The sequence below is a fragment of the Periplaneta americana genome, chromosome 2 (genome assembly GCF_040183065.1).
Source record: "Periplaneta americana isolate PAMFEO1 chromosome 2, P.americana_PAMFEO1_priV1, whole genome shotgun sequence".
In the NCBI taxonomy this organism is placed as follows: Eukaryota; Metazoa; Arthropoda; class Insecta; order Blattodea; family Blattidae; genus Periplaneta; species Periplaneta americana.
In genome coordinates, this window is record NC_091118.1 from 70,921,970 (window position 1) to 71,210,327 (window position 288,358).

A 288,358-nucleotide genomic window follows, 5' to 3' on the forward strand; every position below is an offset into this window, starting at 1 on the left:
AGGTATATCTTTTAACTGCAACTGATATTACATAGCAAAACTCTTATCGCATTATGCTTTCAAGGTGGTATTGGTGCGCAACTTCTATCATCAGAATATTAAATTATTTTCTCGAAATCTGCTGAAGCTATAGAGCTGACATTTTTCCAACACATGGGCACATATCTTTCGCTTATGATGTAACAGTAGTTGCTTTGTTAATTCATTTCCTTACAACATTTTCCATGCGAATATTTTCAAAATTTGTAATACACTATCTTCAGTAATACATATTTACTGTATATAAGATTTACGAAAACATTCTGTAAGGCTACTAAATAAATAGGTCTATATCTGAAAATGTCACTTTTCTATTAAAAAAATAGTCGAGAAAATAGGCCTATTCCTTTTGAATATAAAAAAAAAGAAACTTGTGAAAAATGAATATTGAAATTAACACTTACATTCTTATAATGCACTTGAACGCGTCGATGTTAAAAGGGCATATTTCCATGAAACCATATTTGTGGAAAAACACAAAAAACATATTCACATCTAAACCAAGAGACAAATTTATAAGATCTCAGGTGGGTTACATAGAACTGTTTAAGAGACAACGACTTAATCAAATAATCTTTCATTAAGTCTACTGTATTAAGAGTAATCTGCATTATAATAGTACATTATGCAACGAGCCTATAATGGCAGAAATTAAGACGCGAGTATGTTTATGAAACTCGCTTGCGCTCGTTTCATAATTTTCATACGAGCGTCTTAATTACCATTTTAGTCAAGTTTCATACGACTTTTTATGTTCGACCATATTTCTAACTTGAAATTATTCATAAGTATTCATGTTATTCTTATCTGACTGAGGAGCGGAACTGACCTTGTGCAATACCTCGTAAATTGTGAGATGTGCGCAGACGCGAAAGTATTGATTTTTTCCGAGAAACAGATGTCGACATTGACCTTGACATTGAAAAACGAAATGAAAAATTAAATTTATTTAAATATTATTTACAATTAACGCTAATTCTTATAGTAATAGAACTGACTTTATTTCAAATATAGGTGATTTATTGATTTATTGTTGTCTTTCGATTGCATATCCGAGAATAATCGATACTTGCGCTTTCATATTGCTACAATGGTATTTTCTGCTTGGTGGAACACCTGAACTTGAATGAATAGGTGTACTTTAATGAGGTCCATTAAAGGGCTGCTACCAGGTGTATAATTACTACATTTCGGCATGGTCGAGCATAAACGCTTGAATATTACCAAGATTATATACGAGTTACATAAATTATTATTTTATTAAAAAACCTGCATTCACCTTGCCATATCATTCCATTTCATGAGTGCTTCATTAACATTACGTAATCTTGTTAAGTATATTTCTGGAATATATGTGTTATTTAAATTCGAGTTAAATAAGAAAATGTCATTGTTTATGAATGAACAGATAGTGATAGATTTTAGCTAGCCACATTTGTGCCGTTTCGTAATTGCTTCATTATTTCTGTCATTTGTTCTTCTTAATGTTCGTGTAGCTTGTAAATACACCTGAAGAAATAAATTTAATTCGTGATAAAGTTTTCGATATTTACTTATTTTTGAGGATCTGTGGGACATTCAGTAGAGCTTTATGGCCCTATTCCACTGTAGCGTAAATATATAATATAAATGTACGGTGAATGCAAGTGAAAATACTGGATTCTGAATGGAGAACGACTTGAAGGCGTAGGAGTTACTTAGACCATCAAATAGGGTAATTTCTTGGAGGTGATATCTTTTTGTCGAAGTGGAAATAAATTTAATGGTGGTAGCAATAAATACACTCTCACACAGAAATATCCGTTACCCGCTCTCTTTGCGGTCTTATCCTTTAGATATAGGGTTGAAGGAAAGTAATTTGGTAATAAAATAAAATGGGTGGCGCTAGAGAGAAGGATTTACTGGGGAGAGTAGAAGTCTCACGTCTTGCAGGGGTGAGGTGGGAACAAATACTGAGTCGGCTGATGGGGTTCATTCTTTACTTAGGGGGTGGTAAAGGGGTTGGTTGTCATGATTTCTTATTACATTACACCTATCATGAATTTTAGGTCCACCATCTGTGACCTTACTTTCGTGGTCTGTTGCTGACGAAGGGAGTAGAGATTTAATAAATGAACCTTTTTTAAAATTTAATTTAATTCCTTTCATACCAGGAAAAAGAGAAAGAGAGGAGAGAGAGAAGGAGGAGACAGACGGAGCAAAATGCAATTTACATTATTTTTCTCCTCAGACCGGAAAATTAAAAAAGAAGATTGGTGTAACCAATACCGTAACGTTTTACACGCCTTTCGCTTACCAAGACCTGCAAACAATGCTGTGAAAATGTACTGGAGATAATAATTTTAGATAAAGTTAGTCTCAAGGATGTTTCACCAGCTGGATTACATTTCCATTTCAATAATACAATATATTCGTTGTGATGTGTACAACGGCTAGTGGGTGATAAGAATACAAATAGATATACAGTATATAGGCTACTACACTTTTTTTTTAGTAAATACTCTTGTTAATAAGAATAAAAACATTTGAATACCTACTTACTTTTGATTACATACTAATAACATCGAAGTATAGTAGAATATACTCAAGGATCCATCTTATACAGAATATATACTCATATTTGGTAAGAATAAACACTAGTATATTCTGATTTTTATAAGTTCATTCTCATATTATTCGGAGTATGGTTTGTAGCAGGCTCAGTTCCGAGTATTTGTTGGTTTCTGTTCAGTTTAAAGTTAAGTCTGCAAAATTGCAGCATTTATGAACAATCTAGTGCCTCATGGAAAAATATAGAAAAATACGTGAACATGTGGATTCGTAAATCTTAAAAAATCTTTAACGCTTCACAAAAGTGAATGTAAATTGGTTAAGGGGTTAGGTACAGCTTACAGCAGTAAAATGTTCGGAAAATGAAACATTTTTTCCTCCATTACTGTATCTTGTAGGCTACAATAATGAAAATTCGTATGTACAAAACACTGTCCTTCTGCTATATGAAAAAAAATTACCATTAAAAATATTTATATACAATATATATTTTTTCAAAATTCAAAATGGAGGAAATTCTCTATGCAGTGATGAAGCTTTTCCCTCATAACTCATAAATTTGTTAACTTTTTCATGTTCTCTCTCTTTTATTTTATTGCCGAAAATCATGTTCACAATATCATCCTCTTTCAACTACATTCCTTAATAAATAATATATTTTGTTATTCTATTAGAAGAAATACTGATATTTGACCATTCTTTAAAATGAATTTATTTTTATCAGATAATCTATCAAAGGTAGAGAAGTGATTTTCCATCATATTGTACATATGACATTCATAAATATACACAAAAAATTTTATCACAGAATGTTGGATAGCTTTGAGTTATGAGGGAAAAGCTTCATCACTGCACAGTGAACTGCCACCATTTTGAATTTTGAAAAAAAAATCATATATAAAACTGCTCCATAATAAGCATACTATTAACGTAACTGAAATTCCTGAAATTCATTGCAATCTCCATCCAACATCTCGTTAAACGGTTTACAAGTATAATTTTTGTTATTTCCTGTTGTATTAATGTCAGTTTCCTCATTCACACTCCCCTTCATATTATTTATTTATCTATCCGTTATCAAAATTTACAAAAATCAAAAGAGAAACCATTACAGCATGCCGACAGCATGTAAAAGTATGCAAAAAAATTGAGCATCGCGGTGCGATGTGGTCAAAGAAGATATATAACACAAGTATGACTAATTTTTAAATTGTCAAGAAGGCTGTTGAGATGAAGTGAATGTTTTTATTCTTATGAAAATGAGTATGTTCTATTGGTTACGAGAAAGGGGTAGTCATAAAGTATTAATTCTCACCTCCAGAAAAGCAAATTGCGACCATGGAACTTGGTGATGATGTTAGTCCTCTGCAGATTCACCCTTCACCTTGCGACACATTTTACCCAACGTTGGATGATTTGGTGGAGTCCTTGATTGTAGTAGTCTGCATTTTGGCTGTTGAGGAAACGTTCCACATCGAAAATCACCTCGTCGTCACTCTGGAAATGCCTGTGGGGCAAAATCTGATAGCCCAAAGAAGCAGCATGTGTGACTGTGTCCTGCACAGAATGAGCTGGGGCGTTGTCGTGGAGTAAAAGGACCGCCTTGGACAGCTCCCCGCGACATCTTTTTTGGTTTTAGAAAAGAAAATCAACAAAAGTTGAAATTGGGCTTTCAATAACGGAAATTGTTAAGAAATTTTGAAAATAGGTTACCAGTTAATGCTATATTTTGTGATCTCACTAACATTATCGCCAATTTTCAGGCAATCACAGATCTTAACAATCATAAATTTGAATACGTACGATCTAGTACTTTACACTCGACAAAATATCGACAATTACACATTACTAGTAGTATGCTGATACTCATAAATACAAACCTTGAGAAAGTACTTCAGTTTTGTTCTTACAACCCATAGTGTCAGCTTTAATATTGCGTAGAACTTAGGATCATGTGATCGAATAGCATTGCCAGATTGTGATGACTTTTGAGTACTAGTCGCCGATTTGCGATTTGCATGTAGTCTAAAATAGCCTTAGTTATAACGCGATATACCCAATACTTAGGAATAAATTGTATCGTCTTTTAATTTTTGGGATCTGTAATTGGATGCAATGCAATTGGTGATAATACTAAAAACTTTCTTGTTATTATTAACGCCCACACAATAAAGCTGTACATGAAGATTTTTAACTTTTAAATTAAGGAAAATTCTCCTCCACTTCGCGATTCATTCATTCATAGTGTTCTGTCCAAGGGCAGGTATTTCATTGCAAACCTAGCATTCTCCAGTCTTTCTTATTTTCTGCCTTCCTCTTTGTCTCCGCATATGATCCATATAGGCTATCTTAATGTCGCCTATCATTTGATATCTTCTTCTACCACGAACTCTTCTTCCATTCATAATTCCTTCCAGTTCATCCTTCAGTAGGCAGTTTCTTCTCAGCCAGTGAGCCAACCAAGTCCTTTTCCTCTTTCTGATCAGTTTCAGCATCTTTGATTCTTCATCCACTGTTTTCAACACGGCTTCGTTTCTTATTCTTTCTGTCCATTTCACACGCTCCATCCTTCAAATGCTTCTATTCGCTTCTCTTCACTTCATCGTAATGTCCATGTTTCTGCCTCATAAAATGCTACACTCCACACAAAGCACTTCACTAGTTCCTTCATTAGTTCTTTTCCAGAGGCCAGCAGAAGATGCTCCTTTTTCCATTAAAAGTTTCCTTTGCCATTGCTATTCTCCTTTTGACTTCTAGGCAGCAGCTCATGTTACTGCTTATAGTAAGCTTACACCACAAGTATTTGAAGCTGTATGCTTGCTCTTCTGCCTCATTTAGAATTCGCAGAAAATAGGAAAGGTTGGAGAATGCTGGGTTTGCAGTGAAAGATCTGTCCATGGGCAGAACACTTATGTATGCACGCGCTCTCGCACACACACACACACACACACACACAAACACATATTAGGAAAATTCGAAAATAGTTATGGACAGAGCTATTATGGCTCATTCTTATTGACTCGTAGGTATTGAATATGAAAGTGATAGGTCCAAAGGTTTAGTATGATAAATTTATTTTAAATGCTCAATAAATATGATTTATCTATTTGCAAATTTATTATTTGCTATTACATCTCAAATAGATATGAACGTTTTTGCCTGTTCGGCATCATTATATATTTAAAAAGACGAAATCTAAACTTAATCCATTAAACTATACAAAGTAATATGCATAATATAGTTGATTGATTTTATCATGAGTTTTATGTATCGGAAAACTATTGATAGAAATGTTCAATTTTGAATTTGTGTAATTTAATTTACCGGAAAATAAATATGAGATTTAAAATTGTGGATGTGACCGTTAATACATATAACTCAAGTTACATTGCTTTGTTAAAATACCACTTATTGTAAACATAAATAATTAATCTTCGAGTTCTTGGGTCTGTAACATGATATGTTTAGGAGAAATCGATGTACGAAACAAAGAGACAGAGAGGTGATAATATTTTAAAAACCGTTTTGTCGGCGTAATAGATGTTGAAACGTGTATTTCCACGAAAATCTGTAAATATATTCTTGCAACATCGTAATTTATCTGCGTGTAATATTCAATATCAAGACATCTGACAGTATTAGTGAAAAGAGACGGAAATCCATAATTTAAAATGCTACAGACACCTCGCATAGTTCAATAAGTATTGCTTTAATTTAACAAAAATTTAGTGTGAAATACCTGATATGTCCAGATATAGATTATCGATTTTGTTGCTGCAATTTACTAGTGGTAAATATCTGAAATTTCCAAGTATCTCATTACGTTTAGGATTCTGTTGTGTGCTTTCACCATTACTGGGCTTAGAACCTATAAAATGCACTTAATTTGAAAATTTATTGCATTCATCACATAATTTATTGATCTGTAGGTAATATGAACGGTGATTTTATAAAAGAAGAAATTGAAAAAATAATCAATATAAAAATAAATAAAATGCGTGGGATGAATACAATAAGCTTAAATTGGTAGAGAAATAATCAACTCCTGTTTCACACAGAAGAGTCCTAGCTTTAAGGAATAATTACGAAACTTGCGACATGACCTAGACTGCTTATGGGACAAAGTGGACTTTGCTGTTGACAAGTAGCTACTGTGTGACACGTTTAAAAATGCACACAATGTGAATAAGAGTTGAAAAAATATTTAATAAGTCTTCGCTTATAGTAACAGAGGATGTGCTTAAGATAGCGAAACCAAATATTTTGATATGATACCTCTTGCACAAAAGGAGAGATCTATAACTGAAACTCGATTAATGTATTTCAGTATTATTTATATTTATCCTGGTAATAATGAACAGTTTGACTCGTAGACATTTTGTTTTTTCAGCATTAACTTCCCATGATTTTACGAGAACATTCGAAGAGAACGGCAGTTACGTAGACTTTCAGCTCCCCACTACTACCATTAATGCACAACACCATGTCAATACGGCGGTTGCTGTCGTCTGCGATACAAAGAACTTTTCTGTTGATTTTCGAGTTTGGCATTTTTACCGGTTATTATATGCTTATTTAAGTTGTGTTAACTCTCGCTAGTGGTTTTTATATTTTATTTTATCCGTCTTAGTATTTATTTTATTATTGTAAATATTGTTGTTTTATCACTAATATTATTATTATTATTATTATTATTATTATTATTATTATTATTATTATTATTATTATTGTTATTATTATTATTAATGAATTATTTTGTATTACAATCTTTGTATCATATCTATCACGATTATTATATTATTATAATTATTATTATTATTATTATTATTATTACTATTATTATTGTTGTTGTTACTATTATTTATATCATCAGCATTATTATTTGAACCCTGTAAAATTTATGTAGACTACTGGACTGTACCCGAGCACTAGCATTATGCTCATTTCGGGTATCTATTCATATGTATTCAATTCAAATGTAAATTGTAAATAAATTTGAAATTTGAATTTGAAATCTATATCCTCCGATTTTCAAAGCTCTATCACAGAGACAGATGGATTTAAGTACAGTATTATTTTTTTATTTGGTAGGCGGATAGGGTATACCATCTCTTTTACAATGATGTGATCCACTGCTGTGGAGTAATGGTTAGCATATCTGACCGTGAAACGAGCGGGTCCGGATTCAAATCCTGGTTGGGACAAGTTACCTGATTCAGGTTTTTTCTGGGATTTTCCTCAACCCATTAGAGCAGGCCTGCACAAGGTTTGCGCTCTATAAGTCGGCTCAAATCTCGCGAGCGGAATGCAGATATTGGCTGCGCTCTGTATAAGTGTGGATCTCGTACAAAATGTACACAAAAGGAAGTAATAGTACGAATGTTCATTAAATTAATTCCCGTTCAGTGTTTACAAAACTATCTTGGACTATTATTAATTAATAAAGAAATATTTACTTTTCAGAAATAATATAAATTCTAAAGCTATTTAAATATACAGTATCATTTTGTTATATTTTTATTTATCAGTACATCAAAACGGGGTTTTATGCTGTTGGTAACCGAAAGGAACAGTACTGATCATAATGGAGCATCAGTTAGAGATGTTCGATGCCTGCCTTTATTAAAGTTGATTATAGAAAACAGTTGCTCACAAATAAAAATTATGAGTCAAACTTAGCTATCATTTTCACAGCCAGCCTGTGTAGTCGTGGGTATTATTGCTGAGGTTTAGTCTTGTAAAACTCAACCAGGCTAGTAGTATTATTCCAACGGTCTTTAGCCCTTAGGTTACATTGAGGATCAATAAGTTCAAGCTGTAAATTGTATGACACTGTTTCAACTGGTGTTGAAGGAATTTATTATAATAACTTTAAACTTCTTTCCAATTAGGACAAGATCTTGGAACCTAGAATTAAGTTCATTTTTAATTTCAATTAATATTTGTACATAATCGTTTAACATGGCTTCATGACGAGCAGTTTCTATCGCTGGAAAGCGAGCCCGAAATTGACTTACGAAAAGTTTACGACTGAAATCCCGTAATTCAGTCAACATATCAACAATGAGCTGGCCTTTTCCCTGAACAGAGATATTTAAATTGTTGAAGATTAATAAATTCTAACGTAACCTACCTCATGTAATAATGCAACTTTCAACTCCTGAACCTTTTTTCTGCGATCTTCACCAACAGAAACATCGTATCTGTATGTGTGGACTAGTAATGACGCAGTATGTTATGTTTTCCTCTTTCTTTCAAGCTTTTGTGGCAGATAAGACACTGAGTATTGATTCCAATTGCTGTGAATAAATAAACATTTCCCATGCAATATTGAAAGAATTTGCCTGATGATCATTTTTCATTCTTTTAAATTCCTCCGTTATGTAGCCGTAGATAGGGAAAGTGAAATAGCTGCTGAAAATAGATACTACACCAGATAGCTGCGTGAACTATCCTCTACCTATAGCAGTCCTACGTCATTCCGACGTATTCTTCCGGCGAGCTGTTAGACGAATCTCCAGTTCCGAAGGAACGGCCGCGTTCAATGAGCGGCGTTTGTGCAGGCCTGCTTTAGAGCAAATGCTGGGTAACTTTCGGCGCTGGACTCTGGACTTATTTCGCTGACACTATCATCTTAATCTTACCCAGACGTCTGAAGATAGGGAGTGCAATTTGAAACTTGAAGATGTGAGCAGACCATCAACTGGCGGTGTTTCGAAAAGAGGGAAACTGGGTCCGAAGAGTTATAGTTTAAGAAGCTGGCACATAAAAAGGACAATTAACCAGAAGATAAGGGCACAAACGTTAATAGCAAGGAAGAATAAATAGTAAGTGACAAAGGGTGAAAAAGGTGAGAAAAACATTGGTTAAAGAATTTTAATACTAAAGTACAAAGTGGAAATATTGTAATAAATAATGAAAAAGTGACAATAGTGAAAATCGAAAAAGTTTTATTGTCTAGCGAAAGGAATTATGATAAACTAGCGTAAGGAGTGAAATTATTGTAGAGAGAAACTGCACAGAAGAGAAACAGTGCATTAAGAAAGGCAGTGCCTATCAATGCAAGAATGACTTACGGACTTCTGTTGAAAGTGATATGCTTGATCTTAAAGTGAATGGGGAAGGGGATATGTAATATTGGACGAGTTTGTTAAAATAGGTTAGTTTGTTTGTTTAGCCAACTGTCCGAAGACAGGTCTGAACCGCATAAGTGATACCAATATGACACCGCCTATGAGGCTACTAGGCCAGGAGATACTCAATTCAGTTTATTTTGGCCATTTGACATACAGTTTTAGGCTTCATCAGAAAACATTGAAAAATATATATTCTAATACATTCGAAAAAGCACTAATAAAAAAGAGTAAAATTTAAATAAAAAAATGAAAACATGAAATAATTTGAAACTTTTAAATTAAAAAAACAGTTGACCCTTAATATATTAATTATAACTAATTGCAATTAAATGTATTTATTAAAAAAGAATTTCATACAAATTTGTGTTGAAAAACTCAGCAACAGAATAAAAAGGATTATTTAATAGCCAATTGTAAAATCTAGTTTTGAAGCTATTGATTGGTAATTTATAGTATTGACTGGGGAGCTTATTATATAATTTCATCCCCATAATTGAAAAGTTTGTGTTGCTCTTGTGTAATCTACAATATGGAATATTAATTTGTCCACTATTTCTAATTTCACGATCAAGTATATTGGCCACTAATGTATAATTGTCTATATTTTGTCGAGTATAAAGTACTAGATCGCATATATTCAAATATATGATTGTTGAAATCTGTGATTGCCTGAAAAGTGGCGACAGTGTTAGTGAGATCACAAAATATAGCATTAACTGGTAAACTATTTTCAAAATTTCTTAAAATTTCCGTTATTGAAAGCCCAATTGCATCATTTGTTGATTTTATTTTTCTAAAAAAAAAAAAAAAAGATTTGAATGTTCAAATATCTTACATAAAGCAGGAATGATAGTGATTGGTCTGTAACTACTTGGATTTCTTCTATTACCGTTTTTTATACTTTCGAAATTATCGAATTGATCGGGAAATATGTCTTCTTTTAGGCAAATATTGATCATATGTGTTAGAGGAATATAAATTGAATTTATAATTTAAAAAATCCATTTGACATAGCCTATCATAAAGATATTTTGAATTTGATTTTTTTCAAGGTTGTTACTATATCCCATACCTCCTCGGTGCTACCTCACTCCATTTAAAAGTACAAGATATTTTGTAATTTCTGTCTATATATCCATATATTGGGGTAGGGTGGTCAGTTTCTTTCTCTTTCCATTGCATACACCGCCGATTAGCTACATATTACAATGATCATGACTTAAGAATGATGTATACAAACAACTGCTCTACCTGTGACACATATCTAGGTTAGTTTGAGTGTATTGTATTGTACTGTATTGTATTTATTAACATTCCATGGTATTCATACATTCTTACAGCTAGAATATGGAACAAGTCGAAAAACTTAATACTATTATAAAATCTTAATTTATAGTCACAGTCTAGATGAAATATATATAGACGAGATTTACAATATAGTCTACTAGTACAACAGAAAGTTTTAGTATCAATTTCATGAAGTGTTATTGAATGTCATGAATTCACCTACAGAATAGAAGGCGTGAGAAATTAGGTACTTCTTTAATTTCGCCCTAAATAATTTTATGTTTTGAGTTTCATTTTTTATATCGATAGGGAGGCTATTAAAAATGTTTACTGCCATATAACACACTCCTTTTTGATAGCACGATGGACTTGCCGATGGAGTATGAAAGTCATATCTTTGACGTGTATTTATGCTATGAACTGTTGAATTAGTTACAAAGTTTTCACGATTACATACGAGGAAGATTATTAATGAAAAGATATACTGACAAGCCATGGGCATTATTTGTAGTTTTTTGAAAATAGTCCTACACGATTCCCTAGATTTGGCACCTACTATTATTCTAATTACTCTTTTTTGTAATAGAAATATATTGTTACTGTCTGTGGAATTTCCCCAGAATATTATTCCAAAACTTATTACCGAGTGGAAGTATGCAAAGTATATTGTTTTTAAGGTATTGATATTTACTATCTTTTGCATAGATCTAATAGCAAAACAAGCTGAATTTAGTTTGGGGGTAATTTCTGTAATATGATTTTTCCAATTTAACACATTATCGATTTTTAAGCCAAGAAATTTGGTTGTTGTTGTTTCTAATAGGGATCTATTATTAATTAATGCGCTAGAAATTTGAGACGTTGAATTTGGACAGGATTTAAATTGAATTATGTTACTTTTGTTACAATTTAATACTAATTTATTGACTGAGAACCAGTCACATATTTTGAAAACAATTTCCTCTGTTAAAGATTGGAATGTATTGGAGTTATTGGCTGTAATTACTATACTTGTGTCATCTGCAAATACTATGAGATGACCTACATCTTTTATTAGGGGGACAAGATCATTTATAAACACTAGAAAAAGTAGGGGACCTAATATTGATCCTTGAGGAATTCCATTATTAATAGTTCCCCATGTCGATGCAGATTTCATAGTTGTATTGATTTCAACTTTCTGTTTCCTATCTATGAGATATGAGTGAAACCATTGGTGTGCTGCAACACCTTTAATTCCATAATAATCTAATTTATCTAGGGGCATTTTATGATTTATACAGTCAAATGCTTTGGATAAATCACAGAAAATCCCTCCAACTTGTAATTTTTTATTAACTACCTCCAGAATTTTGTCAGTTAAGCCAAATGTTGCATTTTCTGTGCCTTTATTTTTTCTAAATCCAAATTGTTCTGGGACTAAAATGTTGTATCTTTCTAGATGATGATATAATATTTTATACATTACTTTTTCAAAGATTTTGGAGAAGACTGGTAGAAGTGATATGGGTCTGTAATTCTCTGGAGACGTTGTTTCTCCCTTTTTGAAGATAGGAATAACCACGGAATATTTTAATCTCTCGGGAAATATACCATTGAACATTGAATAGTTACATAAATAACTTAATGGCCCAGCTATAATATGTGAACTCGCTTTTAATATTTTGCTTGTTATTTCATCATACCCTGAGGAGTTTTTTGACTTTAGATTTTTAGTAATTGCAATTACTTCTTGTTTATTTATTGGAAATATTTGAATATTTGGTAATTTTGTCGGAAAATATTGTGTTAAAGAATCTAAACTGTTAGTAACATTATCTTGGGGGATGTTGAGGTTATCAGTTATTGTAAGAAAGTATTTATTAAATATGTTTGTAATTTCATTTGGGTCTGACGTTTTTGTATTGTTAGATATAAAGGTATAGTTGTTACTTTACTTTTCGATCGTCCACTTTCTTTTTTAATTATGTTCCAAGTTGTTTTAATTTTATTATCAGAGTTTTGTATTGTTGTATTGTAGTGTAATTCTTTAGCTTTTTGAATTACTTTGTGTAATTTTTTGCATAATTTTTGTAGTGTTGTTTTAAGTTTGTATCATTACTATTTCTGCTCTGTATGTATAATGTTATCTTGGTTTAACATGAGATTTTTAATATCTTGTGTAATCCATCTATTGTTACATATTGTTTCATTTTTATACTTTACAGGAAAACTGGATTCAAAAATATTTAGAAATGTTTTATGAAACTCGTTGAATTTACTGTTCATATCACTTTGACTATATGCTGATTCCCATGTTTCATTTTTAGATTTATTTCAATTTTATTTAATAATTCCCTGTTTATATTTCTGAATCTCACTTTAGTTGGTTTTTTTTGATGATGTGTTAATATTTATACTTAGGAGTTGAGCATCGTGATCCGAAAGACCATTAATTGTTGGGGTTGTTTGAGATATACCTATTTTTTCTTTTCCGATGAATATGTTGTCTATTGCAGTAGCTGAATCCCCTTGTATTCTGGTCGGAAAGTTTACTGTGTAAATTAAATTGAAAGATTCTAGCAATGAATTTAGTTGATCTTTCCTATTGCTTTCTGTTAGATAATCGACATTGATGTCTCCGCAAATAATGCATTCACGTTTCAGTTTCTGTAAGTATTCTAGTCTATTTTCCAATAAATTAATAAAATTTTCGTAGTCTCCAGATGGCGCTCTATATAGACATATTATAATAAAATTATATGTTTCATTTTCTAATTCAACAGCACAAATTTCTAAATCCCTGTCTTTGCAAAAATGAGAAAGATCAATATTTTTGAAATTAAGGTCAGATTTGAGAAATACACTCACGCCTCCATCCTCAAGAATTTTTCTGCAGTAACTAGCCCCTAATTTATATCCTTCCGGTGAGAGAGACAATATTTCCTGTTGTTTCATATGGTGTTCGGTAATACATAGCACATTCCAATTTAAATGTTCGGAATCTAAGGATGCAAGGAGTTCATCAGTCTTATTTCTTATACTTCTTATATTCTGATGGAATACACTGAATGTTGATTGTAATACGATTTGTTGATTCTGTTTATTATTATTATTATTATTATTATTATTATTATTATTATTATTATTATTATTATTATTTTGACTTTTTTTATTTACCCTAAAAAAGAACAAGCCCTATGACGGATTACAACAGGAATTTTATTGTCACACTTGCCATGGTCACATTGAAGACTGTCAGCAATGAGACGCGTTAGCGAGTCCTTGCCTCGAGAATTCAAATGCAGTCCATGATTAGTGTATTCCTCTCTTACAATGGAGGATGTGTCTATAATATTAATGTGGGCCATGTCCCTCTCCAACTGAGCCAAGTCAATCTGCAGATTTACACTCTCAGACAGAGAAGTATGTGGTCTTTATAGGTTAAGATTATAACAATATAAATAGCATTAAGAGTATATGTGCGTGAACGACCACAAATATTATCAGAAAATGCATGCTCTGAATTTCCAAAATTTTATATGGAAATGAACTCACAATTGGACAAAAATTGCAAGGTACCACAACAAGAATTATTAGAACTTAAATATCTGATAAAAGTGTAAAAAAGGTTACTAATAATATTTTTTAGAATTCACTTTTTACTTTAAATTAAATTTTCCAAAATTTGAAAATTTTACACATATTATTTCATAACTCCACGATCATTGGAGATAGATTTCTGAAATTCTGTACGCCGATTTAACATGCATTTATGCAAAAGGTAGACTACATTAATACCCACTTCTTTGAAAAAAGAAAAATTAGGTCACAAAACATCATGTAAATTTTAATATATTTTATATAGGACAAATAAAAAATTAATTGTATTAAAATAAACACCTCTACTTGTCTTAAGAAATAAGTGTGTATTACATCCAGGAAAATATTAAAGATGTCAGAGAGAACATGTTATGGTTACCAAAAGATATGTGCAGATTTCTTTTCTTCCATATTTTGATAAAACTGATTTGAAAAATATTATGAGTAACCTTTTTTCTTCTTTTATCAGATGTTTAAGTTCTAATAAGTCTTGATGCGGTACCTTGTAATTTTTTCCCAATTATGAGTTCATTTTCTTATAAAATTTTAGAAATTTAGAGCCTGCATTTTCTGATAATATTTGTGGTCGTTCACGTACATATACCCAGGGAAAGCACACGTCTGAGATCAGAAAAAGTAGTGAATATTGAAATTGGAAGGTTATGGGTAGCCGGTATACAGCAATGTGGTGGCGAACCATAACCAGTAAGTATGAAGTGTGAATAAATATAATATGGATATGAAAATAGTACATTATACAACGAGCCTATAATAATAGTAATTAAGACGCAAGCATGTTTGTTTATGTAAACGAGCGCAAGCGAGTTTCATAATTTTCATACGAGCGTCTTAATTACCATTATGGGCAAGTTTCATATGATTTTTTATGCTCGACCATATTTCTAACTTGAAATTATTCAGAAGCATTCATGTTATTTGTATCTGACAGAAGATCGGAAGTGACCTTGCTCATAGCTCTTAAATTGTGAGATGTGCGCAGACGCGAAGATATTGATTTTTTCCGAAAAACAATAATGTCATTGACCTTGATATAATCTAGAGAATAACATGAACATTAATCTTAATATAACCTGGAAATTGATTTAGAATTGAAAAACGAGATGACAAATTGAATGTATTTGAATATTATTTACAATTAACGCTAATTATTATAGTAACAGAACATAACCTTCTGCGACAGTATTGGATTTACACCCTCCGTGACGTTTCCCTCGTTGTCTTTCGATTGCATATCCGAGAATAATCGAAAACCTGAACTTTAATGAATAGGTGTACTTTAATGACATGCATTAAAGGACTGCTACCAGGTGTATAATTACTACATTTCGGCATGGTCGAGCATAAAAATATATACAGGGTGTTTAAAAATACTGGGCATAATTTCTGGTATGTATTTCCCACATGAAGACAATCAAAATAGTTCATTACAACATGTGTCCGGAAATGCTTAATTTCCGAGTTATGGCCTTCACAACATTGAAATTCACCGGAACGTTTTTCTTTCTGCAGGTCGTTGCCGTCAAAGGAGACATTAAGAGGGCACTCTGACAGTTCATTCCGAGGTGAAGCTTACATTCAGTGTTGTGTAGGCGTTAGACTGTGCGACATGTATTCAAAACAAGAGCTGGCAGAGATACACTTCATGTACGGTAAGGGGGCGGCAATGCTGCGCTGGCTCGTCGTTTGTACCAGGAGAGGTACCCACAGCGAAAATGTCCAGATCGGAAGACATTTGTACGTCTCCATTACCGTCTGTGCGAGTATGGAAAATTTAACTCTCCTGGTTTGGGAAGGGGACGACCAAGATCTACAACTCCAGAAGTACAGGAGGAGATTCTGGAGGCTGTGAACATGACTCCTTCTATCAGCACACAAAGGGTAGCGTTGCAAGTCAATGTTCCTCATACGATTGTATGGAGACTGTTGAAAGAGTATCAATTGTATCCTTATCATTTGCAACGTGTACAGGCCCTGTCACCAGCAGATTACCCTGCACGAGTTACTTTCTGTCAGTGGTTCTTGCAGCAGTGTGGTGTAAATCCGAACTTAGCATTATTTACAGATGAAGCACAGTTCACACGAGATGGCATAACAAATTTCCACAATCAGCATGTATGGGCGTATGAAAATCCACGTGCAACTGTTCCATCTCATCACCAGGTGCGGTTCTCCCTCAACATGTGGGCCGGTATCATTGGTGATCGATTAGTTGGACCCCATGTACTTGTAAACAGACTTACGGGGCAGGCGTACACAAACTACCTGGAAAACACCATACCTCATGTTTTAGAAGACACTCCACTGATCAATCGTCAACACATTCACTTCATGCATGATGGCGCTCCTGCACACTTCAGTCGTACGGCTGGCTCGCCGGTACTTGGATCGAAGATTTCCTGATCGATGGATAGGTAGAGGTGGCCCAATTGCTTGGCCTCCACGCTCACCTGATCTGAACCCTCTCGATTTCTACTTGTGGGGCCATTTAAAATCATTGGTTTATTCGTTTCCGGTGCCTGATTTGGAATCCCTTCGGAATCCAATTGTGGCATCTTCTAAGGACATACGCAATACTCCTGGAGTTTGGGATCGTGTTCGCAGGTCAATGAGACATCGATGTGAGGTCTGTATTCAAGCAGGAGGTGGACATTTTGAACATCTTCTGTAATGACAACGACCTGCGGAAACAAAAACGTTCCGGTGAATTTCAATGCTGTGAAGGCCATAATTCGGAAATGAAGCATTTCCGGACACATGTTGTAATGAACTATTTTGATTGTCTACATGTGGGAAATACATACGTGAAATTATGCCCCGTATTTTTGAAACCCCCTGTATATGAATTTGAAACTCAAAACTGATGTTGGTTGTGGTGAAGGTGAAGAAATAGAAAAGAAAATTCACTCGGCAGTGGTTTTCTACTTCCTCCTCAAAAATCAAATTTACTTGTTTTTTATCAGAAAATCTTGACCTCTGCATAATTAAAATTATTGAATATGGGTAGTTTTGAAATAAACACAGTTTAACTGCATACAGAGTGGTTGATAAGCTGTATACTTTAAGACGTGATTTTACACGTTAACTATAACAAACCTTTTATTACACTTTTTCTTCGATGAAGTAGGAAACAAATTGTCTGTGCTCAATGTTAGCAGCGCTCTATTGCGGTAATGGCCCGAGAGAAATGGCTGATTGCTACACACGCAGATAGAAAAAAATAATCAGTTGTCGTGAATCTGTTTTTGCAAATTAAACCGTTAAAATAGAATAATAGCGAAAATCGTTGAAATAAATTTTGTAACGCAGCGCACGTCGCGTGTTACCGACTGAGTACAACAGAGGGGGAGGGGGAGGTAAGGAATGCAGGCCGCACCTGGTAAAGTTATGGCAGCAGCAGTGAAATTGTGAAATGTTTCATAGAAACATAACGGTTTCCTTTAAAACGGTGATTATTGGAGAAAACACTCAACAAATCTCTCCTCATGATCTATTACTAGTTTCGTTTTGGTGAAAAGGTTACAATCCACCCTGTATATTGGGAATGGCGAAAAAAAAAGTGTTTTCGGCCATTTCAGTCTTTAGTCTCCACTTAAACTTCATTATTCATGGATGAATTCAGAAATCTGTTTTGTGGGTTATAAAATTGTCTTTTGTGTGCAGCTCGCAAAGTAAAGGTTTATTTTATGTGAATTCTTAGGAAGTGATTTTGCCTATGGCAGTCTTTTGAAAGTTACTGATGGTAAAACATAAACGAGGATGTCATTGGCAACATGATAAGAGCCTGAATATTTGCGTAATATGTGAAACATATAGGCCTAGTGATAATCAAATTGTCCCGCTCCACAATATAATCTAAGACAGGGATGCCAAACATGCGCTACTTAGAACGCAAACATTACCATCTCTACTTCCCCCAGGCCCTGTCCGTAACTGTTTTCATTCTGTCGTAAGTCGTTAGCTACAGAACGTAAACATTCAGTGGCGAGCAGTTACAGAATATTTGAAAATGGCACAGTCTACAGTACCAAGATACGGCCTCAGTAAGAAATGGGAATATGGTTACTTTGTTGTTGAAGATAACTGCCTATTATGTTCCTTCAACTTCGTTAATATAAGACGTAATTTCAGTGCTCCCTACGGTAAAGATTATGAGAAAAGAAACTTACAGGCTATGTAATTATGTAAAATTCTTATTGTTTTGTTTATATTATGAAATTTTATTTCTGTTTGAGATTTCTTAATTTCATAAATTACAAAAACGTTTAAAGGATTTGACAACAGTTTCATAAAAAACGAGGGAAAAGTGGTCGAGATTTTTACCAGTTACTGCTAATAGAAATGTAACCTAACATGAATAATTTTGCAGGTATAGCCCATAACTTGTAGTTGTATTGTATTTCTGGTGGTGTGGAAGAGAAGACCTAATGGCCTTAACTCCACCAGAGTAAATAAATAAATAGACAGACAGATAGATAGATAGATAGATAGATAGATAGATAGATAGATAGATAGATAGATAGATAGATAGATAGATAGATAGATAGATAGATAGATAGATAGATAGATAGATAGATACACAGACAGACAGACAGATAGATAGATACACAGACAGACAGACAGATAGATAGATACACAGACAGACAGACAGATAGATAGATAGGTAGGTAGGTAGGTAAAGTAAGTAAATAAATAAATAAATAAATAAATAAATAACTGCGATGTTTGGATCGATTTATTGTTGCGAACAGTTTATTTTTAAATGAATCGATGTAAATCACCTGTATTCGTACGATCAAGATTTAATCATTATTATCTTGTCTCTGCTTTGTGTCTATGTACTAACACAATCCAGCCGAATGTTGATATATGGGTATGTGGAGATAGGAGGTGTCATCGATCAGTTAATCACTAAATAGAGAAATGTTCAATAGTTTGTGTATGTACTCATCAATCTTATCTAACTTCTGTTTAGAGTGGTGATTCTTCTTAGGCCTACAACATGAGTTTATGTACTACCCGCCACTGAAGCAAGTTTGAGATTGAAAGGCATGCTTAGGCCTAAACGTCGGTCATATCTAAAAGATTTGGAGTGAGGTTGACGTCATACTTTCCCTTTCAACTGAGTTTGGCATGACTGGTGTAAGGTATCATGCCTGGACTCGGGTACGGAATTGTCGCTGGTTCGAGTCCTCATGGGGAAGAAACAAATCGTGAGGAGGTGGTAAACAGAAGAAAGTATAGGGCCTGTAAAGATTAGAAGAAATAAAGTACTGTAATACAATAAAATAGATATTAACTGACTTGGTAAAATTCTGTTTCACTATTGTCACCTTCACCAAAAGTTTGAACGGAACCACCATTTTCAGTTCACTATCTATGCGGGAAACAAATGATGATCGCAAAGCATGTTTTATAGTACCATCAACCCGGGCTACTTTGACCCTTAAGGTTTTACTTGAACCCAGGAGAAAAAAATGTTTTGGTCGATGTAAAATAACAGTTCGACGTCGAAAGTTGTATTTTTTTCTCTGCAAACTTTCATCTGTACAAATATTTTTACTACGTTACTCCAATGCTGAGTAAACATTTTTTCCTTCTGGGTTCAAGTAACACCTTAAGGGTCCAAGTAGCCCTCGTTGACGGCACCGTAAAGAATTTCCATTTTGAAATGTTGACAAAAAAAGAAACAAATGCTAGGGAAGTTATGAAAACAAACAAATGCTAGGGAAATGATAAAATTGTTGCGATAAACAGCCATTATTTGTTGAAACACGTCCTTTAGTACCGTTTTATTGGTCGATAGTAGTATGACGTAGTAAAAATGTAACAGTCGTTAAAAAATGTGGACCACCGATGTAGCTCAGTCAACTAAGGCACTGCTGATCCGAAGTTGCGCTCGGGAGCGGGCTGAATCCCCGCTTGGGCTGATTAGCAAGTTGGGTTTTTTCCGAAGTTTTTAGGACCGTAAGGCGAATGTCATGTAATCTATGGCGAATGCTAGACCTCATCTCGCCAAATACCATCTCACTATCACCAATCCCATCGACGCTAAATAACTGAGTAGTTAATACAGCGTCGTTAAATAACCAATTTAAAAAATCTGTACCAGGAACGTTTTTATTCCCTCAAAATATTACTCGAAGTCATTCGGGTTTCAATTCTTGACGGTGCCGTGGCTTTGCTTAGATACTATAGTTTCTAAAGATGGATTCAGGTTAGTAAGACAACATTTCGTTAGTTTGTTGTTATGGAAATACAGATATCGGAGTATTGTAAGATCGACTTCGTCTTTGAAGTAGATGCATTTGAAACATCTTGCTGAGAAGGAACCTCTGGATGGATAGGCGCGTCTTCTACACCAAAGACTCTTTTCCACCCGAGATTTTTTTCTAGGCGTACAGTTTCCACTTAGAAGTGTCGTAAATCATAGCACCCCATTCTTAGGGCGCCTCCCATTCTTCCTTGAAAGAAAAAGGGAAGAAGGCAAAGAGCTTGGATAGAAAGAATAAAGAAAATGAAAATCTTGGTCGTGGATAAGTTGACGTCTACTATGCTACGTTTTTTAAGTTCCTTTTCAAAGCTACTTGAAATTCATTTCCTTTTAAAGCAAGAATAAGAAGAAGTAGTGAATTTTATTTATGTCAACTGAGGCTTTGATTCTGCGGCGGGGTTTGTTCTTGCTCTATCCTGGCAGCGTAATATCTTCTCTGTTTAAATGTTTCTGTAACTCTTAACTTCTCTCTTTCAATCCGTTCATTTATATCTTCAGTTTTAATTTAGTTTGCCTTTTATTTTTTCTTGTATTGAAGTAACTCCAGTGAATCGTTTCTTCATTTTCTGTTATCTTTCTCTTAAGTCTTCTTCCTTTATTTCTTTTAACATTCTTTGCCGAACCACAGTCTAGTATATACAGTCACGAAGCTTGATTTGATGAGGTTGCTAGGAACAATAGACTGTGCAGGTACTATTTCGCATTCTCTGTGATGAGACGATAGTAGCGATCCTAGTGGTTAGCAACTATCTCTGGATGCATATTTATTACATATTGAGTTCCGTGACTGCATATACTAGACAGTGGTAGAACTCTTTATTTCTATCCCTTTTCATGTATTTGTTTGTTCTTGTATTTCTTTATTTTGTTCTTCTTCCTAACTTCATTTTATATTTTAGTTTTATTTTATTATTTAATTTTTTTATATTTAGTCCCATTTAAAGTAGCAAATCGCCCAAGCAGTGCAAAGTACACGTGACGAAGAAGACCAGACGGTTCCTCATATGCTTTTCAACTGCCCCTCTTTGAAAGAAGACGCATCCTCCCCCTCTGTCTAAACCATGAGAACATCCATTACAATAGCCAATCATCACTCCATTTTATTTTTAATAATGTTAAAGCCTATAACAGTTTTTAAAAATTCTTAAGTCACATACACCCACAATTATGATTGTCCATTGTGGGTATGTAAGAACATCTACGTGTGTGTAATAGTGTGTGTGTGTGTGTGTGTGTGTATATATATATATATATATATATATATATATATATATATATATGCAGTAATAGGCATTTCTTTGTAATTTGTCAGTATCTATATTTAATATGTATTTGTAATGAAATAAATGATGCAATAACTAAAATTAATGACGATCTCGACTCAATTTGGATATGCACACGGAAATTCCAACTTAAAATAAATCCAGAAAAATCACAGTCAATAATTGTGGTCCATTCACGTTTGATAAGCACTATTAACATACCGAATTTGTCTCCGATTAAAATATACGGCACCGAAATTCCGTTCAGTGAATCAGTAAAGAATCTAGGTATTTATATGGATAAAAGTTTAAATTGGAACATTCAAGTCGCAGTAACCTGCAAAAAAGTATTCTCACTAATCCACTCGTTTAGGCGATTGAATAATTTTCTACACTTTTCCCTGAAAAAGATGTTAGTGCAAACACTCGTGATGCCCCATTTCGATTACTGTGATATTCTGTTTACTGACCGAAGCGTTACTTTGGCGCAGAGACTGCAACGTGTTCGTAATATGTGCGTCTGTTTCGTCTGCAATATTCGCCGGGTTGATTACGCAACACTATCCACGTCTAGAAGATCGTAGGAAAATGCACTGTCTTTCCCTCCTCTTTCATATATTGCATTTCTCCACTCCTGTCTATCTTGCGTCTCGTTTTCAAAATTTATCTACCCACCATAACCTAGACACGCGATCACAACACTCCTGGATATTATCCATTCCCTCCCACCGTACATAATCATATTCATTTTCTTTCACTGTGGCTGTTCCTCGACTTTCGAATGTCAGAGATTGTCAGACATCAAACCAATTTAAGAATAGACTAAGGAAATATTTTTCAAACAATTCTTGTTAACAATAATAGCTGTTTCAAGTTTTTCAATGTGTAATGGTTTTATATATATATATATCGGAGAATAAATATTTAAATTATCTCAGTATTATTATTATTATTATTATTATTATTATTATTATTATTATTATTATTATTTCTTACCAATGTTTATTGTTGTCTCACTAACATTACTTATCCAACTTTCATTATTTACTTTCATGTTTTATGGTCTAGTTATTAATGTAATAACTATGTAACCAATTGTATTTAATTATAATTAGAGTCTGGCTGGGCGGAAGAGAAGGCCTCCTGGCCTGACCTCTGTCAGATTAAATAAATAAATAATTAAATTATTATTATTATTATTATTATTATTATTATTATTATTATTATTATTATTATTATTATTATTACTATTAATATCTACTATGTACTTGTTTCTAATGTCTTTCTTATGTTGTAAGTATGAAACTGCCATGTAATATGTCAATTTTGTGAGTAATATGTAATTTATAATATGTAATATGTTTTTTGTGTGTCACTATGTGCAATTTTTATGTAACATGTATTTTTTTGTGATGTGTGCATTGTGTAATTTCTGTGTATTATTATTATTATTATTATTATTATTATTATTATTATTATTATTAAATATATTGTGACAACGACGTGAGATTCGAACTCACGACCAGCGTCCCGCGAGAGAGAGCATATCGCGCGGGCTTCACGGAGCACTGTGGGACGGCGCGCGGCGGAGAGAAGGCAGAGGAAAGGGTCCACGCGACGAGGGGAGAGTGCACGCGCAACTGCTGCATGCGGAGTGAAGGGGGAATGAACCTTCCCGACTCTTCCAGAAGCCCGTCGAAGTGGAAAAATCGCGAATTCGAAGTCTCTCGGTTACGTTGCTGTGGTTATAAATTACGGACGCGAAGGAGTGTAAGCGTCATTCATGATTAGTTCAGTCAGTAAGCCAGTGAACAGAGCAAGCCTTGTGTACCGGAGTTCGACTCGAGTGTGCGTCCGCAACTGTATCAGCATCCGAAGGCCTGAGTTCGAGTGCAGTGGACCGCAGTTGGAGGGACCTGAGTTCGAGTGCAGTGGACCGCAGTTGGAGGGACCTGAGTTCGAGTACAGTGAACTGTCTCTGAAGGTCTGTGGTTCGAGATACTGTGAACTCGAGTGTCTGAGCTAGAAGAACTGTGAACTGAGAACTGATAGTTCTGATTTGTAAATAGTGCTTTGTAAATATTAGTTAAGATTAACAGTTCATTGTTGTTCGTACTAGTCCAAGTAAATTGTCATTGTCGTCGGTGGAGTGCTATAACGAATACTGTGTTGAGTGAAAATCCTATTGTTGAGTGGAAATAAAATTTACAATATATTTATTTATATGTAACATATCTGTTTTTTCTCTCCATGTCGTATGTATGTAATTTTATATGATATGTCTGCTTTTTATGTCTTATATATGTTTCTGTATTTAATATACTGTATATACTTACAGATGTACATGAATGTGATATAATTGTCTGTCAGTTGTAAATAACATGTATTCGTTAGTAATCTTTGTCTATTTGTATCGGAAATGTATTCAATTATAACCTTAATATACCATATGGTAAAATAGGTTAAATTAATTAGGATATTCAATAATAAGATTGAAATTTTTTATCTTTTTATTCACTCACTCACTCACTCACTCAGTCACTCACTCACTCACTCACTCACCGTCCAACCAATCCCTCCGTGTTTACGTCTTCCTTTTCGTCGTTCTATGTTCCTTTCCATTTTATTATAGTCGGAACATTCAATTAATACCCAGCCTGTGTCAAATAGGACGCTTTCCTTTGACGATGTAAGATAAGAGTAAATTTATTGATAACGCCTTCTCAGATGCCGCTCAACATAATCTACCAATGATGGTTAGCATTTGTAATTGACGTTCTCACATCTACTCCGCGTGGAGGTTACGTAAACGATGTTGCTGACAAGCGAATGTGAAAGAGGAGACACATAGCCTACTGTATTCCAACCAGGAGAAAGTCTCAGGGGAATGAGACGCAGCGGGGTAATGCTGTGAATGAATGTTGCTGTCATAAGATGTCATAAGGTCACACACGTGGATACACGCATCTCCATTGGCTAACTATCAAAGCACAAACGATAACACTGATACACACATACTTATACTACTCTAGTTAGAAAATTAGATAACTGTTATTCTCCTAGTCTTTTAATCCCTCCATGCAGGAAATAACATAATATGCAGGAGAGCGCATGTTTTTTTAACTGACGTCATAACGGTAATATTATCTATCTACTTCCTTCCAATAGATGACACAATAGTAAGCACATTCCTTTCACGGTTAATCTCCTGGTTGGAGAACAGTAGAATGTACCGATTCAGCTTTTCAGTTTGTTCACTTATTGTCAACATCTGCTAACCTCAATGCGATATTTATTACACGAAATAGTTAAGTAGTATGTTAACGAAGACCTAAAATTTAAATATAACTATTTAATATGTCTGTTGTAAAAGATAATTGGATGAATATAGCAGCAGGGACGATTTATATACACTTGTTTATTATAGAGTTATGAAGAGAATTTCAAATTTAGCAAGTAAAGAAGTTTGAATGTTTAAAGTAAATGCGATAGGTTGGAAACTTGCACTAAAACCAGAAATAAGTGTAAATTAAACCAACATAAATTGAATAGTTATATGATAGAAAATTCCTTATTAAATTGTATATTTATTGTGTATGATCACTATTTGTGAATATGTTAGTTTTAATTATTAAGTTGATGTACTTTTGAACTAATAATTAATAAAATATCATTGCTCCATGTGGAGTGTAAAATAACGTCATATCTAAAGTCGATTGATAACGACAGAAAAGATTAGTAATTTCAATTTCAATGTTAATTAAAAGTTATCTTTTACCTTAAAATTTATTCAATATGTGCCCTTATATGCCATGATTGTCCTAATCCGATAGGTTGCCTGGATGACACTCGTGAATCTGACGCTGACAGGTTGGCCATTCTGCCTCAGACCCTGATAGAATCAGGTCCTGTCCGCATACGAGTAGCCTAATTTGTCTCAGGGATCCGGGGCCCCAAACTCTTTCTATATCAGCCTGCGGATGATAGCTGAAATGAGAGGAAAGGTGGAGAGTGCTGGTGGAATAATAGAGGGAAACGGGAGTACCCCGAGAAAATTCCTCTTCAATGTTTGCTTTGTTCATCACAAATTCAATCACGACCTGGCCGTGGATCGAACCTGGGCTGCCTAGATCGAATACCAGCACACCACAGACGCCACCTTAGTGACTTGTCCTTCATTTAACTTCAAAGAAAAATTCTAACGGATTACTGTCTTGAGGATGAGGAGATCATACTATTGTAGCCTACTGCTGCATCGGTTCGAGAGGAAGCTAAGAAAGCAGTAAATAAGATAAAGAGAAAGTAATGATGGTTATAATGAAGTACATCAATTTTTTTGTATGAAATGAAATGAAGATGAAGAATAAGGAGGGAAGTTTAAGCTGAGAAAATAAAATATGTGAACACAAAAATATGATGAAGTTGAGGGTGGAAAACAGAAATGTGAAGAAGAAGCAAAGAGAAATTGTGCAGATACCGGTAATGAGAATAAGGGAGACATAAAGAAGATGAGTATTAGATTAAATATGAAGTTGAAGGGGGCTTTGAATATACTGGTAAACTAAAATGTGAATATGTACTGATACTAAAGAAAAGAAAGAATAAAAGGGTATGAGAAGAGTAAAGATAATGCCAATACAAATATCTGTTAGTGTACATATTTAAGGATTGCATTGCATGCTGCTTTTCTTTTTCTCTGTACTTGCTGTGGGGAGTATGAGGTTCTTATCCTCTTGCCTGCAATCTTGTCTAATAAAACAGATTTACATTTCAAATGTTTCTTCGCTGCAGATTCTACGTTTCGCTTATGTAAAACATGGCGCGTAACTATCAACAGGAGAAGAAACAAAACAGTACAGAAACTCGTAGGAAATGCAAATGAAGGAAAGAAATGTGTCAACTCTAGAACATAAGGGTCGAGACTTCAAACTCATAAATTGAGGTCATGAATATTCCTGATATTTGTCAGAATCTTTTTCTCCCTCTGTGGTATAAAATGCTAAGAGGATAGTTTTAACTTTTTTTTATTATGACAGAGATTTTCTTATATTTAACAACGGAATGCGCGCAACTGAAGGTATACAAAACTATCAAGATAAAAAAAAACACATTTGTTTTCTTAATGCCTTTCAGACTTTGGTGACATGATTCTTGGGAGTAAACTAAGGCAGTGGTTCCCAACCTTCTTTAACTGACGACGCACTTTACTGAACGCCCACGATATCGCGACACACTTATTTGTTTTTATTATTAATAATAACAACCAATGCTTTTCTTTTTTAGAAAAAGGTGCTGGAACTCTGTGCAGAATATTTTAAAGCTGACGGGGAGATAGTTACTATTCACTGCACTGGAATTTTGTTGTTTTTAGTCTCCTTTCAGGCCAAATAAAACTTTCAAGATCTAAGCGTAATTCAAAGAAATATTATATTAAAACATGGTTATTTACACATATTTCGATCCATGATGAAAAATGCAACAAAATGGTGCAGGAACGCCGTTCCAGCGCGTTCCACCAGAAAAAAGCAATGATAACTTCTATGTAGTGTCGGACATCCAGTATTGTAGATAGGTCGATGTTAATACGCAATCGAAAAAAATGGAGCAACTTGATTGGCATTAGGTTGATGTCCAATAAAAGATTTTTATTATCGTTTTTTAAAACTCGCCTATTTAATTCAATGTGAAGTCTGCTCTTGGTGGGTTGCACAGAGTTTCCCTATACGTGGCCTTATGGTTGACAGGCCAACACTTAGGGCCTAAATAATCTTAAAAATGCAGCAGTCTGTTCCTTTGTTTAGATTTCACTATTTTCATGGTAGGAAATGCTGATTCACACAAGTATGATGTTGAAAATGACATCAAAATATTTATGACACTCTTTGCAATTATGGGACACTGACATCGCGCATAAATTCAAAAAGACTGCACTAATTTGTCTAGAAATTTTGTTTTCATAGTAAAATCACATGACAAATCTAGCAACTCATTTTTCTCGTTGACAGTAAGTTGGGTTGATGGCATTTGAATGTTGATCTCACCAGAAGTACCTAAAGGAGAGATTACCCAACTCTGAAACGGAAAGCAAGGGAAGTACTTCGTTACTGAAGTTCGCAACGCATTACTAAGTGGGAAGACTAAACGAATTAATAAGCATTGTTGCAGGTGTTCACTTTCATTGGAATTATCGCCAGGCAGAAAAATTAAACTCAGTATTGTCACAGATGTTCAAGTATCATTGGTAAAGTATGTCTCAAAATAAAATGTACCATATTAAAGACTTCGTTCTAAATAAAAATGCGTTGTAAAAAGACATATCCGGATGCCATAAAATTTATTTTTCAGTTCTCCATGGGGCTGCGCAACATATCGGTTGGGAACCCCTGAACTAAGCAATATATACCGGCTGTTTCCGAAGTAATGTTATAAACTTTCAGGGATGATGGCGAAGGACACATGCATCAATTTGAGATAAGGAACCCTTGTCCGGAAATGACCGAGTCGAAAGTTACAAGCAAAAATACTTCTGTGGAAATAAAATAATTTTATTCCTCTGTACACCTTCTTTATGTGTATTTATCTGTACATCTTACACATACTGTATTCATCTGACGTTGTTTAGATTGTCTACTTACAGTATTCCATTCAGTGCACTGTCTGAGAGATGGGGACAGGAAACTACACTAAAGGAATGCAGATGGCGTAATGTGTAACGGACATGGTCGGTCCTGATATGCACGTCTGTAGACAGCAGTGTATGTGTACATGTTACAGTGTCCAGTCGATCAGTCCTAGTGAAATGGAAGAGTACACGAGAGCGGAATAAGCAGACCTGTTTTTCGAATACAGATGAGCTAGTGGTAACAGTAGAAAAGCTCACAGATTGTCTCAGGACAAGTACCCACGTAGGAGACATCCGGCCCATATCATTTTTCCACGACTGTTTCAAATTTAAGGGAAGAAGGGCATGTGGTGCCAAATTACAATTCCATTTCCACATAAATATTTTTGCTTATAACTTTCGACTCAGCCATTTCCGAACCAGGGTTCTTTATCTCAAATTGATACATGTGCCCTTCGCATCATCCCTGAAAGTTTGTAACACCGCCTCGGAAACACTCTGTATATAATTCAAACTTGAAAATCGAATTTGGGGGTCCAAAGCAAATTTCTTTTTAATTAGTAAAATTTTGGACCGACATAACTCCATTAGAAATTTTACTAGGGTAAAATTTATTTCTTTCGTCAAAATGATACTTTGCATATGGATGATATTACATGCTAAAATTATTTATTTATCTTCAGCCATTCAGAAGATATGCCACATTACATAAGCACTTTAAAAAGAAAATATGTTTATTTGAATAAGTTTGGAAAAAATAATTGTAATCGATTGAAAATAGTAATTTTATTTTACAACATAGCCACATGTCTAAGCTTTAATTAGGTACCTCAGTCAAGCCTTTTCCCCAACTGGAAGGCTACTTTTTGTCCGTCGGAAGGATAAAAAATGTAGGAAAATGTGAAGTAGGAGAAAATAGACACTGAAGTTGGTTTAATATAGTGCGCTTATATTATAAATGTCCAAATAATTATGCAATTTTTAGATAATGAGTACAAGTCATATATTTTTGAACATTAGAAGAAATGAGCTTCCAGAAGAAACAAAAGCATTATTTACCAAAATTCGGAAGAAATCTGACATTTATAGAATCGATGTATACCTAAATATCGTAACTGGAGTCGATTTATACTTTATTATAATATACCTCGACAAACTTATAACGAAAATAGATCCATTTTCTTAGTTATGGATACATTCAACGTTTAATACACCTTGTGTAAATAGTTCAAGCGATTCATTTAAAAATTACACTGCTAAATGCCCTGGATACAGTTTTTGTTTTCAGGTTTGTCATACATCGCTTCATAGTGTTTCTTTCAACAGTAATCTGACTAGAGGTTTTGATTTATCTAGAGAAAATCAAAACTCGAGTGAGATTTAATTGACTATTACATGATTAGAAGAAAGTATATAAAGATTAGAAGAAACAAAGTACCCTAATACAATAACATAAATATTAATTGACTTACTAAAATTCTATTTCACTAATGTTAGCTTCACCAAAACGTTTGAACGGAGCCGCCATTTTCAGTTGACTAAGTATGCGGTAAACAAATGACAATCCAAAGCATGTTTTGTAGTACCGTAAGGAATTTGCAGTTTTAAATGTTGGCAAACAATGAAACAAAGGCAGGGGGGTGATAAAAACAGAATAAAATATATAAAGATTAGAAAAAATGAAGTACTCTAATACAATAAAATAGATGTAATTGACTTTCTAAAATTCTATTTTACTAAAGTTATCTTCACCCGCAATTTTCAGTCGATTATCTATGCAGGAAACAAATGACGATCGCAAAGCATGTTTTATAGTACCGTAAAGAATTTGCAGTTTGAAATATTGGCAAACAATGAAAAAATGCTAGGGAAGTGACAAAAACAAATGCTAGGAAAGTGATAAAATAAACAAATGCTAGAGAAGTGATAAAATTATAGCGATATACAGCCATGATTGATTGAAACACGTCCTTTCGTATAATTTTATTGGTCAAAAGTAGCATGACGTAGTAAAAGTGTAATAGTCCTTGAAAAAAACTTACAAACAATTTTTATTGTCTTAAGGGGGGAATGAAACTGGCCACCCTACTCCATTATCTCCTGGTCTAGTTGCCTCATATGTAGTGTCTTCTTGGTATCATTGTTTTGTGCATGCTGTGAATTCTAAAATCCCAGTTCCAACAATTTATTATGGATGAAATCTTAGTTTACATTTTTAATTTTGTGATCGAGTACGGAAATTTTCCTAACAAGATAACTGTTCAAGATAACATATTATATTATTGAGATAAAAGTTATTACCAGAAAGGACTTTTTAAAAGTCTTCCTAAAATTTCATCGAAATTGTTTGGATAATTTTCAAGAAATGTTGAAATAAATATGACTGATCTCTTAGCAGATTTCAATGCATTTCACATGTAAGTTGATTTAATGTGATACTTAGATTGTGTTTTCAGATTGTGTAGATTTTTTTTCTCTTACAATATTAATTTCGTTTTATGTACTTACTTTATGGTACATACAATGAAAATGATAGTTATTATCATGAATTATTATTATTATTATTATTATTATTATTATTATTATTATTATTATTATTATTATTATTATTACAACACTTTAAATTCTCTCTTCCATTAGCCGTGACTTAATATATGCCATTCTTTTTATCGTCTGATAGCGGACATCTGTATATTTGGATTTGATGTCGAATGTATATACGGAAGTGTAACACATAGTAATGTGACAGAATTGCTCTCTATACATGACTCTGATTGATGTGTATTTGATCACTAGCGATCTCTTGTGGGAATTCGTAGAGTTGCTGTATGAATGCGATGCATTGCACAAAGGGAGCTTTCATTTTTTTTATGTTCTCTCTTTTCATTTGAAAACGAAGTAACTTTCACTCTAGTTGCCTAGCAACGCATTGGTCTATGATTTAAATTCACATTTTAACATTATGAAGCTTTTTCCTTTGAACATCTACCCTCTACAGTTTCTAATAATAACAAAAAGCTTTGCGAGATGCTTTAGTAATGTTGGCAGGATCTGAAATCCTTCATTTCATATGTTTTACTCGTATTTGATATTCTGTGTCTTTTGTAACATCTTTATTTTGTCTTGGGATTTTTATAATTCTGTTTGATAAATTTGAATACAACATGTTATATTATATACGCTTCAATAGCAACAGGATCCTTTTATAAATTAAATACCTAAAATTCTTTGAAGAAAGCTAGACTTCTATTCATGGCAAAACTAGTGAACATGGAAGTTTTTTAGATTAGTTATTGGAATATTACAGTATTTCTCAACTACTGCTACCTTTATTTATTTTATTAATTTATTTGTTGCTTTATTTATGTATTTATTAATTTATTCATCTACCTATAAGATCTTGCAAGCAGGGAATACCGACGGAAGGAATGCGAATGAAATATTGCGATAAGGAAGAGCGGGCGACAGGAAAGGTCAGGAGATAGCTTGAATGATATTCAAGTATACAGTCGGAAGAGAAATGACATCGATAGTGATTCTATCGATGTCATTTCTCCTCCGACTGTCTTGCGTTGTGATAGTTACATTACGACTTTAGTTTGTTCCATTGCATGTGAATACGTGTCTTGTATCGCACTGTATTATTATTTCATTCGTAAACATATGTTGCGCGTTTAATTAGCTTCGAATTTTTCTCTTGCTACGTTCTTTATTTCCACAGCGATGTCCTCATTAGTTCAGTATCTTGGAAGAGACAGTACTTCCATTCACCCGCAGATCTCCCCCTCTCTGCGTGCCTACATACACACGTCAAAACAGACAGCAACGCCACCATCGCTCTTCGGTAATCGTTCATTGCGCGATCTCTATCTATCTATCTATCTATCTATCTATCTATCTATCTATCTATCTATCTATCTATCTATCTATCTATCTATCTATCTATCTATCTATCTATCTATCTGTCTGTCTGTCTGTCTGTCTGTCTTTCTATTTCCCTCCCACCCACCCACCCATCCATCCATGTCTGCCTACCTGCCTGTCTGCCTGCCTGTCTGTCTGTCCGTCCGTCCGTCCGCCCGCCTGTCCATGGATCGGTCCGTCCGTCCGTTCGTCGGTCCATCCATCCATCCATTTATTTATTTATTTATTTATTTATTTATTTATTTATTTATTTATTTATTATATCACTCAATAGACTATTCACGTCAAGGAGAATTATATGCTGTCCAGTTATTAATCCGCCATCACCCACTATACAATGATTCTAAATTAACAATGAATATGTCAGCATATAAGTACGTAACAAGTATCTGTAGTACTGCCTTATACATTCTCTTCAACTTCATTTATGCTGACATTTTTAATTCCTCCATTGCTTCATTATGACAATACAAATTGATTGACCAATTCTAAAATACTTCTCTCGCTATAGCCTTTATAGCCACTAAAGCTGTCACTTGTGTAATACACATTATTGCCGCATTCGTGACTTAGCACTACCACTCTGATCTTCGTCCAAATAGCTCTGATCAGATCTCCGGCCTAGCAATGGATAAATAGGATATTTCAGAGGGATTTTCTGATGTTACTCCTGTTTTCCACTTTAATTACACTAACACACTCCACCTCCACCTCATCTAATCTAGTCACCTTCAATATGAAAAAAGATAAAAGTGGTGTAACATTTCTCTGGTTCTCAGCCAGGTGAGTTGGATTGTTGTTTCTAAGCTTTCGATGACTAGCTCTGGTATCATCTTCAGGGATTGAAGTTGGATATGGAATAACTCTTCTCAGAGTCTCAGCCAAGTGAGTTGATTTGTTGCTTCTCTAGGTATCTTTCGCCGATTGTTCGTAGCAGTGCAATTGTATCTCTAGTACATTTTTCCTTCCTGAAACCAAACTGTTCTTCTTCCAACTGTTCTTCCATCTTAGAACATTGAAACGGCTTGCCTCTTTTTAAATTTGAATAATTTGTTAAAAAATAAGTATAAATAGTATAAATAATTTACTTTTCACCCTGCCGTCAAACGTACGATAGGGTCGATAGTCTCATGGGTGAGGTTTCATACAAATGAAACACTCAGCATAAGTGATAAACTAATTGTTTACATTTATTAGTAAACACTTTAGGTAATAAGAAAATGAACAAAATGGATGCAGGGGGAATAAAGTTAACTATAACTCTACTAATTCTTCGGGACTGGCTTGCCAATTACTCGTCACTCAACTGGCATTCCTTATTACACACAATAGTGACAGAATCTGTAGTAACAGATTATAAGTATAAATTAAACGGTCGACAATACTATACTTCTTGAATGCTGCAGGAAATACCAATATGAAGGTAAACACAACTACTATAAAATATACAATTGATGAAACGCCAGCGGATACTTTAAACCAAAGTGAATTACATAATCCCCTGTATGAGATCAAATATACTTATATTACTTAAAAGAAACATACAATTACTAATGTTGAAAAACCTGTTATGATCGTAGGCAGACCAGCTTCGAAACCAACCAACAATGGTCTCTCTCTAACTCTCATGCCACCATCATCACACAACTCAAATACTCCACAGCCCGGTCTCGCTTCCACACGTAGTTAGAGACTATCCCATATCGAGTCCCGACTACAGCAGATCCTTCATCACAGATCACCGCCAAACAAAAACCCCAGCTCTCAATGGCTGTCCCACAACCATTCTCTTCGAGCATCGACCCAAGACACTCCGCGTCCACCGTCCACCATGCTTAACCGCAAACTGACGCTAATTAATAATTAATGAGAACAGAGACAATGAAATTCGAAAGCCCATATCACGTGATAACTTAAATTCGCTCCTTATACGTGAGAAGTATCAGACCATGAATGGCGGAAAGAAGAAAGCCATCTATGAAAAGGAAGAATGAGACCCAAAATGGCGGATAGGATGCCATCTATGAGAAGTAAGGGTAACTAACAACAGAAAAAATGACATTAATAAGGAAGAAAAAAGAGAGAGAGGAAGAAAGAAACAAAGAGTGCCGAAACTAAAACGGCACAACATAAACGTCGATTCAGTATTCGCAAGGGAATCTTCGCCGAGTACGATATAAGACTGATAGTCCTGAACTCCTTACATTTCTTGGCATTATTTTTCTTCGGTATTGGAATTAACACTGTGTCCATAAAATCTTCAGGCCATTCGCCTTTCTCATATATTTCGTTGCATAATGACAGAATTTCCTTCTTGTCTTCAACCAAGCATTTCACTAATTCAATGGGGATTCCATCAAGTCCTGCTGCTTTCCCATTTCATTTCCTTAACCGCTAATTCAACTTTTCGCTTAAAATAGAAAATCCTTTTTCGTCTTTTGATACGGCTTCTTCGTCCTCTATAGCTATGTCACCTGATCGATTCCTTGTCTCATATAACTCTTTTATAAATTTCGTCCATCTGTTCAGTATTTCTTGTTTGACTGCAGTTTTATTTCCGATGTCGTCCCCTATCAACCGCATGGACTTCCTGCTCTTATTTGTGGAGTCCAAACATTTTACTTCGCGGTACATTAAATCATATCTTCCTTTTCTCTCTAGATCCTCTATTTTTTACATCTCTTTCATCCAGTCCTCGTTTATTTTATAGTTTCTCTTAGTTCGTTGTTTAGTTTCCTTTAATTTCTTCTCCCTTCTTCTGTGTTTTTCCATTTTCTCCTCTCCTCAATCTTCTCCAACATTTTCCCTGTGACCCAAGGTTTCTCAATTCTCACACCTTCTGTGCATCCTATTGCTTCTTCTGCCGTTGTCTGTATATGACTTTTTAAATGAGTACAGTACTCATAACTATTCTCAGGTGTGGATTCTAATCTAGCGACTTTGTCTTGAAAATTTGCTTGAATTTCTTTTTTTTTCATTCTTTAGTTTTTCCATGTTCAGTTTCTTCGTCACCTGTCTTCCTCTTATCTTCTTCAGACGAATATCTACTTCGCCTATCAGCAGGACGTTATCTGAGTTAATATCCGCTCCTAGTAGGGTCTTTGCATTTTTTAAGCAATTGAGTCATTCCACGTCAAATCGCACAAAATTATACAAATTTTGACCTTCATATTTCTGATTGCGTTTATATTTTTTTTACCAACTCTATGGGTCTCATAAACCAACAAGTGTATTTTTATTTCCTCCTACGTCCACATGTTTTTAAAATATTACATGTTAAAATTCGTTAAAAATGTCGCACAACGCAACATGTAAAGCGTCATATTTCTAATGATATTGATGTTAATTTTTTTTTAAATGCATTTAAAAACTTAAAGTACTGTATTTTATTAAATATTTACTAACTAATTTTAATATAATTTTTCAAATATTTTTTTATAATTCAATTTTTAAAACATATACATCAATGTGAAATAGCCCTATTAAAAATCTAAAAAAAAAAATGCCTACTAGGTGTACTGAAGTATTCTTAATAATTCCAGAAAAAATCAGAATGGGATCTCCAATAGTTTAATGGAAATTTAATTACTTATGACAGAATGTGTAGCGGTCGGCGCAGCAGCAGTGGACGGGAAGCGTTAAAGCGCGCTAAGAGGTTTATCGGCGCTGGATAATTGACTGAACGTTGCAACATTACACCCAATACGGATCAAGTTACTCGAGGAAACACTGCTAATTTACTTATTATGATATCTTCAAATAATTGTACATTATGCTTTTCAAATGTTTCTTTTCATTCACATTTTAAATTTTCATTCGCCTACCTTCTTTCTTGAAAGAAAATTGTTTTACTAAATCTTCAGTTTTTGACAATGGAATGAAAGAATATAATTTTAATGTACCAGTTATTGGTTTTAGATTATTGTATCTGGCCTGCAAATTTTCTGTGTGGTTTTTGTGCTTATTGAATGGACAAAATATAAATGACACGTTAGAAATGTTTTTTGTGACTAATCAAACAGTTTTTTTTGTGTTGTTATAGGATCTTGTATAGGCTAACTCTCGTGGCAAGTCTTTTAACAGTATCTCCAATGCCAACACATGGACCTTTACCATGCGACATTGCAAAGAAGTGTCATTCAGCACTAATTCCATAATCGTCTTCATGTAAGCAATTATTATTATTATTATTATTATTATTTATACTATTACTATTATTATTATTATTATTATTATTATTATTATTATTATTATTATTATTATTATTATTATTATTTTCTTTTTTGAACTTGATCCATTGGAAAAGTAGATGTTTTTTTTTTCATATCGTTGAATTCTTGCTTTAAGAAATTGATTGCTTCGAATTGAAAAAAGTGAAAGGGATCGGTGTCATGTTTCATGGTTTCTGAGATGACATTACTTTTGTAACGAATTTCTGTATCTCCTTTGAAATATACTACGAAAGGATTTATTTATTTATTTATTTAAATATACAGAATAAAGAATATCATTACAAACAAGAGAAATAGAAATAAAATAATACAATCAATATAAAAAAGGAGATGCAGTAGTATTAACAAAATTTGAGACCGAATGAGCAGCGCTCGTGTTCGGTCGCAGTTCAGATATAATATTAATAGGCCTATAAGAGAATATAAAATAAAATAAAGTAGGAAGTAAAATTAAAATTGTATTGTGTTGTGGCTTGGCATATGTTCCAATGCACACCTTGTATTGAATCTTGTATTACAAATGAAAAATTTTCAGAAAAGTCTGCAATAACTATGTAATTTTCAGGTTGTACCTTTCTTTGCGTTCCGTCAAAAATAAAATATGGCTGACTTTTGAATGGATGATGATGCATCTTCTACATGAAAAACTTAACATGCTAGGGAGCCTTTTACTTTTGAAACTTTTCACGGGGGTATCGTTTTGTTGTATCTTTCTTTTCTTGATAGGGGATTCTATTGACATCAAACTCTTGTTTAATTCCTCAATATTAGTGATTTCTAGCACTGTATCCATAGAACTGCTAGAAGAAGTACTAGGATAATCACTTTCTCTGTCCGCACTTTCATTTGATTCATGTTTATTAATATCACAAGAACTACTGGCTTCACACATAATTTCACCTGACCTATGCGGAAATTGATTGATTTTTACGGAACAAATCACATATTTGCACACTCAAAGACTCCTTTAAATTGAGCTTTATCAATAAGTCGCGACTTACGCGTCTCAGTGTACTTTTCTTTTTAAAAGCGTGATTAGGAAGGTAAATGGATTTAAACACTTGTTATATATTATACGATCTTTACTATCACTCATGTTGTATAGAAGTCACGTCACTGCGCGAAATTCAAACCCAAACTGATTATTTTTCTCTCCTGCCATCTGTTTACCGCCATAAAGTTTACTGCCTTACCCAGCCTTGCTATTATCAAACACTTGGCTATATTACAGTATAAACATACAACACTGTGAAGGGCTTCCCCTCTTAGCTGAGCTGACAATAATAAAATAATTTTAGATAAGATATTTACTTTTCCTTAAGGTATTAATCATTTGATGATTAGTATGGTGACATCAGATGCAACGGGGAATTTCCACGGTCAGCCTTCTAGCCAATGGCTGCAAGCAGTTCATTAGCTGGGCATCGCGAGCGCGTGCATGCCTCCGGAAAATAAATTGTTACAAATATATGGGTGCCGATCCCATATTTATAAATGCAGTAGTTTACAGATAATACATCAGCGAACAAGTCTATATTTTTTCAGATTTTTAACTTGGCTATTTAATATAGTAATTTTGCTTTGAAAAAGAAACGATTAAAAAAAAGGCCAAATTTTTAATTTATTTGTGATAGGCCTAAAGTAATAAAAAGTGTTGTATTTCGTCTTTCAAATGCGCCAAACCGCAAATCTCAATTATATGTAGACACAGAGTTCCAAGCGAGTTTATGTAACAGTGCGCGCATAATTTGCGTAACTTCAAATATTCATAACTACACAAATAATTAATAATTGTGAAAATAAAAAAAAATACGGGTCTCCTTATTTGATGTCTGGAATTCATGAAAAAAAATTCGACCATTTCCGAGAAGGTCGTGTTTTATTGCTGTGCGATTTGACGTGGAATGGCTCAATTTCGGAATCTTTCCTGTACCAGTATATATTCTATCTGATATCTCCTTTCATCCCTTGGAAATGTCCATGTATAGCCTATGTTCTTCGTTTATGTTGTTGGAATAATGTATTTCCAACAATCGTTGCACATGTTTTACAGAAATTCATCAAATATTCTCCTCTATAATTTATTTTTCCCAATCCATATTTTCCAACTGTTCTTCCATCTTGTTCTCCTACTGTCACCCATTAGGATTACGCTTGCTCCCTTCTTCTCCTTCTCAACTATCTCTTCTATTTTGTCATAGCCTTCCGCTACGTGGCATATAAACTTTGCACTAGCACTAAGTCCATTTCCTTCCCTTGTAGTCTCACTATTATCATCCGGTTATCTATAAAAAGCACTAGTATCATTTTATCTTTCACACATGGTCCCAATAATACACCAACACCATGACTTTCTTTCTACTCACCATTTGAATAAAAAAAACCCTAAATTCATCACTCATCAACTCTTCACTATTTTCCCACCTCATTTCTGATATTCCCATCACATCCACTTTGTTTCTTCTTATTTTTTTCTTCAAGTTTCCCAACTTACCTGCTTGTAAAAACGTCCTTACATTCCACGTTCCAATCTTCAATCTTCTTTCTGTTGGGTTGCTTCATAATATGTCATTCCCCAGCATCCCCCTCCCGTACATCCGAATGGGGGGATAGTAGGCATAATAATAATAATAATAATAATAATAATAATAATAATAGTAATAATAATAATATCTTTAATATATCTTTAATAATAATAGTAATAATAATCAATACAGTTTGGTTTCTGCACTACTTTCACATATCTGTCTTATATTTCTATCTCTTTTCGGAACACTAAGGGGAGAATATAGGTATCAATAGGTCCCTATTTCCGCCATGTTAAATTGGTGCACTTTATGTACCTTTTTCTCTGAATATATTTAAGGTAGAATCATGCAATTTTGCACACTAGTAGACGAGAATGTTTTTAATCATCTTTGGATTTTTCAGATTATAATGTTAGAAATATGTTATTTTATAATAAACATACCTACATTCTCCCCTTAAACATTTCATATCTTAGAGAACATCAACAGTTTAATAATAATAATAATAATAATAATAATAATAATAATAATAATAATAATAATAATAATAATAATAAATACATACATACATATATACATAAGCGTTCTGCCCCAGGGCAGGTCTTTCCTATGTTCTGCTTTCTTCTTAGTCTCCGCTGCAAATGGTTCATATATCTTATAATAACAATAATAATAATAATAATAATAATAATAATAATAATAATAATAATAATAATAATAATAATAATAATAATAAATTGTTTCTCTGAAATGAAGTTTTGAAGTACCTTGGTTTGCTAGCTGTTGCCGTGGACGAGATATGCCGTGGGCATACATAATAGAGGATAGTATTATACTGTACACCAGCTCTCCGCAAATCCTGTTCTCCAGGAAAGAGGACTGAATAATGCAGGACTGCGCGTCCGTTCTGCACTGGACTGAAATGTAATTGAGTCAAGGACTGTCTGGATTATTCACACCATCCGCCACAGGCCATCTGGTCAATATGATTGTCCTACATATTCATCGCTGTATAGCATTGTCTGTTTCATGACCTATCCCGGGCGTTGGTGCCAACATTACGGCTTTCTCTTGGTTTTGAACAGCGCTTCTTATATTCTGTTAGACTTACGACGGTCCTTGGGTGAATTTTTCTTAGTTATCTTCTGTTCTTGTGGCGTGTTTATTGCAAAATGGTTCCATTATTGCCGTATTGTTATTTTAGTCTTTTTTTTACTGAAAATTCTCCGTACTTCAAAATATCCACCGCTGTGGAGTAAGGTTACTATGTCTGATCGCGACACGAGCGGGCCCGGGTTCAAATCCTGATTGGGATAAGTTACCTGTTTGAGGTTTTTCCCGGATTTTCCCTCAACCCAATAACAACAGATGCTGAAGAAATTTCAGCACTGGGCCCTGGACTCATTTCGCTGGAATTATCACCTTCATATCATTCAGATGCTAGATAATCATAGCATTTGATACAGCGCCGTAAAATAACCCCTTAATAATAATAATAATAATAATAATAATAATAATAATAATAATAATAATAATAATAATAATAGTATTATTATTATTATTATTATTATTATTATTATTATTATTATTATTATTATTATTATTAAGAAAGTAACAGTTTCCAATTTTTAACGACTAGCTTATTATATAGTAAGTGATTAAAGCCGTAAGTTTGAATATGTTCGAATCTCAAGCAAGTCTTCAATATTTGTCCATTGTGAATGTGATATCGTGATATCATACGTTGTATGAGAAATTTATGTATACTCCTCACCATACGATGCAGACTGAAAGTGAAATAGCCACGCAAATTTTCAGAGCGAATTCCTCATATTCTCTGTGACAAAAAAAAAAAAAAGTCCAATACCACATTGGTGGGAAGTTTGTAGTTTTCTTAGAAAAACATTTCCCCCTCCCCTCAATGTTTTACACCCTCAGTTCGATCAATATTGTGAGTAGGATCGTATTTTTTTTCCCTTTTCGATAGAACATTTTACGAAGAATTGTTTATTCCTTTGACATGTTTTAGTAGAATGGACGGTTTTCTTGTGAATTTGATAAAACCACATATTTGAATTTAGCTTGCATTGTGACACTGTGATGTACTGTACCAGGAATCGTGCGTGGGCTTTTCTTTCCCAAACGGAGTTTTAAGGATAGTGGGAGTGCTTAAGATTGAAATGTCTGTATGTAGAACATATCTTCAGTTATGTCATCTTTTCTAAAAATGTTACAAATTCATTTGTAGGATATATTTCGGAATAGATGTTATGTTTATTATATACTGTATGTGAAGTAATCTAAATTTCTATTAAGATAATAATATTTTACATGCATTAAACACCATAAAACTAATGTAAACAGCATACTATGTAGAACAGCTTAGGACAAACCATTGTGGAAAAAGAAATAATTAGACAAAACGCATGCCAAATCAAATTTTTATACTGCATGGCTACAGGTAGAACGTGTACCATATTCTAGCAGAAATCTTTAAATTAATGTTTTGCAGATTTATTGGATTAATGCAAAAGTATATAGCGTTTTTTCGCTGAGATAACAGATTTTGGAGTATAAAACAGAAATTAATCAGTAAGATATTCTCCTATCTATGACACTTTGCCAACAGTGGTATAGTTTTTCGATTCCACGTCTGAAGAAATGGAAAGAAGTCGTCAAGCCAAATTTACAAAGCATCTTCTTTATCAAAGAAGTTCCCTTGAAATATTGTTGGATAGAAAAGGGAAAAAGTGAAAATCTGAGGGCGAAAGTCGGGAGAATATGGGGAATGTAGTATCACTTCCCAATCAAGGTTTAGGATAACCGCTTTCGTCATGTTATCGGACTGTGGACTTGCATTATCGTGTCGCAGCAGCACTTGATGCAGTTTTCCCAGTCGATTTTCTTCAATTGCAGCCGCAAGACGTCTGAGTTGTTGGAAATAAATGTCAGCAGTTATTGTAACATTCCTGGGAAACAATTATTGTGAATGAACAGTAACTGGGTGTTATATGTTGAAACGATAGAACCATTTTCTTGTAATATCTTTTTTGATGGCATTCTATCCGTGCATGGCACAATTATTTCGAGCTGCCTTTGCTTTTCTATTAAACTCAAACTCAAGAATATATCGAAAGTTTTTGTTTTTTCACTTAACACTCCAACTTCTTTAACCTAGAAATACAACAAACTTTCTTCAAATCTGCAAAATTCAAGGCGTAACCTGTTTATAAGCATAACACTCTAAATAAGAAATGATAAATGGCAAACTGTAAAGAATCTCCTAACAACGCAGTGTTATGATGATCAAAAGCGCTATGAACTTATACATCAACCTATTATATTTCCACAGTCTAGTATATACAGTCACGAAGCTCAATACGTAATAAATATGCATCCATAGATAGTTGCTAACCACTAGGATCGCTACTATCGCCTCATTACAGACAATGCGAAATAGTACCTGCACAGTATATTGTTCCTAGTAACCTCATAAACTCAAGCTTCGTGACTGCATATACTAGAGTGTAATATTACTTCCATTAATGCTTAAAAAATTGGAAAATAAAATAAATAAACATTTCCTGAAGAAACTGAAATGGTTTAAAGCCTATCACACGCACGTTGTGCGCACAAAACACACATGTTTCTACTACAAACTAGATGATAGCTTCGATTTCTCTGCAGCAGGCTTTCAAAACTGAGATGCTGACTAGCCTTATTTTTCCATACATTCTTACAATAGTAAAACACCTTAAATCTTTGAACGTTGCTTGTATCGCTCTTGCACTTCAGTGATTGAAATTTTTTCCAAGCGAGTTCGTTTATATATGAAGGTTCCTGTGCCATACATAAATATACCTAACATTGGCAGAGCAGAGGGGAGAAAGTCCCGATTCGAAATCCGGCATTTTGAAGCGTTAACGTTTATCGATGTATTCAACCCGAGTGAAGACATATGCAGTCCACAAATGAAGTTGGAAGCCGTCATATTTCAATTAAATTCCATATAATTTACTTTTACATTTTATTCAAATGTTTCCGAACGGAGTTCTCCGTCACGTAGACAGAAACGTTAATATGTATAGGAAAAAAATGTATTTCACTAAATAATAGCAGAGAAAAATCTTTTCTGTGTTTCTGGTTGAAAACACGAGAATTTCATATATAACGTCACAAAATGAAATACCTATCATTTAGTTATTCATTGTTTCAGCGTTTTGTTTCGTACCGTCCATCATCTGCGTATAGTGGAGCAAATTTACTGAAATCTTAGGCCGGGTGCACACAGAATCAGACGCGACGCTACGTTTTGCTTTACAACGCCTCGCGACAGCTTAATCCGTCTGCTCGCGACAACTGATTTGCTGGCTGTGTGTGTTTGGAAAACTGGCCTAGGCTAGAAAATGGGTCAATGAAAGAGGACTGTCTATATGAGAAATTCTATTGTATTTGTTTATTATTTCCTAAGGATGCCTAATACGCCTAAAAATCTATAAGACTGAAATAATCTTAAAATTAAATACTACTAATGTACTGCACAAACGTCATGTTCTATGTTTATGACTGCTTCACGACTCACTATAAAGAAAAATAATAAGTATATTAAATCAATAATTAGTGATAGTATAGAGCAGAGAAGTAGGCCTATTACAAATTATTATTATTATTATTATTATTATTATTATTATTATTATTATTATTATTATTAATTATTCACCTGGTGCTTTCATCTCATTTGCAATTTCTCACATATTTTTAGAAACCACATTATTGTCGTGATATTGTTTCAAACATTTTACAGAACGTATATTTCCTTTACTAAAACAACTAATTTATCGGCATTGAGCTCCATTATGAATAATGTGCACTACACCACAATATAGTATTCGTACATAGTGAAAGCTTGCAATCACAGCCACTACTAAAGCATGCGCAGTACACTGCAGCTAACAGACTGTCTCCTCGCGACGAACTTCAAGCAGTCATTCGATGTTGTCTCTCCGTGTCTCCTTGTGTCTGCTCGCGACATTCGCGCCGCGTCTGATTCTGTGTGCATCACAGTATAATAAATCAATGGGACACAAGTACCAACAGACAAAATGTCCAGCCGCGCCGCGTCTGATTCTGTGTGCACCCGGCCTTGGAGTTATTTAAACCGCGTGAAGAACATTGTATTCAAAATTCAGTAGACATTTTAATAGTAAAAAATTCATGACGAATAAATACAAATTTATGCTAAGGATAATAATTATTGTTAAAAATCAGTTTGTTTCCAACACTATTTCCTTGAAGTAGGCCTAAGTTTCATTGTGGACAGATCGATAATATTTGTTTTAAACTAAAGGCCAAAATATTGAATATAAAAATGATTACAAGATTCTCTGTTAAATTCAATTTTGTAATAGTAAATATAGTATTCGAAACAAACTGAAATTATGTATAATAGTGTCAATAATTTGAATATTCTTGTTTTTCTTACTCTGTTATTTATTATGTAGTAAGTTGCCAGATGTGTAAAAGGATTAAATTCCAATAAAGCCATTTGTAACAACAACAACAATATTTGAATATTCAATGCCGTAACTTACATTATGTAAAGAAGTTGATAATTATGGTTGACAGTACTTCCACTTTATAAAATCAAGAAGAGTAGTTGAAAACTACTGGTACCAACTACTATATACAGAATGGGCAAAATAAAACTGGCCCGTGGAAAATTTATATGAAATATATCAATTTATGTGTATAAGACTGACGCATAAATGACCCTGACAATGCAGGAAACCGTGATTTCGATGCATTTTCTGTGATGTTCATTAACAAATGCCAGTCTTAAACAGTCTTATAACTATAAATATATACTGTATATATAATATAAATATTACAGATTTTCAGGGCCACTTTTATTTTGCCCACTCTGTACGTTGTAAATTATGCCAAGTGATTCACAGTAATGTTATAGTGAGAATATTTTATCTACATTAAGTCAAGTATTTTAGAATCATATTTATATTATATGGTATAGGTCTTTAGATTATAAAATTATGTTTAGTAACCCACAATCACAGATTCTGTTATACGGACATTGTAAAATTAAGCCAAGTAGTTTAATAATCATTATGGGAACGGCATATTACAAATAGGAGATTACTTGTTGTATTACGGGGAAGGAAACTATAATCGGAGACACTTCTTGACATTATTGCCACGACTAATCCTCAGCTAGTATTAACGAATGGACAACTACCAGCGCCGGGTATCTCAGCTCACGACATAATCTTTCTAGAATATTCCTTGTATTGTCCAAAATATAAACCTCACATCACATCATACCGTGACTTAAAGGATATTGAGCATGATGAATTAATCAATGACGCACTTAGCCTACCTTGGACTGAAGTGTGGAATTTACCAGACATTGACGACAAAATCGAAAAATTTAACGATCTAGTAATTCAGTTATACGATAAACACGCACCCTTGAAAACCAGATGAGTTGGTAGACGCCCTGCGCCTTGGATGTGCGATGCCATAAAATTACTCATGACAGACAGAGACACTGCTTATCGTAAATACAGACGGAGCAAGGACGAATTAGATTTTAATACTTACAAAGTTTTAAGAAATAAATGTAATCAAGCAGTAAGAAATGCTAAATTACGCCATGCACATTCCCTTATTCTACCTTCGGCCAGTGCGAAAGAATTGTGGCGTAACCTTAATAACCTGGGTCTAACAAAAGCAAAGCCTCGGGTAGATAACTTCAACTTGTCATTCAATAGTCTAAATGAACATTTCGTCACTACTCCACCTGAACCATTACATAAACAAGAGACTCTTGAATTTCTCAGATCTTACCCCTAACCTGTGTGGGATAAATTCTTCTTTAAATACATTAACCCGACTGACGTAATGAAAACGCTGCGACGTATGAAATCTGAAGCCCAAGGTATAGACAATATAAATATCACTCTCCTGTATAAAGTAATAGATGTGATCATGCCGACAGCCACCCATATATTCAATGCATTTATTATTACTGGGTCCTACCCCTCACTCTGGAAAATGGCATTAGTGAAACCTTTACCTAAATCTAACACAACTTCTACAGTAAACCAATACAGACCGATATCAATTCTTCCCACTCTTTCAAAAGCATTAGAACATATTGTACACGGACAACTTACGAACTATCTCGACGAACACAAACTCCTTGATGACTATCAATCGGGTTTTAGACATGGACACAGCACTACTACAGCCCTACTTAAAGTGACTGAGGACATCCGTGAAGCTATGGATAGGGGTGAAGTAACGGCACTAACTCTTCTCGATTTCAGCAATGCCTTTAGTTCTATTGATATCGACTTGCTTCTTGCAAAGATGAAGACTTTGCACCAGTCAGACAATACCTTGAGCTGGATGGACTCCTACCTACGGAACCGCCAACAGTGTGTTTCACTTGATAATCAATTCTCCCAATGGCGATGCACAAAGCCGGGAGTGCCGTAGGGCTCCGTATTAGGACCACTACTCTTCTCTATCTGCTTTAATAACGTATCAAAGAACTTACAGTATTGCCGATATCACCTCTATGCCGACGACCTACAACTTTACATACATTCCAGACCCAATATGATCAATGAATCGATTGACAAGTTAAATTGTGACCTAGCCACTGTCTCCACCTGGGCGGCCAATTTCAGACTCGCACTTAACCCAAGTAAGACTCAAGCTATAATTATTGGACATAAGCGTTTAGTCAGCTCCCTTAATCTTTCAGTTGTTACCCTTAACAACACGCTAATCCCTTATTCATCTGTCGTAAAAAATCTTGGCTTCTTTTTTGGTAATAAACTTAGTTGGAATTTTCAAGTTAAAGAAACGATAAATAAAATCTGTTCCTCCATTCACTGTTTGAGTCGCTTGAGAAACTTCTTGCCCCAGCAACTAAAACTTACCCTAGTACAAACCCTAGTAATGTCGCACTTCGATTATTGTGACGTTTTGTTAAGTGACCTAAGTTCTGAACTGTCAGTCAAGTTACAGCGGGCTCAGAATATGTGCGTCAGATACGTGTGCAACATCCGACGATATGATCACATATCACCGTCCTTCGCAAGTCTTTCGTGGCTCCGACTTAAAGAACGCAGAACTTTACACTCTTTGTCTTTACTCTATCGAATTCTGCACACCTCAACACCAAATTACCTTTCGTCTCGTTTCTCCTATCTATACTCTAACTACGACGTAAATACCAGATCACTTATCTGTGGCACGCTAAGTATACCTCTTCTTAGAACACCTTGTTATTCATAATCTTTTACAGTATCCACGTCGCGTCAATGGAATTCCTTGTCACAAAGTATTAGGGGCTGCAAGACAATAAACACTTTTAAAAACAGCTTAAAAGATAACCTTATTAGCATTTCACTCCAATCTTACTGATTTAAACTATCACTGACTACTTTGTTACTTCATTCTTTAGACATCATTCTGATAGTGCTGTATTTTCAAAATTGTCTCATAATAATCTCTTTCTATTATCTAATATTATTTGAAATATATTAACATTCTATGTATTTTAGCTTAATTCTGCTACACAGTTTATTTCAGTATCTAATTAATAGTTCATAGTATTTTGTTGTTTAATTCGTATATAACTCTTGTATACATGTAACTCTCACTTAATCAAATTGTTGAATTCTTTGTAAGTTCATGCATATGTATATACACTTTTTGCTGGTTGAGTGGAAGAGTAGGCCTTACGGCCTTAACTCTGCCAGCTAAAATAAATTATTATTATTATTATTATTATTATTATTATTATTATTATTATTATTATTATTATTATAATCAACAGTGATACTCAATGATATTAAAATGTTATTTGAATTTACAACAGGCACACAAGTGGCGAACTTAAGGAAAACATGAGTCCAACTTAGCCAGTTGCAGCCCCTTGTCTCTCTTGTTTTTGTACGAGGAGTACCTTATTCTTTACAATTTTTTTTAAGAAACTCTAGTATGAATATTACAACGAAATTTTATTATACTTTTCAAATATAACTTCTTAATCAATTTAAAAATACATTTCCTTAAGGTGGTTAACTTAGGGAGACCGACTTAGGTGCCTGATGAGCAGGCTTCGGCCTAGGGACACAGAGTAACCAGTACGAGGTTTAGAGTACATGGAGTATAAATGACGTCATGACCCGTGTAGAAGGGTGCCTGCAACAGCACAGGTTGGTCCGTAATGTGCATTACCGTTGTGTGTATTGCTGCTTTGCTGCGGTACGTGTAACAGGCTTCGGCGTAGGGACACCTGATTGAAGGTTACAACTCACGTTAATACTTTAATGGTAGACATTTATTGTCTACACTAGGAATGTACTGTTTATACTGCATCTGTACAGGGTGAAATATATTGTGTGCTGTACTATGATGGACTGTTTACATGTTGAGACACGAAGTAACGGCGCGCTCCATCTCCCATTCCACTCGACCGACAGAACACTATCGTACGTGCGTTCTGAACTTCGTGCGTTTCTGTGCCCAGGACCGAAGCCTGCTGATGAGTGATGCCTTATTGGTGTCACGTAAGAGGTTCAAACCTGTTTTCGGACAGTTGTCTAAACAACGACCTATAGGCAAGACTTGAACTGCCGCGTTGAAGTTCCTCTTAACTGCTGAGTCTAGTCTCGCACTGGTCTTACTACTAATATATCTCACACCCACACCAGTTCCTGCTGCCTAGCATTCACATATCTTGCAGGCTGGATGTCGTGTTGCTGGTATTTATTTCGTCCACGTATTTATGTACAGGACGCAAACAAATTGCACCAGGGCAGGACGAGGGCAGATATAAATTGTGTTCAGTTCGCAGCTTGACAAATAACCCTTGTATCTGTTACCCTCACACTTCCTACGAGAAAGTTTGAGGGTTAGTTATGTTGTCTTAACGTAGACGGGCTGCCTATCTTCTCCTGCTGCTGAAACTCTTGACACCTCGTTGACTGATGGGGTGAAGAACCATCGAGAAAAAGAAATAGAGATTTTATTCGGAGAAGTTCAAACGGAAAGAAAGTACACATCACGTGCTTTAGAATAGATTTGTAATAGTCTACATTTAATGCGAGGAAACAGTTTCTGACCAGACTTGGCACAAAGATAAAACAAATATTTTAATATCTAAGAAGCTACTCGCAATAGCTCAATATAACAATTGGTGGCAGTTTAGGGTTTCATCTGTGGAATCGTTGACGACACAGCTTCCCGAGTTCGAGGGTGTAAAAAATATATTTAATGAATGGTAGTTCGAACTCAGTGAGGACATTATTTCCTGAGTTCGATCCCAGTATTACTTTTTCAATAACGATGAGTTTCCTGCAATTTTTTATACTTATTATGATGAATTATATATTTTAGGGGCTCGAACTCGGCGTTAATTGGTTCCTGTGTTGGCGATTGCATATATGAAACGTCCCTAGTACAAACACAATCTTTGTAATAAGACAGCAGTATTTTACACTCTTCGCGCGTCTTGTACTCTCTGCTCAAGCTGAACAGGGTTTTTATCGAGAGGAAGATTGGCATAAGTAACAGCTTTCGTCACAGTGGAGGCAAATGAGTTAAGGTTGGTAGCGCAAAAAGCGCAAGAAGTATGTTGGCACTCCTTCAGATGTTAGAGCATAGCGGGACAAATACTGCAGTTGAGCCAGCTACTCTGTAGTCCACAATAATTTATTGTTGAGAGGTGAACTTATATTGGGATGAGAGATCTACAGAGTGGAAGTGATAAGTTATGCTTAATTGTACAGATTGAAAGGTGAAGGAATATTATACATTAAAATAGATAAAATACCTATTATGCGTTTTGTATTAAGTGCTTGATTAAATAGTACCGGTTCATCTACGAATAAACACAAACCCAGGTCTGAATAGCGCATTGCGTCCCTTAGTCATTGCAGTAGGGTTTCCAGACTTCCTAATGACAAGAAATAACGATACGTGTTAATCTTTATATTTAATTTGTAAAAAGGAAGTCCATTTTATTTCAAAACTGCACTAAATTTTGGCCACCTAATTTTACTAAGTTCCAGATACAAAGCATTGCGCACGTGCAGTAAACTAATGCGTCTAAATATATGCTACTTGTGGACAGTCTTGCGAAGCTTGTTGACTACGTAGAGGAGGACTGCTACAAGACTCGATCCATTTTGTAATTCCATATCAGCACCGTCATTTCCTATAACTATGGTCCTGGAACATAAAAATGGTCCACGATACAACCATTGAAAGAACATTGTAGAAGTAACATAGACCGTTCGTAGATATCTGCAGTGACTTGACTTCAAACTACAGTACAGCAAAAATATAGATAAACGAGGTACTACGTTATGGAGTACCAAATTTGAATGGTTGTATCGTGGACCATAATTGTATTCCAGGACCATAGTTATGGGAAATGGCGGTACTTATCGAGCAAGAAAGTGTTAACTTTGAGAGGGAAATTATTTTTATGAGAAAAGTGTTCATTTGAGACTAATATAGCATTATGATATTTTGTAATTTTGTATGCAAGGAATAAGGAGTTAAAATCTGCAGAGTTGTATTATTTTCACCCTGTATATACACAATGTTATGATTTTAAGAGGAGAAGAAATTGCAAAGAAAACAAAAAGTGGAAAAGAAGGGGAAAAAGAATTAAATAATACAAAAAGAAAGGAAAAGGCTTAGGGAATTAAAAAACGAGGAAGAGAAAGCTGGAAAAATAAAATAAAATATAGACATAGAAAGAGTAGAAGATAAATATGTTGGCACAAGGACAAAAAGGACGAAGAAGGAAAAAAGTGACCAATGAGAAGATTGCAAATTTCATATTCGTTTTGCAATGAAGCCCTTCCCGTAATGGTATTACAAGTGCCACGTGTTGAGAATGACTGAAAAACGCTGGCCTAAATAATTGGTGGATTGCTAGATGGATGGGTGCAGTGCTGTCATTGACGCCTTACGGGGCCATACATTGTATGGGAACATAGAATCTTTCAATGAATCGTATGATAAAGAGAAATTTTTGCCTATATGGAGCCATATAGTGTATGGGTGCTTAAATTTTGTACATGGAGATTATATTTTTACATGGAGATATGTACTGATTTTAGATCATGTTTTGCAGTTCTTAATATATCTTTGATGTTCATAAACATAAACTGCCCACCTCTGCTGAAATCGAGAGAACCATATATAAAAATGGTATTTTTTCAGAAAAGCTACACCAAAGGAGGCAGCTTTCTTTTGTTTCATTGGTTTCTGTGCGATGTATATATTGATAAACGTATGATTTTAGTTTGCAGCCACAAATACTTTCAACATAAAAATCGTTTGATATTTATCCGTTTATTCTAATGCACTGTTGTAGGTTAAGACTTCCCCAATACTTGTTACTAATTACCAACATAACATGTGACAAGTCCAGGACATATTAGGGAAATTCCTATTTCTCCAGTATTGCATCCTGAACTTCTCGAGTGCAATATTTGTAGCAAGTTGAGGGGACTACAATATTGCATTAGAATATATCGTACAAGAAAGCATGAAATGATTCTTTTGTTGAAAGTATTTATGGCTGCAGACTAAAACTACTTGTTTGCCACTGTATACATCTAACAGAAGTCAGTGAAGCAATGGAAAATTGTACTTTCTTTGGTGTAGCTATTTATTTATTTATGCTCGACCATGCCGAAATGTAGTAATTATACACCTGGTAGCAGTCCTTTAATGCATGTCATTAAAGTACACCTACTCATTAAAGGTCAGGTCTTTCAGCCAATGACGACTCAGGTTACAACTGCTCAGCCAATGAAAGGTCAGCTTTCTACCGTTATAAAACCGCAAGTATCGATTATTCTCGGATATGCAATCGAAAGAGAATTAGCGAAAACTCACGGAGGCTGGAAATCCAATACTGTCGCAGAAGGTTATGTTCTGTTACTATAATAATTAGCGTTAATTGTAAATAATATTAAAATAAATTCAATTTGTCATCTCGTTTTTCAATGTCTAATTTAATTTCAATGTTATCTCTGTAGGTTCTTATGGCCTTGCAAAGTCAATGTGGACATCTGTTCTTCGGAAAAAATCAATATTTTCGCGTCTGCGCACATCTCACAACATACGGGACATTGCTCCAGGTCAGATACAATAAAATTAATAATATCAAGTTAGAAATATGGTCGAGCATAAAAAGTCGTATGAAACTCGCCTATAATGGTAATTAAGAAGCTCGTATGAAAATTATGATACTCGCTTGCGCTCGTTTCATAAATATCCATACTCACTTCTTAATTACCTTCGTTATAGGCTCGTTGCATAATGTAGTATTATTTACTACTTCCTTCACATAAAAACATCCATCAAAATTTGATGGTCGGAGGGTTAGAAATGGAGAGGGTAAATATATTTCGAGAGAGAAAATAAGAGGGGGGGCGTTTGGCCAAGAAAAACATTACTATGACAGCACTGGATGGGTAATACACATAGGTATGTGGTGGGATAGTTGGGTAGGAAGATAGGTAGGTGGATAAATTGACAGATAAGTACGCAGGAGATCAGACAGACATGGAGTGGTTTTATAGAGGAAACGTTTATGGAAGAATCTTTTCCTCAGTTATTTTCCATTGACATCTATTCACAGCTTGTTCTCTCTCACAGAATCAATGTGACCTTCTTGTAGGAGAGATCTCGCTCTAATCCTGAAATGTATGGGGTCACAGAGACTTGGAGATATAATATGTTTGAGGGAGGTAGGCCTACAAAATGGGAACGTTAACTGACCGCTCTGCAAACTCCTGTAGTTGTGAAGTTTTGTGAAATGGCCAACAGAACGTTCTTCTCGTCATGTAATTAGCATGTTAACATGCTGCAACAAAAGGATAGGCTGAAACGGATATCTCGTATTCGTACACCCCTCACTTGCCAGAAGGACTGGCACACTCACTCCAGAAATGCTGTACATTCGTAGGGGTGTCTTACTACCGAGAGGGAAAACAAAGTAATGTGAATTTGGTAAGATAAGAATGTTATTAGGTATCATTTCACGTTGACGAATTAATATATATTCTTAATTGGTTATTTTACGACCCTGTACCAACTGATACGGTTAGCGTCTGATTGACATAAAGGTGATAATGACTGCGAAATGAATCCAGAATCCAGCGCCAAAAGTTACCCAGCATTTGCTCTTAATGGGTTAAGGGAAAACTCTGAAAAAAATCTCAACCAAGTAACTTGTCCCAACCAGGATTTGAACTCGAGCCCCTAGTTTCACGGTCAGGAATGCTAACCGTTACGCCACAGTGGTGGACTACGATTTAATATTAGGCCTACTGGGAGAAAGTGAAGATCACGTCGAAGTACTTACAATGAAATCTGCAGATTTTCAATTTTTGGTGCTTTCCTTTCCTTTTGTTTGTTTCTATAAATACTTCTTCAATATTCTAGTACTTTCGGTTCTTTATATTTCTTCCATTTTATGTATTTTCGGTTACCCAGCATTTGCTCACATTGGGTTGAGGAGAAACCCCGGAAATAACCTCAACCAGGTAACTTGCCCCAACCGGGAATCGAACCCGGGCCACCTGATTTCGCGGCCACACGTGCTAACCGTTACTCTACAGGTGTGAACTTTTGAATAAACCTATATAATTAAATAAATATTTCACATTTATTATTTACAAATGGATATACTGTAGGTCAATATAATTGAAAAGCTTATAACACACTAAATCTACATTTCGTTATCACCGTGGTGTGTTGTTATGTATGTGCTTGGTGTGGCTGTACTCGGAACTCCAATGAATGCAATGGGCAGATATCCTCTTCCCAGTTGACTTCCTGTGCTGTATACGTTAGCATACTAATTGCTGCGCGTAGTCTCTCTGATATATGGGAGTGAGACTGGCTGGACAGTAAAGCTCCAACAAAAACAACCAAATTTGATGTTACTGCAAAGTGGAGTTCTGTGCTCAGGATTTGTTACTTAGATACGTTAAACTGTGGATTTAAACTAAGAATCTAATGACAGACTGTGATATCAGAATATGACATAAGAGAGCAACGTTGAAGTATAAAATGAAAAGTATAACAATATTTCTCTTAACGTACTAGCATAATATAACATATTGGAAGATTCATGACCAAAATAAAATAGCCCTAAAATTACTAGAATCGAATAAACTATTTTAAATTGGTTATTTAACGACTCTGTATCAACTATGATGTTACCTAGCGTCTGTGGAATTAACAGCAACGCAATGGTATACGACCCAAGTATTCCCGAGGATTCACCATAGACTTACCTGACATTCGTCTTATAGTCCGGCTAACTGGAGAAACGAAGTAGGTAATCAGTCTAATCCAGTGGTTCCCAAACTTTTTGAACACGCGAACCACTTTTGGGAGAGACATTCGTTTGTGATTCCCCACTACCGTAATGGTATTTAATCCCAATCGAAAAATACAAATTCCTGTAAAATCGAAAACAATGATGATTTTATTAAAAACCTTAAAACCGGTGGATAGCACCCAACTTCCAATGTATCGATGAGAAATCGAAATGTGCAAAGCTATTTTCCAAGTATCTTTAGCTTCTCCAGACTGACCTTCTTTGCTGATGTATTTATGGAACACTTAAAACATTTTTTAATAGTAGCTTGCAAGGCCAAGATGCTAATATAATGACACCTAGAGATAAAAATCAATCTCTGTTTGAGGTTCTGTTTGGTATGTACAGTTACCCTTAAAAAGAATGAGACGATTCTTGGTCGTCGGAAGTTAAAGTTCTACAGCGCGGTTCACTTTCACTCGATATCACGTAATGATACATACCATGACAAATAGTACAAGAATTATTACAAGGACCACAACAAGGACAAGGACCAGAATAAGGATCACGAAGAAGACTGCCATTTAAGGCCAGGATTTCACAACATAGCTCGAGTCACAAAATATCATTGCTTCACTGTACCGAATGGCAAATGCCTGCTAAGGGATCTACATTCTGGACTGCTGCTGTCACTGTCTTGTCTCGGTAGCTCATATAGTAGCGTGTCGGTTCCAATGTATAACCGAAACGTCTCGTGTTCGATCCCGGGTAAAACTTTTTTTTTATTGAGGTGTAATTAATTTGTTCAGAGATCCTCGACTGTCTAATTTGTCGAAAAATATGGGATAATTTATGTCCAATTTCTGGGTCTTACAAGTGGGCTGAACCTCGTCAAAAAAAATAAATCTTACTTGGATGTTAAAAATATTCTTCCTCAAACAAAAATCATAAGAAACAAAAAGACATCTGTTAACTTAAAATCTTGTCCACATGCCATCAGCTTCTATTACAGCTCTAAGTCGATCCGGCATGGATGTCACGAGATTGTGGAATAAGTTCTGATCCCCGGCGAGATCTTCCCAGGTGTCAACAACTTGATCCCACAATTCGTCTCGATTTCGAGGGCGTCGGTGGGCATAGGTGACTATTCTTCTCTTTTTCAATTCCGCCCATAAATTTTCGATGGCATTCAAATCAGATGACTTCGGAAGCCAATTAATGATTTCGATCTCGGGTCTCCTTTGAAACCAACTTTGAATGCTTGCAGCATAGTGCACGAGATGGTTATCCTGCTGGAACAGCAATGTTACTTCGGGAAAACGTTCTCGGGCGGAGGGGAGGAATATATTTTCCAGAATGTGCTTGTAAGTTCCCGCATTAAACCGGCCATCGATTCGTTCTATAACGCCAGGTCCATCGTAAGACATCCACCCCCAACACGATATGCTAAAGCGCCCCGATCTTTCACGTCGGTGCACATAGCGCTGGTCATGTCGGAGACCATCCTCACGATAGACACGGACAGGACCTTCGTAATCACTCGAGATGGTTGTTTCGTCGGAGAAAATTACATTTCTCCAGCCGAAATCCACTCGATTGGTAGCGAAGGCAAGACGGTCGACAGCTTGTACTTCCCCCAATATTTCCATTTGCGCAGCCCTCTGGCTCCTAATACCGCGGTTCCTCAACCTGCTGATCACAGTCTGTAAAGAGCCGGGAATGTTAGATGCTGCGCTTATTTCGTTAGCAGTCAGAAAGGGGTCCTGTCGAACTGTCTCGAATAAGAGAGCATCCTCTTCCAATGAAGAAATCCGCGGACGCCCAGGAATAGGGCGATTTTCGACCTCCCCTAAATTTTGGTAACGATGAACCCACCCCGCGGCTGTACTTCTAGGAACACCGACCAAACGGCCAGCAGATCTAGCCCCATATCCAGCCTCAACTAGAACTATAACTCGCTGTCTCATGTCACGTCGATTCGCCATTACGATGAAAAATGAGGGATGACGATAATACTTTAGTGTAGACAATGACTATTTAACGTGATATAGAATTATTGAAATAAGAGGCATCTTGCATAGTAAGAGTTAATAAATCAACCCTAAATTAAATATCTAAATAACAGGATATAACAGGAAGTCCAATTGTTGCGAAACTAATCAAATTAAATCTAATTACATTAAGTAAACAAACCCCAAGTTATGACACCACATTGCTACAGCTAAATTGTAGGTTATTAACATAAGCATTGAATAGGTCCGTGGTTGTGCGTTGGACGGCAAAACCAAACATCGAAAGTTCGAATATTGCCGAGGAATGTAACTTCTTGCTTTTTATAATGTAAATCAGACTTATAACTACAATCATTCGTATTTCTTACATTATTTATTAATATTTATAGCCAACACTGAATTTGTGAAGAAAATGCTTTAGAAATCTCATATGGAATTTGTGATCTGTAGTGACATAAACATAGATTATCTCTCGGAACTTTTCCGTAAAAGTAAATTAAATTCACTCCTTGAAACTGGGAACCTTAGTCGTAGAGTCATTTTTCCACAGCATACAAGCTGAAGCAGCACAGCCATTGATAAATGTTTTGTACACAGAATTAGAACCTATAATCAATGGCTTATCTGAACATGTTAAACATATCCTAAGTGTTTCCAATGTCACTGAACAATTTCAAAATATTAATTTAAAAACTAAGAAAGGATCGTAAATGCTGTATCTAGTGATTATTTACATTTATGTCTACAAAATGAACCTTGGGAAAACATATATGATACTGGTACTACTGATATTAAGAGTAAATATATTGAATTTTTCACTTAATTTCATAATCACTTCAGTGGATGTTCTCCACTCAATGTTGTGAAAAAATTAAAAAGTAAAAACATATAGATAACGCAGGGACTTCAAAATCTCATATATTAAAAAGAAGAATCTATATGTAATGAGTTGCAATGTAATGATCCTCTTAAATATTGCAAGAAGTACAGTGTAATTTATCAAAAATTGTGAAAGAGGAAAATAGAATATATTTGAATAGAAAAGTACAAAATTCAGATAATGCAATTAAACCTATTCGGAATATTATTAAATTTATACTTGTAGATATCCTAAGAAAGAAAATATTTTTTCATTAAGACCAATGATTATAAAGTAGACGATCCCAAATCTATTGCAAATTCTCTTAACGTATTATAGTATATAGTACAGAAATATTATTGACAACTTAAACATTCAAGATTTTGCAAAATATACTGCAATTGGTTACTTAACAGATGCATTTAATAATTAGTATTATTATATGTAATTAGTCAATAACTGCAAAAGTGCTTTTTCATTCAATCATAACATGAATAAAATTGAATGCATATTAAATGAAACACTATTGCAAACACGTAGATAAAATAGTTCAAATCAACTGAAGGGGTGAGAATGAAATAATCCAAAGCCACACTTTTAACAAAAATTGTTTTGTGCGAGTGCATTTCTTACACATTACACATATGGGAAAGCTATTAATAAAATATTGTAATAATTACTCAAGAAAAGACATAGCCTAAAGACTCTAAACCTTTGTAAAAGTTTGTCTATTATATATATTTTTTAATTTCATTTTAATTGTTAGTTTTTAATATATATGCATTTACATTGTATATGTGTGTGTGTATAAATGCATTCATTAGATTAACATTTATAATATTATAACTTGTAATTTTGTATTGTTTGCGATCATTAACACTTAATCTCAGGACTTTGTAAAACTCTATTTCAACGTTACTTAGCTATTTCAACGTTATTTAGACAAAAAAAATCGTTATATAGACTAAGAATCGAACTCTCACTCTTCTACACAACACGCAGAAGTCTTACCGTCTGAGCTATTGAAACGACATGAAAGTTTTCCTTTCTGTGTGGAGTGTCGATCTAGTCATGAAGGTCCATTGTCGATTTAACTACACGATTTATGTATATATTTATCTTTTATATACGTAATATTATCATATTTTTTGCAGTTTTTGAAGTGAATTTCGGAACGATGCTAGTAACAAACCAAATAGCCTGAATTTAAGTAACTCAATATTCGTTATCTTGTGTATCAGTGCTCTGGTCTCCGATCATGCGCAGTGTCTTACATCTGAGACTTAGGAATATTCAATCGTCTCATCCTTTTTCAGGGAAACTGTACATACTAGAGAGAACAAAACTAACTGCCGCTCTCGCTCGCTGTGTTCGCTGCATTTATCTTTCGAGTCTCGGCTCGTCATTCTCGAAATTGCATTTGGTCGGCGTGGAAAAATTTCGTAACTTTGAATAACATACATCATTGAAATAAATAACATTATAAATGTTTAAATGAGACAAAAAGACAAAACACAACAGTATCTTAGTTATCAAAATGTTCTGGTTCTATTATATGATATTGCCTATGGTTATAAAAAAAAAACTCAAATAAATATGCATTTCCAAGAAACATAAAACATGACATTAATATCTTTTCACTTGAAATTGCCCACTTGATCTTAAATATATGAAAAGAAAATTTCCAGCCTTTTAATAAGAGCCTAGTAATTAAATGAAGACTGGGGAACGGATTATTATACACTGAAAAGTAGAGATGATGTTTCAAATAGGCTACTTGATTGTGTATACATATATAACAGTTGCCAAAGTAGATAAAAGTTCAGTCAGGTATAAACAACTATGGCGATTGAAGGCTGCTTGAATTCGGGACTTGCTCAATATCGAGCCTTGGAAGACTCGGAAGTCTTTACGTCAAGGACGCGACCTAATAAACATTGTCGTGCGGGTTTTCGGTTTTGCGGGCGCTGCTACTCTCTCTTTCTCGATCGTTGTTCATCTCTAGTACATACTTAATATCAGGCAGTACATCTCACTTGACTATATGTGTCAGAGGAAGAACAATAAAATTGTTTGTATGCATTTGAAGTCTGATTAGTGTAATATGTTACTAGTCAGCGATGCACAGTTGAAGAGGGAAAATAACTGGTCATTTTATCCCATTATGTCCTGACTTAGTTGCCTCATGAGTGGTGTCACTTATGATGTTCACTAAACAACAGATAAAAATAGACGGATTTATAAGGAAACTTTGTATATGTTCGAATCATTTCACAGAAAGGAATTTGATTCATTTCAATGTATTAAAAACTCATTAAAAATTTAGATAAGTATGATACGACACATACTGAGTTTGTTTTTTTTCTGATATACATTTTAGTTTTCACAATTTTAAGTCAGCTTTTGAGTATATGATTCGACTGTGTTTTTGGAAATTATTATTATAGCCTCTAATGTTTAGTTGTTTAGAATTACAGTTTTTCGAATTAGAATTATCTTGTCGGGTACAATTCATGGTAATATCCCTCCGCTGGTAATATAAATAATACAGTATTTGTTGGTAACAGGGGTTGCATACCATCCCAGACATTTATCATGCAGATAAATACTATAAAAATAAAGATAAGCCTATTTATGTCCCTGTAGGGCAATGGCTACCTTTTAAGGGTTTAGCTCTTATATACATAACCCGGCGAGCTACTCCGCGTTAGTGTGGACCATTGTCGACCTGCGTGTTCTTTGAAGATGTATGCACATCTTTTCCTATGTCTACCTCGAAGCCACCTGCCTGCTCTGGGGCCCACATTGTAGACTTGTAGGTCCATGGGTCGTCCTCTATTCTTCCGACGTGGCCTCTCCAGCTCCACTTACTTTTAAAAGCTACATGTGTGATATCTGTTGTTGATGCCCTTTGAAGCAGCCCTTTGTTGGTGATTATGTCTCTTAAGGATAAGCCTAGAATTTTGCGTATCATCTTCCGTTGGCATATTTGTGTCGCTTTCGTCTGTTTAGTGGTTATTTTTTTTAACATGAACTGCTTTATTTATCAATCGAATTATCGCATTTTGGATGTATTCTTCACCTGACATAATTAGGAACATTAAATCCAGACGTTTGAGATGGGCAGGGCATGTAGCACGTATGGGCGAATCCAGAAATGCATATAGAGTGTTAGTTGGGAGGCCGGAGGGAAAAAAACCTTTAGGGAGGCCGAGACGTAGATGGGAAGATAATATTAAAATGGATTTGAGGGAGGTGAGATATGATGATAGAGACTGGATTAATCTTGCTCAGGATAGGGACCGATGGCGGGCTTATGTGTGGGCGGCAATGAACCTCCGGGTTCCTTAAAAGCCAGTAAGTAAGTAAGTACTGCTTTATTTTCTTAAGATTACAATCTTCATATTCTACATGAAAATGCTTGTAGAGAGTCTTCAGAGATATACAATTGCATGTTCACTGTATCCTCGCGTTACACTATTTAATTCCACAAATTAAAACATTGCATCGCCACAATTAACATAACTTCATTTATCTTCTCATTCTTGAACATTCACATAAATAATGCACACGTTGATACAGCTGTCAACTTCCTGAAGTGTCTTCAACGCCGGCCGTGCAGAAACTAGGAGCCTCGCACATTTCCAAATGTCCATTTGTTTATACTTCCGAGTGGTTAAGATTCAGCTCTTGACACCTCACCTTTCACAGCATTCCTCTGCACGACGTATATTCAATCTCCAAAATTCGAAAATCATAATTGCAAGTTGTTACAAGTAGAGTTCCGGGATTCAAACTATACGACAGGATTCAGATGTCTTCTTACTCGGATAACCGGGCTCTGCACATCCGCTGCCCCAGGACACGACACCGACGAGCATCTGCAACCAGCGGCCCGCCGGAATCTCCCTCGCAGGCGTCCTTTCCTCCATCAGACACATCCGCGCAGATCATACGCGTCGTTATACCGCCATGCAACCAGTAGTCACTGTTACACTCCTCGAAGTCCATTATGTTGACTTGCACATGCTGAAGCTGATAGGGGACTTCTCCATCCTCAGCAAGTCTGCCCCATCTTATAACTACGGCTGAAGTTCCCGTTGCAGGCGCCGTGGAGGTCAATGAAATAGGCTGCACAGAGTCGCTGTATTCGAACGGCTCTTTCACAATTTGTCTGAAATGGAGCGTTTTTTCGGCACCACTTCCCTGTCCTATAGGCCTGTATGAGAAGAGAACACTGAAAGTAGGTCATGTAACTTCATATGAAAACATTCTCAACGGGTGTGCCGCGGCACAGTAGTGTTCCGCGAGATTAGCTGGGTGTGCCGCGAAACTTCAGAGGCTTTATTGTTGGTAAAAGTAATTAAAATAATTTCATTCAATTTTTATTTTTGCTTCTTACACAAAAGTTTAATTCGTGGTGGAATTGAAGACAAACACACACGCATTTCTTGTTCAACTGAGAGAAATGTCTCGCGCTTCTTGTTTTTCTTTTATAAGTCCAGCCCATTTTGTTCCAAGATACTGGATAATTATATACATCTTCTCCCGATGATGTTGAGAGTAATCCAATACATGAAAGGAATTATTCAATAATCGAATCCTCACGAACAAATCTGATGTAACTCAGAAATTCACATTCTATAATTATATCTGTTGATTCATCTAGCTGTAGTGAAAATACTCGACCGTCACTTTGCTTTTCACGTACATGGCACTGGGTATCTGGAGATATGTCATCAATCCTATGGGAAATAGTATCGTTTGAATATGGAACCAAGGATATTTCTTTCGGCGCAGTCACCTAACATCGATTTCACCACTTCCTTGCAGGCAGATAAAATCAGTACGGGTCTGCATTTTTACGCTACTATTTCGGCAACTTTATAACTGCCCACTTACGCTTCTTCAGAAATAGTTTCTCTCCGGTCTCCAAGCTTTTGCTTGCTTTTCTTCCGATGACAACAATCGGCTAAATTAGTTCTTATCTTTCCCTGATAAGTTACTAAGTTTGGTATTCAAAAGTCTTCTCAGTTTACTAGGAGTCGTGGATTCGTTGCTTAGTTTTTCTCTACATACGACACGGAACTGTTTTCAGGTCCACTGAACGTAAATCCAAAGTTTAAATACCGGTCTTGGTAGTTACGAACTGTTCCAGTAGGTTCTACGCCCCCCCCCCCCCCCCCGTGCTGTTTGCAGAATTACACTTGGAATTGGTTCGTTCTCATTTTTGTTCCTGTTAAGTTATTGCGACTGACTCATCCTCAACTTTTCTCCTTTTAATAAAAAACTTATCCATACTGAAGTTAAAGTAACACAATAACGCAAATAACACGAGTGAAACTAAAAATCAACCTCAAAATATGCCAGAATATGGCTTTACGACTGCAATCTACAAACAACTGACAGGTGAAGGAAAGCTGTGAGCGCGCTATACCGAGGCTCTTGCATTGTTGCCAACTTGTACGTTAGTGTGCCGCGGGAACTCGCTACATGGGATAGTGTGTCGGGAATAAAAAACAGGTTGAGAACCACTGGTTTAGATGTTAATGACCATACCTGACTTCCGTAGAGCAATACTGAGTAAATGCAGGTTTCTAGGGTTTCTAGTTTTAGTGTTCTGTTGAGGATTTTAATCTAAATTGGATTTATTTATTTATTTATGGAACCATTTTCACTATTAAATTAAGGCTTTCCTACATACAAAAAAATAACATATTTATCCTAAAAGGGTACACAATAATACAGATTCAAGGTGCAGAAAAACGGTCAATCAGAGTGCTGCATTGGAGTTAAATCGCTCGCTTGAACTCGGTCGAGTGTCGCACCCTCGAGTGAAATAAGATCGGTCGTGATACGCTCGTAATAAATAGAAGCACAGTACAAGGTCATCTCACCGACATGTCTTATCTTGTATGGAAGGCGACAGATAAGATACACATATGTTTTGCTCACACGGTAAAAATAAGGTTTTATTTTCTTGCGTTTATGACAAACGTTTAATGGAACAGTGAATGGAACGTACCAAAACAGGAACATGAAGTTATAAATAAAATAGTATGAAAATCGTCGATATACAGTTATTATTGCTAATTAATAATTATTCAATGTTTGATTTACCACATATATAATATGTTAGGTCCATACATAATGTTCCGCCTATATACTGCGACAATGTAGAAACGTTTTACAAAATACTATTGATATAGCAGTAGATTAATAACAATATTAGTACAGAGATAACGTCACAGAAAATATAATAAAACGAATAATCATGCTGCACAACTGGTACAGACGCAAAGATTGATTCACTAATTATTACAGATTATTATTATTATTATTATTATTATTATTATTATTATTATTATTATTATTATTATTATTATTATTATTATTATTGGAACTCTATATTACTTCCACTGACTCGGCTAAGCTAGAGAATATTCAAAGAAAATTTATTTCCCTGTGTTCTTATAGATTTTCACCTAATTCTGATGATTATAAATATGAGATTAACTGTAAATATTTTAATTGCTGTAGTTTATTTGCCAGACGTCAAGATCTTGATTACTTATTTTTTTGTAAAGTTCTTAAGGGTGATATTGATTGTGAATCTTTCCTAAGCAATATCAGTCTTCGTATTCCTGCTAAGGGTTTAAGATATCATCAAATGTTTTACAATAGAAATTCTAAATCTCTCTCTCCGGTCTGCAGATGTATAAAATATGCTAATTTGCATGGATCAAACTTGGATCCATTTAATGTGTAGTATATACTTTGAAGTTTTATATCAATTTTTATTTATATCTTTTGTTTAAACATGTATTTCAATATTATTCTCGCTAACTTTTATATCATTTTGTTATTTATTAATTCACTTGATTCCATCCTTTCATTTTCAAATACAATTACTTTTAATCTCATTATGCTATGTAGTTTAGTAATCCATTTTATCCCGTCCATTCATTGTCATTATTGTCGTTGTATTATAATCTTGTATATCTTTGTAATACTATTTTATATGATTCCATTCTTTATTTATGATTCCATTATTTCATTTGTAATTATCATTTTAATTAATTGCCATTAATTTAATTATTTCTTTGCACTTTTATTGTATATTATTGCTAATGTTTTTGTTATATTGTTTGTGCTGAACTGTAATTGGCCTCTGGCTGTTGTACGGCACATTAAATATAAGTAAATAAATAAATTATTATTGTCATTATTATTACTAGAAAACTTGATACGGTTCTTTCATTATCGTGATTGTGTTCTCCGTTTATAATAATTACATTTACATCCAATAACATCTATCAGATGTGGCAAAAACAAAATCACTCCTGTGTGGGGGGGGGGGACATTTACCTACAACATTTATATTACATTTTAAAGCAAGTTTTGTAGTTGTACTATGGAGAGGTTAGTTAAACACTGTCAAGTTTTGAAATGATAAACATCTATGATGTTACTACACAGTTCATCACTGTAACAAGAATGAATGTCTAATTCTCGGCTTATACCGTTCGAGGATTTATCGCTCGAGACAATTTTACCCATCATGCATGTGCGCTACCTATCGGATTATGCTATGAACTACTTGGCGCTCGAGCGAAAACGTCCGATGCAGACCTCTGCTCAATATAATAATGTCCTTTTGTAATTACTACAAACTGGTCTACCACACTTGGAACATTGTTTTCATATTTGTGTATTTTTTTTCCTCGAGAGAAGAAATAACAACTAGAATATTTTTTTAGCTTGGTAGGTCTGATTTCGATCTCTTGGGGATCCCTTCCTCGTTTCAATAAAGTAATGTTCACAAAGTGGCCACAAGCAAATTTTTGTCTAAACATCGTTTCTTGTGAGGAAGTACAAGTTAGAAAGCCAGGTTCTTAAAAAATTACTTTCTTTTCTGGTTTTATTGGTGATTTTGTGGACTTATATATTACCAATGAATTTAGAACACAGAGAATCCAAAAGAACATACGGACTGGACAACGGCGCGTTTATCTTGAAACGGTATAATCATGTACCATTTTGTCGAACATATCGACCCCTCCTTTCGTATCATTATAAAATTCAATTATTACTGATCTCTGGTTTCCTCATTTACATCTGGAGCACTACGCATTGTTGAGAAAATTATAATTTTATTTATTTACTCCTTTTAAACATGGATGACACAGGATGTTTTAATCATCGATAGCAAACTGTGACGATAACACTTTACTTTTTCAATTCTACGCGTAATCGTTCACAATGTACACAGCATCATCTTCATACGCACTATTCACAAAATCTGCAAAGTTTACAAATTTCACATTCATACCAGATGAAATTTCAGACAAATCGACAAAGAACACATAATTTCACTACATTCGGTCAAAACCTGATACACTGAATACAAAAAATAATGCTATTTATAAAGAAGATAGCAAGAAACTGACTTTCAGAAGAGTACAGGATGGCGTAGACTATAATAATAATAATAATAATAATAATAATAATAATAATAATAATAATAATTTTATTTATTTATTTATTCATTTATTTACTTATACAGGATGCGGCATTTAACGTTTCCTATTTTCAAACCCCCATAACTTATTTAATTTGCAAGTAAATTACAAGAAATTAATCAGTTTACAACCATTATAATCTTGGAATTACAGTGCATCTTATGTTTTGAAAATAATGTCTTTAAGATGTCCTCCATTGGCGTCAATGCATTGTTGCAATCTTCCCTGCACACCGGCCATTACTCGCCGCAATGTTTCAGGTGTAACATCAGCAATTTCTTCACGAATCGCGGTTTTAAGGTCCTCGATGTCATGAAGGATACGACCGTAGACCTTACTCTTAAGATACCCCCACAAAAAGAAGTCTGGTGCAGTGAGATCAGGAGAAACAGAGGGCCACTGAATGTCACCTAATCTGGAGATAAGTCGCCCAGGGAAAGCAGCACGAAGTGTGTTCATTGAAACACGTGCTGTATGGGATGTGGCTCCATCCTGTTGAAACCACAGGCGCTGAATGTTCCAGTTACGGCGTCTCAACTCAGGTAGGAAAAAAGTTGTCAACATTATGTTGTAACGCTCAGAGTTCACAGTCACCGCAGCACCATTATCGTCTTCGAAAAAGTAAGGACCAATGATACCCTCTGCTGCAACTGCACACCAGACTACGACCTTAGGACTGTGTAGTGGTCGTTCACGTGGATTTTGTGGGGCCCAATAACGAAAGTTCTGCTTGTTTACATAACTATTGAGACAGAAATTTGCTTCGTCACTCATTATCAGGCAGCTGTGAAAGTCATTGTGAGTGTTAAACAATTGCAACATTCTCTGACAACATTGGACGTGCAGGGCTTTGTTTACTACTGTTAATTTTTGTGCGACCTGGAGTTTATATGAATGGAAGTGCAAATCATTGTGTAATATTCTTCGCACACTTCTGTCCGACAAATTCATGATCCGGGAATGACGCCGCACGGAACGATACGGACTTCTCTGCAGAGCCGTTCTCACACGTTCGACATTATCAGGAGTCCGCGTCGTTTTCTGACGAACTCGAGCTTTGTTTTGAACCGATCCCGTTTCACGCCACTGACGCACCCACACACTAATTATTTTTCGTGATGGCGCAACTCCACGTTGATTATCACAAAAAATCCGCCTAAACTCTCGCTGGACAGGAACAATTGACTTGGTTGAAACAAACTGTTCAACACAGAAAATGCGCTGTTGCACCGGCCAACGTTCCATGGTTAACTAAAGGCTTTGCTACACCGAATCCCTGTGTTGGATGTGGCTAACTAAATCCAAGGCTTTGCTACACCGAATCCCTGTGATTGCAAACATGTTTTACCAACAATGTGAACAGACTCGCCAACTTAAAATGGGAAACGTTAATTGCCGCACCCTGTATTTAATATGCTGTACAACAACTAGTGGCCAATTACAGTTCAGCACAGAGACAATATAACAAAAACAATAGCAATGATATAAATTACAATAACAGTGCAATGGAATAATTATTAAAATAATGACAGTTAAATAAGATGATAATTGCAAATGAAAGAATGGAATCATATAAATAGTATTAATAATAATAATAATAATGATAATAATAATGAAAATGATAATAATAATGATAGAAATAATAATAATAATAATAATAATAATAATAATAATAAATTTATTTATTTATTTACTTATATTTAATGTTCTGTACAACAGCCAGTGGCCAATTACAGTTCAGCACAGAGGCAATATAACAAAAACAATAGCAATGATATAAATTACAATGAAAGTAGGCCTAAAATGGAATAATTATTAAAATAATGGCAGTTAAATAAGATGATAATTGCAAATGAAAGAATGGAAAAATAATAATAATAATAATAATAATAATAATAATAATAATAATAAAATGATGATAATAATAATGATAGTAATAATAATAATAATAATGATAGTAATAATAATAATAATAATGATAATAATAAAAATAGTAACAATATTAATAGTAATAATATTAATAGTAACAGTAATATAAATAATAATAATAATAATAATAATATATATATATATATATATATGACGATACAGTGCAAAGAAAAGGAGGAAATATTTGCCACCGTGAAAGTTAACAGAGGTGGCGCACAACCCCATAGCACAATTAAATCCTCTTAAAACCGGGTAATGAATATTCTGAATCTTTGGCCAATCAAGTAAGAATACGTAGATCGCCATAAAACAGTGAACAGAAATAGCAAATGTAACAAACATAAAAATATCTCGCCGGGTCTGCGCTCAACCCCTATTACCATCGGAGGGATATAGGCTATATCATCAGATAATTTAATTTCGCTTTTCAACTCATGTTTGTCTTTAATGTTCGTGTAGCCCTGGCATTGAGCTGATCCCTCATCCGAGGAGACTTTCCACATCCTTCTGTGGTCAAAAAAGTATGTAGGCCTATGTGATCCAATAGATTAATTCCTCTGCAAACAGGTCGCGGCCCTGTAAGGCCCGTGTGGCGTGGGTCGTATAAATGAACCTAAAAGAAAGAGGTAAAACTAAGGTAAAGTAAGAAAAAAAGAAACTCATATTTGTTGTCATAAGGCAATAATTCGGTCTCGAAATGATTATCATGATAACAAACTTTCGATAAGCTCGTTCAAATTACCAGAAAACTATCGGCAAATACCATACTATAATAATATCGGACAGCTATATACTAGCAGCATTGACGTGATTGCGAAATATCGCGGGTCTGACATCTAGCGGAGAGGCGTGGAATTACGTCCACAAATAGCCTACAAATATTAACATAGCGGGAATCGGACTATTGTTTAAAACGTGAGGTACTAATGTGGAATAATATATGAGAGACGTAAGAAATGTTGAATGGTATTAAAATGTAACATTATTTGATATCAAAGCTGCATATTATAAGAAATATGGCATGCTTCATATTATTTTCCGTAATTAATTGTTGCGTATATTTTCTTTGCTTTAGTGAGACAAAATTAATTCTGACATTAAGAATGAATTTACAATAACGCTTTATATGCCCATTGCTAACAACTGCAAAGATAATAAAATTGGTAATAATAAAACTTAATTTGCTAAAACCTTAAAATTTCCAATATATTTAACTTCTCTTCATTTATTAGACCTACATAAAAAAGCTAATTATTTTTGTTCTATGAACACAGAAACGAAGGCATTAGGACTACTAAAGAATTTTGTTGACTCACGTTTTATGATCCCACGGAAATCGAAAGTACTATTTGTAGTAGTTTGGAATGCTGTAATTGTAGCAGTTATAAACAGCACATATACACCCTGACATTTTAACACAGCACTAATTAATACAACTATTTACTAGCCCAGCAACAATCTACATTGCAGTGGATTACAGCTTGTTTCGCGGGTATCACAACACCGGGCGCCTAGGTAGCAGCACCAGCGTCGTTCGTACGCAGAACTGCTAGCTGTCCGGTATTACTATAAATAGTAAGGTATTTGCTATCAGCACTCGATGTATTATAGAAGAAAGTGTTACATGCGAATAAATTCATTATGTTTCAGCAAACAAGACAGATCTTTATACATAAATTCTGATCTGACAGTGAGTTTCTTTCCCTGTGTTGCTTATTAATATTCTTCTTATTATTTCTATTATTGGAATTAATAATAAATTCATAATACTAACCATAATAATAATAATAATAATAATAATAATAATAATAATAATAATAATAATAGGGAGCATCCTAAATTGAAGGAACAACGATCACTTAAAATAACATTTAAAGTAAATCTAATTTGTATCTTAACCCTATGTTCGAACTAAAATCCACAAGTACGATATGTTCATACCTGCACAAGTACCTTTCAGCACCACACTCATATCGCTGACAACTTACTCACTGCACCGGAACTACGACACATTTCACTGATACCATCCTGATTTCACTAACACTTCAAAAACATTTCACTGTTCAAATACTTTGCACTGCCACTATAAACTATAAAGCTTCACTGACAGAAACACACTTCACTGACACAACACACTTCACACTTCATTGACACAACACACTTCTTCACTGATACAACACTTCAATAACAAAATATTAATTACACCCTTTAAATAGTGTGTATAATATACTACCGTCTATTAGTAAAGTCCTTAAGTCTATTTTTAAATACATTTTTGTTTATTGGTAAAGCCTTTAGTAAGTCTGCAGGTAAAGCATTTTCCAGTGTCCGTCGTCTGTCTTCTTTCCTTCAATTTATATGAGTAGTCGTTCCTTGGAGAGTAATTTGGCGGCTGCAACCTATTTTTTATTTCTCTCCAGGCAGGCTCACCTCTGTATGTTTTGAATATAGCGCTTAATCGAATTCGCGTTCTCCTGTCCGTGAGTGTGTCCCATTTTAATGGTGATACATATTTATATGGTTACTATCATATTTCAGGCAGCAAAGAAAGAGGAAATTGATCTGTGTGTTTGCTGTAGGTATTTGTTTTTTTTTTTTTTTCATGAAGTGTATTGGGTTCAACGCCTTTGGCTTTGAGTTTGATGTTGACATTGTAATATTAACTTGTTCTGGGAATTTATCGTGCACGCTGTATAACGTTGAAAGTGCTATATGGACGTACGTGTTGTGAAATATGAAACCTTGTATTAATTCAATGAGGCTATGGAGTTGTATGTGTTGAAGGTTTGACATTACGAGTGGAGGGACCGGACGTGAATGACAAAGCGGGTTAAACAAAAAGCGCTTTCAAACAAAACCATGCACAGTAGTTTTGTAGTGAGGGTTTGCCTAACTGGAAACAAATCAAGTGAATTTGAGTGTATATTGAAGTAATAATCATAGAGTTGTATATGAAGGGTGGGGGAGAAAACATATGGCGCAATATTAACAATAGTGGTGCTTCATACATAAAAGCCAGCCTTTTGAATAGACATGATGAATTCATAGTCCTCTTTTAACCCTCCTGTAATTTCTTTTTTGAAGCTGTGTGGTTCATATTAATCAAAAGCTTTTGGAATAGTTCAAACCATCCCAGGCAGGAGCTCTTTATTTTATTTTCCGTTTAGCTATCCCTTATTGATAGAAAAATTCGTATTTGCAAAATGATTAGTTGATCATACAAACATAATATTTGAGTTACTTCCTCGTTAAAGTAGAATATTGAAACAAATTAAATTTTTATTGAGTATTAAATGAGTGATTCGTATTATATGCTAGAAGCAAATAAAAACCAAAACACAGGATCAAGAAAACAAAGAATGAATCAAAAAGAGAAAACAGAGAATGAGAAGAAGCAAATGGATTTAAAATAAAATTATATAATTGAATTGGGATTGAAAGAGGAAGAAGAAAATAAATTTAAAAAATACAAGAATTAGGAGTGATAATATAAAAAAAACGAGCAATATTATTTAGTCAATTGTTCGAAAACAGGTTGGAACCTCAAACTGCAAATTCTTTACGGTACTATAAAACATACTTTTGTTTACAGCATAGACAGTCAATTGAAAATGGCGGCTCCGTTCAAACGTTTTGGTGAAGCTAACATTAGTAAAATAGAATTTCAATAAGTTAATTAATATTTTTTTGTATTACTGTACTTTATTTCTTCTAATCTTTATGTACTTAATTCTAATCGTGTAATAGTTAATTAAATCCCACTCGACTTTTGATTTCCTCTAGATTAATCTATCTATTTCTGGTTATTACCGAAGTATATATGATATTTCCGTTCAGGAATTCCGCATTACCATATGGTGAAGAACGGATAGAATGGAGAAAAATTCTCTCCGACACTGGGACTCCAACCCGGGTTTTCAGCTTTATGTGCTGACGCTTTATCCACTAAGTCACACCGGATTCTAATTCCGAATTGTTTTGTGTACTTTTTCTTCTATAATGAGGTTCGAATTTCCAAAATTTAAGTAACAGAAAGAAAGATAATGGATGCATATAATAGGAAAGGAAGGTGAGAAATTAAAATTAAACCTAGAAATGAGAAAGGAAGGAAAAAATCAATGGATGTATAGCTTTCCTATGCCGGATATCTTCACCTACAACTACCGAAAGTGCCCTTGTTCTCCTTGCATTTTCCTTCTTATTTATTCCCCTTGTTTTTCTCTTGTTCTCCTTTTCCTTTTAGTTCATTGTTTTCCTCTCGTTATCCTTGTCTTTTCCTTGTTCTCCTTGTCTTTCTCTTGTTCTCCTTGTATTCCCGTTGTTCACCTTATATTCCTCTTTTCCGCCTTGTATTCCTGTTGCTCTTCTGTATTCCCCTTGTTGCTGCCGGAAGGAGATTGTTATTCTTTTTTTTTTTGTGACTGTCAATTCCCAAGTGACCTCTCACATACCTTGTACATAACTTACAGAAAAAGTGTAACGAGAAAAAATTAAAAGAGAGAGTTATGAAAAAGTAGAACAATGCAGTAAAAAGGAATAATAATAAAAGGGGCAAATCGCAATATAGCGAACGTAGAAACTCCGCCCACGACCCCTTCCACTTTTCCCCTACTAGCTCATCAGACATTCTACGTGATAGGCGAGTGTTGTGTCGAATGCACATTTCATGTGGGTGGGGATAAATTTCCTTACTGACGTTCGCTATATTGCGATTTATCCACTTACAACAATTGATAAGGGTTGGAGAGTGTATGGGAAGGGGAAGGGAGGAGAAATGAAAGGAGAGGGAAGGGAAAGTGTCAAGTAAGGAAAAGGGAAAGAAATAGAAAATGATTTACGGGAACAAGGAGAGGAAGAAAAGTTAGAAAGAATTTTAATAAGAAAAAGGAAAGACAGTATCAGGAAATTGAGGCGGAAATAGAAAATCAGAAAAATAAAGAAAGAGAGAAGATAGGTGTGAATGAAAAATTATGAAAAAAAAAACGCTCATTTTACTCTCATATTTATTTTTAGTAATAATTACTGCTAGAAGTGCTGTTATTTTGAGTTCCTGGAATATGGTCTCTATAACTATCATGGTTCAGTTATTCATGAAAGCACAGCCTTACCTACCAATCCGTAGTTGCAGTGCAACTGCTGGTTGTATGTTGTTGTAATTAGCTACAAAGCAAACAGGGGCTTAGCTATTGTCAAACACTAATTAGTGTTGATACTGCCCCTGCAATAAACTCCCCACAACCCTAAGCCGGGGGTTCCGAATCGCCGATCCTCTATATGTTCGCCTTTTGACAGTTGTAATGTAGGAACTCCAGTGGGCACTGGGGCAAACAAGTGAACGTCGTTGCTATGGAGACGGGAGTCTTGAAAAGCTAGCTATCAGCAAGGAATGATGCATATTACATGAGGCATTTCCTCATGGACAGACCAACGCATCTGCCTTTAGCTAATTTCCTGGGTTTGTGCACAGAGGAGGACAACTTATAGCTTCCTCTGTTTATTGAAAGTAACTCTAAACCTCTTTCATGTCAGAGAGCCCAGTCGAGGTCAGTCATCTGATGGGTTGCAGCCAAAGAAGGACCTAAAGAGATCTTTATTGGGAAAATCGACTGTGGTAAAGGATTTTCGCTGTTGCCTTGGTTTTTCTGTGAGACGAACTCAATTTGTTAATTCAAGTTTACGTTTAACACTTCAGTGACCACGTGATATATACAGACGACTTTAGTCGCGTGGACTAGAATGGTTATCCGCAGTAGTTTATTGTAAAAAACATTATGCGTGAGGAACAAAGCTTCCTAATACTGTACGTTACACTACTCCGCCAATTTACTATAATACTTTTGAGTCTAAAGAAAGCAAAAAAAAAAAAAAAAAAAAAAAAAAAACAATGCAACGCAGTCTGTTTTGTGACAAGAATCCGATCCCCCGCATACCGGTAAAGCATCATGTTACAAACACGTTCACGTCTGAGTATTTCTCACGAAGTAAATATTATTCAACGCCTTGAAAGCGGCGTAAATACTAGGATATTGTTGGAGAGTTTGATGTAATATTCGTTCGTTCGTTCATTCAATTATTTAATTTATTTATTATTTATTTAGTTCCTTACTTTGTTTACTTACTTAATTATTTGCTTATTTATTTACTTATTTACATATTTATTTTTATTCGTTTATTTATTATTTTATCTTAAAGATAAATACATTCTAGAGTTAAAATTAATTTGTATTAACGTTGCATCGGATTCACTTTTTGTAATTAATAGGGAAAGGAAGTTCATGCATTTGCATATTTGTTCTATATCGTTGTGTGAATATGCTGGAAGATTATCTACATGATTCACAAATTTCTGAGTACAATGGTATTACTTTTATTGTATATAAAAGTGCATATTTTGCCTTTATTTATAAAAGCTTCATATTTGAACATTTATGCAGGGAAACTGCATATTAAGTACGTTTATTTGTCTTTCCCTCATTTTTAAAAGTGTGTAACCTCATAAACACGAATTTTGAATTTAATTTTGAACGTAACGATGACGCCTTCATAGGGAGCCTCTCAAGTTAGCAATTGGTATTTCTTTACTGCGATCTTTAGCAGATTTCGATAGAACAAAATCCAGTTTAACATCAGTTCCAGGAAATGTAGGAGATAAAATGAACGAGAAAACAGCAAATATTTTTTCCAAAAACCCTGGCTATCATCAACTTAAAGAAATTCAAGATATTCTCGATAGAAAAACACCCTAAAAACCAACAAAATTTTCTATTGAACAGCTTGCAGCTTTTGTGCAAGCCCCTCTTACTTCTTGTGACGAAGGTTTTCGCATTCAGCAATGGGGCAAGCACTCCAAAATTCATAAGTTACCTATACCTTATTATTCTGTTGAAATAATCTCAGACTGATAATGCATATTTTGTAGCATATTTACATATTTTTACGGCATAAATGCATACATATTCGTCACGTTTTCAGGGCATGAACTTCCTTCCCCTGGTAATGAATTAACAACTCTAAAATACCCATTATCGATTTTTTACTGTCCATAATATTCCTTGACTTTAATGCTCTAAACCAAGGGAGGTGGCACATGCGATCCTCACGGGACTCGCATTCGGGAGATCCACGGTTCAAATCCCCGGATCGATCAACCTTACTGCAGTTTTTCCGTGGTTTTCCACAGTTACTTAGGTAAATACCGGGTTGGAATTTTCATTACCACGGTCTATTTTCCTTCTTCTTCCGCGTAGAAAAAGACTTTTGTTTTCGTATTATATCATTAATCTTCATCATCTCATTCTATAGGCATATTCAGGCCATGACGCATGTCTTTGTCCGCCTTCTCGGAAACAGTCTCTGGGTTCCAAGCCTTTCGCAATATCTCTGCCAGGATTCATTCCTTAACAGCACTTCCGAAGGCGCTTCGACAGTCGGAATGGATCCTGTGCTGCTTGGTCACCTTGGCGGTATGAACGTAAGGCGGGGGGGTGTAAGGGGCCCATTGGATGAGCGCGTGAGTGGTTTCATGTTGCCGGTGGACTGGTACATCTCATTCTCATTCATCTCATAATTCGGGGTGCACAATAGACCACTGTCGAGCCGACGTGGTAAAGGATCGTCCCTAACCCGCCCCTATCCACCACTCAGTACTACTACTACTACTACTACTACTACTACTACTACTACTACTACTACTACTACTACTACTACTACTACATGTTCTACCTAAACATAATGATAATCGATTGCAAGGGACCTGCTCTGCGTGTTATATTTAAGTAAGTAAGCATTGATTTTCTCCTATATCGACAGAGCAGTGTATTTGGATGCTCTATTATACAGGGTGTAAGGGGTATAAGTGCCGTCCTTTTCACAGTCGTCGGGAACGGTCTACAGGATCAAAAAACGTCCATACAACACAGGATAAAAACTCAATAGTTTTTCCAGAAAAAAAATTTCTTTCCTTATTTTATTTGCGTTATACTGGTTATATCGTTACTAAAATTACGAAACCAATTACATCAGTAGGTATATCCTAGCAAAAAGTTAATATAAGTTTAAATACATATTTGTGTGTTCTATTACGTTTTCGTGAAATTAAATAAAAATGTATGCTCATGTTTGTTAATATTCTGGCGTGAGAGACGTGGCAACGTGTTCAGCAGGCAGTACTCTGCACAAGTAAGTACGAGTCTGCTGAGTTCAAGCTCTCTGTCCATATGTCTACTGCAGAGCGGATGACAGTTTTGTTTAAAAATGATACTGCTTTAAGGAAGCTGGTACACAGTGCAGAAATCGGAAAACGAGACTCGTTCTATGAGGGGTAAACTGGTGGTGGTATTTTTCTGAAGTGGATATGAATCTGAGTTGGGACTGTTTCTAGCATAGACAATAAGATAGAAAGACCTCCAACTCAATTTATACGTTCGAGAGACTCTTGAAATTTATAAGCAAATTATAAAGATGGTCGTGGCAAAAATCGGTATCACGTCTTATACTAAAAATCCTGATAGGTATTTCAATTAGGCCTATCCATTACACAATTATTATTATTATTATTATTATTATTACTATTATTATTTCTATTATCATTAGATATATTAATATTTTTATATTATTCTCTAATGACAACACTTTCCCTTTGCTACTCGACCTGTTCACAGTTCAGTACAGGGTATTCGATAAACAACTTACAATGTCATTCACAGTTTAGGAATATGTGTTATTAATAGGACTATGAAAAGGGAGCAGTTGCAGCTAGTAATGGTACCGAATATAGCTGCAGCGGGTGGAATGGGGTGAATTTCCCCTACAACTTGACGTAAGCAGCGGTGCAGACTGTACGCTGCTTACGTCAAGTTGTAGGAGAAATTCACCCCATTCCGCCCGCCGCAGCTATACTCTGTACCATCACTAGCTTTAACTGCTCGCTTTTCATAGCCCTAGTTATTAATTTATGGAGAAAGTCGTCGTAATTCAAGTGAGGCAAGAAAGATGTACCGTCAACGTTTTCCTCAAAGAAGGTTACCTAATCGGCGAACTTTTGTAGCAGTTTCTCAACGATTTCTAGAAACTAGAAGTCTCTTACCCCGTTTCGAAAATCACACAATCAGAAATTTCTTTAAAAATGATACTGCTTTGCGGAAACGGGAGAGATTAAAATTTTGCATTACAAAAAAAGTTCGTGTGATTTTGTGCATAAAACCATTATTGTTTATTTCTTAGACCTACAATTAAAAAATGGAGCAATATTGTTACATGAAATGTATATTTACCTATTGATGAGATTGACAGTATGTATTTGCTGCTCGTTTTATGTAAAGAACAGTATTGCCATGATCCGCTCTTGCATTAGAACAGAGCATCTGTTTTGTACTGGTTTGTCTGTACCCACTTGAGCTGTACTGTGTACCTCTAAACTCCCTCCTCTCCGCTTTAGCTGTACTATGTACTTCTAAACCCCCTCCACCCCGCTTCAGCTGTACTGTATACTTCTAAATCCCCTCCTACCTGCTTGAGCTGTACTGTATACTTCTAAATCCCCTCCTACCCGCTTCAGCTGTACTGAATACTTCTAAATCCCCTCCTACCTGTTTGAGCTGTACTGTATATATCTAAATCCCCTCCTCTCCATCCAGCAACGTTGAAAAACATCTAATACTGTAAATTTTAATAATTAGTTAAATATTGCTATTAGGAAAAAATTGTAAGGACATTTTTCTTTCTTATGACATGAATAATCATCTGTTAAAATAATAGCACTTATAACCCTTACACCCTGTATACCTGAAGTTCACGAAGTATAAACTTAAGATATGCAGAGAATTAAGGGAAAATATTTTGTCGGGTAATAGATAAAATAAAATAAATATTCATCTGCATTTTTCTACTTAAAATGGTTTGTTCATTAGATATAAATAACAGCATATATATATATATATATATATATATATATATATATATATATATATATATATATTTACAAACCATTTAAACGTCTACAATTACGTTCCCCACAGAACGAGGTAGTGCATTTTGCCTTTTAGAACTCTTCAGTCAATCCTTCAGCAATATTCGATTCTTGTATTCGTTCACAGTATACTGCGTGGACGATCTCTATGACTATTACACTCTTACTACGTCATACTACTTTTGACCAATAAAACGGTACGAAAGGACGTATTTCAACCAATCATGGCTGCTTATCGCACAATTTTATCGCGTCCCTAGCATTTGTTTAATTTTATCGAGTCCCTAGCATTTGTTTAATTTTATCGCGTCCCTAGCATTTGTTTCTTTGTTTGCGAACATTTGAAACTGCGCTGGTCTGGACGTCAAAAATATATATAAAATTACAAACCACTCCAGTCGATGCACAGCAGTTTCAAATATGACTCGCATTGGCATTCAAGAACAAGAATTAATAAAAATCACTGATCATACTATGCATCTTCTGAAATCCGATTTACAAATAAATGAAGAGCACCATTCGGAAATTCTGAATAAGTTGAATACACCATGTAGGCCTAAATCAACGAGTTCCACTTATATTACGCACACGTCCAATATAACACCAATTGAACCACCAACCACATTCAAATTTGAAAATTGTACATTCAATAATTATTCCTTTTAAAATTATTCATTCGGAAATTCTGAATAAGTTGAATGCACCATGTAGGCCTAAATCAACGAGTTCACTTCTATTACGCACACGTCCAATATAACATCAATTGAACCACCAACCACATTCAAATTTGAAAATTGTACATTCAATAATTATTCCTTTTAAAATTATTCATGTTTATTTTTTATGTCATCGTCGTTAATTAAAACTTTTCTAACACTTGTGTATATTAGTTAGGTTATGTTATAGCTTCTGCTATATGATATTATGGATAGTCACGTATCAGAGATTGTTTAATATTAAGATTTATTGAAAATCATCTGTCAAGTGACGTTGATTACTGGGATTCGGATAATTGAAGTGGAATGTTGCATTTTAATAAAAATGAAACTGAATCAACAAAGCCTTCTCGACTAGTAACATTGCCATCGTGTATAATAGATCGAGAACTTCTCGACGAGAATGCATTGCTCACTACTGCCATCTAGCATGCATCTAGCGTAATATTTGTAATTTTGAGATGGTACAATAATATATTTGAAGACAGTTGTATTTTCGTAAGTCAATTAATATTTTATTGTATTGGAGTACTTCGTTACTTCTGATCTTTATATACTTTCTTCTAATCGTGTAATAGTCAATTAAATCCTACTCGAGTTTTGATTTTCTCTAATAAATCAAAACGTCTAGTGAGATTACTGTTGATAAAATCATTAACAGTAATACCACAGTCTAGTATATACAGTCACGAAGCTCAATACGTAGGAAATGTGCATCCATAGATATTTGCTAACCACTAGGATCGCTACTATCGCCTCAGCACAGACAATGCGAAATAGCACCGGCACAGTCTATTGTTTCTAGTACCCTCAACAACTCAAGCTTCGTCACTGTATATACTAGACTGTGGTAATACCACCAAGTGCTGATAATTTTCTGACGATTTCATTAGGATTAACGAATATTTCGTGGTATTATTTCAGTCCGAAAGTCGAGAAAGATTTATCTCATAACAAGAAACATGAGTTTAAAGTGAAATTGAATTATCGCAGAATATTATCACCGCCAATGTATTCGCAGAGATGAGCTGGACATGAAGGGGAAGGGACAAAGAAAGGAGATACCCTTGCCTATATCGTTTTTGTTTACTCCGCTTTAAAAACAAGCACACAGTCACGCAGTGTGCATCAGTGGTAGATTTTAGGCGACCAGGGAGACCTGAAAGTTATGATGCCTGTCTTTTAGAATCCGTCACTAAGCAATGCTTGTCTAGTACTTGTATCGATCCTGAACATAACTGCCTCAACTGGGGGAGATGGAGTGGGGAGTTAAGGAGTAATCTACAATCACTCCAGAGTTAATAGCGTCCAGGCTGTACTAAATAATCCTCACGCGAAAAATTAATCTTAAGGTATTGTTTTTTTTTTTTTTTGTGGAAGCAGAGGTTATAGATATATACCTAAGGCCACTGGAATATAAAATTATTTTCTAAATATTTGAGACTATAAAGACATTGATCTCCTAATAATAAGACAAGTGAACATTTTCTATTACTTAATATAACGCTTTATTGCAGACTATGTTAAGTTATTGTATCACTTATTGTAATAATTAGGTTTTTTTCTGAGTATGGAACACATAACCCGGTGTAAGCAATGTATTTAAATCTTGCCCCCTGTTCCAATCAATTAATAATTATTTATTGCAGTTTTTCGTCATATAGGCTACCGGTACGTAATTCTGCTCTTAAAATGCAACTATTTATTTATTCTGTGGTATTTTAAAGTTATTTTCTTTCCCAGTATTTACCAAGAAATACGCAGACATCCTCTCAACATCATCTTGTGATATAAAAAATATTGCGATCATGTATTACTGAATTTCGTACATAAAAGCCTAAATATATTTAATTTATGTTCACATAAATATAAAACCAGAAGATCAGACAACATATGCTTGACAGTTCCTAAATATAGTACAACTTACTGTAGGATATAATCACAGTAGCAACTTCGGTCCAAGGCTTTATAACATGGTAATAGGCCTAGATAAATTCCCAAACATACCATTTGCTAATGCTCCTTATTTAAAAAATTATTAAAATTACTGTTAGCAGAGAAAATTTAAAGTACAATTATTGTGATGTGTGTTTTTTCTTCTTCTCTCTTTTTCTTTTATTACTTTTTACTCTGTTATTCAATAAAATGTCTTAACATTAACTTATGTGGAATGCTCCCTGAGCACGAATATGTAACTTGCTCTTTCTGGAGGTGCAAGAGAGTTCTTATATAAAAAATCAATATGTATCTTTGTTCTGGCAGTAAATTATTATTATTATTATTATTATTATTATTATTATTATTATTATTATTATTATTATTATTATTATATATCCACAAGTGCATAAAATTTATCAAGATTTGGTTTAGCAGTGTATCATTTGTTTTGAATGATTAGATCTACTTCATTCAAGTTTATAAAATAGCTGGTAGAAAAGTAACGTTGTCATGGTGAATTCATGGACAACGAATTACTGTACGTTAGGAGAAAAAAATGTAAAAATTTGGTAATATTAAATTCTAGATACCTATATCCCACACTTCTGTGCTCCTCATGTGCTTGTGCCTGACGCAATTCTGTGTGCCGTTGCTTTGCGAATGAAAATAAAGTGGACGGCTGATTGGATAAACTGGCTCTTTTAGAGAGGCCGTAACGTTATTTCCGACTGACCGACCAGATCGAAGGACTGTCTGGGTTTTAGAATATCGAGCTGGGTTCACATTGGTGTGTTTCTCTCAACTGGAAAACGAACTAGATTTTTACAGTACCTATTAACACAGTGTGCTGGAATAAATTGTGATCAATGTTCCTGAATGTTCTATTTCGGTTTTAAGCTGGTACACACTGCGGAAATCGGAAAACGAGACTCATTCTACGAGGGATAAACTGGTGCTGCCATTTATCAGAAGTGGATATGAATTTAAGTTGAGACTGTTTCTAGCATAGACAATAAGATAGAAAGGCCTCCAACTCAATGTATACGTTCGAGAGGTTCTTGAAATTTATAAGGAAATTTTAAAAATCGGAACCATTTCTCATATTAAAAATCCCGAAAGATATTTCAAGTATCCATTGTACAGATATTATTATTATTATTATTAATGTTATTATTATTATTAATATTGTTATTAGACTATTCTAATCATTATCATTATCATTACTGTTATTATTTCTACTATTATTATTAGGTATATTAATATTTTTATATTATTCACCAAAGGAGCGCGTAAAGATTTATCAGTTTAAATGACAAGTTTAAGCACAATACGCTTACCGCATATGGTTTTTGGTTCAATATATGCATATGAATATAATGGTTGAACATTAAAATGAAAACCATTGACAACACTTTCCCTCTGCTACTCGATCTGTTCACAACAACGACTTGTGTGATTACTAGATTCAAACGAAACACGATAGCCAACGTCTTCGTGTTCTTCAGTCCAGAATAGAGTGTGTTCTCGTTTGACACCTCTTTCTTTGAGGTATCTCTAAAAAAAATCCGCGGCCGTAAAGTCTGGCGATCGAGCCGGCCACTTGATATAGACAAACCGAGAAATTAAGCGTCCAGGAAAAACATTTCTTAACTACTGCAGTGTGTCTGTGACAATATGAGCTTTAGCCCTGTCTTTTTGAAACCAAATGTCATCCCTGTTTGCTGCGTTTGTGAGTGTCTGTAATATCTGCCGATACCTTACACAAATCACTTTATTATCTCTACCGTTTTCATCTTTAAAATGTAGGGACCAATGATAACTAACAGAAACAGTATGCCATACGATCACATTTTCACTGCTTGTTGTTCGTTCATGCAATTCGTAAACAACGTTTAATTCTTTTGCACATTTTTGTACATTACAAAAAACTATAAAATACCAAGGAGATCAGCTGAAATGCGTCATTTAAAAAAAAATTAATAACGTACCAATAAATTGCGTTGTTCAAGTTATATCTCTGTTATTTGGTTAATTCTAAACCCATACGACATTAAGGAACATTGATCTATGTGGAGACGAAAACAAACGTAGAAAGTAGGAGATATTGGGGAATGCTGAGTTTGTAATGAAAGACATGTTCTTGGACAGAAAACTAATCAATGAATGGTCACTTCAGAACAGCAGGCTGAAATTTATTAGAACCAACTGCCGAACTGTGTACAATTACGGGAATGTCTATCAAGAAAGCGGGACAAGTTTTTTGCCTAATTTTCGGAGAGAAATGGCCGACATTACGATACCATTTGTTATTAACGAAGAAGAATTCGCTCCGGCTCCGAGAATCGAACCTGGATCTCCCAGTTCTACGCATTGGAGGCTCTAAGCACTGAGCTACGCCAAAGCTCAACTCACCGCAACGGTGGTTTTTCCCCTTAGAGGCCTTACTCCGTGTTTGATTTACAGGATGATTCAAGCGGATTTACAGTCACTTATGGAGCTTATTTCGGAAGACATTCTGAGCAAAAAATGTTATATGAACATATTGTGTTCTAATCTCAGTATATTCAGAGTTACATTAATTTGAATTTGTTTGCAAAATACCATTATGCTTTAGTTTTAAGGGTAAAAGTATATTACAGATAAAGAATGAACTATTCAAGAGTATCATTTCTTCAATTAGCTAGTATTCTGAAGCTGAAAATGTGTTGTGAATTCCATAGTTGCTACGTACAGATTTTTTTTTTTTTTTCGATTTTTAACTACAAAATTACATTTTCCTTACGCATTTGTCGCAATTGTTATAATAATCACACCACTCTTGTAAATTCTTCAAGACTGAACATTAGGCTACATAATTAAACTGTAAAGAATCAAGTTCCTAAAGTCGTATAATTTGTAACAATTTTTGTGGTAAGTGTGTGAGAATAATGTAAGTTTTAGTTAAAAATTGAAAAAACAAAATCTGTACAAAGCAATTAAAACACATTCTTAGCTTCAGAACACTAGCCAATTAAATACTTCTGAATAGTTCATTCTCTATTTTTGTAATATTCTTTTACCCTTAAAACTAAAGGAAAAAGGTATTTTACTAACAACTTCAAATTAGTGTAACTCTCAAAATATTGAGATTAGGACACATGTTTGTATGATTTTTTTGCTCAGAATGTCTTAGGAAATAAGCTCCATAAGTGACAATAAATCGTCGTGAATCACCCTGTATATTGACATATTGGACTTCGGCGTAGCTCAGTGGTTAAAGCGCCCAGTGCATAAAACTGGGAGATCCGGGTTCGACCCTCGGCGCCGGAGCGAATTTTTCTCTGTTAATAACAAATAGTAACCAACACAGATAATTCTGTAGGACTAAACAAGTTAATCTCTACAAAGATACAACATTACGTTGTCTGGAATTCTCTTGTGCAGGGCAAGATTTCTTTCACATGTCATAAACTCCGCCTATGTACCCTCGGCTTTACTTTCCTATAGAAGGAAACTATGCTAGGAATTTTTATAGCTTTCGGCGAAATTTGAAGCTGCGAATGACAAGGTAGTCACTGTACCATCCTGAATTCTATCTTTCGTTAGTTCCAAATTATATATTGTTAGTATTGTATCCTATCTATGATTATGATTGTGATAGAGTGTCGATATTTTGTATACACCCGAGTAGATAGCGGATATTCATGCAACATAGCAAATTCTGTTTATTTATCGGGGATGGGAGGAAATATCGGATATTGGACTTCCCTCCGCGTATCCCACTACAAAGATGCTTCGTTGCCCCTGAGTAATATGCTGCACGTGAAACATAAATTTCCTGAAAGCCGTGTGGGAAGGCGTAGGGAGCGATTATCTAATTGGCCGTGACTTCATTCAGAAACATCGGACAATCGCCAACCCGATGCTTCCACTGAAATGTTGGTAAGAGCGCGGAACGGCCGGAGTATTGTGAAGCCATTCAACCATGAAGAAATTCTTTACTATTTTATAAACAGTACTGCGTTCATTGTATTGCGCTTTACTTGGTATTGGAATAAATGTGAAAAAGAAGTATTTGAAATTACACATTTTCTTCTCGTCATGTACAGAGAGAGTCAGAAGTATGGCTGCATGTATGATCGCTTCGTGTGATGGCAGTATTATGGGTACGGGAGATGAGGCATTATCATTGGAAGGCAATTCTTCAAATTAAAGAACAATACACAACAATACTAACCAGTCATTTCATTGCCTGAAACTGCTTGACGTTCACATCCAAGCATAATTGGTAACGTTTTGGAAAGTCACTCATCGATCTGATTGCATTCATTGCCGGTGAAGCTGTGTTCCACGTAAACGGAAGTGTTAAGTATTAAGTTTTCTGTATGTGACTTGATCCTGGTTGAGTGGAAGAGAAGGCCTGATGGCCTTAACTCTGCCAGGGAAAATAAAACTATTATTATTATTATTAAAACTATTATTATTATTAATCCATACGACTGTTATTAAGCTAGAGAAAATCCTGAGTTATTGAAGAGATACGTTCAAAATGTGGATCATTCACAATTTAGGGAATGATTGAATGGGAATGACTGTTAGGAAGGCAATATGCAAAACAATCTCAAAATACCACTTCCACATGTTCGGCCTTTAAGTAGTAGTAGTAGCAGCAGCAGCAGTAGCAGTAGCAGCAGCAGCAGTAGTTTTATTTTGCCTGGCAGAGTTAAGACCACGAGGCCTTCTCTTCCACTCAACCAGGTTTCAGTAATATACATTAAATACAAAATTAGATTACAAAACAACACAAAAGAAGATACCTTAGAAATTACATAAAATATAGAAGAAAATTACAAATACCTAGCCAAGATCAGTTACATAATATAAGTACAATGTAAAATAAAGTAGAAAATTACACATAATCAAAATCAGTTACATAACATAAGGGGAGTACACACATACACACGCACAATTTATAAGATGTAAAATGCTCGAGATAAATTCGACGATTATTTCACTTTAGATATAGTATACAGTTAATATTTAATAGGAAAATACATGTGGGTTACAAGACATAAAAAGTTGAATAACAAAATCGTACTAAATGGCATACAAATACAAATGATTAAGTAATATATCAAGATAATAAAAAAGGAAAAGAAAAAAAAAAGAAGAGAGAGGAGAAAAAAATAACAACTTGATCATTTAATACTATCTAGAAACTTCCGCAAGAGCCTAGTTCTGTTCAATAAAAACATTTTTAAGTAGCGTGTGCTTAAAAGATTTTAGATCCCGGCTGCTCCTGATTTCCTGTGACAAGGAATTCCAGGAACGGGCTGTGTGTATTGTGAAGGAAGTAGAGTAGAGAGATGTTTGATGATATGGAATTGATAGAACAAGGTTATGCTGTGAACGTGTATCACGGTTGTGGTGGGATGCTAAAAGTGTGAAGCGAGGAACTAGGTAAATACGAATAGGTGTGGAATTATTTAAAATCTGATACAGCAAACAGAGTGAATGAACTGAACGTCTCTCCAGTAAACGAAGCCAAGATAATTGAAAGAAATACTCGGAGACATGATCATAGCGACGGCTGTTAAAGATGAAACGAACACAAGCATTATGAACACGCTGAAGCCTTAATGACAATTCAACACTAAGATCACTATACAAAACGTCGCAATAGTCAAAGTAAGGCATCACTAGGGTGTGTATCAAGATCTGTTTCAGTTTAGAAGGAAAGACATTTTTCAGTCTTTTCAGTGAATGCAAGATTGAGAAAGTCTTCTTACAGACATATTTCACCTGTGCATTCCAGCTGAGATTCGAGTCGAAATGGAAACCTAAGTTTTTAACCGTAGTACTGAATGGTATTATAGTATTTTTTAAAGTCACTGGCAAAAGTGTGTTAATGCTGATGGAAGATAGTAATCTTTGGTGTCCTAGTAGAATTACTTGCGTTAAATGGTATTGTATCTAAAAACTCTACACTCACATTCATGTTTTTTTATCAGCGCCTTTGATAAATGTGTCTAATCGAGCAGTATCTTGAATATCTATACTTTCATATAGTGCCAAACCCCTGCGGTCAGACCTCTGACCTGTCACGGAGGCGACTCGAGTTCGAGTTCCGGTCAGGTCTGGGATTTTTCATTGAAAAATCCATAGTGGCACTTGTGGCGGACAAGGGGTTTTTCTCGGGGTTCTCTCGTTTTTCCCCATATTAGGCATTTACATTATTCCGTCACCATTTCTCCATTTCGTCATCGTTCCATAGATTCCCCGATCGCTGGCTGGCGACTCACGCAGGGGGCTGGCTTAAGGATGAGGGGGATTGCATGCTCGACACCTGGGTATGCAGCGAATCTTAGTGTAGTCAACCGGTTCCACTATTCTTTCAGCGACTAAGTGAGTTGGCAAGCTGATGAAGGGGAAACGGAAACATATTCTGCAGCTAAAATTAAGCAGTCTTTATCATTCCCCTTCATTGTGATTGCCTTCATATTTTCCCAAATATACTGTTTTGCAACTTATAAAAGTATAAGAGAGATTACATGTACGGTATTGAAAAGTACTCACACATTTGTATTCTCTTTTAGGATGGGATAGTTGTTATAACTCTGTACGTGTGTTTCGAAATGCGGTAGCTGGCACAAACCATTCCCCCCCCCCCACTAAGTTGAGAGATTCTCCCCTCCAGGTTTTGTAACAACTGCTTCCTTCCGTCTCTTAGAATAGGTAACAAATTTTGAGGTTGTAAGATAATTAGTAAATTTATTAGTAGACTACAATTTGACGCAAATAAACATTAACTCATTAGTTAAATTAAATAATTACAAGTTTATTAAAGTTACAATAACCCTACAAGAAAAAAAATTAGAAACATTACCTGAAAATGAATAATTTCAAGGAAAAAATGGTTCGTCAGCTTTACAGAGACCTGTACCTAAAAAGCCAAATTTGTATAATACCCGTTACTGTTTCGATAACAGTCACACAGACTTTGGTGTGCACTCAATGCTGGGATCTGACAATATGTCAACCCACTTGAGGTGTATGGATATAAGCGGAAAATTGATCCGGGGTCTGGTATAGATCCTGGGTAGTTCAGCCGGTAGAGCGTTGGCGCGCTCATCCAAAGGTCCCGGGTTCGATGCCCGACCCTGGAACAATTTTTCCCTTGAAATTATTCAAGACAGCCATATACCTGAAAAAGTCAGATTTGTATAATACCTCAAAAGTTACATTTTTAATACTTCTTGACGTGCTTCCTATTGAAGTGTCGTCTAATGTTAAAATGGTACAGAACATAACAAATAAAACAACTTTTCAATTTGTTCAATCCAAAAATAATCAAATTCCCAGGTTTTACAGAGAGTACTTATTTTTTACTGTGCCATAATCGTTAATTATTGAATATCCATATTTATTGGAACCCTATTTTACCATTAGGTATATTAGGATTATAATTAAATACATTTACGATAGAAATACACAAAGGTTACTATGTTACTAACGAATACATAGGCCTAGTACTTATAAAAGACAGACAGTTATATCACATTCAATGTAAATATATATACGTGGTGTGTCTAAAAAGTTCGGTGAATGGTGTCATATCTGAACGGCAACTTGGCGCATGTGCTTGCGCATGCGCATGGTTCTTCAAAGACTTGGGGAGAATCGATACACAGCATGAAATGCATGTGACTGGCAGTGTAAACAGACTGCGACCAGTTGAACGTAGTCAGTGTGAGAGGAAGTGTCACAGCGCAATGGAACAACGTGTAAACATCAAGTTCTGCTACAAATTGGGGAAGACTGCAACGGAGACACATGGAATGTTGGTGCAGGTGTACGGGAGGGAAGCCGTGAGCAGAAAATATATTTACGAATGGTTTAAACGCTTCCGTGAAGGGAAGGAAACAATTGAGGATGAACCACGTTCAGGTCGGCCATCGACAAGCAGAACCCCAGAAATGGTGGAGAAAGTGCGACAAATGCTGGCACAAGATCGGCCACTGACTCTAAGATTGACTGCGGAGGAATTTAACATTAGCAAGGACACGGTGCACACCATCGTCCGCGATGATTTAGGTAAGCGGATGATCTGCTCCCGATTTGTGCCGCACAAGCTCACAGACGAGCAGAAAGCAAAACGGATGGAAACTTCTAGTGATTTCATTTCCATGTGTGACCGGATCCATTGCTTCTGAAAACCATCGTCACGGGAGATGAGACCTGGTACTACCAGTTCGATTCGGAATCAAAACAGCAATCGATGTCATGGTGTTCACAGACTTCCCCGCGACCAAAAAAAGCCGTCTGCAAAAATCCAAGGTGAAAACACTGTTGATCGCCTTCTTCGACAACAACGGCATCATCCACAAGTAATTTGTTCCTGCAGGTCAAACCATCAATGCTGTATTTTACCAGTCCGTTTTGAACCGATTGCTACAGCGTATCCGGCGGGTTCGGCCAGAGTTGCACAGGACTGGAAAATGGATGCTGCTCCATGACAATGCCCCTGCACACTGTGCGATCCGTGTGCGCCAATTCCTGGCTCAGAAGATGGTACCTGTTCTTGAACACTCTCCGTACTCCCCTGATGTGGATCCTGCGGACTTCTTCCTGTTTCCCCGCTTGAAGGCGGCCATGAAAGGTGAACGTTTTGCGGACGTGAATGCCATCAAAGACTAAAAAGTTCGGTGAATGCTATCAGAAAACGAACAAAACAAATATACAAACACATTTTCTGTATTGCCCTTCAAAATAGTCGCCACCCGCTACAACACACTTTTGACAACGTTCGTACAGCTTCTGGAAACTATCAGCAAAGGCCTCCTGTGGAATCGATCGCAGAACGGCTGTCACACGATCTTTGATGGCATTCACGTCCGCAAAACGTTCACCTTTCATGGCCGCCTTCAAGCGGGGAAACAGGAAGAAGCCCGCAGGAGCCAGATAAGGGGAGTACGGAGCGTGTTCAAGAACAGTTACCATCTTCTGATGCAGGAATTGGAAAAGTTCGGTGAATGCTATCAGAAAACAAACAAAACGAAGATACAAACAAATTTTCTTTATTGCCCTTCAAAATAGTCGCCACCCGCTACAACACACTTTTGACAACGTTCGTACAGCTTCTGGAAACTATCAGCAAATGTCTCCTGTGGAAACGATCGCAGAACGGCTGTCACACGATCTTTGATGGCATTCACGTCCTTCAAAACGTTCACCTTTCATGGCCGCCTTCAAGCGGGGAAACAGGAAGAAGTCCGCAGCAGTCACATCATGGGAGTACGGAGAGTGTTCAAGAACAGTTACCATCTTCTGAGCCAGGAATTGGCGCACACGGATCGCACAGTGTGCAGGGGCATTGTCATGGAGCAGCATCCTGTGCAACTCTGGCCGAACCCGCCGGATACGCTGTAGCAATCGGTTCAAAACGGACTGGTAAAATACAGCATTGATGGTTTGACCTGCAGGAACAAATTACTTGTGGATGATGCCGTTGTTGTCGAAGAAGGCGATCAACAGTGTTTTCACCTTGGATTTTTGCAGACGGCTTTTTTTGGTCGCGGGGAAGTCTGTGAACACCATGACATCGATTGCTGTTTTGATTCCGAATCGAACTGGTAGTACCAGGTCTCATCTCCCGTGACGATGGTTTTCAGAAGCAATGGATCCGGTCACACATGGAAATGAAATCACTAGAAGTTTCCATCCGTTTTGCTTTCTGCTCGTCTGTGAGCTTGTGGGGCACAAATCGGGAGCAGATCTTCCGCTTACCCAAATCATCGCGGACGATGGTGTGCACCGTGTCCTTGCTAATGTCACATTCCTCCGCAGTCAATCTTAGAGTCAGTGGCCGATCTTGTGCCAGCATTTGTCGCACTTTCTCCACCATTTCTGGGGTTCTGCTTGTCGATGGCCGACCTGAACTTGGCTCATCCTCAATTGTTTCCTTCCCTTCACGGAAGCGTTTAAACCATTCGTAACACATTTTCTGCTCACGGCTTCCCTCCCGTACACCTGCACCAACATTCCATGTGTCTCCGTTGCAGTCTTCCCCAATTTGTAGCAGAACTTGATGTTTACACGTTGTTCCATTGCGCTGTGACACTTCCTCTCACACTGACTACGTTCAACTGGTCGCAGTCTGTTTACACTGCCAGTCACATGCATTTCATGCTGTGTATCGATTCTCCCCAAGTCTTTGAAGAACCATGCGCATGCGCAAGCACATGCGCCAAGTTGCCGTTCAGATATGACACCATTCACCGAACTTTTTAGACACACCACGTATTACGCATAGAAACGTGTATATGACATAAAAAGCAGACATATTACATAAAATAATATGCATATGACATGCAAAAAGAAAACAGACATATTACATATACTCCAATTGTACACAGAACCCTATTTAACTTGAGGGAGGTATGTTTGGGTTACATCATTTTAAATCTTTTTAAGTACAATATGATATAATTTATATTACATGGATAGATAAGGTGAAATAAAATGAGAGGAAAAAAAAAAAAAGAAAAATAATATTATGTTTAAATTATGAATTTAATAAAATTTCGTAAAACGTATTATGTATCTTTTTCGTGCTAAATATTTACATGTTTCAGCCTGTTATCAGCCATCTTCAGAGGTAATATAAAAATTTAACACGAGAAAGACACATAATTCGTTTTCCGAAATGTTATAGTGTTAAAAATTGTGTAATCAAGATGTATAATAAAATTTAAAAAATATATAGGCTAAATTCAGCAAACTTCTACAACAATTCATAATTTACATTGACTATATATTAATGAATGAAATGAAATGAAATAAAATTAAAGGCTAAAATACAATCTTATACTTCATTTAACAAGTTTTATGAAATATATACAATATTATAACATAGCGAGAGTAGATGAGTTATAAGTTTAAAAGGCTGTCGAGATTGCATGCTAATTGTAGTTATATTAATAGAAAGTTATGATGAAACCCGTATACATAAGTTGTGGTACACCATAACTAATAAATATCTATCTATCTAATATATACAATATTATAACCTAAGCGAACAATATTCACTAGAATATAATTTAAATTTTTGTGGATTGAAATTTCTGAAGCTGTTACACATTTTCCCATATAACAGTGTTGTTACAAGGAGTTCTTAAATTTTATTCAACACATTTATCGTGAATTTATTGTAAATTATCATCCTAATTAATTTCTACTGACTGTTAAATTAAATATTCATAACAAATATAAAAAAGGAAGAAAACTGCAGATAATAAAAATTTAGTGAATATATACAATCATTAAGTAACATACACCACTTAATGCTTGAAAACTCTGTAATGACATGCGGCTCACGACAGGAATAACTTGGCTGTGAGATCAAACTGCGCATGCGCGGACTTGGTTAATAAAAATCTAAACTAACCAAACCTAACCTTCGTATAAGCAAGATGTGTGACCGAAGTACGACTGCAACTTCTCGATTTGATTTGGAATGTGAACTTGAAAATAAACGCTGGCACTGCATGAGATGTCCGCACATGCGTAGTTTGATCTCACAGCCAAGTTTCTTCCTATTGTGAGCCCATCCTCTGTAATGTCATGAAAGAGTACACGCAGCGGGGTGTGTTTGAGAGGGTGGCAGAAGGGGTAATGGAGAAGAAAGGCTGTAGGCTCTGCAAGGAGTGCGAGCTCACGCTAGCCGTCTTAGATAATACAGGGTTGCTAAATATTCAATTAATAAACTTTACTAATTTTTTTTGGAGCGCAAGGAGGCAGTCAGAGAGTGTTTCTTGTTGATATAAGCCATGGAAACACCTCTTGGACATCACGAAATTGTGCGACTCAAGAGGGATCTTCCACTTCGGGAAACAGGTCGACTTCATGAGATTTCATATTCGGCTAACACAAAGTAATTTTCTTTGTCTCATCACAAATTCAAACGTAGAGAACCAACAGGCACCGTAGAAAATTTGTGGGGAAAATGAAATGAGATCGCATTCTCCTTGAAGCCGAACGCAAGTTGAGCTGCAGAAATAGCCAGTAGTGAGCTCCGTTAATATTCATCATCATCATCATCATCATCATCATCATCATCAAACTATCATGGAATTCCGTCGTTTGATCCATTCCAGTTTAAGTCATACAGAAGTCCCTTCATAGGACGCCCTTGATTTCTTTTGTCCTGTGGTCTATATTTGAGAATTAATTGTGGAATCGAGCGAGTTGGTTCAGACGGTACCGTTTGAGACTCGCATTCGTGAGATTCCAGGTTCAAACCCCGTGGCTGACCAATCTGACTGGAGTTTTTCATGGTCACAGTCACAATAGCAAATGCCGGATTGGAAATTTACATGCCGTGATTCATCACCACCTCAATCACCAATATCACAAACATTAATCAAAATCTAAAATTAGTTCTATGAACATAAGCCATCTACAGCACACAATAGAAACAGGAACTGAACAATAGTCAAAACGGCCTACTGGTATACCCACATATACTAAACACGCGATATGAACACAGATGTTAAAACGCCAATATGTACGCACAAAATGCTCAGAAATGGAATAAGATATGATTGTATTTTGGCTCAACTGAAAGAAATATCAAACTGTAGCCATATAAGACAAACTAAGAAAAATGACTTGATATTTCTGCTTTCTATTACACCCGGTAAGGTTTATCTTGTCTCAGTAGCAATAAAACCAGGCCCCTTCAAATGAGGGTGGAGATTATAGGAGGGTTGTAAATTTTCAGGGTTCCTTTCAAAACCTTGTTATTGTACAGGCTGCCGGAACTCAGTTTCTTGAAAGACAAGCTCAGTGACGGAACTACACAGTGCGAAGAGAGATATTTTGTAATTTTATTTTGCGCTACAGAATGTATCAACTAGTCCCTTCCGCCACTGGATGGATAGACAGCACCGCTCCACTCCCCCATCGCCATAACGACACAGACGAAGTAAGACATATCTCCTTTCTCTCTCTTTTCACAGTGAGACAAGATTCATCACACAACCTTTAGGCGGTATGCATTATAGAAAATTTCACTTTATAAGAGAGTCGTGAAAGTAAATAATATGACATCAGATGCACCTTTATTAATGTTATTGACGTTCACTATGATGTGTGATACATTATGCTTCTGTTGCTGCTGAGGTATGATGTTAATTCTAAATGTTGTCTTATATGTGGAACAACATTATAATTAATATTAAATTTAAAAAATATATATTATTATTGTACGTTATTTAGTCTTTAAGTGAACTGTGTACAAACCTTTTCAAAATTTTATGCCAAAACTTATCAAATCCAAAATCAAATTCCCAATAACTTTGGAATAAAATGTGGAATAACTTAAAATTTGCTATAAAACTTCAAAGATTTGCAGATAAACCCTAAATCAAATATTGATATATTACAATAATTATTGTAGCTTCGGTACATTTTTTGCTCTCCTGTAATATTTGTCCAGTTTGATTTGATACTTTGGAAGCAAACTTCACAATTTGGGAACGGTTTTCGTAGATTTACAGTTGGAAAGGTGGCCATATCTCTGATAGAGAGCTAAAAATAAAATCCTACAATCATTGCTCGCACACTCTGAATTTAAACGTTAAGTTAAAGTTAAATGTCTACAATTAAAGGCGTCGTTAAAACTAATACTGTTATATAAAATATTAACTTTATGAGCACAATAAAATGATACATTGAAAATTTTTTGTGTCGTTAACATTTCACTGTTTACTCTTAACGTGAATATCGAGCAAACAGAATCTCATATCCTCTTGTCCATTAAAACAGATTACAAAATATTGGGAAGTTGATACTGTATTGGACACGCATCTCTTTGGAATGATTTTGATTCTTGCATCCCGTTTATTATTACTGACATCCAATATTACGTAACGAAATATCGAATTCTGAGAAATATTCTCGATGGATTTCGTCCCTCCATCAATTCTGAACCAGCTTGCATGCAGAAAGACCGTATATTCAATGAAGAATACACAGCTTTTACCTGTTACCATGGTAACATGGGAATACAAATTATTGATGAATTTTGCATTTATAGGCTTACCAGAATATTATGTTATATGAAAACCAGTCCCTGCGATGGCCGAGTCGTCTAAACATTCGACCTGTCTCGCAGACAGTCCTGGTTCGAGTTCCGGTCAGGCCTGTGATATTCCATTTAAAATAGTCGTAGGTGATATTTGTGTCGGATAAGATCGCAGTTCTGAATTTTCTCGGTATTTTACTGTCCAGAGCTGGTCTAAGGACAAGTGGCTTTGCTGCTGAAAACCTGAATTCTCGGCGAGCATTAGCTTAGTCAACTGATATGGGTTGGGAATGCGCCGAGCTGGGGATCAGCATTAAATTTCTCTCAGTTGGACGTAGCGCTATGATTCAACTTTACCATTCAGGATACGTTCATTCTTAGTTGCTGCTCAAGGGCAACAAGTCTTTCACTGCAAAACTAGCAATGTCCAATTTTCCCTCTCTTCCTCCTTCGTCTTACTATCCGCATACGATCTATACCGGGTGTTTCAGTAATACTTTGACAAACATTGGGGGCATGTTCCTCACACCAAAATAAGAAAAAAAGTTCATATAAATGTATGTCCGAAAACCCTTAGTTTTTTTTTTTTTTTTTTTTTTTTTTTTTACATATTAGTAAAAGAACATAATGAAACATCTGTTAGATATTGTCAGCTTGTAGCAAGTGTTGCAACATTAATCAATTCAGAAACTCTTAACAAATGTTCAAAATGTTCTCCTCTTGCTTCCACATTCATTGTTATGAGTTTCTGAATTGATTAAAGTTGCAACACTTGCTACCAAGCTGACAATATCTAACATGTTTCATTATGTTCTTTCATTAATAACTAAAAAGAACTAAGGATTTTCGAACATATATTTATATGAACCTTTTTTCTTGTTTTGTTGTGAGGAATATGCCCCCAAGGTTTGTCAAAGTATTTCTGAAACACCATGTATAATCTTAATATTGTCTATCCGGGTCAAAAACTCTTATATAAATGATACTTAACCCTTGCGATGAATTTCGATGAAGTCCAGAAGGCCTAGTTAGTCAAATCCACTCTCCTCACCTTCACGCTGGGGCCCTCTGGGATCTTTCAAGATGCGAAAGAGAGAGGGTGTGCGGAAAGCAATGGGAAGCTACTGCATTTATCTTTCCCAAGAAAAACTGCAAATATGGCATGATGAGTCTTTCCACGGTAAAAGATTCCGGATGTAAACGGATCTGTTTTGGAAAGAGTGGGTGAAGAAAGAATGATCCTGAAACTGACCAGGAAGAGGAAAAGTAATTGGCTGGGTCACTGGTTGAGAAGAAACTGCACACTGAAGGATGCACTGGAAGGAATTGTGAATGGGAGAAGAGTTCGGGAAGATATCAGACGATAGAAGACGTTAAGATATGGATCATATGCGGAGACTAAGAAAAAAGGCAGAAAATAGGAAAGACTGGAGAATTCTGGGTTTGCAGTGAAAGACTTGCCCATGGGAAGAACACTATGAATGAATGAATTGCCAATTATCTGATATCTTCTTCTGCCCCGAACTTTTCTCCCGTTCACCATTTCTTCCAGTGCATTCTTCAGTAGGCAGTTTTTTCGCAGCCTGTGACCAAGTCAGTTTCTTTTTCTCTTCCTGATCAGTTTCAGCATCATTCTTTCTTCACCAACTGTTTTACCACAGCTTCATTTCTTATTCTGTCTGTCCATTTCAAACGCTTAATTTTTTCTCCATATCCTCATTTCAAATGCTTCTAGTCGTTTTTCTTCACTTCATCGTAAAGTTCATGTTTCTGTCCCTTATAATTCCACATTTCATATAAAGACTTCTTTTCACACTCCATATAAAGACTTCCATTCTAGTCTCTTCCTTCTCCAGGATATATATGATATGAAATAAATGGCTTGTTTTTCTGTCTTTATTTACTTGTGTCTATCCGGAAACATGTATTATAAAATATCCCGTTATGTCGATTTGTGTGAAATTATCATCATATCATTTACTTTTAATTAATCTGCATCTGTTTCAAAGAAGTGCTTTACTTTAGAAAATTAAATTTAAAGATAATGCCACATTGGGTATATTGAAGTTTGCTTCCAGTGGTTAAAATTTTGAAAATATTTAAACCTTTTTTTTTTTAATTTCACTATAGATAATCAAATTAAACTTTGCCACACTATAAAGGGTTGAAGGTAACCATTGCACCAAAATGCAACTGGTAATAGAAGATGAAGAGAGTTTTCAAAAATCTAAATAAGTTTCTTTTCTAACATTCACCGCTTTATGGGAAATCGTTATGTTCTTGTGAGACATTTGGTAACATCATGGCTACGGCAATAATTCTAGCTAGCGCGGCCACCTATCCCTTACCCTCCCCTCCTCCTCTCTGTACTCAGTTACACGCACACGACACTGCGCTACGTTGCAAGATTTGTTTTAACGATTTTAACAATTATTCAATTTAAATTCAAGGCTAAACGGTTTAATTTGCAGAAAAAAAAGACTCAAGACACAAACTATTAAGATTATTTTTACCTATCTGCTTGCATAGCAATCAGGCATTTCCCTCGGGTCGTTACCGCAATAGAGCGCTACAAACATTGGACAAAACTATTTTTTTTTTCAGCTTAACGGTGCTTCATCGCAGGAAAAATGTAATACAAATTTTGTTATGTTTAACATGTAGAATTACTTCTTAAATTTTGGTGCATCGGTCCCCTTCTACCCTGTATAAAAATTTAAAAATAATTCAATGTATGGGCTATATATATATAATATTAGGTTATTTTACGACGCTTTATCAACAGCTTAGGTTATTTAGCGTCTGAATGAGATGAAGGTGATAATGCCGGTGAAATGAGTCCGGGGTCCAGCACCGAAAGTTACCCAGCATTTGCTCATATTGGGCTGAGGGAAAACCCCGGAAAAAACCTCAACCAGGTAACTTGCCCCGACCGGGAATCGAACCCGGGCCACCTGGTTTAGCGGTCTCTGAAAAAAATAGTTTTTAAAAGGTTGTATTCTGATTGTTTTATTGTTGGCATTCATTTGGGTGACTTTTCTAAGATACTGTTCGACCTAAGGCTGAAAACATTACTGAAAAGTTCTCTTTAATTACAGATAAAATTTGTTCAGATAGATTAATATTAGTTGAAAAGAATGTCTTGTTCTGAAATTAACTTTTATTAATAAAAATAATAATTTTAAAATAAAAATTGAAGAATTTTGATATATAAATTGAGCAAAAATTGTACATTTACCCTTAAAATATATGTGGTTAAAGTTCATTGAGGTATAAAAGAGTTCCTGAGAAAAGTGCAGCCAAATGGAACGAACAACAAAAAATTAGAATTCTGTCCCTGGAAATAGACATGTGAAAAGTTATTGCCTACTTTATAAATTACATGATTCTTAATTTTTTTTATATTGTGACAAAGTTTCATTTATTTGTCTGGAGTGGTATTAAAAATACAAAGTTTTAAAATACTTTCTACGTTAGGTACATTTCAAGCAGTCCTCTAACTATGCAATGTCAGAAAAAAACAATAAAATTGACATTGCTTCCTGAGATATACTAATTATAATAATAAAGAACAGAGCGCATAATGTGCAGAGTTTGAGCTAGATACACTAATTATACGTCTTGATCACAGACTTTTAACACCTTGTGTGACCTAGAAGTGTAGTTACAGTAACAGCTTTCTAGTGTTAAAATGAAAACAACGTTGTACGAGTAAATTGTCTTAGTTGACTGGTTTAGAATTCTTGGTAGTCTATCTTCAGAACTAGTGAGGTCCTTCTTCTGGTTTCTTCAGTTGTTTAGCCGGAGGATGCGTTTGATTTGGTAGTATGGAGTCAAATAGGATGTGTTCCGAAATTTAATTCTGTATTGATGATGTATTGTGGATGTGTTTTTTGTATAGATCTTATTCATTATAATATTTTCTTTTTGTTATAATTCTCCATTTTCTTTCTTTGTTACCTTAAAATTTCACTTAATTTTAACTCCTTATTTACGTCACTATTCCTAGAGCGGATTGTTCCTTCCCCTTTATTTATTTTGTAACATTTCTTTTGTTTAGCCTATAGATCTTACCATATCTTTCGTTCATTTCTTTCTTAAATCAAAGTTTTCTTCAGAGTTATTTCTTTTACAGAGCATACTTTTTCTTGAATGCTTCCTGTTTCTTTCCATCTATCTCTTTAATTAATTCTTCTGCCATCTTGTTCACGTGATATTCTCAATTTTTTTGCTACTATATCAATTTCATTTCCTCTCATCTCTGCTATATCCGTTCCTATATTTATTTCGCATTATTCTAGCGTTCCCGTCACTCGAGGCTTTGGATGTCCAATCCATCAATCCTCGTCTGACGTGCACCGTCTTGAAGCAGCCATTCACTGCGGAATCTCCAAATGCAGAATAGGCCTACAGTTCTTGTAGCTTTGTAAAGCGTCAAGAGATCGATTGGAGTGATATTGTGCTTGAACTTGTCCTAGACAAGCAATTTGAGATAGAGAACCCTTGGTCGACGACGTAAAATGTCTACGGTACAAGGCATGAAAGTAAGTACTATTTTTGAATCATTAAATCAATAGTAAAGGGATATATTGTACAATATTTCTGTTAAAATGACGTCACGACTTCTTAATGATCGAGAGAAATCGAATTCCTAATAACTCATCATTAGATTGTGTTTAGTTTTGCTTTATAATACAATAAATTACAGACTAATCACTAGAGATCAATACAATATGAAGGAAATTTTACCAAAATATGAAATTCATTCTGAAAAAGATATTAAATATGGTATTCTAAAGCTAAAATATATTCTTTCTTGAACCATTTGGAGCCGTTTTACATCATTATTCACAAAATAAACCTTTAGAGATTCATAGTTTTGTCTATATTTAATATGCTACCTGATAGAAACAATAAAATCGGCATAATTGAACGATTTTTCAGCAGCATTAAATCCTTCCCTGAAAGGAAAAATAAGGTTATTTAATTATATACTGAAGAGAACAAGAAAAGAGAACAGTTCCTGCATTAGCAAGACTCAACACTGGTCACAATACAACACAAATAGAATAACTATTCTCGGGTTCTCAGCCAGGTGAGTCGGAGATTTGCTTCCAAACTGTCGACGGCTAACTCTGTCATATTCTTCAGGGAATGAAGAAGATTGCAGAGCTAGCCGTCGAAAGCTTGGAAGCAAATCTCCAACTCACCTGGCTGAGAACCCGAGAAGAGTTATTCTACATCAAACGCCGGGAAAGCCTCAAATCTTACACAACATAAATACTTTTTCTATATTTAGTGACAAAAGATAACGCTGTGTCAGTTAATACTGTATTATAGTATGAAAAACCCATGAAGCTTCTAAAGAAGAATAAATCAAGCTTAGGCCTACAGGTAGTCAAAACTGTCAATTGAAACTGTTTAAAACAATGAAATAGAGACGTAAACACTGGAAAGACAGTCGCTGAATTCGAAAGAGTGAATAGAGATGTGGTAGGAACCACTTATTTTGTTTTGGTGATCTAGTCTGCTGTCAAAAAATCTGAAAGTTAGAATTTATAAGAAAGTTATATTATCGATTGTTCAGTATAGTTGTGAAACTTGGACTCTTACTTTGAGAGAGGAACAGAGATTAAGGCTGTTTGAGAAAAAGGTTCTTAGGAAAATATTTGGGGCTAAGAGGAATGAAGTTATAGGAGAATGGAGGAAGTTACACAGAACTGGACGCATTGTATTCTTCACCGGACATAATTACTTACTTTTTTACAGATGGCTTTTAAGAAATCCACAGGTTCATTGCCGTCCTCACATAAGACAATCATCGGTTCCTGTCCTGTGTAAGATTAATCCAGTCTCTATCATCATATCCCATGCCGAGACGTAGATGGGAGGATAATATTAAAATGGATTTGAGGGAGGTGGGATATGATGATAGAGACTGGATTAATCTTGCACAGAATAGGGACCGATGGCGGGCTTATGTGAGGGCGTCAATGAACCTACGGGTTCCTTAAAAGCCATAAGTAAGTAAGTAAGTAAATCTCGAAGTCATTGACGTTACGAGTTCATGATTCTAAAGAGGACTTTCGAAATTTCACTTATCCTTGGAAATTCCGGAATTTTCGTGGAATGAATTGCTTGGTTTTCAAGTGTTTCCTAGGAAATATCTCCGTTACCTCTTTACAACATGAGCATCATCGTGCAAAATATGAAAAATATGAAGCTTGTCCTTGGAAATCCTGCAATTGTGGTGAAATTAATGCCTTGGTTTTCAAGTTTTTCCTGGAAGATATCTCTATTGTCTCTTTATAACGTAGGGCAACTCGTGCAAAATGTAAAAAATATTAGGCTTGTCCTTGGAAATCCTGCAATTTTGGTGGAATTAATGCCTTGGTTTTCAAGTTTTTCCTGGAAGATATCTCTATTGTCTCTTTATAACGTAGGGGAACTCGTGCAAAATGTGAAAAATATGAAGCTTGTCCTTGAAAATCCTGCAATTTTGGTGGAATTAATGCCTTTGTTTTCAAGTTTTTCCTGGAAGATATCTCTATTGTCTCTTTATAACGTGGGGGAACTCGTGCAAAATGTGAAAAATATGAAGCTTGTCCTTGGAAATCCTGCAATTTTGGTGGAATTAATGCCTTGGGTTTCAAGTTTTTCCTGGAAGATATCTCTATTGTCTCTTTATAACGTAGGGGAACTCTTGCAAAATGTGAAAAATATGAAGCTTGTCTTTGGAAATCCTGCAATTTTGGTGGAATTAATGCCTTGGTTTTCAAGTTTTTCCTGGAAGATATCTCTATTGTCTCTTTATAACGTAGGGGAACTCGTGCAAAATGTTAAAAATATGAAGCTTGTCCTTGGAAATCCTGCAATTTTGGTGGAATTAATGCCTTGGTTTTCAAGTGTTTCCTGGAAGATATCTCTATTGTCTCTTTATAACGTAGGGGAACATTGTGCAAAATATGAAAAATATGAAGCTTGTCCTTGGTTTTCAAGTTTTTCCTGGAAGATATCTCTATTGTCTCTTTATAACGTAGGGGAACATCGTGCAAAATGCGAAAAGTTTGAAGCTTGTCCTGGGAAATCACGGTATTTTGGTAAATTGAATGGTTTGGTATTTAAGTGTTTCCTGGAAGATATCTCTATTGTCTCTTTATAACGTAGGGGAACTTCGTGCAAAATATGAAAAATATGAAGCTTGTCTTTGTAAATTCTGCAATTATGGTGGAATTAATGCCTTGGTTTTCAAGTGTTTCTTGTAAGATATCTCTAGTGCCTCTTTATAACGTAGGGGAACATCGTGCAAAATATGAAAAGTTTGAAGCTTGTCCTGGGAAATCACGATATTTTGGTGAATTGCATGGCTTGGTTTTCAAGTGTTTCCTAGGAAATATCTTTATCGTCCCTTTATAACGTGGGGGAACATCCTTCAAAATATTAAAATATGACGCGTTTTATGCAATATGAAATTTTACGAAAACATTATGAAATATGGAAATATTTATGTGTTAATAAAATTGCATTCTACGCACCGTGAATCGTATTATTCCCATACCGCTAGCAGGAACGGTTTGGAATATCAAATATATTTTGCCTGTCATTACCAATCACATGATTTCACGCTACTGCATTAGCACTGTAATCGGAACTCATTTGTTAACATTGTTAGGGATATACTTTCTCCCTAGCTTTGCGACATCTACCATGATCATAGGCTGGGAATATATTTGTATATACCAGGAACTTTGATAGGGAACAAGAAATTTATCAGCGTTGATGACGTCTCTGTAATGTTGCTGGAAGTCGCCAGTTCGAGCACTTTCTATAAAATTTTGCACTTTAATTTAATATTACTTTCATTGTATCTCTGTTCATGGAATTTCAGTGTTTCTCATATTAAGTTTCCCGCCTTTAAAATGTAGCTTTCCCTAGTGTTTCGTATAATTTAAAAATGTTAGAAGTCAGTGACGTGTTTACTTACATATTTTATTCGCAGACAGATTCAACTCTTTGGTTTGGCAAGCGTATGAACTTAGGCAGTGACGGATAATTCTTGCCTGTTCTCAGTAATTATGTACAAATGTGTAAAATATTCGTTGTAGAGTAAAATTAATTACATACATAAAAAACTTGTTATTTATTCTTTAATTGTTCTTAAAACTTTATGTTGTCTAACTTTTCATATACTGGGTCATTAACTTTTAACGATCTTGCGCGGCAGTATGGCATATTTTGTCTTTCTGAGGTTCGCAGATAAATATTATTCAACTTTAACAAAAGGTAGCAGGATTGGTAATACAGATAGTTATAATAATAAAAAATATGAACAACAAAATAATTGATTATAAAAGAAATAAGCATAAGGAGGAAATTTAAAAGAAACAATAAAGAACATAGGCAAAAATAAAGGATACATGTATAGACCGGAGGAGAGAGAACGAAAAGAAAAGGTTAGGAGCTATAGAGGGAAGGGAATAATAAACTCGAGTGAAGGAGATTAGATGGGGGACAAATAAGGGAAGGAAACGTTCAAAGATAATGGACAAAATAGTAAATAATGTGAGCGAATGAATAGAAAAAATGGAGAGCTTTGAAAAATTCGAAGGAAAAAATATTGAAGAAAAAGTAGAATACAGAGATAGATGGACAAGATAAGAAAATAATTAGAAAGCGATGGAAATATAAAGTAAATAAAATTATATATTGTGCAGACAGAAAGGAAGAAGTGAAGGGATGGAGGGAAAATGGAAAAGAAATAAAATAAACTAAGAATAGAGAGCGAAGTGGCAGAAAATAAGGGAGACTGAAAAAGAACGAATGAGGAGAAGCTGGAAAGTAACACAATAGAATAAAGAGAATGAGAGAAACTTAGATAAAAGCATGAAATAGATAATACGATACAAAGGAAGAAAATAGGGTGTAATAAAAAGTTGAAGGAATCTGTAAAAAGTAAATTTAAAGAAAGAATAGGAAGTAATGAAATTCAGTTATGGAAAACAATAAGAATCACGAGTTTGAAGAAGGGAATAAATGCCAAGTTTTACAAAATTGACTAATTTACAGATATGCCATTATGAAACAAAGTATTGTATCAGGTACAAAATGGGATTAAAAACCGTGTTCAAAATTGAGTTATGCGAGTTTGTCAGTTATGAGAAAGAAATGACTCCTGAATTTATTTCGTTCTTCAAACTGATTAGGAAACAGGATAGAATTTACAGTACAGAAGAGTATATGAGGGCTTTGCCGGAAGAAAGGCGGATAGACCTATAAGCCCTTCTTCGAGAAAACGGTTTAAAATGTAGTGAATAATTATAGTAGCGAAATTTTGTTTTGATTGTACTTTACATACCTGCAGGACAGGACTCCATGCGTGTATAACATTTTATTCAGGTGCGTTTAAAATCTTAGATTGCATGTATCTCAATTCGTCATATTGACATATACGCCCTTTTTCCGGCAAACCCCTCGATTATACATCTGATATCTGTAAGAAAACTATTTTCTGTATCAAAGGTTACGTCCGAAGATGTACTTGACTTCAAAAAGTCGTGGCCAAATTTCTTCAAGAAAACCACTGAATCCTCGTCCGCGAGTTAGCTATGTGGTAGCATGTTTGCCTCCAGACTAGGCGGCCCGGGTTCGATTCCCGACGGGGTCAGAAATTTTCATGTTAAATCCCAAATCTCTTCACAGTGCATATGAAGAGAAGGCATATGTCACTGTTGATAGTGATTCGTCCGTCGGACGGGGACGTTAAGCCTGGCGGCCCCCTTGGTGCTATTCGACAGCAGTAGATTACGTGCCGACACCGGGTTTACCCTTTTCCCTTCCTCATCTCCATCATCACTCATTCCAGACACTACACTTACACATACACCCACCCTAGTACGCGACGTAACTCTCCACAAATACACATCATGTACAGTATGGCCCGCCGAAGTGGTGTACAATTAGAAAATGGGTCACAGTCCTGCAATCTATCCGCAATATGCAGAACTCGAATCGCGTAACGTGAAGTGGGTAGGCATTGGATACATACATACATACATACATACATACATACATACATACATACATACATACATACATACATACATACATACATACATACATACATACATACATACATACATACACACATACACACACAGACACAGGCACACATACAACTAAATCCATAGACAAATTTTCAACTTTTCAGGTTTCAAAGTACAGGCATCTTCAATATACCTTAACACCTAAAGGATACCTAACTGTCTCACACTAAATGGATGGATTGGTACAGGAGAGCTTCCTGCTTTTGAAATCGGGCATGGATCCTAAGTTACCTACAGCAAGAGCCTACAATAACAAACTTCCTATCAATGTGAAGAAAATGAAAGACATAGAAAAAATTGTTGCTTATATTCCAGACGATAAGAAAACGTTCTGTGAAGAGTTGTTGAATTCTTGGCCTACTTCGTGTAATGAAAAACGTAGCGATGATGAGGATGGAAATCAGTGGAGTAATGTTAGTGTTTCTGTACTTTTACCGTTCTTATTTATTATTTTTTTTTGTGTTACTTCGGAATACGTATTATATAGCTTTCGCGTGTTAAATATTATAGTACCTGGTTGACTAGTTTCAGCCTGTTTTGTATTAATGTGACATGTATTTTCCCATCAGATCATTCAGACAAGGTTTACAACAGTTGAAATGTAATTTCTCTTTTTTTTTTTTAATGTTTATGTTACATTACATAAATATATTGTCCGACAGTCTGAAGAATATAAATCCATCAGTTTATGACCAGTGTGGCGGTTTAAATTATGTACCTCTTATATTTCTAGTAGCTCCGTTTGATTCAAAACATAAAAGTCTGCGTTTTCTATTATTTTGAGTTGAAATTCCATAAAGAAGTAAACAAGAAAGTTAAGAAGTTTTATACGATTTCTGAGAAATTATCTTTTCGGAGTTACTCCCTTCTTCAAACTGGTGATTTAGTTGTAAAAGGCAAAGTAATATTAATGGAACTATTTTAAAGATAATGAAGGAAAAGGCGAGAAGATAATGTACTTATATATCTAAAATGTTAAAGAAAAAAGTATGAAAAGTTAGTAAAGTTAAACAGGAAGGAAGAAATGAAGATAGAAAATAATTAATTAATTAAGGAAGGAGGAAAATAAGTAAAAAAGAGCGAAAGGAGAATGAAAGCGGGAAAGAGAAAAATTATTTTTCTATATTTTGAAGAAGTTAAGATAAAAATCTAAGTTCCACGTAGTGTTAATACGTAAATAGTTAATTGAAGAAAATAGTAACACTTAGCTACAGTAAATATTATGAATATATTTTTGCTTTATTATCATCATTATTGGTGTCACTTATGAGGTTCAATCTGTCTTAGGACAATTGACTAAACAACAATTAAACTGTTAGAAACTTAACTCGCTGTGAATCGAACAAAGTACCCTTAAAATAGTAGTACTTACATCTTATTTTACTTCTACTCTTTTCACCAAATAGAATCCTTATCATAGGTTACAATGTTGTATGGGACGAATTAAATGTTTTCAAATATTATTGTTGTACCTGACCTAGTTAACGATTGTCTCTTTTTTGTTGCAGGTGAGTTGAAGCTGTCACTTTGTCTATGGGAAAGTCGGTTACCATGGCAACAAAATGCAGCGTATGTGTGGTATGTAGTACAAGCTATGACATAAAATTAATTTACTTCCATGCCGTTGAAAGTAATTAGTTTATTTTAAAATTCAACATTCACTTTGGAAAAATGAATGGCTGATAATGAGTTGATGGAAAAGTTCGTAACGTTTTTTCGCTATGACAATAGTTTTTGAGATGAATATAAGACAAATTATTAAACTAACTCGATACAGTACGACAACCCCAGTTATGACAATTCATCGCAAGCATTCCGATAGCTCTGTGCTATCATGGTTGCTCGCAGACTACAGATATTTTTGAGGAAAGAATTTTTTTTAATTAATTATGCAGGTTAATTTCGTTTACCATCTATTTTACTGCACGATTTATAAATATTAATAGAATAGATGAGTCCCTCACCGTGGCGTCGTAGTCTAAGGCATCCTGCCTAGGAATCGCGTTACGGAGTGCACGCTGGATCGAATCCTTATGGGGGAAGAAATTTTCTCATGAAATTTCGGCCAGTGTATGGGACCGGTGCCCACCTAGCATCGTGATGCACTTGGGGAGCTACGATAGGTAGCATAAATCCGGTTTCGCAAACCAGCTATAACGGCTGGGGGGATCATCGTGGTAAGCACACGATACCTCTTTCCAGTTGGATGATACTCCACCTCTGCTTCGGCATGTGGACGTGAGGCCAGCAGCCGGCTGGTCGGTCTTGGTCCTTCATGGGCTGTAGCGCCATGGATTTACTTTACTTTAATAGAATATATGAATTTTCATTGCAACTTTTCAGATGTCTTGCGAGTTAAAACAATCGAAGTATAAAGTATTTCAATGACTGCCAAAGCGATCTGGTGTGTAAAACTGCTTTGGAGCACTGTGCATGCGCAATGCGTTGAATATGGAACTTTTCTAAGTCGGGCGGGTCTTTTTTTTTCTGGAATTGAATTGAAAGAGAGAGGAAATGAGAGAAGAAATTTAAAAGTTACGCGAAAACGTATCCTTACAAAGAGAGTTTGGGGCTGACAAGAAAACATTCTGATGTGGGCAGATAGAAAAGTTAATTTTTTTATTTCATCATGTTAATAATATCAGAAGAATTGCTTACAAAAATTTTGGCCACTCCACAGCAATTACGAGGGCTGTAAGAAAATTAATTCACCGGGGGCCATTAAAAGAAAGAAAACACTATTTAAAAAATATTGGAACAGACACAGAAATTTTTGAGCTGTTTTCCACCATATTTCCCACCGGAATTGAGGCATTTTGTCATATCATGATATCGACAGAGAGGTGCTGTCAAACACTAGTTCCGATCCCAGGCGGCTGACTTCTACGATACAGGGATACAAAAATTGATCTCATGGTATGACAAATGTCTATATTCCAGTGGGTTTATGTTGACAAATAGCGCAAAAATTGCTGTATCTGTTTCAATAAATCTTTCCATGGAATTGTGCTTTTTTCTGTAAACGAGTCCAGGGAAAATCACTTTCTGGACGGCCTCGTAATTGCGGTCGAGTGGCCAAAATTTGTATAAGTACTTCTTTTGATATTATTAACATGGTGGAATATAAAAAATAACTTTTTTATCTGCCCCCATCAGAATGTTTGCTTATGAGAGAAACTGAATATGTGAGCTCCAAACTTGTTGCCCACTTGTCTCATTCCGGGCTACGCAGCTCCACTGAAGGAGCTCTAGAAAATGTTGAAGGAGAATAGCTGAAAATGGACGTAACCTCTTAGGTACCACATGTGGGGAGAGAGGGATGCGCTCGAAAAGCTGACTGCAGGATGGGGAAAGAAATGGCGGAAGGTGTAAGTCTGCACATTGGAAGGAACTTTGTTTTTATTTCTGGAACTGCACTTTCTTACATTTATAAAACATGCTGTATTATTTTTCTAGATATTTAAATGCTTATGGCTTCATAACTTATTTATTTAACTAACTAGCTAGCGAGTACAAATTAAATTTATAAAAAAAAATGTTTCTAGCCAATACCGTAAGAGCCAGGTTCGTGTACGGTGTGGTCTTAGCCAATAATATAATATAAAATTTACAAGGACAGTTTACTAAATATAGTAAGTAACTTAATTCAAACCGATAAATAACACACAAGAGCGAAAAAAAAAGAAAATGACAGAAAAAACACATTTAATATAAGTAAACTGACAATCGGAGAGAAGCTAGTGATATTCAATAAAAACATGAATATAGTTGAAGAAATAAAAGGTAAAAAAATACAGTTGTTAATATTATGTTATCATGAATAATTTTATAAATTTCTTTTTTTAAAAGGTTCAATTTTAAAACATTTCAATTTAGGAAAATGGTTTGTAATTTTATTATAAAGTCTTGGGCCGAAACTTCCACATTCATGTTCAACTTACAGGAGACTGTTACTTGGTTAATTTTAAAATTATGATATACGTTTACATGAACCTTTTTCAAGTCACAGTTTTACCAGGAATCAGTTCCTAAAGTATTGTACGATTTTCGTGAACCAAAATCTATATTTATTTTTATTGTTAGGGATAGATGAGGAATGTCTTGCTGTTACATCTAATCCCTTTGGAATGTCTTACTGTTATCTCAGGTTCCGTGTTGCTTTTTTGCTACAAATCTATTTTATCCTGCAGATATTTTTGTACGTGGTTGCATGCTTTGAGTAAAATAGGTAACTTAAACTTTATTGTTGTGAAATATAAGTTTCTGTTAAGTCGCTGTGTTTTTAGCGGTTACTGAATGTTTTTGAAGATAATTGACTGTAATTAAAATGTACAGAAAATCTTCCCAGAAGCCACAACAGAATGTAATAACCTTGTAATTCGCTCTCCTCTGTTTTGTAATTTCATAGCAATTTGTGATGAGGTTATGCGTCTGTAATCTTAGCTTTCCTGGAATATACAGCAGTTCTCTAATGCTTTATATCCATGGTAATGAGTTTCTTAATAATTATGCTAAACTATTATTATTCCAACATTCTTTTAGTACATATAGTCACGAAGCTTGAGTTGTTGAGGGTACTAGGAACAACAGACTCTGCCGGTACTATTTCACATTGTCTGTGATGAGGCGACAGTAGCGATCCTAGTGGTTAGCAACTATCTATGGACGCATATTCCGTACGTATTGAGCTTCGTGACTGTATATCCTAGACTGTGCTAATATATAGACAACTCTGCTTTTTTACGTTGCCATAGAAACTTACATCATGCGTAACTTAATTTTGATTAAAAACGAGTTGCAAATTTTAGCAGCAAAACAGTGAACGGGGTTTCAGTGCTAGTGCACTATGCTTTATCCCGTGTAACCAGATTCAGACCTCTATCAACTATAATTTATAACCTGTGTTATGCAACCCGTGTTCCAGGCAACACATAGGCCTACGTTTTTTCTGGGTACCCCGGTTCCCTTGGAGACGTCACAAAAATTTTCAAAAACAGTCATCATTCATTTCCTTACTTACAAATGGCTTTCAAGGAACCCGAAGGTTCATTGCCGCCCTCACATAAGCCCGCCATAGGTCCCTATCGTGATCAAGATTAATCCAGTCTCTATCATCATATCCCACCTCTCTCAAATCCATTTTAATATTACCCTCCCATCTAAGTCTCGGCCTCCCCAAAGGTCTTTTTCCCTCCGGTCTCCCAGCTAACACTCTATATGCATTTCTGCATTCGCCCATACGTGCTGCATGCCCTGCCCATCTCAAACGTCTGGATTTAATGTTCCTAATTATGTCAGGTGAAGAATACAAAGGGTGCAGTTCTGTGTTGTGTAACTTTCTCCATTCTCCTGTAACTTCATCCCTCTTAGCCCCAAATATTTTCCTAAGAATCTTATTCTCAAATGCCTTTAATCTCTGTTCCTCTCTCAAAGTGAGAGTCCAAGTTTCACAACTATAAAGACAACCGGTAATATAACTGTTTTATAAATGCTGACTTTCAGCTTTTTGAGAGCAGACTGTTTGAAAAAAGTTTTCTCAACAAAATAGCAACAAGCATTTCCCACATTTATTCTGCGTTTAATTTCCTCTCGAGTGTCACTTATATTTGTTAGTGTTGCACCAAGATATTCATGTTTTTCCACCTCTTTAAAGAGAAAAATTATTTTTTTATTTTTCCATTTCGTACAATATTCTGGTCACGAGACACATTCATATGCTTTGTCTTTTCGGGATTTACTTCCAAACCTATCACTTTACTTGCTTCAAGTAAAATTCCCATATTTTCCCTAATCGTTTGTGAATTTTCTTATAACATATTCACGTCATTCGCATAGACAAGCAGGTGATGTAACCCGTTCAATTTCAAACCCTCTCTGTTAGCGTGAACTTTCCTAATGGCATATTCTAGAGCGAAGTTAAAAAGTAGAAGTGATAGTGCATCTCCTTGCTTTAGTCCACAGTAAATTGGAAAAACATCTGACAGAAACTGGCCTATACGGACTCTGCTCTACGTTTCACTGAGGCACATTTTAATTAATCGAACTAGTTTCTTCGGAGTTGCGAATTCTATAAGAATATTATATAAAACTTCTCTCTTAATTGAGTCGTGTGCCTTTTTGAAATCTATGAAACTGATTTACTGTACCCTTATATTCCCATTTTTTCTCCAATGTCTGTCCAATATGAAAAAAATCTGATCAATATTTGATCTATTATGCCTAAAACCACATCGGTGATCCCCAATAATGTCAAGGCGAAGTTTAGGCAAGTCCAGGCGAATCCTCGGCCTCATCTCGCCAAATACCAACTCGCTAACACCGACACTACATAACCACATATTTGTTGAAGTCTTGTTAAATAAGAATAAAGAAAGTTGTGTCTCTGTTTCTCTTTCTTTCTTCAACTATATACTTTCTTCTTGTGCCTACGTTCTTTGCGAGATCAAAATGGATGGTTTGAAAAAGAGCTTATCCTATTTAAAGATTGGTCATTAGCCTTTGTCTCCGATGAATATGGTTTAATTCAAACATACTGATATCGAGTTTTCTCATTCTACTCCCGTACTTCATAAATGATATAGTGACGTTATTATTCACAGAACCAATCACAAGAAGGATTCATACGCGCAGAGACTATTGAAACACAGACAATACGAACATTAACGTTGTGGTGGAACGATGGTTTCTCGTTTCATGTTTAATATTACAGATGATATTGGGTTTCTGATCTTTCTTCTGCAAGTATAGTGGGATTCATATAAGATCATTTCTTAAGAAGCTAATATGGTCTTTTTTCAATATGGAAACTGTTACCAGATATGGGATCCGAATTCTCGTGACCGGAACACTAGTCTTTATACCATCTCGTCACTGCATTTTAGTCTCCCGGCTTTCTAGTTACCGTGATTTTGTCACCAGCGTTCCTTGTTATTTCGACCTTCCTGTTACCGCCCCTTGGTCATCTCTTTGGTAGAAATGAAAGGTGAATCATGGTACGTACAATAAAAAATTAATTTAGTAGACTGTATGCAGTATTTTGTAATTTATGTTTCAAAATTTCCAGCTAGATTATGTCCGATGGCTCTTAGATAAGCCATCTTGGTGTAATTTTTCTTTAAGAGATGTAAAAAGTGCTTCATATGCTTGCCTAGTATTTATTTTCATGAGTAGGTTAAAGTTGCCTAATTCCGTGATACATTTGTTTCACTGAATGTAACGGCATTGGGAATCTTGCTAGGAAATTCACCGATGTCTCAAAAGTAGGTAAAAAATACACTCTTTCGAGAAAGATGTCTGGCGCTGTAGTCGAACGGCAAAGCTTTGACTGACATTCAATTTTAAAAAAAGTATCACGAAATTAGGCAACTTTACCTTACTATTACTACTGACAGCTATTATCCGCGGTCTTGGACATGGATCGTGTATAGCAGAAGATCGTCTGTGGGAATGGACTTAAATGTGCTGTCCATTGTTCAGAATGTTGATGTTTGCAGTATTTCCAGCCGTTTGTCTGTTGAAGAAATAATCAATTGATGAACTAGTGGACTTACTCGTGTTAAATATGAAATATCTGTCCGGCTTAAAGCTGTTTCAGTGCTTCACGCACCATCATCAGAGCCTACTAGATCGCGGCATACTCGAACTTCTCTGCCTGTTAGGAGGGTGTGTTTTGTTGTTGGAAGGTGTTGAATTGTGGAGTCGAATAGTGTGTGTGTACTGAAATTGATCTGTGTGTTGAGGATTTGAACAGGGTGTGTTTTAGTGTGTTTGTATATTTCATATTGTTCCAGTGTGTTGAGTTTTTGGTTCTTGGGTTGTGTGTGTAGGATTTCCATGTCCGTATTTATGTTATTGTATGTATGGTTAGTATTGGTTATGTGATCGGCGTATGTAGATGTATTGTGTCCTCTGGTTATAGCTTTAATGTGTTCTTTGTAGCGTGTTTGGAATGATCTGCCTGTCTGTCCTATGTAGAACTTGTCGCAACTATTACATTTGAGTTTGTATACACCTGTGTGGTCGTATTTATTGTTTGTGTTTTTTGTGTGTTGAGATGTCTTTGTAGTGTGTTTTCTGTATGTTATGTTGTATGTCTGTTTCCTGAATGAAGATGCGATCTTATGTGTGCTTTTGTTTTCATATGTTAGTGTGATGTACTTCTTGTGTTCTTGTGTTTGTGTTGTGTTTTGTGTATTTTTGTGTTTGTTAAGTTTTAGTTTTGTCTTCCTTATGATATTGTCTATTATATTTTGTATGGGGTGGTTAGATGTGTTGTGTATGTGTGTGTGGTGGTGGTGGTTGGTTTTCTGTATATTTTGAAGGTGTGTTTGTGGTCGATTTTTGTTATGGTGATGTCTAACAAATTTATGGAGTTGTTGTTTTCAAGTTAACACGAGTATGTCCACTAGTTCATCAATTAATTATATTCAAGTGTTAAAAGTGGTGTACGCAAGATTCAAAATGAAGAAATAATCATGTTTTCAACTTGCTCAGCGTTAAAATACAAAAGTCATCTACTTCCTTCCAGAGTTCTCTTATAATGATCACCAACATCTTGTATATCATCTATATTCCCGGGGTCTGGTGGTAAATTTTGTCTTCGTGTCTTGTGCAGAGTTCTCTTTAGAATTCCTTCCCTTGATAGAGTCACATTTTATTTCACTGGAAACACCTGTCTCATGACGCTGGACACCTCTTTTTTTTAATTAAAGCATAGTAATAAGTTCTAGTGTTTGACATACATGAACTTTAATTTTTTTTTTCTTTTTTTAATTCCTGGAACAAAATCTGAATTGCCTGACCATGTGGGGTTTCTGTAATTCACGACTACTAACCGTCATTTTACAGACGTGAACAAATTGTTAGACTAAATTAATTATATATGCAACAAAGCTGTATTTATCGGGAGAAATAGTGAAAATATATATATATATATATATATATATATATATATATATATATATATATATTTTGCACAGAAATAATGAACAGAAAATTGAGTCTGGAGGTTACTAATATTTTGTGAACATTCTTTTATACTTCATTAACACGTTATTTTGTCAGGGATACTAGAAACCAAAGTTTGGCACTTTCTTTGAATATAATCATCATTTAGCCAGGTATCAGACAGTGCTTAAATAAGTCTATGTTTTGTTGTAAGCCTCTTTTTGTTCACTTTCTTCTTCAGTAAAAATCACAGATTTTCAATTTCGTTCATGTCCGGTCTTCTTGCAGGCCATGGGAGAACAGACGTTGAATATCTTCTGCAGTATATAATTAAAACACCAGTAATACCAACACAGCCAGACAAAATATACTTAACCATTGGGAAAATATACCAGAAGATGTAAACAATCACATTTACAACAATAGAGACTCTGTGAATTATACTGATAGTTGATATAACGCATTATATTATGTTTCCAAGAAAACGTTTTAGTCTAATAATTTGTCCAGGTCTGTATTTATTTAAAACAATTTTTAGCTGAAGAAGGTGGAGAAACAATTTTATATCTTATAAAAACTTTAGATATACAGTATATTTAAGCCAAAATCTTGAAAAAAGTACACAAACATATAAAAATACAAATTATGTGAATAGCATATTCAGTTCATCAAACTACTTTAATACTATAAAAAGCAAAGAAAAGCAAACTGAATTATTTCATTTAGTTTATAAAAAAAATCCACAAGCCTTGAATTTCTAGTGTTGCTGCAATTTCCTGCAATTCACTCTAGCTCATTGCCTCTGTGAAATGTACACTGAACATTGGACTTGTTGCATTTCTACACCACTTGAAAGGCCTATTTATGAATATTACAACAACATGAAAAACTGAATTTGTGAATAATTGTGATTTCTGAGTATTGTGGAATTAACGATTAAAATGTTAGAATTACAAAACACTTCCACATATGCAGAACACATCACAAATGCTAACCACACATACAGAGACATCAACACAGACATGGAAATACTACATATCCAACCAAAAAGCCAGAAACTGAACACACTAGAACAATACGAAATATACAAATACACAAAACACATCCAAATGAAATTCTCAACACACAACTCAATTTCAGAACACACACTCTTTGACTCCACATTACACTAAACAAACACACCCCCACAGTAAACAAAACAAAAGACGTGTCAACAAAGTAACATAAAATTTAACACGTGAAAGACACATAATACGTTTTCCAAAGTGATATAATGTTAAAAAGTTGTGTAATAAAGTTGTAGGATTAAAATGTGTTTATCTCAGGAGTTATTGTTTTGAAAAATAAATCCGATTGACAATTTATTATTCTAGTTTTATTGTTAGGTGAGGCCATGAACTTTTTAAACAGCCATAGTATCTTTTCAAGAAAAAAACTAGTTTTAAACTAGAGTAAGAAAGCATGCATTTACAAGTGAAAATAAGCAATCGGACGCCGAACACAAGTAAAATAAAATCTAAAAATGAATAAAATTAACTTTAAAGTCCGCGTAAATATTTTACAGAGTTATTAACCATGTATAAAGTAGACTGGAAAATTTATTGTACCGGTAATTACACTGCACAATAAATTTCGCTCTGCAGCAGTATTCTGTTTCAGTAACTCCCGTCACAGCCGCTGCTTTTCATATGGCGTTCTATGTAACGGGTTTGCTTTGACGTACTTAGAATTTTTTTCCCTCTTCCATTGTTTATTTCCCCAGCTTTTCGCACCCTCTATTCACAGCTTCTTTAATAATCCCTCTGTCCGTCAGCGCTAATGGAGTCCGGGGTGGTTTCCACCCCAAAAACGGAATCCAGCGTACAACCCTTTCTGCGACAAATTGAAGTTCTGCGAATTGTGTCCTGCTATGTTATCGTGTATGACGCAGCCTTGCTTTTTAGGATATCCTGTCAACGTGCGCCCGGCTTACATAGACAGAAGAAACGAAACTTTTAATTTATGTTTATTAGAAGGAGAATGAATTGGATGCTTTGTTTCAGTTGTGTGGTAGAATTTGTAACTTTTCAGTCTGTTAATATGTACGGCCGTTGAGATTTTTCTTCGTTGTTATGATGGGAAGTACCTGTTTTAATAAAAATATTGACGTGAGTATTATTCGTCATCATCATCAAGATGTCAACACGATACTCGATTTCCTTCCAATCGGTTTGTTTAAACCATATATTGCTATCATCATCATCATCATCATCATCATCATCATCATCATCATCATCATCATCATCATCATCATCATCATCATCAAGACGTCAACACGATACTCGATTTCCTTCCAATCGGTATGTTAAACCATATATTGCTATCATCATCATCATCATCATCATCATCAAGAAATCAACACGATACTCGATTTCCTTCAAATCGGTATGTTAAACCCTATATTGCTATCATCATCATCATCATCATCATCATCAAGACGTCAACACGATACTCGATTTCCTTCCAATCGGTATGTTTAAACCATATATTGGTATCATCATCATCATCATCATCATCATCATCATCATCAAGACGTCAACACGATACTCGATTCCCTTCAAATCGGTATGTTAAACATATATTGCTATCATCATTATCATTATCATCATCATGATCGTCACAATATTCAGTCATGGGTTAGGTCATTAAAGCTGTTCCGACTTCAGCCCATTGTTTCCATAATCTGCCTACATCTCGCCTTCCACTTGGTTTGTATTATACACTCAGGGACAAAAAAAAACCGGACACTTTAATATTTGCTGGTATTTTGCAAAAACATTATCTTCTCATACAATATTATGGTAGCCATCTGTTGTTATGGAGACGTGTATACATTGTTGATTGTTTTTTGTTTTATAAACAAGCCATTACAACCAAATATTCCAATTTTGCTTGCGGAGTCTCAGCTATAACAATTTTGTCTCAACCATTTTGTGCTTCATTATCGTTATCATTCCTTATTTCTTTATTTTTACATTTTCTGAGTTTAAGTGGGGTTGTAACATTTGTCTTGAAACAAGATGCGACCTGAAGATGTGGCTCGAGCTGTAGCCCTTTACGATGATGGACGCAGTGTACGTTACATTGCAAATGTTATGAATATGGCTAGAAGCACAACCCATGATGCCATAAAACGGTATAGAGAGACCCTAGAATATACCAGAAGACCAGGTTCGGGTCGTCCAAGAGCTACAAATCCAAATGAAGACAGGTATATGGTGTTGAGAGTTCTTAGGGAGCGCAACCTGCCAGCTACTAGTGTAGCCCAGCAATTTGTTAACATGCATGGACTCCCAATTTCGGGCAAAACAGTTAGAAGGAGGTTGAAAGCAAGTGGACTGATATCAAGTAGACCTGCAACTGGTCCCAGACTTCTCAGGATGCATCGAGTTGAACGACTGCGTTTTGCAAATGATCACAGGGATTGGAGAAATGGACAGTGGAGCTGTGTTCTGTTCACCGATGAGTCCAGTTTCAATCTGTGCTCACCTGATGGACGTGAAAGAGTTTGGAGAAGGAGGGGAGAACGATTTTCACAGTGTTGCATTTCCGAAAATGTGCCGTATGGAGGTGGTGGAGTGATGGTTTGGGCAGGAGTGTGTACGGATGCTCGTACAGAGTTTGTTTTTGTTGAAAATGGAAGACTAACAGCTGATAGGTATATAAATGAATGTTTGGCCGATCATGTTGTGCCATTTGGCCAATTTGTAGGCGATAATTTTGTTTTAATGCATGATAATGCACGGCCGCATATTGCCCATGCGGTCGGAGATTATCTCCAAGAAGTGGGAATCCATGTTCTTCCATGGCCAGCAAGGAGTCCAGACATGAACTCAATTGAACACGTGTGGGACATGCTGGGACGGAGTGTTAAGAATAGACGACCGAGACCAGAATCGTTACAAGAGTTGAGGCGAGCACTTGGCGAAGAATGGGAACTTATTCCTCAAGAAGACATTGCTAACCAAATTGAGAGCATGCCAAAACGTATGGATGTAGTTATTCAAGCCAGAGGGGATAATACCCGTTACTAAAAAGAGTTTTTAATGTTTAAGGCACCATAAAATGAAAAAACAGTTAGACCAAACGATGCCATAGTTATACGCCCTTTGTAATATTTTGTAAATATTCTCATCAGAGATTTTTTTTCTAATGTTGTCGTATAAGGTGCTAAATGGAACACTATTTTGTTTAAATGAGTTTTCTTTCATTTTGAAATAATTGGCAACAAAATACAAGCAAATATAGAAGTGTCCGTTTTTTTTGTCTCTGAGTGTATTATTTACTTAGGATAGCTTTCTTCAATCATTCTTTACGATCATTCCAGTTTTGTCTATATGTTTTTATTTTATCAGTTATTGCAAATATTACTTCTGATTGAAGTTCTGGCTGATATGTACCCAGGGTAGGTTACATTTAATATCAGTAGAGACGAGAATTCCATGCAAATGCATGTTTTTATAGGAACTTAGGGCATAGCTCAAACTTAGTACTTATTCATTTCATTACTTTCCGGATCCAATTATGTGTACTTTTTCTGTGCATATTTGCATGTTTTGGCTCTTTTGGGGATAAAAACTTACATAATGCATATTTAAGCAATTCTTAGCATTAATAATGCATATAATATACATTATATTCTGTTGAAATGTATGTTTTAAAGGCTTTGAGTGGAAACCTCAGTTTCTCGATTTTTATGTTCCTTATTTTAGCTTCAGGAATCAGAATTGAAGAAGGAAAAGAAAGCTAAATAACAGAAAAATTAAATAACATTTTAAGATCTTATAGTAAGATGTTACAAGACCTTACCCTGGATAGTAGTAGATTTTTACAACACTTTTCCGACGATCCTCTATAGACTACCTGTCATGAATGGGTTTATTACGTTGGATATTTTGAGAATAGTGGAGAGGAAATATAAAGGGTTCAAGGAAACCGCCGACAAATAATTTAGGTCAAAAGCACCCTCTTTCAGGGAGGTTGTAAATTCTCCCCCTTTTCCAGTACTGGTAGCAATTTAGATTTTTCTAAAATTGGAATCTTCGCTAAACTGTCTTTGCAGTGTGTGAACCTCGTAAGTGGTTAATGTGCTTGTTTATTGTGTTTGCGTGTGTTAATGTGGTTATAATATGCTTCCAATTAAGTGTTCCAAGTCGGCCAGAGTAGCGCAGTCGGTTTATCACTAACCTTCTGTGCTAGAGGTTGCGGGTTCGATCCCAGCCCAGATCGATTGATGGCATTTAAGTGTGCAAAATTCCGGCACACTGGCGATGCTGATATAGCCTCAGCAGTTGCGAGCATCGTTGAATAAACCATAGGTAATTAATTTAATTTTTAAGGGTTCCAAAAGTGTACTCTTTGCACATTGGATTAAAGGAAAGGATTTTATTAGTTCAGATGGGAATGTCGCATTCTGCGATTGTTGCTGTATAGAGGTAAGCACTGCTATTCTGTTTTCGAATATTTTCTATGGCAGTTGTTCTTTAAAATAATTATTTAAATTATAATGTCCGTTTTTAAATCGTATCTAGTTAGCCGTAAGGTTTATTAGAATTTCAGATAAAATATACTAAAAAATTTTAAGACGATGAGCATATCGCAAAAAAAGGAAAGAATCTGCAAAGAATTCTATAGATCCCTCAATTAGCCTATGCCCGTGGGAAAGTGGATGTAGCGGCGAAAAACAAACTTTACAGCGTCATAAATGCGAACCCGGACTACGGATTTTCTTTCAATGAAGAAGGTTATTTGTGGCGAAAACTTGAATGACGAATGTGACCTGACACTGTCACAAATATCTTCATTCAAGTTTGCACCCACAACTTCTCTGCCTACAAAACCATATTGACTGACAAGCGCAGGAATCTCACAGAAACCAATTTAGAAATGTTGTTAGTTGTTAACTATGCAAAAAAAAAAAAATTGAAGTGAAGTAAGACTTTGGAACAAAAATGAAACTGCATTCAGTAACGCGAGCCCTAGGCAGGATAACTTACACCACAACGCCACGGCGCGGGACTGTCTGTAAGATAGCCTTGTTTATTATACAATTCTTCCTGGAATATCATTTCTTGACATGCATCCTATGTCACGTTAAAAACAGTCATCTTAATTATAGAAATATTTTCAGAACATAGACATTCCTCTTATCTATACTCTAACCACGACGTAAATACCACATCACTTATCTGTGGCACGCTAAGTATACCTCTTCATAGAACATCTTGTTATTCATCATCTTTTACAGTATCCACCTCGCGTCAATGGAATTCCTTGTCACAAAGTATTAGGGGCTGCAAGACAATAAACACCTTTAAGAACAGCTTAAAAGATAACCTTATTAGAATTTCACTCCAGTCTTACTGATTTAAACTATCAATCACTACATTGTTATTTCATTCTTTAGACATCATCCTGATAGTGATGTATTTTCAAAATTGTCTCATAATAATCTCTTTCTATTATCTAATATTATTTGAAATATATTAACATTCTATGTAGTTTAGTTTAATTCTGCTACACAGTTTATTTCAGTGTTTAATTAATAGTTCATAGTATTTTGTTGTTTAATTCGTAAATAACTTTTGTATACATGTAACTCTCATCTAAATCAAATTGTTGAATTCTTTGTAAGTTCATCCATATGTATATACTCTTTTTGCTGGTTGAGTGGAAGAGAAGGCCTTACGGCCTTAACTCTGCCAGGCAAAATAAATCATTATTATTATTATTACTATTATTATTATTATTATTATTATTATTATTATTATTATTATTATTATTTCTTCCAGAAGCACCTATCATTTACGTAAAAATATGACAATTTCAGCATGCGCCATTCCTAAAAGAACTTTCTTTTATAAAAAAAAAGCCATACGTGGGTATTTTAGTTTATTTTCGTTAGAAAACACGTCTTCAACTCGTGTATAGAGTTCGCCTGAACACCCTGTGTAACTCTAGTCGGGATGTGGGTTGTGAGGTCTTGAAATGAATCCCACCTAAGAAAGATCGGTTTAGGTCTCTGAAACATGGCGATTCAGCAGAGCTCTCTGACGTCATCAAACTCTGCACGTATGAGAAGGATTTGAGAGCCCTGCCATCTGGCGACTGTAATACGAAAGCAGGGCTGGAGTTGTGACACCTTATTCGTATTGGCTAATTGGACCAGTGGAGTCAGTCCACAAGTTTTACTGCTCGTCCGAGTGTAGTTTGCGCCAGACTTCACCTGTTCAGTTCCCTGCACGCGGATGTGTCGCAATATACTTGCCGGCGGTAATCTCATGTCCATATACTGGAACATAATGTTAGTACACAGGTGGAGGGCACAATCCCGGAATATTCTAAAATCTTTTAAGCCGCCGCGACGTTTTGTGATCTAAATGGATCATCAAACCTTACTACAGAAAAGTCCACACCTGTGGAGTAACGGCTAGCGCGTCTGGCCGCGAAACCAGGTGGCCCGGGTTCGAATCCCGGTCGGGGCAAGTTACCTGGTTGAGGTTTTTTCCGGGGTTTTCCCTCAACCAAATACGAGCAAATGCTGGGTAACTTTCGGTGCTGGACCCCGGACTCATTTCACCGGCATTATCACCTTCATATCATTCAGACGCTAAATAACCTAAAATGTTGATAAGGCGTCTTAAAATAACCTACTAAAATAAAAAAAAAACTACAGAAAAAAGATGGTCGCCGCTGCGGTCCAACCATTTCCATTTATACAGACGGTTCCGCCATATCTCCTATTAAAATGAGTGAAACTGTTATCCCTTACAGTGATAGAGTAAAAAATCTAGGAATTTATATGGACAAAAATTTAAGTTAGAATACTCAAATCACACACACACATGTAAAATAATTTTTATGAAAATTCACGCACTAAAAAGAATTTGAAATTTCCTTCCGTTGCTTCTCAAGAAGAATTTAGTGCAGTCGTTCTTGATGCCTCATTTTGATTACTGTGACACTCTTTACACTGACCTTAACATGAGACTGACATACAAACTACAGCGTGTTCATAATGCATGTGTTCGATTTATTTGCAACGTCCGTAGATCTGACCGTATCTCACCTTCACTAAATATGCTGTCCTGGGTCCGTCTCAAAGAGCGAAGAACTATTCACTCTCTCACTTTACTCTTCTAAACAGAACATCCTTCTACTCTTCATCTTTCACGGTCTCTGCAGCTCATCTCTGGAACTCTCTACCAGAACATGTCAGAGACTGTCGGACATTGTCTAGTTTCAAAAATAAATTAAAATTGCACTTTTTGAATTAGATTCCTTTCGGTTATAAGCCCTTTTCTCTGCCATAGTTTTGTAAAAATATAGGCTATATATTTGTTTTTCCTTCCTTTCCCCTTTTTGTTCTCTTTATCAGCCGATGGATTTATTATCATAGCCTTTTTATCGTGAATTTTATTTAATATTCGTATTTCTTTTCTTTTTTATTATTATTTTATTACATTTCATTTTGATATATTCTTCCTTAAGTTGTTCCATATTAACCATTTGTACTAAATGAGTTGCTTTTACTATATTCAATGTATTTTACTTTCTTTTTTCTATTATGGTATTATTTTCATGTTGTTTAGTGTCGATTTTATTATGCTATTATTATTATTATTATTATTATTATTATTATTATTATTATTATTTTGTAATATGTTTGTCTTCTGTTCTTTAACTTTTTGTTAAATTTTAACTGCTTGTATACTTTGTGACCTGGTAGAGTGTAAGAGAAGGCCCTATGGCCTTAACTCTGCCAGTATAAATAAAGAATTATTATTATTATTATTATTATTATTATTATTATTATTATTATTATTATAGTTAAAGTTTTCGTATTTATTAAGTTGAATTACTAAATTTTGTCTTAAATAAATGTCCAGCGTTAATTTATGAGCAATGGTAGGTTAAATTTCAAAAGCGAGACAAGATAAGTACGGTAGGAATAGAAACAAATTGCTACGATGTTATGAACTTGACAGTGCAAATGCAGCCTGAAAATAGTTTCCAGTAATTTGAAAATCATACCCTGAGCTCCGTATAAATTACTGCAGTAAATGCAAACGTTCACCAAGTTGTTGGGCATACAAAAGGATAACACATACTCAAAAGCAATAACACAATTAAACAAGGTCAGCCAATATTAGGCCTACAAAGTCTACTAAAATAACTACAACTACTGCTACTACTACTACTACTAATAGTAATAATAATAATAATAATAATAATAATAATAATAATAATAATAAATCAGCTTATATTTTATATTTTAATAGATGGATGTTGACAACCTAGGGTCCTTAGCCTAATTCGTCTTGACTTTCAATGCTTTATGTTTTGTCACTTTTAGACTTAGGCCTGACTCTTCATGACTTCTTTTCACTTTTCTCGATAATAAATTGGTTTGAAATGATTTTCCCTTGTTCAACACCTTTGTATGGTTATTAATGACAGAATTTTTTCTACACTGTCATCTTTCATATTCAAGAAAATAACATAGTCATTTTAAACAACAGTCATAAATGTAACCACACTTCTTTCCTGAACATCACTTTGAAACTGATAAAAAGTACTAATAATATCTAAAGGGCGGTAAAATGTGCGTTACCAAGCGATACAGGTTAGTTTGGTCTGAAGTATGGATGACGACACAGATACAAGCGCAATAATATAAATGCACTACGAGAGGGCGTCAGTATGAGTAGAAACCAACGAATGATCTTCGGTGTCAACTTTTTTTCTTTTTCTTTTTCTTTTTTTTTTTTTTTTAGACGGGCCAGAGGCCGTTTACCGAAGTTATCTTCGTTTTCTGTTTTCGGTTTTCATTTGTTTTTACTTACACTAATACAAACACAACACCCATGCCCGAGGCGGGACTCGAACCCATAACCCTTCGGACCAAGCGATAGAGACATGCCGTGCCCCTACCGCTTGAGCCATCCGGGCCGGCAACCTAGTCATATGGGAAAGAAAGCCAGGTGTTAACAATATTGTTTATAGCCTTTGTGCAGGTTCTAGTGTTGTGTAAAATTGATTTAAAATACTTAAGTCGGAGGATTTCGAATTGAACAGTCTAAGAAATAAATACGGAAGAGAGATTTTGATCCCGCAAGGGCAAAATATTTTCTGTGCCATGCGCAAATGTGAAATTAAAATACGTAGGAAATATTACATAGAGCGGCATTATAACAGCAAGAAACATACCGAAAATGTACAAAGGTCTTCGACATCAAATAATGAAAAAATACACGGTCTGAATTTAATGTGGATTTATGTAATATGATGATTTCTGCAAATATTCCGTTCAAAAAAACTTGATAATCCACATTTTATAGGTGAAAAGGTGATACAAAAATTCCACAAATTCTGCAAAAAAAAAAAACGGTTATACAGTTATGAGTATGTGTAACATTTTGAGTGGAGGGGAAAACGACGATACTACGGCGCTTTTTTCATTTGCACCTCTAACATCTTGTGACACGGAAAGTAGCTTTTCGATGTTGAAAAACTGTTTGAGTGAGAGACGTCGAACTTTCTCTTTCGATAATTTACGAATGTATATTATGGTTCAGTATAATGGGGTGGCAGGTAACATTTGAGGTAAGTTTTTAAATCATAATAACTATATTACAACTTCATTCCAGTATTTATAGATCGATTGAATGGAGTGATGGTGTTTTCATTGCCATACTGTACTCTCCTCCCGCTGTTTACATGAGTGAATGACAACAGTATAGTTCGTTGATACTGAATTTAAGGCCTAACGCATATCTTTCCGCTCTTTAATAATATCCCTTTAATATCATTCCCTGAAAAAATCTTCTTCTCTCTCTATCTGTTACCCTTTCCGTTGATATGGTTTCTTTCTGGCGCTAGAATGACTGACAGTACGGTATGAAAGTTGGTTAGGAAATATGATTCTTTAGGCGTCATAGGTAAGATTCGAAATTTCCCGAGGAATACGAAAAGCATCACAATTTACGATAGGAAAAATATCTTTCCTAATAACTAATCTAGGTTCAAAATGTGTTATGTATAACACTGTCATTTTAGGAGGTTAGAAACTGGCCACCCTACCCCATTATCTATTGGCTTAGTTTCCTCATAAGTGGTGCCTTGTTGGTATCATTTGTTAAGTTGAGACCTGTTTTCGGACAGTTGATGACCAACAACAAACCGTAATTTCCGTAACATGGGAATTGTCACGATTATGGAACTAAACCATTTGTCGTGTAGTTAAGTTTGTATTTTTCTGCCCATTTCACTACTTAATTAACACAAGAAAACATCATAACAAAACCACGTGGTAATCATGCTTGGACCGCCACCGGTGCCATTTTGGCCACTATCGATACCTACATTAAGGCCTGAGTATTGGAGGTGGCCTTGGTTTGTGCTAGAAATTATTTGTCTAGGAAGTTTTCATAATGATTGAGATCAGATGCAGATTTTCGCAGCATTCATTATAACTTATTTCTAAACAAATTTCTTTCAAAATCCTGTTGCCATAGAAAATAAAAATAGCTACGAACTTACACAGCAACCTGTTCGTTTAAGGTAGCAATCAATTACGAATGAAGCAGAGTTAGCAACACATTAAGTAAAAGAGAATAGAATTTGTAGCATTATAAGCAATATGTTCAGCGTCATGAGACGGGCTTAGCAATTTCCTGGTTTCGTTCTTTTTCTTTTGTTTTGCTCGTGCACGAAGGCGATATACTGGAGGGAAATGCCTGCCGCCACGACAGGAAATGAAAGGCGAGAGAAACAACTGCCGCTTGAACTTAATTGAAGACGCAGGTTTGTGTCCCGGCACTAACAATTTATTTGTTTCCTGTCTCTTCCAGCCCTTCCCCCAATCTCACTTCGCGTGATTCTCTTAAATCTTTTTTTTTTATTAAGACACGTTAATTCAATCTGTTTTTTGTATATAATTTTAATTTCACTTTTCTTCTTTTCTTATTGAGATAATCATCATCATCATCATCATCATCATCATCATCGTCATCATCATCATCATTATCATCAGAGCCCGGATTTATATGCATTTATAGAATATGCATGCACATATATTCTATAAATTATTAAAGTATGCACTATAATATGTAATATAAATTTTGAAAAATAACACCTTGTAAATTATTTATTTAACCAGCTGCTGTAGCTAGCTAGTGAGTACAAATTATAATTATAAAACAAAAATGTTTCTAGCCAGACTCATGTACAGTGTGGTATTAGCCAATAATATAACAAAATTTACAAGGACAATAATACTAAATAGAGTAATTAACTTAATTCAAACCAATAAATAACACACAAGAGCAAAAAAAAAAAGAGAAAGTGAAAAAGAGAGAAAAAAACACATTTAATATAAATTGACACACACCTGCAACAACTTCTACATAGGACAGACAGGCAGATCATTTCAAACACGTTACAAAGAACACATCACGCCTATATTTTAATAATCATACAAGTCATATTTTACATTTTATTCTTAATTTTTAATTCTTGTCTATCTACACGCATTATTAAAGATAATATGTTAAATTTATCAGATTTTGAAAGTGTTCATTACGTGTTTTCATTGTTACGAGACCTGATGATTCCATTTTTATGGCGAAACCGTTCATCTCTTGTGATGCAATAATATTTTCAATTTTGTCATAATTTAATAGTTTGAATGGTTTATGATAAATAGATAAGTAATTTGACCGTAATAAATATACTTACATATATTCAATGTGTAATATTCATATTTATCGTAACAAATATGTCTTTGAAATTAATTACATTAAGACAAGCACGAAAGCTCTCCAAGTAAATAGAGAACTTAGATAGGAACGTGGCCTTTCACCACTATTATTTGATCTCTACATAAATATAATAGAAAAATAGTTACTACATAATCCAAAGAGCATCTTATTAACTGAGCAGGATCATATACAAGCAATTCTATTCGCCGACGACCAACTGCTATTGACGGGGTCAAAAGACAAAAATTAAATCAATGGTTATACATAGGAAATGTCAAAGAAGGGTGAAAATAGTAGTAGATGATACTAGTAAATGAGGTAAGAAAGGAATGGGTATGACGGCATAGGGAAGAAGAGGAATGTTTTGAAACCTAATAAAAGGAAATAGTGTTATGATAGTAAAGAGTAAAGGGGAATTGGGTAATATAGTAAACAGTAAAGGTGAATGATATTAATGTAGGTAGTAAAGAGCAAAGGGGAATAGCGTTAATATAGTAAAGAATATAGGGTAATAGTGTTAATATAGTAAAGGATAAGGTGTAATACTGTTAATATAATAAAGAATAAATGGTAATAGTGTTAATATAGTAAAGAATAAAGGGTAATAGTGTTATTAAAGTAAAGAATAAAGGGTAATAGTGTTAATTTTAGTAAAGAATAAAGGGTAATAGTGTTAATATAGTAAAGAATAAAGGGTAATAGTGTTATTAAAGTAAAGAATAAAGGGTAATAGTGTTAATTTTAGTAAAGAATAAAGGGTAATAGTGTTAATATAGTAAAGAATAAAGGGTAATAGTGTTAATATAGTAAAGAATAAAGGATAATAGTGTTATTAAAGTAAAGAATAAAGGGTAATAGTGTTAATTTTAGTAAAGAATAAATGGTAATAGTGTTAATATAGTAAAGAATAAATGGTAATAGTGTTAATATAGTAAAGAATAAAGGGTAATAGTGTTATTAAAGTAAAGAATAAAGGGTAATAGTGTTAATTTTAGTAAAGAATAAAGGGTAATAGTGTTAATATAGTAAAGAATAAAGGGTAATAGTGTTATTAAAGTAAAGAATAAAGGATAATAGTGTTAATATAGTAAAGAATAAAGGGTAATAGTGTTATTAAAGTAAAGAATAAAGGGTAATAGTGTTAATTTTAGTAAAGAATAAAGGGTAATAGTGTTAATATAGTAAAGAATAAAGGGTAATAGTGTTATTAAAGTAAAGAATAAAGGGTAATAGTGTTAATTTTAGTAAAGAATAAAGGGTAATAGTGTTAATATAGTAAAGAATAAAGGGTAATAGTGTTAATATAGTAAAGAATAAAGGGTAATAGTGTTATTAAAGTAAAGAATAAAGGGTAATAGTGTTAATTTTAGTAAAGAATAAATGGTAATAGTGTTAATATAGTAAAGAATAAAGGGTAATAGTGTTATTAAAGTAAAGAATAAAGGGTAATAGTGTTAATTTTAGTAAAGAATAAAGGGTAATAGTGTTAATATAGTAAAGAATAAAGGGTAATAGTGTTATTAAAGTAAAGAATAAAGGGTAATAGTGTTAATTTTAGTAAAGAATAAAGGGTAATAGTGTTAATATAGTAAAGAATAAAGGGTAATAGTGTTATTAAAGTAAAGAATAAAGGGTAATAGTGTTAATTTTAGTAAAGAATAAATGGTAATAGTGTTAATATAGTAAAGAATAAATGGTAATAGTGTTAATATAGTAAAGAATAAAGGGTAATAGTGTTATTAAAGTAAAGAATAAAGGGTAATAGTGTTAATTTTAGTAAAGAATAAATGGTAATAGTGTTAATATAGTAAAGAATAAAGTGCAATAGTGTTATTATAGTAAAAAATAAAGGGTAATAGTGTTATTATAGTAAATAATAAAGGGTAATATAGTAGAGAGTAAAGGAAAATAGTGTTAAGATAGTAAAGAGTAAAGGAAAATAGTGTTAAGATAGTAAAGATTTAGGGGGAATAGTGTGAATGTAGTAAAGAGTCAAGGACAATAGTGTAAATGTAATGTGGTTTGTTGCAGTACGTAAACGGAGGGAATAGTTGAGAAGAAAAGTGGTGTTTGATCTGTTGAGTAGAAAAAAATTCATGATTTTAACAATAGCATCAGAGGAGAGATAAGTAGACGATGAGAAAAAGTAATGTGATGGGAAAAAAATGTAATGATGAGTTACAGTGTTTCCTAAATACAGGAATGTGAAGGTACACCATGATATGATAGATGCTCTTTGACTGATAAATATCATATCATAGTAGTAGATGACAAAAAATCGAACAGATCTCATTATTTGTATATCTTGGATATCAGATAAACACAGAACATAGGAATATTGATCCGGAAACAAATATGACAAAATGTAATAAATTAAACGGGTGTATTAAGGAATATTCTGAGAGGAATATGAGAGTAGAAATTGAACACGGATTTACAATGTAATATCCAAACCAGCCTTGAATTATGGAAGCGAAACATGGACTTCAAGAAATCAAGATGAACTACTTTAAAGGCAGCACAAATGCATTTTAAGCGACCCTTAGTTGGAAAGACAAGACGGGGCAAAATTAGAAATCAAGATATTTGAACATAGCTGAGGGAAATAAGTGTAGTGAATGAAATATACAAGGGATCAAGAAATACATGCTCATCATTTAAAATCAGATGAAGATATTGTTTGGATTTACATCTGACAAGATGCAGAAACTGTCCAAGTTTATTCAGCAATGGTTTAAAAACAGTTGCATGGACATGCGCATGCGCACTAACGTTTATCGAGGAAACAAGCCTGGCGCCATTCAGTAGAACATTCCGTCATTGGACCATTCTTCTTCATCGAGGCAACAGTCAAAGGGAATGTGTATCTGGACAAGTGAAGAACTTTTGTTGTTTATCAACTCCCCCAGGATCGGTTTATCAGCAACATGGGGCTCCAAACCATTACTACGAAGCAGTGCGTGACTTCTTGAATGCAAAATTTCACAATAGGTTGATCGGAAAAGGAGAATCCTTGCCTGGCCACCTATGTCACCCGATTTGACGCCCATTGACCTTTCTCTAGGGCTTTATCACGAATGATGTGTACCAACGTGGTACAGTTGACGCTTTGGAAAAAGTGAGGCAATGCATTATAAATGCAGCTGCGCTAATCACTCCACAAATGTTATGGAACACTTGGAAGAAGTGCCCTTTGGATGTCTTCAGGGTAGCTCGAGGCTCACACATCGGGTTGCACTGACCATTCTTCGAAACTCGGAGACTTTTTACATCAAGTTATACAAAAAGTTATGCTATAAAACCATTATTTATACTTTAAATTAACACTTATTTCTCGATCTCTCTAAGCGGGACACGGTGTATAACTACCAGAAACAGTGGAAATACAATGTTATGCTAATACTGTCTTGTAGATTTCCTAAGCTAGCATTATTTTATAAACCTAAGTCCTAAGGGAACAAGAGATCTGGAACGACCTCGGAGACGGAACGACCAACATAACTAACAAATAGCTTTTTAAAATACACATTAGCCTCGGAAAGAGTCACTAGCCTAAACGTTGGAATGGAAGAAGAAGAAGAAGAAGACAAAGTATGCAAAATTCTTTCGAAACGGATGAGGAACAGCCAGCAGAAGTGGATAATGAAAAAAAGAATATCTACAATCCTATCATTCCCTATTACCTCCAAAATTACCAGCTAAAAGAGCTTGAAGTAATCGGACTTCTGGTTGGAGCAAGAGGTACTGCTACTCTCTTCATTAAAGATGTGTTTAAGAGGCTTGGATTACCTACAACTATTATTCCGATTGTAACCTTAGCTGCATTGAAAGGATCAATTGCTCTACTGAACAATCACCTATATTCGAAATCAAACTAAGTTCAGTAGCATTCTTTACTTTTTTGTAACGCTTACCTCTCTCTCTAAAACTGGTATATTTCCACTACTCTCAGAATGAATTTTCAGCTATGTACTTGTAGGAGTTTCATTGTCAAAACAAAATCAATGGTTCAATGAACTTGTAATCATTTATATGGTTAAGTACTCTTTTTTTCCCATTTGGCAGCTCACGAATGGTGAGAAGATTTATAAATTTATAATACTTGTTAAATTCGGAATTCGCTCTGAACTTTTTAGAAAGAGTTTAATAGAAAGTAGGCCTATGCTCAGAGTTCTCGGAAATTGATTTCTTTAATCTGAGTGTCTTTTAAGTTTTGTGGTGAATATTTTGAAGCAAAATAGAGCTCGAATGTTGTTGAAATTCAGAGTTCACTTGGCGTTGAGGGCACTTACACACTTTTCGAATTCGGCTCCCTAGACAGTAGGCAACCCAGCAGACACTGTATAGCGGCTGGATGGGCTCTGCATGGGAATTGGGTTGTCGGAATGTCTTGCACGTCCTGACACAAATGATTCCTTACTCGGAAGGTGGCGTCGGCGACTATTTTTTTTTCGCACCTCCTTCCCTCAACTTCTCAATTTCCTGCCTGCTTCGCTGTGTATGACGGATTCAGAAATGCGGTCGGAAATGAAATGTAATTGCTCACACCGTCGGTAAATCAGGTTGCTACCTGACACCAGACTGCCCAACACACGGGTCATTAGTTTCGTACTTATATAACAACTGTGTAAGAAATAGCATGCATTATTTCACTATACAGTGGGCCAAAAAAAAAAAGCCACAAAATTAGAAATACTCTTTTTTTTTAGAATAAATAATAGAATAACGAATACACTATTGGAAAGAGTAGTATTTAAAGATGAGAAGGATGTTTTATTATGTTTGTTTGAGGCTCAATTAAAATCTTATGGAGGTCAATACATTCATTCATTAAATCGCCTGAAAAATTTTCTTTCAATTAAAAAGAATTCTCATGCAAACATTGGTGCTGCCACATTTTGACTATTGCGACATTCTACTAACAGATTTAAGTTATAACTTAGCCCAAAGATTGCAGCGCGTTCATAATGCCTGCATACGTTTCATTTGCAACATCCGCAAATACGACCACATTACACCTTCCCTTGAAACGCTCCAATGGGTAAGATTACAGGACCGAATTTTCCTATATCGCATCATCAATACTTCTTCGCCTAATTATCTCTCGGTGCGTTTTAATTTCTTATCCTCTAATCACAGCCTGGGTACTCGTTCTAAAAATGATCCTTTATTATCTATACCATGCCATAAAACAGCTCACTATTCTTCCTCTTTCACAGTATCAGCAATTCGTTTCTGGAACTCCCTACCCAGCTCCCTCAGGAACTGTCGAACGATATTACAATTTAAAAGTAAATTGTTTAAACATGTGACCAGTATTCACATTTAATTCTCCTTTGTGTGTTTGTATGTATATGTGTATATATGTAATTTTATTCAGTGTTGTATAGTTATAATTTACATTTATATTTGTTATTCTTGTAATTTGTAATATTGGTTCACTTACCGCTTGCAAATTCATTGAGTGTAACTTCTAGCCTTATATTATTTTTTAATTATTATTTAGTATGTTCGCATTATTTTACTCGACTTGTGCATGTATAACTATATAAATTTGTATTAGTGTTCTTTAAATATTAGTCTGTAAAATTGTATCAGCTTCTTTTCTTTCTGGCTAAGTGGAAGAGAAGGCCTGATGGCCTTAACTTCGCCAGAATAAATAAATAAATAAATAAATAAATAAATAAATAAACAAACAAACAAACAAACAAACAAACCAAACAAACAAACAAATAAATAAATACATACATAAATACATAAATAAATAAATAAATAAATAAATAAATAAACAAATAAATAAATACACAATGATGCGAAAAATGTGGTTTTTGAAGAGAATTTATTACTGAATGTTGGTAAAATTAATAATAATTAATGATGTTTCAAATAATCAAAATTAATAATGATGCTCTACGTGACCGCCATTTGCCCGCACAGCCATTTGTAGGCATCTTCTCCATTGTCCAATAGCACTGGATATCTGTCTTTGATCAAGCCGGTCCCAACATTCAAGAAGGCGTTGTCTTAAATGTTCAATATTACGAATTCTTGTTTTGTAGTAAACTGCTTTCTGTAGTTGACTCCATACAAAATATTCCATAGGATTAAGATCTCGTTTGAAACTCCAGCGGAAACCATAAGACAATCTGAGAAATGCGATATTTCACGCAATAATCTCTCAGGGGGATATCGTGTCCGTATCTTGCTAATAATCGTTGTACACTTGAAACAGACCATTCTCGCTGAGCGTAGTTCCTTACAATTTGACGGGCAGATAAATTATATTGGTGCAAATATTTAATGAAAATCTTGTCTTCGTTCGTTAAGCGACCCATTATTCACAAAATGAGAACTCAGAACGGAAGAAAACAAATAATGATAGCACAACAAGCGGCTTGGCTGCTGAACTCATAAGACCATAATGCTTAGTTCGGCATAAACAATCGATTTCGCACTACCTTACAAAAATAAAAAAGTAATGTTTACTAAATGGTAGAAAATAAAATATTACAGTACTTTCCCGGTCTACAAGGACTGTGAAATTTGCCTGTGAAACAAACTTTCTAGTGAAATCATTAGCTACTGGAATATAACCATTTAAATTTTGTGCCTTTTTTGGCCCACTGTTTATGTCTTTGACATTTATAATATATAAATATATTTTTATACCAATACTATTGAAAATATTTCTCATTTTATTCTCCTTCATTTTCCGCTCAAACATTTCCTCCACCTACTCATTTTCTACATTTTCTTCTCCAATTTTACCCCCTTCGCTTTTTCTTTCCGATATTTTTTCTCTCTTCCCCTCAATGTATTCGTCTCGTTTTTAATATTCCTCTGTCCATCGTTGTACTGCTTTTCATTCTTACTACTTTCTCATCTATTCATTTCCTACCATATTTGTTTTTCATTACCCTGTTATGTCTTCCTTCTTCTTCTTCTTCTTCTTCTTGTTCTTCAAATTTTACTTCATATTCTTCCATTTTTCTTCTTTCCTCCACCTCTAGCAGTCATTTCCCCTATTTCATATTCCACGTCTCTTTTATTAGTTCCCGTTTTCTTTTCCTCAATTATTCCACCTTTCCCAGTTCTAATTTATATTTTTTCTCGTTCACATACATACCTTTCATTCTCTACATCCTATTATTAATTTTCCATTGCTTTTTTTTGTACATCATCTACTTACTATCCATCTCCTGATCCTTATTCCATATCCCCTCTTTTGCATTTAAATCTTTGTTTCTTTATCTTCAACTTGATCCCCATTATTCCCTATTCTTCATTCTGATTGTCCATTACTTCTCTTTCTACAGTTTCCTTTTTTTCTGTTTTCACCCATCTCTTGATCCTTTCATAACTCATTGCTCTCTTTAGCATATAACTTTTTATTTCTTCTGCACCTTTATCCCCTTTCCTTTCTACCTTCTCATTGTAAATTCCTATTATTTCTCATTCCAATATACAGGGTGGATGGTAACCTCTCTACCAAAATTTCGCAGGTGATTCTACATGATAAATATAACAAAACTTGTATTATACTTTTCCTTTGATGAAGCACCGTTAAGGAGAAAACAAATAGTCTTTTCGCAATGTTTGCAACGCTTTATTGCCGTAATGACCCGAGAGAAATGAACGATTGCTATACAAGCAGATAAATAAAAATAATCTGAACAGTTAATGTCTTGAATATTTTTTTAGATAAACCGTTTAGACATGAATTTAAACTGAATTATAGCAAAATCGTTGGAATAAATCTTGCAACGAAACACACGTCGCGTATTACCGACTGAGTACAGCAGGAGAGGAAGTTAAGGATTGCAGGCTGAGCTTTCTTAGAGTTACTGTAGCAGCCGTGATGTTGCCAAATGCTTCATAGAAACATAACGATTTCCTCTAAAAAGGTGAATATTAGAGAAAAAAACTTATTTATATTTTTCACATCTCTCGTCATGATCTATTACCAGTTTCATTTTGGTGCATAGGTCACTCTCCACTCTGTATTTATTATTATTATTATTATTATTATTATTATTGTTATTATTATTATTTTGCTTTCCAACCACCTTCAGCTTCTTGCACCTTTTCATTCTCTTTTGCATTTAGTTTGTTATTACTTCTTTATCATTTTTATTCTCTTTATTTTTTACCTTCTCATTCTATTTTCTCATTTACCTGCGTTCCTAATATTTCTTTTTCTGTTTTCCACCCACCTCCTGTCCTTTGTATCTAATCGTCTTCTTTCGTATTAATTTATTTTATTTCTCCTTGCTCCCTTTTATCTCCTTTATTGTCTACATATTCATTCTAATTTCCCATTACTTCTCCTTGTGTGTTTACTTTGGTCCGTTTGTCGTCCATTCTCTGTGCGTATCTCACAGCGTTTCAAGAAAACGAGGTAACGTTGACTTCTGATGTGGTCTGGATTTTTTTCATAAGGATCATATTTGCCTGTACAGCGTCGCAGGAAAGTGGGATGAGCAAGCCGTTGTTGATTCTTGGGTTGAGACTATATCATAGTCTAGTACAGGCATGTCAATTGATGCCCACAGGAGTAAGCGCGCGCTTTAGAGCCCAGGAGAGCCTGAGTGCTTTACAGCGGAAAGGAAAGAGACAGACGAAAGAGGTGGTATATCCCGCTTGGTCGAGCTATATTCAGGGATGGCCAGCACTGATTCAACAGATAAAGGGAAGAGAACTTATTAAAACTGTATCCATGTTAATTTTTAGATTTGCCTGAGAAGTATAGGTGCATTATAAGAATGTAAGTTTTAATTTTAATTCTTATTTTTCACAAGTTTGATTTTTTTATTCAAAATAAATATTTGTTCAACTTTTCGTATAGAAAAGTGAAATTTTCAGGTATAGGCCTATTTATTTAGTAGCCTTATAGAATGTTTTCGTAAATCGTAATACCGTATATACGTATTACTGAAGATAGTGTATTGAAAATTTTGAAAATATTCGCATGGAAATTGTTTGTAAGGAAATTAATTAACAAAGCAACTACTGTTACATCATAAGCAAAAGATACGTGCCCATGTGTTGTAAAAATGTCAGCTCTATATCTTCACCAGATTTTGAGAAAGTAGTTTAATATTTTGATGATAGGAAGTTGCTCACAAATATCACCTTAAAAGCAAAATGCGATACCTAGTGTTCGTCCCAATCACTCTCTGCTACACAAACTCTTCTTAAACTTGTAATGGTTCTGAGCAGTCTAAGGCAAATTACCACTAGTTACCAGTCCGATACAACTGAAAAAGCCGCGCTCAAATGGAGACAGTAGGAGAAAAGCATTCTTACAACAAGACTGAATTACTCTTCTCGTCTCTTCTGTTGTAGCTACCTTAAAACGGGCGATTAACTCATTTCCTGCTCTCTTTTTCCTCTTCTCGTCATAACAGTTGAAAACGTTTTCATGTCAGTTGTTCCCAAGAGTAGCGATAACCATTTGAATGGACATGTATCCGATATGGCGGAGCCCCGTCGCCTAGCAACGGAAATTAGTGGCTGGATTGGCCACTAGGCAGCGCATCTGTGCTTGTTTCAAGAGTTCATTTAGTTGTCTGTAACGTTTTTCTGTGTATATCTAAATTAGACTTTTCCAATTGAGTTTACAGTGATGTTACACATTAAGCTCTTTCCTTTGTTTGCGCAATCCAATTTATTTGCTACATGAGGCTGTTCTACGAAGGAAAGAGTTTCTACTTTGTTCCTGTGCCTATCAATACAAATTTAAGGCCATTTCTCAATTAACAGGGCTTCTTCTCGTGTAAGGAAACTTGGTGTCAGTACCCAGCGTAGCAGTATAATGCGATAGCAACTGTGTATAAACACGAGTAATTCAGTTATCACTGTAATTACCACTTAATAATTTTTCAATTACTTCACAAATTTCCCTCGCCGTTTTCAATAATGTCATAGTGCTCTGTGTGCTTGAATAGCTTCATAGCATAGGAGGGACATTAATGTTCATTATACTGTAATTACAATTAATTGTCATCTCATTGTCCCTGAACAGCTTCCATAGAATTGAATGGATGATTGCAAAAAGCACATGAGTCGCCAATTCTTAAATTTACAGGAGAAGCAATAAACTAATTTGTATTCATATTACTGCTTCGAGGATAACCTGCTCACTCTATGTAATTACAAATAACCATTCTTATTAGGCGAGTTCATTGTAGTTAATGTAATTCACTAATGTAGAGAGAATTTTAAATTAATAAGTTTGTGACTCATGTGGTTTTTGCACTAATCAACTGAATTGAATATTTGTTTTTAACTAAACATTGCCTTTCCAATGCATAGCATACTAAATTATTTTACATAGCAACACTAAAGTTACATACTTAACGTAATTTGTTAATGTAATGATATTCTCAATATAATGAATATAAATCTCAAAAATTAAGAAATCTGTGGTTTTTCTAATCCTTATTATCAGAAATCTGTGCTCAAACTTGATCGATTCCTTCTCAGAATATTTCAACATCCTCCTCTTCTTCTTCACCATCTTCCGACAGCCATTGTTTTCGATCGTCCTACATGGCTGCAACTCATGAGGGATGTATGACACAAGTTTTTCAATATCTTCAAGTTTGGACTTCTTGATTGGTACCTTTCCTAACGGATTTAATTTCCCGATAGGCATAGGAGAAATGGTATTGGGCTTATTCAACTTTAAAGTATGTGAAGATATACCATCGATATAGGTTTATACAACAGTGCCCTTGTTCTCTGTGTTGTATTTGAAGGTCATAAACTCAGGTGGTGCAAATGAAATCTTCAACTGCCTTGGAACTTCTTTTCCATATGATTAATTGGAAAGACATGTTCACCAGGCTTTGATGTCGAATATATCTTCAGCTGTCAGATGTTCAACTGAAAACATTTTCATGTTCCTTCAATGATTGATTTGTATTCTCCAGGAACGTAGATCCTGTTCTTCAGCTTCTACTTGATGACACCGAAATCTCTGTCATTAGGCAAGAATGAATGTCCACGTTGTGGAAAGTAGTGAATTATTTCATCAAATCTTTCAGTATGAGTTAGAGAGAGGAAGAATCTGATGAAAGTATGATTCTTGTTCTGCCCTTGGCAACGTCTGAAAAAAACATGCAGAATTCGTACTGTTTCATGCACACAGATTTCTATGTATTTCAGAACCATTGAACACATCTCATTTGCACCCTTCTTGGCTTCTCCTTCATCGTATACGGAGTATTTAGAATCATCAATCTTCAGATTATGAATTCCAAAACAGTAAACTCATAATTGCCTCAAATAGAAGAAATCTTGGACTGGCAAATGCGAAAGACGCATATTTTGCATGAAGTCGAAAGTTATTGCCGTAGTGTCATCCCTTTCCTTGCAATTGTTTGAAATTTCTGTAAGTACTGGCAACGTGATGGCTGGAAAACGTTTGCTATTAAATCGCTGCAAGTTCATAATACTCGTTGGGTGCAAAAACAGTTCGAGTCATTGACTCGTATGCTTTTTGCTCTCACTCACCTATATTAGGGCTTAATATTCTAGCAAAGACTAATCAGACTCATGCGCCTTTTACACCAGATGTGTAACTACATTCTACGAGTAGGATTATGAAATTAACTCAATTTCATAAAAATCTGGACTCATGTTGTTTTTGCAATCATCGATTCAATTACATGAGCGTTATTGACTTATCAACTCATTTTCCCTGAACATTTCCCGTAGCAGAAGATGGATCATTATAATTATCATACCATGACATATGTCATATGATTTCATACCGACGTACCATGTCATATATCGTATCATATCATATGGTATCATGAATAATTTGAGGGAAAAATTGTTTCGGGGCCGAGTATCGAACCAGGGACCTTTGGTTAAACGTATCGACGCTCTACTAACTGAGCTACCCGGGAAATCTACCAGACACTGATCCAATTTTTCCATCTATATCCACAGACCTCAAAGTGGGCTGACAACCGTCAAAGCAACCAACACTGAGTGCACACTAACTCTGTGTGACTTAAATTGAGGTTTTCTGTTAATGAACAGTGACGTGTATTATACAAATCAAGCTTTCAAGTATAACTCCCTGTAAAGTTGGTTTGAATAATTTCGAGGGAAAAAGTGTTCCGGGGACGGACATCGAAATTATTCAAATCAACTTTACAGGGAGTTATATCTGAATGCTTGATTTGCATATCACATCACATCACATCGCATCGCATTGCATCATATATCATATCATATCATATCATATCATATCATATCATATCATATCATATCATATCATATCATATCATATCATATCATATCATATCATATCATATCATATCATATCATATCATATCATATCATATCTAATAAAAATTTAAAATTATGTTGTAGTTACCGACGCTCGCAACTGTCGAGGTTATATCAGCGTCGCCAGTGCTAGAATTTGGTCCCGCAGGAGTTCTTTTACATGCCAGTAAATCTACTGACATGAGCCTGTCGCATTTAAGCACATTTAAATGCCATTGAAATGGGCCGGGATCGAACCCGCAACCTCGGGCACAGAAGATCAGTGCTGTACCGCTGTGTCACTCTGGGCGACTATATCATATTTATTTACTTATTCACTTATTTATTTATTTATTTATTTGTTTATTTATTTATTTATTTATTTCTTTATTTATTTATTTCATCAATCTTTGTTCATGTCATGACGGATTACATGTTTTCCAGTTCTTAATCCGCCATCGCTTTCTATATAATTATTACAAAAAATAATACGTATTGAACCTATGATTATCACCATCCACTCATATTATGAATAATAATAATAATAATGATAATAATAATAATAATAATAATAATAATAATAATAATAATAATAATAATAAGTATAGGTCTTGTATTTATTTTGAAACTCTCACTTTAACTTTTATATTTCTATACTCAATCTCTTAAAAATTATTCTGTTAACTTCACTGAGTACTTTTCATAGTTTCCTATCGTGTCCGATTACTCAACATTTATAATTCCATATCCGTTAGAGCTTTGACTTCCTCTTCCCATCTAATTTGAACTCTAAAAAGAAATGTTTCTAATTTATGCAGATTGCTGGCGTGTAGGGCACCATTAATTTTTTTATAAGCTACTATAGCGTTTATTTGTAGAAAATTTTATCCACCCAACTGTTTCTCAAATCATTCGTTTCCTGACACTTTAACGCAATATGCATTGCGTCTTCCGCTAGTCCACATGTACCTTTCTCTACGTTCCCTCTCTTATTCTTCAGCCTCCAGATATCTAATCTCCACCATGTCATTCCTGTTCTCTCTCTTCCCTGGAATTTTGTCTAATATAGTCTTCCTGTTTCCAAAATTGTTTAACCTCCCTATAGTAGTATTGATATTAAAGATTTTATTAATTTGTCCTACAGAATAATATCTGTAATGTTGACAATTAATATTTGAGGAGAAAAATTCGCTCCGGCGCCGGGGATCGAAACCGGGTCCTTGGTTCTATGTACCAAGCGCTCTGACCACTGATCTACGCCGAATTCAATCCACAGCACCGGACCGAACTCTCCTCCTTCAATGTTTCCCTCTTAGCCTGACTCCAAGTTAGGCACATACGTTGACGTTTTATGTCCAAGTCAACTGCCAGATATTATTCTGTAGGACAAATTAATAAAATCTTTAATATTCCCGTAAGCTAGCAGTGCATATTTCTGTACAGATTACTGTGCACTTAACTGCGGAATCCCGGCCAAACAGTCACTCAGTTGAGTGCGCCCCTTGTATAATGGCAGTCGACTTAAGCATTTAATGTAACATTATTATTTTGTATCAAAGCTGGATATTATGAGAAATAATGCATACTTTGTATTACTTTCCGTAATTAATTGTTACATATTTTTTCTTTGCCTTATTGAGACAAAATTAATTCCATATACCCATTGCTGACAACTGCAAAGATAAAATTGGTAGTAATCTGATGCTTGTGATAATTAGCAAAGGCATATGGACAACAATAAAACTTAATTTGATAAAACCTTAAAATTTCCAATACATTTTAACTTCATTTATTACGCCTAAATAAAAAAGCTAATCTTTATTGATCTATCAACACAGAGACGAAGGAATTAGGCGTACTAAAGAATGTTGTTGACTCATGTTTTATAATCCCTCGGAAATCGAAATACGATTTGAAGCAGTTTGTAATGCTGTAATTGTAGCAGTTATAAACAGCACATATACACCCTGACATTTTAACACAACACTAATTAATACAACTATTTACTAGCTCAGTAACAATCTACATTATAGTAGATTATAGCTTGCTTCGCGGGTTTCAGCACACCTTGCCGCCTAGGTAGCAGCACCTGTGCTGTTCGCGCAGTTCGTGCGCAAAGAACTGCTAGCTGTCTGGTATTGTTATATTTCGTCATTGTTCCTGCAATAACTTCTATGTGACATATTTATCGATTTTCAAATTTTTGCTATATTAAATAACTTAAACATTGATACAGCAAATAATACAATCTCCTATATGTAATTATAGTTCTTTCTTTCGAAAATGTAAGACTTCACAGTCTCCTATGTATGGCTGCCATAGTATTAATGAATGTGTTTTTTCTTCCTACTGAAAAAAAAAAATTATATTTTGCACATAGGGATTATTGCAGGAACAACGACGAGTCCACACCTGTGGAGTTACGGTTAGCGCGTCTAGCCGCGAAAGCAGGTGGCCCGGGTTCGATTCCCAGTCGGGGCAAGTTACCTGATTGAGGGTTTTTCCGGGGTTTTCCCTCAGCCCAATATGAACAAATGCTGGGTAACTTTCGTTGCTGGACCCCGGACTCATTTCACCGGCATTATCACCTTCATCTCATTCAGACGCTAAATAACATAAGATGTTGATAAAGCGTCGTAAAATAATATAATAAAATAAAAAAAAAACGACAACGATTTACTTTAATGGCTTCCCATGAAACGTGTACTGTACGTATTTTAAAACTTTTAAATTAATGCTTCAGGAACAAAAGAGAAAATTACCCTAAACTCTCTGGCATAATAATAATAATAATAATAATAATAATAATAATAATAATAATAATAATAATAATAATAATAATAATAATACTAGTGGTAATAATAATAATAATAATAATAATAATAATAATAATAATAAATATAATAATACTAATAATAATAATAATAATAATAATAATAATAATAATAATATGATGGAGAATTGAAATTCTAAGAAATTCGTAAAGCTATGAAAAAATATGTTTCAAGTTTTGCTCATGTTTTGAAGAGCCTGTGTGTAAAGACACTAGTGACCGTTTCCAATTTCAATCGCTGTATTGTTTCCAGAATATAAAACAATAATTAGTTGAGCTCGACAGCGTGTGTCACGAGATGTCGAGTGTATGTCGCATGATTAATTATTTCAGGATATGTAATAATAATGAGGAAATAATCCGCACTCTTACGTTGACATCACATGAATCATTACTCAGTATTATAATCTCTGGTATATAGACTGTCATTTGTTCATAACTGGGGCTTACTTGTATGGTAGTCTTGTGTTTCGTATACAATAAATCATTTGTAAGAAGTCTGTTTTGTACCCAATTATTATTCTTTTGCTCTTGCTTACAAATATGATAAAGTAATAATTCCAATTTCAGTTTTGTTAAAATGTTTCGACAAACAGTCGTATGAGCCCTATGAGAAGTCGAATGAATGAAACTGCGCTTTACCTTGGATACTCAGGAATTATATACTGTTGCACATCGAGACACTCCCATCTTTTATTATTTGAAACTTCGTGGACATGGTATGATATTACTAAGAGTCCTGCGTTTGGTCACTTTGAATGCAAGTTAGGTGTACATCGATCATACTAGCTTTGCACGGAGAGAAAGTTGCGAGTCAACAGTTCACTCTGCAGTTTTCCCTCGAACGCTCCGGTACTGTGTGTTTACATCTGTTCATTCCTGTGTGTATAATAAGTCTGTGGACAACAGGAATAGTACTGATGTATAAAATATGACTTGGATTTAAGGGACATTTATACCCCTTACAACCTGTGTATGCAGTTCTGTAAATGTCATTCTTCTGTAAAGATATTAATTGCGTTTGTAAAGTGAATTTTGGATTCTGAAAAGCATATTGGAGTACTAGTATAACTTCTCGTTCTAAATACCACAACGTATGATCACATGATAAATAAAATAATTTTCAAATACTGTCAAAATTGTTTTACTAAAATCCTGAAAATTAAACCTTAGGCCTACTCTAGTCAGGTAGTATGCTGCACCAAGTTGCCGCACGCGAGGTCATTCATGTGCTCTTTTCTTGATATCCATGCCTGAGGCCTTTTAGATGATTGTCAAATTTTAACTTCTCCATTATTCAAATGCTGAAACCATCGTTGTGTCGTACGAGTAATGACATCTTCAGACTAGACTTCATATATTATTCCACCCACTGCAGCAGCTTTATAGTATTATTTCCAGTAGTGCTTCAGAAGGACTCTAAATAATGTTAACTTCTACCATATCGATTTTATGTTCTTTATATTATAAACTGACGACTGGCCCATGATCACAGTACTCAATAGGTCTAACAACAACAACAATAATAATAATAACAACAACAAAAGGAAGAACAACAAGAACAACAATAATAATAATAATAACAAAAGGAAGAACAACAACAACAACAATAATAATAATAATAATAATAATAATAATAATAATAATAACAATAAGAAAAGGAAGAACAAGAACAATAATAATAATAATAATAATAATAATAATAATAACAAAAGGAAGAACAACAACAACAGCAACAATAATAATAACAACAAAAGGAAGAACAACAACGGCAACAATAATAACAACAAAAGGAAGAACAACAGCAACAATAATAACAACAAAAGGAAGAAGAACAACAGCAACAATAATAATAACAACAAAAGGAAGGACAATAATAATAATAATAATAACAAAATGAAGAACAACAGCAACAATAATAATAACAACAAAATGAAGAACAACAACAACAGCAACAATAATAATAACAACAAAAGGAAGAACAACAATAATAATAATAATAATAACAAAAGGAAGAACAATAATAATAGCAATAATAATAACAAAAGGAAGAACAACAACAACAATAATAATAATAATAACAATAATAATAACAAAAGGAAGAACAACAACAACAATAATAATAATAACAATAATAATAACAAAAGGAAGAACAACAACAATAATAATAACAAAAGGAAGAAGAAGAACAACAATAATAATAATAACAAAAGGAAGAACAACAATAATAATAACAAAAGGAAGAACAACAAGAACAATAATAATAATAACAAAAGGAAGAAGAACAACAATAATAATAACAAAAGGAAGAACAACAAAAAGAACAACAACAATAATAATAATAATAATAATAATAATAATAATAATAATAATAACAAAAGGAAGAACAAGAATAATAATAATAATAACACAAGGAAGAACAACAACAAGAACAATAATAATAATAATAATAATAATAATAATAATAATAATAACAAGAAAAACAAGAACAAGAAAAACAACAAAAACAAAAACAATAATGAAAATAATAAGAATGAAAATAAGAACAAGAATAATAATAATAATAATAATAATAATAATAATAATAATAATAATAATGATAGTAATAATAATCATCATCATAATCCATGACGCTAGTCTTTTAAGGGTCCAGACCAGGCATGTTCATTTCCACTGTTCGTACTGCTTACCACTGCTTGACCGTCGAGGCAGGAAGAGTGGGGCGTACTGCACGAGAGCAAGCAAAGTGTTTTCAGTCTTTGGTAGCAGAGAAATTCCTGTCCTGACCAAGACGAAATGCTTAGTTCTAGTACTACTCTGTAGTAGGCATAGGTGAGTGTGATTGTACTGCTTCGAAAAGAAAAAAAAAAAGTTATATTGCTTAGGCCAGCATTGTTTTGTTAAAGCAATATAGCAAGTGTGCTCACTTTATGGAAGGAGGCGTAGCTCTGAATTAAACAAAAACAAAGTATGACGCTTTTCCAATAAATAAGCGTCTTCCGTCAAATTTTCATATAAGGAATTGCTCTTATTTTTGATCCAGGAGCACGCTCACGCGTTTTCCAAACATACTTATGGCTCACTCTGCATATGTGTGTGTTGTCTTAAGAGGTGTACACTGGGTCGGACTGATTTCTCACCAGGGGAGTTCCTCCATTCTCCATGTCTCGTGTATGATCCAAAAGAATATCCCTCCCATACAAGCACTAACTTGTAAGACCCTGAAATGAGGTTAGACAAGGATAAAGATTTAGTCTACTCTCCAGCCTTGAAGTGGCTAAAAACAGGGATTATAAAAATTAATGACACCATTGAATGAAGTTTTGTAAGCCCTGTTCCAGCAACATGTTTGCCTATGCGGTAACTTTTCACAGTCCTGTTCACGCCGCAAGACTATTTGGTTTGCGGTCAAGGGTTCGATGCCACATTAGTTGGTTCTCAATTTCCTGCCAGCGGGAGGAGCTGTCAGTGGTTGAGAATTGAGTCGCTGAGCGATCGTCTGCTGTCTCTGCGCGGAATAAGAAACAAGCGGGAGTGCGATCGGGACGCACGCGGTGGGAATGCTGGCAACTATAACAAGGATCTCCCGCGTCTTGACATAAGGAAATGCGTGGAGCTTTATAGACTACAAAACGTGCTACATACAATAGTACATATTATTTTACCGCTAGGTCTGCGGTCGTTCATTTTATAACTACACTTTGAAAAGACACCCGACATTCGTATAAACAGCTCATCAGGTACCTGAAAGAAATAAGGACGAGAATTTGATTTAAGACAGGTTTCAACATATTCATTCATTCATAGTGTTCTGCCCATGGGCAAGTCTTTCAATGCAAACCCAGCATTCTCCAGTCGTTACTATTGTCTGCCTTTCTCTTAGTATACTCATATTTATTTATTTATTTATTTTGCTAATGTAACATAAAATATAATATAAACAGGAAAAACTTTAGCTCGCCCCTAAAAGAGTAGAACTCGTGCTCGGGGCGGATTCCTGAATTGCAATTAAGCAGTATATAATACAATTTGTCTTATGCCTACTACGCAATAAGAATATATAAATTTAAATTTACAATTTTTCAATTTTTATCAAATGCATACATTACCTTTTAAATTTGATGCTATAACTATTAGAATTGACAAGATTAGGATATTTAAATATAAGAATATTATATATTTTTGGGCCTAAATTACTACTATGATTAAATACTGTAGCTGTGTTGCATTTTGGTTCAAACAATCTTAAAGAATTCATATCTTTTGTTTCATAACTATTAGAATGCAATTCAAAATTATTTCGATTTTTATATATGAATTTTATGAATGCAATATAATAAATTTGTCGCATTTTAAGAACATTAAAGTCTAAAAACAATTTTTGAGATGGAAAATCAATAGGTTTATGAAGACATATTTTAATTATTTTCTTCTGTAATAAACAAAGTGGATTAAAATTGGATTTAAATAATGATCCACATATCTTAAAGTCGTCTATCATCTTCTATCTTTTTCTGCCCCCCCCCCAACTCCTCCCGTTCACCATTTCTTCCAGTGCATCCTTGAAAAGTCATTCTCTTCTCAACCAGTGACCCAAACAATTCCTTTCCCTCTTCCTGATCAGTTTCAGCATTATTCTTTGTTCACTCACTCTTTCCAACACAGCTTCATTTCCTATTCTGTCACACATTCCATCCTTTTCCATATCCACATTTAAAGTTCTTCTATTCGCTTCTTTTCACTTCGTCGTAGTGTCCATGTTTCTGCCCAACACAATGCTTCACTCCACACAAAGCACTTCTCTAGTCTTTTCCTTAGTCGTGTCTCGAGAGGTCGGCAGAAGATACTCCTTTTTCTGTTGAAAGCTTCTTTTGTCATTGCTATCCTCCTTTTGACTCTCTGGCAGCAGCTCATGTTACTGCTTGTAGTACACCCCAAGTATTTGAAGCTGTCCATTTAGAATTCACAAATTTACCTTCTTTACTTTTCTTCCTATGACCATGGTCTTCGTCTTGTTGGCATTTATCTTCATTCCTATTCCATACTGCTCTCAGGTGTCATTTAGCTTTCATTTCATTTATTGTATTCCATTGATCTTACATTGGCATTGAAGCTTTAAGATGTGGAACAAGTCAAAATTTTGCAAGATTACAATTTTTTGGCGAGATGTAGTGAGATTTTTTTTTTAGTTTTTTTTTTTATTAAACAAAATTAAAATTATAATACCACATACAAGAAAGTAACATAGGCTACAGACCAATACACTGGAATACAACATAACTCAATGCAAATAGTCAAGAGGGAATAAAATAGAATAATGGTGTCCTCGGTCATAAAATAACCAGGAATCTACTTACAAAACCTAAGATAAAAAACTGTTCTTCACATACAATATCTGTAGGGCATGTTTACAGTAATAAATAATAAACTATGATCTAAAGAAAGTCCTTTTCAAACGATAAGACTCCAATGTTCACTATACTTTTTTTTCAGTGTATAACAATCTGATGTACCTTTGAAATCATGATTGAAATATACAAATACACAAAAACAAAATATCTAGCCTAATATTAGCGAATACCATAACCAATTAATATAATATATACTGTGTTTGCGCACATTATACGGTTCAGTCTGGGCTTCCTTTCCTACCCTACCCTAATCACTTATATTAAATTACATTTATGCAACATCAATTAATTTCTAACAGAATAAATACAAAACTTTCGTGTGATACATTTGTGGTCATTTATCCATTAATTAACGGCACAAGCATGTCCTCATTTTATGCATTTACTCTTTTTTTTCCGACTAGATTTTTTTTTTAATCTCATACTTAGTACAAAAAAATCAGTCTCAAAAAATTAAAGAAAACTTAAGTCGGCCTACTTGTTAAACAAAATAAATAATTATAATAATCACAACATTACTAACAATAATGTACCCCCAAAATATAGTGAGTGATCTATTATCATTCACAAACAACAATTAATGTACTGATAAAGAAAATCAAACCCTTCCTACATATTACAATTGCATAAATCATACTTTTATTACATAATTTCCATATAAGTGTGTGGATATTGCCTTAACATTCCAATATTGTTTCTATACAAATTGCTAATCGCTTCACAATAGCTGCCTGTGTTGTCTTGGGTTTATAATAAAAACTTGGCTTGAGTATAAAGTTTAAATCTATGTATTTCACAGGGATATGCGCGATGTCACTAATATCCTGAATTGTAGTTTCCCAACATTGTTTAATCCTCGGATACGCAAGAAAGCGATGTTGAAGATTGTCCTCTTCCTGACAATAGGGACAGAGTGATGTCCGGGCTAATCTGATATTGTATAATTTGCTATTAGTTGGAAAAATATCATTCACCACTCGAAACCATAGGTGTTGCTGTTTAAAGGTCAAAACACTGTTTCGTATATTCTTCCAGATCCGTTTCCAATTATACACAGGAAAACGGCACACAATTTTAGGGGCTGGCAAACTTCTATTCATATACTTGTAAATATATTTCGCTGTGACAGAAGCTGGGATATTTTGTAGTATGTAACTGATTTCCTGTTTGAAAGTTCGTACTTGTGGGGCATGACTTGGCAGACATCGTAAATCCGGTGGATTCTCTAACTTGGTTATGGAGACCCATTTAGAGAAGAATGTGAAGGAGAAGTCATCTCCCTGTCCTTGGACGTGAAGAAGATTCCGGTAGACGAAGAGACTAAGTGCTTTAGTATAAGGGTCAAAAACTCCTAAACCTCCTTGAAATTTTGCCAGTGTTAACTGATCTCTTGGTACTCGAAAGATCTGTCGGTTCCACAAAAACCAACCTGTAGCGGAACGCAATTTCTTACCGAATAGACATAGAATGGGTAAAATTTGCGCCATATACCAAGCTTTCGACAGCGCATATGTGTTGATATATTGCGCTCTGTTCCCCATGTCGGCGAATCGAAATTTTTGTGCAGACAAGACGTGACGAATAGCATTAGTGACCGAATTCCAGTTATATCGTATTGTTTGACTAAGATCGTTGAAGAAAGTGACGCCTAGGATTTTAATGGACGACTGAATGCTAAGCCAACTGGGAAGTGGGATCTTGTCTTCTTTTCCGATGTACATAGCCTTCGTTTTCTTTTCATTTAATTGAGCTCCCGTTTCTTGACTATACTGTTGTATACATTGATACACTCTTGGCAAAATGGTGGCGTCAACTGCAACTATAGTGACATCATCCGCCTAGGCTCGAATAATGGGATCGGTATTCGTAGGGTATATAGAATAAATATTCTGTAACAGAGGATCCAAAGTGAGAGCAAAGAGATGCATAGACAGAGGGCAACCTTGCCGCACCGATCTTTCCACAGGGAAGGCTTGTGTGAGATGTCCATTTACTAAAAGTTTTGAATGACTAACAGCCATTATATTCCGTAAGCAAGCTATAAAGGCTGAGTCTATGTTTAAATCCCTCATTCGTTGTAGTAGATAATTATGCCGTACTCTATCAAAAGCCTGATCAAAATCAAGAGATATAAGTATATGACTTTGTTTATTTTGTTTTGCGACACTGATGCTATCACGAATTGCACATGTGGCATTAAGAATATTTCGGCCAGCTACTAAACATTGTTGATGAGGTCCTATTATATGTGGAAAAATTGTACTCAAACGTGTCTTCATACACCTCATAAATATCTTGTAGTCGCTGTTCAGGAGAGTAATGGGACGGTAGTCTAGAGCTGTCTTTGGGCACACAATCTTAGGTACGAGTACCATTATTCCCAAACAAATATCACTGGGAATAGCTGGAGATGTCATCATAGCATTCATTATTTCTACCATTTCCCGCTCGATTATACTCCAAAATGCAATGTAGAACTCGACTGGAATTCCATCCGCACCTGGTGACTTATTCAATGGACTAGCTTTAATAGCTGCTATAATATTTTGTGTTGTTAGAGGTGTTGTGAGTGTAGCTGACGGCGGATTATTCTGACTGGCTTGTATATTGATACTTGGCGCAGCAACCGGTTCGGTGTATAAATTCTTGTAACACTCGTACAAAACGGTACGTATTGATGGTTGTGCTGTGTGTACTACTCCATCAGCGGTAGTAATCTTGTTAATATATTTTCTTTTCCCCCTCTTCGTCTCTCGAATGACATCATACATGGAAGTCGACTCCCCTGGCATACTGTTGGACCGGGCTCGTATTTGTGTGCCTCTGTCACGATCATGTTGAATTTTGAGGATACTTGCTTTAACTTTTTTCATTAAAGTAGTTAATCGAGGTTCTGTTGAAGACGAAGCATATATATCCCGCAGTAATCCATATAAATATTCTTCATGTCCTTTTATTTCCTGTTGTCGAAGAATGCTATAGTATTTCATCCATTTTCCTAATTTTTGTTTCGTGTTGACCCACCATTCTAAAATATTTGGATACCTCGACTTCTGGCGTTGATATATTTTCCACTTGTGTTCCAAAGCTTCTTTGAAATCCTCTTCCTTCAATATGCTTGTGTTAAGCTTCCATATTCCTCTGTCAAGTGGAGTGGGTAGACGTGGAATTCGTAGGGTTATTATATAACCACAATGATCAGAGAAAGCGACCGGGCATATGTCTGTACCTCGAAGATTGGACTTCAGGTTCTGTGTCATATATATTCTATCTAACCTTGAAGCACTATTATGACTATATGTGTAAAGGGAATTTCTATGTGCCTGTAAATTCCATGAATCCAATAGTTTTAGACCATCGACTATATTTTGGAGTTCCGGGCAAGGATGATATTCTCCGGAAGTGTCGGAGGCCTGCAACACACAGTTAAAGTCACCTCCTAATACTAATTGTTCATTTTTCCGTGCTAAAAGGGGTGTTATATCGGTCGTAAAAAACTTCTGACGTTCACGTCGTTTCTGCGAGCCTGAGGGGGCATACACATTCATAATATGGATATTATCTACTCGAAGTGCTATTCCCCTTCCATCGGACAGTTTAATTACGTCTGTATATGGAATGTGATCTTGAATCACTATAGCTGTACCTCTCTCATCGGGTAGAACGTTGGATTCTATATTATAACCAAACATGCTATGAAGGTCCGAAGTCCCGGCCTCTTGCAGTAAGCCAATCTGGATGTCCATATTGCTAAGGACTTGTGATAATAACTTAAGTTTTCGGGGAGAAGAGATATTATTGACATTTAAGGTAAGAATATTAATGACATCCGTCATAGACGAGAAATAAATATAGAAGGGGATTAAAGAAAGGAAAAATATGTTTAATAATCCAAAGGATTGAACTTTCTTAAACCAGTATGGATTAAAGTGAGACATGATTAAATGTATCAGACTGAATAACATTTCTATTGGGTATGTCAATATAATAACAAGTGGAAGATATTAATCTGTTACTCGCAGAGGAGGAAACCCCAACTTGCTGCCTTCATGCTTATATGGGTGTAACCTACCCGCTCTGTTGCTTCCTTTCCTTGTCTTCTGCGCGGCTATGTCCTTGTGTTGAGTAGAAGAAGTTGACCTGTGGCTGTGTCGTCTGCGTCCATCATCTCATTCCATGTCTGCTCCGCTTCAAGTTGTGTAGGTATATGTGTACTAGATTGCTTCTCCAATGGTAATGATGTACTACCGCCTTGTAAGTCATTCTTAACAGCTGACTTATGACTTGATGTCTTACGTTCGTTATCGCAATTAGAATTCAACTCGGATTGAAGACGCGGTCCGTCTCCTGGCGGATCGGAATCTACACGGGTTCCCTCAATTTCATCAGCAGAATCAGTTTCAGAATTCACCGGAACAGGTGTCGTCCCCGGATTTTGCTCTGCCTCTTCATGGTCCCGAGTATTATGTTCCCGATGTTGTTCAGTCGTTGGCCCATTAACTCCATCCCCTCTAGACTTCTTGTGTTTGTCAATTTGGTGTTCCGTCTCCATAATGTCAGATGGACGTGATATGACGTCATCATTCCCAATAAGGTTATCATCAGCTTCACTTTCCTTTAGTTGACTAGAATGACTTCTGAGCGAAACTGTTGATCTCGACGTCGATTCGGCATTTTTAAACAAGTCGCTCTAGTAAAGACAGTTCCAGGGGCAACAGTGACTTTCGCTTTTAAGTTTCTGTTAGGACATGTATTCCGCAGATGGGGTAATCCGCCACAGATGAAGCATGATTGTTCCTGGCCTGGATACGTCACATACGCCTCGTATATAGCTACTACAATGGTGGATGCAATCGTTTTGTCAATGACTACATTAACTAGCCGTATTCCGGTATCTACATGAAATCGATATCGCGAAGACCATTTTTCACTGTCTATTTGTTTTACTTTCCCATAATTTTGGAAAACATTATGTAATCGTTCATTGGGCACCTCGGGAGGGATATTTAACACTCTTACAACAGTACTTTCTTCTTCCGCTGGGGAAAGCGTAACGTCAACTCTATCTCCATTCTGTAAAATTAAGGTTGATGACCCTTCGTAACGTTTCAGGTAATTCTCATACACTGTAGACGTTTTAAATTTCAAATAAACAGCATGTTGTTTACTTACAAGTTGAATTGTTTGTAGGTCGTCTTCTTGTACATTTAATTAATCTGCTATCCATTGATGAATTTCCATAGCACTCGGACGTTGCTGATCCTTGTTAAATGTTGCTTTGATGGTATGTTGCCGAATAACTTTTGTTGCCATGTTAACTTACTATGCGTATTTGTACACACACAGAAATAAACAACACCGTTTATGCAGCAACCACTCAAAGTTAGCTGCTTGCCTGCTCAAACCCGACGCGCTGCTGGACGGCTGTCAGAGCTAGACTTGGGATGAAGCCGAGGACTCGCCATAGACAGGGGATTCACCATATTGTGATAGTTAAAATAGCTGAGAAGTAGATTTTAAAAAATAGTTCAATATTTTGTGTCATTCTAAAAGCAAAATTGTTGCTATAGAGACGTCTAGTTAGACATACTATAGGCATTATAATGAACCAACACTTACGTTGCGAAAAATATAATAGGTTCAAGTAGGGCTAATAAGTTACAATAAAAAAGTCGGGCTAATTTGATGCAGACTTTAAATATACAGTAGTGGCAAAAAAAAACAGACTGACCCTTGTAGCTGATTTCAGAGCCTTGTTCACTCCAGAGCACGATAGACTGGTAACTAAGACTTTCGTGGTTTGAATCCTGCCTGAGAAGGAAACTTTTTTTTTTTGTTCCTTATTCAAATTTATTCCCAATACTTTTCGATTGCTGGTAAAATTCATGTTCTGAGAATAATAAATTAATTAAGTGGTAAAATATCACTGCAATCGAAAAGTATTGGGCATAAATTTGAATAAGGAACGAAAAAATGTTTCCTTCCCAGGCAGGATTCGAACCACGAAAGTCTTAGTTACCAGTCTATCGTGCTCTGGAGTGAACAAAGCTCTGAAATCAGCTACAAGGGTCGGTCCAGTTTTTTTTTTTTTTGCCACTGCTGTACCTAACTCTCAGTTAGAAAATGTTTTAAACTGCGATTATAGAAGTGCTATACATTCTATGTTCTGTAAGAAGCAATATTGAACGAAGTTTAAAAATATCATTATCAGCCTTCTAAATATATTAAAAGAAAAGGTAGTGCTGTTTCTTGAAGAAACTTTAACTTGATACTCGGTTACTTTTGTTATTGCTCCTGAATAAATAAAGATAGAATATTTTTTTATTTTTCTTTTTACTCAGAATAGTGTCAGCTTCATTTTTCTCTGAGAGAAATCTGTGAATATTGAGGAATCTAGTAGTAATTAGTATATTAATGAGGCAGGCTGTTGTGATGCACATTTTATGGCTATTATTATATTACAATGAAAGAAATTGATCAACATAAAATAATGTATTACCTCATTAGGGATATTTCATCTCTGCTCTTGAGGGACGTTTGAATTGACAAGTTGGCATGGCACCTACAATACAGAATAAGTTAAAAAATTACACATATATACTAATATTTTTACTTATTTTTAACAATTTTTACTTAATAGTAATTCTTCTTACTGCTAAAATTTAACACAACTTTGAAAAATATATTAATCTTTTTTTTTTTTCTCGGAGAAAGGCCTACAGGCAAGCACCAGAGCCTTAAGCTTATTGTGTTGGAATGATTGTTGAAGTCCATTTAGGATCGCTTCTTCAAGCGCATGATTCACTGCATGGTGTTATCGATCGATTCAACCACAGCATCCAGTTCTGACTGGAGACCTTTCCTCCGTCTTCCTGTGATGTTATTCTGCAGTCTCCTTATATAGATTCCATCTGTTCGCAATTCATCTGTCTGAATCTGCTGCATTCTCAACCAGAAGAACATGCCGCCGTCGATTCCACGACTCACCAAGACGCCATCTCTCCCGATCACCTGCAGTTTGATTATTAAAGCCCCTGAGGCCTCTCTGAATATGTGCAGCTCCCGCAGACAGATGCCGCCTATAGGCAGATCCTCGAACCACGTCCGCCATTTCCTCCTGGTCAATCTGTAAATTATTAAGATGATTAATGGAAATGATATTAATGAAGGTAAAATGAGTCCGAGGTCAAACGCCGAAAGTTACCCAGCAATTATGCTTCGAGTGGTTGAAGAAAAACCTCAGAAAAAGCCTCAACCAGGTAACCTGTCCCGACCAGGATTTGAACACGGGCTCACTCGTTTTACGGTCAAGGAGGCTAACCGTTACTCCACTGCGGTGGACTTCACTATTATTTAAAATATATTTTAATTTATTTTAGCAATATAAACTGTATCATAATTTTTACAATCTATTTGCCGTAAACACAGGCTATGTAGCAATTTTCTAACACTGGTACTAAGTGTTAAAGTTTCAGAAAAATATATAATTTTTACGGGTAAAAGAGGTCATTACGAAAGTTGTTAAAACTTAGTGAATTTTATTGTGATTTATATCAAACTTTTACAGGTTATCACAATTTCCTTACTTCATTGTTCCGTAAAATATGACCAGATTTATAGTACTGTATCAGAATAGTCTTCTAGGGAAAGGAACTGGTTATTTTACCCCATTATCTGCTGTCTTAGTTGCTTCACAAATAATGATTTATTGTTGTAATTTATGAGATCAAACCTATCTTCCGACAGTTGATTGAACAACAACAGTTCCTTTATAAAATTAAAAATAGGAAAGCTACTAGACGTGGTGTTCCATATATTTCACTTATTTTACTTCTTGTACTGACGTGTTTGGATCTGACATTAAGAGGAATACATGGTTTGGTGTTTAAGTGCGGTCTTCCATTTAATTCAAAGGTATTGGAAACGATGTTAGCATACTTAATCCGTTGTTGTATGGAGCTGCCATAAGCCCGTTGCGTTTCACCTGAACGGCTGAAATCCCTCCTGGATGTTCAGGAGGATGACAACTTGTATATCCAAGGGAAATCAAATTGACATGAAATACGCAGGGCGCCTTCCTTGGAGGTTATCCCAATCACAAGACACTCTAAACCAGGATATAGCCATCTCAGCACTCCTCGGTATCAGATATCGGTTACTGATCCCGTTCTTGAAGTTGGACAGTTCGCAAAATCTGCAAGATTTAGAGCAAAGAGAATTAATGACTCAAAGCATTTGATCGTATCTTTCGGGTTTCCTACAATTTTAATTCTAGCACAGAATTACTGTTTTTGTTTGTTGGTTACACTGGACAACAGTAATTTTGCGCCAGACATAAAACTAACAAATTCTTACTAATTTCGACCTCCTGAATTAAAAAATAACAAGCAAAATGTTCCATCAGGTCGGGTTTTCCAGATGCACAATATAATTCATTTTCTACTAATTTTATTTAACAAATCACCGTATTTCGTGTGCAACTATTTTGTTTTACAAATGTGACGACTCGTTATGTGAAAACAATATTAGTATAAGTAGGTCACCATGTTAGAAGCACTTGTAGAAACGGAAATTATTTTATTGCTCTTTCACCAGTCTATATAAAGGGGGTGGAACAGATTCGCAGTATGAATTCGCTTGAGTTTTACTTGAGATGTGTATTTCTTTCACTGTGAGCTTCAATGATATTACTGTAGTTTATATTTTGCTATATACCATCCTGTCAAAACACTTCGAGAAGTGGAAATTGTTTTATTACCCTTTTCGGTTCCATTTGGAGGGGAAGAAACAGGTTTGCCATATGAAATCGCTTCATTTTACCAGGAAATCTTCGTGGTATTAGTATTCTGTGTAAGACGTGTACTTCTTTAAACTTACTTACTTACTTACAAATGGCTTTTAAGGAACCCGAAGGTTCATTGCCGCCCTCACATAAGCCCGCCAGCGGTCCCTATCTGTGCAAGATTAATCCAGTCTCTATCATCATACCCCACCCCTCAAATCCATTTTAATATTATCCTCCCATCTACGTCTCGGCCTCCCTAAAGGTCTTTTTCCCTCCGGTCTCCCAACTAACACTCTATATGCATTTCTGGATTCGCCCTTACGTGCTACATGCCCTGCCCATCTCAAACGTCTGGATTTTAAGTTCCTAATTATGTCAGGTGAAGAATACAATGCGTGCAGTTCTGTGTTGTGTAACTTTTTCTATTCTCCTGTAACTTCATCCCGCTTAGTCCCAAATATTTTCCTAAGCACCTTATTCTCAAACACCCTTAACCTATGTTCCTCTCTCAGAGTGAGAGTCCAAGTCTCACAACCATATAGAAGAACCGGTAATTATTATTTATTTAATTATAATATTCAAAGTACAAATGGTTTATGTGTGCAGATTTGAAGGTTGTAGCATTGCTTCTTGGAATGCAATTAGGGAACACAAAATTTTGCTGCTTTCTGTGCGAATGGGACAGTCGCGCTCGAGATAAGCATTATAAAATGAAAGTATGGCCAACACGACAGTCACTAGTGGCAGGGAAGAAAATTTTCTACAGCAAGTCCCTTTACAAATTAATTTAGGATTAATGAAGAATTTTGTTAAAGGGATTAATCATGAAACCGAAGCATTTAAATATATCCAGGAAAAATTTCCTGCTATTAGTGATTCAAGATAAAAGAAGGAGTTTTCAATGGACCACAAATTAGAGGAATAGTGAAGGACATCACTTCGAATTTTTGCTAGAAGGAAAAGAGAGAGCCAAGGAGGTTGTATTAAATTTTCTGTGTAACCGGAGAAGTGAGAATTATGAAGATCTAGTGCAAAATTTACTGTTGGCGTATGAAACTATAGGTTGTAACATGTTACTGAAAATTCACTTCCTTCACTCCCATCTTGACTTTTTCCCCGAGAATTGTGGCGATTTCACTAACGAGCATGGTGAGCGCTTTCGTCAAGAAATTCCAACACTTGAAAAAAGATGCCAAGGATAGTGGAGTACCAATATGCTAGGAGACTAATTTTGAACTTTGGCTCGTGATGTACCTAATGCTCAGTATAAAATAAAATATAGAAAAAGAAAGCTGTAATCTTCTGAACAGTGAGTGTTTAATCTTATTGTCATATAAAGCAGTATTTTGAATAAATATAAATTCGAAAACTTCTAAAAAATCATAACCAACGACTAGTTTTTATTGTCATATTCGTATTCAGGAGGTTCAAATTATATGCCGGGCGCAAAAAAAAAGTTAAAATTTGTTACGCGGTGTTATTTAACGTCATTGTATCAACTACTAGGATATATAGTGTCCTTGGATTGGTCATAGCGAGGTGGCATTTGGCGAGTTAAGGTCGAGGATTAGCCTTGAGATTATCTCACGTTTGTCTCACAGTTGTAGAAAGTCTCAGAAGAAACAACAAAGCTACGTAACCCGCGTCTCTGGCTGAACTGCTAGCGCACTGGTCTTTCATTCAGGCAGCCTTAGTTCGATTCCCGGCCAGGTAGTGATGAAATTTGTGGTGGACCAAAGAGGCGATGCAGATGGTCTTTCTCGCGATACTCCCGTTTTCCTCTTTTCATTCCCCCATCACTCTCCACTTGCCCCTCATTTAATTTATCGTCTCCAATAATGAAAACAGACTGGGGGTAAATTCTTGAGGGTTGTAGGGGTTTTAGATGTTGTTACAGTTGGTGCAACAATTTTCTGGGGACTAAGAAAATTGTATACTTATATCAGGGTTATTGTTGTATTTAAGAGTTATGAAATTTTAGACATATTTGTGTTTTGAAAGAGAATATAATACAAGTAAGTACAGGGACATCATTTTATTCTTACTTCAATTTTTATTGTACCTGAGTTTTTTTATGTATTTCACTCCCACCCCTTCTACTAATGAAGTTCCAACTGTCCTCCAGACAGAATCAAGACAGCATATAGTAAACAACACTGAGTTAGTGAGTATAGTACGTTCCAGAAATATGTTCGCGTTTTCCAGTGACGAAGGAGCTTTCAATATTGAACCATATTTTCGCACAGGTACTGTTCGTTTGCCTACGTCGCATCCCGATTTCCCCCACCTGCTTCTGCACGCCCCTCTGTAAAAGCTGGGCTGTCTTAGCTCTTTTCTGAAAAGATTAATTTCTGTTAGGAATTGGACGTTTACGTAATATTATACAACTGTTTAAAATAACTTAAATAAAAGGGCCTCGTTATGTAATTAACTGGCACGTGATTTCCCCCCTTTCTGCGATCCTGCGGGATAACCACTTGGACGGACAGTAGATAGCATGTCTGAGTAATTTTATCTGTGCGGGTCGGGCAGAAGTGAAGATTGAATTTACAGTACGTAAGGTACTCTTTTATAGAGTAGGTACAGAATTATTTCAACATGAGTTACTAGTACGAAGGACGAAACTGGCAATTAGAATTAGATGCAATAGTCTATAGTGCGATAATATGCCAAAAGAACTGAAGCCTGTACCGAAATGAACGGCCACCATTTTCAAAAATGTGTTTAAATATCCATATTATGATTATTTTTCAATTGAACTTCATTCTCTATATTGTACGCTAATGTGGTGTAGCAGTATAATATGCACTGCATAATGAATACGTTCGCATGGATAACTCAGTTCGTAAGTAAAACCACTTATTCTTAATACAGTACTGCATTTTGATTAAACAAAAACCTAATGAAAATTATCGAACTCAAAATTGCAATATTTCCTAGTTTACGTAAATGGACGAACTACTTTTCTTCTCTCCTATACCTAGTAAAGTGATGTGTTTGTGTTTTACGCCAGTATCATAGAACTACAGTCGTGGAAAAGGGTAACGAACGGTGTTTCCGGTTCTCTAAAGGTATAGACAGGTTAATATTAAAAATGTTAGTAAAAATAAAATGATGTCCCTATATAAAACAACATTAGATACTATGTAATATTAGATTTGTAATATTGGGTACCGATTTTACTTGGACATTCATCGAATATATTATGTAGGGCACACAATGGGCCAAAGCGTGCCCAAGAAAACGTAAAGCAAGCCATCCAGCCAGTAGTTCTGTATCGGTAGGCAAACGCGCTTATCGCCAGCTGCAGCAGCGCTAGTTCTGCTATGACAATATCGTCTTGATAGTTATATGCATTAAAATGAATATACTGTAAATTGAAAGATCATGTTCTGAGGGACAAAACATTAAGTTGACTAATATTCAGAAATGTTTAATGAACTTTCGATTAAAGTTGATAACTAGGGACCTCTTCTGTCCCAGGGCGTATGGAGTTAAAGTTCTTTGTTCATAGACTATATTGACGTGACGTCATGTTTCGCGCGCGCCACAGGTACTATTGGGGAACATTTATTTGCGTCTTGTTTGTGATGCAGTTGACGTTCTATTAATGATTCAAAACTTGATCCCGAAGACTATTCACAATGCATTCTACACTTAAAGAATGACACTATGACGATATTTCCTACAATTTAATTTTTTTTATTAATTTATTTCATTGATTTATTTTTACTGAGATAAGGCCTTAAGGCATTCTCTTCCACACAACCGATATGAAACTACATAGCAAATATTATTAATAACAGCAATAGAGAAAATAGTGAAATATAATAATAATAATAATAATAATAATAATAATAATAATCGTAATAATAGTAACAGCAAAATGTAGATGTGTTTAGTCACATGTCATTCTTAGAGTTAAAGAATTACAATTTAGTGTTAAATAAGATGATTTCGACCAAAGGAATATTAACATAATGAAGGAAAATTGATATATTAAAATAAAAATCATATTCTATAAAGGTAATATTTGAGCAGTTCAGACCAAAAGTGGTGTAAGTCAAAATTGAGTAATGAGGTTCAAATTAAAAATTCTGTAAAATACAGAGCAAAGTAGCAATTAATATGTCCTTTTTGGTATCCACCGACTAATAATGGTTTAAATAAATTGAATATTAATTGCTACTTTGCGCTGTATTTTACAGAATGTTTACTTTAACCCTAATTACCCATTCTTGACTTACACCACTTCTGCTCTGAGCGGCTCATTTGAAGAAGTATCACATTCTGAAGACGAAAAGTAGTTTTCTTAAAATCGGCTTTTGAAAATAGTCAATAACTGACAGCTCCTTTACATTGAACACACTAGAGTACACTATTTTTACTATTTCTACTACTACAAAGGATGTAGGATTACATTTATCGAATATATTTACACTATTAGAAAATAAGTAGGCTATAGTATTATTAAATAAAATGCCTTGAATTGTACATAGAAGTCTAAATAATATTTGATCAGTGTGGGCCTACATTCTTTATTATACTGTAACAGTAAAAATTTCGTATTCTAGCGTACATAATGTAAATACAGTGGAAGCTCTTAAGTTCGACAGAAAACAAGTTCAACATTCTATAGTTCACCGCTTACGTAGGAGAATTAGACACGCCCCTATATGGACAATAAGATTTGGGTTTGCCATTTGAATGGGAATTGGTTCTGTGTCTTGTAGTGATGCTTTTGTTAAATGGAAAAAACATATTTTATTGATCAGGGCATCCAATTTTAATCACTGATTTTAAATTAATGAACTCTTCTTTTTCTATTTGAGAATTGTGCGTTTGTCAGACGGAACTGTCGAAACCCACTGTGGTACTAGAAGCGCATACACAAGTCTCGGGGCGGGCAGGAAATGCAAGTACAGTACTGTATTCGTTGATGGATAACCAATAATAATTTGTATTCATTTCACCTGCCACACCCTTATTGGACTGAAATTTCAATTCCGTTCAGTCGAACTTAGGAGAGTCCACTGTAATTTAAATTGTAAATATTAGTGTAATTGTTAAAGTGGTCCATGTTTTGTTGTGCCAAACTTGACCAAACAGAAGTCGCATGAGCAGCCAGTCAAGTACTTCGCTTACACATGCAAGCGGATCGTCCACTTAAAAACTCGAGTAATACTTAATCTTGTAGCCTCGTGGGATAAAATACGGTCACTATTCATAACGTTTTGACATGATAACGTCTTAGGTCTGGTTCATAATAAAACGAGAACGGAAAAGAGAACGAGAACGAAAATAATGTTAACATAACTCTGAGCATTCACAATTAATGAGAAGCTTGCCGTAGCCCTGGAAGGGGAACGTCAAAGTTAGTCTAATTATGAATGCTCACATTGAAATACATTTATTTTAACAATATTTCCGTTTTAGTTCTCGTTATCGTTTCCATTCCAGGCGTATTGTGGTTCAGCCTTTATAATTCGGTGTGCAGCAGAGGTCTCTAGTTCATAGCATAATCCGATAGGTAGCGCACATGCATGATGGGTAAAATTGTCGCGAGCGATAAATCCTCGAACGGTATAAGCCGAGCGTTAGACATTCGTTCTTGTTATAGTGATGAACTGTGTAGTAACATAATAGATGTTTATCATTTCAAAACTTGGCAGTGTTTAACTAACCTCTTCATAGTACAACCATATTCGTTATGATACAACTACAAAACTTCCTTTAAAATGTAATATAAATGTTGTAGGTAAATGTGTCCCCCCCCCCCCCACACACAGGAGTGATTTTCTTTTTGCCATATTTGATAGATGTTATTGGTTGTAAATGTAATTATTATAAACGGAGAACACAATCACGATAATGCAAGAACCGTATCAAGTTTTCTAGTAATAATAATAATAATAATAATAATAATAATAATAATAATAATAATAATAATAATAATAATAATAATAATAATCTGTAATAATAATAATAATCTGTAATAATTAGTGAATCAATCTTTGCGTCTGTAACAGTTGTGCAGCATGATTATTCGTTTTATTGTATTTTCTGTGACGTTATCGCTGTACTAATATTGTTATCAATCTAGACTACTGCTATATCAATAATATTTTGTAAAACGTTTCTACATTGTCGCATTATATAGGCGGAACACTATGTATGGACCTAACATGTTATTTATGTGGTAAATCAAACATTGAATAATTATTAATTAGCAATAATAACTGTATATCGAAGTTTTTCATACTATTTTATTTATAACTGCATGTTCCTGTTTTGGTACGTTCCGTTGACTGTTCCATTAAACGTTTGTCATAAACGCAGAAAATAAAGCCTTATTTTTACCGTGTGAGCAAAACATATGTGTATCTTATCTGTCGCCTTCCATACAAGATAAGACATGTTGGTAAGATGACCTTGTACTGTGCTTCTATTTATTACGAGCGTATCACGACCGATCTTATTTCACTCGAGGGTGCGACACTCGACGGAGTTCAAGCGAGCGATTTAAATCCAATGCAGTACTCTGGTGTGCAGGTAGGGGTATGGGCTAGAAAAGTTGGCGTAACGAAATTCAGTAGGAGTTTGAAGCGTTCGTACGATAGGAAGTTCGTCCATTCTTCCGATAGTTGTCACTGTACAACAATATTGGAACTTAGATGTCAAGAAGAAAGTTTACTGATAGAAGATTGCACATGTATTTAAGAAGGAGTACAGAAATTTCTCTTCACACCGAAGGAAATATGTTTGAATTATAGAATAGAGTATAGGTCTTCAACTCAAGTTTAATTTTAGCTTCATTTTCAATTAACTCAGAACTAGTCACCGTGTCGAACTCTGCAGTTCTTGCATATGGCAGGAAACAATATAAACGCTGGAATCGAAACAGTTGATTATTAAATCTATTTTATATAGCTACGTTCTGCACCTTGTAAAAACAGTTTTTAAAAATGATATCTGATTCATGCCAAAAAGAGACTATACTACACTTTTTATGGTATTCGTAGAAATTTTTATATATTAAAGCAAAAAGAAGATACTAAAACCTTTCCGTTTTTACACTACACGAAATACGTCGAATGAAAATATTTCATATCCGCACAGTCATGTTCTGAGAACAGCAGCGCTCCTGGTGTTAGGTCGCCGTACTTCATTAAAGCCATTCTGTGACCATATCGATGCGAAAAAAAAAGTATTCGCTCTTGTAAGTCTATTCTGCTTCAGAAAGCTTACATATTACACAGGAGGGAGACGAAAGCCAGCTGGGTTGCCATAGAGACGGAAACTTCGCAGACATGGCGACTATTTCGTGATATCGCACAACTGTTCCAGAACACAGGGTTTGGGTAAGGAAATGAGAGAACCCACGTGGAGTTAGGTTCAGTTTTAATAAGTAATCTTAAGAACTTATATAAAAGGAAATTAATAGTAATTTTCTTATATCAGCTACAGTATTATCACGACTTCATACTTTACAGACAATATAATATAGTCAATATAGACTTCTTTAACGTCTCTTACTAACAAGATTGACTGTAAGGTTCAGTTGTAATTTATTATTAATGGTTGTAACATTAAATTGACAGCAATTTTTCTATGTCTGTTTTAGTATTACTATGATTTCTTATTCAAGCAATCACATACACTATACAGGTGAACCGTAAGTAATGTTATTAATTTCAGGGTGCTATTCCTTGAATTATTTCAAACAAATAAGTTTGATACAGTTCTGCTCAATTTGCTTCCTTTCTGGCATACACCCATAAATTGTTTTATATGAAACATTTGTTAGCGTATCTTGGTAGAGTAGGGCGACCAGATTCACATCGATAAAAAAAGAGGACACAAAGCTTCAAAAAGGAGGACATTGTTCGAAAAAAGAGGACAGAAAATATGTACTTAGATTTAGGCTTAGGCCTATATTATACTATAAATTACGTCAATATATATTTTATTAAAAAATGATTACAGTACAGATTTAGGCTGTGTTAAGATCTCCATATGTTAATATGTAGCTATGTTAATATCTATTTTATTAAAAAATAATTATGAAAAAAACTTAATAATAATGATTTTACAGTTAGCTACATATGAAAGTCAAGGAAACTATAATTAATTATTAAAGAAGACAGAAAATATCTATTTAGATTTACATTCAAAACTAAATTTCTCGATTTACTAAGCTACCTTGAGCAACGATCATAATAAAGAGGAGGAAATAGACTTATTATGATCGTTGGCAAAGAGTATATTCCGTCGATGGTGCTGCCACCAACAGGCAAGTTACTTGAAAAAGGCGTCAAATCAGATAATTTCGAAATATCAGTCGTAGGAGTACATTTCTTGGTTTTTTTAAATCTGCCTGGATCCTGGACAAAGGCCTAAAAAGGAGGACATGTCCAGTTAAAAGAGGACGTTTGATCACCCTATAAGAGAGCCATTGATTGAATTCTCAATATGCTCAGTCAGTTTAAGAGAGCAGTGCATTATGTTCATAAATGACTGAAATAATTGTAATTTTGTCCTTTAAATGTACCGAACATTGATCTGCAGATATGTAACATTTTAAAATTAATTTTCACAACGAAAAGTTACATTTGTTCGGATCAGAGTTCTACACATTCAAAGGCAAAACTAAAATTCCTTCAATCTTTCATTATCATAATACACTGCTCTCTTAAACTCACTGAGGATATTGGGATATAAAACAATGGCTTTCCCGAAACACGCTATGATATGTTTCATGTAAAACAATTTTTATTTCGAAAGGAAGCAAAAACTACCAAAATTGTATTAAATTCTTTCGTTTGATATATTTCAAGGAATAACCCCCTGAAATTAATAACATTACTTATGGTTCACCTTGTATATAACACTGTTTACTATGCATAGGGATTTAACTTGGGAAATCAATTATTTGTAATTTAATATCTTCTCTGTATCTTTGACAGGAAAATTTTATAACGAAATAGGTTAGAAACTGAAAGTAAATTGAAATGTACTAGCCACTATTTTATTTTCTTAATTTTTAAATTTCATTTCAGTTATTGAATTCCATAGATCTTACATTAACAATGAAGCTTGAAGATGTAGAACAAGTAAAATTTTACAAGATTACAATAAAAATTTTTACAATTTTTTTTTACAATTTCAATTTTTTCAATTTTTGGCGAGTTGCTGTGAGATGAAGTGAGGCCGAGGATTCGCCAACAGATTACCTGGCATTTGCCTTATGGTTGGGGAAAATCTCGGAAAAAACCCAACCAGGTAATCAGACGAAACGGGGATGAAGTGAAGTGAGGCCGAGGACTTGCCGTAGACCACCCGGCATCAGTCCCACGGCTGGGGAAAAACTCGGAAGAAATTAATCAATCACACCAAACGGACATCCAACCCAAGCCTGAGCGCAGCTCCGGATCAGCAGGCCAGCGAGTCTGCCTACTGAGCTACATTGGTGGCTCTACTAAAAATATACAATACATATGCACACAAACCCAAACGATTATTCATCAGTTGAGCTATAAAATATAATACATAGGAAGTAAGTTAATTCAATTTAAAGGTGTAAACAATTCAATCAGTAGAGCTATACGGATTACTATTCAATTTAAAACATATACAATTCATCAGCCAAACTATATAAGCATACGATGAAAGAGTAATGGAACGGAGAAAAATTCTCTCCGGCGCACAGTGGTCTAAAATCCATATTTAGGAGGACAAATGGAGAAAATTGACATGTAAAAAAATGAAATTAAACCCTTAAATTATTTTCCCTATATAAATGAGTAACACTGAATTGATAATCTTAATCAGCGGAGGTAGCTGCATAGCGAGATAAGAAGCCGGTAACATGCCACATTTCGCCACCCAGCATTCTTACTCAGCAAGCGCCGCGAGTCTGCCGTTTTCCTTGTGTTGTAACTCTGTTGTAAGTGGTCGATTCCATTCATATTTGGTACCAACGTGTCAAGTAGTTCTTTAGGTATGTAACACTGTTTGTTTGTGTTGCATTTAATGTTATTATAGCATGTCAAATTAGCATGAATGGACACGGGACAAAATATAAATATAACCATTGAGTGCAGACTTGGATGAGGTAGAGAAAAAAAACCCCTTTTGGTTCGTCCAAAAATGATTTTTTTTTTCACTTCCTCCACTATTTACCTCTATTTTAAATCTAGTCTTAAGGTGCGCAGATTTGCGGAAGTAATAATTTATGAGCACTATTCTTTCGAGGTACAGTAGTGCAATTTTTCTCGGTTGCAGTTATTTCAATATCTGTTAACCGAATCTGCTTCCGCAGTATAATTCAGGGAATTCAAGATGACAGCTTGTTAATTATGTACCAAATAAGCTTCCCAAGTGTCCAAAAGGTGCAATAGTACCTAAAATGTTACATTTTCCCCCCCTATAAGATTTTGTCTAAAAGCATCCCCCTGTATGGGGCACTTCTGTTCATACCAACGTAAACAGAGTTTGTACACAAATCAAATGTACTAAGTGTAACTACTGTATAAAATTTCATAAAAATCTGTCCAATAGGACAAAAGTTACTAATTTTGTCTAATTTTGCCCCCTAAAAGGGGTAGTTCTCCTTATACCAACGTAATCAGAACTTGTATACAAAACATATATGTTCCTTGTAACTGTTTTGTAAAATTTCATACAAATCTATCAAATAGGAGAAAGTTACTAATTTTGTTTAATTGCGCCCCCCTATAAGGGGTAGTTCCCCTTATACCAACGTAATGAGAGCTTGTAAACAAAACATACATGCTACCTGTAACTACTTTGTAAAATTTCATAAAAATCTGTTAAATAGGAGAAAAGTTATCAATTTTGTCTAATTGCGCCCCCTATAAAGGGTAGTTCCCCTTATACGAACGTAATCAGAGCTTGTATACAAAACATATATGCTACTTGTAACTTCTTTGTAAAATTTTATAAAAATCTGTTAAATAGGAGAAAAGTTACTAATTTTGTCTAATTGCGCCCCCACTATAAGGGGTGGTTCCCCTTATACCAACGTAACGAGAGCTTGTATACAAAACATATATGCTACCTGTAACTACTGTGTAAAATTTCATAAAAATCTGTTAAATAGGAGAAAAATTACTAGTTTTGTCTAATTGCGCCCCCTATAAGGGGTAGTTCCCCTTATACAAAGGTAATCAGAGCTTGTATACAAACATATATGCTACTTGTAACTGCTTTGTAAAATTTCATAAAAATCTGTCAGATAGGAGAAAAGTTTCTAATTTTGTCTAAATGCGCCCCCTATAAGGCGTAGTTCCCCTTATACCAACGTAACGAGAGCTTGCATACAAAACATATATGCTACCTGTAACTACTGTGTAAAATTTCATAACAATCTGTTATGTAGCTGAAAAGTTATTAATATGTCCCGCTAAATTTGCATTCTAGACCACTGTGCGGCGCCGGGATTTGAACCCGGATTTTCAGCTCTACGTGCTGATGCTTTATCCAGTAAGCCACACCGGATACCCACCCCGGCGTCGGAGAGAATTTTTCTCCGTTCCATCACTCTTTCTTCGTATGATGACGCTGAATATCTGCATGGAAATATCATATGTACTTCGGTACATTAAAATAATATATATGATATGCGTAAATCACTTCGTGATTTAAGACGGCGCTTATTCCGTCGGATCCCGGCCATCTAGTCACTCATAACGAGTGCACCTCGGCACATGTGTGGACTTCAGTCCTACGTTCATAGACATCTATGACGTAGTGCAAAGGGCGGCCACTAGAGGGAACCCTAGAGTTGGAACTTAAACTGAGACGATTCTGTCTCTATGGTTAGCAGATATCTATGGATGCATATTCCCTACGTATTGAGCTTCGTGACTAGATATACTAGACTGTGGTACTACTCTTGCTATATACTACTTGGAACATTAGGAAAGACAAACTCGAGATATTCATGCAGCTAGTTATAGTTGGCCATGACGACAACAATATTGCAATATACATTGTGCTTGATATTTATCTTCGTTTTTAGTGAAAAAGCATAACTTACTGTTATTTTATTATAATTTTCATAGAAATTATTACATATTACACTTGTGCAATTGCTAGTGACCCTTTATCTGATTTAATATGTGAAGAAAAGTGAAAACGGAATTTTGCTATTTGGTTTCCTAGACTTGTTTATTTGCATATTTTTTTATATATTTTTATTGTGGTGTTATTTATTATAATGTAGGGCTACTATTATGAGTATGAATTTAGCAGCAAATACATCAGTGAGTACTATTATTCCTGAGTCACAAATAAGTGATAATGAAATTTTTGAAAATTCTCAGATAAAGTCTCATAATACCACTACACCTTGTCCATATTGTGGCAAATTGTATGTGAGATTAAGTGCACATATTACAAAATCTCATCCCGAGAAGCATAGGGAACGTATTTTTGATCGACATCGATCTTCTGAAGACCAATCTAGCTCTCCAGATCAATCCACCACTATGATAATTGACAAATCTTTAATCCGAAATACTGAAGCAGTACGTCTGGAACAAGTTCGGCAAGAAATTCAGTTATTTTCTAAAAAATTTGAAGCTCTGTTGGAAAAGGATCCATGTCCTGGTGAGTTCAATACAATTTACAATGATTTTGTGGAAGCCCTTACAGAAATGAATCATAAACTACCGGGTCCTAAGCATCCTTCTGTCCGTTTTTATGAAATGAGAAAACAAAACAAAAAAATTTCTACCACTAATGATAGGCGCTATCTTGATAGCAGTAATCCTCAAAAACAATCAAAAAGAGAAAGGAAAGAAAGAAACAAAAAATATAAATATGAACGTTTGCAATATCAATATTTTAATCAACGCAAACGGTGTGTTCGATCAATATTGAAAAATAACAATACCAATAATAACGAACGCTCTCAGATACCAATACAAGATTTAAAAAATACTATGGAGAACAAATGGGGAATTCCAAATAATTGTACTCTTGACAATTATGTCACATTTCATTCTAGTCTACCTAATGATGAGTTACAACAGGATTTAAAATAGAAGTTATTCAAAAGTGTCTGAACAAGATGAGGACTGATTCAGCTCCTGGACCCGATAAGGTTCTAATTCGGACTTTGAAATTAACTGAATGCTCTCCAATAATATCTCTTATATTGGACATAATGCTAAAATGGAAAATTGTTCCAGATAAAATGCGTGAAGCAAAAACTATATTAATTTACAAGGGCAAGGGGAAGAAGAATGATTCCAATAACTGGAGGCCAATCTCTATTTGTTCAGTAATTCGAAGATTGATTGAAAGAGTTCTTGATTCTACACTGCGCCAATTTGTTAACTTAAATGAAAACCAAAGGGGATTTGTATCGCAACCAGGAACATTTATTAATACTTCGTTAGTTAATGGGTGCCTCAAGAAAGCTAAGAAGGAGGAGAAGGATGTCTCAATAGTTATGCTGGATGTGCGACTGGCCTTTGATTCTATTGGATTTGAACACGTAACTAATTGTCTGAAATCCCTACCTATTCCAGTATCTTTACGAGAATTAGTTCAAGCTTTAGTAGTGGGGAACTTTACTCGAATTCACAGTTCCAATCAGATATCTGATCCAATTGTATTGCAGAAAGGAGTTTTCCAAGGATCACCTTTATCCCCATTAATTTTTAATATGTTAATAGTTTTTATTCTAAAAGAACTTACGGAGAAACAAGTCAGTGATAAATTTGGTTTTGAGTTTTCTGAGAATTTAGACAATCTAACAATGGTTGCCTTTGCTGTGAAGAGGATCTGATTCTTTATGAAGATTGCTCCATAAGAGGGATCAAACAAGATGAAACTATAAGATATTTGGGTGTATCATTCAATGAGGAAATAACATTTGATAGGAAGGCATTTATGTTAAGTCTGAAAAATGATTTGGAAAATTTAGTATCCACCTCCATGCTCCGTCCAGATCAAAAGCTCAACATTGTTAACCAGTATATATGGCCTAAATTGATCTACCCATTACAAATGGCTCCTATCCATCAGTTACCAGGAACATTCTTAGAAGATATTGATAAGTTAATCCGTAGTTCTGTTAAACAAATGCTTATGTTGCCATCTGATATACCTACTAGTATGTTATATGCAAGCAAAAACTACAGAGGTTTGGGAATAGTCAGAGCAACATGGGAAGCGTTCTTGCAACACTGCAACATCTGCATCACTTTAATATTAAATGAAAATCCTTATGTAAATAGTATGCGACCTTTGATGTCTGAACTTAATTCTTCCTGTCAACATCTAAGTCTCTCTTGTCCCGTTGAACTTCGTAAATCTGTGACTAGGAAATTAAGAGAGGAATTAAGAAATGCAGAATTCAAATCATGGAAAGTAATGCCTGGAAGAGGCAGAGGTGTAGAATTGTACAGCCAAGTACCTAAAGCCAACGCCTGGATTTTTAATAAGTCTGGACTATCTGGAGAACCTTTTAAGTGTAGTGTAAATATTTGTAATTTAAATTTATGTATTGTATTGATTAAGGCTGGTTGAGTGGAAGAGAAGGCCTTATGGCCTTAACTCTGCCAGCGAAAATAAATCATTATTATTATTATTATTATTATTATTATTATTATTATTATTATTATTATTATTATTATTATTACATCTGAATGGGTAACCTGCCTCAAAATGAATGCCAATTTAGCAGCAGTTAGAGGAGTACCTGGTCGCTCTTTGGACGGATCCCTGTGCAGACATGGCTGCCCGGAGACTGAAACCCTTGCCCTCGTCCAAGGTCAGTGTAACAGAGGTTTACTCCTCCGAAATGCCAGACACCATCATGTTCGATCCTTAATTGCAACTGCTTTAAGAAAAAAGTCTTGGACAGTAGAAGAGGAAGTTTTTGCCTTGCTACTAATGGCTCCTCTAGACGTATTGACATCATAGCGTATTCCCAGACTACCAAGAAAGGATATATAATTGATCCTACCATAAGGATTGAAACGGGGAGTAGCCAGCCAACATTTGATTACTTCAAAGCAAAAGACCAGCTTGAAGACATTGAGGTGATTGGTCTTCTTATTGGAGCTCGTGGTGTGATTCCCAAGTTCTTTGAACGCTTCAGAAAGACTTTTGAACTACCACAGACACTTACTGCTGACATCATATCTTCAGTTTTGAAACGCTCTTGCCAAATTCTGAGTCATCATATTCACTCTGTTTAATTATTTTTTATTTATTCACTTTCTATTCATATATGTTTATTTTAATTTTCTTTGTACAAAATTTATGTAAACATTTAATATTGCAAAATTCATGTAGGAGAGTATACTGAGTCCTTCTGGGCTACCTCCAATGGGAGCCTATTACTATTATTTATTTAACCTTAAATAAAATTGGAAGAATTCTGTCTCCCATGTTCTTTTTCTTAAACCGTGACGGACTGTAAAGAAAACAACTAATGCAGTGTCCACATTATACTTGTTGTATATAAAAATATAATAAATTTAGCTTCCCTTATGAAAAGGTTGCCAGATTTGACAAAGCGTATTACATATAATTTGGAAACACACCTAAAAGGTAAAATGATACACATTAGAAACGGTTAGGGAATCAGATATGCAAAATGTCAGAAAAATTTATACCTAAGTAGCGTTTGTGCTCATTTGCAGTTAAGAAAGGGGGGATATCATCAGATAGGTTAGAATGATTTGAATGCCATATACCGCGAGAAAAATAATAGTACGGATTGATTGGCATTGATATCTAAACCACAACAGCCATCGCTTAAGATAACTTGAAATTTCCATTATCACTAACATACAAATGATTTCTCAATATCTGAATCGATCCTTTGAGGGCACTAATGGCTATTTCCTTCACAATGCTGTGTGTTAGGCCCAGGTTTTTACATTTGTTGGCAAAGAAGGAGGGTATGGTACCTCGTGCTCCCACCTTCAGACCTATTACATCAATGTGGGACAGGCTATATTTATCTTTATAGAACGGGATTGTTAGTTCAGAGATCCGTTTCTTTTCACTGTCCACCTCATGCGATTGATCTGCATGTGTCTCAAATCTTATGGTGGGATCGAGAATGTATGCCGAGTTGTTCTTAATGGCAATGATATCAATTCGCCGAACACTTCCTTGTGTGGCTAGTAATAATAAAAACTAATATAATTTAAGTGTGAAACAAGTATAAACAAGGTAACGTTCAACCTTGCAAATAATAATTATTCTCGAAATAAAGATGATGAACTCTTTAGTACTTCATACACGCATTTATACTTCCATACATTTCATTCACAATAACTCATTTTGTCCGAGTCTAAGGACAGGCACAACTGTACATATATACAAATACCTAAATATTACCGGTACTTCACTTTGGAAACAATCAGAGACAGTTACATTCTTTCAAAGTATTTACTACTTTGTAATTTTGCTTCAATTTATGTTTCCTACCAAGTTATTTTCTGAAATTTTATTAAAATTATATCATAAATTAAAATGTTGTATCCTAAGGATACTTTGTCAATTTAAGAGTCAAATTGCAATATGAGGGGTTCACAATCAGAGTGGACCAAGTCCAACTGGAGTAGATCTGAGATATAGCGTCTTAAAGTTTCTGGCTCACGCTTAACAACCTTCACCTTCCATAGGAAATGCTGCCCTCTATGGAGTAACAAATGAGTTATGGACTTTGTTATAAAGTCTAAGTTTTCTTCATCCGAGATTTTATTAATCCACAAACTGATCACTAGTGGACTTGGTCCACTCTGGTTGTGAGCCCCTCATATATTCCCCTATATTATCTATGAGTCTCTGCCAGCGCTGGATAGTATATTTCCATTCCGCGTATGAAGAAATCTGCTGGTTTGGAGTTAAAGAATTCGTGAAGCCAAATTTGTATGGCATCTTTTTTATCATAGGAGTTCCCTTGAAGATTATTGCATAGAAAACGGAAAAGAAGAAAATCTGATATCACAAGATCGAGAGAGTGTGGGGGATGTGGAATCACTTCCCAACCAAGCTCCTGGATAGCTGCTTTCGTCTTCTTAGCGGAGTGCGGGCGTGCGTTTTCGTCCAATTCATAGAGTATTCCCGCGTTTGAATTTTTGGCAATAAATATCAGCAGTTATTGTAACATTCTCGGGAACCAATTCGAAGTCTTCTTTATCCCACTAGACACATAAGATCATCTTCCGTGGATGGACACTAACTTTTGTACGGGGTGTTGTGTGTTGAAACGACAGAACCATTTCCTTGTAGTGCTTTCTCCCACGGCATTCTCCCCGTACACGGCACAAATGTTTCGAGCCGCCTCCGCTGCCTTTGGTCCTCTATTAAACTCAAACAGAAGAATATGTCGGAAGTGTTAATTTTTTTCCACTTGACACTCTAACTTCTTAACCAACAAACAGCAAAATATTTCTTCAAATCCGAATTTAAGACCTATTTATACGTACAATTTTCCAAATAACAAATGAAACGACAAATAATAAACAATCTCCTAACAATTAAGTGTTGTGAAGACAAAACAAAAAAGTCCTGAACTTATGTATCAACCTAATACCGCTATTGTTGAGAGGATTTGTAAGTTTGAATTACAAGACGATGACTGGGTGCTAGAAAAACAGATTACACTGAACAACAAGAATTTTGTTCGACTTAAAACAATATGTCCCTTACGGTTTCGTGTGCGCAGAATCTGAAAATGCATCTCTTTTTTCGTATCACGTAAAGGTTTTAAGAGATACTTCACTTTTCGATAAGCACTTTCCCAGGAAGTATCTGGGGCGGGTTGGGAGTTGTAAACCAAAAGAACGCTAATGTATTTTATGAGTTTATAACGTATTTCCGGTTTCTTATGGTTGTTGGCATGTTATTTTGTACTTCTAATAAATAAACAGGTATTGGTTCCTTCTATTTAGTAAATTTGAGAACAGTTCAAAGTGAGTTCATCGGTCCACAAATTCACAAAGCTATGGCTGACTCTTTGATTGAGGAAAACATTTTTCCGTTACAGAAAAAATGGCATGGAGCGCTTTCATAGAGGAGGACTACTACCAACGCTCGAATCATTTTTTAATTTCGTATCTGTATAAAGATGAAATTTCAATTTTCTAAATTATTGAAACTAGAGACATGAAAATTTGTACAGTTTTAGTGCTGCCTATAAATAGTCTTTGTACAAAGATTTATGTATTTTTTTTAAGAAACTTAAAAATTATTAACATTTTTGTAAATTTAAATTGTATTTCAGTAAATCGTTATTATTTCCACAATTTGAAAATAGTAGTCTGAATTTTTGTCTACACACCTGTCATACTCCCAGGAAGAAAACTTGCTATCGAGGGTTTCCATTCGCTTTAATCAAAAACTAAGGAAAAATATTTAATGCAGGAATACAAAAAATGCCAAAAAATAGGAAATCTACAACAATAATTATATATATATATTTATTTATCTAATGGCTAGTACATGATGTTTACTATCATTGACTGAGGGAAAGACAAGAAAGTGGTGAACAAAACTACGGATTAAGTAATCAAAAACATTCGGGCTCTGGCTTCCCAGTAGCGGTCGACTTCCTTGGAGGATTTCAGACCAGGGCATTTTGCAAGATATTGTCTACCCATGTCTTCCTGTTGATGGCACAAAATCCAGGATACTGATGGCAGGATGCCAAGACGATTGAGGTGTTTACCCAGGATGTCATGTTCAAAATAACCATATATAAAAATAAAAATATGAGATCTAAAGAAAGTCTTTATAGCAAATGTTATTAAGCAACCATTGAAGAACATCCACAAAAATCATTAATCTCTTAAAACATTATAGGTAGAGTATCATTTTTAGTAAATGAAATTGTATTGTATACACAAAATTTTAAGCCGAGAAAAATTAGTTTAAAAGTTTGGAACTTTAATAATTAAAATAAACAAACTTATACAGTGTCTTCTATCTCTAACAGGTGATTGGACAACTCTCTGAGCAGAAAAATTGGTGGAGAGCTATTTCAGACTAGTCAATTTTTTAATAACAAAAACGGATAATCGTAATTCCTTTTTACTAAAAAAGTGAAATATTTTCACCTCGGTGTACCCATAACTATTCAAATCCTCCAAATGAATGTTATTTTTATCTTCCGTAATTCTACTTTATGGGACTCAATACTTAACTTTGCTCCTGGAGAAAACCATGCTAAATTTCTGATCATCCTTCAAATTCCATTCTCTGGTTTGAACATGCGGGCCTCGGATTCAGCGCTTGACAATTTAAGCACTTGACTAGTCAGAACGAATGTTCAATTGTAATTCATATTGCTCGCAAAATTAACTTAATGCTAGCTTTTATTATGATTTGTGAGTAACTTTCTGATATCTATGAATTTTTACTTCTCCGGATGCGGAGTTTGAGTACTCCACTTCAGTAACCCAACCCGTCAGACCATTAACTTGCTCTTAGTCCGTACCGGAGTTTGGAGAACGGCTATCGCGGAAGATGTGATGTGGCAATTAGCGGAAACATATCCTCTCTGATTACCGCACTGAGATGTTATATAAAGTTACTAATTGAGTGGGACAGGGTAACAACTGCGAACACTTGCATAGAAATTGAATTGGACGTAAGAGGGTGAGAGGGAAGCGTTGAAACCAGGACCAGTTTATAGAATTTAATATATACATACTCAGACTATGGATGATGGGACTTTACAATTTGATATAATAAGCTCTTAGCAGTGTACCATCAACAGACACTTACATTTCTTGAAATTTATATTGCAGTGTATGAAACTGAGGTATTTTTGCTATGATTGCAATCCGGTATTAGAGTATTAAAATTTATACAGAATTTACAGAAACGAAACGAAACTTAAAAATGTCATAAGTAGAGCCCGGATGTTAGGCAAAATACCTGTTTTATACTGAGTGTATGTATGAAAGACCTATTAGAGATAGACAGGTTTCCACACATTTGGAGACTATAGTAGGCCCAATTTTTATTTTGTTTCTTTTACCTATTTTAAGGTTAAATGCCTTTTTTTAGCCTTTTACGTCGTTATTGTGCGGTTTATATATTTTTAATGTATTTAAAATAGACCGCATATAAATTATTTATCAAAAAACAAAAAAGAATGGTTGTACAAATTAAAAATATATATTCACCTCACACAAAAATTTGCTGAGAATCTTATTCTCCAGCAATACATATCGGGGTTTACCAGCGAAAGAAAGGGGGTGAGGGAAGTATTAAAAGCAAGTCTCCGGGTCCCGTTACTGTTGTCACTTGCACTCACAAGTCACTAGTATTTTGAAATCTCTAATCCCTTCTCACGCCCCTCTTTTTTATACAATAATTACACAAAGAAAGTAGAGACAGTCATTCTGAAATAAGTTGTTTTAAGTTTGTTCCAATCGTAGAAAGATCTTTTTCGCCATGAAAAACGTTCTCTCTGACAGGCGACTCACTATGACAGATGACAATTTAAAAAGGCATCTTGTTGTGACATGTAACAAAGGAAAGTGAGTACCGTATGGGATAGTTTATTAAGTATTTGTCTATTTTTTGTCTGTTTCCACGAATAAATGTCTTTTTCGCTGCCTATTTTTACTATTTTTAGTGCCTATATGCCTGCCTATTTTAACCAAACTAAATGCCTAAACACCCGGGCTCTAGTCATGAGAAATGAGTCCGCAAACGTTTAGTTTCTCAGATAGGATAAGTTTTACAGACATTAGATACATTTTATACTTTTATGAATACAGTTAAACAAGAGTAATTTATTACTGTAAGAATAGATAACTTATAGAAACTAACTATTCGAAATAACTTTCTTCTGCTTAGATACATTCTCTGAATCTACATTTCAAACTTTGTCGGATTTCGTTTAAAACGCTAGGATTTCTGCGTAAATGATCTTCTTAAGACTCCAATATTAAGCGCAAAAGTTGCGTAAACAATTGATATTAAAAACTCAAAAAGTGAAGTATGGTGGTCGGGCAGGCTTCTCAATGAATCTTCCTCGTCAAATCCAGCTTTGAGGAAAGCAGCCAAAAACAATATCATAATACAAGTCAAATATTACTAATTAAAATGAAACAAAATAGTTATTGCCAACTGTAAAGAAAGATATGTAACATTATACATTTCCGCAACTCAGGAATTCTTCAAGAACTGAAGAACTGCTTAAGTGTTTCATGTGGAAGATGCAGAAGTCTGTTCTTTAGTTTAGATTTCACTATTTTCATGGTAGAAAATGCTGATTCACAGAAGTATGACGTCGACAACGGCAGTTCTGTATGTCTTGTTAGTTTATTCCGCACCATCGACTGATTTGACAAAACATTTCCGCATATAAGACACTCGGGATTTTGTTTATATTCATCTCCAAGTCACGTAGAACTATATTGCAAGTATTCATCATTATATTTACGAAATGCAGTATATTTTTGTGAACCCTGAAGGGAATTTTCGCTCACATTATTTGAATTAGCACTGCTGTAATCTAACCCAGAACTTGATTCAGATTGTCTTTCTCGAATTAAAAATTTGTTCATGACAAAATCTAAATAAAGCACTTTTATAAAAATAGTCGCACATATTTACCGAAACTGACCAATACGTTCTGACAAATCTAAACTCTGTTTCTTCCTAAGTAAGTGGTAGGAGTAAACGAATTACTAAGCATTGTTGCAATGTTCACTTTCATTGGCATTATCGCCAGGCAGAAAAATTAAACCGAGCACTGTTGCAGGTTTTCACGTTTCATTGGTAAAGTCTGTCTCAAAACAAAATGTACCACATTAAAGACTTCGTTGTTAATAAAAATTGCGTTGTAAAGAGACTTTCTGTATGGCATAAAAATTATTTTTCAATTCCAAAATTTCGCGACACACCGGTAGGAAAACCCTGGGTTAACTCAAACTACGTTGTCCTGAAATATTTTACATTCCTCTTGAGACATTCTGTATATTGCTAATAGGTCAGCCTGGGTAGCGTAGTTGGTATAGCGTTGGCCTTATGTGCTCGAGGTTGCGGGTTCGATTCCGGCCCAGGTCGATGGCATTTAAATGCGATAGGCTCATGTCAGTAGATTTATTAGCAAGTAAAAAGAGAACTCCTGCGGGACAAAATTCCGGAACACTGGCGACGCTGATATAACCTCGGCAGTTGCGAGCGTCGTTAAATAAACCATATACATTTATTTATATTGCTACGCCTGTCATTTTTCAGCGAATTAAGCAACAGTTACAAATGTATGAAAAACATCTGTTGACATCGCACGGCAAATCTACAGATTTTAACACGATCAAAAATGTACGTAAATCCGTGAACAGGAGAATAGTTTCACAGCGCAGGCCTACTGAAAAATAGACTACTAATATAGTCTATTTATTTCTATTGGTTATTTTACGACGCTTTTCACCTGTTAAGGTTATGTAGCGTCCGAAAAAGATGAAGGTGATAATGCCAGCGAAATAAATCCAGGGTCCAACGCTGAAAGTTACCCAGCATTTGCTCTTATTGGGTTGACGGAAAACCCTGGAAAAACCTCAGCATTACCACTATGAATTAGTTTTATATTATTTGGTTGAATCAAGAATACTCAACATAAGGTAACCGGGGGTAATAAGGTCCACCTAAGGAAAAAAAGTCCTTTCTTTGAAATGGAGACGTTTAACAATTTTTAAATAATGGAATAGCATACTTTTATAGTTATCCTATAATATTTTACTTCAAATAAATATTCAAACAGACACATAAATGCTGTGAGCAATGAAAATTAACATAATGTCACTGGGCCTTTTATCCTGCTGTGACAGGTAATAAGGTCCACAATAAAGAATATTATGTATTGAACACAATTTCGGCATACAAAGTCTTCAGTTTTTTCCTCGGCGAGACCTATACATTCATCGTGCACCCAACATTCACAAGAGACACACACCTGTATATCTACAACAATTCTCTTCGCAGACAGAACACATCCGCGTCCCCTGGATGTTTACAAATCCTGAAGTTGATGGTTCATCCAATGATCTTTCTGCATTAAGAATTGTCAGTCTTTCGTTTGTTTCATTTCTTGCAAAAAAGATTGCGCTTCAGATTTTGAACTTTATAGTTCAGGAACTTCTATGAACTTGTAGGCGTTTCTACGTATTTATTGCATGGGTCTTATTGTCTGCTCTGTTACCTCACGGTAGCCTCAAACTTCTGAATGTTTACACAATAACCTGCATTTAATAGACCTATTATGTTAATAACACACAGTAAATCGATTAAATATCAGCTTAAATTTTGCAAAATTTTACAATGAAAGCAGAAATAATCACACATAACTTGTTGCCACCAGTCAGCTACAAACAAGAACGAGAATATAATTTCTTTATGCCTCACTCGAATGCGAGAAGAAATAGGTCTTAAGAGCTGTTGCTCTCTTTTGCAAAAGTGTATAACTAATGGAAAAACTAGGTAGTGGGCCTTATAACATGCTGGGCCTTAATACCCCCAGGTACCTTATATTTGCACACCACAACCAGGTAATTTGTCCCAACCAGGATCTGAGCCCGTGTCCGTTTGTTTCATGGTCAGGCGTGCTAACCATTACTCCACAAGGTGGACTAATGTAGTCTGCCTTTAGAATGGACAGTAATATTTTCTGTCATCTTGTATTCATACACATGTACGCCTGGACTCAGTTACTTGTAGTGTACATAGGTATAAACGCTTGGTATCAGTGCCATCTTGCCTTGCTGTTTCTTTGATGGATTGTCGTGAACTTTCTTGCGAACCTCGCAAGCTGTGTTTATTTTCTCTCTAAGATTCAGTTTGCTCCGAGGTCGAGAAGTTCTTTTATCTTACTCCACCTCCTTTCCAGGGGTTTTAACAAGGTCTTCTTACCTCCCCTCTCGTAGATCTTAGGACCAGTGACCAAACAAATCATCTTCCGGGACTCCGGTAAGAGGATCAGGGAAAGAGTTGAAGCAGCCATCCAGAAAGTGAGGGGGATGGGACGAGATCGATGGGTGGAGAATACTGAGGCAATCACTGGCTAGAGTTGTGCAGCAAGAGGAAGAATGGGAGGCGCAGTAGAAGAATGAAGAAATCCAGCATAGGAAATAGGAAGTGAAAGAGCGTGAGGGGAAGAAACGAACATGAGTAAAAGAAGCAAGAGAATAAAAAGGAATAAGTATGTAAGTGAAATGAAGGAGAAAAGAAGAATGGTCATAGGGTGATAGCGAGGACAAAAGAAGTAGAAGATGAAAAGTATAGGGAAAAAACGGAAAGACAGAAGAAATTAATTATAACAATGTAAGTAAACGCAGTAAAAAAAGACGAAATTAATGGAGAAAAGGGAATAAAATATGAAGAGTGAAGAAAAAAATAAGGAGGAGATTATCAGAAAGAAAGATAGGGAAAAAATAAAAAGGATTGTAATTAAAGAAAAGTAAATGAAGAATTGAGTAATGAAACTTATGGTTAAAGAAAGGAATGGACAATTAGCTGCTGTAGATATTTGAATTTGAATGTTATTTAGAATCTGAGCACAATACCTATAGTCTACTAAGTCTATAAAATATAAAGGGTGATCCGTTTGGTTATGGATCAGTCCAAGCGGGGATGGAACCCACATCCGAACGCAACTCTGGATCAGCGAACAAACGCGCTATCGTGGTAGACGGATGGAAGTATGGAATTATACAGAGTGGTAGAAAACCTATTAAATCAATTCACAGTGGTAATAGATGAAGTGAATTCGTACAAGTTTTGTCAAATAAGATTTTTTATACGTCCAATAGTTTTGAGAATACGAAATGTTACGTGTTGCAACTCTCCTTGAAGTCATTGCTCCGCAGTGAGGATGAGTAATTGCAATCATGCACTTCCGAGAATAGAATGTAAACAAAAACGTCTCATAAAATACTTTTCGATTATAACTATCTGACGCCCGGAATTTGTCTACCCGTGATTTTTGCAGTAAATAAAACACATCTAGATATTTTAGATCTAATTAAAGTTTGGAATTAACATGAAAAAATGTATATCTCAGGACGAAGTTAAAATAAAACAAATTATGACTGCGTGTTTCACAAGTCTCTGTACACATTACAATAATTAATGACTGTAAAAATTTGAAATCTTTGAAATGAAAAATATTTCCCTCTTTCTGTTAAAATACACTTTGTTTTCGTAATAACTTACTCACTACAAAATTCTTCTATCGCAGCATTCATTTCCAACCGCCTAGCATTGTTTTCGTATGTTCGCTGAACATCAGACTTGAACTAAGTAGCGCTGGATGCCGTCAAGCTATACTCTATACATACCTACACTGTTGGGGGTGCTGAGATGTTTTAGGTAACCAAACGCAGGACTCGAATTACAATATGCTCTTAATTATTGTATTATATAGGTAATGTTATTATTTTATTGTATTTTTTATCCCATAATATTCCATTTAGGCAAGTAATTGGCAACTTCCCTTTTTTATTTCCAGTCCTTGTTTCATCTTCATAATTTCATCATTATTTACTTTACATCCCAGAAGTTACTTTTTCACAAGGTTCCACATTTTCTCCATTTTCCAAAATCAAATTTTGTCTTGCTGTAATAGTAATAATAATAATAATAATAATAATAATAATAATAATAATAGTAATAATAATAATAACAATAATCATAATGTTGTGAAACCGGTATATTTGGTAAATAATGGGTATCGGTAATCATAATATGCAGAGTGTAAGGGGTATAAGTGCCTCCTTTTCACAGCCGTCGGGGACTGTCTACACGATCAAAAAATGTCCACAATATGGGGTCAAAACTTGATAGTCTTCCCAGAAAAAAATATTTCTTTTCTTATCTTTTGCGTTATACTGCTTATATCGTTAGTAAAATTACGAAAACAATTACATCAGTAGGTATATGTAGCAAAGAGTTCATATTGGCTTAAATAAATATTTATGTGTTCTATTACGTTATCGAGAAATTAAATAAAAATATATGCTTAAATTTGTTAATATTCTGGCTTGATAGACATGGCAACATTCAGCAGGCAGTACTCTGCACAGACGTGTCAGCTGAGTTCAAGTTCCCTGTCCATAGGTACACTGCCGAGCGGATGACAATTCAGTACAGGGTATTCAATAAATAACTTACAATGTCATTCACAGTTTAGGAATATCACATATTACTAATTTATGGAGAAAGTCGTCGTAATTCCAATGAGATAAGAGGGATGTACCGTCAACGTTTTCCTCAAAGAAGGTTACCTAATCGGCGAACTTTTGTAGCAGTTTCTAAACGGTTTTTAGAAACTAGGAGTCTCTTACACTGTTTCGAAAATCACACAACCACAAATTTGTTTAAAGATGATACTGCTTTATGGAAGCGAGAGAGATTAAAATTTTGCATTAGAAAAAGTTAGTGTGATTTTGTGCAGAAAAACATTATTGTTTATTTTTTAGACGTACAATAAAAAATGGAGCAATATTGTTACATAAAATGTAAATTTACCATAATGTTCTGTTAATGAGATAGAACATTTATATTTGCTGCTCGTTTTATGTAAACAATAGCATTGTCATGATCCGCTCCTGCATTTAGAACAGAGCGACTGTTTTGTACCGGTATGTCTGTACCCGCTTGAACTGTACTGTGTACTTATGCACCCATTCCTCCCTATCCAGCAACGTTGCAAAACGTCTAATATTGTAAACTTTAGTAATTAGTTAAATATTGCAATTAGATAAAAATTATAAGGACATTTCTTCTTCCTTATGAAATGAATAATCATCAGTTAAAATAATGCCACTTATAACCCTTACACCCTGTACATTTAAAATTGTCAGACTGGCAACACTTATAAGTAAGGCTAAAGAACAATATTGAATCAGGGTAGTAAATAATTTCTATATACATACATTGTTTACAAAATGCGTCCCGTTGTCGGGTGTCTCTACTGTCTGTAAAGAGCATAGATAGTGAGCATCCGACTCTCCTCATTAGTAGACCTGCTTGAGTGACGTGAGGTCGTATCAGAATGCCGAAACAAAAATCTAACAAAGAACAGATAATAGGACTGAATTCAGAACACGGGGAAATTGTGTTTGACTTAATTGATAATGATGTTTCTTATTGTAAATTTAGTACAGGGACATCATTTTATTTTTACTTCAATTTTTATTGTACCTGAGTTTTGGAATGTACTTCACTCCCACCCCTTCTACTAATGAAGTTCAACCATCCTCCACACAGATCCAAGACCGCATATACAGTCATAGTAGCTTTACGTTCAGAGTAAACAGTACGTTCCAAAAATATGTTCGCGTTTTCCAGTGACGAAAGAGCTTTCAATATTGAATCATTTTCGCACAGGTACTGTTGTCCATTTTCATACGTCGCATCCCGGTTCCCCCACCTGCTTCTATTCGCGTTTCTGTAAAGGCTAGTGGCTGGGCTGTCTTAGCTCTTTTCTGAGAACATTAATTTCTGTTAGGAATTGGACGTCTACGTAATATTATACCCATAAAAATTGTTTAAAATAACTTAAATAAAAGGGCCTCTTTAAGTAATTAACTGTCACGTGATTTCCTCCCTTTCTACGTCCCTGCGATATAACCACTTGGACGGACAGTAGATAGGATGTCTGAGTAATTTTATCTTTTTGGATAGGCTAGAAATGAAGATTGAATTTACAGTACGTAAGGTACTCTTTTATAGAGTAGGTACAGAATTATTTCAAAATGAGTTACTGATACGAAGTACGAAATTGGTAATTGGAATTAGTTACAATAGTCTATAGTGCGATAATTATGTGCATTAGAACTGAAGCCTGTATCGAAATGAACGGCCACCATTTTCAAAAATGTGTTTCAATATCCATATTATGATTGCTTTTCAATTTAACTTCATTCTCTACATTGTACGCTAATGTGCTGTAGACAGTATAATATACACTGCATAATGAATACGTTCGCATGGATAACTCAGGTCCACACCTGTGGAGTAACGGTTAGCGCGTCTAGCCGCGAAACCAGGTGGCCCGGGTTCGATTCCCGGTCGGGGCAAGTTACCTGGTTGAGGTTTTTTCCGGGGTTTTCCCTCAACCCAATATGAGCAAATGCTGGGTAACTTTCGGTGTTGGACCCCGGACTCATTTCACCGGCATTATCACCTTCATCTCATTCAGACGCTGAATAACCTAAGCTGTTGATAAAGCGTCGTAAAATAACCTACTAAAAAAAATAAAAAAATGGATAACTCAGTTCTTGAGTAAAGACACTTATTGTTAATACAGTACTGTATTTTGATTAAAGAAGAAATCTAGTGAAAATTATCAAACTCAAAATCGCGATATTTCCTAGTTTTCGTAAATGGATGAACTACTTTTCTTCCCTCCTATACTTAGTAAAGTGATTTGTTTGTATTTTACGCCAGTATCATCGAACTCCAGTCCTGGAAGGGAGTAGGCAAACTGTGTTTGCGGTTCTCAATCTTGATCCAAAGGTATAGCCAGGTTAATATAAAAACTGTAAGTAAAAATAAAATTATGTCCCTGTATTTGTTCCGAGTTAATTAATTTGAAACATAAGTAATCCTGTAAATGTAAATTCATACGGAACGGACTGTACACTTAGTCAAAATGAAAGTGGCCGGAGTCTGAGAGACTAAGTTCGAATCGGGTATTTCCGTGAGCGCTCGGGACAGCCAGGCTGTGTTCAAAAGATTGCGTATATTCTTATAGTAGTTCTAATGGGAACACAACTATTAATCACTAAAATCTTCCGAGAAAATAATTCATATATGAGATTTAAAACAGACAGGTCGTTCAGAGAGTTTACACAGTGAATATTGTAACACAAACACTATATACTATATAAGAGGTTCTCAAGTGGAGTATGACCATTGCTCGTTTTTAGTAGGTTGTTTTACGACGCTTTATCAACAGCTTAGGTTATTTAACGTCTGAATGATATGAAGATGATAATGCCGATGAAATGAGTCCGGGGTCTAGCACCGAAAGTTACCCAGCAGTTGCTCATATTGGGTTGAGAGAAAACCGCGGAAAAAACCTCAACCAAGTAACTTGTCCCGACCGGGAATCGAACCCGGGCCACCTGGTTTCGCGGCCAGACGGGCTAACCGTTACTCCACAGTTGTGGACCATTGCTCGTTACAATGCCATTCTTACTGCTGTAGTTTTCTTAGCGTAGTGGTAGAGCGTTAGCTAAGTTTTGACGGTAGATGGAAGTAACACTAAAGACGATAATTTGGGCCTTTCATATTGAAATGCTGTGTTAATTATTTTATGAATCCCTGCTATTTTACACCCTCTTGTCTAACGAATATTCAGTGAATATTTTGACGGTGAAATAATTGTCAATAATAAATTTGCAAGTTGTGCTACAGGGAATATGATTATTTACTAATCTAAATCCGTGATCATCAGGGTATAAACGTAGTAATTATAAACAGAAGAAGAATCATAATTCTGATGACAAAATATATCCTGATTTCCTGGAATTATAACCACAAACTTTGACCAATTTTGTAATTATCTGTAAGTAACATGAATTAACAATAGCAAAATTATTTGACTATATTACAGTAAAAGGATTTGTAAAAAATAAAAGAAAGGACAGAACAAAAAAATTTCAACGGAGATTCGAAGCATGCTGTGGAGGTAGCCCAAATCAGCGCCTTGTATTATGGAGTTAACTAAAGCGGCGCACGGAGGTTTACGGTAGTGAACTGCGCGCTCACCCGAAGGGACTTGGAAAATTTTAACTGCCCAAGAGACCGGCCGGTTTCATTTTGACCAAGTGTACAAGCAGGCGCTATAGTAACTAGTCATGCGTGCACACAGGCATTTTGTAAACACAGAGCTCTACGTACTGTGAAGCATAACCTATAACCAATACTTTTTTCAGCCCTACTTATGAGTTATAACCTGTTTTTTCCCCGTCATTCTTATCAGAACACAGATAATAGCCTCAATGTGGCAAATTGACTAATTTCCACGATGATATACAGGGACATCATTTTATTTTTACTAACATGTCTAATATTAACCTGGCTATACCTATGGATTAACGATTGAGAACCGGAAACACCGTTTGCTACTGGAGTTTGATGATGCTGGCGTAAAGTACAAACAAATCACTTTACCATGTATAGGAGGAAAGAAAAGTAGATCATCCATTTGCTTAAACTAGGAAATGTCGCGATTTTGAGTTTGATCATTTTTATTAGGTTTTTGTTTGATAAAAATACAGTACAGTAGTAACAATAAGTGATTTTACTCACGAACTGAGCTATCTATTCGGACGTATTCATTATGCAGTGTATATTATACTGTCTACCGCACATTAACGTACAATATAGAGAAAGAAGTTAAATTGAAAAATAATTATAATATTTTTGTGCCTAAAGATAAATTTACTCAGACATGCTATCTACTGTCCACCCAAGTGGTTTTGTCGCAGGGTCGTAGAAAAGAGGAGGGAAATCACGTGACAGTTAATTACTTAACGAGCCCCTTTTATTTAAGTTATTTTAAACAGTTATATAATATTAGTTGTGTAATATTACGTAGACGTCTAATTCCTAACAGAAATAAATGTTTTCAGAAATGAGCTAGGACAGCCCAGCCACTAGCGAGCAGAAACGTGTGGGGAAAACTGGATGCGTCGTAGGCAAGCGGACGACAGTATCTATTTGAAAATATGTTTCAATATTGAAAGTTCTTTCGTCACTGGAAAACGCGAACATATTCCTGGAACGTACTATGCTCACTAACTCAATACTGTTTACTATGACCGTAAGGGGGCTTTGACTGGATACGCGGCCTTGATTCTGTGTGGTGGACGGTTGGAAGTTTACTAGTAGAAGGGGTGTGAGTGAAGTACATTAAAAAACTCAGGTACAATAAAAATTGAAGTAAAAATAAAATGATGTCCCTGTACCTTGTGTGATGAAAGTTTAAACTCCCTTGTTCCTGACTGTGTGGTCTAGCGGAAAAGTCACAAGACCAGATATAAATGCCCAGTCCTGTAGAATAGAAATAAATCTCCGTTGACGCAGAGCATTGAATCACGGACCGTTTGGTTTGGAAGCCACGCCATAGCGGCGTAAAGAAGGGTGCATGAAATATAAAATATGTAAGAATTTAGAATGAGAAAGGAAAGTGTAGAAAGTGGTAACAGAATAACGAGCATTTAGTTGAACTGACGAATGCACAAAAGTGTGTCCGCATCCCCTGAGCTCTATGGCTAGATGTAGTTACCGGCAACTGTTACAGACTCCTGGCTGCACTCCGGTTAATTATAAGAAATGCACTTCACCTCCCGGCAACGGCCACACTATTTCCATAGTTGAGAACAAATGAAGACTGCCGGGCAGGCGACGTGCAGCTCGTGCTTTGTACAGTGCGATGTTGACTGAGCAAGCAATTCGGAGGACCTTGTTCAGCTTCTAGGAGGATGCAGCAAGTTGACGAGTGGCCATCTAGCTACTCTAGTGAGGTCCTTCTGGCACGAATTATCCGTCGTTAGACTGCATGCACACACAATACAGTATAATATAATGTAATTAACACGATACATCAGCTCAACATTAAGATCTGTAAGTAAGCAATGATCCAAACATAAGCAGCTCTCACAGTGAGCATATTTCATGAAGTTCCTCGCAAAAGTCTCTACAACATTCCTGAATAAGACTCGATTGAAAGCGATATTGGAGAGGAGTTTCGAAATATCCAGGATAAGTAATCACTAGGGCTAAGAATTACTTGCCGCTAGATTGCGCTTCATGCGCCTCTGACTTTAGGTACCGGTACGTAATTACGTTGGGGTGGGGGATTTCAGTGTGTTTCGTTCAGCAGTGAACTTCAGTTGATCGGTTACATTACGACCGAATACTGCTATTCGTGACAGGCAACATTCAATGTCTTGTAACGAAGAATAACAGCAAGATGCCGAGGACGAAATTTGTGACTAAATTTCAAATGAGGAAATTTGTAATAATGATACAGATTTTGAGATAAATAATGCTTGTGTAAAATATTTCACATATTCCCCCATTGTTTCTGTAGAAGTGAAACGAAGTTTCTGTAGATAAAAGGCTGTGTTTACTAGCAACAGGCAATCATTCTCCTTTGAAAATTTGAAAATATAGTTTGTTATTCACTGCAACAATTATGAAATGAAAAATTATGTAAAAAACGTAATACACCATCATATTAACATAGCGAAATAATAAGACTGATACTTGTCAATGTCACATTAGGTGTATTTTCTACAGACATAAAATAGCATGCAGTCAATGATATTGTGACGAACCAAATAGTTGGAACACGAAATTGGAAAAAATATAATAAACAAGATGAAAAAAATACTGGATAAACATTATGAATATTAAGCTCTAGGTAAAATTTGTGACTATTTCAAACGAGTAAATTTATAATAATGATACAGATTTTTAGATAGATAGTGCTTGTGTAAAATATTTCAAATGTGTCCTCATTGCTTCTGCAGAAGTGGAACGAAGTTTTTCTAGATGTAAGGCTGTGTTTTCTAGCAAAAGGCAACCATTCTCCTTTGAAAATTTGAAAATGTTGTTTGTTATTCACTGCAACAATATATGAAATGAAAAATTATGTAAAACAAAAACGTAATACACCATCATATTAAGATAGTGAAATAATAAGGCTGATACTTGTCAATGTAATATTATGTGTATTTTCTACAGACAGAAAATAAAATGTCTTTAAAATAGTGCAATTTTTCTTTAACAAAGAGAATGATGTTTTTAAATTTTTCTTTAGCAGATAGTTGTGTTTCGAAGTCAAAGGAGTGGCTTTCAACCACCCAAATGCTGAGGACTAACTTACCGTGATGATAAGCATAGTTCAAACGAACGAAAGACACAGCGTTAACTCACCCAACTCTGAGACGTACTCAAAGTTAGAGGCGCACGAAGCGCACTGGTAGTATAACAGCATATATTTCTCAGGCGTAGTAATCACATAACCACATCGAAAGAATGCAAACCGAATGAGGTTGTGATATCGAAATGCTGTAAATGTTGGTAATAAACGAATAACTGTAGATGAAGAAAGTGGTCTCTGTGCCAAAAGGTAAAGTCTGATGTCATCACCAGAGTGTCCCTTATGAATTTCACCATATTCTCAAGGAGACGGAATAAGTACCCATCTGCCGACTGCACGAATTCAGTAATTTTGCCGGTACCAACATTTTCAGGAGTCGACCCCGTCAGAAACAGTAGAGGTGTAGAGATCATTGCTGTTCGCTAGTCCACTAATAGGAGCACGTGCTTCCTTCCTGTGGTGAAGTCTAGCCATAACACGTCTTTCAAAAAGACCTGAAGATCTTGTGATCACTGACATTAACATGTAGGAATGTGTTCTTGTAGAAATAGAACTTGTGAACCCAAAGATGCGCTTCATTCCTTTCACAGCAAATGTTTTCCCTGAATGTAATTCCTTCTTGAAGCGCGACTGGTCGCCGTTAAGCACATCTTAATTCTTATCGCATCTGATGCGGTGTTATAAATGTTCACATATTACCGACAGACATCGTGAATTCCTGGCAAATTCTTTGCCAATTTTGTGAGTTTCCGCAAAAAAAAAATCTTGTAACGCCCCTTGAAATTTATGTTTCAGGAATCGGACACCTTAAACTGCTATTGATTGTGGATATCAATGCTCTTCTTTATTCACATATTCCAGAGTTTAGTTTTGCGGTCATGGATAATAACATGCTGTGCATGCATTTGGATAAAATATTCAAACACTTCGCTGTTCAACTGTTGCATCAGATATATTTTAATTACAGCAGTGGGCGTCTTCACACTTTGTTCAAACTTTTGAATGACTGTTTCGTTTTTTATTCTTCGCTTTAGGATCATAAGGGTCGTGATGCAGACTGAAGGAGACAACTGAATGGTCAAGCCTAAAAGGCACAGTCGGAGTGAGTCGACGTTGTCATATTTCGCCCTTGGTTGCTTTGTCCAACCTTTGTACGTATCCGCTAAGTATCCATCTGGAAATTTGGTTTGCGCCCTCTTTGGTGATGGTGCGTATGAGGAACTGCTGTTTTCGTGTCGCCTGGCGATAGTTACTCGTCATATGTTGGTGTATCATCTCTAGAGTGGCTGTCTATATCCTCATCGGACGATAATGCATCCTCATGGACGAGTGTATAGACCTCCTTTGTAATTAGGCCCTTCTCTAATAATTCCGTCTTGATTTGTTCAAATTTTATAAGATCAAATTCACGTGTTGTTTTCTCTGGTAGGCTGACGAAATCCGCCAACAGTTTCACTATTTTTGATAAGTAAAATTATATTACAATTTCAGTCAATAACTTATCAGATTGGTACAAAAACAAGTTTTGTTGCAATATTCACATTATAATTCTTGGTTGTATCCACGAATATTTTCGATTTTACAGAAAATCATCATCAGGTGGAAAAGCAATAAATTAGACAAATTGAACATAAGTAAAATATAAAAATATAAAACATATATAATGAATAAAACAGTATAGAAACATTATCATACGTCAGCATATTAAAACAACTTATAAAATTGAATGATAACATGCATTCAAGAGATTATACATAAGCATATACAGGGTGATACAGACCACACGTAACAGTCATTTATTTCGGAAACTAGTGCATTGCAATTTTCGAAACAAAAATATATATTACTAAAGCACATGTGAACTTTCACTTGAGCATGATTTCATCCTTCAGCCGTAACAGGAAGTAGGATCAGTGGCGTATTACTTTAAAATTTCAAATGATAGTCGTAATCAAATATGGTACCATTTGATAGAGCTCTTAAAAACAAACAACTCTCATAGGAAACGTTTTTATTATTTCCTACTCTTACAATGAGAAAACATAGGAAAAGACAATGGATGATACAGACGAACCGTAAGTCATTTATTTCGGAAACTAGTGCATTAAAATTTTCGAGACAAAAATATTTATTACTAAAGCACATGTGAACTTTCACTTGAGCATGATTTCATCAATCAGCCTTAACATGAAGTAAGGTCAGTGGCGTAGTACTTTAAAGTTTCAAATGGGAGTTGGGGTCAAATGGGGTACCATTTGATAGAGCTCTTCAAAACAAACAAATTTCATGGAAATGTTTTTATCAGTTCCTACTCTTTCACTGCCGTCTGTCACTCCACTTGAGATATGTCGATATACAGGGAAGAATTGGCCCGGGATCCATTACAGTTCCTAGGTAGCTCATAAGCAGACATCGAGATTTTGGACCCGATAGAATAAGTTTACTAAGTCCATACTATAGACAGCTTTGTCACTGTGTGTGAGGTGGATGGGAGTCGGCAGAAGGAGAGACATGTGTACATGAAACCAAGTCCAGTCCAGTCTGCTGGTGCTGTACAGTGATGTTCCAAAGAAAGACAACTAATTTATCAAACATTAAAATAAAATGATTGTTAGAGGAGAAAAATTCTGTAGGACCAAAAAAATTAATCTATACGTAAATTAAAATAAAAAACTATAATGCAAAATTTTCAAAATAAATGAATATGCATTTCCTTTCGGCTCTTTCATAAGCACATGTGCAATACTTACACAACATACATAAGAATCATACACAATATACACAACTTATAATGTACAATCAATGATATTCCCACAATATATGCAATATATTTACAATATAAATGTAATGAGAATTTATGCTCTGTTCAACTTGTTTATTTTTCAGCTTTCTCTTCTAGAATATTATTTGAACTGTTACAATGTACTACAACACACATTCTTAAGGTCTCAAAACTAAATTTCCGTCGGTTGTCGGCAAGACAAAGTTTATATTGGGAGAAGCTCCGTTCTACATCACATGATGTAATGGGTGCAAAACGGTAAAACACTAAGTTATTGAAATCTATATTCTCTACCCCAGCAGTGTCCGTAGACTTCTTCCCTGCTAGCATGTCTTTTATGTCACAGAATATGGCATATCCACTGTTTTTACACAAAACTGAGTTTAATTTCTGTTTAACACGATTACTAGCTGGTGTAGCGGATGCTTGATGAATTACTTTCGTCATTTCCTCAATTAATTTTAGATCGTCAGGCATTTCTTAGTTCTATGCTTCAAGAAGTTTAATTGTTTTAGGCACAATAGCAAAATTATGCTCTATGAAATCCAAATTACTCTTCAAGGTCGTCAAATCCAGGGATTTTACAATCTTCGCTGGAGGACAGTCTTCCTTAAGGGAGTTGATAACCTGAAGTATTATATAGAAATGTTTGGCATAATAAAGCGCTGCGTTAAGCCATGTTCCCCACCGCGTAACAACAGGCTGTGGAGGCAGAGGAACAGTGGGTGCAATTTTCTTGAATGTTAGCACTCTTGAAGGAGATTTCAAAAATATTTTTTTGCAGTTAGCGATGAAACAATCTACATCACTGAAGGACGCCCGTATCTCTTCAGCAACCCGGTGGCATCCATATACTAGACATGTTAAGTGGATGAGTTTGGAGTAACAGTGTTTAATTTCTGTTGCTGCTTTCAGCGTGTATGTAGCCCCGTCCTTTACAAAGAGAAGAATATTTTCTTTATTTCCTCCGGCAGGATATAAAAGATCCATTGCCTTATTAAAAATCGTGACGATAGACGAATAATTGACGTTTTCTATAACCTCACTGGTTAGTAGAAATTGTTTTCCTGGACTGTCAGTCACGAGGGTTCCGACTATAATATTTACTATACACCTGCCAGCTGAATCAGTAGCTTCGTCTATCGACACCCAGATTTTATTATTTGCTGTTTGTGTCTAATGTTACTTAATGTTCTATCGTAGCACTTTCTCAAGTAAGTCTGCCGCAACGTCGAGTCAGTAGGGAGAACTCTCTTGGTATATTTTTCCATGAAGTTTTGAAATTTGGGTTGTTTACTTTATTAAATGGTATGTTTACAGCCCCCATCATTTCACATAGATCTAGGAAGAACTCGGATTCTTTATTTTTAAGTGAATCTGAAACAGGTGTAATTTCTTCCCTCTTAAGAGACAAAATGTTTATATGTGAAATGTGTTGTCGGGAGTTACAGTGGGTCTCAACGTACCGTTTTTTGTCTCCCCTTAGTCTGACATGACACAATTTACATGTAACATTGTCCCCATTAACTTCAAAATAATCACTTCCGAACTCCTGCACAAATAAATGCGTCTTAGAGCCTTTCACTTTTGGCATACTTACTGTTAATTATATTCTTCGACTAATCAGATAGATAATCACATGCACAGATTAAAACTAAACTACTATCTTCTGTCCTCTCTTCTGACAAAGTGAACTAGGCGTACAGGAATGTTTTTATTGTGAGAACAGTACCTCCTCTCCCTACCTTGTGAGTATGACTGAGTAAGTAAAGCACATGGACGACAGGTAGGTCGCTACCATCACTGCCCCCACCCACTACAGTCCTGCTTCCCAACTTGAAATCGCACTGTTTTCGTCTATCGGGTCTAAAGTCTCTAAGCCTGCTCATAAGGAAACATTCTCATGGGACAGATAAAAAAAGTTACTTTTTCTTCCACCATGTTAATAATGTAAAAACAAGTATTTATATAACTTTTGGCCACTCCAGTGCAATTACGAGGGCCGTAAAAATGTTTCCCTGGTATCGTTTACAGAAAGAAAACACAATTTCATGGAAAGATTTATTGGAACAGATGAAACAATTGTTGACGTATTTTTCAACATATCACCCACCGGAATTGAAGCATTTCTCATACCGTGGGCTCAACATTTGTATCCCTGTGTCGTACAAGTCTGCCTCCTGGGATCGGAACCAGTATGTGATAGCCGTCTGCACCTCTTTGTAGTTGCTATGGTATAACAAATATCTCAATTTCAGTGAGGAATTTTTTTAAAAATAGCTTAACAGTTTTTGACGAAAATTTACAAGTTGTAAATTATTAAAAGTGTAAAATTGTGACGCATTTTCCTAGCTCGTTGTGGCACAGTAAAAAGTAAGAGGAAATAAAATATATGTACATCAATCCACAACTGTGGAGTAACGGTTAGCATATCTGGCCCCGAAACCAGGTGGCCCGGGTTCGATTCCTGGTCGGGGAAAGTTACCTGATTGAAGTTTTTCCGGGGTTTTCCCTCAACCCAATATGAGCAAATGTTGGGTAACTTTCGGTGCTGGACTCCGGACTCATTTCATCGGCATTATCACCTTCATCTCATTCAAACGCTAAATAACCTAAGATTTGATAAAGCGTCGTAAAATAACCTACTTAAAAATCTATAAATCATTAACTTGTAGTCTCCGTGAGACGCTTGTGTTGAGTGTCCGCTACTGGAATCTGAACGGAGTGCTCTATATTCCTCGATTGATACTACCTCACTTTTATTGCGGCCTACGTCCAGTGATGTCACCGTGGGCACTAACTTGCCGATGACTGGTCTAAACTCTAACAGGATCGCAAAAGCACCGGCATGAGAAATTTATGCAATGCTAAATTTGCAGTTTTGTATTCGTAAAGGCAAGAATGTAGGAAAGTAATTTCTCATATTGGCCTACTTAGATTATGCCTACCTGCCAGCCTGAACCTGCAGGCTGGTCTCTTGGGGCCAGAGCATGAAAATGCTAATGGAGAAGTACGCGATGAGCGAGATCAAGGATGTGGATACTGGTCTGCAATACAGGCTGGATCATTAAGTCACGGAGGATACAGCGGACTGAAAATTCAAAGAGTAGGGCCGACTACTACAGGAACCGCAACACATGTCAGAACTGCACTACGAAAAGCATCAGAAAACACGTTTGTAATTTGCAGGAACAATTAACACGTATAGTTGCTTCTGTGCTTGATAATTTAATCCTGGTTTGGTTACATCTATCACACTAGCTTCACGCTGTGGCCTCTCCCCGCACTCACCGGTAATCTGTGCTTACATCTATTCGTGTATCTGTGTTTATAAGTCGGTGTACAACAGGAATAGTATTTATGTACAAAATACCACTTGAATTTAATAACAGTAATAACAACGAAGTATTTATTTAAAGGCAGCTTATACTATGCAATAAAATATATTTTTGTAACTGTTAAACACTTATTTATTTATTTCATGTCACTTATTTATTTTTTATTTATTTATTTTATTTAAATTTAAATATACGGAATAAAGAATATAATTACAAAACAAAAGAGAAATAGAAATAAAATAATACAAGCAATATAAAAAGAAGATACAGTAGTATTAACAAAATTTGAGACCGAATGAGCAGCGCTCGTGCTCGGTCGCAGTTCAGATATAATATAAAAAAAAATAATAATAATAATAAAATGAAATAAGTAAAATAAAATAGGAACTAAAATATAATTACAGCGGTAATGAAATTATATAATATAATATTAACACTAGAGAAGAATAATATCGCACGTGAAAAGTAGGACTAATATATATTTCAAAATTATAGAATACAAATATAATATAGGTTGATTCATTCATACACATAGGCTATAAATTTATTTAATCAACTTGAAGATATTAACACGTTTCTAATTTTCTTGTTATATGTTAGTGGGCTACATGTTAGAAGTTCTAAAAGTAAACTTTTTCGGAGCCATACAATTTATTTTCGAAAGCCACGACATTTTGTCCACATATGCAATGAGAAAACTATTCGAGCTAAGATGATATATTTACTGGACTATATTAAACAATATTAAATACCTATGCAGTGCAAACACACTCTCTCAGATACGCTCTGTGCTCTCCACTGAAGCTATGTAGTGACAATATCTTGAGAAATGCGAAAAAAAATGATAGAATATTAATTTAAGACTTTCTTCATACAACCGGTTTTATTAACATTATTTATTACTCGTAGTAATATAAAATAAGTCGAAGTCTGAAACAATTTTCAGCCCAATAAGCAATTCAGGCACCACATAATACTTCTGTCGTCGATTTGCAAAAGGGGACACGTCCAAAATAACAAAGAGTTGTAAAATCCCAGAAAAAAAAACCATAACAGACTTAAACAATTAAAATGTTAACGAATTCTGAATGTATGTATCCATAGTGATCTAATTATAAAAAATATATGAACATTTTAATTTGTTAACTTAGTTGTAGTTTTTGCGAATTTTTCAACGCTTTGTGATTTTGTACATGTCCCCTTTTGCAAATCGACGACAGAATTTTTAGTTGCGCTGGCTACATGCTGTCCGAAATTTGTCTACCCGTGACTTTTACATATAAGTAAAACGCATTAAGATATTTTACATTTGATTAAAGGTTGAAATTAACAAATGAAAAAAAAAAAAAAATGTCAGCACAAACTTGAAGTGAAACAAATTATGAATGCGCGCTTTACGAGTCTCTAAAAAGGAGCATCTTCTACGGACCTCGGAAGAAAGAATTAAGGAAGAGACTAGTGAAATACTTTGTGTGGAGTGTACCATTGTATGTGGCAGAAACATGGACATTACGACGAAGTGAAGAGAAGCGAATATAAGCATTTGAAATGTGGATATGGAGAAGGATGGAGCATGTGAAATGGACAAAGTAAGAAATGAGGCTGTGTTGGAAAGAGTGAATGAAGAAAGAATGATGCTGAAACTGATCAGAAAGAGGAAAAGGAATTGGCTGGGACACTGGTTGAGAAGAAACTGCCTACTGAAGGATTCACTGGAAGGAATGGTAAACGAAAGAAGAGTTCGTGGCAGGAGAAGATATTAGACGATGGACGACATTTTAGACTTTAAGGGCCGTATTCATAGACAATCTTAGCGCAGGCCTCCGGTGAATGATCAGCGAACTATCGTTTTTCGTATTCATAAACCAGTGTTAGCGATATGATACGATATGAATCCTTTACAAGTAATCAGTCGATAGCCGGGGCTAGTTTAGCACGCTCGTAGCGCGGGCTAGCGAAATGTCTATGAATAGCACCCTAATGTTCTTAACGTAAGACACATTTATTATATTGTATTAATACAATTCATACATAAAAATCGAAATAATTTTGAATTTTATTCTCATAGTTATGAAACAAAAGGCATGAATTCTTTAAGACTGAACCAAAATGCAATACTGCTACAGTATTTAATCATACTGTAGTAGTAATTTAGGCCCAAGAATATATAAAACATTTATGTTTAAATATCCTAATCTTGTCAATTCTAATAGTTCTAGTATTAAATTTAAAAAAGTTATGTATGGATTTTATAAAAATTAAAACATTTTAAATTTAAATATATATATTCTTATTGTGTAGTAGACATAAAAAATTGTATTAGGCTATATACTTATTAATTTCAATTCAGGAATCCGCCCCTGAGCACGAGTTCTACTCTTTTAGAGGCGAGCTAAAGTTTTTCAGTTAATATTATATCTTATGTTAATTATTAGCTAAATCTTAATATATAAAATTGAGTGTGGGTATGTATGTATGTGGGTGTGTATGTTCCCTATACAAATCTACACTCTTTGACCGATATGTGCCAAAGTTTGCACATTTAACCTTCATAACCAGGAGAAGAACATAGGCTACATTAAAATTGTGCAAATGGAAGTTAAATTAATTAAAATTATAAAAAATAAAAATAAATAGATCAAATCTTCATGCATAATATTAAAATACAAAATCTTCTACAGTCAATTATTTTTATTATTGTCTGTTGTATTCAACATCGACTTTCACGAGGCCTTGGAAATTTTAACACGAAATTAAATTACATTGTTGTTACAGATCATGAAGGCTAAAACTAGATAATTCATGCAATAGGTATATTTACGCATTCCAGGACCGTATTATGAATTCCTCGATGCAGTTTTGTAGATAGTGAGCAAACTGTTTTATGCAACTGAATTCTAGAATTCTTTGAAACTACAAGGATTGCTACCACATAATTTACTTAATATTGAATAACCAATAGTACTATTGCGAAATATTGACCCACTAAAATTATGCACGAATTAGAATTGGTGTGAAAAACTCATACGAAACGTAATAGAATTGATAATATTAACTGCAAAAATAAAAGGAGATGTTTTTATTCCATGTATTTCTAGGATACTCATTCGATTTTAAGCAACTGCAATTTCAATGCCACTAGCATTTGTAATGACCATATTAAAATGAAGCTCAAGGACAGTCGCTCAAAGTTGCAGACATTAACTGAAAAACTGCGTGTTTTGCACATCCTCTACTATATTTTATACACAGAAGTGGAAAAAAAAAAAGATTTTACAGATATCAATAATCAATTCAATGATACTTTTGTCATGTTACTAATATAGTATGTGAATGTACATAAGCCCACTGAAAATAACATTGTATTATTCTCAAGATATTGTTGTTCACGTTGCAAATTTAATATGTTAAGCGTTGTGGAAATAAAAATCTCTTAATTACTAAAATACCGGTAGGTCTATACGTTTCTCAGAATATTAGTCTTTATGTTAAAGAATGACTTATTGCGAGTTAATATTGCATCTGTATTCTGTGTGTAAAATTAGAATTAATATAATATGTTCTGAATTGATGAGATAAAGTTTCAAGTTATATTAAAAAAACTGGATATGATATAAGTGGGTGTACAGCGGTCAAGAGGTAAAAAAATCTTCCAATATAAATTGAATTATATATGTATAATATTGATTCGATGATGAAACTGATCAGAAAGAGGAGAAGGAATTATATTTTCGTTGGGTTTTACTTTACTTATAGTTTGATTTTTCTATTACTTTATTTGTATTTCTGGCTGTGTGGAAGAGAAGGCCTAATGGCCTTAACTTCACCAGAATAAATAAATAAAATAAATAAATAAATAAAAATAAATAAATAAATAAGTATGTAAGTAAGTAAATAAATAAATAAAAATTAAGATATATGGATCATATGAGGAGGCAAAGAGGAAGGCAGGAAATAGGAAAGACTGGAGAATGCCAGGTTTGCAGTGAAAGACCTGTATTTAAGCAGAGCACTATGAATGAACACATTACGATGAATATAGGCCTAACTGTAAACATTTTAAGGGTTTCAAATGAAATGTTTGTCCTTGCTGATAAAATACATGTTTTTCCTTCCTAATAAAGTGCTGGCTACCAAATTCTTCTATTAGGGTACTGATCTCCGTGCGTCCAGCTTTGTTTTGCTTTCGCATGCTCTCTGAACTGTAGTAGGGTCGGGTGCCGTCGATGTATACTCCATACATACCTACACTGTTGTGAGTTGCTTGGAAGCGTTATGTAACAAAACGCAGGGCTCTAGTGAATGTATATTATAGGATTAGCCTACATCAAAAGAAGCAAATAGTGTCAATGTTGTATAAAATAAAAACTATCTGTGATATCCACTTTAATTTTGTGCTGTTAGGTTGAGGAACTGTAGAATTTTTGATAAGACATAAGTTGGTACTACTGCTCATTGTTGTACTGGCGCAAACATAATTGCTAAGGTGGCTATCTGTGATATCGACATATATTTTTCGCTGTTAGGTTGAGGAATTGTTGCGGAGGGATTGATTGCTTTCACAGCGCCTAGATCCGACGGATGGCCCAGGTGTTAATAGTGAAAGTAACGATGCATCCTTCCTGGTCCCTGCAGGTATACACGTATGTTTTCTCAAAACTTATAGATAAGAACATGTGTGGTTTCTCAAATAACTGATTAAAATAATAATAACTACTACTAAGATTTATTTCAAATCATCCGTCCTCAAGTGAGGTTGACCACTGGGATCTGGAATTAATAAACATAAAAGATAAAGGGAAATGGAACGAGGAAAATAATGATTCGATTTGTACATAAACAAAAATTTACATGTTAACATATAGATGATAGTGTAGAATTTGAAGAGTGGCCTTCAGAATTTCCATTACAATCTTCGGATATTACATGTAAATTTTGGTAAACAACTCATCACTCCAAATAGTAAGCCTGTAACATCCCAGTTGTAAAGCGAAATGCCATATTTTTCACTGAGGTATGGAAGACAAGTACATATTTAGCTCGCTTGTCATCATTTATCTGCAGTGCTTGATTTGTGTCTCGTTCAAAGCATATCGTAGGGTCTAAGACCATCGCTTTCTGGGTTCTTCTATGGATGGCAATTATATGACTCTTCTATGAGAATCATCTTAAGACACACAATGAATCTCCTCACGTACTTCCCATCTTCTGTTTCTTAGCAGGTTGGCAATTGTTGTACGGGCACGATGGTGTCTGTTGTTACGCAGTAGCTCTCCCTTCTTACAGAACCCCAACAACAACAACAATAATAATAATAATAATAATAATAATAATAATAATAATAATAATAATAATAATAATAATCAGTATACGATAAACCCATAGAACAAGTAATGAGTTTCAGTTACTTAGGAACAAAAATAACAAGCAATAAAAATTTGGAGGAAGAAGTAAAACAACAGAATATTAAAGAAAACATAATATCAGGATATGTAAGAGATGTAATTTGGAAAAATAAATACATGCACATAGAAAGCAAGATCAGAATATATAAAACGTGTATAAGGCCAGAATTAACGTATGCAACTGAAACTCGAGCAGAAACAAAAAAAAAAAAAAAACTGCAAAGACAGACGAATGATGAGGTTAGGGGAAAATGTGGAGTGCAGGACGTGACAAAATGGATCAAGACTAGAAGAAAAGGGTGGCGGGATCATGTATTAAGGATGACGAAAGACCGACTCCCGAAAATTGCAATGAAAAGAAAGTTGGACACCCCAAAGACCTTTCGGACGACCCCCTAAACGGTGGAAGAAAAGTTGGACACCAACATCGAATTATGACAGTAAAGTTGGAAAATACAGGATTTATCCTAAAACACGAGGAATAATAATAATAATAATAATAATAATAATAATAATAATAATAATAATAATAGTAATGATAATAATAATAATAATAATAATAATAATAATAATAATAATAATAATAATAAATGAATATAGCGATTGGAATAATAATAAAATTCCGAGCTGAACTGGATACAAAAGCAGAACAAAGCGAAAAAAAAAAAAGAAATTGAAAGAAATGAAAGTGTAAAATTAAAAAAAAAATTAAATAAAATTTCAAGACATAAAAATATTGTGGTGAAATGCATCAACAATTACTGACGAGCAATTATTGCGCGAAGGACGTAGCACTGCCTAAAGAATGGAGAAAGAAGAGTAAACGAAAGAATTTGAGAGGAAACTTTCAGCACACCCTATCTGTCTACAGGAAATAAATACAAGAATTTCATTAAACTTTTAGACTAGATACAATTCCAGTCTCTTTGGTAACTGATCGCGTGGCTGTTACGAGTGGCTATGGAGATCGGTTACCATAGCAACAGATACACAGAACGCAAGTAGAGTAGTATGTCTACAGTTATTACTGTTATCAGGGTAATTTATCTAATGTTACAGAATACTTGGTTGCGTAATTCCAACACATCGTGTCTGTTTGTATTGTTCGATTGCGTACTGTGCTTTGTTGTTTAATTTGCATTCTGTTCCTGTATGTAGACTACATGCATGGCTAGTTGCCGTCGCTTGTTAAAGTGTTTAATTCCTGCGACTATCGAATGTTTCAAGCAAACAAAAGACATCAAAGCTGCGTGATTGATCGGTTTATACACTCCCGCCGCATAGCATCTGTCATGCTGACAGGGCAAAAGTTTACTTTACTGCGATGATTTCACTGAGGGCAGAAGGATTAGTCTTCGATCATTGCTAAATAATTCTTTGAGATTCGTAGCGAATAAAATAATATTATTTGGAACAGATTCTCTTGTAAGAAAACGATTGCTTCAATGTAACCGTTCTTAACGTTTTCCCTCTAAAGCAGCGGTCATCAGAATACTGCACTCTCGGGCTAGCGTCTCTTACCCGCAGGTCTCTTACAGCACCAGAGTGCACCCGTGGCTGGCGGGTATGCTGTCTCCCTTTTCTGCACGATGGAGCATACTTTGTTGCACTCCTTGCACTCTATCCATTTCAGTGAGTGCTGACGACCACTGCTCTAAAAGGAGAAATAAATTTATTTCCAACAAATAATTTTTTCGCTATTTATCAAAAGAATTGAAGCGGTGAGGTTCCATACTGAACTTTCGAGTTGAAATCGCGACGGGTTCAAGTGAAACTTGTAATGTAGGAAGATATATCGTGATTCAGAAAAACCTATGGCGAGAGTGGCAACATTGATAACATGTCAATTATTGAAAGTGATTAAGGTGACAGGTGCAAAGTTATTGAGTGTTCATTTACTAGTTTGTATCATCACCACCATAGTGCTACACAAACAGCGTATTCCGAATCTCAGCGCTGAGCAATCTGATGGCATCACGGTGTTCCGAATTTCACCGATGGCGTCACTGATGCTCCACCGGTGTCGCACCGGTGCCATCAGCTTGCAGAGGTGGTGGCAGTCTCCATCAGCCGCCATCAGTAAATCTGATTGGTTCTTGTATAGGGCGGGAATTAGCAGACGAATGACATCGTGCACTGTTGTGTCATGGCGGTGTGTTCTGCTTTAGTTCTGCTGTATTGTTTATAATGAGCACAACGTAAAAACAATATGCTAATGGCTTATGAGCGAACATGTCAACGGGCCAGTTATTACTACGGGTTCAAAAATAAATTATTTATGCTCTCTTTTCTTTGAACGAGAAGGCAATACGGAAATTTCGCAAAATTTTGCTAGCGTAGCACAGACAACTACTTTTACAGTCGCCATGACAGCCATCGATCCTTCCAGCAGTTTTGTTCCTATTTCGCTGCAGCGTAACGTCATTGTTGTCCACCGGTCCGGTGAGATTCGGAATACGCTGAAAGTGACGACATCGAAGCAAGAAAAAGCGTCTTGCGTCATGGACTTTGCACGAAAAGGAGCGCTTCCGGGATGTTTTGTCCCGTCAATAATGCCCGGTCAGATATTTGGTGCCGTCGAAAATGTCGTGGTTATTCGGTCCAGATCATAATATCCGATTGGCTTGGTCCCGTCTATTATATTTCTTTATTACCTATTATTATTAGATTGAGTATTGAGTAGAATGAAATAGTGGACAAAGTTATGTTATTTATTATACAGAGTGCAAGCGAAATAGGTTTGCGGATATTCAGAGCGATTACTTCATATACAAAAAAAACTATATCACATTTAGGCCTATGGAAAGTTTATTGTTTTTTCTCACATGTTTAACAACTTCTTATATAGAGGGAAAAATTGGATCGGTGTCTGGCAGAGTTCCCGGGTAGCTCAGTTGGTAGAGCATTGGTACGTTTAACCAAAGGTCCCGGGTTCGATACCTTGCCCCGGAAAAATTTTTCCCTCGAAATTATTCAAATCAACTTTGCAGGGAGTTATACCTGGAAGCTTGATTTGCAAAATACACGTCACTGTTCGTTAACAGAAAACCATAATTTAAGTCACACAGAGTTTGTGTGCACTCATTGTTGGTTGCTTGACGGTTGTCAGCCCACTTTGAGGCCTGTGGATATAGAGGGGGAAAAATTGGATCAGTGTCTGGTAGAGTTCCTGGGTAGCTCAGATGGTAGAGCGTTGGTACGTTTAACCAAAGGTCCCGGGTTCGATACCCTGCCCCGGAAAAATTTTTCCCTCGAAATTATTCAAATCAACTTTGCAGGGAGTTATACCTGGAAGCTTGATTTGCATAATACAAGTCACTATTCGTTAACAGAATACCACAATTTAAGTCACACAGAGTTTGTGTGCACTCAATGTTGGTTGCTTGACGGTTGTCAGCCCACTTTGAGGACTGTGAATATAGAGGGGAAAAATTGGATCGGTGTCTGGTAGAGTTCCCTGGTAGCTCAGTTGGTAGAGCGTTGGTACGTTTAACCAAAGGTCCCAGGTTCGATACCCTGCCCCGGAACAATTTTTCCCTCGAAATTATTAAACTTCTTATTCGGTAACTATTGCGAGTAGGATTGTGATTTTTGTGCATATCGACAGGAAAACTAATAAAGAATAATTTATCTCTCAGGCGTATTTCAGTAATGTGGACGGTTTTCGTATAAATTTAATTTTAGAAACCTATAAATTCAAGCAATTTCACGCTGCGAGTTGGTTGCAACACAGCACCAGCTCATCTAGCGAGACACACCAAGTTACCGAGTTCGTTGACCTCTTACATCTGTATCACGAGAAGGGTGTGTTCGAGGCGATGTTGCCGGACTGCTGAAACTTCAAACTTAATTTCCTAATTAACCGTGCATTTAATCACAAAACGTAATATAGGTTTTCTATTTATTTAAGTGTACCCTATCGACCTTTTCAATCTGCAAGGTTATTTCACTTGCACTCTGTATAACATATTATCCAGATTTTTTTTTAGATGTTCTGAAAGAGGAACAAAATAGTAATGAGTAAGACATTACGCAATTTTTAGTTGACACACTCAAGTTCGTCCTCCTACTTCTAGCAAGTTCATTCAAAATCAAGAACGTAAGAGAACTTTATTAGAGTTAAATTTGTACGTGACCACATAACGACTTTAAATGAAATAAAAAAGTTTATCACATGTTTTATAAAAAATTTATTTATGAAGAATCATTTTGGTTTTGTGTTCTTTATTTTTACATCTTATTTCGGCTATAATAAACCGTTTCAATTTTAAATTCTGAGTGGTATTGAATTTAGTAGTTTTCAGTCTATTCCTAATTTATTATTGCAAGAGCATTAAAATGACGATTGAACATCTACAGCTTAAGGGGAAATTGAACTGAAAAATGGATATCGGCCTACTTTGCCTAAAAATGCGATTTTTGGATTTTTACATTAAAAATTGTAAACGTTGCTGTGAATCATTTGACCAAGTTTCATTTGCGTATTTCGCTTCTAACAGGTATTTCTGCCGGTATCTTTAAAGTCGTCTTTACCTACGTAAATTCCACGATGGATCATGCCTATTCCCTCTGCTAGGCTTCTCCTCTCTTTATTTCAAACTCACTGTGGTTTTCATCAATTTTCTAACTGCTTGTTTGCAAATTGTTACAGAGAGTCCGTTTCAGGTAGTAGACCTACATATAATATGTGTCCAATTGATAGGAAAGTGTCCACACCTGTGGAGTAACGGTCAGCGCGTCTGGCTGCGAACCGGGCGGTTCGAATCCCAGTCGGGGCAAGTTACCTGGTTGAGGTTTTTTCCCGGGGTTTTCCCTCAACCCAATACGAGCAAATGCTGGGTAATTTTCGGTGCTGGACCCCGGACTCATTTCACCGGCATTATCACCTTCATATCATTCAGACGCTAAATAACCGAGATGTTGATACAGGGTCGTAAAATAACCCAATAAAATAAAAAAATAAAATAGGAAAGTTTCAGAATGTACGTAGAATACATTTTAACTTTGATGTTTATTTCCTCGGTTTTAATTTTTTTTTACACATTCACCCCTTCAAAACCTATCTAATCCCACATTTATTGGTATATATTTTTTTCTGCTGTTTCAGGATATTCCAGTATGTAAATATTTTATATTTGGCATTCAATTTTGTATAGTGACATGTATAATTGGGTCTAAAAAAAATTAATTTCCTAATATGCATGGTTTTTTTTATTTAAAAATAATGAAATTTAATAATTTTTAATTCAAAACATAACTAGAGCTTCAGCTAAGTAATTGTCAATTATGTTTTACCATGCCATAAAATATATTCAGGGAGAAAAGTATTAAAAAATTTGTGAAATTGTAGCACAAGATAGGAATTATATAGATATAACTTTAAAGAATAACTTAAAAAGTTGAGTATAAAGTGTAAGTTAAAATTAAGGTGACATTTAAAATTTAATTTTTTAAGTGACATGAGTTACTCTCTTGGTTTGAATTGTGAATTATATAAAAATAGCGTGTAAGAGGGTCTTAAACTAGAAATGTTTAGCTTAAACGTAGTTCTGTTTATAAGTATGCATAAGGGTGTAATTATTTGTCTTATTTGAACTGTTGTATCAGTGAAGCGAGGTGAGTCAGTGAAGTTATGGTTTTACAGTGCAGTGAATAGTTCCGATCAGTGATAATTTATAGTGTCAATGAAATGTGTTCTATAGTGTCAGTGAAATGTATCCTAAAGTGTCAGTGAAATGCGTCATAGTGCCACTACAGTGAGTGAGATGAGAATAAAGTGAAAGACTACTATCAGTACCAATGTGAAACTTATGTAAGGCCTATACATATGAAGGTTGTATTGTGAAATTAGGGACACTTATTAATTAGGCTATTTTATGTATTATTATTAACTGTAATTATTGTATAAAATTGTATTGTGTATAGTATAATTTTATTGTGTACTGTATAATAATTGTATTGTGTATTGTAATTTTATTGTGTATTGTTTATATTGTGTATACCACTGCCACCGGGTGCTTGCCCACTTGCAGTGTAAATAAATACATACATAAAATATCAACATAAAATTAATATGAATAATTAATAATGCTAATACTACTTATGCTTCAGCTTTGAAAATTTGCATGCATGTACCAAATAATGCCCAGAGTTAGTGTGCAAGAAATGATTCATGTATATTTTATAGTTTAGAAACTACCAAAATTCGGTTCAGGCCACCTTAAGAAGTTTCACTTTTGCGCACGCAGATGAATCAGACTGATTTTACTTTTATTATTATTATTATTATTATTATTATTATTATTATTATTATTATTCGTAATAGATCGACTATTGATCAGATTTTTTTTTATTCGACAGATATTGGGAAAAAAAATGGGAGTATAAGGGTACAGTACATCAGTTATTCATAGATTTCAAAAAGGCGTATGACTCGGTTAAGACAGAAGTTTTATATACTATTCTTATTGAATTTGGTATTCCCAAGAAACTAGTTCGATTAATTAAAATGTGTCTTAGTGAAACTTACGGCAGAGTCCGTATAGGCCAGTTTCTATCTGATGTTTTTCCAATTCACTGCGGGCTAAAGCAGGGAGATGCACTATCACCTTTTCTTTTTAACCTCGCTCTAGAATATGCCAATAGGAAAGTTCAGGATAACACAGAGGGTTTGGAATTGAACGGGTTACATCAGCTTCTTGTGTATGCGGATGACGTGAATATGTTAGGAAAAAATCCACAAACGATTAGGGAAAACGCGGAAATTCTACTTGAAGCAAGTAAAGAGATAGGGTTGGAAGTAAATCCCGAAAAGACTAAGTATATGATTATGTCTCGTGACCAGAATATTGTACGAAATGGAACTACAAAAGCTGGAGATTTATCCTTCGAAGAGGTGGAAAAATTCAAATATCTCTGAGCAACAGTAACAAATATAAATGACACTCGGGAGGAAATTAAACACAGAATAAATATGGGAAATGCGTGTTATTATTTGGTTGAGAAGCTTTTGTCATCTAGTCTGCTGTCAAAAAATCTGAAAGTTAGAATTTATAAAACAGTTATATTACTGGTTGTTCTGTATGGCTGTGAAACTTGGACTCTCATTTTGAGAGAGGAACAGAGATTGAGGGTTTTTAAGAATAAGGTTCTTAGAAAAATATTTGGAGCTAAGAGGGATGAAGTTACAGGATAATGGAGAAAGTTACACAACGCAGAGCTGCACGCATTGGATCCTTCACCTGACATATTTAGTAACATTAAATCCATAGGTTTGAGATGGGCAGGGCATGTAGCACGTATGGGCGAATCCAGAAATGCATATAGAGTGTTAGTTGGGAGGCCAGAGGGGAAAAAAACCTTTGGGGAGGCCAAGACGTAGATGGGAGGATAATATTAAAATGGATTTGAGGGAGGTGGGTTATGAGGGTAGAGACTGGATTAATCTTGCTCAGGATAGGGACCAATGGCGGGCTTATGTGAGGGCGGCAATGAACCTCCGGGTTCCTTAAAAGCCAATAAGCCAATTATTATTATGATTATTATTATTATTACCATAATAAATACATAATAATAATAATAATAATAATAATAATAATAATAATAATAATAGTAATAATAGTAATAATAATTGTAATAATATCAGAAAATAGACATTTTTCCATCTCTTGAGGGAGTGAAGACCCATTTCATTAAAACTTCATGTTCGTATAGCTGCTAGATATTTGAGGAAGTATTTGTTTAACTTCGATTTCACTGCTGTTGTTTCTTCATCTGTATTCCATTAAAATAATTACACACATTTTTTTTTCGGTAGTGTTTACTTACCACTTTGCAAATTGGAAGTCCTTGTATTTTGTTTGTGTTTTATTACACACACGCACATGTGCCGCTCTGTTACACACAGAGTGCTCTACGAATGACGAATTGTAGATCATAATTTTTCAGCTTGTTTTGTCTACGATACACATGGGAATTATAAACATTACTACAATAAATGTTTTTAACAAATTAACAATAGGGGATATAAAGTAGTTATACATTCCTGAAAATATTAGAGGTAAGTGCAAAAGGATTAAAAAATACAATGAAAAAAAGAAGAAAGTGGATCATTTTTTCTTTCAACTGCTCCTCCAAACCTCTGATACTAATTACACTTTTATTTGAGGGTGTATCTTGCAACAGAGAGAGGCTAGTACGGTACGGAATAATTAATTAATGTAACAGGTTTAACCTTCTTTTCAACAACGCCCGCTACCATAGCAACCCAGTCCCGTGTTCCTCTTTAAATCTCCCAGATATAGATGCCAGTATGAACTCTGTGTTAAAGAAGAAAGAATATACCAGTCTATCTCCAGGAGGAAGATTTTATTGACTCTGTACATAAGAAATTGTGTAATGTATGTAGTGTATGTGTTTATTGTATGTAACATTTATGTTTACAGTATATAGAGTAGGCCTAACTAAGTATATAGGCGAACAGAATAATGAAATATTGGAGTAAAACACGATTTTGGTACCTAATTATCAATAGAAACCTGAAATTGGATTCAATTCTATTTGTGGATGACTTAGCTCTTTAGCTCTTTTACAAGATGACATATAAACATCCATTTATAAGATATCGACTGTAATAGCCATGTATTACATGGAAATATAAACGGATACGACATAAATTTGGTATTTTGAGGACAAGAACCAACACATCACACTAGAGATACAACCGTTTTTTATTAATTTATCTATCCTGAAGGAACAGATTATCAGACAAAATTAATCTAAAACTTACTTAATTACTTACTTACTTACTTACTTACTTACTTACTGGCTTTTAAGGAACCCGGAGGTTCATTGCCGCCCTCCCATAAGCCCGCCATTGGTCCCTTTCCTGAGCAAGATTAATCCATTCTCCATCATCATATCCCACCTCCCTCAAATCCATTTTAATATTATCTTCCCATCTACGTCTCGGTGTCCCTAAAGGTCTTTTTCCCTCCGGCCTCCCAACTAACACTCCATATGCATTTCTGGATTCGCCCATACGTGCTACATGCCCTGCCCATCTCAAACGTCTGGATTTAATGTTCCTAATTATGTTAGATGAATACAATGCGTGCAGTTCTGCGTTGTGTAACTTTCTCTATTCTCCTGTAACTTCATCCCTCTTAGCCCCAAATATTTTCCTAAGAACCTTATTCTCAAAAATCCTTAATCTCTGTTCCTCTCTTAAAGTGAGAGTACGATGAAAGAGTAATGGAACGGAGAAAAATTCTCTCCGGCGCCGGGATTTTAACCCGGGTTTTCAGCTCTACGTGCTGATGCTTTATCCACTAAGCCACACCGGTTACAACTCCGGCGCCGGACAGAATCGTCTCAGATTAAGCTCCAACTCTTGGGTTCCCTCTAGTGGCCGCCCTCTGCACTACGTCATAGATGTCTATGAACGTAGGACCGAAGTCCACATATGTGCTGAGGTGCACTCGTTATGAGTGACTAGTTGGCCGGGATCCGACGGAATAAGTGCCGTCTTAAATCTCGAAGTGATTTACGCATATCATATATATTATTTTGATGTACCGAAGTACATATGATATTTCCATGCAGATATTCTGCGTCATCATACGATGAAAGAGTAATGGAACGGAGAAAAATTCTCTCCCGTATTTTTCCTGCGTTTAATTTCCTCCCGAGTGTCATTTATATTTGTTATTGTTGCTGCAAGATATTTGAATTTTTCCACCTCTTCCAATGATAAATTTCCAATTTTTATATTTCCATTTCGTACAATATTCTCGTCAAGAGACATAATCATATACTTTGTCTTTTCGGGATTTACTTCCAAACCTATCTCTTTCCTTTCTTCAAGTAGAATTTTGTATTATTTTATCTCTAATTTATCTATTCTTGAAGTATCAAATATCGGAGAAAATAAATCCAGTAGGACAGGAATTATTAATACAGATATGAACATTTCCCTCATGAAAAGCATGCATGATGTTATTAACAGTAAGTATGAAAAATATAATCCAAAACTTTATAAAGTTCATTAATTAAAATTTAATGGTCAATTTTATCAAACGCTTTGGAAAAGTCAAGTTATATCACGTCTAAATTTCTAAGCTTATATAATGTATTAAATGCCTTTTTTGTAAAATTAATTAGATTTGTTGTGGTAGACCTATTAGGTCAAAAGGAATATTTTGAACATGTTTTCAAAAACTGTGTCTCATTTGTACGGAGTATGACAGTAAGTCTATTTGTTATGGCATGATATACTGATTATACTTTTTCTATTCTCCTGATCACAAAAATAAAAAATGATATACTTTTTCCATTTATTAACGATTGTTATGTAAAAATTGCGACAAGGTTATGATCACAATATATGTGTAAGTCTACATAACAATTATAAATACTTCTGTACCCTATAACTAATACATAATAAAACATAATAAAAATGAATAACAATGATTTTTGCATGACCCCAAGTTTCCTTCATTTCCAACCATTAATTTTTGGAAGGTTATTTGAAGTGGAAGTTCAACCAAGACCGATCAGGAGACCTGGAAGAGTTAAAACGAATTAGGGATAAGAGACAACAAATCAACCAAACAGTGTTGTTGAAAATATTAAACAATATCCAAGACGGACTTGTGTATGGGAGCCATTTTGAATACCTGTGAACTGATATCAAGAAGTGGTACAATTACAATATTATTAATTTTTTATGTTGCTTTACCTTTAAATTGAGTGCCTTGTGATTATGTTTTAATTAAACTTCATTTGTGCATATTTCTATTTCCTAAGCCATATGTGTTTTTTTCTTTAATTTTCAAAAAAATACTCTCCTATTTTAAACGTTTTGAGGCCTGAAGAATCTAAAAATGGAAGAATAACTAGGTCTATATGAAGTCATTTGAAAAACAGACTCCTTGCACAATCTTTATAAATGAATAACATAGTATTTGGGAACACGTTGAAAATGTTCCTTTTTCTTCCCCTATACAGAGTGTCAGACTCAAGGCGTTCATAAATTGTTTTACGCATCACGCACAACGCGACTAATGATGGGGACACAATATTTTTTGTAGTTGAAATTCTCTGACTTGCAGCGCCAGTATTTTAGTTTAAGTAACGACTGAGAACAGCTAAAATAATAATAAATACATTGGTTCGGTAAGTTGATTGATACATTAATTTTTAAGATGTGTCACAGTAAGGGAACAAACATTTATAATACACGGATCTATTGAGGAAAGTTAATGGCTCTATAGCTAGAGTGATGTGTTCGTATCAGTGTTTCGACTTTCTGGAAGAGTTCGATACTTGGTCCTTCCTTTCGTACTTTTTAATTTTCAACTTCGATTCTAGAATATTGTAATTAATACTGCTTTAAAATAGAAATACGCAGTCCATCGTAACAACATATGAACCGGAATGTTTCACTGCATCATTTATAAAAGATCAAATTATCTTTTAGTAGGTTATTTTACGACGCTTTATTAACATCTGAGGTTATTTAGCGTCTGAATGAGATGAAGGTGATAATGCCGGTGAAATGAGTCCGGGGTCCAGCACCGAAAGTTACCCATCATTTGCTCATATTAAAACCCCGGAAAAACCTCAACCAGGTAACTTGCCTCGACCTGTAATCGAACCCAGGCCACCTGGTTTCACGGCCAGACGCGCTAACCGTTACTCCACAGGTGTGGACAAAAGCTCAAATTATACCGTCGGTAATCATTCACGATTTGAATATGTGAAGCTCCTAACAGCGAAAGTGAAAGATGGCTAGAAACGAATTAAATATAAGAAGTTCCAGCAAGCAAACTATATCGATGTCGTCGAACTCCATGCGGATTGCTGTCGATCTCATAATTATGTCTTAGAACATACTAGTAGAGTCAGAAAGTACCGGAACTTCTGGTGACAACGCCATGCTCTGTAGGCAACTTTTCCTCCTTGTCCGTGTAATTGTGGCCTGCTCTCTAGGCGCATACTCAGTGTGCCGTTCGATCAAAGGGGAAAGAAATGCTTAAAGTACTCTTCGATATACAGAGTCACGTAAATTTTGAGATTATTCCTGAGGATCGAACTGTCAGTAAGGAGACGCATGGTACACTCTTAGACAAAAAAAAAAAATGATCGGACTCTTGAAGCGTAAATATTTCTAAGTTCCGTTCGGCTGTGCGCCTGATACACAAGACTAAAATCAGAGTAGTAAGGACGAAACCAGCGAGATCCAAGAACATACTCTTATATCGGCAAACAACGGTTTGAACTGTGTATGTGTCATAGCTTCATGGTAAAACTCTGGCTTCCCACGCAGAAAACCCGGGTTCGTATCCGTCTTCGTGTAAGTACATATATTTGTTTCGTTTTATTTTTTCTCTAGCTAGAATCAAATGATACATTTATTAACGTGCACAGGAGTTTGGATTAGTTGAACAATTAAACAAAAACATTCAGTAATATCGGAGACTTCTTCCTAATTACCCTTGAATTAAAATAGATGTTCAGTTCTTGGATCTTCTCCCCACTCCATAAGGAATATTGATCAGTTACTATAATTTGTATAAGTAGTAGTAGTAGTAGTAGTAGTAGTAGTAGTAGTAGTAGTAGTAGTAGTAGTAGAAATAATAATAATAATAATAATAATAATAATAATAATAATAATAATCACCACAGATTATTCCGCATTGCATTTTCAGAGGAAAATGTTAATTTCGATTGGAATAAGGTTGTATTTTCAGATGAAGTTACTTTTTCCTCTGATAATTACGGGAGGCAAATGTCTACCGTTCACGAGGATCCCGATACGATCCTACGCATGTGGCAACTCGCTTTAGCAGTGGCCGTATATCTATTCCATATTGGGGCTGGATGTCCAGTGACGGTCTGAGTGTTCTATGGCGGCTCGACGGAAATCTTAATGCCCAACAGTACAAGGTCTTATTGGAAAATGTTATGCTTCCCTCTGTACGGATGATACATCCTGATGATCAACAGGTTAATCATCGTGTTCACACATGTGCCGAGGCCATGAGATGGTTTTCAGAGAGGCCATATATCAGACTGATAGAATGGCCTCCCTGTTCACCAGATCTGAATGTCCTAGAAAATGTGTGGTCGGAGGTGAAGAAAACTGTGAATGCGATGATAAATACAATACCACGTCGGCCGACCACAAAAGATGCACTCTGGAACATTATCGAGGACGCTTTGGATCGTGTATCTTCACGTCGACAGTACCTGAGACGCCTGATCGCATCCATACCCCGTAGGGTGCAGGCGGTTATAGATGCGGAGGGATTACATACCCAGTCTTGAATTTTTTTATCTATTTTGATTTTTGTTTATTGGTATCCGAGATGTATTTCTTTATTTTGTTTAATGCAAAGAAAAGGATAATGGCTGTTTATTCCTATCCGAGAAGGATTTCTTTTACTTAAGGTTTATTATTGTTTATTTCTGTCCGAGAAGATTTCGTTTAGTCTCTTTAAATACAAGATACAAGGGAAAAGATTGCTATTATGTAGCTAACTTGCCCTTTGTAAATATTAACTTTCTGTTAAATATTTCACAATACTGGTTATTATCATTATACAAGAAGTAAAAAATGAGAATGAAAAAAAAAAACAAAGTATAGACTGAGATTCGAACTCGAAACCTTTCGAATATAAGGCCACAATGCTACCGACTACGCTATGCGAGATAGACGATGACTCTTTAAGAAGCATGTTATATAATCATCTTATAGTGGTGGCAGTGGAGTATCGGAAACATTTACGACAGAAGAAATTCATCCGCGTGTGTATCATGCTCTGACGAATGCAGCCGAAGTCTTCCGAATCGGACATTGAATCTGGAGCCCGGTCATTTTTTTTTGTCTAAGAGTGTACAATTCTCCGACGTCTTTGTGATGCAGTTCGACTAAAAAGACCCAATTAGTGGCAAGGTCAGAATTGGGTTCTTCATCATGACAATGCCCTAGCATATCGGTCGCTCTTGGTGAGTGAATTCCTGCACAACACAAAATACCTGTCCTTCCACAGTCACCATATTCTTCCGATCTTGCTCCAGCAGATTTCTACCTATTTCCAAAGGTCAAATCCCTACTCAAGAGACAGCGATTTGCGTCAGCCGAAGAGGTTAAAATTCATGCTGCGCGCTCCCTACAGAAAGTGTCCAAAATTGGCAGCAGGAATGTTTCGAGAAATGGTATGGACGCTGGCAGGAGTGTGTCACTGTCCAGGGGGCGTACTTTGAAGGTGGTGTTGTGTAAATGGTTATATGCCATCTGCAACAAAGTTTTATACGCATGTTCGGTTACGTTTTAATTTATTTAATTAATTAATTTAACTAGCTAGTGAGTATAAATTAAATTTATAAAAAAAAATAACTCTGCTAGTAGGTAGAAATCTGGTGAAGCAAGATCTGGAGAATATGATGGCTGTGGAAGGACAGGTATTTTGTGTTGTGCGAGGAATTCGCACACCAAGAGCGACCGATGTGCTGGGGTATTGTCATGATGAAGAACGGAATTCTGTCCTTGCCACAAATTGGGTTTTTAGTCGAACTACATCACGAAGACGTTGGAAGAATTGCAACATGCGTCTCCTTACTGTCGGTTCGAACCTCAGGAATAAACTTGAAATTTACGTTGGTATTCCCAAGAAACTAGTTCGATTAATTAAAATGTGTCTCAGTGAAACATACAGCAGAGTCCGCATAGGTCAGTTTCTATCTGATATTTTTCCAACTCACTGCGGGCTAAAGCAGGGAGATGCAATATCACCTTTACTTTTTAACTTCGCATTAGAATATGCCATTAGGAAAGTTCAGGGTAACAGGCAGGGTTTGGAATTTAACGGGTTACATCTGCTTCTTGTCTATGCGGATGACGTAAATATGTTAGGAGAAAATCCACAAACGATTAGGGAAAACACGGAAATTTTACTTGAAGCAAATAAAAGCGATCGGTTTGGAAGTAAATCCCGAAAAGACAAAGTATATGATTATGTCTCGTGACCAGAATATTGTACGAAATGGGAATATAAAAATTGGAGATTTATCCTTCGAAGAGGTGGAAAAATTCAAATATCTCTGAGCAACAGTAACAAATATAAATGACACTCGGGAGGAAATTAAACACAGAATAAATATGGGAAATGCGTGTTATTATTCGGTTGAGAAGCTCTTATCATCTAGTCTGCTGTCCAAAAATCTGAAAGTTAGAATTTATAAAACAGTTACATTGCCGGTTGTTCTTTTTGGTTGTGAAACTTGGACTCTCACTCTGAGAGAGGAACATAGGTTAAGGGTGTTTGAGAATAAGGTGCTTAGGAAAATATTTGGGGCTAAGCGGGATGAAGTTACAGGAGAATGGAGAAAGTTACACAACGCAGAACTGCATGCATTGTATTCTTCATCTGACATAATTAGGAACATTAAATCCAGACGTTTGAGATGGGCAGGGGATGTAGCACGTATGGGCGAATCCAGAAATGCATATAGAGTGTTAGTTGGGAGACCGGATGGAAAAATACCTTTGGGGAAGCCGAGACGTAGATGGGAGGATAATATTAAAATGGATTTGAGGGAGGTGGGATATGATGATAGAGACTGGATTAATCTTGCACAGGATAGGGACCGATGGCGGGCTTATGTGAGGGCGGCAATGAACCTTCGGGTTCCTTAAAAGTCATTTGTAAGTAAGTAAGTTTACGTGACAGTGGATATTGAAGAGCACTACAAGTATTACTTTTCCCTTTGATCGGTCGTAGACTCTATACGGCCTGGAGGGAAGGCCACATACCACACAGACAAGGCAGAGAAGTTGCCTATAGATAGATATCCGGAGTTCAGGTCTTTCTGATCCTACTAGTATTATGGTCTCTCACAGAATGAATCAAACTTTTTTCTCGGTCTACCCAGGTTTTGACTTTCTCATGGTAATGTTACTGGGCGTGACTTATTCAAGATATATTCAAATAAATTAGTAAATTGTGTTATAATTCTGCACTGCCTGCTCTTTAAAGATCCGTTGATTATTCCGAATGAAACAAAACAAATAAATTAATTTGAAGGGTGGGATATACTTGGCTATTAAGAAAACGATGTTATAGGAACTAGGTAGATAGACAGACAGACAGATAGACAGATAGACAGATAGACAGATAGACAGATAGACAGATAGATAGACAGATAGACAGATAGACAGACAGACAGACAGACAGACAGATAGATAGATAGATAGATAGATAGATAGATAGATAGATAGATAGATAGATAGATAGATAGATAGATAGATAGATAGATAGGCAGGCAGGCAGGCAGGCAGGCAGGCAGGCAGGCAGGCAGGCAGGCAGGCAGGCAGGCAGGCAGGCAGGCAGGCAGGCAGGCAGGCAGACAGACAGACAGACAGACAGACAGACAGACAGATAGATAGATAGATAGATAGATAGATAGATAGATAGATAGATAGATAGATAGATAGATAGATAGATAGATAGATAGATGGGCGGATGAATGGATGGATCAATATTATACACACAGATGTACTATATTATCATAATTTTCTCTTAAATCCAATGCACGGGTCTTCTGACCGTACGTGCTGTGTAAAACAAGTCCTACTTTGTAGGTTTCACCCCCTCACCTATGATTAGATCCAACCACTCTCCAAAAGAACACAGATTAAAATGTAAATGGCACAAACAAAACACATTATATAATAATTGTATCCTAACCTAAAGCAGGCATAAAAATGTATAATTGAGTAGTATAGGAAGAGAAAATGACTCGATAAAACGTTATCCAAGACTGGAATAAATATTGGAAAAGAGAATGAAAATAAATAATTAACGTAAGAGATTGACGGCATGTTTTGAACATAAAATTATCATACAAAGACAAAAATTCGTAACATTCACATGATGATGTCGGTGAACGTTATACCCACCCCTGATACCGCCTACGAAACCGTTAAATACCTCCCACATATCTCGACTGTTATTTGGGCGGCCTACGCAAAAATGAGCGGCTTAAGTCAGACGCCCTGTACATTTTGTATATAGATTTTTTTTATAAAAATAAAAAATAGGAAAGCTACAATAGTGTTGCATACTTTTAGTCATATTGTATGTTTATATAGTACTTTGTGATTCGTAATTTCCTATCTGTTTTCAGGTAAGTGATAAGCAGTACGAACAGCATGCCAAATTCAATCAACGAATTGGTGAGTCAGTATTTGTCATTCCTTATAACATTACGAAAGGAGTAATTAGTATATTAAATATATAATTATATGGAGTTCTAAGATTGGAATTAAGAAATTGAACTACTACACGTTTATAATTCACATCAGGTCTTCTAAGCGGTGTGAAGAATGGAGTTTATCTTCGACCATTAGCGAAACGTCAAGTTTCAAATCGTTTTTAGTGGACAGTGTACCAGATATTTTTATGTCCTTGACATGCTGAACTTGTCTGAATTTCTCTTCTATTCTACTCACATTTGTCTGACAAATAGGTGACAGATTTGAATGAGTTTCGTCAAAAAGTGTGCATATCTCTTGCTACTTACTTCTTCAATCACCAAATTATATCATCGTAGGATGTCAATTATCTAATTTTCTATTAAGAACATCCCGTTTTATGTTGATTTTATCAACAGTAATTTCACTAGAGGTTTTGATTTATCTAGAGAAAAACCCAAACTCTAGTGGGATTTAATTGACTATTACACGATTAGAAGAAACTATATAAAGATTAGAAGTAACGAAGTACTCCAATACAATAATATATTAATTGACTTACAAAAATACAACTGTCTTCAAATGTATTATTCTACCATCTCAACATTACGCTAGATGGCAGTAGTTGTTTTCTTGTTATCAGTTGTGGAATCTTCATTGAAGTCTGTGGACGGTTACTAGTCAAGAAGGCTTTGTTGATTCAGTTTCATTTTTATTAAAACATTTGCATTCCACTTCAGTCATCCGGATCCCAGTAATCAACGTCACTTGACAGATGATTTTCAATAAATCTTAGTATTAAACAATCTCTGATACGTGACTATCCATAATACCATATAGCAGAAGCTATAACAAACATAACCTAAATAATATAAACCAGTGTTAGAAAAATTTTAATTAGGGATGATGAAATAAACAAGAAACGTTTTAATTAACGATGATGAAATAAAAAATAAACATGAATGAGTTTAAAAGAAACAATTATTGAAAGTACAATTATCAAATTTGAATGTTTTAGTTGATGTTATATTGGACGTGTGCGTAAAAGAAGTGAACTCGTTGATGTACATGGTGTATCCCTCGATTTATTCAGGATTTCCGAATGGTGCTCTTCATTTATTTGTAAATAGGGTTTGAGGGAAGATGCATAGATATGGCCAGTGATTTTTATTAATTCTTGTTCCTGAATTCCAATGCGAGTCCTATTTGAAAGTGCTGTACATCGACTGGAGTGGTTTGTAATTTTCTCTTTTTTGACGTCCAGATCAGTGCAGTTTGAAATGTTGGCAAATAAAGAAACAAATGCTAGGGTATTGATAAAAATAAACACAAGCTAGGGACGCGATAAAATTAAACAAATGCTAGGGACGCGATAAAATTGTGCGATAAGCAGCCATGATTGGTTGAAAGACGTCCTTTCGTACCGGTTTATTGGTCAAAATTAGTGTGACGTAGTAAAAGTGTAATAATCAGTGAAACTGCTTTCATAACACAATCACTAAGAGAATGTATAAACATAAAAATTATTATTTTAATAACCATAATCATACTGTTTCTTTTATAAAATAAATCAGGTATAGCATAGGGATACGGAAAAAAAATATTATGCCATATATTAAGTTTATAGAGTATAATTTATAAACATTTTCGAATACGTCTCAACTTGCATAACAATAGCAACAAAAATATTTTGCTTTCCTTTCCAAGTGCAAGGTTTGGTGTGTTTGAGTTTTCTTTCGAAAATCCTCTCATTCAATTAAATTTTCATTAAGCATTCCTTTTGGATAACTTTGTATAATATCAACATAATACAGTATTTAGGCCTACTCATTTACTTACTTACTGGCTTGTAAGGAACCCGGAGGTTCATTGCCGACCTCACATACGCTCGCCATTGGTCGCTATCTGAGTAAGATTAATCCATTCTCTCTCATCATATCCCACCTCCCTCAAATACAGTTTAATATTATCTTTCCATCTACGTCTCGGCCTCCCTAAAGGTATTTTTCCCTCCTGCCTCCCAACTAACACTCTATATGCATTTCTGAATTCGCCCATACATGCTACATGCCCTGCCCATCTCAAACGTCTGGATTTAATGTTCCTAATTATGTCAGGTGAAGAATACAATGCGTGCAATTCTGTGTTGTGTAACTTTCTCCATTCTCCTGTAACTTCATCCCTCTTAGCCCCAAATATTTTCCTAAGCACCTTATTCTCAAACACCCTTAACCTATGTTCCTCTCTCAAAATGAGAGTCCAAGTTTCACAACCATAAAGAACAACCGGTAATATAACTGTTTTATAAATTCTAACTTTCAGATTTTTTGACAGCAGACTGGATGATAAAAGCTTCTCAACCGAATAATAACAGGCATTTCCCATATTTATTCCGTGTTTAATTTCCTCCCTAGTATCATTTATATTTGTTACTGTTGCTCCAAGATATTTGAACTTCTCCACCTCTTCAAGAGATAAATTTCCAGTTTTTATATTTTCATTCCGTACAATATTCTGGTCACGAGACATAATCATATACTTTGTCTTTCCGGGATTTACTTCCATACCTATTTCTTTAATTGCTTCCAGTTAGGCCTACCCATTTAGTAGTGTGAAGTGGCGTAGAATCCTATTGAAGGATACACTTTTGCTATTGTTGTAAGATCTTCGTAGCGTTCTTCTAAAATATCTACACAGAATGAACCGTAAGTAATAGCATTAAATATTTTCAGGGGATATTCTTTCAGATATTTTATAAAAAAGTTTAATACAATTTTCCTCGTGTGTGCTTCCTTTTGGAAGTAAACAATGTTTTTCATTCTGCAGGGGAATTTTAAAATTTTACATTTGTTCGGTTCAAATTTCTACACATTTAAAGAACAAAACTAATATTCAGTCAATCATTTATTATTATAATTCTTCAAGTTACTTTCACAGTACAAATCCTTGTTAATCGTGTATTAAATAACTGAGGAACTAGATGGATTGCTTTCTAGTTGTATTAGAATAAATTGCATGTGGACCAACATTGGATTGCAGGCCAGACGTTGAAATTAATTAAGCATATTGGTTTAGTTGGATATAAATCTAGTGATGTGATTACACAAGCCGTACTGAACGGCAAACAAAATGAAATCAGCTCCTGTACTCACGTGATCAGTTGTAGCATTTTAAACCAGTCACACATGAGGAGGGATTGTTCTTTAATTTGAATCACATTCCGCTAACTATTGTTCTGAGGATTGCAAAAGCCACACGCGGAAAGAACAATAAGATTTAGCGTTGCAAATTATTTTATTCTGGGTGACATACCAATACAAACATAATTTCATTATTCCCGTTTTAATATTGATACAAACTACAGACTCAGGAAAGAGTAAAATGAAGAAATTGTGAACGTTTATAGGGGTATAACCAGGCATGTCAAAATCGGTTGAAGGGGAAAGTATGACGTCTGCCTCACTCCAAATCTTTTAGACTCGATTGACGTACACGCATCGCTCTCAATCAAAAGCAGCGAGTAGTACATAAACTCATGTTGTAAAAACAATCACTACTCTAAACATAAATTAGGATAAGATTGATAAGTCCAAACACAAACTACTGAGCATTCATCTATTTAGAGATTAACTTATCCAGGCACCTTGTTTTGCACTAATGTATCAATATTCGGCTGGATTGTGTTAGTGCGGTCTAGTATATACAGTCACGAAGCTCAATACGTAGTAAATATGCATCCATAGATAGTTGCTAACCACTAGGATCACTAATATCGCCTCATTATAGGCAATGCGAAATAGTACCGGCACAGTCTATTTTTCCTAGCATCCTCACAACTCAAGCTTCGTGACTGTATATACTAGAATGTGGTGTTAGTACACAGACGCAGAGCAAATACAAAATGACCTTCATTTTAACCTAGAGCGTGCAGCTGATTTAGGCTACACTGATTCATTAAAAAAAACTATTCCCAACAATATGTCGACGCGGACATTGCAATTATACGAACTGCAACATTTTTCATGTTAAGATACATTTCTATTGCTAATAACTATATATAAATCTCGACCAATTTTCCCTAATGTTTTTATGAAACTGTTGGCAACAAATCGTTTGATCATTTTGTCATTGACGAAAATTAAAAAATCCCAAATATAAATAAAATTCCATAAAATATGCAACACAAAGGCAATTTTACATAATTACGTATCTGTAAGTTTGTTTTCTCCATAATCCTTGCCGTGGGCAGCATTGATGTGGCGTCTTATATTATAATTCGGTATATAGCGAAATTAAACGAAACATAATAGATTCTATTATCTCCTTCAACAACAAAATAAACATATTCCCATTTCTCACTGAAGCTGTATCTTGGTACTGTAGGCAATGCCATTTTCAAATATTCTGTAAACTTCTCGCCACTGAATATTTACGTTATGCAGGTAACGACTGACTAAAGAGAATGAAAACAGAGTCGTGGACAAGAGGTAGAGGAATAGGCATGGTCATGGATGGGCAACTCGTGCTCCCAAAGTGCTAAAAAACCTTGAAAGAGAGAAAGGCAGATGGAGCCAGCCGCAGCAGTAACAAGTTGTTTGTAGTTTCGCTGCAAAAGCCACGGTGCGCTCTGGCGGCTCATGCAGGTGAACGTGATATCTATTCCATGATTTGAATTTGAGAATGACGCATGGTTCAATAGTTATAGTAATTTTAGGCAGTCTATACCTGAACACATAACAAAATTATATTTTTTTATAGCTTTGTAAGTTTGTTTATTACTGGAAAAACAAACTGAACACAACCTTTTCAAGATACAACAAATATAAGTAGCTGCAAAACTTATTTATTATCACACTATTGTTAATATTTCTTATTATAGGTCTTATTTGAAACGTAGAACGCTAGAATTTAAAAGTGTTTATACATTATAGAGTATTCCTCTGTTCTCAGAAAGGTAGGCCTAATAGTCTCTATTCGCATGCAATAACAAATTCAAGGAAGTATTTTTTACATGTCACGGCAGATGAAATAAGCTTACTTCTGAGGTCTTTCTTTACTTTGAGAGCTTTTACACTTCTTTCTTGTATTAAACTCTGCCTCAAGCACATACAGTATACATGGAAGCAAAGAGTATATTTGGAAATTCTGACTTAGGCAACATTACGAACAGTTCGATTCCTGATTTTGCTGGAATCTGAGTGGCGTGCTGTTCTGTAGATTCATTAATTGAAACTATAAATTTTCAGGATTTTCTATCGACGTAAGCCAATAAGATTTCAGAAAAATTTCAATTCCTTGTCAATTGTCACTGTTTCTCCAAACTTAGCAGTGAATTCTGCTGTAGGTCTTGAAGTAGGGTCTTATATTTGATAAGAAGATTTTCTTATCACTCTTCAAATAGTTTATAGTCAAAGAAAGTGAAGTTGTCTATGTTCTACATGATACTGCCACATTTCAAATTTATCCATAAATGTTCTTAGCTAGTCGATTATATGTCTCGCAATTCTGTAACTCGCACGCACAACGTGCTAATGATATTTGTTATCCGTCTCACCTTGTTGATATCCCATTTTTACCTTTAGCTATTCTAAAGCAGATACAGACAGTATTTCTTTACTAAAACCTTCACTGTTTATTGGTAACATAAAATGTCTTAATTAAAAAATTATCTTTTTACTCGTAACTAAAGGGAAATGATCTGGGAATTATATTGTTTTTAACTTAAAACGAGCTGCCACTTACTGCAGACGCGATCGAACTTGTGTCTTGAAAGAACCGCACACAGACAGTACAATTAGTACAGAGTCCGTTCTACCTGCACTGAGATTGTGTTGACACTTTGAGAGCACGAGTTGCCCACCCATGCACATGGTAAAGTTTGCGCCCTAGAGAGCATACGTTTGACATCCTTGGGTACAACAATGTTACTGTTACATTATTTTAGGGCGTTAACAAAAATCTGCCTGACCATGAGGTTAAATTTAATTGAATAAAAATATAGAGAAATTTCAAGCGATTTTCTTTTACCACTTATTACTTTTAGTTACCCAATCCCGTATAGTTAAAAAGATTGTGTTAAAAACTGTAACTAGACAGAAAGTAAGATCCGATTGTTATTAATACAAATAAAAGGCCTACGAAGCCCTACCCATGGGATCACACATTTCCAGCATCCTAGCAGAAATATTCATACATCACATACAACAGACATACATACTAAACAAAGACAACAACAAACACGCAGAAAACATCAGATACGTAGATGACATACTAATACTATACAAAGCAAATAAAAGAAAGATCCAAAACCTGCATCAAGACATAAACAAAATACACCCAAAGCTACACTACACATTAGACATTAAAAACAACAAATCCATAAATTTTCTAGACATCACAATAAAAAAAAGACGACAACAAACACACATTCAAAGTCTACAGAAAACCCAAAACAACAACAAAACACATCCAATCACCCAACACAACACAAACAAGCTGCATTCCGAACAATGGTACACAGACTACTCAACATACCAATGAGCCAACAAGACTACAAAGAAGAGCTAAATACAAATACATAGCCCAAGAAAACGGATACAACCCTAACATAGTAGACAACATAATGAGAAAGACAAAACAAAAGCATAAAAGGCATAAGAATACAACACAAACACAAGAACACAAAAAATACAGCACACTAACATACGAAAACAAAAACACACACAAGATTGCAACCTCATTCAAGAAATTAAATTACAATATCATCCGAGAAATAAGAAGATTGGCATTGGACCGGGAGAGATATAAGAAATGGGTGGAGGACCCGACGCTGCAAGGCATAAGGGATAGATGAAGAAGAAGAAGAAGAAAATTACAATATCACATACAGGAAAATAACACTCTACAAAAACATCTCAACACCCAAAAACACAAACAAACAAATACAACCACACAGGCGTATAGAAACTGAAATGCAACACCAGCAATAACTTCTACATAGGACAGACAGACAGATCATATCAAACACGTTACAAAAACCACACCATAGCCATAACAAAATTGCAAAACACTTCCACATATGCAGAACACATCACAAATGCTAACCACACCTACAGAGACAAGAAGAAAATCAAATAATACGTTTTCCGAAGTAATATAGTGTTAAAAGTAGTGTAATCAAGATGTAAAATAAAATAAACTGAACAATAATTTTATTGCGTGTCGTACCATTAACCGAACGAATAAAGCGTCGGCTTTGCACACTGATAACGCACATTCGAATCCCGGCGGCCCCAAGTGGAATTTGTGGTGGAGAAAGACGGTGTCGATGGTAGGTTTTCGCGGCGCACACCCGTTTCCCCTACCGGCATTCCACCATTGCTCCTTTGATCATCACCATACGGTGTTACGTAGTTCGCCTTCAATGTTGTACCAGGACAACGCCTTCATGGAAGGTGTAAGATCTACAAGCTTTGGACTAGATGGGGACGTTTGGATGAATGACAGAAGTGAAGGCCCCGCTATTAGTTAAAATAATAATAATAATAATAATAATAATAATAATAATAATAATAATAATTTTCTTGCGTCGGTGTTAAGGTACCAGTTCGCATGCAACTTAAATTGTATGAATTGTCTAGTTGGGCAACTTTTACGTGAAAGAACGGAATTGTAAAATTGTTCCACTAGAAAATGTTTTCATTTAGTAACGAGGAATAGTCAACGGTCATTAACCTTCCTATTGTGAATGGGTCTAAATGACCCATTGCATTTACTAAAATTAACACAAAACGTACAAAAACAGCGATAACGTGACAGGGCTTTGAGTAACCCTAAAAAAAAAAAAAACATCATTACGAATATTTCCTATTACTTTCATCCACATAAATATAGTACTTAGTCATATATTTGACTTTGACACATCTATTGTGATTGGGTCATTTAGACCCAGTCACGGATTTTGATTTTAATTATGAGTTACGGACTATTGTTGTGTTCCGATACACACTCTCACATTCTCACACACTCTTACAATCTCTCATACTCTCACACTCTGACACTCTCACACTCTCTCGCATTCTCTCACACTCTCTCATACTCTCACACTCTGATACTCTCTCACACTTTCACACTCTCACAAACTCTCACACTTAGGCCTACACACTCAAACACTCTCACACACGCTCACACTCTCACACACTCACTCACTCACTCACTCACTCACTCACTCACTCACTCACTCACACTGATATTAGCCGGTGTTTACAGATCTGCTGGATAATCACTTCAAGAGCTGTGGGACAGTATGTATGGTAGACCTGTTTTCTGTGCAACAGTATCACTTCAATTTTTCCAAACTACTAGCAGGTTTTCTCAGGTTTGACAACAAATCAGTCCGACCAGTGAGATGACGTCATGATAAATTGGCTGCTATTATGACTTTTTTCTACATGTTTGTGGAACAAATACCAAAAATATTCTTATCCTACTAAGATGTCACAGTATATGAGTAGTTGGTGCCATTTCGAGACAAATGTCCCTTCCGCCGGTACACACTTTCAAAATCCAAAGGGAAGTATGGTATAAAATTGTGATGTAAAAACAGCAGAAGTGTGCAAAGCAAAGCCAGAAAGTGTACCACGAGAAACAAACCAAGGCACAAATGTTGGTAGCATTGAAAAGACTGATCGAAACATCACGGACAATTTTTTCACCAGCTATATTTTGGCCGGTCCCACGTCGTGACGTCGTGGTCTAAGGCATCCTGCCTAGGATTCGCACTGGTTCGAGTCCTCATGGGGGAAGAAATTTTCTCATGAAATTTCGCCCAGTGTATGGGACCGGTGCCCACCCAGCATCGTGATGCACTTGGGGAGCTATGTTAGCTAGCGAATTCCGGTTACACAAACCAGCTATAACGCCTGGGGGGCTCATCGTGCTAACCACACGATACCTCCATTCTGGTTGGATGATCGTCCACCTCTGCTTCGGCATGCGGCCTTGAGGCCAGCAGCCGACTGGTCGGTCTTGGCCCTTTGTGGGCTGTAGCGCCACGGATTATTATATTTTGGCCGAGGAACTTCTCAAGAGGAATCTAACTTTAGTCAGAGCTCTGAGAAAAACAAACCATAAGATATGAGCTAAACTGTGCGAGACCAGGGTGTCCAAGCATTTTTTGATTTCAGCCCGACGTAACTATGGTGTCGTATGTGTCTTAGAAGACTGCAGTCTGTCTTCAGAAGAGCACAGAAAGCCTGAAATCATAGGCTATTACATTACAACAAAACGAAGGAGGAATTGACACCACAGATAAACGTGCCAGTACCTACTCTTGCCATAGGAGTACCAAAAGATGGTCTGATTGTATGTTTTATAATGTACTCGATATTGAAGGAATACATGCATTATATTCAGGCGAGTACAATCCGAATAAATTGTACAGATGAAGATTGTTCCTGAAAGAATTGGACTAGGCCAACAATTAACACAAGCAATGCGAGGAAGAAAAAAATATGAAGAAGCCTGCCTCAGAAGATAAAACTAATTTTGGAAAATGTTCCAGGAAATAGTTCAGGAGAAAGTGCAACAAAAAGGAATGTAAACCGAAGAAAGACCAAAGACTGTCAAAAATGTAATAGGTGCAAAGCATTCCTCTGCCAAGATCATGTAAATATTTTAGGCCTAATGCAACATTTGGATAGGCTAAATTGGTAATTATTTTGTGTTCACACATTGGAAAATAAGACATTATTAGCTTTTTTGAACCAAGGCATAAATAAAAGAAGATGTTTTACTATTATATGACTATTTTTCAAATCCTGGGTCAAACTGACTCATTCACAACATGTGTGACAAAGTTTCGAACATAATAGGAACGTTAACTTGTAACATTTATGCCATTTATGTTGCACAACTTTGTTGTTTAAACACACAACGTTGTACGTTGAACGCGTTGTAGTAAGAATGACATTTTAACCACTCTAAGTCGGTATGCAGCAGTGGATTATAGATAAACAATTCTTTTTATCTTTTTATTTTGTTCTCATTAATGTAAGGTACCTCAATTATCCTCCTTTAAGTGATATTTTCTAGTAACTGACTATCTATTTCATATAACGAAATGCTACATTTAGTGCATAATACTCAACATGACGTGCGAAGCTATTTATGAAGAATTGTGAGAAAACTACTGGAAAGTATTATCGCCGCGGTCTCATGCTTAACATTGGTCACGTCTTTGAGCGACCTCGTGCGTAACATACGACAGGTCTTTGAAATTTAATTATATTATTCTTTTCAATTTCTTGTATCGCCGCTCCAATCACTCGCCTCAATTTCAATGTTCCAACCAATACGCTGCTTCCATTATAAAATGACACTTACTTGTCTAATCCACGTGGACTAAAACCGAGGTTGCAATGTCTTTTGCTGAGGACGAACATTAAGGTATGTGATTAAAAATTATTATTAACGAATTATTATTAAGAGCTAAGAATGTCAACGTATTCGTATATGAAACAATAATAATAATAATAATAATAATAATAATAATAGCCATTTAACAATATAACAAACTATTGCTTATCCTTATGGAGGAAGTAGACGTGACAAGCGCCACGCTTAGAGTGAAACTTACAGAGCAACAATCGGTCGGCAAAATTATGTTTTAAAAGCACACCGCACGTTATTGTATGATGCTATTCATAAATATATACATAAATAAATTAAATGAATAAATAATCATAAAGTTGCAAACTAATAAACAAATAATAAGTCAATAAATAAAATATCGATGATAAAGAACTAGGTAAGAATAAGTAATAAATAAATTGATTAAAATAGATAAATAAATAAACAAATAAATAAGTAAATAAATAAATATAAAAAGTTAGACATCCACACAACACTAAACAAAATAAGGACTCGGTAATATTGTGGTCTGTCTGAGACTGAAATAAGCGGGATTGGGGCTTATTTCTTTACAAAAAAAAAAATGCTGGCATGTTAAGTATGAGGCCGCGGCGATAATAATTGCAATTTTATTGATGACTTTTACGTGTTAGACAACAAATAAATATAATTTACTTGCATATTTGTTTTTCAAGGCGCTTTATGAATGTGTGCTTAATTTTAGTTATTTTGTGTGTAAACTATGATCTTAACTTACGTACTTTTTGTGTAATAAGTTCTTGTGATTTATTAATTATTAATTTATTTGTATATAATATGCTTATAGAAAAACAGTTAGTTCTACAGAGTTAAGTTTTCTTTTTTATTCTTTTTTTAGCAGCCAACCCTCAAATCAAATTCTTTTATTTATTTGTTTGTTTATTTATTTATTTATTTATTTATTCGTTTGTTTGTTTGTTTGTTATTTATTTATTTAGTTATTTACTTATTTATTTATTTATTTATTTATTTATTTATTTATAAACCTCAATGAATTATGATTTACAATTAACAAAGTGGAATTAAAAATTGTGTTGATATAGTCTGAAGATGTCACGTATCTGTATGCAATATATGAGAGAAAAAATTACTCAAAATTTTGTGATAGTTCCACGTGCTCAAACCAATAATCCAGTCATTTCGCAGCGATTTTCAGGTACGTTGTATTTTTCTTCCAGGTGTTTGAATCAAGGTTCATAATACCTCTTTTTTCACGATCTACTTCTTTGCTCTGTACATCACTTTTTTCAACCGTACTGTTCATTAATATTCTTTTTCCTGTTGATTATAATGATGTCAGCATGTTTGTTGAAAAATTCGGCTGAGATATGCGGTATTTCTTCATGGATTTAGAATTTTGAAAGTTCCTAAGGCATCTGAAGGTGTTACTCCCGACCATGTGGTGTCTGTTATTTCTTAATAGCTCCTCTTAGGGACAGAAAGCAAGAACATGAGGGAATGTTTCATTATCGTTGCAGTGACGGCAACGAGGGCCTCGGTTCTTACCTGGGACGCTAGGAAGAGGGATAATATTATATTTCATATTTACATCATTCGTCCATTGGGAGGTCTTTTGTGGTAGAAATCCAGCAGTTTGATTTTTACCATTCGGAAAATTGTGACACCCCTCTACCACGATATGCTAAGTATTTCATTGTCTCAAACTGCTGGATTTGTAACTTTTCCCCAAGAATCCGTACGTTAGCCTGCTCATCAGGAGTGAAGGCAAAACTTCTTAAACTGCCGTTGCTTGCTTGACATTTCTTGTTTGCTTGAATAATGAGTCAACAATGGATTCTAACAGATTACAAATATTGATATGCTAAAGGAAACCTTCCCACTAAGCTCTCAATATTCCCAATACACAAAATTTTGTAGATAAGTTGGCAAATATATCATGCTGTCTGAACTATCTCTTGGTAATACAATTATTTAATAGGACTTTTAATGAGTTTATCAACGTCTTCTAAGAAACAACGCCTAAGTTTGGATATAGGGACAAATTAAAGTGGGTATACTAGACTAGGGCTCGGTTTCTTCAACCTTTGTTAAATTATAACAGTGTGTTATTCCATTTTAACTGTAAACTTGACACTTGAAACATATCTTCAACTACTGTTAGTACTAAAAGGCTGTTAAAACCCATGTGAAGTTAACTGCCCAATTTCATGCAGTTAAATCATTTAACTCTCTGTTAGCATAGACGTATTCAATATGGCTGGTGTGTTAGATGCTGAACTTCTATATCTTGATTATTTAGAAAATGATATCCATGAATACATAAACAGAGCGGATGATTTCAGTGATTTGACAGGACAGAACGTCATACAAAGGTATAGACTATTTTCTGCCAAACCTCACTTTTCGGTTTCAACGTAGATCCGTTTGTTTGTTTATTCTCAATAATTCGTTTATACTGCGAAATTATTTTCGGCAGAAGGTTTCTCTCGAACGAAGAGAAATTAGTCCCACAATTTTTTTTTTGTTCCAGTGTTTTCCATTTCACGGCAATACGCCGCTCCACGCTACTGTGATACAGACTACGGAAAGAAGTATAAATTAAACCTGAGAGAATAGAAAGACTTCTATCACAGTCTATTACATACAGTCACGAAGATCAACACGTAGGGAATATGCATCCAATGCCACTAGGATCACTACTATCGCACAGTCTATTGTGCCTAGGACACTCAGTTGCTAACCGCTTGGAGCATTATATCGCGAGAAATGCAAAAAAATCACCTCACGTTTCGTGACTATATGTACTAGACTGTGCTTCTATCCGTTCTATCCTCACTGAATCAAACAACAGAAACAAGCGAGATTCGCAATTGTCAGAGTTCAGAAAACAGAATTGAGCCTATACTTGGTTATAGGTTATGGTTAAACTCTAGAATCTCTGGTCCTAACAAAGAGTTAACAAACGGAATGTTAAAATGAAAAATGTAAAGTTGAAGAAACGGAATATTTTTAGCAACAATTTATACTTTTAACTTACAAAATTAACGCTATGTTAAGTACATTTTAACAAAAGTTCAAGAAACTTGGCCTAGGTCGGATGTAATAATAATTCGTGGCGCTACAGCCCGTTAAGGGCTTAGACCGACCAGCCGGCTGCTGGCAACAGGCCCAAATGCCGAAGCAGAGGTGGACGATCATCCAACGAGAATGGAGGTATCGTGTGGTTAGCATGACGATCCCCCCCAGCCGTTATAGCTGGTATTCGCAATCGGATTTTGCTACCTATCGTATCTTTCCAAGTGCATCACGATGCTGGGTGGGCACCGGTCCCATACACTGGCCGAAATTTCATGAGAAAATTTCTTCCCCCCTGAGGACTCGAACCAGCGCGCATTCCGTAACGCGAGTCCTAGGCAGGATGCCTTAGACCACGACGCCACGGCGCGGTAGGCCAGATGTACTGATTTTATTAGTTTTGTGGTGCGGCTTAATAAAATCGAGTGTAAAAGTTTTGGCATGCTATTACTTAATTCACTTCTAATAGATTTCTCATATAAAGTCACTTCATCATTGAAAGTAACGTCCAAATATTTGACGTGTTCTTTACTGAATGTAAAACTCAGTTTTCATTAATGATGCACAAAAATAATCAGAAAGATAAGTGACTATACAGTATATATTATCCACTTACAATACCCAATACAGTACATACAGAACCTTTTTCAGTGTAATCTCCTCGCTTCTCAATACGTTTTGTGTAACTGTCTACATGTCTTATGATGCAGTCTTATTAAAGAAGGTCTTCAAACATAATATAGTTATCATAAACTCCGATAAAGTGTAATAAAATATCTTATCTAAGATTACTTTGATTAAAAGTCACAAATTGAACTTAACAACGATTTATTTATGTCAGTTTTAGTACATTAACGTGTTTCATTATTATGATAGAAATAACATTTAATTATAATTTTTAATGCCAGATAAGATCTGCCTGAGGTTGAATTTTTGTTATCAATGCACATCTATTTAACTTAATAACCATTTCCATATTTAATTGTTAGGAACCTATGTTCAATATCGAAGTCAAGCAATCCAAAGGGAACATTTACCACTTCTCACTCAAGTGTTTTTCTGGAATTTAATCCTCTCCAACCCCTGAGTTTTTCTCTCCCTCACCCTAGTGGTACTTGACAGTAATTCCCGTGTAACTGTCTGTTTTATAACAGAAACATTTGTCGAGCATTGTTCAGGGGGTAGAATTGTGCTGTGGGGGTACTTGACGTGTGATGGAGTACACCCCCACAGTTTGCTGCCGTCACCTGAGTGGTACTTACCCTCTTTATGACTCTTCGCAAAGCAAACAAGATGTGAGTTCTATGATCTCACACCCTCGTTTAAAAGGGGAGCGCTCGTATTAGCTGAAGTCTTTTTATAGCTGGGAGCTTCGACAAATGGAGAGAGAAATGGTTCATTCGGCTATCTTATAAAGATAATAGGATGTATTTGTTGGCCTCTTTTTATATTAAATAAATAAAACAATTGGGAAGTAAAGCGTTACTTCTGTTTCCCTTTTCATATAGCCTAAATTCTCTTTCTTCTAATTGCTCTCAAAATAATTTAATCGCGGGTAATGCTGTTACAATTCTGGTCGTTGTATCCCAAGGTTCGTGAATTGAAACCCAGTCGAGTCAAGGGTAATGGACGTGGAAAGACGATACAATCTTCGGCATGAATTTCTCCGCGATGGATGTAAAAGTAAGATGCCGTGCTATAAATTTATGAATGTAAAAGAATACTGTCTGTAGGATTGGCCTTGTAAACGATTCTACATTCTTACGTAAATTACTTGTAGAAAAACTAATTTTACACGATATTCTACGCAAGGAATTATTTTCATGGAACTAAAATTAGTTACTTTCTTTTTTTGCTCGAATACGTTGTGTTCCTGTGTTTTTAATTATAATAATAATAATAATAATAATAATAATAATAATAATAATAATCCGTGACGCTGCAGCTCGTGAAGGGCCTAGATCGACCAGCCGGCTGCTGGCCTCACGTCCACATACCGGAGTAGAGGTGGACGATCATCCAACCAGAATGGACGTATCGTGATCCTCCCAGCCGTTATAGCTGGCATTCGCAACCGGATTTCACTATCTATCGTAGCTTCCCAAGTGCATCACGATGCTGGGTGGGCACCGATCTCATACACTGGCCGAAATTTCATGAGAAAATTTCTTCCCCCATGAGGATTCGAACCAGCGCGCATTCCGTAACGCGAGTCCTAGGCTGGATGCCTTAGACCACGACGCCACGACGCGGGACGTTTTTAATTATAGAGCCACAAAATGTACCTAACCTATATTTTGCGTAGTTTTTATTTTCAAATTTTGTGGGAATAAAATCAAGTTCGTAATACTTGCTATGCAAATATCTTCCTGCGGACGACATGTCATCTTCAACTTTTATTTTTGATACAGGCTCTTACTAACTTCAAAATCAGTGATTATAAACTTTTCCCTAATGCTTCAGAACTATTCTGTGAACTGAAGTTGATCATGTCATTCCAGTTTGTTAAAATTTCTAGATGATGAAATGACAACATGATCAAGAACAATATAGGAATATGTAGTAAAGGCAGAGGAAGTGTATATACACGATTCTCAAAATAATAACAAATTTTGCGTTTCCACTTGTAATATTGTCCTCTGTGAAAAAGACGGCTTCTTCGATCATTGGATGAAGGGAAATGAATAAAGTCAACAATGCGCACAAAGATAAATAGTTAACCATTACCGCAATAATTTGAGTGATGTAGCAGTATCGTTTCAAGGGATAGATGTAATGAAGACAATATATAAAAGCGAAATGCCTGGGAACTCAAGTAACATTTTAACACTTTGTTTATTTCGTGTTGAAATTCATCGCTTAATAACTTCAGCGTCGTTAAGTGAATGAATTATTTATTGCATTACCAATGGACAGATGCCTGGGGCCTACTTCACGAAATTACAAATGTACAAATTCACAGGAAGCAGATCCTGCAACTACAAATTTTAATAACATATGTTTTACAAAACATTAGAAAATCTTCGTGTAACTATAACAGTGATTTATAAAATGTAGGCCACGAGTTATTTATGTAATAGGCTTTGGTTTACGTTAGACACTTAATGGATTTTCCAAGAGTCATTGCTGGAGTTATGCCAACATAATATTCATTACCATGAATGCAAAACGGAATAGAATGCCAGTTATAGCAAAAGAACTAAGTATGATGTAGGGGAGACCCGGCAAAACGAATAACCCGGGCAAAGAGAATAATGCATATTTCTTAGAAACACCAACAGGTAGCGCTTTCTGCTATGTCTGAGGGCAAAGTGAATAGGACAAAGTGGATAACTTATCCGCTTTGCCCTGCCACCTTTATTTGACTATATAAGTGTTAGCTGTATTTTTGTATGTATTTGTCTATTGTAATAAAGCCTGTTAGATCATTTTACATAGTGGAGGCATTAAGTCACACTAATTAAATTATAAATCAGTAACACTGATCTCAATTTTAACTTAAAAAGGTCGTAATGTGTTTTCAGATGGTTTAATTTTTCAAGAGGAAGACGGAACAAGCCAAATGGTCTGAAGAAGTCATGAAGAAAGCACTTAAAGAAATAAAATTTTCCAATCATTGGTTCTGCTATCTGGCCATACAACCATAATGTGTTTGTTGATAAAGATTTTGCTCCAGATCAACTTACAGATAGCCCACTTGAGATGGAAATCAGCGAAACAACAGCTGGCTCAGATTTAACAAATTCTGCGGTGCCAGCTTCTTCAGCGGCTGAAGAAACAGTTAATACTCACTCAGAATCAACCATCTCTGTGATGCCGTTATCTTGAGAGAATGAAGGAAAATTCAATATATCAATTACACTCAGATTTTCAGTTCCGTCGACCTGGTTGGCAAGTTGGTATAGCGCTGGCCTTCTATGCCCAAGGTTGCGGGTTCGATCCCGGGCCAGGTCGATGGCATTTAAGTGTGCTTAAATGTGACAGGCTCATGTCAGTAGATTTACTGGCATGTAAAAGAACTCCTGCGGGACAAAATTCCGGCACATCCGGCGACGCTGATATAACCACTGCAGTTGCGAGCGTCGTTAAATAAAACATAACATTTAACATTTTCAGTTCCGTTTACACCAAAACCCTCAACATCGTCAGCAAGAGAATCCAAGTCAGTTCTTTTGATTTAGACCAGTGCCAAAAGTGGATGCTCGAAAGATACGAGGTAAACGAAGAAAATATCAGCGCTCTGAAGTTCTTACATCTATACCGATTTAAAAATTTGAAAGAAAAGTAACTTATGGGCAGCAGCAAAAGCAGAAGAAATCCAAGTCTTCAGTGCTAGTGAAACGTCGACTTGCTCAAATTTGCATTTTGTACTAATCTAACGTGCTGTAACGGGCTGGAAATAACATTTCCTGTCGTCTAAAATAACTCATTAACGTCGTGTTTATGTGTTGATTTAATTTTATTATCAGTGAAAAAAATGTGAAAATGTTATAGGGATATTCACTTTGCCCGGGTTAATTGTTCGCTTTGCCCGGTTACACGGGCAAAGCGAATAATTAACTATATTTTCTTTCTGAAATCATATCACTGTCCGTAGGTACGGGAAACGAATTGCTGTTTTCTATATATGTGGACAACTTGTGTCACAACCAATGTCATGAAGATTTTATTTCGGAAGCACCAAAATATAGCCTGTGGCATTGTTTGTTCTTAGCTTATCCGCTTTGCCCGGGTTTTCCCTACCTAGTAATAAGAACAACTATGAATTTTTGCTCCTACGAGTGTTTTCTTCAGATATACCTGTGTATTAATATGCAATATAAGTTCATCCTTTTTATATGCATGTGGATACGTATATCCTCAATCTGTATAATCAGTGATCCACAGGATGAACAATAAATTATACTTACATCATTTAGTAACAGTTCAAGTTCCTCATCAGTCATCCTTAATTTCTTAGTAAACTTCACTAAATTTAAAATTGACCATTACTTATTTTTTTAAATTTTCTGTCTATGACGATGATTTTCATAGATCTTAACTTCATCGCCAAAAGAGGAATACATGCATTTTTTATACAAAACATACCACTTTTAGCATCTAAAATAATACGACCTCCAATTCAGCTATTTACCCATATCCAGAATAGGAGAATAATTTGTTACAAAATTGTAAATTTGTAACATACAATTTGTAAAACTGTAAACAAATGACAGTTGAATTTGTAATATCATGGCCTGGAACCTGTTATTTCCTATTTCAATTACAAATTTACAAGAGTATATTTGTGAAAAGCAAAAATCTGTAACTATGTACATTTGTAACTTTTTTCGCCTCTAATTTGTAATTTATACTCCCGTGAACTAGGGTCCTAGTGGTAATGTGGTACAATACAAAAGAGAGCAAACCAGTTTACATAAAAGAACAAATACAAAACGCAGAGAATATAACAAAATACAAAATAAAACACAAAATATCACGTTAATGTAATACAAATCAAGCAATACGATTACAAAACAATAACACAAATACAGAAAAATAGATAAATATAAAATCTCAATGAACACAACTCCGAACACAAATACAAAACATAGCATAAATACAATTTTATAACACACTAATTCAATCTTAGCACTGCGCTGAAGAATGTACTCAACGGTAGAGCTCACGCTTACATATACTTGGAACACTTGATTTCAGCTTATCTAAGGCAGCATTGGAATGACTCAAATTGGTTACATAACTGTCAGCATGGATTTCGGGGGGGCTATTCATGTGAGAGTCAATTAGTAACGGTATGTCAGGATTTAGCAGACGGAATAGATTCCAATAGCCAAGTAGATGCAGTGATTATTGATTTTTCACGCGCATTCGATGTAGTCCCACACGATATATGGTTGGTTAGACTACAATCAACGGGGATTGACTTCAGAGTGCTCCAGTGGATCAAGGAATTTTTAACTTGTCGCACTCGGAGAGTACGGGTAGGGGAGGAATTATCGAACCCAATTGAAATTACTTCCGGGGTCCTGCAGGGGAGTGTCTTGGGGCCTCTTCTATTCTTGGCTTTTGTAAATGATCTGCCAGTTAATATCTTGTCTTGGGTTCGCTTATTCGCGGATGATTGTATGGTATACAGAGAAATAAAAAGTCATGAAGATACTACTCTTCTCCAGAATGACCTCAATAGAATAAATGATTGGGCAATGGCCAACAAAATGAAAAAAAATTCTCTAAAGAGCAAAGCCATCAGCTTTACAAGGAAAAGAAATAAAATAATCGCATCGTATACGTTAGGGGGTGAAACCATTCCGGAAGTTAACAAATGTAAATACCTCGGAATAACATTTAGCAGCGATCTCGGCTGGGGGAACACGTTAGAGACACAGCGGGAAAAGCATGGAGAGCGTTACACTTTGTGATGAGGGTACTAAGAAAAGGTTCTGATAAATCCAAAGAGATTGCATATAAATCACTAGTACGTCCAGTAATGGAATATGGTGCTGCATGTTGGGATCCTTACAGATTAGAACATATTAAGACACTGGAAAAGATTCAGAAACGGGCTCTTAAGTGTTGTCGGAAAAATTCACCATTAAAATGGGACATACACACGGACAGGAGAACGCGAATTCGATTATGCGCACTTTTCAAAACATACAGAGGTGAGCCTGCCTGGAGAGAAATAAAAAATAGGTTGCAGCCGCCAAATTACTCTTCAAGGAACGACCACTCATATAAATTGAGGAGAAAGAAGGCAGAGGACGGACACTGGAAAGTTTTCTTTTCTCAATCGTACTATCAGGGATTGGAATGCTTTACCTGCAGACTTACTAAAGGCTTTACCAATAACCAAAAATGTATTTAAAAATAGGCTTAAGGACCTTACTAATAGACGGTAATTATACACAGTATTTAAAGGGTGTAAATGATATGTTGTTATTGAACTGTTGTATCAGTTAAGAATTATGTTGTGTCAGTGAAGTGTGTTGTATCAGTGAAAAAGTATGTCGTGTCAGTGAAGTGTGCTGTGTAAGTGAAACGTGTTCCTATCAGTGAAGCTTTATAGTTTATAGTGGCAGTGCATAGTATTTGAACAGTGAAATGTTTTTGAAGTGTTAGTGAAATCAGGATAGAATCAGTGAAATGTGTCGTAGTTCCAGTGCAGTGAGTGAGTTGACAGCGAAATGAGTGTAATTTGAAAGGTACTTGTGCAGATATGAACATATCATACTCGTGGGTTTTAGTTCGATCTTAGTTTTAAGATACAAATTAGATTTATTTCAAATGTTATTTTAAGTGATCGTTTCATTTAATTTAGTATATTCCCTGTTGTTGTTATTATTATTATTAATTATTGTTAGTATTAATTATTAGTATTATTAATTGTATTTTCAATTAATAAGTTTATTATTTTCATTATTGAGTGTAATTAGTTATCACTGCCACCGAGTATATACCCACTGCAGTGTGAATAAATACACACTTTAACCATTTTAACACTTAAAACGAAACAATTAGACACTTCGAACACTTATGGTATGCTAAATCACTTCAAAAATCTTTTGCATCACTTAACCCTTCCAATAAATACAGACGAATAAGAAATACAAAACGCAAACTGAATTGAGTAACCTTTCACATATTCGTGTATGCAAGGCATAACAAAGGCCTAAATACTCTAACCTAACCTATCACAGTTTCGTATATGCAAGGCCTAATAAAAGCGTGAACTAACCTAACCTAACCTAACCTCTCATAGGTTCATATATGCAAGGATAACAAAAGCTTAAACTAACATATCGTAATTTCGTATATTCAAGGCATAAGAAAGCCTAAACTAACCTAACCTGTCACAGATTCGTATATGTAAGGCATAATAAAAGCCTAAACTAACATAGTCTAACCTAATATGCCATAACAATCAATTTTCTTACTTCTACACACCTCCCTGAGGTATGAAAACCAATCCTCGATAGTTGACTCCACTACATCCAGTACATTCGTCTCGTTGCACTCCGTTATTGTTGGGTAGTATGAAAACTTAATTGCATCCCGTACATCACAATAAGAACTTTCTTGGTGGATAATGTATATATATATATATATATATATGTAAGATGGTTGAAGGTACATATCCGCAATGGCAAGGGAAGTCTAGCCAGTGCCAGCGTTTTTGGCACGTGTCCTTGAGTAAAAAGCCAGCCAGTGAGTACTTGTTATCAGTGAAGCTGAGGACGGTACCACCCAACACGTCACGTCAGGAATCTCCCCATTGGGTCAAAAGCAAGACACTCGCGTTTCTGGGATGTGTCCTTGAGTACACTGTCCAGTCAGTGGTACCAGTTGCCACTTCGGCTGAGAGTGGCACCACCTCCTAAACAGAGTCACAGTTGTCAACCTTCTCGCCCACATTTTGTGGCAAACATAAGATACTCGCTCTCAACGTTCCCATTACTTATTTCACACGGCAGAAACGGTGGCACTGACTGTACCTCAACGCTCATTCAACCCTGTTGTAATATGAATATTGTAATATAGGTGTATATGCATATAAAGGCTTATCAATATTTATATGTAAAGAGAGAGTGTGTGCTAGTATGAAGTATTCTTAGAAGATATTTACTGTAACCAATTTGGATAATTCTTTCACCAATGGAAAGTGTAGCTGGACATTGTCTATATATCATTACTGTATCTCCAGAGTGAATCGAGGATTGAACACAAATGTACAGTACGGTAGGATTAAAACAGATCCTTACGCACAGAAAACTTGATACTCGTATATTGTCGAAACATTTTTATTATTTAATTACGTATTTGAGTGAACAACTGTAATCTACAGCTCTACACAAACTTTATTTAGTCCGCATAAAATGCTAATTTTATACTACATTTTGATTTATTTTTGTCCACGGAATATAAACTATTTATCCTTTTGCTAATAATAAAACTGTAACCTGAATATTTCTGGTAACAAGTGCAGCGCAGCGCACGGGTATGGCTAGTATCAGAATAAAGGTTATGTTTGTCTTTCGGATTGCCACACGATTTTCTATGCATTAACGTTTGATATCAGTAGGACTACAAACTGAACTGCAACCCATTCCTTATCCGAGTTTAAGCTGTGTCGATTGACTAAGTCGAGTAATTTAATTTCATATTAAATTTCATAAAAAAATTGCGTTTAGGAGCAAGAAGTACTCGTACACGCGCCGGTAGGCATGGCAACTTATAAATCCGGTTTTTCGACTTTCATATGCCGAGGAGATGTAATTGAATCTCCTACCAGCGCGTAGTCGGGGTCCGCCATGCGGAAACCCAAGCACCATTACTTTTCTCTCTTTTATTTCCCTCAAGCCTTGCGAAAATCCGGTAACGAAATTGATAAAAACATCTTTTCGGCTTTAGCATAATGTTTGCTACTTGTTTGTTCAGATTCGTGTTCAATCTGAAGAAGCTAGCATCCCACACTCCAAGGATTTTATATAGAGTGTCTCATAAACTCCAGGTAATTGAAAACATGGACTGCTAAACCTTGAGCATTATCCGAAAATTTCTCTCATATTATGTATTGATGTAATGAATATCTTGTCATTTTAACTTACTACAGAATATAATTGTTTAGTAAAATTAATGAAATCGGCTATACGAATTTGAATTATATTAGGGACGTAAGGTGGCTCTTCACTGTTAAAATGTTTTTCTTTAAAATTGTGCAGTTTGTAGCTAAAGTGTGTCCCAAAATATCTACATGTTCTCATAAAAAGTTCTTAATTGTAGGTAGATTGTAATTTTGATTTTTCATTCTAGATTACACTTTTTTTAGCACTTATATAATCCCTTATGAACTATTAAGTTGTTTTAAATAAATAATCACTTCACTGTGTTCATATTTACATTATGGTGTTATTTTACCTGGATGACTACTTTCAATGTAATTTCAATTATACTCTGAATTCCATTGTTTTTCCGCGCTATCTTCTGGTTTCCTGTTATAGTGGGGTGTGTTCATAACTGGTAGTGTTGTATCGAAAAAGGATATGTGTTCTGAAATTCAATAAAGTGTTAGGATGAACTGTGGGTATTTTGTTTTCTGTGTCTATAATTTTCCCATTGTTCTAGAGTACCGATTTTCTAGTTTTTTGGTTGAATGTGTAGTATTTTCATACACCACAATAATTCAACCTAAGCAGAAAACATCACAAACTCCAACCACAACTACACCAACATATAAACTGTTATGAAAACACAGGTTTCTCAAACTGTTTTAACAAGCCTATATGTGACGAAACAGGCATTTTCGAGTGTATATTTATGGTTTCTACAAATGAGCCGTTCAGAGCAGAAGTGGTGTAAGTCAAAAATTGGTAGTGAGGGTTAAAGTAAATATTCTGTAAAATACAGCGCAATATTAAATTATTTAATCTGTTAGTAGTCAGTGGATAGCACGAAGGACATATTAATTGCTACTTTGCGCTGTATTTTACAGAATTTTTACTTTAAACCTCATTACCCAATTTTGACTTACACCACTTCTGCTCTGAAAGGCTCAAATGAATAAAAGCTTTAGGAAATAGTGTATAGAAGTCCCATTATCTCTCTTACTTCAGCGATTATAGTTAGGGTAATACCAGAAATCTGTTCCGAAAATTTATATTGGGCGTATAACTGTATAAAATTAATATATAATTAATTTCAGTCACAAACATTTTTGTAGAAAGAGTAGTTATAATAATTCATAAGCTGTGATGAAGCTTTACCTTTGCAAACAGTGGTTATTCCTGTAAATCACTAGTTTGTGTTATAATAACTTTAAACAGTAATAATATAGGGGAGACTCGGTTAATTCCGCAATATTAAGAAGTAAATCTATCATATTTTTACCGAAATGTTTATCGGAAAAGATTACTAGGATATGTTGACATGGGCGAAACCTTTGTTTACTAAATGGAATAAAGAGACGTATTAAAATACAAATATATTTAGTTGTACATACATGACAGTTGAACAAGAACAACTCAGGTAATTTCGCAATAGTTCGGATAAATCCGCAATAGGACTTGGTAATTCCGCAGTAGTAAATAAATGTGCGATACACTGCTTATTTGGATATAATGATCAATACTTACTTACTTACTGGCTTTTAAGGAACCCGGAGGTTCATTGCCGCCCTCACATAAGCCCGCCATTGGTCCCTATCCTGAGATAGATTAATCCATTCTCTATCATCATATCCCACCTCCCTCAAATCCATTTTAATATTATCTTCCCATCTACGTCTCGGCCTCCCTAAAGGTCTTTTTCCCTCCGGCCTCCCAACTAACACTCTATATGCATTTCTGGATTCGCCCATACGTGCTACATGCCCTGCCCATCTCAAACGTCTGGATTTAATGTTCCTAATTATGTCAGGTGAAGAATACAATACGTGCAGTTCTGTGTTGTGTAACTTTCTCCATTCTCCTGTAACTTCATCCCTCTTAGCCCCAAATATTTTCCTAAGCACCTTATTCTCAAACACCCTTAACCTATGTTCCTCTCTCAAAGTGAGAGTCCAAGTTTCACAACCATAAAGAACAGCCGGTAATATGACTGTTTTATAAATTCTAACTTTCAGATTTTTTGACAGCAGACTGGATGATAAAAGCTTTTCAACCGAATAATAACATGCATTTCCCATATTTATTCTGTGTTTAATTTCCTCCAGAGTATCATTTATATTTATTGCTGTTGCTCCAAGATATTTGAACTTTTCCACCTCTTCAAAAGATAAATCTCCAATTTTTATATTTCCATTTCGTACAATATTCTGGGCACGAGACATAATCATATACTTCATCTTTTCGGGATTTACTTCCAAACCTACAGTATATCCTTACTTGCTTCTAGTAAAATTCCCGTGTTTGTCCTAATCAATGATCAATACTAACTAAAGAAATCGGTTGATAATATTTCAAAAACTCAACATATTTGACGATCATTCACTGTCCTCCCTACAGGCCGGGCACTGAAAATTAGGCGCATAGTCATGTATTTATAATTAAACTTGTCCTCACACTGAAGACACTGGATCTACAGTTCTCAATGTTTATCATCTTTAAAATATCCACTGCAAGCTTGACATTTGTTTTGGTTGTTCAGACCTTTCGGCTTGGTCGTAACTGAAACCAGCTTCATCAAAGTTCCACCGTAGATAAGGTTTATCTTTTATAGCATATTTTCTCACAATACTTTCCAATGAATCGTAAAATTCTTCCATGTCCTCTTCTGTTGAGGCAGCATCCCCATTCATTGATAAGTTCTCTGGTAATCTCATAGTGCAACCACATCTATCTTTAAAAGAGAGCCACCATTCCCACACTGCAATCCCTTTCCTGTCAGAGAATGCATTTCTTTTTCTCTTTTACTCTTCTTAGCGAGATTGAATACATATCGTCTAACGTCAGTAGCCGAAAGCCCAAAACCAATAGACTGCATTCCTATAACATTTGCTACTGATTTTGTTTCCTCTACTGCTGTCAAATTGAAAGGCCGTCCTCTCTTCAAATGTGACTTTTTTTCGGCTGATGGTATAACCAAAAACTGGTCCTTTAGCGCGTTTTAAGAAACTTTTAATTCTTTTGAGGCTCTGTAAGTTGTCCAACCTTCCTGCAGCACTTTCTATACAGCGGAACACATGCCTCTCTCTCTCTCTCTCTCTCTTTGCCCCTGGCATGTTCGCAACCTGCATAACACTTAGAACTAATCAATTAATATCGACTGACGGAAGACCATGTCCAAATAATTCAATCAGATCACTACAGATGAGAGAATTTGTCAAGAAACATCAATCAAAATCCGCACGCCTTTTTATAAGGTCAGCAAAATTACTAAGAAAACAGCTTCCGAACCTATGTTTCTGAGAGACAACAGAAATAAATTTGTGTCATAAAGTTAATGTAGATCGATTCTCTTATGTATTTCCTACAGAAATACAGCAAGAAAGTTATATGAAACACACAATTTATGTGTAATAATGCTCACTTTCTTCACAGCTGTGTAGCAAAACACGAAAAACACTCAACTTCCGATGTTTCACTGTATTGTCGACATATGATTTCCTTCTATAGCGCTGCAGAGGCCATGACTTCTGTCGACAGCCTCTCAAAACTTACGTTCGCACTATTGAAATTCGCAGTAAAATCATACATGCACTACCCGTACTGCGGATTTAGCCGAGTTTCCCCTATGCAAATCTAGTTTTCAGGTAAAGCTCCGTTATGAAGGAGAGAATAAACAAAATATTTTAGTAAAAACATGATGTTTCATATACAGGGTATAATCTATATGAACTACCAAAGAATACTGGTAGTATAGTACTGGGCATAAGTAACTGAAGAATAAAGTCAAATAACGTTTGTGCGAGATCGTGCGTATTTGCTTGGATTCCGCACAAAACCAATCCGCGGAAAGTCTAAAATTCCACATTCAGTATTCCCAACCTAATACACATAACAATTTCCCTCTTCTTACCGCTTAAGTGACATATTGATTACTGCTTTAGGCTTTTAACATATTATTTTTAGAGACGTTCAATATAGTAATAATTATAAATTGGAAACTTACCACTGCAATTTCACCTAAATTGCACTGTTAATTATTGTTTTTAAATATTTGCAAAAATTAAGTAAACTCTACAACTCCATTAAAGTTACTCCATTCGTGATGCAAGTAACATTAAGGAAGGCGTGAAAAATCAACAAGATTCCAGACTCATCATAGACTGGGGGAAAAAAGACAGACGTATATCACGGCCTGCTGGAGTATAGTAAACACAGAAAATATTTTAAAGCAACAATGTTGAAGATAGATATTTTTGTCTTGCAAATTTGCAGTCATTGAACAGAAACCAAGATGCAGATTTCATTGCAACTAATTAGAAATTCCTCTTTCAGGTATGTAATAAACGATCTTCGCACAAAATAATGTACGATACACGAACGGTATGTTTTCTTTCAATTCTCGGAAATTAAACTAGCTCAACTACATTTCGCTTTTTCAAACTTTTCCTCGAACATGAAAACTTCAACATACCGCTCTTGTAACGCATATTACTATTCCTGCGACTGTCAAATTTTTCCCAGAAAATATATGTTTTGTGAGTCTAACGTTTTTGAAAATAAGAATAGAATATGCAATGTTACGTATTTGAAGGTAATTACTCCGGCGAACTATGGTAATATCCTCCTTTCTATACCAGGGTGTATAGACCTACACTGTTATGTCTATGTTGTGTACTCGTATTGATATTGTTGGGCGTCAGATCACTGGAAATGGCATTCACGTTCAGTAGAATTGTAAACAAATATTAGGCTACAACCAATCTTAAAAACATGGTATTTTACAAACTAAAAATGAAATTATAAGCAACAATTAAATTTTACTAGGCGTTATGTTCAGTTGACCGATATGTACTGTCTATATAATTTTGACAGTTTATATCGCTTACTCCCTGTATATCCCTCCCGTATGACTTGAAACGTAGAGAGCGTTTATGAAAAGAAGACAGAAAGTCGGAAACAACTTTTCTGTTATCAGGAAGACTGAAAACCTATATTATGGTGACAATCTCGATGCAGCACAATGTATTTTATTTAATGAACTGGTAAGAGCATTATGAATTCAGATCCGTAGACCGCATTTTTTTCGTCATAAAACAGGAATCATGACGGTAAAAAATCCACAAACCTGTAAAAGGAATCAAGTAGTACGAGTAAAACAAAATTCAGGTTCCCTGTATTAAATTGCTTGGATTGACGCACCGCACAACCGTCAACATTTTGTACCCACTATTTATATCCACAATGTATAATGAAAACATTTGATTTACTATTCATTTAACAGATTCTTCCTCACTGAAGGAAAATTTAATTCGTTAGAGAACCGATCCTGTATGATTTAGTGCAAGCAGTAATATGGATTGCTAAGAAGTGATACCTTATATCTGTAAATTTGCAGGTTAATCAAACAACTGTTTTAGAAACCAATTTTTCTCAAAATAGACAAACGTTTTATTTATGCTTCTCCCTTGCAAGGTCTCCTACTCGAGGACAAAATATTAGTTGACTTTGCAACTTTGTGATAATAATAATAATAATAATGATAATAATAATAATAATAATAATAATAATAATAATAATGTAGTTAATCGAAATAATAGTGTAGTTAAACTAAGTGACCAGTTTCGTAGATACGAGGTATTTCTTTTTATCCATCGAAATGTTATTTGGACTGAAGTACTGTATTTCACTTTACATTGATGTCATTCTATCTTTCATCCACCTCGAAGTCTTTGTTGTTGAAAGCTCTCAGTAAGAAGAAATTTCCACAGCGTAAGTGTGGATTTGTGCTTGCTGATCTTAGAAAAGGAATTTAATTTTTCTAGTTTCTCTCAACAACGCTGACTGTATAAGTCTTAGAATCCGGTAATTAAAGTCTATTGTCTTGTGAAAGAGAGAAGCTCCTTAGACTTGTATTCAACCCCTTGTATCAAGTACTTCTACAGGGTGACTTTAAAGGCTATGCTCAAAACTTTGGTTTCATACACAATATATTGTGATGTACCGAAGTACGTATGATATTCCCATACAGGAATTCTGCATTACCTTACGATGAAGGATGGGTGCAGCTCCACAATAATATGATATGCGTAAATAATCACTTAGTGATTTAAGACGGCGCTCATTCCGTCGGATCCCGGCCACTTAGTCACTCGTAATGAGTGCACCTCTGCACATTAGTGTGTTGGACATTGTGCCACTGTACACTTCTGTGACACAGTGCATGAGGGTTGGCCACTAAAGGGAAACTAAGAGGTTGAGCTTAAACTGAGAGGATGCAATCCGGCATCGGAGCTGAAATCTGATGTGGCTTAGTGGCTAAAGCGTTAGCACGTATAGTTGAAAATCCGGGCTCGAGTCCCGGTGCCAGAGAGAATTTTTCTCGTCTCCACTCGTATTTCTTCATACACAATGCTTTAATTAATACAAATTTTCAGTATTAATCAATACTGTCCTGCAATGTTCGAACGTAAAATATGCAACCACGACACTACAAACTTCGTCTTATTTTATATGAAAATCTAATCGCAAGACCTGTGCTAAAATCCTTAAGTGGTTAAAAATATGAAGAGGTAGCAGTGGAGGACAGCGAATATTTTTATAATAAAGTGGAACAAACACGACAGGCTTCTTCTGGAGAGCGAACATCGGCGAATCACCATACTCTACGAAAGACAAACTTGAACCGTACATAGCGCCTTTACGACGCTTTTAGATATGAAGTTTTATTTTACAATCACTAGAATCCGTCATTATATTAAACAATGAGAGGTTCACAGGGAAACTAATGCTCAAAAAGCGTTGTTGAGAAAACTAAAGGCAGCAAGGAGTCACTGCGCAAGTTTCAGCAATGTATAAACTAAATTTTTAATTGACTGATTATCGGAAATGTTAAATTATTCCTTTCTCATTACACGAATATAAAGAGAAAGTATTGTAATGCTAAAATATTTCCCTGAATTTGGTGGAAATATACAGAAATGTGGCATTACTTTTGCTGTTTCACTTTCTAACTGTTCATGTGTCCGTGTGTTGACAATTATTTCTTCTAAACGTTGTGATGAATATTGTTCATTGTGACCAGTTGGAGGAAATGGGACCTAAAGTAGGATTTTCCATTTTTTTTTTTTGTGGTTTCAGAACGAGATGAAATGCTGAGAATTAAAAAAATCATGGTTCTAGGTGCTATAGTACTTAATATATTACTTACTGAATGTTATTACATTATGTACTTTTCGAGAAAAATGCAATTAAAGTGTTCACTTGTTTTCTTAGCAACTACCGTATAAGAAAGATGTAAGTATTTAAGAAGCACTGTGTAGTTATTATGAGTTATATAAGAAATAAGAAGATAAAAATAGCATTAACATTCCTTATTTATGTATTAGTACGTTGCAATTGTGTTTCATTGACAATATAAAAGTAAATTTTTCTGCAAAATAAGTTGAATGTAAAGCGAACATGAACAAATTAATATGAAGTACAACACACACATTAAAAATTAAGTTACAGCATTGAAATGCTTTTAAATACATTCAGAAAACGTAAAGAACTTAAAACAATAATTGAAATAATGACTTCAAGCTGGCCATGACATTTTTCACTCTCCACGTCACTTTGTGTTTCACTTTCACTGTCATGTGATGTAAAATAATCAGTATAAAACGTTTGAAATTCGTATCTTAAACCTTCTGTATTAATTTCCTTCACTATGACACTAAACAAAGAACAATTCTAACTGCTGATTGTAGTACAAAATGAAAGGGACCTAAAATCGGCAATGTTATAATCCCATAAACTACTTTGGGTCCCTTTTCTGGTGTCGGTATTGAATCAATAAAACTCATTTTGTGCGATTTTGTGACAAAAATAATAAATCTACGCCCTAGTTTAGTATGTAAAGAAAGCCTGCAGGTAGCGCAATATGTCAAAATATAGAAATTAAGTTTTTATACCGCAAACTCATTTTGTTCTCCTGTAAAATTTCCTTTCACGACTTTAGATCCCTTTCCGCGCAACGGGACACATATTATTATCCAGTAGAGTTTTCATCCTGTAATGGTACAAATGTAGGCCTATACGTTATTGTAATAGACTTGCGATGCATTTTAATTACAATCAGATAGTTTTCCTTCTGAAGTTTGTGTTAATTTTATTTTAGTAGGTTATTTTACGACACTTTATCAACATCTCAGGTTATTTAGGGTCTGAATGAGATGAAGGTGATAATGCCGGTGAAACGAGTCCGGGGTCCAACACCGAAAGTTACCCAGCTTTGCTCATATTGGGTTGAGGGAAAACCCCGGAAAAAACCTCAACCAGGTAACTTGCCCCGACCGGGAATCGAACCGAGGTTTCGCGGCTAGACGCGCTAACCGTTACTCCACAGGTGTGGACAATTTTGTGTTAAATAGAAGAAAGAAAACAGACGACCGAGACGGTGAAGACGTGTTGTTACGTGTTAATAACACTAAATAAGTTACATTTTATTAATTACTTATTACAAGCTGGACGAAGATTAAAGCGTCCTGAAATATTACCTGGCCATTCTGTTTGTGAAACGGCAGTTGCTTATACTAATACACAGCGCGCTGCTGTTACGTCACCTGTGTAGTGTAATCGCTCTCTTTTTCTAGTTATAGACTATTCTTTCTCTTTCCAACGGAGTAACAACATAAGATAGCAGCGCCACTGTTTACGTCCGACATACAAAATACTCACCTAGTAGCTTGAGTGTTGATATTTATTTATTTATTTAATTATTTATTTATTTATTTATTTATTTATTTATTTATTTATTTATTTATTTATTTATTTATTTGAACTAAAACCACTAACAGAAGCAAGCTTCCAATAATAATAATAATAATAGTAATAATAATAATAATAATAGTAATAATAATAATAATAATAATAATAATAATAATAATAATAATAATAATAATAATAGTGGCTTACATTGATACATATGTTTAGAAGTAGACAGATAGATGGATTTATTGAGCAATATTATACATACAGATGCACTATATTAACAAAATTTTCTCTTAAATCCCATGCACGGGTCTTCTGACCGTACGTGCTGTGTAAAACAAGTCCTACTTTGTAGGTTTCACCCCCCCTCACATATAGTTAGATCCATCTACTCTCCAAAATAACACACAGATTAAAATAAAAATGGCACAACAAAACACGTTATACAATATATCCTAACCTAAACAGGCATAAATGTGCATAATTAAGTGTCCCTTCGTCACTTCGCATCACAAACTTCAACAGCTGAAGTTCTAATCTGTCTCGCCTTCAAGAGGAACAATCCAGTCTTTTGTTCTCATTATCTATTCCCCATCAGGTCAAGACATGCAAGGGAACTCCTATTCTGACTTAGCATCGAGGGTGGTAGATATTTTTTCCAGGTATGTTCCAATTGAACACACTGTAATAAAATATGTGTCCAGGAGTCCTTTTCCCCGCACAGTGAACAAAGGCGCTCTCCTTCTTCGTTGGCAATTTTATTACCCTTCCCTGCCCTCATTCTTAACCACGCTAAACCTGCTCTGCTGTCTTTATTACAAGAATTTATGTAATCACACCTCCCCATTTAAGCATAAAATATGATTGTAAATGTAGCGAGAAATTTTTCCGAACACTGGAGCTCAATATCTTGTCTCTCGATCAAGTACACGTATCTTCACATTACGCCATATTTCCATTCTGTTATTCTCTCCTTTTTCCCACACCCATCCAATTTCTATATTATGGAGCCCTCTCTACAGTTTATAAACCCACCCTTTTTCCCCACTTCTCTCTTTGTTGAATGCTTAGAAGTATATAAAATTATGGATTGAATAAGAAGTAAATATCTTCTTATTATTTATTTCGAGATTCTTGCGCGATTCGGAAGTTTTGACTAAGCAATTCGTGATCACCCTGTACATTTAATTTTTGTTTTCTTTTGTGTTCATCTCGTCATGCTCTTTGATATTTAATCAAAGAAGGGAAGTTAAAACAGTTGTTTACAAGTAGAATTGCTTTCTCGCCTGACAATTATTGGATTTTGTTCAGGTTAAAAGTGACTCTGTAATGAATTCGTATTGTCTTTCTCAAGTATCTCACTCTGCCTTAAGATAGAAAATAGAGAATGGATGTTTCAGCAGATGCCAAACCAAATACACCTCCAGTGATTAAATTAGATTTTCTTTTTGCAAATTGAATTGTTTATTATTCCTTTGCCTGGAAGTCCGGTTTGCGTAGCAAGAGCTACAGGAAAGCAATTTTATTTGAAGTCTAAACAAACGAAAAGAAAATTATGTCAATGAGTTCCGTCGCATTTAATCTAAACAATGAGAGAATATTCTTGAAATGTAGTTTATTTCAGTAGGGTACCAAATAAAGTTAGCTATAAGCGATTTACATTTACAGCTTAAATTTAATAGTGCAGAATTCGTGATATTTACTCACTGAAACTTTCACTTTCAAGTATTTAACACGTAAATCTAATGAAAATTTAATAACAACGAGCGAGATGGTCCAGACAGTAACGTTTGAGACTCGCATAAAGTCTCGGATTCAAACCCTTTGGCCGGCCAATCTTAAGATTTTTTATAATTGTTGTTAGTTTATAAATATTGTTCAGATGTGCTCGTACCACCAGGATGAAGTGCGTTCGGACGTTGAATCACATGTCCTCTCACATCGTGAAGGGCATATCATTCATTAGCAGCGGAAGCGTGTTCTAAGAGCGTTCCATTCAAACTGAGCAGCAAAAAGACAGGATACTATTGTAATCTGTCCGTAGGGTACTTGAAGAAATAAATGAATAATTCATTTCATAATTAACTGTAAATATCACTAAAACCTGTTTTTCATCGATGTCGCGTAGCTCTTTCACGAAGCATCGGAGAACAGATGTTGTTTCACAAAAAATGATCCTCATTGCGAGATGTATCGATCCCCAGAATTTGTTGCAGAGATCCTGAATCACCCTGTGCAAGCGCTGCATCGTTCGGCTTGGGTTGTTTTTTTGTTTAATAGTTTCATTTTGAACTCCTCTTTCATCCGATATGCGTTTCTTGTATTTTGGCTGCAAATATTTCGACATTTCTATTTAATAACTCATTTTTTTTTGGAATTCTCACATAACGTTTCACTATTAATTAATTAATTAATTAATTAATTTATTTATTTAATCTGGTAGAGATAAGACCGTCAGGCCTTCTCTTCCCCTCTACCAGGGGATTACAACTACAATATTAAGAATACAATTACAATTAATATTAAATTTACAAATACAATAAAAATCATAGTACTAAATGATTAACTGATTAATAAAAGCTAGACAGTTTATTGTAAAAGTTAAGAAGAGAGAAGCATTTCTTTTATTGATTAAGTAAAAATTAAACCTACTCTACGCAATAAGAAAATGCTTAATAAGTTTGCTTTTGAACGCTACTAAATTCCGACAGTTTCTGATGTCACTGGGTAGGGTATTCCACAAGCGCGAGAGCGAGATTGTGTATGATGATGAATACGATGATGTCTTATGTGTTGGTATGGCTAGTATGCGGCTATTTTGCGTGCGTGTGAAGAGATTATGATATGATGACAGGTAACTGGAACAGGAGGCAAGGTAGGTAGGTACTTACATTTGTCTGGTTAGATTTTATTCGGACGGATCGTTCGAGACCCTTATCATCGTCCTACAACGTTAGTCTGGAAATATACTAACTTGAGTGATATAAGAAGTTAGCGTATGGTTTATTGGCTAAGGATATTTTTTAAATAGGCTATACAGGGTGGGTAGATTTTATTTGGATGGATCGTTCGAGACCCTTATCACCATCCTACAACGTTACAGTCTGGAAATATACTAACTTGAGCGGTATAAGAAGTTAGCGTAAGGTTTATTGCCCTACGATTTTTTTGAAAATAGTCTATACAGGGTGAATGGTAATCACTACATTAAAACGAAACTGGTAATAGATCATGAGAAGGGATTTGAATACGTTTTTTCTCAAACAATTGCGTTTTGAAGGAAATCGTTATATTTGTATGAAACAGTTGGCAACATCACGGCTACTGCAATAGCTCGGCCTATACTTCTTACCTTCCTCACCCCCTCTGCTGTATTCAGTAAGAGACACGCGACAGTGCGCTGCGTTGCTAGATTTATTTTAACGATATTCGCAATTATTCAATGTATATTCATGGCTAAACGGTTTAATTTCCAAAAGAAAAAAAAATAGATTCAAAAGATTAACCGTTCAGATTATTTTACCAATCTGCTTTTGAGTAAAGACTATTTTTTACTGTTTAACGGTGCTTAATCGAAGGGAAAGTGTAATAAAAGTTTTGTTATATTTAACATGTAGAATCACCTCTTAAATTTTGGTGCATAAGTCGCCTTCCACTCTCTATTTAACAACTTCTGCTACCGCTTCATCACGATTTGATGCATGTGAATGTTTTGTAATCTGCGTATCTTTTACTGAAGGGTAACTGTTTGCCCTTTACATTCCTTCTTTTTGACCTTACACACTGCAATAAGTTTTTCCTCCTCTAGACCGTCTCGCTCTGTGATAACCGCTAACGACAATCTTTTACCGACAATTTTATACTATTCCATTTCTTCCTCTTTTGGGCGTGATGTCCACATTGTGATTTTATACAATTATTCCAAGCATCAGTCTTTAACGTGGGTTCCGTTGTCACGATTTCAGAACAATAACCAAATATTATTTTCAAAAGAAAAATTGTTCTGGGGCCGGGTATCGATCCCGGGACCCTTTTCTTAGCGCACGAATGCTCTATCGACTGAGCTGCCCCAGGAACCATACACGACACCGTTACAATTCTTTTTGGTGTAGCTCAGACAGTAGAGCATTCGTGCTCTAAGCGAAGGATCCCGGGATCGATACCCGGCCCCGAAACAATTTTTCCCTTGAAATGATACAAGCCTGCTTCACAGGAAGCTTTTACCTGAAAGCCAGATTTGCACAAATATTATTATTAGAAAAATTGTCACTTTGAATTTTATACAATTCCAAATAGCAGTGTTTAACGTGCATCGGCTAACACAGTTTCGGAACAATAACCAAATGTTATTAGGAAAGATGGTAATTATGAAAAACGCTTTATAAAAATGATTAGGAAAACAGTTATTACAAAAAATGGTAATTATGAAAGTTACTTCAGGAAAATTGATTTAGGAAAAATGACCGCAAACTTTATTTTAACACCTTCAGTCCTGAATATATATTAAAAAAAAAATAAAAAAAACTGGTTACATAATCATTCCGGGGATCTAAAATTCCCAAATCAAGTCTTCAAAGAACATCAAAATTTGGGGACAATTTTGACTCCTTGGGCCCAAAAATTTTAAATTTTATTTTTAATTCAGGTATAGAAATTTTTAAAAAAATATTATTCTCCATTTCTGTCACATTGAATTTTTCAAAATATTTAAAATTATCGAAGACATTCCAAAAAAGAAAAAAAAAAAAAGAATGTACACGGTAATGTACATCAGGTCTGAAGGGGTTAAATATGATGAAACCTGAAAGCCCCTTGCAAATGTAAGGGTACAATAACACGTAAAAATGACCTTAAGTAGAATAATAAATTTCAATCCATTCTGCAATTTTTTCCAGAACTGAAATGGTGCAGCTTGTACTTTCTTGATTAACTTGGCTGCAAATATGGTTTTAACTCAGATTTATTCATCGACAATTTCGTCGCCATAAATAATTACTCTCGGGACATATATGGAGATAGAAGTAATTTTCAACATAATTTGAATGTCTGACTACACAGCATATGGCTATTTGTCTGTAGAATCTCTTGTTCTGCCTTCTGTTTTCCCAAGGCTATTTGTGATGCATGGGACGAATAGGTACGAACGTAGCAGAACATGTTATTTACTTGTAGATAGTCTAGCCCAGCCGTGGCGAAAAGGCCATGGTGCGCCGAGCCACTGTGTAAGCTGCAACGTGCATAGCACCTATGGAGGGAGGCGGACAACCGAAGGGGAAGTTAATGTTTAGGACGTGTAACGAAGAAAGAAATGAACAAGAAAACATAGGACACATTATCACAACCTAAAATTAACTGTCTTCAGAATGTCTCTGCGACAACGTTTCAAAATCAGGAATTATGTCACTTACTGCCAATCGTAGTTGATCACGAAGGTATTTGTCTGTCAGTCGTGATCTAAATTTGGTTTTTACTATTTTCATTGTTGAAAATAATTTTTCACAAACGTAAGTTACAGCGAACATGGCTTCAAGAGAGCAAGCAAAGGAACGAAGCTTCAAATATTTATTTTTTTCCGAAGATTTGAAAAGTTCAATATCTGTCAAGTCCTTACATCTAGCTTCCATTTAACGTCACATTGTAAATCTGTGAGTTTAAATTGAAAATCTAACCGCATTATTCGTACATCTGCTGTAAAAGAATCAACATACAGAGATGATAATGATAATAATAATAATAATAATAATAATAATAATAATAATAATAATAATAATAATAATAATAATAATAATAATAACACTTAACCTTTTAATGTTTCATCAGTGACATGTAGTAACTTATAATGCCGTTTTATGTTATACAACCGTTTTCCTAGTAATATTTATGAACAAATCATACATTTAATATTTTCATCATATTGTAAGCAAAAGAATGCATCCTCCCATCCTACTTGAAACTTTCGTTTTTTATAGAGGTGTATGGTTTCGAGAGAGACATTGCGACGATACGCCACTCGCAGGTCAGAGACAAATACAAATAGAACGGAATTTGACTCCAGTGAGTAAGAGGGTGGGGGTTGTAGGTAGGAAGCGAGAGAAAAGCACTGCGAGCCACAATGTGCTCGTGAGTCGCATTTTCGCCGCGGCTGGTCTAGCCGATCAGAATCCTTCAGCTATGACTCTAGTATACCCTTTCATATTAACATATTATCTCTTCCTCATTTGATGGTGGATAGGGTAATATAAACATTTGATTTTCCCCTTCGAGAGTTTTCAAGAAGAATTTATTAGGCCTATCTATATACTACTATCTTAATGCAAGGAAAACAAAAGAACGTTAGCAATGGCCAAGGAAGCTTTTAATAGATAAAGGAGCATCTTCTGCGGACTTCTGGAAAAAGAACGAAGGAAGAGACTAGTGAAGTGCTTTGTGTGGAGTGTGGCATTACGAGGATAGAAACATGGATATTACGACGACGTGAAGAGAAGCGAATAGAAGCATTTGAAATATATATATGGAAAAGAATGGAACGTGTGAAGTTCACAGACAGAATAAGATCTGAAGCTGTGTTGGAAAGAGTGGGCGAAGAAAGAATGGTGCTCAAACTGTTCAGGAAGAGGAAAGGAATCACTTTGTGATTTAAGACGGCGCTCATTCCGTCGGATCCCAGCCATTTAGTTACTTGTAATGGGTGCGCCTCTGCATATTAGTGTGTTGGACATTGTTCCACTGTCACACATCTGTGACACAGTGCCTGAAGGTTGGCCACTAAAGGGAAACTAAGAGGTGGATCTTAAACTGAGAGGATTCAATACGGCATCGGAATTGGAATCCGGTGTGGCATATTGGATAGAGCGTCAGCACGTAGAGCTGAAAACTCGGGTTCGAATCCCGGTGCCGGAGAGAATTTTTCTCCGCTCCACCAATCCTTCAGAATATGGTAATGCAGAATTCCTGCATGGAAATATCTTATGTACTTCGGTACATCGCTATAAACCTCTTATTAAGTAACTATTGCGAGTAGGATCGTTATTATTGTCCATATCGATAGAAACTCTAATAAAGAATCATTTATTCCTCTGGCATATTTAATTAGCGTGAACGGTTTTCACTTAAATTTAATTTAAAAACCACTTATTTTTAGCCACTGACCGATGCTACCAGATTGCAAAATTGTAGACGGAAATGGGGAGGGACGTAGTTCACTGAGGCAGACAGACATGAATTCGTTGACCTCTTACACTTACTAGAAGAAAGAGGAGTGTGTTAGAGGCGATGTTGCCAGATTGCTGAAACTTCCAAGTTAGTTTTCTAATTTACCGTGCATTTAATCACGAAACGTATTTTAGGTTTTCTACTAATTTAAGTGTACCCTATCGTCTCTTTGAATCTGAAGGATTATTTCACTTCCACCCTGTAGGGTTTAAGTTGGAGGGCTTGATGGAAAAAGTCCTTTAAGGGGACCGAGACGTATAATATTAAAATGAATTTGAGCCACCGGCGTACCTCAGTAAGCTAAGACGCATACCTGCCGATCCGGAGTTGTGTTCGAGAGCGAGTTCGATTCCCGCTTGGGCTGATTTCCTGATTTGGTTTTTTTTTTAATTTAAGGCAAATGTCAAGTAATCTATGGCGAATCCTCGGCCTCATCTCGCTTAATATCATCTCGCTATCATCAATCTCATCAATGCTAAATAACCTCTTATTTGATACCTCGTTAAATAACCAAGTAAAAAAGGGATCTGAGGAAGGTGTGATATGATGCTAGGGACTGGATTAATCTTGCTCAGGATAGGGATTGATGGCGGACTTATGTGAGGGCGAAAATGAACCTCCGGGTTCTCTAAAAGCCATTAAATTTGTAATAAAATAAGTGGTTAAAAGAATAAAAGGGAAAACATGGGTAGCCTAAGTTGATTCTCTGGTTAACTATGGGCTTTGGCCAAAGAAAAGAGCTAAGGATCCTTGTTTTAATACATTTCCCAATATTCTTAGTATCTATAATACTTGCAGAAAATAAAAAATGGCTTTGGTATTCCAAACAAACATCATCACCACCATCATCATCATCATCATCATCATTATAATCTTTCTGTTAAATATCGTGGTCTGTTACGATCTCTCGCCATCATTGGAATGGCGGACCCATAAATATTCTTCCTCTGCGATTGTATCGGAGCATCTGTTTTGGTATCCTGGAACGAAATATATCATTATCTGAGTTTTTATAATGCAATTTGTTCGATCACTCTTGCTCCCAAATGAGTTATTATGTCTTCAATCAACGTGTAGTAGTCAGATGTGAGCATTTTTGTAATATATAACATTAAACATGTTAGTGTAACTTTAGAAACATTTGAAACTAAATGGAAGAATAATGTACTTCTATAAAAGTTGGTGCCAAGTAAAACTTGCTACTTTTATTGAGAAGTATTGCAACACAGCACTTCGTCATATATTCAATTCTATTGCATAATGACTTGAATTGTAGCGCAACTTCACGTGAAGTTTATATTTCAAAATAGGTCCGTGTCTTGGCGCATACACTAGCCTATGTGTTATCTGTATTTCATTCTGATACATATGTGAAATATATACAGAAGAAATTTTACTTTAATTTTATCTCCTCAATCCTATTTAACAAAAGTAAGTACCATATCTATAGCATTTAATTCAGAAATAAAGTTGAAATCTCTTATGGTTTTTTGTAAATAATTGTTTTAAATTGTTATATCATTTCATTTAAAATATCGCAACTTCAGATCGACAGACAAGCGCCTCAGCCGACTGAGCCACGCCGGGGGCTCATTTCTTGTTCACGTCTCATTTGGATTCTGAATAATTTATACACTTGAAAGTATTGCTATACATACATACATACATACATACATACATACATACATACATACATACATACATACATACATACATACATACATACATACATACATACATACCACCACCACCACCACCACCACCACCACCACCACCACAACTTCTTTAGTCTTGTTAAACTGTTTCATAATGTTCAAGTTTAACCTATCTCTACCTTCTAGATGTCAATATTCTATTCTTTATTTCATTTCAATCTCATGTAAAGTGTCTATGAATAATTTATAGTGGTTTAATAACTAAGAGTCAAAGCATTTCTTCATTATTTTGCTACGAACATGTACAAACGCGTATCATACAACTCTCATAGCAGTCATATCTACAGGGTTGTTTCCGATCTCTGATAACTAATTTGAATGACATGTGCATCTGGAGTCACACGACAACTCAACTGTGGCGCGAGGTGACAGATCAGTAGTGAGTGATCTCATAGAGAGCACGGCGACTCATAGCAGAAATTCCCAAGAAAATTGAGCCTTTTGGGAGGGGTAAGTAACAACCCTTTCTAATGCCAAGTACAATTAAGTGAAAATAAAAGAAGCCTGCAATAAACGAGGTTTCGTTATTTCCAAGAAAGCATCTTCTGTGTAATTAATAAGATTGGTAAAGCCAATCATTTTAGGTACACACAAGATGCTTTTCTTGGAAATAACGAAATCACGTTTTTTGCAGGCTCCTATGATTTTCACGTAAGTGTTCTTGAGATCGGGAAGAGTTGTTATGTACCCCTCTCAAAAAGGCTCAATTTTCTTGGGTATTGGTACTGTGATACACCGTGCACTCTGATTATGAAATCAGTCACTACTGGTCTGTCATCTCTTGCCGCAATTCAGCCGTCGGTGTGATTCCTGACGCACATGACGTCATTCAAATTCGTTATCAGAGATCGAAAACAACCCTGTATTGGGCTACGGCGGGTGCGATAACCATTCCTTTGTCCGGTTATTTTGAGTACGAACAGTACTGCTAGGAGGGTCACTTGTAAGAGATTTCGAAAGTTTCAAGAATTGCGTCTCAATATAACATTACAGAATTCAAATATTCTTAATAACTCAATAAGCGTAAAAATACTAAACAAAATTAATTAACGAGATTATTTTACTTTTAGAAATGCCGCTTCTTGCTTCAACTGGTATATAACCAACATTCTGTATTTAACCTGCTTGATGCTGCATAGGCCTATTGACAACATTGTTCATCTGGTGCAGATAACCTGAGAAGTGGGACCGCGATTTTATCAATTTGATTGTGAATAAATTTCACTTGAGTGAATGAAATGAAATTAAAGGACAAGCTAACTTTTACTTGGGCAAAATAAGGTCATTTTTTATATTTGTATTCCGATAAAGATTTATATTCCTTAATTTGCAAGTACAGCTTCAGTTGAGTTTAAATATTATACGAAGGGATTTAGTTACTATAAGTGAAAATATTGTTGTGATTTAAAATAATATAATGCTTATTTCTTAATTTAAGAAATAAAGAATATATTTTTGAACACATGATATTAAAATAATGATATTCTTTGCTTGAGTTGAGGTATTAAATTGATTTTAAACTATATTTGATCAAGGTAAGGGATTGTTAAATTAAATCAAAGATTTGTAAACTAAAACTTATATGTGCACGATATAATTAAACAACAAAAATCTCATATACAGAATAAAATGAAGTAATTATAATGAAAAAGAATCGTGAATAGGAACAAATAAACAAAGCATTTCTATATTTTATACTGATCAGTATAATTAATATCATATTTCGGAGGTAAGCGTGATACTAAAATGAACAAAATTTGTTATTGAATTACAAAAATATATGAAGAATGAACTAGGAATGTTGTCGGAAATTAAACAATGAATAATATATATTGTAAGTCAAATGTTTTTGACTGTACAAATATATAACAAGAATGTTCTAAGGAGATTTTTCATTAATTAAACGTGGAAATTCATGATTTAAATTAATTTAGATGAGATTTACTTTAAAGTATAGAAATAAGTATTTTGTGTGGGTAATTAAATCTCTGTTTGGTATAATTATAAATGAACATTTACGTACATTACTATGTACACAATGACATTTTTGTGAGAAAGTTCTCAATAAGGAGAGAATAAGAAAACTTTCCTTTAAATATTTGGCATGGGAATGGTTTAAATTGTTGGAAATGGTCACATTTTTATAAGGTAGTTGGAATATATGTGAAAAACCCAGAATGGCAAATTATCCTTGAATGCTAAGATTAGTGTATTATGAGGATATTTAAGGTTCTTCAGTAATATAACGAAAATACGTGCATTACAAATATGTTACCTATTAAAATTGTTGTACAAGTATTTATAATATATTTAATATACACAAATGCACTAACATGCCCATCTATTTGTATCTGTAATATGGAAGCAAGAGAAGCAATGTGCAACAACCAGAATGTCACTGAACTTGACAAGAAAACATTCGAAGGAATGTCCGGTTTAACTGCCTTGAACTTGGATCACAATTACTTAACAGAATTTGTAGATGGGGTATTCAATCCACTAAAGAAAAATCTCTTGGAAATCAGCTTGCAACATAACATGCTAACATATATAGACGATTATACTTTTACAAACATGACAAGTCTTAGACTATTCTCTGTTGCATTCAACAAGATCACAAAGATCTCTAGTCAAGCCTTGATTGGCACAGAAAGACTCGTAGATCTCTATTTAGCTGTGAACAACTTGGAAAGACTCGAAGTATCTTTTTTTAGACACCTGAGAACTCTGGAGTTAATGGAACTGGGTCACAATAAACTAGATGAAATAGAAGAAGGGTTAATAACTTCTCGTGTTCTTGCAGATTTAATATTATCAATTAACAATATACATACATTGCCTGGCACTCTCCTCAAGAATTGCACCAAATTAGAAATGTTAGCATTGGACAGGAATAGAATCAGTATGTTTCCGAAAGGGTTTTTTAGTGAACTTAGGACTCTTCGTGTCCTGAACATAGCTAGAAACCCAATAAAAGATCTCGATGAAGATGTTTTCGAATCCCTAACTAATATAGAAAGTCTTAACTTGGAAGAAATCGGCATGATAAATATAACACAAAAAATGTTTTCAAGTTTAAACAAGCTTAAATTGCTACTACTAACAGGTAACAGAATTATGGTATTGTCACATAGGTTCATACAGTTGACACAGTTGAACACAATGCACCTTGGGAACAATCAAATAACTGAAATATCGACAATGGCATTTCAATCCTTGACAGGTCTCACATACTTGAATCTCTCTCAAAACAACTTGAAGAATCTTAGTCCTGAGACTTTCCTGCCCCTTACGAACCTAAAGAATTTAGATCTCTCTTTTAATAAGTTGGCAACTGTAGATCCAGAACATTTTAGTACAATGAAGAAGTTGAAAACATTACAGCTACATTACAACGAGCTTTCGACACTGAATGGTAGCATATTGGTATTCCTGAAGAAATTAAAGCTAATAACATTTTGGGGTAATCCTTTAAAATGCGACACTCGCCTTTGTGATATTTGGAAATGGTGCTTAAAGATGAATATTTGCAGAAACACGACCTGCTGTGCAAACGACGAAAAAGTAGCATGGGATTTATTGGGTGATAGAATTTGTGTTAATTTTGGGAACAGAACAAGTTCTGGTGATCGTATTTCAACTTTATCAGTGATACCTACGACATTATTAGAAACGCCCTTGCATATGCATACAAGTAATACAGTTCATAGCAGCATCACAAGTAAATATACTGCTATTTCTGAAAACGTCAAATCATTATCAACAGAAGCAAATTTAGAATTGGAAACCAAGCATGTACCAAAGAGTACTTCAGAAAAAACACAACCAAATACTTTTGGAATTTATGTTCCCACAACTGACAAGTCTATATGGAACTCAACTACATCGAGTGATAATCCATCTTCGATCATAATAATTATTTCGTTAGTTTGCTGTGGTGTTACAGTAGCCATTATCTTATTGGCATTCTTGCATTTGAAGATAAGAATTTTTGTGTTCAAGAGAACTAGAAGAACAAGTCCCCAAACTGATATGCAACAAAGAAATTAACACCAATTCATATAGAAAGCTGTGAAACGTATACCATATTTATTCACATTAGAATCTGAGTATTCCTTATAAAACACGTCTTAATAAAAGCGTCCACACTTAAACGAATCAGATATCTTTAAATGCGAGATGCTAGGTGTTACATTTTGGTATTTGAAATATATATAATCAACTATACATAGTCATAGGAGTGACTTCAGTTGAGGTCTTTAAATATCAAATATGCTAAGTGCCATTTTTTTTTCTTTGAAATTTAGATTTTACTACTGATATGTGCTATGTACCATTCCAGGCTACATATCAATCGGGGCAAGTGTGATGAGATATCTAAGTAGTTCAAATCATGAGGATAGACAATACTCACAGCCATTTAAAGTAGGGTATCAGCTTTCCCAAATAGCTGTGTCTCTTACTTTTGGCACATAGCACCTTTGTTATTTCAAGGCCTGAGACACCACAGGATTAAACATTCACCGTGTAGAATAATGCAACTGGCAATTTTTATAACACTTCGTGAAACATACAAAACTCATAATACATAATATAATTACTATCAGTTACGAGAGAAATCTTTTTTCCTAGGGTCGACACCCGCTTAAATAGCAACAAAATTATAACGGATTTTATACTAACGCAATTTTTATCGGGCATGGGAAATTTGGGTGTTATTTAGAACGATTTAAATTACATGAGGAAAATGGCTACTTATGTATCTGTGAGGAACAGCAAACTGTGGATCACCTTTTGTTTCATTGTCCAGTATTCGAAAACTGAAGATTTATTTTGGTCGGACATTTACATTTTTGTAATGTAATATATGGCAAACCATTATTCATTATGTTCAGTAAAACATGCTATTATAAACAGTTTTGTGATTTTATATGTAATATATATATATATATATATATATATATATATATATATATGAACTTGTAATTAATTCAAAATAATGTAGTAGATATGTGTTAATTTCAAGTAGCAAGACCGGGTTACCCACGTCAAAAGAATTCTCCTTGTAATAATATAAACTATCAGTCTATAACTATAACCCTAATGTACTTTCGGGTAAAATAGGGTTCAAGAAATTGTATATTCAAATAAATAAATTACAATCTTTGTGACGTCTAATTTGTACAATCAGTTGATATTATTATCGAATAATTCAACATAATTAATATTTTTGTTGTCAATTCTTGTTTAAAAAATTAAACATACCATAATAGAAAAAAATTGGCACATTCAAAGTCTCCAAGCATGTAAAAATTGCATCAGGTTTTACTTAAAATTTGATATTAATACAAAATAAGGCAGTGTATTCATTAGTTTGTACAATAGCTTATACAAACTATGATAATATTTTAGAACATATATCACAGGCTATTCAAAAACATGCCAACATACATATGTGTACATTTTAATACGTAACAACAAGTGAAATAGGTATATTACATATAAATATTTTGTACATGTATATTTTTGTTTTGTCTTCAGTATAATACAACTTAGCACAAAATAACAACCATATTGAATCATACAATATGTATTCAGACTTATCATTCATTTATCCATCTCGTAACCTATAACACATTCAACGCAATTGAACAAATCCTTCTCCATTCTCATAGTACTAGCATCATAACAATTTACATGTTTTTCAAATATTAATTGTCATTTAGTTTTAACATAGTTTGTAAAACTTTGCATATTTAATAACTCAATATATTTATATACCAGCTTATGCTACACTTATATATTTCCTAACAAAAAAATCACTGCATATTTGTTCAGAAGATCTTTCCATATGGTAGTTACTTCATGTACGTATATTTTGACGTAATTAGACATTGCTATTTGATTAAATATGCATAGTTAAAATTGATTGTAATTGGTACGCTCAAGTGTTTCACTATTTTCATAATTTTAACTTTGATATTCATTAACTACACTTTGACATGCTTTGTCTTCACAATTTTATTACAATATTTTGTTTTCGTTAGATATCTCTAATAAATGTCTGAAGACGCCATATTGCATGGCGAAAACGTTAAAAGTTTTAATAAATAAAATGTAAATTTATAACTGTATAATTTACATTAAAATAAGTCATATAACTGAATAACATTTTTCTTTTTGAGTCACCAACTTATTGCAAAAAAGGGAATCGAATGTTATGAAGAAGTTCATGCAGTTGATACCAATGACATGCATCGTTTTGTGGACATTACGGCATTTGCTGAAGAAGAAAAACAGCTTATGTAATTGATCCGACTATCAGATATGAAAAGAATGAACAGGACCAGCACAAGATGTGGGCCAAGATAAGAAAAATATTTATGAGCCTTGCATTTATTTCTTTCAGGAGAAGTATAGAGACAAGTTTCCTAATTTCGAATATATTTTACCTACAAGGTTTACTTTTTGGTGTGAGTGGGACTATCTATCAAAATACTGTAAATTTATTTAATAACTTTCGCCTCGACAAATAATGACTAATTGTATTTCCTGGGAACATTATTTTTTATTCTGTAGGAATTTTAAATCATCACATGTGAAGGGTACAGAGAAAAAACGAACAGAGTCACAATTCTCTTAAGGGTGATGTAATCATCTAATTCGGTATATTATAGCCAAATTTATTGTTGTTTCTAATGAAAAAGTAGGAAAGGATGACTGTATCTCTAGTGATAATACTCCCATTAATCAGTTTTGATAATAAAAACGCATAAATTTTGCAGTAATATACTAAATTAAATGTTGTCGTCACCCTTATGAGAATTGTCACTCTGTTCGTTTTTTCTCTGTACCCTTCATATATAAATATATTTACATTAATAAAAAAACAACATATAATGTAGACTTAAACACTAAACAGATATGTATTCACTGTATTTGAATCGGTCATTTGTAAAACCACATGAGTCACAGAAAATAAGTTTCAAGAAAAATAGAAAAAACTATCTATAGCTAATGGATTTTATGTTAGCTCTGTGAAATTTTTACAGGATAACCATACTTTAGCATGTGTGATTACAAAAGCATTTTATCTTAATTATCTCATTTCATAACATCTTGGACTCGTATTGTTTTAACAAGTACCAATAAGAACAACTCCAGTATCCTGTTAAAATATGTAGTGTATTGTTTGTTGCAGTATGAAATACATTATTATACAGTTTTAAATCAATTTATATTGTTATTTTTACTTCAGAATCAAAATGGTTAATTTCATTCACAAATTAAGTACAAAATATCTTAGCCGATTTAAAAAAAAAAGAGTTATTTCTGAGTAATTCATTTTCAAAGCAGTATCTCGCATGTTTAATGGAAATGTATGAGTACACACATATCCTTACTTAACAATAAGTAAATAACATAAATTGCATATTATCCCTCCAAAAAAGACGATGTTTCTTGGTTTGGGGTCTCTTTTCTAGGACGTTTCCTCTTTTCATCGTGCACTTCTACAATTCTTAAAGGTACAAAACTTGTTCACTTTTGCTTTCAAATGATGCAGTTTTGTTAAAAATGTCTACTCTATCTGGTACAGGTATTTTCATACAACACTGTTCTTTGCACATGAAAGTAACAAAAATGACTATTATTATCTGTGCCAGGTTTCTGATCAGAACCCTACATAATTTCAAATAAATGCTTCTCATTGATAGAACTAACAACGAGATCTTGTGACAATGTAACATATTCCCATCAAATTTCACACCGATAACATAAATTAAACAATCGTATTTTACTTACATGCATGGATCTCGTTGCTTCCTTGCAACTATATTATTCCCTCTGTGAGAGACCCTCCTCTTTGCAATGCTTTATCCTCTCTTTTATACATATCTCTGTTAATGACACCTTTTTGCGTATTTTTTCTCCTACAGAACTCTTGAAACGACACTCACTGTTCAATATCTTGACAAAAAGTGCATTGTAGCAAATGCAACACGGGTGCATCATGGCGTTATTCACCACGGATACTGCAAAGTGATACTGTTTTATAATTTTCTTTAATGGAATGTATAGAATATTATTAATTATGAACAGTGACGAGGTCACATAGAATGAAACACTTTGTTGAGGACACCATTTTTAGCTACCTTCTATGTTCTACATGCACTGTTTGTCAGTTATTTAATGCTAATTTATCTAAATAAACTTTTTCACAATCATGCATTATATTCTTAATAAAAATAGCTTACAGCTCATGCATTTTGTCAAGACACTCGCGATGTGCAGTACGGGAACAACGTTTCTTTAGAGGGGTAGGAGTAGAAGGGAAGGTCGGGCGTGTGTCTACCGAGTTCAAGGCAAAGAGTAACCCATTCCCCTATAATTCGTAAGTAGACTCATACGATCTCGTGCGCAGCTCTGTGGGAAGAGTGGCCAAGTATATTGACAAAATGCATGAGCTGTACTATGTTACTGTATACATCATTCTATCTACTAAAAGTTTTGATCAGAAGGAAGTTAATTAATCTTCATTAGTGGGGCGTTTGTTGAAAGCAGCGGTTTGCTAACTTAAATAAATTTAATTTTATCGAGCTGAATATTCATAGAGTGTTGCCGAACTTGGGACACATATTTACAAAGCTCCAGGGAAGCTGTAGTTCCAATTATATCATGCCTAGGTTGAACAGCTTACGATGACAAAACAAAAATCTGATGTTAGGATGTGCTTAACTAAAGCACGAGCAAGAAGTTCAAAATATTTCGTGTTGTATTACATGCATTAATCAATATATAATTCCATTATGTCCATTAATGCACTTTTCAAAGTATTTTCGTAACATAGTAGAATGTTGAAATGAATAATGTACAATTATAAAGTAATAATATTTTTTCCGAAACGCTCCAAATTAAATTATTTCTGGTAAGGTACTTGGGCTTTTACTTTCACTTTTTATACAAAAATGTTTTACAAATAAAACATACATCGATATAGTAATGAATGCATTGCAGTAATAGTAACGAATCACAAAATTATACTGTGCTATAATATAACTTGATTGATTCACTTGCTTTATTTTTCATTTACTTATATATTTATTTGCTTTACTTTTAATTTATTTTATTTATTTATTTTCATATGCATTTATTTGCTTTACTTATTTATTTCCTTTATTTATTTATATATATTTGCATGTATTTATTTATTTCCTTTACTTATTTATTTTATTTATTTATTCATTTATATATATATATATATATATATATATATATATTGACTTGCAAATGTAGACTTATATTTATTTGTTTCACTTATTTATTTACTTTTTTATTAATTGATTTGTACTTATTTGTTTACTTGCATATATGTATTTATTTCCTTACTAACTTATTTGTTTTATTTATATATTTACTTGCTTTATTTATATATTTATCTGATTTATATATATATATATATATATATATATATATATATATTTACTTGTACATACATATTTATTTGCTTTATTTATTCTTTTATTTATATATAAATATTTACGTGCATAAATTATTTACTTTACTTATTTATCTGCTTTATTTATTCGTTATATATATTTACTTGCATAAATGTATTTATTTACTTTACTTATTTATTTGCTTTGTTTAATCATTCATTTACATTTATTTAATCACTTGCATAAATGTATTTATTTATTTTACTTATTATATACCTTTATGGGTATCACCATAAACTGTGTGCTACAATACGTTTCCACGAAGTGAGCAATGATTGCGTGTGCTCTCTGTGCGGAGAAAAGTGTGAACGCTACCATATACAGCGTTTCAAAAAGAGAACCAAAACAGTGACAGAATACAGTAAAGAACCGTAACAATTCAAAACCAAAGCACTTTCGTACGGACTCATACTATTATTATTATTATTATTATTATTATTATTATTATTATTATTATTATTATTATATACCTTACTTGCAAATATATGTATTTATTTGCTTAACTTACTTATTTGGTTTATTTATTCATTTATTTACTTGCATATACGTATTTATTTGTTTTATTTACTGATATATTTATGTATAACAATTTACATGTGAAATTTCAAATTTATTTATTTAATACAAAAAGTTCTAATAGCAATATGCTAAGCTTTAGTTGTATATGAAGAGTCCACTGCAAGAATGATGGATGTCACTTTCTTGTCGAAAACGAACCAAGACTGTCAATGCATAGTTTAAGACATATAGAATGTGCATACAGAGTTATATAGCATTAACACTGATAGTCATTGTATTGTATTGTATTGTATTGTATTGTATTGTATTATATTGTATTTATTAACATTCCATGGTATTCATACATGCTTACAGCTAGAATATGGAACAAGTCAAAAAACTTAATACTATTATGAAATCTTAATTTATAGTCACAGTCTAACTGAAATATATACAGAAGAGATTTACAATATAGTCTTCTAGTACAACACAAAATTTTAGTATCAATTTCATCAAGTGTTATTGAATGAATGTCATGAATTCACCTACAGAATAGAAGGCGTGAGAAATTAGGTACTTCTTTAATTTGGCCCTAAATAATTTTATGTTTTGAGTTTCATTTTTTATATCGATAGGAAGGCTATTAAAAATTTTTACTGCCATATAACGCACTCCTTTTTGATACCACAATAGACTTGCCGATGGAGTATGAAAGTTATTTTTTGACGTGTATTTATGCTATGAACTGTTGAATTAGTTACAAAGTTTTCACGATTACATACGAGGAAGGTTATTAATGAAAAGATATACTGACAAGCCATGGGCATTATTTGTAGTTTTTTGAAAATAGTCCTACACGATTCCCTAGATTTGGCACCTACTATTATTTTAATTACTCTTTTTTTGTAATAGAAATATATTGTTACCATCTGTGGAATTTCCCCAGAATATTATTCCAAAACTCATTATCAAGTGGAAGTATGCAAAGTATATTGTTTTTAAGGTATTGATATTTACTAACTATTGCATAGATCTAATAGCAAAACAAGCTGAATTTAGTTTGGGGGTAATTACTTTAATATGATTTTTCCAATTTAACACATTATCGATTTTTAAGCCAAGAAATTTGGTTGTTGTTGTTTCTAATAGGGATCTATTATTAATTATTGCGCTAGAAATTTGCGACGTTGAATTTGGACATTATTTAAATTGAATTATGTTAGTTTTGTTACAATTTAATACTAATTTATTGACTGAGAACCAGTCACATATTTTTAAGGGAATTTCCTCTGTTGAAGATTGGAATGCGTTGGAGTTATTGGCTGTAATTACTATACTTGTGTCATCTGCAAATAATATGGAATGACCTACATCTTTTATTAGGGGGCAAGATCATTTATAAACACTAGAAAACGTAGGGAACCTAATATTGATCCTTGAGGAATGCCATTATTAATAGTTCCCCATGTCGATGCAGATTTCATAGTTGTATTGATTTCAACTTTCTGTTTCCTATCTATGAGATATGAGTGAAACCATTGGTTTGCAACACCTTTAATTCCATAATAATCTAATTTATCTAGCAGCATTTTATGATTTATACATTCAAACGCTTTGGATAAATCACAGATTGTCCAGAAATGATCGGAAAATCACACTTAAGCTTTGAGCGCTAAGCATTTCAAACTTTCAATTGCTTCTCCTGCAAAATGTATTCCAAATGACATCGATCATTCTTGCATATGTCCGTGACAAAGATGTACATAAAATAATATCGAAGAAAATTAGTTTAATAATTTAACCGCAATTTTAAATGATCAAAATATAAGTTAGTTTTCTTATAAAAATAAACAAATAAAAAGGATATTCCCTTAACATTTTACTGTTTCATATTATGACTGTTGAAGACCTTTTCTTTCTTCCTGTTCTACTTGTTTTTTATGTGGACTCCTTCCTGAAAATTAACACTCTTCAAGAACAAACTTAGGCCGTTCTCAAAGCTCAAGTCCATACTACACACTAGTGAGTAGCAACTAGGTGACTTGTAAACTACACGCTAGGGAGCTTTGAACATATGTATATGCTTGAAACACGATTTCTTTCACAGACATTTTCTAAAAATCATGACATTACGCTGTAGCACTGAATTAAAATGGCAGTGTTCTAATGCTGTTTCATGCGAATTATGTGGAAAAGATAATGTCCTAATATATTACAATAATTTTAAAAAAATTGTGAAGAAAGTACGTACTAACAATGTCAATGTTCAAAGTGAACGTGTTAGTCTATATTTACATTATTTCACTTAAAAAGCATCTTCAGATTTCATAACCTCTACTGTTGATGAGGTATCCATGTTTGTTTAATGAACAAGTCATCAATGAAGCAAGCACTTTCGTTTACTAGCTAGTACCAATTGCTATGCACTATGTACCTTTGGATCGTGGCTTCTGACGTCACATCCGACTTTTTAGATAACTGTCTAGATCACTTCAGCTGAAAATGTAGCTTTGAGATACGGCCTTAGTAAGCATTTTCTTAATGAGAAGAGAACAATATAGTAAACATATTTTTTTTAACTTTATTGTAAATATTTCGAAAATGTTACTATTTTCTTTCTCTTGGAATTTGTACAGTCAGTTTTGGTTTTAGATGACTAGTTATTTTCTTTAATCACTAAATTATATTAAGCAGTTAGTATATTATATTAGTACTTTTTGTAGCTATTGTGATTTTATCTTTGTATTTGCTTCTTTTATATCCTCTCCTTATTAGCATTTGTGTTCTTTGTATTTGTATTTATACTTTCATTTCTCTTTGATATTTACTTTTCTCTGCATCTGTTTGTTTTTGTATATTTATTTCTGATGCTGGGGCAGAGAAATCGCGATAATGTTAACTCCACCAGATCGAATAAATAAATAAATAAATAAATAAATAAATAAATAATAAATAAATGAGTGAGTGAATGAATGAATGAATAAATAAATAAATAAATGGATGAATGAATGAATAAATAAAAATATCATAGCTGTTTATTAACACTGATTCGTGCTTTACTGTACCATTAATTTTATTTGAAAAATTTCTGTTACATTTTGAAGTAAGCATCTGTATTCAATCTACAAGGCAAAAAAATTGTAAGATTTTGACATGAAATGTTTAGTCTAACGTCACACATATCATCATGAGAACAGAAGTGTAAGATTGAACTATGTGCCTTTTGGATTCCCACATTATCTTTCTCGCTCCGTTCTCTATTTCATATGTCTCGCACATGATACTGACTTCTTTGTGATGGTAAACACTTAAGATTGGTCCCGTAGATTACAATCAACCTTAAATTAACTTTAGCCGTGGTTCCATGTCTGGAAAATCAACGTCAAGGTAGATAAATGTATTTTCAGTAAGAGCGAGGCTCCAAGATATACTGTGGGGAGCTAACGAGAAAGTCTCTGCGAGGCGTATTTTAATTAGGTGCGGTGCGGGGAGGTATTGATGAATGGAGCACCGCTCTTCCTAGAACTGACCAGAGTTGTTATGCGTTAAATTCTTATGACACTAAACAGATGATATCACAGTCACCACATGATGTTTAATTATACTGTGGCTGAAAATATCAGGCAGTTTGAGGAGACTAGCTCTTGTCGATGTGTTGTATGTATGTATTTATTTACACTGCATGTGGACAAGCACCCAGTGGCAGTGATACAAACAATATAAACTATGCACAATAAAATTACAATACACAAGACAATTATACAGTACACAATACAATTAGATACACAATACAATTACAAACAATAATTAAAATGAATAATAAATAAAATAACCAAATTAATTAATAAGTGAATCTAATTTTACATTACAACCTACATATGTATAGGCCCTACATAAGTTTCACATTGGTACTGATAATAATATTTCACTCTACTCTCATCTCACTCACTGTACTGGCACTGTGACACATTCACTGACACTATATAACACATTTCATTGACACTATAAATTGTCACTGATCGAAACTATTCACTGCACTGTAAAACCATAACTTCACTGACAACAGTTCAAATAAGACATACAATTACACCCTTATTCGCACTTATAAACAGAACTAAACTAAACTTACAATTCAAACCAAGGGAGTAATTCGCCAACATAAATAAATACATGTCACCTTAAAAAAGTCACCTTAACTTTAATTTACACTTTTTACACAACGTTTTAAGTTATTCTGAAGTTAAGGAAGGACAGCCCTCAAAGACCGCTGCAGGTGGTCATTCCAATCATTTATAGAATTATTTAAAAATGAGAATTTACCTACATCCGTTTTCTGTTCTCTACATTTGATTTTAAAATCATGACCATAGTACGTTGGCTTCTCTAACCGAGCTGTTATGTCTACCTATGCTTTTTGATTAGATGTGCTCTATACAGTGATGTTATTCTAGTTTTTCTAAGTCTGTTTTCCAAAGTTTCCCATTTAAGTTCTTTTATCGTATGATTTCTGTCTTCTCTTTTACCTTTAACAAATTTAGCTGCGTATACTGGATTCTTTCTAAGGAATTTATCAGATATATTCTATAGGGATCCCAACATGTAGTTCCGTATTCCATTAGCGGTCGCACTAATATGCTATTTCCCTCGATTTGGGGCTAGCCTTTTTCAAGATTCTCATAATAAAGTGAAGTGTCCTCCATGCTTTACCCGTAACATTATCAACATGCTCTCCCCAAGAAAGTTTGGAGTTTAAATACACACCTAGGTATTTACAACATTGTTCTTGCGGAATTACAGCACCACTGAATTCGTAATTAAGACTAGTTTCCTCTCGGGTTTTACAAAATGTTATAGATTTATTTTTAGAACCATTTATTTTCATCCTACCAATTAACGCCCAGTTATAAATTTTATTCAAGTCTGTTTGAATAGCATCTACATCTGAATTATTTCTAATCTTTCTATAGATAATGCAGTCGTCTGAAAACAGCCTCACATTTGATGTAATATTCTGGCATAGGTCATTTACGTGTATTATAAAGAGTGTTGTGAAGTTAAAATTGTTAGTTTATATTTTAAAAGTTGATCGAATATTTCACGTTGGTTAGTTACTGTAATGTAGTTAGTGGTGTGTCATTATGTTGTTTTCTGCGAGCAAGAGTGGCGTTACGTTGACTGTTGCCTGCATGTAGGATTGGCATTACTCCACATTCCTACTAGGGCTGAACTGTGACCTCGTCACAGTACCTAGAACTCAAACTTTCATGCCAACCAATGTCGTGGATTCAACAAATAGAATTTATATCATCCTAGAATTATAAACAGGTTGTTACTACATCGAAAATCATGAGTAATTGGCTTATTATGGCACGCGTGCCGATAAAAGCAGTGACATATTTGCTGTGACGTAATCCCGGAACGCTTGCTGCTATCTTGGTTATCGTTTCTGCGCGCGACGTAACAAGAAATGAAATGCAGGACAGAAGTTAACGTATCATTTATCTCCAATCTTTAACAATTTTGTATCACTTTTGTAATATCACATAAAACAGTTCTGTGGTTCAGAGAAACCATATTAAAAAAATGAAGGGACATTTGTGTCATAACCTGCAAGTTCATCCATTACTCTTTAGTCAATGCCAAGGCAAGGCGCAACTAATCGATAAGAACATATGAAGACAATTTGTCAGCTATGGATACCGAATTGAATTTCCTTCATAATTCCTTTCCTACAATTTATAATGCTAAGATGACATAACGTTTTTTATCCAACTCGTGGATAATCTTATTATGACAATCGTAAAACATTCACTCGTGCCATAATCGGCAAGATTTTCCACTTGTTGCATAAATAACTATTACGTACAATATTTAATACGTAGGTATCATTGGGAACTTTCATCTCACCTTTCGAGATCATATCCAGTCCCTTTGTCTCAAGATCAACGACGAGTCTGACGGCATTAACTCTGACAACCTAGGATAGGACTTACCATGTATAAAACCTTCATTCGCGGAAGTTATCCACATCCGTAAACTTCAAATTATCCAGAAAAAAGTGACTGGAATCATTACCATCTCCCACCAGTCGCCTGAGAGAGGAATTCCATGATGAGCTACATTTTGCAATCATTGTCGGAATTCATCGCTCGACTTTGTTATGTTGTCATTCAGAAGTGACTTGGGCAAGTAATAGCCTGGCGTGTGTCATATCCATTATTTCGAATATATCGAAGCTTGAAATTAGCTCAAATCTTCACGCATGTGGTTAGATTTTCATATGAAATAAGCGAATTGCACGTCATTTAACGTTGTGAAGTGTGGGCTGCAACTTGTTGAATGCAGAGTTGGGCTGTCGAGGCAAGTGCTGAAGAACCGCTGACCTTCAGTACACTGCTAATAATCCATTAACACATAACACGTTAGTCATTAATATCTCATTTTAACGACAACGGTAATTTACTCCATTTATGACGACACAAAGTTCGTTGAATTGTGGAATCGGTTAGAACACGCATTAGTTTCAATACAAATACGTGAATGAAAAGTCAGGTTGAGGCAAGAGTGAGCTTTGATTTTTTTTTATTTTATTGGGTTATTTTACGACGCTTTATCAACATCTAGGTTGTTTAGCGTCTGAATGAAATGAAGGTGATAATGCCGGTGAAATGAGTCCGGGGCCCAGCACCGAAAGTTACCCAGCATTTGCTCCTATTGGGTTGAGGGAAAACCCCGGAAAAGCCTCAACCAGGTAACTTGTCCCGACCGGGATTCGAACCCGGGCTACCTGGTTTCGCGGCCAGACGCGCTGACCGTTACTCCACAGGTGTGGACGCTTTGATTTTGTTATAATTTTTTGATACGTCTTTTGTTGACCTTGGCTGTCAATTTTCATACGTACATACATACATACATACATACATACATACATACATACATACATACATACATACATACATACATACGTACGTACGTACGTACATACATACGTAGTAGTAGTAAATAGTAGTAGTAGTAGTAGTAGTAGTAGTAGTAGTAGTAGTAGTAAATAGTATTAGTGGTAGTAGTAGTAAATAGTATTAGTAGTAGTAGTAGTAGTATTTTGCCTGGCAGAGTTAGGGTCATAAGGCCTTCTCTTCCACTCAACTGTGTTTCAATAATATACATGACATACAAAATTATGTGATAAATTACAAAACAACACAAAAGAATATACCTTACAGATTACATAAAATATAGTAGGAAATTACAAATAGTCAAGATTAGTTACATAATATAAGGAGAATATAAAATAAAGTAGAAAATTACATATAATCAAAATCAGTTACATACATACATACATACATACATACATACATACATACATACATACATACATACATACATACATACATATATCTATGTCAATGCTATGAATTTAGACGAGTAAACTTAGGATAATTTAATCTATGATAGATAAGAGTAGGCATTAGATATAATGAAAGACTCAAATTTTCACAACAAAATAACAAACCTACATACGCCTAGACAGTGACAGAAACGAGGCATAATGTGTATAGTGTAAATATACAGGTAGCAAGGCATGAAGTATTACCTTTATTGTAATGGCACATGCTGTTCAAGTAATATAAAAAATACATACACATATACACATACATACATACATACATACACATACATACATACATACATACATACATACATACATACATACATACATACATACATACATACACACAGGGTGGAAGTGAAATATCTCTGCAGATTTCAGAGCGAATAGCTCATTTTGTATGTAACATAAAAGTTTAATAACAAATTAATGGAGACTTCATAGTTTACTGAGAAAAAGAGATTTTTTCCCCCTTTTCAAAAATGTATAACATCCACTCAATCGGTAACTATTGCGAGTAGGATTGTGATTATTGTCTATATCGATAGAAAATCTAATAAAGAATATATATTCCCTCTTTCGTATTTCAATAGCGTGGGCGGTTTTCGTGTAAATTTAATTTAAAGACCACTTATTTCAAGCCATTGAAAAATGCGAACAGATTGTAACGTTATAGCCGGAAGGAAAGTAGAAGTTAGATCACCTAGGGAGAGGAATCTGAGTTCATTGACATCTTACATCCGTATTAGAAGAAGAAGAAGAAGAAGAAGAAGAAGAAGAAGAAGATGCAGAACGTAATATAGATCTTCTATTAATTTAGGTGTACTTTACCGTCCTTTTCAATCTGCAGGATTATTTCACTTCCACCCTATATGCATGGATATTCTGGAAAATAGGTTGCAATACTTAGAGAGAAGGTAGTATGCATGAAAACAAGAAATAAAAATCTTACAAACATGGGTTCGAAAATCAATAGCAAATGTTTATCATCACTGTAAGAGCAGCATATCTTCCACTGTGAGCTCTTTGGCAAGAAACAAATGAGAATATAGATTGAAATCATTTGTCATTACTAGACATCGGATTTTTAGGCACTAAAAATTGCAGTTTTAGGCGCCTAAAATAAGCTCAAAATTTGTAAAATTAGGCTCTATTTTAATGAAAATAGGCATTTTAGGCACATCAAGGTATCATACTTATTTCTTTCACTGAAATTTTTAGTTATACACTAAAATACGCACAAAAAAGTATGTTTAAACATTAAAAAAGAATACTATATTATATTTATAAACAGAGCTGCACAAATTTAATATATTGAAACTAATGAAATAATGATTTTTGATATCAAGATTACTCATTTTAAGTTATTGAAATTCAGTTCCATGCTCAGACTTTATTATAATTATCTGCACAGTACACCACCTGAATTTTTTCTAAATTCTCCACAGTTAATCTTTGCCTTTTGTCACTGAGAATCATTTTGAAAGCAGAAAAACTTCTTTCAACCGAAACTGATGTGAGAGGCGCAAATTTTAAATTAGGTACAATAGAAACATCAATACTTACTGGAACATTAACACTTTCCCCCGATATCACTCTTGATACTTTTTCCAACAATGAAAATCCTACATTCTTATTTAATACGTTGTCCCACTTATTTTTAACTTTTTTCCCAGTTTCGCCCAAAGCAGAATGTATGTTCACTTGAGCTTCCTTTACTATTGCTATTTGGCTACAAAGAGATTGTTTTTCACGTTCTAATTGTTCAATGCTTGCAGGTATGAAAGAAAAGTTTGATGTTATGTAGGCAATATCGTTTTTCACTCGTGAGTCATTCAGACAATCTTTCACTGCTTTCACACACGCTGCACTATCAGTTTCAGGTAATTTATCAATAACTGTGACCACTTCTTTAAAATACTTAGAATAATACACCACTGACTGAATCCAGGTTCCCCATCGTGTAACAACCGGCTGAGGTGGGAGTGGGATATCTGGAAAGTTCTCTCTGAATATTGAAATCCTGGATGGGGCTTTACAAAAACATTTTTTTGTGTTAGAAATAAACGAATTGACAAGAGGAAATTCACTCCGGATTGTTTCAGAAACCCTGTGAAGGCCATGTGCTAGACAGGTTACATGCGTGAAGTTAGGATAAAATGTTTTAAGAAGTGGAGCTGCAGCAACCATGTATGAGGCAGCATCAGTACAAAACAACAGAACTTTAGAATCGTCTATATTACCTGAGTATAAAGACTCTAGGCCTTTATTTACAAAATAAGCAATGGCTTGGCTATTCACTTTCGAAAGTTCCTTAACACATACGAGGTGTGGAATCGAAGGTCCATCAGGACTAAGTTTTCCTACTACCATATTTGCTATATACCTATTCACAGGATCTGAGGTTTCATCCACAGAGACCCATATGTAAGAATCACCTATATCCTCCCGAATGGAAGCTAAAGTTTCATTGTATATTCTGTCTAAGTAATTTTTTCTTAGGGTCGACTCAGATGGGATATTTTGTTTGCAGTATTTTTGTAAAAACTGCCTTAAAACCGGATTTTCAATTGCATTCCAGGGAATGTTAGCAGCAACAAACGCTCTGGTTAAATCAGCATAGAAATTGCTGCTGAGATTGGATGAAGTAGGCTGTGTTAGTAAAGTTTGTTGCAGTTGATTTTTCTGCTGAGCTTTAGCCTTATGAGCCGCTCCTTGCACATGCTGCTTTAGGTGGCACTTCTTTTCTTGCGAAATCTAAAAATGTAAAGTAAACTGAATTAAAATAAAATCCTAATTGTTGTATTGCCGTATTTCTATCACAAAGTTAGTGGGTTCGAACAATCAAAATTTTAATGACCTGCAAATACTTTAACTATCGGAATTTAAAAGGTTAAAGTGTAGTGGTCTTAAAAAGAATTATACCTCAGGATAGCTCAGTCAATGTATAAATATTATAGGCCTACTCATTAAAGTTAATAGAATTTATATATTTCAACTATTGTTACATACCTGTTTGCTACAAATCTTGCAGAATATTATTTTTCCATCATAAGTGAATTCTGAATGTTCTGTTAGCCATTGCCGGATCAATGTAGATTTTGCACTTATATTTTTCGGCATTATCGCGTTAAACTTCACAGGAAAACGTCCTACCGCTCAAAACTTCTCAACACAAATAAGGCGAGGGAAAGGGCAACTGTTAACGAGCATTCAAATGAACCGTTGTTATTGAGATTCAATTGGACAAAAATACAAAGTTCCACTTATTGTTGCATTTCCTGGTAGTGTTAACACTAGGAGGGCCATTCTTTTAAATATTTTGTAACGGTTTACCCTACTAATTCGCAGTTTTACGACTTTTCATAAATATTTCAAAAACACTCTTTCTCCAAAAATTGTGATTTTATGACACTCTGAAGGCCAGTACAGCTAATCGGTTTCAGACCGAAAACAGTCATTTTTATAGTATAGTATATCTCTGAATCGGTAGCAGCACATGTTGTGATTGTTACCTGCTTCAAAACTAAGGTTGGTTCTTTGTCGGCATTTATGCCTCCAAACATGTTAAATTCGGTGAAATCTATTGCGAGTGTCGTGAGATTCAAAACATTTTGTTTCCTTTATCAATGGTTTCATGGCCGGTGTGAAGCAAACTTTCCACTTTTTAAATGCCTTAAATTTCGCAGTGAATGCGTGTATAAATTATAAAAAGTAAGAGTAAAATGCGAAACTTTACAGTGAGTTAGGCATTTTTAGGCGAATATTAACAAATTAGGCTCTAATAACCGTTTTAGGGCACTATAAAACTCTTTGAATACCTTTCAATTTCCATGAAACACAAATATTAATAATTATTTTTACTTTTCTCCTAAAGAAACAAAATAGACATTTGCCCTAGAATCCGATGTCTGGTCATTACGTATTATTTTCGTATCTGTTTAATAGGAGCATGTTTTGTCTCTTAGGAGCCAAAGAGCTCTTACTGTGATGGTAAATATTTTGCTCATATATCAAAAGGTATTAATTTTAGGACCCATGTTACTATTACAACAAGACATTATCCGATTCATCAGGTACGAAACAAACTTTCCCGACTGGTACAGCGATGATATTACTGGAGTGTGGAATCAGTTTACGTACAATAGTACAATTACCAACTCTAACGTACTTTCGTCTGCTTTAGCATCCTCTTCAAACAAACACAAACAGAGATATGCTGTGTTATATACAGTGACAAACGGCTGCATTCAGTTTAGTCACTTGTTTCTTACCAAAGAGTTCACAGTGGAAGATATGCTACTCTTACAGCGATGATAAACATTTGCTGATTTCTGAGAAAATTTTAATGTTATTGCCTATGTTTGTAGGGTTTTTATTTCTTGTTTGTTTATTTCTACTTTCTCTCTGTATATTGGAGCGAATTTTCGCCACTACATTGTGATTCTGCGCAACTATGTACATTTGACTTTCCTAACAAATAAAAAAGTACTCACACTCTAGCACTTTATCCCTTTCCATGCGACGGTAGTTCATGGATGTCGCAGCTTTCTAGCCGTTCTGAACATAAGCCGTTCGAGCTTATGCAACGTTGCCTAGTTGTATTGTTAAGACTCAGTCGCTGTTAGTTTTGCTAGGTTAAATATTACATGCGACTAGACAAAGTTTAGTATGAAGAAAGAACATGAGACGTATGAACTAAGTCGCGTGTTAAGAATTATAATTTAATTATTTTTTGTGTTTTCGGTTAGTAGCTATAGTTTATTAGAATTTCATAATTTTCGAATTTATATATATGCTTTGTTTTTTTCTTTTGCTTCTGAAATATGCAGATTTACTTTTGTTTAGCAGAAATTAATGGTACTTCTGATGTTAAGTATCGTTAGAATATTTCATGGTGCCCAGTGGGATGGAAAAATTGTTGAGATAGTTCACATTGCCATAGATGCAGAAGGATACAACGTTTCGTAGCTAAGTGTCGACTCCATCATAAACCAGGTCAGGTTGGATCCGGTACCATTTAAAATGTAAAAGCAAAAACTGGTGCAGTGCACATTAGATACTTACTTACTTACAAATGGCTTTTAAGGAACCCGCACATACATTGCCGCCCTCACACAAGCTCGCCATCGGTTTCTATCCTGTGCAAGATTAATCCAGTCCTTATCATCATATCCCACCTCTCTCAAATCTATTTTAATATTATTCTCCCATCTACGTCTCGGCCTCCCCAAACGTCTTTTTCCCTCCGGCCTCCCAACTAACATCTATATGCATTTCTGGATTCATCCATACGTGCTACATGCCCTGCCCATCTCAAATGTCTGGATGTAATGTTCCTAATTATGTCTGGTGAAGAATACAATGCGTGCAGTTCTGCGTTCTGTAACTTTCTCCATTCTCCTGTAACTTCATTCCTCTTAGCCATAATATTTTCCTAAGCACCTTATTCTCAAACACCCTTAACCTATGTTCCTCTCTCAAAGTGAGAGTCCAAGTTTCACAACCATGCATAACAACAGGTAATATAACTGTTTTACAAATTCTAACTTTCAGATTTTTTGACAGCAGACTAGATGACAAAAGCCTCTCAACAGAATAATAACAGGCATTTCCCATATTTATTCTGCGTTTAATTTCCTCCCGAGTGTCATTTATATTCCTAATAATTTATTTCTAATCATTTATATAGTTTGAATTATAAACTCCACTAAATTTAAAGCAAAAGGTTTGTTAAAAGGCACTGTTAGGTTGACAATTTCTACTATTTCGCACCAGTTACTTTCAAAATTCTTTAATTTGTAAAAGTGGATATAGGGAATTTTGAAACTATGTGATATACAACGTTCTCCTTTACCTTAGTTGAAAGCTGTTTTTCTTTCACTACATGCCCTGATGTTGATGTATAGCTTTCTCCGCTATTCTTCAATCGTTTGCGTATATTGTTCTTCCAATTCAGTTAACTAATCTGTCTCTTCCTGCTCTTATTCAACGTTAACATTACGCTCGGTGACACACTCAGATTGCCAACATTAACCATCTTTGTTGATATACAACTTTCTTGCAGGGAAGGCAACTTTCGACTAAAAAATCTGCCTCATTTGTGTGGAAAAAGATTTACTTTCTGGTGCTAATATATACCTTGGACGACCTACAACCTTCTCCTATGAAAATCTCAGCATGTCCAAATACTGATATACAACGTTTTTTGAGGGCAGGCTTCAAATGTCTGTTAATTTCATTAAAATTGTTCCATATGTTTTTCAACGATATTATTCAACTATGGTGAACATTTGAAGCATATGCAATAATGTAAAATGCACGTTTTAAATTTAAATAATGCATAAATCGTGTCAAAGAGGCGGTAGCCTATATACACCAATTTGAAAGCGGATTTTAATTTGTCAAATTGCTTTATTTTGAATGGCACGATCTCGCAGATCATAAAGCTGTCGATTAAACTGTAATTACATTCTGCAGTAGCCCACTCAATTTTCAACACGTTCATGAAACATGAAATTATTCGATTTCGTGCAGTATGATATTATTTATTGTCATATTTTGAACAAATATAATCCATGGGCTTATAAATATTCTCTCTTTCCTAGCCCTAACATTTATTATTGCTTACGGTTATCTTGTTATTACCTTTTGTTTGTTACTTCAGCAGAAAAGAGTTCGTATTAATTTGGGTAATGTACCATGTACTGGAAGTTAACATTTCCAAAGTTTTGGAACTATAAGTTAAAGTACCCAAATAATAGACAGGACCCTAATAAGAGATACATTGTTAACTTCTCGGGCATAATTTGCCATCTCTCGACAACTATGTGCTTCTAAGGCATCGTGTTTAGTGCTGCTTATGATTAGATTTTCTCCGGAGCGGTTGTTGGTGCGCTTTCAATCGGAGACCTCCGGTTACCTCCGATTGATGCCGGGCAGGTTGTATATGTGCTGTGGCGCAGACATACATTTTCCGCTGAGTATTCCTTTAATCGTATCAGATAGTGGTTGGAGTCCGCTGACGTCCGCGTATCTTTTAAAATAAGTGTGTAATGTTTTGTTTATTTTCTCTTTTTTATTTAGCTCTCTCTCGCTCTCTCTCTCTCTTTCTTCGGCTCTTCTTTTTTCCTTGTTTTGCTTGAAGTACTATATTTTTATTCTAGTTTTGAAATTCATAATATATGTGGAAAGGCTTATTAGTTTTATGTCATTGCTCAAATTAATATACATTAAAATTAACTGCAAACTAACGCAGAAATAAAGCTTTTCAATAGCTAATCTAAACATTTATAATTTTCCTGGAAACACTCGTTTATTCACAAACAGTTTTTGTCAATTATTATTCTAATCGGTTTATTTTAACGTAAAATATATTAAGGGAGCTTCAGAATAGAACAAAAGAAACGTGTGGTATCAATGTGTTAAAGTTTACTGTCCAAAATAATTTATTCAGATTCTTCACCAGACAGGATTGTGATCATTGTGTTAAAGGGTGTCAGTATTTGAACTGTCTCTTCTAAAACGCATCACTCTTCCTCGGTAATAAAACATATAAGCGGATATCAACTTAAGGATAATTGTAATTATATTATTACCACACGTTTCTTTAGTTTCAGAATGAAACTCAATATTTTAATCTAATAACTCAAGTTGCCTTTTAAATATTCCATATAAGTTATATATGATTTTTATTGCCTCGAAAGTTACGTTTTATAGAAATTTCAAGACTTCTTTTCTAGACTGTGGACCTTTGGAACAGTAGCACCAAAGCAGCTAAAAAAATCGTATCAAATGTTTTGCGTAATTTTAAAACTACGAAAACTATAATATTACTAATTAACCGTCAATGTGTATCTGAATGGTAATAATTTATTTTTGACAGCAAGTACGAGTACCACAACCGCGGCTCTTAATGTTAGCCTAAACACTTACATACCTACATTTTAAAATTTAGACCTACTCAGAGAACCTATCTAACCTGGCCCACGCCATAGAGGAAGGAACTTCGTAGACCTGTAGCTCAGAGGAAAGGTTCGGTTTCCCCTAAACCCGACAAAATTGAACCGAATATAGCACCTATAATACACGACACTAGTAACTACCATTGTACCATATTTATTTTCTAGACCGCCTCTATTACCCCTCGCTGCCCTTAGAAAAATTTCCTCTTTGTCTGTTACTCCCTTCTCTAATTGAGGACCTGACTTTCTGTATGTGCTAATGTGATGAAGAACACACTGCAAATGCATGTTGAGGTACCTACAACGCCCTCTTTTGTCGCAGAATAAGTTACTCATAGTTGAGCTACCACAAAAACAATATACTATTATATTCCCATATGGATGTTCCTTCCTTAGATTGAATAAAATGAAATTTGAATAATTGGCACTTAGCACATATACAGGGACATCATTTTATTTTTACTTCAATTTTTATTGTATCTGAGTTTTTTAATGCAATTCACTCCCACCCCCTCTATTAGTAAACTTCCAACTGTTTTCCACACAGAACCAAGCATATACAATCAAAGCCGCCTTATGGTCATAGTAAACACAAACAATACTGAGTTAGTGAGTATACTACGTTCCAGAAATATGTTCGCTTCAATATTGAATCATATTGTCGCACAGATACTGTCGTCCGTTTGCCTATGTCGCATCCCGGTTTCCCCCACCTGCTTCTGCTCGTCCCTCTGTAAAGGCTAGTGGCTGGGCTGTCTTAGCTCTTTTCTGAAAACATTAATTTATGTTAGGAATTGGACGTCTACGTAATATTATACAACTGTTTGAAATAACTTAAATGAAAGGGCCTTGTTAATTAACTGTAACGTGATTTCCCCTCTTTATATGAACCTGCGACAAAACCACTTAGACGGACAGTAATTTTATCTTTTCGGATCGGGCAGAAGTGAAGATTGAATTTACAGTACGTAAGGTACTCTTTTATGGAGTAGGTATAGAATTAATTCAACATGAGTTACTAGTACGAAGGACGAAACTGGTAATTGGAATTAGGTACAATAGTCTATAGTGCGATAATATGCAAAAAAGAACTGAAGCCTGTATCGAAATGAACGGCCACCATTTTCAAAATTGTGTTTAAATATCCATATTATGTTTATTTTTCAATTTAATTTCATTCTCTATATTGTACGCTAATGTGCTGTTTGCAGTATAATGTATACTGCATAACAAATACGTCCGAATGGACAGCTCAGTTCGTGAGTAGAAACACTTATTGTTAATACAGTACTATATTTTGATTAAATAAAATCCTAATGAAAATTATAAAACTCAAAAACCGCGATAATTCCTACTTTACGTAAATAGATGAACTACTTTTCTTCCTTCCTACACCTATTAAAGTGATTTGTTTGTATTTTACACCAGTATCATCGAACTCCAGTCATGAAAAGAGGTAGCAAACGGTGTTTCCGGTTCTCAGCCGTTAAGCCAAAGGTATAGCCAAGTTAATATTATAAATGTTAGTAAAAATAAAATGATGTCCCTGTAGAATACTAGGTGTTCATTTATTACGCCATATTTAAAAATTTTCCCTCTCTCGTCACTTTCTGTTCTGGGCTATGGCTATAGAGGACTTCTATAGTTCCGACGATAGCAGATGTGATCCCTCTTCTGAAGTGCTCCATCGCGGACTTAGTAAATTCTGCTAGAAGATCGATAGCAGGAGAACCCTACCCCTATTCTGTGGTGGGTTATCAGTCTTATTAATCCCCGACTGAGGGTGAATACCAGAAAAATCCTGTGTCAGTCATGTGTAGACCTGTCCCTCATCAAACATCTCCGCAGAGAATACACTATTGTCTCCCCTTTTTACCACTATTTTCTATTCCGCTCAGTTTCTCCCAATGAATCAGTGGTCATTTATCTTGTTAGCATTATACCACAGTCTAGTATACACATACACGAAGCTCAATACGTAGTAAATATGCATGCATAGATAGTTGCTAACCACTAGGGTCGCTAATAATGCTTCGTTACAGACAATGCGAAATAGTACCGGCCCAGTCAATTGTTCCTAGCACCCTCAAAACTCAAGCTTCGTGACTGTATATACTAGACTGTGATTACACCATACTTAAAACAAAAGAGATGATCTTACTTTTATTATCCCCCCTCTCAACACCTAACCGGCTGCCTTCTTGTTTCTGATCGATTTATGTTTCCTCTAACCACCTCGACTACATCGGAGGGATACATGGCCGCGTTTCATTAACGTTTGTGAATGAAAATTTCAATTAACTTTTGTAAAGTTTATGAACACTCTCAACTTCACATGTACGATAATGAACGACATCTAGATTAAATAGATAATTATCTAATATTGATGATCGTTATCTAGTCCAGCCCCGTCCATCTAATATTCGAAAACTCATAGACGACAGAAATTATTATACGGCTGTTTTATTACCATGAATTACGGCAATCAGAATGTGACTTTAGAAATTTAGAAATCTTCTCACTATTCGTGAGCTGCCACATGGGACAAAGGATACTTAACCATATAAATGTTTACAAGTTCATTGAACCATTGATTTTGTTTTGACAATGAAACTCCTACAAGTACATAGCTGAAAATACATTTTATGATTGGTGGAAATATACATAGTTTTAGAGAGGCAAGTGTTACAAAAAAAATAAAGGATGCTAATGAACTTAGTTTCATTTCGAATATAGGTGATGCTTCAGGAGAGCAATAAAATTGATCCTTTCAATGAAGCTAAAGTTACAATCGGATTAATAGATGTAGGTATTCCAAGCTTCTTAAACACATCTTTCATGAAGAGAGTAGCGGTACCTCTTGCTCCAACCAGAAGTCCGATTACTTCAAGCTCTTCTAACTGGTACTTTTGGAGGTAATATGGAATGGTAGGATTGTAGATATTCTTTTCTTAATGTCACCAAAATTATCTAGTTTTACGGAGTAGGGCGAAACCAAAAAAAGGACAGAAATAAAAGCAAATATACTTACATTTACTTTTCAGAAGAATGAAAATACTCGTATATAGGCCTACCATACAAATTTCTGACACAATAATATTTATATCTCTTGTTATGAAGTTTGCATCCATGCCTTGATTTTAAATGTGTTTGCAAAAGGTTCGGAAAAATTTCTTTAATAGGGATCAAATGAAATCTTTTTATGTTCATTTTTATAGGCTATAAGAGGTTGCTGTTCAACACCATCGAAATGTTACATCATGTAACACTGTGTATTTATTTTAATACTGTCGTGATTATGGATCTTTTCCTAGTGCACATACATCTCTGCAACCTTGGTGATTCAAAAGAGGTGAGCTCTTTCTGAGAAGAATTTTATACAGAATGGGAGTTGTACTGTATAGTGCAGAAGTGTTAAATAATAGCTTATTCTTGTGTACCGGTGTAATACCACTAACTTCTCTTGCGGTTTGTAAAATATGATGCGATTTTTTAAGGACATATTGAGAAATAATACTTTTGTGAGAGACTAGAACAGACCTGCAGAACTGTAGCTCCTCAGAACGACTGCTTTACTACCCCTCCTTACCCCACCCACCTCTTCTATCAGTGCGGTCATATGTTCTAGTTACGCTCGGCTGCATCAACATTCATTCTCTGGCGGCGGCAGGTATACAATACGCTAGCAAGAGTTACAAATGAACAGATAATAAAAATCCTTAGCAACATTTTTTAGAAAATAAGAGAAAATAAATAAGTTAAGAGACAAAAAAAATTAAAAAGCATGTGTGCATGTATTGTAAGAACGTCTACCTATGTAACTATCGTCGTATTACTAGTAAAGCCGATTAAGTCCACTTTTTGTGTAAAATAATTTAAGTACAGTCCCGGACTTGTATTTCCGTGCTCTCTATTCTACTAAAATGAAATAAGTCCGAAATGTTGCATGCAGGCAACAAACCAATTACTTTATTTGAAGAATTTATTATGATTTTTCCTGCATTAATAAAGTTTTAATTCCTGCTTTTTATAAAATTTGACATACTGGTCTTAACTGGGTTTACTAGTAATAGGACGATAAATAAATTGTACGTTGATAAGTAAGTGATAGCTATATGACCGGATGTCAATGCTGTCATTAAACATCGTAACGCACTCCAGCTATATATATATATATATATATATATATATATATATACACACACACACACACACACACAATACGCGTACTGCAATTTAAAGAGAACTGGAACATGGCAAAATCTAAACCCATGAAGAAATGCTACTTCCGAAGGAAATGGGAATATGATTATTTTGTTGTTAAAGAAGATGAAAGAATTGCTTGTTTACTGTTTCCCATCCAATTTATTTCTACTCGTCACTTCAATATTAAACCACATTTCAACAAAGCCCATATTAAGAATTATGGAATGCACAAACTTTCGGGTAAGTTCATTATTGTGAACTGTATATTGATTATTTATTTATATACCGTTAAATTAAGGACGTAATTCGTTGTGTTCATTTTGAATTGAAAT